General features: G+C 46.2%; 1 protein-coding gene across 5 annotated transcripts; it reads left to right on the top strand.

The window, feature by feature from the left end:
- Window positions 1-140,779: 140,779 nt before the first annotated feature.
- Window positions 140,780-258,662, top strand: RUNX3 (RUNX family transcription factor 3). Of its 5 annotated transcripts, XM_075121250.1 has the most exons (8): window positions 140,780-140,966; window positions 141,202-141,342; window positions 196,222-196,466; window positions 199,037-199,193; window positions 205,647-205,751; window positions 234,764-234,928; window positions 237,427-237,528; window positions 254,556-258,662. In XM_075121250.1, exons 2-8 carry the CDS (start codon window positions 141,285-141,287, stop codon window positions 255,077-255,079), a joined length of 1,356 nt encoding a protein of 451 aa, XP_074977351.1. In that variant the 5' UTR covers window positions 140,780-140,966; window positions 141,202-141,284; the 3' UTR covers window positions 255,080-258,662. The 5 variants fall into 5 exon arrangements, with proteins under 5 accessions (XP_074977351.1, XP_074977354.1, XP_074977353.1 ...); XM_075121252.1 differs by lacking the exon at window positions 237,427-237,528 and having other exon boundaries at window positions 140,802-140,966; XM_075121253.1 differs by lacking the exons at window positions 234,764-234,928; window positions 237,427-237,528.
- Window positions 258,663-261,531: the final 2,869 nt, after the last annotated feature.

Raw genomic sequence — 261,531 nt, 5'->3', positions numbered from 1 at the left:
AAGACTGAGACTCCCTGACCCGAAGGCATTTATTTCTTTATTGACCTTGTCAGTTTTCGATTGTGAATTGCCAGCGGAGGGAAATTCAGCGCAAGCGATGAGAGTTTGTGGAAATGGCAGGCAGCCGTGGCAAACACAAACTATCTCTGTTCTCTTTTAACTTTACTTTATTCCCCTGCCAAGTCCTGATGCGCACTGAGTGATTAAAAATATCAAATAGTCCTCAAGTTTCAATGTTCCACAAGCTGGCTTCATGTCTGAAGAACCGAGCCCTGTAATATAGATCAGCTTTGGGCAGAGGATTGGAGATTTTGTTGCTTTGACATAGCTCAGTCTATATATGGCATCCCGAGGAAAAGGGAAGGGTTTGCTCATTTGTCCGGAAATGGTTTGCCTTATGGGATTTCGTCTGGCTCCTGCCCCCTTTGACTTCCCACGGTTTGGCAGGGAAATAAGGAATCCGTATGCACTCAGAATACATTGTGCAGGGATGGTCGCTGGTTGTCCTGGAGCAGAGGTACCTACTGAAACAAGCGACACCTAAAATCCTAAGGGACCATCGCTCGGATTCTGGTATTGCCCTGGTGTCCATCAGGAGGGACTCCATTGAAGTCAAGGAAGCAGAGGCGCTGACTTCCAGGGGGTGCTCGAACCTCCCCCACTCCACCCCTTCCCCCAAGCACCCATCCTGCTCCGCCTCTTCCTGCCCCTGCTCCACCTCCTTCCCACCCCATTCTACCCTCTTCCTTCCCCCTCCCCTCCAGTACCTCCTGCATGCCACTGAACAGCTGATCCGTGGGGGGTGGGAGGCACTGGGAGGGAGGGGGAGGAGCTGATCTGCAGGACCCGCCGGTGGGTGGGAGGGCTGGGGGGGAATGGGGAGGAGCTGATTCATGGGGCTGCCGGTGGGTGCTGAGCACCCACTGTGTTTTTTTCATGGGTGCTCTAGCCCTAGAACACCCACAGAGTCAGCACCTAGGCAAGGAAGTTACATGATGTAAAACTGGTGTCAGGATCAGACCCCAGTTATCTTCCAGGCATCATCATCTCCTCACCAATAATTCCCTCCTTCCCCCTTTCCAGGGGCATCTTTCTGAGCCTTGGCTTTTGTCTTGTCTGATTTTGACTCAGCTCTTTAGGGCAGCGGTGGTGCACGGTGGATTTTTAGGGGTAGTTTTTTCCAAAGGTTATTCCTGGTAGTAATGGTGATGAAGACAAACTGACAGAAACCTCTTGCTGCCTCTGAAGCTTCTGCCTTAGGGCCTACTCGGCCAGCCCTAATCACAGCAAAATTTCCACTCAAGCCGCTAGGAGTCTGGTGTGACTGAATTTTGCAGAATCAGGCCCTCGTTCACATACGTGCCCTGAGATGGCACTTCAGTGTGGGGGCTGCCTCTCACCTGCACCTGAGGAGACTGATCACCACAGCTGGGCTCTGGAATGAGTTAACGGGACTGAAAGTGAGTGAGTTTGCCTTTGAAAGGTGCAGCGCACCCACGTGATGGGCTGAAGTACGTGGAAACTGCGGTGCCCCACACTTTTCCAAATCAGTTGGTTGGTTTCCTCCTCTGTTCTCTTTTCTCTGGGGCTTGCATCTTGTGGCTTACGTGAGGAGATCTCCTAGGACTGCCGAGCACTGGGTGAGCTCAGTCCTTCTCCAAACTCAAGAGTAACAGAGTAGAAGAGAGGGTAGAATAAGCAGAGAGTGAGGATGGGGTTTTGTCTGAGTAAGGCAGTGGAGTGGGATGCAGGAAATCTGGGTTCAGTTCCTGATTCTGTTACAGATTACTGAAGTGACCTCAGGTGGGTCAGTTTGCCCCCTGTGCCTCAGTTTCCCTTTGGTAAAATGGGGATACCAGCCATTCGTTGGCCTGTCTTGTCTGTTTAGATTAGGTTGTAAGCTCTTTGGAGCTTGGACTGATTGTACAGTGCCTAGCACCGTGGGCCTGTGATCTCAGGTGTGGCTTCTTGTCCAGCAATACAAGTATAAACAGTAAAATAAACCCAGGAGATTTAGTGCCACCCGGGCAGGCTGGTGAACCCTCTTCCAGTACGTGCACCCCCGTGACCCTCACGCACGTCCTCGCACTATTGCGAGTGACATCTTGTCCTCAAAAGAGCAAGAAATATATGTGTTTAAACAGCAAGCGCTTGTGCGTCCTGCTGCCTGTGAACTCTTGTTTTTAGAGAAAAACAGTTTTCTTTCTCGTGCGCACACACAATAGGCACCACGTTGTTTGCTCTTTATCCCCCTCTAGTGGCACCTAGACTACCTCGAGATTAATGAGTCTGCTACAACCTAAGAGTCCTATGGCTTTTGGCTCTTGCATTTAGCTTCAAAGGCCCCAGGATTGGTCCCACCCGCTGCTGGCTGGGGTCGGTGTTACACACACTGGGAGGCAGCTTGGAGGAATGGACTCATCTTGGCTATCTTTGTCCTTTTCCAACGGGCTGACCCAGGGAGTGGCAGGAAGATGGCAGCCAGCACGGGAAACGTAATGTATTTATTGAGCGTCAGCGATGTGCTTGGCACTACGTGCCCATTTGAGAAGACGCAGGTCTGCCTGCTCTGAAAATCTCTCAGGTTAGCTCCGGCAACGTCTGAGCAGTGGAGCAGAGTTAAAACTGGTGTGGCAGTGGGCGGAGTTTGTGCAATAAATGGACTAACAGTAATGATTCCCCAGGCGTAGAGGACATTGTGGTCATCAGCTGGTTCATGCATGGTGCACACGTGGTCTTGTCCGCTGATTTTGGGGATAGAATTCACAACCTTCTGTTCCAACACCACAGGGTCTCCACTACTGGAACAAAAGGAGAATCTCCATTTACTGCAGCAGTAGCAGGATTTCTGTCCTTTGCAGGCAGCAGCCACTGTGAGATGACATAATACTGGGCTTGTAAACCGAGCGGTTATTCCATTTAGCAGCACGCATATCCACCAGCCAGTCCAGTGCATTGTGCTGACCCCAATTCGTGAAGCCAGTGGCACTTTCATATGATGCTGCAGCATGAAAGAAATGCTGTTTCTGAAACAAGTTAGGTATTCAGACCCAGGGGAAATGGGAGACCACAACACAGCCCTGCTGACTTTGTTGGGGAGTTCCTGTCTCCACTAGCAAACCGCTGTCATGCTCAAAACAGTGCTATGCCTGCTAACAGCACCAGGATCGCAAGCGTATTGAATATGGATATCAACTGTGTCCTGCCGTGTGTAGGTAGGTCTACACACGCACTGCTTTGATTAATGCTAGCAGTTTAAGAAGTTCTTTCCCTCATGCTAGGCATGTACTATCTTTCCCACTTCACACAAGGAGCAACTGAGGCCGAGAGGCTAAGTGACTTGCCAACCCACACAATGCCCGAGACAGGATTAGGATTTAGGAATGCCTGACTCTCTGGTTTATGCTGAGACCACCCCTCTTCCTGCGGTTACAAGCACTGCTGCAGACAGGGCCTCGGACCAGGCGTGAAACCCTGCTCATAAGAACGGCCCTACTGGGTCAGATCAAAGGTCCATGCAGACCAATATCCTGTCTTCCCACAGTGGCCAGTGCCAGGTGCCCCACAGGAATGAACAGAACAGGGAATCATCAAGTGATCCATCTCCTGTTGCTCTCTCCCAGCTTCTGGCAAACAGAGGCTCGGGACGCCATCCCTGCCTCATCCTGCTGACATTGCTGTGACTGGCCTGGGGGGTGGGGGTGATGTGCATAAAGGCTGATTTCTATTTGGTCACCGTGAAGCCAGACCTTTTACAGCAAGCAGTGGGCTATGCAAGTAGCCCCAGTGAGTGAAACTGATGCGTGAAGGTGCGCGCTTCACTCGGGAGACGGTGAGAGGACGAGTCTGACGGAGAGGAAAGAGCTTTTGATATGTGGTGGGTTAGCTCAGAAAGGAGCTTGGCCTGTTTTGAGCCGTGCTGGTACTTAGTACGTTGGGTTACAGAGCCTACTGCACCAAAGGGGGAAAATTATATCCCATTTCGTCCAGATGGAGCCCCCAGCTACGTAAACTAGGTGTATACAGGGTTCACTTTGCACACCACAGTGCAGTCACCTCTGGCGTGAAACCTTGCAGTGTTTAATAACACTCAGCTGTTTAGGACAGGAAGTGATAGAAGCAGTGGTGGTAGCAAGGCCCCACCATGGTACTTACCGCTGCAGCCAGGGTGTATCTGCTTGAGTGAGTAGCCGAGAGCTGGACTTGTTGACCTTGTCTCTTTCTGCTGCACAGTATTCTCTCCTTGGGAGGGGTTGGTAGGGCCCCCCATAGTAGTGAGTTTGGGCGTTAATACTGCATTGAGACACATGGGGAAGTTCGCCCTTTGTTTCAGGCCCTCGGCAGACTCCGGCAAGACCTCACAGCTTCGGTGACATTTTGAAGCTTTTCTTCACAAACGTGAAGCCAAGAAACTTGTTTCTTTTTTAAGTGCAAGATGAGATTCTGAGTTATAATCCCATAACTCCAGGAGCTGGGGGTCCTAGGTATGGGTCTGCAGTGTCTGTGCCTTAATCCAGCTCCGCATGCCACTCACAGGGCCTCCGTAGTCATCTGCACTTGTGTAGAACGTACAGAATCAGAATGAAAACATTCAGCATTTCGTTTACAGAGCAGTAAGTGACTTCGCAAGGGACAAAGTCGGGGAGAGATTTTCCTAGCCTTCCCTAGCAGAACACTGTAGCTTCCAGGGTTCCAGAACAATGGCCACACATTTACATTAAATAAATAAAAAGAAAAGTAGTACTTGTGGCACCTTAGAGACTAACCAATTTATTTGAGCATAAGCTTTCGTGAGCTACAGCTCACTTCATCGATGCATACTGTGGAAACTGCAGAAAACATTATATACACAGAGACCATGAAACAATACCTCCTCCCACCCCACTCTCCTGCTGGTAATAGCTTATCTAAAGTGATCGCTCTCCTTACAATGAGTATGATAATCAAGTTGGGCCATTTCCAGCACAAATCCAGGTTTTCTCGCCCCCCGCCCCCCCCACAAACTCACTCTCCTCTTTACAATGTGTATGATAATCAAGGTGGGCCATTTCCAGCACAAATCCAGGTTTTCTCACCCCCCACCCCTTTTTCCAAAAACCACACACACACACTCATTCTCCTGCTGGTAATAGCTTATCCAAAGTGACCACTCTCCTTACAAGGGGAGAGTGGTCATTTTGGATAAGCTATTAGGGGTGAGAGAACCTGGATTTGTGCTGGAAATGGCCCAACTTGATTATCATACTCATTGTAAGGAGAGTGATCACTTTAGATAAGCTATTACCAGCAGGAGAGTGGGGTGGGAGGAGGTATTGTTTCATGGTCTCTGTGTATATAATGTCTTCTGTAGTTTCCACAGTATGCATCTGATGAAGTGAGCTGTAGCTCACGAAAGCTTATGCTCAAATAAATTGGTTAGTCTCTAAGGTGCCACAAGTACTCCTTTTCTTTTTGCGAATACAGACTTAACACGGCTGTTACTCTGAAACCATTAAATAAATAGGGCCTGATTCTCCTCTCCCCATCAGATTTACACTGGGATTCGTGTAAGCGAGAGGAGAACTGGACCCCTGAACTCACATGGGACCAAATTCAGACCTGGAGTAAGAAGGTGCAACTCCTGGGAGATGGAAAAATTGTTGGCCTGTTGAAAGATAATGAAGAATTACCAGACGCAGTAGCAGCATATTTACCTATTAGATCAGATCTATTACAGGCCTTTATTCCTCTCATTGCCCTCATTAATCAGGAGGAAATTTTCAGGGGAAAAAAGTGAAGCTTGGTAGAATTCCAGGTAGGAGAAAAGATGATTTTCTTTCGGTAATATCTCTTTAAATCATAGTCTATCGTTTGTGTCCTGTTGGGTTGCAATTATAATCTTTCAGTTCAGACACATAATCATTGGACTGGAGAGCAGAGAGTACCTGAGTAATGTGCTTAACAGAAATTAACCTGGTTAAGTTCTTACTCTATTGAAAATGAGAAAGTGCTGATGGTCAAAATCAATTCCTCCACAGCCAAATTACTCTAGGGCTGGCTTTGAATTTCAGCTAAATGGTCAAACCCTCAAATAATGATCCTAATTGTATTAAATTAGGCCCCTGATCATATAGTTCAGATGATGGTAACATTTTGCCTTTGATGCTCACAGTGAACAAAATGGAAAATGCATCCACATATCACCTCGGAGGTGTTTACAGGCCGGAACCAGAACTGCTTATCCAAACATCCCTCCACTACTCCCAACTTTAGGAGAAAGTGAATCAGAACCATCAACGGTCGCCAATTTCGGCTGGAGGTATTCCTGGAGGTTTCATTACATGACATAATATTTAACGAACGATTAATCTTTAATTCCTGGAGACTCCAGGACAATCCTGGCGGGTTGGCAACCCTAGAACCCTCCCTTGGTTTTTGCAAAACAAAACACAGACAGGGTTCTGCAAAAGAACTTTCTTTACATTTTAAACTCTTTAGGACAGGGACCTCTAGGTCAAATTCTGATCTCAGTTACAATGCTGTAAATTTAGAGTAACTCCATTGTATCCAGTGTGGTAGTTCCGGATTTACATCCGTATAAATGAGAATAGAAACTGGTTTCCTAGGGCCTGATTTGTCCCTCGCTTACTCCCATCTTGTAACCTCATTGGCTCCTAGTTATGGGCACAACCCAACAGCCCTTGAAGTCAATGGAAAGACATCTGTTGACTTCAGGCCCTCACAGTAGTGTGAAAGGAGAATCAGGCCCAGTCTCTCTCTCTTTATGCCTAAAAAGCATCATGGGACCATAGAAATTATAACAAGACCAATAATTAATAAGCAGCCTCACCCCTTTTTGCCCCATCTGTGTGTCTTTCATATTTCTTTGTCTGTGAGCAGAAGAGCCTGGATTTGATCAGCTCCTCCTTCCTCGTACCTCCCTTTGGCCATCCCAGCCCCCTCTCGGCTGATAAATTATGACATTTTAAAGGTATTCTTGAAATTTCTCTTGGAGACTTAAGTGGTTTGAGAGCAGGATTATACTTTGCAATACTTGTCATCTTCTGGCTGGTAAATTCTTCTCCTTTAAAAGCCGGAACCTCACAGAGTTTCCTGAATAAGAGGGACTAAGTCATTAACTCTGAATTTCAAATGAAGTAGATTTACAGTATAGATCACAGAAATATGTCGGTGCTAGACAGCAATGGCCGACAGACCCACAGTCTCTCCCCCTGAGTGAGGAGATCAAAGGATTCGGAGCATGGTGAAGGGTGGGTGAAGAAGATGGTCATTTTCATCACAGGTGTATCTCTGCAGGCTTGTCTGATCACTAAGAGGAGCTGAAACAGCTCAGTCAGGTTTGGTTCACACCTTTAATTATTTTGGTGTAACTCTGTGGGTGGATACCTTTGTTAAGAAAGCCCCACTTTGTTTGAATGTAGATGGTTTGTTTGGATTTAAATGTATCCGGTAAAATCAAATGGAACACTCTCTTACTCTGAAATAACAGTGCCCGCACACAGTCTGACCCTGAAATATCTAAAGGTGTGAACTACAACTGAGTTAATCGTTAGGTGTCAGTTTCCAAGTAGTTAGGTTCGGAGTCTTTTCCCTTTAAAAACACTAGCTTAGCTTTAGATTAGAGACCTGGGGATGTATTTATTTCTGCCCCTCTCCCCCTGCCCAAATCTTATCCTGGAATGCTGATAACTGGCTGGGTCTGGTCCAGCTCTTGCTTACACCAGTATAAATCAGTCTAGCTCTGTCTTCAATGGAGTAACTCCTGATCTACACGGGCATAACTCAGAGCAGAATTGGGCCCCTATTCAGCTGACCTATCCCCCAGTAATCCCTCTTTGTGGGTGCCCAGTTTGATACTAATCCCCCAGAAGTGCTTTGAGAACTGCTGACCACTCACAATTCTAGCAGAAGCCAATGAGAGCTGTGGGTGTCCAGCCAAGCCCACCTGAGAATCTGGCTATAGCTGGCATGTGAAATCAGTGACCATACTTATGTTAGTCCTTGTACAGAACACCTTCCATCTGCGGATCTCAAAGCACTTTACAAATGGAAATGAATTAAGCCTCAAAATCCACGCCCCGAGAGGGAAGGAGGTAAGTTTTGCAGATGGGAGAAAAAGTGAGGCACAGACTGGCAATGATGGCCCAATTTTCAGGCGTGGGGAAAATTCCCAGCTCCGATTGACAGCTGCTGAAGTTGTTTAAAAGCTCTGACTATCCTCCTCTATTTCTAGTGCTATGATGGGCAAAAGGATACATTTTTCTAAAGCACCTAAGTCATTTAAGAGCCTAAATATCATTCTCTGTCAATGAGATCCCGGTCCCTAAATGCCTGGAAATGGGACTTAGGGTAACATTTTCAAAAGCGCTCAATGACTTAGGAACCTGAGGTCCTTTGACTTTCCTGTGCTCTAAATGCAGCCACAGACTTAAATTAAATCAGTGACCCTTGCTTGGAGTAGGGGATGCTGTTGTGACAATGTCATTGTGCCACACGTAATGAACTGCAATAGATCAAACCCCCAGATCCTGACACTAGATGGTGGCAGTGACATTGTGTGTGTAATTTTAAAAGGGTCGAGTAGGCAGCAGGTTTAAAACAAACATAAGGTAGTACTTCTTCACACAAAATGCACTGTCAACCTGTGGAATTCATTGCCAGGGGATGTTGTGAAGGCCAAAAGTATAACTGGCTTTAAAAGAGAATTACATACGTTCATGGAGGATAGGTCCATCAATGGCTATTAGCCAAGATGATCAGGGACACAGCCCTATGCTCTGGATGTCCCTAAACTTCCAGCTGCCAGAATCTGGGACTGGATTACAGATCACTTGAAATTGCCCTTTTCTGTTCATTCCCTCTGAAGCACCTGGCATTGGCCAATAGTAAAGACAGGATACTGGGCTAGATGGACCACTGGTTTGACCCAGTATGCTCATTCTTATTAGTTCAGTGTTCAACACAATATAGCAAGGGACGCCAGCACTGTGAACAGATCAAGGATCCAGTTGTTGGGAAATAGACTGGATGTGACCTAATCTGCATGTTTTCTATCTCCAACTTTTTATGATCTTGTCATTGTTTGAGAACCCGGGCTCAGGAAATAGCCCTTAATTCCAGTCGGTGTGTAGATAGACACCCCCCCCCCCACACACACCCCTCTTTAAATAATCTTGACGGAATCCATGTGATCAAAACGTCCTCCCCTCTGAGAGCAGCCACTCACGGGCCCTCCCAGCTGGGGGCATCATGCCACAGGAAATGAGCGAGAGGGGAACAAACTCTCCAGGCACTTGGGGGAAGGATAACGTAACATTTCCCTTGGATCAATGTGGATTTTGGTTTGTGAGTTATTAGGCCAGTGTCATAAACTATCTCTGAAACCACAAAAGTAAAATAAAATAATAAATCTCCCTGTTTACCTCCTGTGCACTTCTCTTTTTTTTTTTTTAAGTACCAAACCATCATTGGGCGTCTGTTAAATATTGCATATGCCGAAGCTCTTATGCAAATTATGGTGAGGCTGCTGGAATTTTGTGAATACTAATAAGCCTTATTATGAGGTGGTTTTTACTGCACCCCAAAATGCATGAGGTGCCTTGCAGTGAATTGCATGAGGTCGCTGTCTGGAAGAGTTTCCGGCCTAAGGCCCCAGTCCTGCCATATACTGCAGAATTGCTGCCCCTTTCTGGAGCCCCACTGAAGTCACCAGGGTCCAGTGCAGTGCAGCACAGCAACAAATTATGGGAGCAGGGCCTAATTTCACACCGATGCAGTGGAAGATCAACCAACCAGGAGAGTAGGGATGGGTGGCAGTTGTGGCATGAGTGAAATTACACGGCTGTTCAGCAAAGACAAGCCCATGGCTGGCTGAACATCCTTGCTTTTAGTTTATAAAACAAATGTGCATGACTATGTTATGCGCACACATCCCTCCCACCTTCGTGCCCGCCCGCCTTCCATACTTCCCAGGAGAGAAACGACACTTTGGACAGTTCACCAGTCTGTCGGTGAGAGCGATGAATGTTGAAAAGCACTGCGGTCCAGCAGACTGGGAATCCCGAGATCTGGCTTCTGTTTCTGCCCCTGCCACTGCTTTGCTGCTGTGACCTTGGGCAAGTGACTTCCCTTCTCTGTGCCTCTGTTTCTCCTCCCAACTTGTGTCTCGTTTGTGTATTGAGACTGTAAGCTCTTTGGGGCAGGGACTGCCTGTTACTGTATGTTTGTGCAGCACCTTGCGCAGGAGTGCTGACCGTGGCTGGGGACTATAGGGGCTACTGTAATACAAATGATTAGTAAATGAGTTCAGGTGTATTAGAGAAGAAACCCTCCACTGGATTTTCCTTGCTGTGCAAGGTTTGTATGTGTGCATGGATGTTCCCTTGAAATGACCTTAACTGTTTCTAATGATGTTTTTTTCTTTATGAGAATATATGTTTGTGGAGGAGCTGGGAACTGGACTGGAGGGGTCCAGCATGGAGTTGGAGGAGAGGAACTCAAGGCAACAGTTGTAAACCGTGAGTTTAGAGGTGATGGGCCTCATTCTCCAGTTCCCTGCACCTTATGTGGTCACTGATGCCACTGCAAAGTAGGAGTGAAATGCCACCAAATCAGCATGTCCCACCCTCCTGGCACTGTGTAAATGACTACAGGAAGTTTGGAGCAATGGCAAATTGGTCCTGTTGTATATTATCCCTGCTATTACCCTCTGATCCGCAGTCTGCTTGGGATGGTACCAAGAGTTTGCAGGGGGGACTGAGTGGTGTAATAGTTCTGTCCATCTCAGACCTTTCTCTGATCTTGCCCGTATAAATGCTTGCATCCTGTGGTGCCTGTTTATGTACATGAATGACACATTCTCTGTTATGTCTGTGGAGAAATGTGGATGTTCAAAAGACCAGATAACAGTGCTTCCGCACCAATCTTTAGATCGCAGCGTTCTTCAAGGGCAGCAGAAATTCCCTCAGCTTGGTTCCTTTTGTTTTCGCACCTGAGGAGAGTTTGCTGACCTACATGCCACAAGTCCATGGTTATTCAGTGACTGGAGTCTCTTCTCACCCCACTGTAAATCGAGAGCAAGTCTCTCGACATGGTGCTGGTGTCAAACTGATTTGAGAGGAGAATTGGGCCCTGTGTGTCCAGCCTGTAAGTAGCCTGCCCTGGAGTTAAATCTGAAGCATTATCCTTCATTAAGGGTACCTTATTCTGGTGTGAAAACACAGAGCGGGATCTCTAGTGATTTGCTAACCCGAAGGCCTGCTGCCTTCAGTTCCCTCCTTAAAACTCTCTTCTTTCACCTTGCTTTTCCATGCTGATCACCACGCTGCGGGCCAGATCCCTAGAGCTCCATTGAAGCAGGCAGGTCATTCGTCCTGTTTGAAGCCAGACAGTTAGGGTGACCAGATAGCATGTGTGAAAAATCAAGATGGGAGTGGAGGGGTAATAGGCACCTGTATATGACAAAGCCCCAAATATCGGGACTGTTCCTATAAAATCGGGACATCTGGTCACCCTACAGACAGTCCTGTTTTTAGCCATTTGTCATGAGACAAAACCGGACGGGGATGTTGCGCACAGAGGATGCCATTGTGAAAATCTGGCACGAGGTGCCAGTGTGACCTCGCACACATTCTATGTGCACAGTAATGCCATGTGGGGGTGAGGGACTCTTCAAAGTGGCATCCTCCATGCGGTGTGACCTTGCATGCATCGTGTGAGGTCAAACTGGCAGGGGCGGGGCCACTCCGTTCCTGGAACAACTGCAACGTCCAGTATTCTGGGGGTGCGTCACTGGTCACCCTCCATTGATGTCGATAGAACATTGCCGGTTTACGCCAGTTGAGCATCTGGCCCTGAACATAGGCCTGATATGCCACTGCTTTGCATCTGGTGTCACTTATAAGAGGGCATGCGCAGGGGACAGGGTTGGGGGCTGGAGGGGCGTGTCTGGGCAGTGCTGAAACCCATAGGGCAGTCCCAGGAAGGCTGCCATACCTTAGACGGGCCCCCAGAGTTGTCTGTGCCAGGGGCTGCAAAGCGGTTCTGGATTGGGAGGGCACAAAAGGTGACTTAAAGAAGCCACCTTAGCCCCGGGTTGTGCTGCACCTCACATAACCCCCTTCCGCCCCATAAATATGGCTTGTGGGAGGGAGCCGGCTGTTGAAATGTGAAACTGGGTCCTCCTTGAGTTATTGAGTCACTCCCCCCCGACCCCGTCACTGGGGCTCTGTCTTTCAGACATTGACTAATTTGTGGTGGGGGGAGGGTGGCTGGGCAAAGTGACACCAATGGGTCACTGAGGAGGCACCCACACATTGTGCGGTGGGCCCACGTTTCAGGGTCTTGTGTCTTGGTGGTGCAGGGCTGGGTTCCGTGACGGCTGTGGGGAATCCGCCCCTTGCCTGGGAGCTAAGATCATGTGATTTACCTTCCCTCCAGGCTGCAGCCCAGACTTTACTGAAACTGGGGGAGAAAAGGGTAGAAAGCAGCAAAAAAAAAAAAAAAAATAAGCATTTTAGCTGCTACAAGACTCAGCCTTCCAGTCCAATTATTGCTTTCTTGTAACCCTGGTGTTAGCCTCTCCTCCCGCTGCCTTCTGCTTAGGAAGCTCACTTTAGCAGTCATTAAATATTAAAGGAGAGCTGTGGGCTGGTAATCAGCAGGCATGTTCCCTCTTTTTTTAAAAAAGAAGAAGCTAAATTGCTTTTAATTGGCAAGTGTTTCCAAACGGAGGAGAAACGGGGTCTGGCTTTTACCTGTGTTCTTCTTTGGCTCCTGCAGTTGTAGCCTCCAAGCGCAACCCCTCCACTACACTAAGAATGTAGGAATTGCCAGACTAAATCAGCCACAGGGATTCATCTATGCTAATATCCTGTCCCCAGTAGTTACTGGCCACAGCTGCTTCAGGGGAAGGCGACAGAGACTGCAGTGGGCATCTGGGGGATACCTGCCCTCAAGGGTAATCTCCTCCTAACTCCCAGTCATTAGAAACTGAGCATTTATGTGTCCAGGAGTTTATCCACCGAAGGCCCCTGTGAAGGAGGGAAATATTATCCCCATTTTATAGATGGGTTAAAATGAGGGTGCTTCCTTTCATTCAACAGTCTTGTCTGTTTAGACTGTAAACTCTCTGGCAGCGTGACCCAAGAACTCTTCAGTGCCCACCGGTGAGGGAATGATCGGAAAGTCCTGATTCTGGTGTGTCCATTCCAGTTCACCAGAGAATGTCGTGGGAGGCCTTATATGAAAATAGGTCTTTAATGTTGTTGTGCTACGTATGCACAGATACATGGAGGGAGTTATGTATGTACAGGACACTGAAAATATGGTTTGTCGACGCTGCCTCGGTGCAGCTTTGAAACCAGGTTTTCGGTCAGACACGAGATGTTGCTCTCCTGGCTCTGTGTTGAGATGTACACTGAGCATGATAAGCTAACACAGTGGACAGCCGTTGACCTATGATGCCAATGGAGAGGTGTGAAAGCAACAGACAGGAAAAATAAGCCATGGGTACAGACAAGGCACTTTGGGGATTTAAGTAGATGAAGCAAAGAAGAGGTCCCTTTGTCCTGCACGTAGGAAGTACATGGGCAGTGTGTTTACGATCATGAGAACGGGCTTTCAACCAACCTTGGCTGAAATGCTGACGGTGTGGGTGTACAGCACCCAGCCTGTTGGACTCTGATTCCAGCGGGGGCCTCAAAAATAAACAGTAGTGGGGGACTGAGCTACAGAGGGTTGGGGTCACAGAACCAGGAATTGAACTGGGTTCTTCTCTATCCAGCGCCGGGACCACCTGGCCAGTCTTTCTCCTCACAACAGGGGTTTTAAAAATTGTTCTTTTCAAGTGGTTCTGATGCAAAGAGAAGCCCCTTTGGCTCTTAGAGGCCATAACCGTGAAGCCTGACCTCTCCTCTTGCATCTTGGAGGGGTCCCTCCAGGTCCGGGCTGGAGAGGCAGCCTGGGGGAGTCTGGGCTGTAGACTACCTGCGCTGTACCTGATCTGCAGATACATAGAAAACTTTGTTTCCTGACACTCTCATGCCTGCTTGGTTCACAATCCCCCACAGCCCTCCCCCGCCCCTGGTTGCTGTATGTGTGTGCTCACATGTGCACAGCAGGGAAAAGAGAAGCCCTTGATTTGAGTGTCGTTTCTCCCGATTCCTTCCTAACAGCTCTGCGCCTCCCACAACCCACACATTTTCTTTTTAAAGACACTTCTAGTATTTTTGTCTCCTGGCCTCAGCCGCTGTATCCTCCGTCACCATTAAATGACTGGGTTTGGTTTCTCAACGGGTTTTCCCTAGTTCAACGGCCTCCCCCCAGCTTCTCAGCTAGCTACCAGACTGAGCCCGACGAAGAGGCTAAAATAGCCAGGTGCTTCCCTGACTGCAGCGGAGCTGGAGGCTTGTGAGTGTGTATTTGGGACCAGAGGGTTCCCCTCACCGAGGGAAAAATTCAGTTTAAAAAGAAAAATGAAAGTTAAAATAGTGCTTTTTGCTTTGTTTCCCCCCCCCACCCCCTTTCTGTGGTGCCTGAAACTGCAGCAGGAAATGCAGTTGGTTCTATTATTATTATTTATTTATGTATTTATTTATTCTTGGCATTATCACAGCACCCAGAAGCCTCGATCGTGGACCCGAACCTCACTGTGCTCGCCTCTGTGAGGCTCTGCGGTGCAGCGGAAAGCAGATGGGGGGGCCCCCCATCTGAGTTGGCATTAAAATACTTCAAGCAAAGCAGCTATCCCCATGGAAAGGACTTGTGCTTTGTTTAGACTGTGGTGCAGATCTAGAGTCCCAGTGACCATGAGAGAGGTGCAAAGGAGAAGGGCCTGATCCTGCCAGGTGGGGAGCATCCAGGACTCCCTCTGATTTCAGTGGGGATTGAGGAAGCTCTACACCTTTAGGGTGTTCTTGGGATTATGTCAGGTTAAACCCTCCTCTGGAGGTGGACAGAAGCTGGGACCTGACTTTCCCTGCACCTCATTGGACCGTCGAGGAGGGTGTTGCATAAAAGGGATCTCAGAGTTGAACTGCACCAGGAGTTTGGGGTTTGCAAAATTAGACAGATGGGATTTTGCCCAAGCATGCCTAGGGTTTTTTTTTTTTTTTTGCCCGTCTCTGGCCATAAGGCTCCAGGGAGCTTGGAGATTCTCTGACCGCTTCATGAGCCTTGCAAAGAACTTGGGAGGAGAGAGTCAATATGAAGCTGGCTTTTGATGGCCAGTTGTTTGAATGCGGGCGGGGGCTGGGGGGCCTTATTCCTGTGGGTTAAATACCACAGGGGAAAGAACGCCAGAAACCAAGCTTGCATTTTGATTGCAAAGCAGTCGGGCTTGAGGTTTGCCAGATTTTATGAAGCTCAAAGAGGAAAGATGGGGCCATTTACCTGCCTTTTCCAGGGAAATGTGGGCAGCATTTTACTGCCCACTGTAGAGAAGCAAAGGGAGCTTTGAGAGACGGATATGTTATTTTGTGGCAGGTTATTACAGCCTGGGGTTTCAGCAACTTGTAAACTCTCAGAACCTGACTCCTGAGTGCTTTTTCCTGGAGTAACACAGTGGTGACAGACACTAAAGTTACAGCAAAATTCATGTTGCACTGTCCAGGGGGATTGTCTCCGCTGGGAAAGTCTCCAGGGTGTTAGAACTAGAGCTGGGCAAATAACTGATTTTTTCGGTTCAGTGGCAGTTCTGAGGGGGGGGGGGGGGAAAGGTTTAATCAAATCTGAATTTGTTCAGGTCTGTTCCAGAGCAGGGATTCAAACCTGGGTCTCCTATATCCTCCTCGGTGAGTGTTGTAACCACTGGCTTAAAGGTTATGGGGCTGAGGGCCGGGGGAAGCAACAGTACCACCACCTCCTTTAGTGAATGGCCAAAACTGCATTTCCCATTTTATAAACTATTAATCCAGAAATCTCCCTCCTGCCCGAGTTAGAACACGTTAGCGAACACGGCGCTAAGCATGCCTTAAGTGGACCCCCAGCGTTAACCACAACTAGCTGGCATGACATCAAGCACAACATTCTTTGTCTGCACTGAGTGTGGTTAACATCATGTGAACGAACGTGTTCTAACACAATGTTGTTTTCCAGTGTGGACAAGCCAATAGTGAATGGTTCAGGCGGGTGAAGAATTTCTCTCCCCACCGTTCTGCCACAAAATTTAGTAGAAAATGTTTCCTTATTTTGTTCCAGGCTCAGCCAGTGTTTGTGAAATGGCTGCTTTCAAGTCAGAACACGTGGCATTTGTCAATCGGCATGCATTTCAACACAGAAACAATCTTCTTAGGCAAAACTTTCACTGAAGTCTTTTTTTCTTTCCCGAGTAAAACCAGAGTAGGGACTCTAGGAGTTGGCCCTGGGTGTGAAGTGAGGGAGCAGCTGAGATTGTCTGCTAGGATAATCAGAGCATCTCTTGCCTAATCAATTCCCTGCCTTCACAGGGGCTGTGGGTTTACTCTATCTGAAACCCTGGATTGAACAAAGGGATATTTGGGTGAAATGGAATGGCTAGATAATCTAATGGTCCCCTCTGGCTTTAAACTTTGTGAAACAATGAGATATTAGCTTCTGAGTATCCCTAGGTGAAATAATAAGGCTGAATTCTTTCCTCATCTAGGGCCTGAAGTCAATGGGATCTCTCAGTGGCTTTTGTATCTGGCCCTTACAGTGTTGTCGCTCTGGCATAACTCCATTGACTTCACTGGAACTACACTGGCGTAAATGAGAATAGAATTTGGCCCTTAATCTTCATCTTGTCCCACCTGGACAGCAGCCCATCTGGTTAGGCCCTCCCCAATCTCTTGCACCATTGTGGCTATGCCACTGGGAAAATTTTCCTTAAGATTCCAGACCCCGCCCCAGCCCTTCCATTATGGCTGGAGAAAGGTCTTGCTCCAGTTCTCTGTCTCTCTCCGGAGACCTCCAGGGCAAGCAGGGAAAACAAGGCTTGTTATTTTTAGGGTAAAACACAGGCAGGAAAAGAAACCCTTTAAAAACTAACCCACCCAAAGCCTTACAGGCTGTCTTTGTCCATCATACAGAATGTCAGAAAGGGCAGAAAATCCATTCTTTTTCTCCTTTGCAGGCCCCTGCTAACAGGAGGTTGGCAAGTCGTCCCCCCCCCTCCACCCCCCACTTAAGAAGCGAACTTCTTCAGGTGAGCAATTTGGTCAGATTTTCAAACGAGCATCCAACATGCTACACTGCCTTGAAAATCCAGTTCCGACTGTGGGTCCTTCCTGGGTTCTCTTGAAAATCTGTCCCTAGGTGTCACAACAGGAGCCCCTGAGAGCTGAGGACTTTGAAGCTCTGTCCTTGTTTAAAGAAAAGGAGTACTTGTGGCACCTTAGAGACTAACCAAATTATTTGAGCATGAGCTTTCGTGAGCTACAGCTCACTTCATCGGATGCATACCGTGGAAACTGCAGCAGACTTTATATACACACAGAGAATATGAAACAATACCTCCTCCCACCCCACTGTCCTGCTGGTAATAGCTTATCTAAAGTGATCATCAAGTTGGGCCATTTCCAGCACAAATCCAGGTTTTCTCGCCCTCCACCCCCCCACCCAAATTCACTCTCCTGCTGGTGATAGCCCATCCAAAGTGACAACTCTCCACACAATGTGCAGGACAATCAGGTTGGGCCATTTCCTGCACAAATCCAGGTTCTCTCACCCCCCCCACCCCCCTCCCAAAAACCACACACACAAACTCACTATCCCGCTGGCAATAGCTCATCCAAAGTGACCACTCTCCCCACAATGCGCATGATAATCAAGGTGGGCCACCCCCAGCACAAATCCAGGCCTTCTCACCCCCCCCCCCCACCTCCATACACACACAAACTCACTTTCCTGCTGGCAATAGCTCATCCAAACTGACCACTCTCAAAGTTTAAATCCAAGTTAAACCAGAACATTCGGGGGGGGGGGTAGGAAAAAACAAGGGGAAACAGGCTACCTTGCATAATGACTTAGCCACTCCCAGTCTCTATTTAAGCCTAAATTAATAGTATCCAATTTGCAAATGAATTCCAATTCAGCAGTTTCTCGCTGGAGTCTGGATTTGAAGTTTTTTTGTTTTAAGATAGCGACCTTCATGTCTGTGATTGCGTGACCAGAGAGATTGAAGTGTTCTCCGACTGGTTTATGAATGTTATAATTCTTGACATCTGATTTGTGTCCATTTTATTCTTTTACGTAGAGACTGTCCAGTTTGACCAATGTACATGGCAGAGGGGCATTGCTGGCACATGATGGCATATATCACATTGGTAGAAGTGCAGGTGAACACTTCAATCTCTCTGGTCACGCAATCACAGACATGAAGTTCGCCATCTTAAAACAAAAAAACTTCAAATCCAGACTCCAGCGAGAAACTGCTGAATTGGAATTCATTTGCAAATTGGATACTATTAATTTAGGCTTAAATAGAGACTGGGAGTGGCTCAGTCATTATGCAAGGTAGCCTATTTCCCCTTGTTTTTTCCTACCCCCCCCCCCCGAATGTTCTGGTTTAACTTGGATTTAAACTTTGAGAGTGGTCAGTTTGGATGAGCTATTGCCATCAGGAAAGTGAGTTTGTGTGTGTATGGAGGTGGGGGGGGGTGGTGAGAAGGCCTGGATTTGTGCTGGGGGTGGCCCACCTTGATTATCATGCGCATTGTGAAGAGAGTTGTCACTTTGGATGGGCTATTACCAGCAGGAGAGTGAGTTTGTGTGTGGGGGGGTGAAGGGTGAGAAAACCTGGATTTGTGCTGGAAATGGCCCACCTTGATTATCATGCACATTGTGAAGAGAGTTGTCACTTTGGATGGGCTATTACCAGCAGCAGAGTGAGTTTGTGTGTGGGGGGGTGAAGGGTGAGAAAACCTGGATTTGTGCTGGAAATGGCCCAACTTGATGATCACTTTAGATAAGCTATTACCAGCAGGACAGTGGAGTGGGAGGAGGTATTGTTTCATGATCTGTGTGTGTATATGATGTCTGCTGCAGTTTCCACGGTATGCATCCGATGAAGTGAGCTGTAGCTCACGAAAGCTCATGCTCAAATAAATTGGTTAGTCTCTAAGGTGCCACAAGTCCTCCTTTTCTTTTTGCGAATACAGACTAACACGGCTGTTACTCTGAAACCTGTCCTTGTTTAGGAGCTTAAATGGGACCTGAACTCTCTTGCAAACCGGGCCCTACATGGCTGCCCATGCCATTCGCCTGCCTTCTGGAGGACTGTTCGTTCAAGTGCCTCTAAAACTCACCCAGCATGGTTAAGCAGCAACATGGTAGGAACCATCTGTAGTGCTGGAAAAATAGAGCAGCTCCCAGCACATTCACATCAAGCTGCTCACAGAGCGTGAGAGAGGAAAAAGGCTGGTGGAGTCCCATGTCATCTCTGCTCTACCTGAGGAGGACTATTCACTGTGCTTCCCCTCCATCCTCATCAGTTCAGTGACTCTCTCTTTTTTTGTGGGCTGTTTTCATCTTCAGAAGCAGCGTGTGATGTGGCTGAATGGATTAATTGCAGAGCAAGCTGGATTAATCACTCCCCAAACCCTCCACGACTTCATCAGCACTTCCCAGTTAGATAAAAGTGTAGGGCTGCCTGTCAGGAAAAAGACGGGTCAATTAGTTCTCTACGCAGCATCTCAGTGACGTGCCCTGTTAAATATCCTGTAGGAATCCATCCATGCTTCCCTGAGAAATAATTGGCTAATTGCACAAGGACTTTAACTCTGTGGGCTGGATTCTGATCTTGGCTACATCAATGTAAATCTGGAGTAACTCCTGTAGAGTTACAGCAATGTACACCTGCAGCAAGGGGGAACAGAATCAGAGTTACTCTGGATTCATACCAGTGTAACTGAAATCAGAATCTTCCCCTATTATATCAGATCCTCAAATAATAAAGCAATATGGTTAAAAAATAAATAAAGAAGAATTCTAGAGTGGTTATAAATGCTACTGCATCAGGGCTTAACATGACCTCTAACTAGTGGGGTCTGGATGAAGTTTTCTCTGGGGGCCGATTATCCCATAACTACCTACTGCAGGGTTTCTTTTACCTTCCTCTGGTACTAGCAACTGTGGGAGGTAGGATGTTGGATTAGATGGGCCCCAGATCTGCCCCACAATGGCAATTCTTATGCTCCTAGGTGAGTTAGTTTTTTTGTAGCAAGAGAGTCAAATTCAAATCTGGTCTAAGCAGATGCATCTCCACAATAGATTTATACTAAGAGCTTTACTGGACCTGTAAAGTGTTACGTGAGTGCTAAGTATTCTTGTCCTATAAAATCACCCTTTCAGTTACTATTTCTGTGTATAAGATTTCAGCAATTAGATATGCCTACACATCTCATGAAGTAAATGTCCATTCTGATTTGTAACATTTATTATTAACGGGGGCGGGAAATTGCCCAGAACTCTTAATTGAAGGACTATTGTGCTGTGGTAACTGCTATTAAATTAATCTGCTGCATTCCTTTCCACCCACACACTTTAAAACTTCCTGGTTATAATTAGAACCATTTTTAACTGCTTTTGACACTCATAATATGATGCAGTTCAGCTGCTCAATATGGCAGAGCTCTGGTGAAAGGGACAGACAGGCAGCTGCAGCATTGCAGGAAAGCTGGGTTTGTCTAAGATGTTCAGGGACCAAATCTTGAAGTCTTTACTCACACAGGACTCCCATTGAGTCCAAGTAAGGCAGAGTAAAGTTGGATAAGGGCTACAGGATTTGACCCAAGATAAATATCCTCCTCATGTACCATAATCTCCCCTCCCAGAACCCAACCGTTTCGTTATCGAAAGGCTTTCTGTGCAGCACCACGTAATGCTCTGAGGTGCACTGATGCTGGATCAGAGTTTGTCTAAGACGATATCTGCGCTTTACAGCATTTTGACTTAACTGTTATGTACAAGGGGATTGTCTGGTGAGGGTGGTAACCAGGGTTCGTTACTTTCAGAGAGGAAGGATGGTCTTTCAGCTAAGGCATAGGACTAGGGGCCAAGATATTTCTGTCCTATTCATGACTTGGGCACAGACTTCCTGGGTGGGCCTGGACCAGTCGCTTCTCCTCTTTGTGTCTCAGTCTTTTCTTCTGGAGAATGAGGATACCTACCAAATTGTCTGGGTTTATTCATGGGCACGTGTAAAACTCAGACCCCCCAGAGGGAAGATGCAAGAGCAAAGTATTGTGTTATTAGGAACAACTAGCTAAGCTCTGATCTAAAGCACATCTGTATAAATGATGTAAATTGCCGCAAAGGTATGGACCAGATCCTCCTCAGCTGTAAATCTGCACAGCTCCGTTGGCTTCTCTGAACCTACATTGATACACAGCAGCTGGGGCTCTGGCCCTATACACTGATCTTGAAATGCCCACTCAAGTCAAAGCCTCATGTCTGGCTTAGGAAGTCATCGAGCTGTGTGGTGATGCAGAGACAAGGCACAGGGAATGTCACTCAGCTGTACCGGGTTCATCCACCCCATCTCAGGCTAGCTGTTTGGGTCTGGAGTCCGGCACTTAGATGTCTGACCGTAATAAAATGGAGGTATAGTTATTTGCTGGTGAAAACAAAAAACATAATGCCTAGGTGAAAATGTGGCACGAGGTGTCAGCCAGGAGTGAAACTCAGAGAGGGAGTGTGGTACTTTAAAAACTCTGTTCCTACTCTGTTGTCTTTATCTGTCACTGACTTAAACACCTGCGTGGTATCTGGCTTTCTGTATCTGTGACCCCCTATCATATCCCTTTAACCACCTCAGTACAAAGCTAGTTCCTTTAACTGCTCTGTAAGATCCTTTTAGTCACAGTATCGTTACTGTCACCTTCTGTTTCCTTCTCCATTTGGTTTTCAGTTTTGTGACATATGCTAACCAGGACTGCTCACAGGATTCCAAATATGGCCTCACACAACTTCCTCACCCAGTGTTAGAACAATTTCCTCTCTCTTGGTCTGCAGCCACATAGGCCATCTTGGGCTGTGATCTCATCAGAACTCACAAGACGAGCTGGGTGGGGGACCCTCAAGGAACGCTTCTGCCTCTGACTCACTTCTAGGGGGTGCTGTGTTGCTGGATGTCTTTTGGATGATCTTTCACTTGTGGTCATGGCGTATCAGAGGGACATTTTTATAAGGGTGGGATATTCCAGCTCAGGTAATGTCGCTGACCTAAACTTCCTAATGCAATTTCAATTGGATATGAAGCTCTTAAATTCTTGACCTGAAATTTGGGATCAAAGATATCAGTCTTTTGTAGCTTATTTTTAAAGTTCCTTTTTATTTCTATGTAACAGAATGTTGTTTGCTTTTCCTTCAGTTACGTGCTTAGCTGAAAGTCTCACCGTTTGACCATTTAGCCACCACTTCCTCGAGTTTTATCCCTATCTAGTTGACTTTATTTTTCTATACACACCTTGGCCTCATGCCCAAGGCCTTTGGGGTCTGATTTTTTTCAGACACGTTGGGCACCCACAATTTCAGCTAGAGTTAATGGGCCCTGCGAGTGCTCTGGAAATCAGGCCCTTAGCATTTCACTGTCGTCCTTTCTGTTCATGGAGGCCTGTGACTGACACCACTATGGTGATGGATGATATCGAAAACACAAAGCTAGATTGTCACCGCTTGGTGTGGGTATCATTCTCTCCCTGGATGATGGTATAAGCCAAAAGGGTCTTGAGTCAACCCTCTGTGGCTCTCCACTTGTCCCTTTTGACATCACCAGGAGTTTTGCCTGAGTAAGGTCTTCAGAATTTGGCTCAATAAACAGATTTTAAGGCCAGAAGGGATAGTAATGTTCATCTGGTCTGACTTCCTGTATAGCACAGGAAATGTCCTACTGCTTCGTCATACTGGTTGCATCCAGGTACATGGCTCACTGTATTTGGAAATAAGGGACCATATTTTTCACCTTCCCCTTTGGGGCCAGATTCCTTCCATTCTCTTACCAACACCTAAGCTTTTCTTATAATTTCCCCCAAAGCAGTTAGATTTCGCCTTATATCAAATCCCTCGCTGTCAATGATGTTTTATGCCTCTCCTAGGTCTCTTTCTTGCCCTTAATTACTCTTTGTACTTTCTTGCTCATTGGCATTGATCTTTTGATTTACCCCTAGTGTATTTATTGCTAGATTGCCTTGAGCATACATTAAGTTCTGGTTGAAAGTTTGCCTTTTCCCCTCCGTGTTCTGTCCTTCTGTTACTTTATCCCATCTGGTTTCACCTGGTGGTTCTAGAAGTTTTCTTTCCAAAATTAGCTCAGGAAAACCATGGATGGGATATCCCTGTGATTGGGTGCACCCCACTCTATTGTCCTTTAAAATGGTAGCTGCTACTTTAGGGGTTTAGGGTTCTGCAAGTGAGGTTAATGTTGTCCCTGGAATGATTAGTAACTCTGGGCCATCTATATCTTTATTTAAAAAAATGAAAATATCAACTTCAACCTTTTCTCCCCCCCCCCCCCCCTATTTTTTAGCCAGAGTGGAATGAAATAAATGCTTGCTTGTTTTGTTTTCCCTCTTTTACATTTTTTCTTTGGTTACTTTGTAACTCCCCCCTTTCCCCGCAAAAAATATCTCCAACTTTGGAAGAATTGCAGAGTGGCAAAAAGGAAAAGTGAAATGGTGTAATTCTGCTACTCTGTAACTTTGCAAAGATTTTGTGTGTTTTGTGTTGTTACTCTATAGGGGGCTGGCCCATCAGAGATCAGGGCCCTAGTGTGCTAGCAAGGTGCTCTGTATACACATAGCGAGAGGCAGTCCTTGCCCGAACGAATTTACAATCTTAACAGACATGACTATCTTAAAAAATTAAAACACTTTAATGTTATTGGATGATAATCAACTGGTTCTGCAGAGATGATTCCTCAACTGCCTTTGGACTCCTGTCTGGCAAGATGGATCTCTAAGGTCTTGGGGTTTTATGCCTCTATTTCTTAGGTGCCATTTGTATTTTATTCAAATTATACCCAGAGCCAAAGTGAAGATCACAGTACATTTTCCCCAGTCTGTTAGTTGACCCCAAACAATGAACAACCTGGAGAGGTGTGTGTGTGTGTGTCTAAGATATACTCATGAAAATACATGGGCCGAGTGACTTTTCTGAGAGAAAAGATCAGACCAAAACATGCCTGGGTGTCACTAACAAGGTGCCTTGTCCCCTGCCCCCACCCTCCATGTGCTGTGCTTATTGGAAGTGCTTCTCCGGAACATCATAGGCTGGAGTATAATTCATATACATAAATGTCCATTAAAGTAAATGGAGAGATTAGGACATGGGCAAACGTGATTAGGGAATTGATGTTAGCAGATCAGAGATCCAGGCAGACAACTCCACGGGACTTGACTTATTTTAATGAACTGATTTAAGCGTCAAAGGGAGTTAATTTAATAGAATAAAAAGCCAGTGCTTGTTACAAGGAGAACAGTAATCAGGACACATGGTTCCCTAGGCTATCATGTAGGCAGCTTGATGGTTCTGAACGATGTAGAGCAGTGGTCCCCATCCCTGCAGTCTCCACTACCTAGCTGGGGTCTGCTGGTAGTTTCCTGTACACATTATGGTACAAGTGGGCCTTGGGGAAGGATCTGAAGGAGGAAGAGGTTATTAGCTCTCCAGGCAGTTTGGGCATAAGCTTTAGTGGGCTAGGACCGGTGTTCTCTGTGTACAGGGTTGACATGAACAAAAGCCCACTTTTCTGTTGGTTTCGTTCCTATTCAGTTCTTTAGTCTTCAAATTAAAGCAGCGGTCCTGCAATCATTTCTACTAGTGCTGACATTCGTGGCTCTCCGGGAACGTCAGCAGGGCTCTGTACGGACACAGAGGTCGGCACCAGCACCTCGGAGTGCAGGCTCGAAGCCTCAGAGTCCAACTTGCCCGTGCTTTGGCAGCACACCAAGTCTTGCTGTAGCATTGCCTGGAGGCCACTTTAATCAAAGTTCTAGTCTTCAGTGACATGGGCAGTCTCGGAGCCCCGCTCCCCTCTAGGCTTTTTAATAATGGACCTGGCCCGTCCTTCGTCTCAGCAGAGCAGAGAAACGTACACCCTGGCGTGCTGCAAGCAGCCAAAAATAGAAAAGAGAAAGTCATATCGTTTTAAAGGCCGAAATCTTGAAACCCACTTCTTGGATATTTGTGGTGCCCTTCGCAGCTGTCAGAGGGGAAGTAATGCAGGCGTATCACAACACTCACTTCCTTCCTGGGGATGGAAAGGAGGGACTAGTTGAAATCAAGGGGGAAGCAGCTAGGAACAAAAAGCCCGTTCAGAGGCTGATTCAATCTGACATGGTCTTTTGAGCTCCCTGAGTGGCGTTTACTGCTAAAGATATGGAAAAGAAAATAAATCTCCCAGGCATGACATCTTGCTTTAATTAATAACATAATCAAGCTCTTGGCCAAATGGAATGGAACTGTTTCAACACTAGATGTACCTCTTGTAAGCAAAGTAAGGCTGGCCAGTCCCACAATGGGCTGAATAGTGAGTGAGCTGAGGGCATGTTGATTAGCATAGGGGCTGCTCTTGTCTGCCAAAATGGGCCTGATCATTTGTATCCAGTTCTCCTATAAGAACTGCAGCCAAATTCCAGGAACAGAGGCCGTTCTGAGAGCTTTCAGGGGCTCTGAATGCTAAAGGGAAGGAACAAACCTCTAATGAAGAAGGTTTCAGAGTAGCAGCCGTGTTAGTCTGTATCCGCAAAAAGAAAAGGAGGACTTGTAGCACCTTAGAGACTAACAAATTTATTTGAGCATATATAAGCCCGTTGCCAACTGTGTCCACATATCTATTCAGGGGACACCATCATAGGGCCTAATCACATCAGCCACACTATCAGAGGCTCGTTCACCTGCACATCTACCATCATGAGCCAGCAATGCCCCTCTGCCATGTACATTGGCCAAACCAGACAGTCTCTACGTAAAAGAATAAATGGACACAAATCAGACATCAAGAATTATAACATTCAAAAACTAGTCAGAGAACACTTCAGTCTCTCTGGGCACTCGATTACAGACCTAAAAGTCATAATACTTCAATAAAAAAACTTCAAAAACAGACTCCAACGAGAGACTGCTGAATTGGAATTAATTTCCAAACTGGACACTATTACATTAGGTTTGAATAAAGACTGGGAGTGGATGTGTCATTACACAAAGTAAAACTATTTCCCCATGTTTATTCCCCCCCCCACACTGTTCCTCACATGTTCTTGTCAACTGCTGGAAATGGCCCACATTGATTATCACTACAAAAGGTGTTCTTTTTTTTCTCTCTCTCTCCTGCTGGTAATAGCTCACCTTACCTGATCTCTCTTGTTACAGTGTGTATGGTAACACCCATTGTTTCATGTTCTGTGTGTATATAAAATCTCCCCACTGTGTTTTCCACTGTATGCATCCGATGAAGTCAGCTGTAGCTCACAAAAGCTTATGCTCAAATAAATTTGTTAGTCTCTAAGGTGCCACAAGTACTCCTTTTCTTTTTTCTAATGAAGAAGGAAAGTTATGATTATCACTTGTATTACAGTGGCTTCCAGAAGCCTCAAGTGAGATCAGGGCCCTATTGCGCTAGGTGCTGTACAAACAGAGAGTGTGTGAGAGAGATTGCTGTGTGTGTACAGTAATAACTGGCTTTTCTCAGTAGTTCAGCAGCTCTAAAGCTTGATTTCAGCTCATGAGGTACAATTTCCTCTTGCTTCCAGCAGCAGGGAGCACGTGTGAGTAAGGGTGGAAGAGTAAAATGCTTATGTTTACTTGACCTGACTGACACATTTATTGATCACTTTCTCTAGCAGTTCATTCATAAAGGCCAATTGAGTCGATCCCTTGGGACAGAGCAGCCTTTTAACGAGCTCCTTGGGGGGTGTCGACAATTTACTTCTGAAAATGAGAAACTGGTGAAAAGGAAACATGCCCAATGCTGATGCTTCTCTAACTAGAAGTGACAGGGCTTTGCCGTGCATGGAGATTGTGTGGCGTTTGAATTCCCAGTTGTTATCCTGTCTCACTTGCTACCAAAATGCTGGGGAAAACTCCGCGTTTAGGTGGAATGCAATTGTTTAGACTCCTTAAATGTCATTTACATGGTGCCAGTAGCATGCTCAGGATCCTATAATAGGAAGCAATTCCTGCCCTGTACCAACTAGTGGTGCACATTTCTGTAGCGTCTTTCACCTGAGGTTCTCCACGTGATTGACAAACCTTCATTCAGCTGCAGGATGGCCCACTGAGAAACATGGCCGTTGTAATAATTCCCATTTTGGAGAGGTAAACCGAGGCACAGAGGCTCAGTGGCTTGCCTAAGGGCACACAGCGAGTCAGCGACCGAGCTGGGAACACAACGCAGGAGTAGAGCTGGGCAAACAACTGATTTTTCAGTTTGGTGGAAGTTCTGAAAAATTGGAAAAAAAAAATCCCTTGGTTCACATCACACCGAATCTGAAATTTTTCAGAACGTTCAGTGAATCAAAAAACTCCATTTCACTTTTGTCCTGGAGCGGGGATTTGAACTTGGGATGCCCATATCCCAGGCAAGTGACCTAATCCCTGGGGTAAAGCTTATGGGAGGGAAAGAAAGGGACCACCAGCCCTTCCGCTCCCCCTCCTCTGGCTGTATTGTGATTGGCCAAAACTATTTGTGTCAAATTCAAGAATAGTTTCGGATTGACCAAGACGTCTTTTTTTTTTTTTTTTTAAATAAACTTTGACAAGTTTTGTCTGGCTCTGCTCAGGAGCCTAGAATCCCCACGCCCTGCTTGAGCAACTGGTACACGTCGATTCTCCTCTCTCTAGGCAGATGTAGGCACTCGATCCATCTCCGAATCAGGGCTGTACGTCTCTCTCTGCACTGACTCTTTTGATCTTAGCTTTGTAAAGGTGGAGCCCACTCCGGGGCTGTCGTGCTTTGATGCAACAGTCTTATTGCCAATGGCTGCGGCACCCACGCGTCGCTGCAGCACGTGGAAGAATCAGGGCATCACAATGGATTTGTTATCAGCTGGTTTTTCACCCAGCCAGTCGGTTTGATGTCACTCCCCTTCCCAGCATGTCCCATTTGGGTAACCTAAGATAGTAAATAAATTACATGGTGCAAACGGAAGTTGTGTTTTTTTTTTTTTTAGTCTCCCTGAGAAAACACATGTGGGTAACTAATACACACTGCCATATGGGGAGAAGGATTTGCCTGAGTAGCAAAATGCTCCCAAAGTAGGAGATCCGGTCTGTGCAGGATTGTCATGACTTTCCAGCAGTTAGTGCACACGGCTGGCTGTGCATGGTTCTGTTCAAACAGGCAGGGGGGCTGCCTGTGAGTGGCCAAGCTTTACCTTGTGAGGAAAGGGGAATGGTTGGCTCCTGGGAGTAATAATAGGGCTCTGAAGCTCTTCACATCCAGATCAGGTTAGTAGTGACTGACACAGCAGTTGCCACCTGACGGCTGCTCAGTAACAATGAGCTGGTGGGTCGTAGGTCTCGGCAGACTGCTATCCAGCCTCAGCAGAGAGGCCAAGGACAGAACGGGCCTGGAGACTGAATGACACTGGGCTGGGCTGTTCGGTCAGTTCTGGTGCGTGTTGGTGGAGCAGTGGGGAAAACTTGCCCGTGTTGTTCCTACTGTGGGACAAACAGAAGACCTTGCCCTTGGAGCTGTCCATCTCCTACCTCCCACCAGCTTGGAAATTCATATGTAACCCATAATAAGGCTGCATGCATTCTCCTATGTTGTTAGTGCGCGTCTCCTCCAGGCGAAGGGGAACTGAGGGGCTGAGCAACGCCCCCATCTGGCTGGCACATGGAGGGGCTCCTTCAGGTGCCAGACGGATCTGCGCCCAGCCCTCTTGCACTGAAGGAGAGTAGCCACAACATGACATTAGAACACATTAAAACAATACGCTATTGGGAATGATCCTGCACTTCTCCCAGGGAACATTCCCTGCTAAATGATCTAGCAGGTCTTTTCTGCCTCTAATGCCTATGATTCTTTCTCTCTTAAGGGGGTGAGAGAAGAAACATGAAAACATGAGCTCCCAGAGGCACCACATTGACATTTAAATAATCAAAGCAATGAATAATTCTTAGCTTGTTGGCAAGATTTCGATCTGGAAATCTTAAAGCATGGCACAGAGATGGATAACAGCATGATGCCCATGATACAGATAGGGGAAACTGAGGCAAAGAGGTCCACCTTCCTGGGTCTGACCTCTGAGCATTCAGCAACCTCTGCCCCTCTGTGCGCTTCCCACAGTGAGTCCACCCAGGCGGGGTCCTGGGGAAGCCAGAGGGTCCTGCACCCCAACTTTGCAGTCAGACGTGACTCTTAGCTAGCCAGTAAAACAGAGGTTTATTAGATGACAGGAACATGGTCTAAAACAGAACATGGTCTAAAACAGAAAACAGGACCCCTCAGCCGGGTCCATTTTGGGGGGCAGTGAGCCAGACAACGACGTCTGCACTTCACTCCACGTCCCCAGCCAGCCCCAAACTAACTCACCCTCCACCCCCTCCTCCTCTGGGCTTTGTCCCTTTCCTGGGCCAGAAGGGCACCTGATTCCTTTGTTCTCCAACCCTTTAGCTATCACCTTATAGGGGGCTTGAAATGATTTGCCAACAAGCCAATGGCTGGCCTGGGAAGAGAACCCAGGTCTTCTGGTTCCCAGTCCGGTGAGCTAGGTATGATCTTGATCTCTTTTTTTTAAAAAACGCCATACCTTGAAGGTCGTGCTTCAAGAAGCCGTCAGCTGGTACTGAACTGTTACATGGAGATGACAGCTCCAGAAATGAAGCCCAGACATATGGGCAGCGGGCATGTTATTGCCTGCACATAAATGACACAGCTATAGATTTTCAGAGGGCTGTTAAATCAGCAAAATAAAATCCTTGGCACCTGAGCCCTGTCTGCTTGTTGACGTTCTCTTGCTGCCTGAAATGCTTTTGGTTCCAGAAGACATTTTCAGCGATGATAGCGTGGGAGGAAATCAAAGTTTAATTAGTTCCAGCTGTTGTAATATAGCCCAGGTGATGGCTTCCTATAATCATGTCTTCACTTTAAATAAGCCAGCACTGTGCTTTATTTTCACCACCTTCACGCGAAAGTCAACAGTGTTGATTTCCAGCTGGAGCACACACTGTAAATTGAAGTCTCCTCTTTCCTAACCTCCTGTGTCCTGTACGAACTAAACTAACACGAAGCAGTAATCTGTCCTGAATTCCATGCCTGAGAAAGTGCACTGGCAGGAGACTCTCTCGTAGCCAGAGGGATGCTGATCCAGCCTCAGTTTCAGCCTGCCTGGCCTGATGTGGAAAATTCAAGTAAAAAACAAGAGCTGTTTCTGCTCCCCAGTGTTGTCAAGGTGCCAAAATATCTCACAATTATGCTTAATGAGGAGGAAAGGAAAATTGCCTCTTGATTAAAACACAGGGTCAGACTGTGGCGCCCTTAGAACCTTGCTCTCCAAACAAGGCCATGGAGGAAGCAAGGTGCTACTAAGCAGAAGCAAGGGGGGGGTGGTCTCAACCTGGCCCAGAGTGGGCTAGATTCTGCCGTCAGTTAGACCTTGATCCTGCTCCCATTGACATCAATGGATAAACTCCCATTGCCAGCAGTGGTGAAGGATCAGGCCCTTACACATGTGTGATCCCACGGAAGCCAGTGGGGTTAGATGGATAACTGCCAGCAGGATCTGGTCCACTGGGGAAGATTCTCTTTTGCAGTCTGACCCCCTTGTGCTGCTCTGGAGGGCAGATCACAAACTGGGCTGGGGCATACTCAGACTCAGGGTCAGTTTGTGGCAACTAGCTCCTTTGAGGCTGTCTCACAAGGCTGTGCTCAGTGGATCTTGGGCACTGAGACAGCAAATTATCTACAAGTATAACCATTGTTTGGACACTAATACTGACACTTAACCTTAACTTCCAAAATTTTCCCCTCCATCACTTTGGGCTAATATTAGGGGAGCTGCTGCCCATCATGTCACCTTCTAATTTACAAGTCCTCCCCTGGATTTCATGGTTGTCTTCTTACCTCGCTTATTGCAACTCCTCCAGAGCAGCGATTGGTACTGTGCCCAGCCCAATGGGACCTGATCACTATTGGAGTCTTTGGGCACTACCATAATATACAGGTTTTCTGTTGCTGCTGCTTCTGTGTCGTTACATCTTCCATGATCTGTTGTGGAGCAACAATTAGACGAGATGCAGACAGCAGGCTCCTGGAGGAATCTGAAACTGAGATAGTTATATATACGTATTAACACATCTGCCAGGCTGAGAGACCAGGCACGGTCTGCCATGTGCTCTGTGGGACCCTGCCTTTTGCTTTAACTGGGTCAACTTAGTTTTGGAACAATAGCATGTTGGTGTTTCGTGACGGTCGGTGCTGTTCTGGGTCAGCTGAAAGCCCGAGCGCTATCAAGCAGCTGCTTTTGCAATTGGACCTGAGGGGTTTTGGCATTGAACCAGGCCACTTTTCACAATGATAGGACAGACATATTAGCAGGAACTATAAGCCAACACAAGCACATAATGGACCCCCTGCTCTGTAGGCACTGACTTGTTGATGAAAGTTGGCTGGAGCCCTTTCTCCCCATACCATGGCTAGCCTGGTCAGTCCCAAAGGTCTTCACCACTTGGTGATGTTTGAGTACTTAATTGCTTACTATCAATTAACCCGTATTAATTAACACTTTCTCCCACCCACCCTCCCTTTCTTGAATCACACTCTATCCATTTGTTCTAGTGATTAGAATTTTGAGTGGGACGGGTAATGTTGTCATTTGTGCCATTGAATGTTGTTGGTTTTTTTATGTTGCACAGGGAGCTGAGCACCTTGGCAGTGTGTGTGTGTGCGCTGCAGGAATTAATGAAGTTATTACATTAATGGAGGAGGCAGAGAAAGAACTCCAGTGAGCTCTGCCAGCCAGGAACTCGCTTTGGGAGCTGTTAGTCCTGACAGAGAACAATAGATGTATGTAGCGCTTTGGCAGACTAACAAAAGGAGACAGAGTTCCAGGCTCAAACAGCTTACAATCTACCGTCCCAAGCCTGCAAACATCAGCTCCCAGGTATAGCGGTTAAGCCAAAGGGCTACATAGGCAAGGAAGCATTCTTCTTCTTCTGTGTTATTTATTTGTATTACGACAGTGTATGGAGACTCCAGAAAGGGATCAGGACACGAGTGTGCTAGGCATACTACATACACATGTAATGAAAAGACAGTACCAGCCTTCGAGAGAGGTCGTATATTTTGTAAAAGGAGCTTTAGTAACATCCGGCCTTGATTCAATGCTCTGCCACATCATCTCTGCTGAGTCCTGGGCAGAGACCATTTCGTAGCTGGGATCCATGTCACGTAGCTTTTCGGATAACTGTGTGTACCCCTGACCTGGAGAAACTACCTCTTGATTATCCCATCTGCATGGCCCATCGAGTCCTTGTCCCCTTTGCTCAGAAAAACCAGCAAAGGGAGCCGGTTAAGCAAGCCAACGATAATGGAGGTTTTTGCCATACAGTCATCTGCCCACTAGGAAGTGGGCTCAGACCCACCAAACTCATTTCATTAGTGTCATCACCCTGCTCATCAAGGTGAATGACTGTTTATTCTTGGCTGTGACACTAATGGGCAGATGGCCATTTAAGCACTAAATGCGTCGGTGAAGTTCATTTCCCTTTGATCGCTTACCTATTGGAAGTCCCAAGTCCCTACACCAAAGTGGTCTTGAAATCTTCTGTTGTTTAACAGTCTCTGGAGGCTTGCGATGGTCTCCAATACATCCAAAGTGCCTAGAGCAAGACACTGCAGACCAGACCCTCAGCTGATTTTATTAATTATAATTATTTATATCGCAGTAGTGCCTAGATCATGGTCCTGTTTTACACACCTAGTGAAGTGAAGTTCTCTATCCCAAGAAGTTTATAATATTGCTATAAGATGAGAAAGGAAGGATGGGTGCTAGCCTGGGACTTGGGAGACCCAAGTTCAATTCCCTTTGCTATCACATTTTTTCTTGGGCAAGTCACGGAGGCCCAAATCCTCTCAAGCATTTAGGTGTCTAAATACATTTTCAGGTTCTATACCTCAGTTCCTATCTGCACACTGGGGATAAATAGCACTGCGCTACCTCACAGGTGGGTTGTGAGGATAAATACATCCATCAGTGGTGGTGAGCTTCTCAGATGTGATGTTAATGGGGCCATATAAGTACCCACGTTAGATAGGAAGCACAGATTGATACCCTGAACAGACACAGGGAGCACAAGACACCTGCAGTCAGTGGAGCTACTGTGCTTCGTGCCAGCTGAGGATCTGGCCTTATGGATCCAATTCAGGGCTGCTGGGAACTCCCAGCACCTTGTAGGATGAGGCATTCCCTGGAGGGGATGTTTTCTCTTTGGGAGGGAGCAGCCTTGCTACCTTGCAGATTATTGCAACAGTGAACCGACCAGTGGCACGCTCTGATTGGCATCCATGGCGGTACTCTCCTTGATTTGAGTATGCTGAGGGAAATGGAACAATCTGTCTCAGGATATTTTGGTTTTGGACAGAGTAAGAGATCTCCCGGGACACCTGGGGAAAAAGCATACAAGTGACTTTTATCCCAAATGTAATATTGGTCTTTTGATTTCAAGTGGGCGGAATCAAATGTGTTCCTCATTATCAATCTCCTGCGAGAGGAGGGCCTCTGGACTTCCAGCCCCAGGGGGTTGTAATAATCCCTTTATCAGACAGATAAGGGCTGACAGCTTCATTAGCCAATATTCAACATTAACTTGCACCATCTTTCAGCCTCTTCATTTCTGCCATTCATTCTTCCCTGCAGTTCACCCCTGGAAAGGCAAGTCACACAGCTGGCCTTAGAGGAGAGCTGAGAGGTTTGAAACGCAGGAGTTAGGAATGAGTATTCCTTTCCCTCTCATCCCTGTCGCTTCCCAGAGGTTGCTTATTACAATGCTTCCAACCTCCGAGCCCACGTACAGCAGGACAGTGACTTCCTGTATTTAGGGGCTTTGTTCAGACCCCACTGGGGAGCTATACCTGCCAGCTCCCTCCTGAATCAAGATAGCCAAGAGCTGGAGGGGACACGGCATAGCTGTAAGGCAGCTCAAAACCAACTCAGTCCTAGCCCAGCCAGGGCCTATAATCCACTCTGATCTTAACAGAGGTGTTAAGTGAAAAAGTTAGTAGGTAATAATTTACACATGGGCCCCAGTTTGAATCCAAGATACAACCCCCCTGAACTTTGGGTAAGTTTGGATTCAAACCCAGATCTCACCTGCTCATTTTAGCCCATCTCTAATGACTTTTATTCTCCAACTACGCCTGGAAATGCCTTAGGAACATCATCCCACAGGAAGAATTTAAATCTGGGGCTTCTACGCTGATGGGGATGACTTGGCAGAAAATCCAGTCGCTTTCAGCAAGGTCTTTGCCTCCAGGAAGTAAAATGGCTTTCCATGAGCAGGAAAAGAAGCAAAATCTCCCCAGCTTGGGGTTCTGCCCGGACCCATGACTCTGTGTGCAGGGGCTAACCATCTCAGATATTTTTCTCTCCCAAGTAACCATTCTTACAGCCCTCGTTCCAGGAGGTGTGTAGCGGCTATGTGACTCCCACTGGCTTTTTGCTAGGAGTTACATATGGTAGGTAATAACCAACCATAAACTGACAATGAAGGCATAAGTAGCGTGTGTGCAGCAATCCATCCCTCAATGCTGTGTGTTTACAGAGAGGTTTGCTCGCTGGTTTTCGCAGAATGCAAGAATAAGCCATAGGCCGTCTGCTGTGGGAATGTACAACACCATTACTGAAGAGCATAGCTATGCCCCGGGACAGAGCAGAGGGTCCTTACACCCTTGGTGCCAGACCGGCTTTTCCCCAAGGGATTTCTGCTTTGTGAGCCAGCTGAAAGGCTTAAGCAGCTGCTCTGCTTGTTAGAGCGCAGTTTGGACATTGGACAGGAAGCATCCCAAAGTCCTAATTAAACTGAGGAGTCAGGATGATATTAACAGTCTCCAGGGTGCCCTGAAGGGACGGCTGTAACTGAGCCCAGGAAGTAGATTCTGGCATCGCTTGCCTGGAAGGGGGTAAATGTTCTGGGTGAGCATGCGACTCAGCCAGGCTGCAGGGCAGGGTTTCCATGACTCCAGCAGCAAGGGAAGGTGGCACCTCACTCGGCCTGTCTCGTGCTGAAAGCAGGTGAAAGGACAAATCTGCCAGTCAGATGCATTTGGCATCTGGCAGATGCTTCAGGTCCCACGAAAGGCGGAGCACGTTGTTTGCCTAGTTAAATACCTTATGTTCAGCCCCCAGCAACCGCGGCACCTGGATGGCAGGAGATCTCCCTTCAGGGGCAGCGGTTCTGGTGCTGATATGAGCAAGGGCGTGAGGAGAACAGGGGTCCTGCAGTGCAGCCTGCGGTTGAGTTTGGGAGGTGCCACCAGTAACTGGGCCCATGATGGTTCTCTTGGGATGTCTTAGTCTAGCTTGACCAACTCAAACATCCCAACCCTTCCCTTCCTCCCCTCTGTAGTTACTAACACCAACACCAGCCTTGGGTCCATTCCTTCTATTTTCATGTGCTTGCCAGATCAGGCTACTGGTCCATCTCCCAAGAGTTGCAGCTTGGGGAAGGGGGAGGAAGCTGCCTGATCCTTCCCCGCCATTACAACATAGGGAGAGGGAAATCTTTCTGCCTCCAAGTTTCGTGCCAAGCTGGCACAGGAGAGTGCCCTGTGAGGTCTCTGCGGTACCCAGGGGACCTTCCAGGGGAAGTGATGACATGTCAGTGCCAAGGAGAGGGAGGGATCCTTCAAGGTGGGCTGGGGTTAAGAACGGAAGAATGTTGTCTGAATACCAGGGATGTTGGAATCTCTTGCTCAGGGGTGGGTTCCCAATGGAGGGGGATGGAAGTGCATAGCCTGAGAGGCATGTAAAGCTAGACCGAGCGAAGCACCGGTGAATCTATGGTAGGGAACAATCCAGTGCTGGCGAGGGGGGCTGGGTGGTTCGTTCTCATCTCTAACATCTCTGAGGCTATAGGTGGGATTGGGAAGATGCACCCCACTGTTTATGCACCCAGCATTAGATATGCTTCTGTCCCGCCTCTCATTGCTTATTGTCTACCGTCACACTGAGGAAGCCCAACTGTGTGTATCCCTCATACACACTTTAACAACAAGGTGACTCTAGCTTTTGCTCAGGCCTGGCTCTTGGAGTTGTGGGCTCTTATGTCAAGTAACACAAGTGTAGCTACCCCATCCAACTCTTTCGGGGTCCCCCATCTCTGTGTAACTATGACACCCCATCCCTAGCTGCCTCCTGCCTATACTTTGGAGAATCCCCCCATCTTCTCTGAGACTCCTGGACCTTGGGTGTCCCCTACAGGGTGGAAACAAAGTGTACAAAGTTTTCAAAGTACAAAACAAAGTTTTCAAAGTCTGGGGGTAGGGGGGGATCATGGAGAGGAGATGGTGGGTTGGTCTGCAGCTGGTGTGGTGGGGCTGGATTGTGGGCGGAATGATGGAAAGGCACTTTTGCTTCATGGAGGTTGCCATTTTGTTCTCAACATGGTGTCCTCTATGTAGTGTGACCTCGTACACACGTGTGTGAGGTCACGCCGCATGGAGAATGCCATTGGGTAGAGCAAATGGTGTCCTCCGCACAGCATGACCTCGCATGCGCCGTGTGTGCGAGGTCATGCTGGCAGGGGCATTCCGGTAGATACCCATTGAGGACTATGCTGCTGAGCCTGGGAATGCAGCATCCTCTGTTGCTGCTTAAAGCAGGTCAATATTGTCCCTGTTGCAGTCAAATTGCATCTGCATAACATTCCCTGGGAACAGAAATCCTTTAAAATAATTAATTCTTCAGGGGCCTGATCCAGAGGCCAACAGGAGTCTCTGCATTGATAGGTTTGGATCTGGCCCCAAGTGTGTTTTGATTTGGTATCTTCATGCCACTCCAGAACTCCTGGCTCCAGTCCTGGGGTGTGTAAAATATTGGCCAACATGCCTAGCTGCGACTGGAGCCTGTGCTGGAGACTGGGGAGTTTTTGATGTTAATGAATCATGTCATTGCATGTGATGAAATGAAACTATAACCACGCACCAAAGCAATGACGCGCTGTACACCTCAGATCATTTACATTAAATATATATGGGGAGAAAATTAGCTCTAATCAAGAAGAAATGAGATTGATTGATTAATATTTTAGTAAAAACAATGTCAAAGTGAAGTTTAACATATTGGTTAAATCTCAGCTGGAAAAACCACTGTGGTTCTCCACTGTCTTTTTTTTAAATAAAACCCAGGGTGGTTTACATAACCCCATCTTTAACTAGCGGGATATCAAAGCAATCAGCCTCCAAAGGGGCTGGTCAGGAGCATTATAAGCGAGTAGCTTTTCTAGCTATTTTCTCTTTATCTGAACAAATAATTAGTAGCGGTTTAAAAAACGCTCCCCGATCTCTTTTATAGGTACAATAATCAGATGAAATATTTCTGGAAGACTATTTACAAACTTCCCCATAACCATCAATCATACAGTTAAGGAGAAACAGAGGAAGATACCTAACCTCAAGAAGCTGCTAATGCAACAAAGCTATTTAATGGTGGGGTGGATTTTTTTTCCCTGCTGCCATTACTATGGAATACATAATAACATCAATAATTAAATATAAATTGGATTTAATATTTTATGCTGGCGACATGTAATTTACACTCTACCCGAGAAATCAAAAGGTCATGTCTGAAATAAATGAAAGAAGTGGGGGGGACGTGGGGACTTTCAGTGAAATTAGCGCTGTTTCTTTCTCCCAGGCTCCAACTCTTAAGATAGGGAGTCTTAAAAATATCTCCAGGGAACAAAAGAAAAGAGGGTTTTTTGGGGGTAGAAATTGGGAAGTTAAGAGTGGAATCCTGTTTCCAGTAGGGTCAGTGCAGGTTTTGCACAATAGTTTATAAGCCGTGATTTCTATTCTGTTCAGGTTCTTACAGGCCCTGATCCAGTAAAGCACTTATTCACATGAATAGTCGCACTGATGTATGAGACTACCCATGTGCACAAAGTTAAGCATGTGCTTAAGTACTTTACTGGCTCAAGGCCATACTGCGTCCCTCACTGTGGGTTCTGTGCGCTTATATAAGAAACCTTCAATAGACGTCTGAGACGTTGCATAGGTTAAGAGCTGGATTCCACTTATTGTGGGTTTAATGCTACTTGAACTTCATTGATTTCAGTGGGGTTACACTGATGTAAATTGCACCAATGCCATGGTGATTCAGGATCAAGTTTGATATTTCTGAAATGTCTGGAACCTGATTTCTTAGGTCATTAAAATTGTGTCTTGCGGTTGCAGATCAGCTACATTTGTATATTACCTATCTCTGATGAGAACTTGTATTGCATTTGTGCCTCAGCAAACCAGCCTTCGTTAGCCTTTCATTTTGTGCCTGCAGTTATTTAAATCTAGGAGGATTCAAACGCCACTTACAAAGTTTAACATCCACATATTCACTTTTAAATATAGGGCACGGTTCTGCTTCCATTGACGTTAATGGTCAAACTCCCACTGACTTCAATGACATGAGGATTGGGACCATATTGAACAGCAACAGAATTTAGCATTGAGTTCTTTTTTCCATGTGCTTTCCCCTTGCATGGTTTTCTTTCTTGGGGCTGCTGTATGATTTCTAAGGTAACCCAAGAGATCAATGAGACCAGTTAATGATGTTTGTATGTAGCTGAAGTATACTCACACATGCTAGGAAATGAAAACTTGAAGGATTTTATTCTAGATTTCAAATGACCCTATTTCTCTCTCTCTGTGTGTGTGTGTCTGTCTGTCTGTCAGTCTAATCACATTGTATCCATAAACTGGCACTCATTCCCCTGATATACTGGGAATATAACATTTATTTGGGAAAGAAAAATATAAGATAGGCTAACCAATGACATGTACAGTATAACTTGGGAGAAACAGGTCTATTCACCTTAAGACAAAACTGTATGTAATAAGTCTGTTTCCATTGGGGTGCATTTAGCTATGTGACTGTTATCTTGTTTTCTGTGTACTGCACCTTTAAATCTGCAAGGATTCCTCTGTTTGTAGAGACCAGTGGCCATTTTGTGTTCAGTTTGGTGCAGCTTTTCACAAAAAGATATATGCCGTGTGCTCTGTCCTGGAGACTTTGTTGTTTTGTGAATCTAAAATGACATAGTTCAGACTGAACTGCTTTGCTCTTTTTGCGTAGTGATTGGTGTGACTTGTGCTGTTTAGACAACACATGTAATATGGAGGGCACAGAGGAGTCCAAATAACTATGTTTAACTAACTACATACAACATGCATGGCCTGGCTGCTTATACACAATTGTCCTCTGGCAGGGCCCTGAACGTAAAAGACAGAGAGGGCTCACAACTTACTGTTTAAAGGGATACTACACTTCCTATACACTACAGTGAGGAAAATCATCTGTCCCAAAAGTCGTTTGCCTCAATTTGAGACCAGGGGCTCAAAACTTTGACTTGAACTCAGACGTTCCTGGCTTCCTGATTCACTTATGAGAAATTGAGATGGGGAGGAGAGGGGGAGAAGGGAGCCGAGAGAGGAGAAAACCGGAAAATTTGAGCTAATCACAATCAAAAGCGCTCTGCTTTGATTTCTGTGTATTTTTGAAGAGTGGTTCGAGAAAAGAAAGGAAGTCCCTTGGCAGAAGTATGTGGCTAAAAGCACATAGTCCATCGTCATGTCTCCCTTGGAGCCCTTACATCCTTTGTGTACAGCAGACTGTGGTAAATCAGATAGAGACCAGGGCCCCGATCCCACAAACCCTTACGTGCATACTTCTACTGTAAGCATGGGTGTGCTTGCGTAATCTACTCCTTGTGCACTCTGGCCCCTCTCATGGTGGCTGGGTTGATGAGCCTGCTACAGCCTTAGCTAACAGAGCTGGGTCTTTCAGCACAGACAGCAGAGCCTCCTGCGTTTAGACGTCCCAGCATCCCCCCTGCCCGCAGGGGTCGGCATTACATTTTCAGGATCAGGGCTGGGTTGAGAAAGGTGCTAACACAGGGACCGACAAAGGACACAATTCTGCAACTGGGATCTGCATGGGCAGACCCCAGCACCCCCGGAGCGTCCCACTGAGTTCAATGGAGCTACGTGTGCGTACAGGGAAATGCCTGTTCAGCGCTCACTGAAGGATCAGGGGCCGAAATCAGGGGAGTCTTCACTGTGGTCATGATGGATTCTTTTTCAAGCCTGCAGAAAGAGCGTTCCGATCATCTGCACTCTATTAGGTAGGTGTTTGCAAGCGACGCTTCTGCTTTTTGCAGGTTGTGCTGGGCCGTTGGGTAAAGCCATTCTTTATTTTTCTTCTTCTTCTCCTGTGGGCGGCTCCAGCACCTTGGTGGGACGAGGAAGTTGGTGGAAACCAAAACACCCTGTGGTCACTTTCGGCGTCTCACCTCCTGGCACGAGAACCGGTGTGAGGGTGGAGGGTGTGAGAGAGCTGTGGTGGGGAGAGGGGGCTTTGGGGGAGGGAAGATTATTTTTGTCTTTCGTCTGCAGCTGTGAGGCAGGAAAGGGGTTTTTGGATGTAAAAGGTTTTTCTCCTTTCTGGGTCTGGAAAAAGAAAAGGAAAAAAGCTTGTGAGCGAAAATAAATCACTGGAAAGGTTGTATTATTAACAGGGGTTTTCAAAGAGGTTAAATGAGTTAGGTGTCCAACTCCCAGCACCTAACTCCCTAAGGTGCCTTTGGACATCCTAGCTACAGCCCTGCCTAAATTGATTGTACAATTGAACAAATGCAGATTTCCAAGAGAAGAAGAGAGCATTTTTACAGAGGAGCCTGTGTAGTTGTTACACTCTGTATAAGTGTGTCATATCTCTTGAGTGGCTGGTCTACCTAGAGGATAAAAGCCTGTTTATCGCTGCTAGTCAATGGATATGCTCCTTTAGGCCAGGTGATGGAGGTTTATGCTTTGGTGTTGAAAGTCGTAGGTTCAAACCCTGCAGATCATCTATGAAGAGTGGTCATTTCCCAACCACAGTGCTGCGTGCTGAAAATTCATAGCTTTGTACAAATTGCCCTGGGGAATCTGTGATACCATCCTGGTGATATTCCATATTGGGATTTTAGTCTTTATGTGTTTTGTACAGGTCTAGTTACTAACATCACATACAAAAAGAAAAATCCATTTGAACAGGCTTGTTATTTATGAGGAAATGTACAGACTGAAGGTGGAAAAACCCTCATTCACACGTTGTTAATTTAATATATGTTTTGTTTCTTTTAGTGGCAATGGCCAAGTTAAATAAGACCCAGTGATGGCTGACTTTCCACACCCCTTGGGAATCATAAACCCATGCGGAGGAGCTCAGAAGTGGGAGGCAAATGCCTTGTTTAATCTGGCAAGCCAGGGAAGTGGCAAACTTTTTTCGAGTTGGCTTTTCATAGCTATAACGGGCCAGATCCTTAGCTAGTATAAACTGGCCTGACTCCATTGAAGTTGGTGCTGAGGACGAGAGAGAGACATTTTAGAAACTCAATCCATCCCCTGGAAGGGCAGGCTATGGGCCCCAGAGAGAGGATGGATTAGGTATCAGGTTGGTCTGTTTTTCTAACTCCTGGTGATTGTGTCGCACCGAACTGGCCGCAGTCATGGTCAAAGCGAGGTCTGGTCTATTACAATAGCTTGGAGAGGAAGGATGGTCCAATGGTTAGGGTGGCACTCAGAAGACCTAGGTTCAATTCCCTGCTCTGCCCCCCGCTTCCTGTGTGCCCCTGGGCAAGTCCCTTAATCTCCCCATGCCTCAGTTTTGCCATCTGTAAAATGAGGCAAATGACACTTTGTAACGCTCTTTGAGAGGAAAACCGTATCTAAGAGCTAAGTGTTGTTGTTTCAGCCAGCCCCTAGGTGAGCAAGATCCCTTTAATTAATGACGGAACAAACGGTTTAGGGCCAGATCCTCAGCAGGTGTAAGTCAGCACTGAAATCAGTGGAGCCATGCTGATTTTCACCCTTAGTATTGAGAGCTTAGTGCTTGGCCCAGATTGGAACCCTGGATCTAAGGCACTTGGATACTACAGTAGTGGTATCAGAACCAGCATAGAGTAGACTCCTCAACCTTTGGGGACATTTGGATCTGCAGTGGAACTTAGTGGCTTAGGTCCATCTGTCCTCTTCAGGTCCTCCCCCGGAGCAATATGAGAACATTTCCTGAATTCCTTCTCGTCGAAGCAGTACATACAGTTTAATGGGAGGGAAAAAATCAAGATTTAAGGAGGATTTAAACCTGTTTTGCGTCTCTGAGGGCTGCCGTGGACATCTTTTTACTGTGCGTGTACTAAGCAAACCATGTGCTCAGTACCCTGCAGGACAATGCACTGTGCTGCACTTTGTTGAAATACACTGAAGCAGAAACTTACAAGACTGTTGTGCTTTTGGTACCCTTTTATGAGGCATGGGAGTCCATTTAGGAGCAGAGCTACTTATTTTTGTACATGCTAAATGTTTTTGATCAAAATGTGCAGCGTTTTTATGCCTCTTTTCCTTCTATAACTCCTGGGTGAATAACACTTAGGTCACCAGCTGCATCCGAGAGAAGAAAAGATCTAATGAATTGCAAAAGGATGGAACTTTACCTGCTTTCTCAGGGCTACAGCTTTACTGGGCCTCACACATTTTTTTCAAGTAAACCATGGAAAATCTATATAAATGCCCCCTTCTGACGGGTTATGGTGCCCCTTAAAGTAAAAACACCTGGTTTCAAAGTGCAATCTAGAGTCTTAATTGCTCTTAATAGCATATTATGATTTTATGTACAGGATAATACAACTTGGGGGCTTGCTTGCTTGGAAAATGAAACACTGGCTTTTTCGGGCGCTCCAAAATTGATTCGTGTTCAGCTAGGTCTTTATTCTGAGAACACAGGAGTGCCTGGGTAAGTATCTGTCTAGCTGGCCCCATTCCTATAGTATCAGAGCATCTCACGACCTTTAATGTATTTATCCTCCTAACACCCTATGGAAGGCAGGGATTATTCAGGGCTATTATTCTCATTTTACAATTGGGGAATTATTGCCGAGATTAGGGCCCATATCCTCAAAGGTTTTCAATGGGTGTTAGCTGCCTACATAGAATCATAGAATATCAGGGTTGGAAGGGACCTCAGGAGGTCATCTAGTCCAATTCCCAACTAAATCATCCCAGCCAGGGATACATATCTTTGATGACCTTGGTCCAAGCAGGGAACTGACGCCCGGTCTGTGGCTAGCACCCTAACTGCTAAACCATTGTTCATCTCTACCAGCTCAGGCTCTGGGCCCCTGTTTTTAAATCAGTGATTAATATGATTAATGTGATACTATCAAGGACCTTGCTGCTTCTTGTGCCTAGATTTCTGTGAGTGTTGCTTGACCCCGCTTGGGTCAGCAGCAGAGTTTTTGAACTACAAACCATCAGGGCTCAAATCCATGAGCCCCTATGATTTGAAGTAAAGGAATAACTCTTAGTTGTCTGCTATTGTAGGCTCCTGTCCTCTTACATGGACCAACCTCTAGACAGGGATAAAGAGCCGTGCTTTCCTAAAGCAGGTTACATATGGATAAAGGGGAAAAATCCTATGTGATTCTGCTGCAGAGTGGGGACAGCATATGGGGAAACCTGACACATTGTGTGCTATGGAGCACATAGAAATCATAGAAATGTAGGACTGGAAGGGACCTCGAGAAGTCATTTAGTCCAGTCCCCTGCACTGAGGCAGGACTATCTAGATCATCCCTGACAGGTGTTTGTCTCACCTGCTCTTAAAATGTCCAGTGATGAAGATTCCACAATCTTCCTAGGTAATTAATTTATTCCAGTGCTTAACTACCGTTACAACTAGGAAGTTTTTCCTAATGTCCAACCTAACTCTTCCTTGATGCAATTTAAGCCCATTGCTGCTTGTCCTGTCGTCAGTGGTTAAGGAGAACAATGTATCCTCCTCCTCTTTATAACAACCGTTAATCTACTTGAAGACTGTTATCATGTTCCCCCTCAGTCTTCTGTTCTTCAGACGAAACAGGCCAACTTTTTCAATCTTTCCTCGTAGCTCATGTTTTTTAGACCTCTAGTCATTTTTGTTGCTCTCCTCTGGACTTTCTCCAACTTGTCCAGCTCTTTCCTGAAGTGTGGTGCCCAGAGCTGGACACAAAACTCTAGCTGAGGCCTTATCAGCACTGAGTAGAGCAGAAGAATTCCTTCTCGGATCTTGTTTACAACACTCCAACTAATATATCCCAGAATGATGTACTTTTTTTTTTTGGCACAGCATTATATTATTGATTCATATTTAGTTTGTGATCCACTATAATCTCCAGATCCTTTACTGAGATGGGAGTACTTCAGAAGTCATTTCCCATTTTGTATTTGTGCAATTGATTATTCCTTCCCAAGTGTAATACTTTGCATTTGTCCTTATTGAATTTTCTCCTGTTTATTTCATAACATTTCTCCAGTTTGTCAAGATCATTTTGAATTCTAATCTTGTCCTCCAAAGCACTTGCAACCCCTCCCAGTTTGGTATCACCTGCAACTTTATAGGTGTACTCTCTATGCCATTATCCAAATAATTTATGAAGATATTGGATAGACCCAGACCCAGGACAGGTCCCCACAGGACCCCACACAATATGCCCTTCCAGCTTGATTGTGAACTGTTGATAACTACTCTGAGTATGGTTTTCCAACCAGTTGTGCACCCACCTCCTGGTAATAGCTCACCTTAACTGAGCACTCTCGTTATAGTGTGTATGGTAACACCCATTGTTTCATGTTCTCTGTGTATGTAAAATCTTCCTACTACATTTTCCACTGCATGCATCTGATGAAATGGGCTGTAGCCCATGAAAGCTTATGCTCAAATAAATTTGTTAGTCTCTAAGGTGCCACAAGTACTCCTGTTCTTTTTGCGGATACAGACTAACACGATTGCTACTCTGAAACCACCTTATACTAGGTTCATCTAGAGTATATTTTGCTAGTTTATTTATGATAGTCATGTGAGACAGTATCAAAAGCCTTCCTAAAGTCAAGATATAGCTACTGATTTCCCCCACCCACAAGGCTTGTTACCCTGTCAAGGAAGGATATTAGATGGGTTTGACATGATTTGTTCTTGACAAATCGATGTTGACTGTTACTTATCACCCTATTCTCTTCTAGGTACTTACAAACTGATTGTTTGTTTTGATTATTTGCTCCATTATCGTTCCAGGTACCAAAGTTCAGTTGGTTTATAATTCCCTGGGTTGTCCTTATTCCCCTTTTTATAGCTAGGTACCATATTTGCCCCTTTCCAGTCCTCTCGGATCTCTCCTGTCCTCCACGAGTTCTCAAAGATAATGGCTAATGGCTCAGAGATCTCTTCAGCTAGTTCCTAAAGTATTTTAGAAGATACCGTACTTTGTCAGGCCCTGCGGACTTGAAGACATCTAAGTAATTCTTAACTTGTTCTTTACCTATTTTAGCCTTACACGTGTGTAAGGCTTTGCATGATTGGTGTCTTGGTAAGGAATTCAGACCCTCCCTGGAATATTAATGAGCATTATAGCTGCCTCTCTGTTTTAGGAGCTTGGCTCTTTGGGAAGGGGAAGGCTGGTGTATAAAATGGAGGAAGGGCTTTTCAAACAGGTTAAACCTCTCCGGGGGTGGGACTAAGCCAACTAGGGGTGGACCGCCTTATATATTCAGCTGGCTAACAGAGCAGGTGGGTTGAAGAATCTGGGAGGCGGTGATGCTGGTTATAAAATAGAGCTAGCTTTCTTTCAGAGAATATGTAGCCTTGCAGTTCTCATGAGAGTTTTATCAGGCGCTTTTGATATTTGGTATTTCTCTTGACACCCTGGCTGCTGACGGTCAGAGAATGTATGAAAATCTTAGCTTTCCTTTAAAAATAGTGCCTTTTTGACACTTGTGGTTGCAGAGCAAATCCTGAAAACACGAAGTGAGTGCTGCCTCAAGGCTCAGAAAGCAGAAGTGCAATAAAAAGAGCCCCAACATTATTATTTTAAAAACCCTTCATGATTTTGAAGCCAATCAGCCAATTTTTGAGGCCGGACACACGATTTGTGAACACGTGGGGTGGGCAATGCTCAGTGTGGCTTTTCTCTCCACAGGGCCTGGGTGTTCATCACGTTTTCAGATATTTTTCTACTCAAAGAAACTGAAATAGGCTTGAACAAAATCCCATCCAAACTTCCCGCAAACTCAGTAGTGTGTGGATCTCAGGTTTTGGTTTGGGCCGATCTCTCACAAAGCACCATAAAAATGTCAATGCATGAAACGTCACTTACTCCTTTCTACTGCCTATGACAGTCCATGGTAATAAGGGAGAGTGTAGCCAGATATTATCAAACAGGTGCTATAAGTCATCGGTCAAGCTGCCTGCATGTGCGGCGTTAGGGTTAGGTTGCGCAATCTTGACATTAATGAGTGTGTACACAAGTAAAGTCCCACTGATTGTTTCCCAGACCCTTGCTCTAACTACTAGACCATACGCTCTCCCCATACCCACACTCTGGTACTCTTTCATCCATAGTCCAGATGCAGAGAATTAAAAAAATTGGTCTTTTGGAATGACATCATTTTAACAAATTCTGGCATGCCAGGGCAAAATAGTGTTTTACCGTTTCAAGCACGTAAGTTTAACCTTTTGTTTATCGAAATGGAGAGAGAATTTTTGTGTGCCATATTTATTGTAGAAAGCACAAACAATTTTAACTCTTGAAAGATTAATACAGCTAAATTGCAATACTATTGATATGCTATTATTTTCCATCTTTATTCCTCCCCAGATGAAGCAAGAATGACTCCCTCCAGACCATTCATAATTGAGAAATGCTTTTAAGACCTTTAAGAGCTGAATACTAAATTTCGCAAGGTGCCTGTTTTATTGTCTCAAAGAGTCACATTGATAAATGACTTGGGTAATGTTTTGGAAGGGACCATGCTGCAAAGTGAATGATGGATGGACAGGTTTGGAGTCATTGATAGCCAGTCACTTAATCTGCAATCAGGACTGTCCTGATCAATTTAACATGGGGAGGGCTCATAGACAAGGAGAAAGACAGTGAGTCATTACAGGGAGACATACCTATGCTGTAACAGCTACTTAAGGGTTAGTTTTGGAGTAACAGGCAGCTGAGATCTGGGCCAGCTCTGCAATTGGAGTCAGTGGAGCAATGTCAATTGACACCAGCCTATATCAATGATTAGTGTGGCAATATGTGGCGTACTCTTGACTTCTTTTCCCTACTTCACCTGGACTTCTGTCTTTGCCTGTTGCTTGTAATTGCTCTTGCTTTTCCTGATGTATAGCTAGTGTTCAGCCTGAACCCAGGGGGTCACCCAGTGAAATTAACAGGCTGCAGGTTTAAAACAAACATAATGAAGTACTTCTTCATACAACGCACAGTCAGCCTCTAGAACTTTTTGCCAGGGGACATTGTGAAGGCCAAGACTATAACAGGGTTCAAAAAAGAATTAGTTAAGGTCACGGAGGATGGAACCATCAATAGCTATTAGCCAAGATGATCAGGGATGCAGCCCCACGCTCTGGGTGTCCCCAGCCTCTGTTTGCCAGAACCTGGCAATGGGCGAGAGGGGATGGATCACTTGATGATAGCCTGTTCTGTTCATTCCTTCTGAAGCACCCTGCATTGGCCACGGTTGGAAGACAGGATATTGGGCTAGATGGACTTTGGTCTGACCCAGTATGGCCATTCTTATGTCAACTTGTCCTCACGCAAATAACTTATATTATTTTATCCTTGCAAAGTTACATTTGCTCGGTGCAAATCCCCCCCCCCCCCGACATATGAGAAGAATATCATTCATATTTTTTCATTCTCAGTCAGCACATTAAAAGGTTGGGGGAGGAGGGGTAAACTTTAGCACGTGGCAACCATTCTGCGGGCCACATTGAAAACACCTAGATCACTAGGTTGGGAAGGAAGTACAGCAGATAGCCAGATATTTATGCCTGGACTGATAGATTTTCATGACAGTTTTGGAAGGCTGATCAACAAGGGCATTAAGGCCCAGATCCACAAAGGTATTTAGGCACCTAGCACCCATTGAACCTCAAAGACCGTCCTTGATGCAGTGCAGATTCTTTATGGTACACAACCCATGTAATCTGGTCCTTTAAACCAGTTTAACTGGACCAGGGAGAGTCGCCCCAATGTCATGGTAATTCAAGAGCGAGTTGGGGGAAGTGTTCTGGTTTCCTATGAAAAATGTCTCATTTTCATCAATTTTTTTCTACAAAACGTTTTGGGATTTTGCAGAAAAAGACAACACTCTGGAACATTTCAGTCCCTCAGGCAAAAATGTTTTGTTTTTTTTTCTGAAATTTTTCACTCAACTGGCTGAAATTATTTTGTGTTTGACTGCCAAAAACTGACCCCCCCCCCTCCCCAGTTTTGGGGTTTTCAGGTTTTTTAAATAAAACCATGGAAAGTGTTGTCAAAAATGGACGTTTCTTGAGGAAGTTTTTCACTTTGATTGAATAAAAATTTTTTTTCGAAGAAAAAAATTTTGAACAAAAAATGTTGACTAGATTTTTATGGTGAGAGAGAGCCCCGATTTAAAGCCACGCTTCTCCGCTGCTGGCATGGTTGGGAAAAGTGGGCATGACTGGGGGATGTATGTCCGGGATATCCCGCCAATGCCCTGATTCTTAACTGTGTTTTCTGCGCCTGTCTGCAGCTCAGCATAAGTTAGAGCAGTCCTCACACTGCTCAATACAACACAAGGGCCCAGCCTGGAATCAGGGCAGTGCAAAGTGGAACTTTCTCAGCCACCTTTGCAGCCACTCCCCCCGGTTCTGTCAAGAATCTGGATCTGTCTGACTGCCCTGGGCCAAAGGCGGATATTTTTATTTGAGTCCTCATAGTAAGGAAATACCTAGTCCTTGTGTATGAATATAAGACAATTCGTTTACCTTTAACATCCAAGAGGGTTGACATGAACCACAGGGAAAAAGAAGTGAGTTGTTTATGCATGGCAGGACAGGTTCTGCTCTTAGTTACAGGTGTGGCCTGCTACTGTACTGTAGCACGTAACAGAGGGCAGACATGGGCCCATCCAGGAAAAACCTGAATGATGCTAGACATCTCTGACTGGCTTCGGGGTGAGTTATGGGTGCTCAGCACTACTCAAGACTTTTGTGAGTCAAAATTCAACATTACCAGGTTTCCCCAGAGACACTATAGTATTCCACCGTTTGAAAAGTGTTAAACGTATGAGTGGTGGACCAGATCCCCAGCTAGTATCCACTGGCATAGATCCACTGAAGTCCCTGACTCAAATCTCCAGCTGTTCTTCTATTTTAAAAGGGCAGCCTTTGGAAAATTAAGAGAATTAGCTAAAGAAACCAACCAGACTTGAAGAGCTCAAGGCATAAATGTGGAGGAGGCATGGAATGTCTTTAAATCAACTACACAAAAATGATCTGCAATGTGCATCCCAAGCAAGGGGGAAAAACGTGTATGGAAAAGCTCCAGACTCTCCTGGTTGAATACCACCTCCGAAAGGTTATTAGGAATAAGCAGAGAGCCTGTAGAGGATGAGGAAAGGGATTGCTCAGCAAAGAAAGCTACATCGTGGAGATTAGAAAATACAGGGCTAAAATGAGACTTGCTAAAAGTTGAGCTGAATTAGCTCGTGCCAAAGAAATTAAATCATAAGAGGCTTTTTCAGGTATACCAATAAAAAGAAAATAAGGAAGGGTGAGGTTAGGCTGCTACACCATGTGGATGGGGAAGAGATTAAAGATAATCTAGGTATGGCCCAACAACAAAATGAATACTTTGCCTTAGTTTTCAGGAAGGATGCATGGGCATGAAGGCAAGACGGCTGATGGAAAGGGGTATATAGAAATGGGAATTAATACATCTGAGGTGGAAGAAAAACTCAGATAGTTTAATGAGCTCAAATTGGGGGGTTACTGGACAATTTCCATCCCAGAATAATAAAAGAAATGGCACATGAGATTGCTAGTCCGGTAGCAGCGATTTTTCATAAACCTGTCTATTTGGGAGTAATATCATTTGACTGAGGAATAGCCAATGCTGATACCTCTATTTAAGAAAGAGAGCAAAAGTGATTCAGGCAATTACAGACCTGTTAATCTAACCTCAGTAGAACGCAAGACTTTGGAAGAAATTGTGAAGGAAAAAATATTAAATGCGAGGAGGTAAATGGAAAAGGGGATGTGATGCAACATGGGTTTACCAAAGGTAAAGCGTGTGAGACTAACCTGATTTCTTCCTTTGAGAAAATAACTGATTTGTTAGATAAGGGAAATGCAGAAGATCTAATCTACGAGGACCTCAGTAAAGCATTTCACACAGTGCCACATGGGAAATCCTTAATTAAAGTGGAGAAGATGCAGATCAGTACAAAAACTATAAGGTGGATAAGGAACTGGCTATCGGAGAGAAGGCAACGGGGTTGTGCTATTGGACTGGAGGGAGGTTACTAGTGGAGTTCCTCAAGGATTGGTCTTGGAGCCAATTTTATGTCATATTTTTATTAATGGCATTGGCACAAAGAGTAGGACGTGTGCGAATGAGGTTTGCTGAAGATACAAAGTTGAGAGGTATCGTCAATCCAGAGGAGGATCAGAATATTATACAGGAAGAGCTGAAAGACCTCGAAGATGGGAGTGACAGAAATGGGATGGAATTCGACAGTACAAAGTGCTGTCATGCACTTAGGGTATAATAATAAGAATTTCTGCTTCAAGCTGGGGGTTCATCATTTGGAAGGAACGGAAGAGGAGAGAGACCTGGGTGTGTTGGTCAATCACAGGATAAGACTATGAACCACCAATGTGATGCAGCTGTGAAAAATACAAATTCGAACCTAGGATTCATCAGGCGAGGCATTTCCAGTAGAGACAGAGGAGGATTAATGGAATTGTACAAGGCACTGGTGGGATCTCATCTGGAATACTGTGTACAATTCTGGTCACCCACGTTCAAGAAAGATGAATTTGAAGTGGAACAGGATTCTGAGAAGCGATTACAAGGAAGACCCAGGGAATGGGGGGACTATTTTATGAGAAGAGACTAGAAGACTCATAGACTCATAGATATTAAGGTCAGAAGGGACCATTATGATCATCTAGTCTGACCTCCTGCACAATGCAGGCCACCGAATCTCACCCACCCACTCCTGCAATAAAACTCTCACCTATGTCTGAGCTATTGAAGTCCTCAAATCATGGTTTAAAGACTTCAAGGTGCAGAGAATCTGCCAGCAACTGACCCATGCCCCATGCTGCAGAGGAAGGCAAAAAAACCCCAGGGCCTCTTCCAATCTGCCCTGGAGGAAAATTCCTTCCCGACCCCAAATATGGCAGTCAGCTGAACCCTGAGCATGTGGGCAAGATTCACCAGCCAGATACCCAGGAAAGAATTCTCTGTAGTAACTCAGATCCCACTCCATCTAACATCCCATCACAGGCCATTGGGCATATTTACCATGAATAGTTAAAGATGAATTAATTGCCAAAATCATGTTATCCCATCATACCATCTCATCCATAAACTTATCGAGTTTAATCTTGATGCCAGATAGGTCTTTTGCCCTCACTGCTTCCCTTGGAAGGCTTTTCCAGAACTTCATCCTCTGATGGTTAGAAACCTTCGTCTAATTTAAAGTCTAAACTTCCTGATGGCCAGTTTATATCCATTTTGTTCTTGTGTCCACATTGGTACTGAGCTTAAATCCTCTCCCTCGCTGGTATTTATCCCTCCGATATATTTATAGAGAGCAATCCTATCTCCCCTCAGCCTTCTTTTGGTTAAGCTAAACAAGCCAAGCTCCTTGAGTCTCCTTTCATAAGACAGGTTTTCCATTCCTCGGATCATCCTAGTTGCCCTTCTCTGTACCTGTTCCAGTTTGAGCTTGACTTGTTTTAGCCTAGCAAAATGAAGGCGGGGAGGGGATGTGATTACTCTCTCTAAATACACCAGGGGGTTAAACACCAAGGAGGGTGAAGAGCTGTTGAAGCTAAAGGACAATGTTGGCACAAGAATAAATGTTTCTAAACTGACCATGAACAAATTCAGGCTGGAATTCTCACCATCAGAGGGGTGAGGTTCTGGAACAACTTAATGAGTTTTAAGAGATAGCTGGACAAATTCATGAGTGGGATTGTATGAGAGGGTTGCTTGTGATGGCGGGGATGGGGGGCAAGGCTTGGCAGCTTTGGAGGTCCCTTCTGGTGTAGGTCTTATGTTCCTAAACTGCCTGCTTCAGGGCTTCAGCTGGTCACCTACAGGGGTCAGGATGGGATTTCCCCCCGCCCCCAGCACCTCCAATGTAGTCTGGATTTTTTTATTTCCTTTCTCTGAAGCATCGGAGATGGCCACAGCTGGAGCTGGAACAATGTGTGTGTGGGGGGTTGCTCTGAGGCAGTAGTAACTATTCTCTCTCTCATGTACTTAGCTGGCTGATTCTTGCTCACACGCTCAGGGTCTAATTGCTCACCATGTGTGGGATCGGGAAGGAATTTCCCGCAGGTTAGATTGGCAGTGACGGGGGGCAGAGGGGGTGGGGGGGAATCGCCTTTCTGTGTAGCATGTGGGTGTGGGCACTTGCCAGGATTATCTGAGTGTATTTCACGTAATCAGTTCCCTGCCATCACAGGGGCCTTGGGCACTGTTGCACCTCTGTCCCTCCTATTCTGTGCTTGTGGCACCTAATAGTCTAGGCCAGTGGTTCTCAAATTTTTGCACTGGTGACCCCTTTCACCCAGCAAACCTCTGAGTTCAACCCCCCTTTATAAATTAAAAACACTTTTTAAATATTTGACACTATTATAAATGCTGGAGGCGAAGTGTGGCTTGGTTGTGGAGACTGACGGCTCGTGACCCCCCCCATAATAACCTCACAACCCCCAGTTTGAGAACCCCTGGTCTAGACTCCTGTGGACTGTGATACTTTGGTTTGATTTTGGTTGGTGGGTTTTGTGTGCAGCTGCTGGAGGGTGCTGGTGGCCCGTGACCTATGGGAGGTCAGACTAGATGATCTGGGGGTCCCTTCTGGCCTTCAACTCCATGACTCTACCTGGCATCAATCCATTGAAACCATTGGGCCAGATCCCTAGCTGGCATAAATTGGCATATCTCTACTGAAGTCGATGGGCCAAATTCCAGCGTAGCTCCACTGAAATCAATGGGGCAGATCATCATCTGGTGTAAATTACCATATATCTCTTGACGATAATGGAACTATACTGGTTTGCATGAGCTAAAGATTTGTCCCAAATGTCGACACAAGAGGAATTATGCTGCACACCTGCTATTACAATACACTTCAATTGAGCGGAGCCATGAATCTCTTGGTCAGAGACTTTCTTTTACAGTGTACAGCTATTTCCTTCCCTTTGCAAAAGAGACACCGGCTCTGCCAACTGGGATAACTCCACCACAACAAAACTTAAACAGCTCATTGTTTCACTGAAACAGTCTTTTGCAACAGAAAGCAATTATAGCTAACGGCTCGAAGGCTTTACCTACAGAACTTGATTTGCCTTGTCATGTCCCATTAACTTCTAAGTCAACAATAATCCCTGCCCTGAAATATATAATGAAAGACATTCAAAATATATCAAAATGGCATCAGTATTGATTTATTAATGCTAGGGAATGCTGCCCTAATTGAATTGAGATCCAGGAAGTAAGTTAATGTAGCTGACAGTGATACAGGAATCCAATCTCCCCAGCGCACAGAATTATGACTTTTTTTCTCTCTTTGTTGTCAGTTGGATAAATAACAAATCAATTTAAATTTCAACAAGGTTGCTAAAAACAAACCTGGGCCTGCCTCCGCCCATCATGCAGGCCTGATGTTTTGGCTGCTGAGGAAGGTCAGAAGAGTTCGCTGGGGAACAGGATGTTTTGATCCTTGCAGGGAAGTACATCAGGCAGAGAGCCCCTGAAAGAACGAGGTGACTGTTTCCAGACCAGATCAGCCCCCACACTCACCAACAAAGGGCCTCTTGCATCACTGCAACCAAGGGAGGTGCTCTGTGGCTTTGGTGGAGCTATGACAAAGTTCTCTTCTCACTGCCCTACCAACATAACCCTGCTCTGGAGGGACCAGCTCTGTCTGAAAGGATAAGCTCCTTCTCCCAGGCCCAGCCAGGCCTTGACCTCTCTGCGGAAGCTGCCCTCCAGTACCAGGTGTGATGGTATTTTTTTGAGGAGAGGGACGCTCATTTACAAGGGACTGGAGTGAGACCTCCACACTCACCTTTGCAAGCAAAACAGCCAGGGGTTGGAAGTGACTTCCTGGCCAGGGCTGGTTGTGAGCTGGTGACCTAGAATAAGAAAGGAGGATCCATAAACCATTGCCAATACCCTGGGCCATCCAGTTTGTCTTGCCTCCTAAAGACAGTTTTTCTCCCTTTCTGCAGACGGATAGCTTTAGGGGGATGCCTACCTTGCAATCAGAGCTGCCACTGCGGCACATCTAGAAATGCCTGAGCTGGCTTTAATCTCGCTAGTTCAGGTATCAATAGCAATGAAGCTGCCAAAGCATGGCCTAGCCACCCAAGTACCTACCAAGGCTCTCTGGTGGGCTTGTACTGGGCTGCTAGCCCCTGCTGCCATGGCTTTACTGCTGTCGGGACCTGAACTAGCTAGATGAAAGCTAGTTCAGGTACGTCTACACATGCTGTAGTCACACCTCTGATTGCAGTATAGATACACCCTCCGCTGCAGCAAGGAGCTACCATTCACTAGCTATTTCTTCTCAGTTATTTCCCTCTGTGCTCCCCAACCTGCAACGTATAGAAAATGGTCTTTCCTGCTCCCATTTTCCTTTGATCATCCTGTGTTCACAGCTTGAATTTTTAGCTGTGATTTAACACGTGTTAACTAATACTGTTGTAAATTCTACTGTGGACAGGACACCCACATTTGTGGCTAATCATGTTCTACCCTGTAGTCTAGGGTTAAACAGGTGACTAGTGACTAAAAATGTGGCTAGTAACAAATGTATGTGTGTCCTGGAACAAATGTTTATGTAACATCTACACTAGCACTTACAATTGTTAATTAGCATGTGTTTAAGCACTACCAGAATTCACATGTAGACAGACCCACTAAATTTTAAGATCAACTGCTCCTCTATTACATATCCGTCCAATTCCAAATTATTCAGAGGAAGGGAAAATACACAAATGCAACACTGTTCCCAATAACCCTCTTTGTAAAACCAACAACCTACTGATAACAACAAGATCATTCTGGACCTTAACTTTAATGACAAGGGTGTTAGTTTAATGAAGAACTATCAGGCTGAGATTTTAGGAATATTGCAACTGATTTTAAGCAGCTTCACTCTTTATAAACCAGATTTTCAAAGGAGCTCAGCTCCCCCCATCGCTTCGATAGTGTCAGGGCCTCTCTCTCACACACACACACACACACACACTGCGATAATCATTAACTACCCAATACATCATTGCAGTTCTAGTTGCATTTCTTGCCCTAAAGATATAGCTTTACTTTTGATGTCCCATGGTGCTGTGAAGAAGCTTCCCTAAATAATATCATTCAATCAGGCATGGCTCATCTTTTAATTTTGTCCCTCTGGATGCAAAAGGGGTTGTTTTTTTCCCCTTGCTTAGAGGAGAAATACATTTTACCAATAGGATGTGTGCTTGAAATTCAGCCCTGCTTGAGTTGATATGGTCAAGAAGGGAGATGAGGCTGAGTTAATTAAATCAACAGCTAACAGTGCAGGTTACCCACAAAAGTGAACCTTAGTGCCCCTAAAACCACTGCCCAGAGAAGGGTTGGAAAAAAATGAAACCACAGTTGGAGTAAAATGGAAAAAGAAATCATCAGCTCTATATCACTTCAGCTAGCCACAGGTATCAGAATATTAATTGCTCTTTGACTTGATTTTGTTGTGGGATTAAGGGCACATTGTGGCTTATGAAGATATTCTAGGAGCCATACGGATGGATGCAAAATCCATCTGCAAAGCATTTCTTTGCCTGCTGGAATCCAGGATCCTGTTGCAGTATTTAGAGTAGATGTCTTTCACGCTGTCCCCTCTATAGCTGCATCTTCTGCACCATGGCTGGCTGGGTGGGGTGGATGTGGACTGGGGAATAAGGACTGGTGTAAAACCATTTTTCTATCCCTAGCCACAAGGCCCCGTTTTATTCCTTTGCACCTCATGCTCTAGGGGAGATATCCCGTGACCTATTTCTCCTCCAGGTCTACAGCGGGGATTTCATTAGTTTGTTCTGCAGCCGGTTAATCTCCCCTTCTTCAGGGAATTTTGGTGCAGGTCTGTTTTGGTGCAATGTCCTTCTTGGCCCCATGTGCCAGATCCTGTCAAATCGGGACCCCAGCACCTTAGCCCAAGAAGCCAGTCGTGCCTTTGGGGAGACATCTCAGCCTGCCATGTCTCTGCCAGCCACCCCACCCTGTCTTGCTGCTGCCTACTTTCTCACACACAGCTGAGCTCTGTGCTTTGGAGGGAGTGCATAGCCCCTGCCTGCTGTGTACCCACCCTGCCCCTTTCTCTGGATCCATATCCCTCACCTCTGCTCCTGTCCAGAGTTCTGCTGCACAGAGGTCTTCCATGCTTGCGGAGTAGAAGGATGGATTTACCCCTTTGAAAACAGTGCATGCTTGGTGGTTGGTGTGGTGTAACTGTAAGCTGTTCAATGGCTGCTCTGTTCCACCCTAGATGCAGTTGCAAATCAGTGATGGGTGAGGCTATCCCTGTGTACGTAGCAGCACGGTGAGTGGGATCTGTAGATGAAAAGTAGCTGAACACTTTAAAACTAACGCAGAAACTGATGGTACTATTAGAGATCAGGATAAGGCTTAGTGTGTGTGTGTGTGTGTGTGGGCAGATTGTCCCACACCTGCCTACTGAGGAGTTCTTACGTCTTCATCTGGTGCTGGTCCCTGTTGGAGATGGGGTGCTGAACTAAATGGACCTAGTTCTCATAGAATCATAGAATATAAGGGTTGGAAGGGACCCCAGAAGGTCATCTAGTCCAACCCCCTGCTCGAAGCAGGACCAATTCCCAGTTAAATCATCCCAGCCAGGGCTTTGTCAAGCCTGACCTTAAAAACCTCTAAGGAAGGAGATTCTACCACCTCCCTAGGTAACGCATTCCAGTGTTTCACCACCCTCTTAGTGAAAAAGTTTTTCCTAATATCCAATCTAAACCTCCCCCACTGCAGCTTGAGACCATTACTCCTCGTTCTGTCATCTGATACCATTGAGAACAGTCTAGAGCCATCCTCTTTGGAACCCCCTTTCAGGTAGTTGAAAGCAGCTATCAAATCCCCCCTCATTCTTCTCTTCTGCAGGCTAAACAATCCCAGCTCCCTCAGCCTCTCCTCATAACTCATGTGTTCTAGAACCCTAATCATTTTTGTTGCCCTTCGCTGGACTCTCTCCAATTTATCCACATCCTTCTTGAAGTGTGGGGCCCAAAACTGGACACAGTACTCCAGATGAGGCCTCACCAATGTCGAATAGAGGGGAACGATCACGTCCCTCGATCTGCTCGCTATGCCCCTACTTATACATCCCAAAATGCCATTGGCCTTCTTGGCAACAAGGGCACACTGCTGACTCATATCCAGCTTCTCGTCCACTGTCACCCCTAGGTCCTTTTCCGCAGAACTGCTGCCTAGCCATTCGGTCCCTAGTCTGTAGCTGTGCATTGGGTTCTTCCGTCCTAAGTGCAGGACCCTGCACTTATCCTTATTGAACCTCATCAGATTTCTTTTGGCCCAATCCTCCAATTTGTCTAGGTCCTTCTGTATCCTATCCCTCCCCTCCAGCGTATCTACCACTCCTCCCAGTTTAGTATCATCCGCAAATTTGCTGAGAGTGCAATCCACACCATCCTCCAGATCATTTATGAAGATATTGAACAAAACCGGCCCCAGGACCGACCCTTGGGGCACTCCACTTGATACCGGCTGCCAACTAGACATGGAGCCATTGATAACTACAGATCCTATGGATCTGTCTCTGGCCTGGTGTTTCAGGAATGCACCTCTCTCTTGATAAGGCCTCCCCTGAGGCCAGCACTGCAGGCAGGCGGGCTGGAAGGGTGTGTCTGCACAGAGCCAGCCTTGTCCACAGACTTGAGCCAAAGGGGCTCACGTTAGCGCTCTAAAAACAGCTGGGTCACCAGAACGTTGGAGTTGCAGCTCGGGCTGGAGTGCAGGCCCTGTCACCTACCCCGCTCCCTAGGGTGCAGAGCCTGTTGATTGTGGGGGGTCGGAGGCTCGGTTCTGTAGACATATCCTGAGAAACCATAATGGATACAAACAAGACAGTGAACAGCCAAATCAGCCAGACCAGGACCCACTGACAGCAGAGAGGTTCTCTGCGGGAAAAGGGACCAGAGGAGCCCTGCCGAGCTGCAAATGCTGGGTTTTCTGTGTGAATCAGTTGAATAGCACTGTCCAGCATCCTCCTTGGGTCTTACTTCTTCCTTGCTCGTTTGGTCCTTTATCTCTTTCCTCCGATACCCTCTGTCTCTTCCTCTTGATGCTGACTTCAGTGTCATTCAAATGCCATAAATGTGATATGGACGTTACAGGCATGTTATGTCCCCTTCTCCTGACCTGTGTCTGCCTAGAGAGACAAGGTGGGGGAGGGAATATCTTTCACTGGACCAACTTCCATTGGGGTGAGAGACAAGCTTTCTAGCTTACACAGAGCTCCTCTTCTTTGTCTCTCTTATCTATTCAGACTAAGTTTTTCAGGCACTGTCTACTACTCTGTGTTTGCACAGCGCCTAGCACAATGGGGCTCGGCTCTAGGATGGTCCCGGGGTGCTACAATAAGAAACATGATTTATTATTACATATTATTATTAAGTGAGCTATTAAAACTGGCTCTAAATGCCTAGCTTGCTAGATCAATAGAACCTGTTGTAGCACATATGTTCTTTACAATATCTAGCTGGGGGTAGAGAGTTCTTTGAGGATGATAAGGTCTTATCTTCCCCATCGGGAAAAATGGTGTGCTCTTCCCTTGAGTTAGCTTGCCCGAGGCAAAACTCTAGTGAAGACAAGGCAGCTTGCAGTTTTCACACATTAACAGGTTGAGTTATTATGATTTATTATTTGTTCTGTAGTCGCACCCAGGAGCCCTAGCCAGGACCACAGAGTGCTAGGTGCTGTGCAAACCCAGAACAAAAAATGGCCCCTTCCCCAAAAAGCTGACAATCCATGTTAAAGCCTTGGCTTTCCCTCGACCTGCTAACTCATGTGAAAGTTACAGATTGCCTTGTACTCACTAAGATTTTTGCCTTGAGTCAATTAATTTGAGTTAAGAAGCCATCTCTTTTCATAATGAAAACAAGGCCTCAAAGGAGCTCGTGTCACTGAATTAATCTCTTGGTGGTTCTTTTCTGCCGGGATCTTCCATGATGTTACTTTGAATGCAAAGACAGACATCTCCGATGCAATCCAGTCAGTCTCACGCCCGTGAGTCACCCCACTGAAGTCAACGCCATGAGCCACATGAGTAAAAGCTACAGGATCCACTCTCTGTAAAGACGTTGGGCCCGAGTCTCTTTGCACTCATGCCAGTTTGACACTAGTGGTCTCGTCAATGAGTTGAACAAAGTTATTCCTGATTTACATGGGTCTAAGTGAGAAGTGAATCAGATGCATTGGTACCAAGATTGGGATTTTGTATTTGCCCAGGGTACCAACTGACCTTCCACACATGCTGCTTTGGAGAATGTCCATTCTGCAAAGCAAAGTGTAAACCACAATGCGGTGCAGCGGCTAGATGCAGTAGCCAAGTCTCCAAGGCAGTGATCTTTGCGGCGTGGTGCTGAAAGGCTCACTTGCTACATTTTTAGAGTTAATAAACACTTAAAATCAGGGGGGGAAATAACCTAACCCATAAGTCTTTGGATGTCAAATCAAACTATGGACATTAAAACTTTACTACAGTGAATAGTTTAATTTCCTGGGCATAGCAGCTGGTTTGACACTAATGGCAGATGAAAGCTAAGATTTACTGGTCAGTCTAACACCCGCCTGGATGGGATAAACTCAGGAGAGAATGCTGCTAACAATGCATCTTTTATCCAATGGAACTCAGACCCATTAACCCTAAAGATGTTAATTATAACAAAATTACCTATGAAAGGCTTGCTCAGGAACCTGAACATTCATGGCCAGTCATAACTTTTTTTCATAATGCTGGTGCCGTTTGTGTGTATGTGTTTGATCTCTTTAACTAATGTAATAATTAACAGCTTTTGTCTGGCTATGGTTATGGCCCACCCGCTTTGAGTCTAACAAAGGAACTCACTCTGGCAGCCTTTGTGGATATGGGTGACCCATAAGAAAGATAGTGAACATGTATTTGGAAAATATAATAGGGGAAACCAGTATTAAAATCAGGGGGTTCTTTTTGTTAGTGCTGTGTGGAACTTGCTTCCGGTGATCAGGGATATAGTAAAATCTCTAATGGTAAAGTAGAACGCAAGTCCCAGATTGTCGCAATACATGGTTATAATTATGTCTATTATTGTAGCATCTAGAGGCTGCACATCAGATTAGAGCCCATTGTGCAAACATAGTTAGAGACTCTCTGGCCCAATGAGTTTCTAGTCTGTATGGAATAGACAGGGTACAAGAAAGGAAGTATTTAGTATCCTATTTTACAGATGGGGAACCAAGGCAGGGAGAGACTTGCCCACAGTCACACCGGGAGTCTGTGACAGACTTCAGAATTGAAACCAGATCTCCTGAGTTCCAAGCCAGTGCCTTACCACAAGGCCAACCTCTCTGTGTGCCTGGTGTAATGTGCAAACTGCAGCTCTGCTTATAGAGAACATCTGCTTAGGATGATGTTGTAGGGTCAAATTCTGCTCTTAATTATACAATGTTGTAACTGCAGGTGTGTGTAGCTATGAATACTGTCTTTTCTTTTGTGTATCTTTACATTTTGAAGAACTCTCCCTCTGTGCAGAATTCAGCAGCCATTTCGTTGTTGACGTTAATGCCGCATGTTATAAAGTAGACACACATGCACTGGGCTCTCTTTCCTTGGAGACGTTACCTTTGTAGTTGTTTTTTTTTATTGTAGGGTTTCCATAATCTTAAAAGAAAAGTAATCACAGAGGGAAAGTGTTTGCTTTGCTCGTCATGTAAAGATCAGACACTGTCTCTGTTCCTCTGGCGCAGCTGGTATGGTAGTTCTAGGGAGGGTGGATAACACCAACAGCTGCCGCTTTGATGTGCCTTTGCATCTGTCTGTGTCTCACTGATGGAAATCACTTAAAACCTGGTCCAATATGTACGGAAATCAAGGGATCCTCCCCCGACTTCAGTGGGGGTTGGATCAGACCCATATTTTCGCAAACCAAGCACAGCTCCTTTTTTTTCATGTCCTACACATGTAGGACATTTGGCTACCAAATAAATCCCTTCTCCAAGGAGGCTAGCAAGAGCCCTCACAAGCTGCCTTTGGCCAGATCTCCATTTCCCCCTAATATTTCAGGTTTCAGGGATCTGTGATGGACACTATTTTCTTCTTAAAACACTGTCCCAATCGGAATAGCACTAGCAGACCATGTCTGGCGGCTCTGAAGACCTTAATATCCACAGGAGCTTTGGGTGTTCGAAGTTGGTTAACTTTGCCCAGTCATCCTGCTAGCTCCTGTTTCTCTTTTGATCTTTGAGTCATTCTCCTGTAACTGGAGGGTTATCTGTCACTTGCCCAGGCCTCTCTCCCTCCATTCTAATCCTGCCTCGGTTACACAGCCAGGAAAGCACCCCCAGCCACTGGAATTTCTCTGCTTGAAGCTCATTTTACGGCCACAATATCATCCTTTACACCTAGGTGGCACTGCTCCTCATGCTTTCTTCCCTCCAGGGTTGCAGTTTTGCTGCTATTCTCCTGCTTGGAATGTATTGATGGAATCTCTTGCACCTCCAGTGCTGCCATCTCGGTTTGAGTGCTGCGGGGTATATTTGATGCCTGCTGTGTACATGGAGTTCCTCTGGGCATCAGTAGGAAGACAAGGGTGCTCAGCATCTAATAGGATCAGACTCTATGCCCTGCCCCTGTAGCTGAGTGGGCAGGTGTCAGTGAGCTAGATGCTAAAGTGATGGGTTTACCAACTTGGAACCATGTGAGATGTGTTGCACATACTAAACAGCCTTAGCATCATTTTATTTTTGTTGGCCATAGCATCTAGGATCCCCATTCAAGGATCAGGGCCCCACTGCACTAGTAAAGACAAACGCAGCCCCTGCCCACAGAGCTTACAACCTAGGTACTAAGGCCGTTGGCCATGGCTTTGGATGTATTCAGCTGCAGCTCTCTCGCGCCTAGCGAGAAATGCTTGCAGGGGCAAAGAAGCTGGTTGTAGCAGGGGGTGTGGAGATGAAACTTAGCTTAATATTATCATTCGGTTTTATATTGTGATGCCAGTTGGAGATTAGGGTCCCACTGTGCTAGGTGATGCGTACAACAGAAAGATGGCCCCTGCCCCAAAGAATTTACAAATTCATCATAATACAAGAGACAAAAGGTGGATGCCACAGGCAGCTGGTGGAGTGAACAAGGTAACAGCGAGCCTGTGATGATTAGCATAATACACAATGTGGAATGAAAATGTTGGTTTCTTGTTATTTGCCTTTGCTGTTTAAACACTCTAGCTAACAATCTCCTGAGTGAAGAAGGGGAAAATCTTTCATCCTATTCTGACATGCTGAGATGGGTGTAAATGCCAGGATGTTTTGCTTCATGAAACTAAAGTTTTTGGTGGAATTTCACCAAAGATGTTAGTTGCCCTCTAGGGGTCCTATATTTCCAGGAAAAATCATGGATTTCCAAAAACTCTTGAAGAACTTCCATGCAAATTAATTGGGGGGAAAATTGCCTCACGTGAGAACTAAAAGACACATAATTTATATGCGACAGCTAAATGAACAGCATATGTTTTACATATTTGGTCTTAAAAGGGATCATTTGAAAGTGTATAAAAATGGCTCCTTTCCTATACTATAGTCCACACTCACATGGTATATAGATAGATATGTATAGGATACATGATGAATTCATACATATGAAATTGGAGGTAGAGTGTGCTAGTGGATAGAGCACTGGACTGGGATTCAGGAGACCTGGCTTCTATTCCTTGTTCTGCCACTGGCCAGGTGAGTGACCTTAGGCAAGTCACTTCCCCTGTCTATGCCTTAGTTTCACCATCTGTCAAATGCAGATAATAATACCCAGTGAAAAGTATTGTAATTGCCAAGGTTTATGAATGAGCTTGCCTTGTCCTTTACATAGTGCAGGATGCAATGAAAATAGGGAAACAGGGGTGGGGGGAAGAAAAATACAGACAACAGTCACACCCCTAGTGGGAAAGTCTCTGAGGCACGCAGGGAGGTTGGAACGTGGATCCTGCTGCTGTCACAAGCCAGGAGGAAACAGAGAAGTGGGCAAAGGCCACCTCGTCAGGGCAAAGAGGAGGCCGACCACCGCTGGAAACAACCTAACTCTTATCGGGAAAGAAAATGGAAGTGAACAGTCACGGCCACTGGGGCTGATTGGAGCCACATCTGATTCCAAAGTGTTTTTGGGGCAGCCAATGATGCGGTCAAACAAACAGGAGAGAAGTTGAAAGAAGGAAACAGCTTGGGTGGGCGGGGCAGGGAGGGGGGTTTGGTGGATCCACAGTTGATGGTCCTGATTCTCTTCTGTGCTGTGGCCCCTTTACAGAATGGTGCCACGCAGAGAGCAGAACTGGTCCCCCAGCAAAGGGGGTTCCTCGCTTTGGCACGAAGGAGATGGAGCCACTCTTTGCCACTCCCCATAAGCAGCCGCCAGATAAGTAGATGTGGCCAGAATCCCACCTGCCCATGGCCCTAGTGTAAGTGAAGGCAACCTTGGGGCTTAAAGCCACCTTTGCTCTCTCTGTTACGTTGTATTGTATTCTTGGAAGTAGCATTTTAGCAGCACCATTTCAAGCAGCGAGGTCACAAACGTTGCCAATCAACATTCAGACGGCGCGACCTTCATCTACCCAATGACTTGCTCCATACCCGCAGGCTTTTGAAGATAGACGTGGTGGCAGAACTGGTACTTGAATTTTTCCAGCTCGTTTGCAGTGAACTTGTAAGGTATTAATGATGCCTACAATGAACTCCCAATTGTGGCTGCATCACTCTGAGACGTGATATGAGAAACCTACCAGCAATTAATATTGGCAAAACCAGGCTGAAGTGCTGGCTGGGTTTGACACAGTACATCTCCCTGATCTGGGACAAATGTCTCATCAGCACAGATACATCTTTTGGCTTTATGGCAGAAACAATATCATTAAATAGCTACCATGGTGGGATTGAAGCACTCAGTGCAAAGCATCCCTGCTTAATGGGGTGGGAAAGACACATTGTCTCCAATCACAGCCTCTTAGAAGGGATGATGATGAGAGGAACATTAAAAAAAACCCAAAAACCGGAGGTAGCAACAGGAACAAAAGTTGGGGGAAAGTCACCAGAAATACCACTCAGTGGGCTTCATTTTGAAGCATCGCTAGCACTAGTCTAAAGCAGTGGCTTTCAACCTCGCGTAAAAACTACTTGCTTAAAAAATCAGACCTAGAAACACAAAAGTGTCACAGCACATGGTTCCGAAAAATTGCTGACTTTCTCATTTTTACCATATAATTTATAAAATAAATCCACTGGAATATAAATATTGTACTTGCATTTCAGTGTATAGTATATAGAGCAGCATAAACAAGTCACTGTCTGTATGATATTTTAGTTTGTACTGACTTCCCTAGTGCTTTGTATGTAACTTGTTGTAAAATTAGGCAAATATCTAGATGAGTTGATGTACCCCCTGCAAGATCTCTGTGTACCCCCAGAGGTATACATACCCCTGGTTGAGAACCACTGGTCTAAAGTGCCCAGAAAAATCCCAGAAATGATCACAGCCTTAATGCTGAATCTGTTCAATACATTTCAGTTGTAATCACAATGATACATTTGGAAAAAGAAATGGTTTACTCTTTTCAGTGTCGGTGGGGTGGGGTGTGAATGTTTCCTACCGAGCTTTTCCATAAAGGTCGTGATTTTCAAAAGTGCCTAGGGACAGCGGGTGGCTCTGGTTTTGGCTGCACGGTTTGACAGGGGAGCTGGATTCAATTCCCAGCTCAGCCACCGACATCCTGGGTGGCTTTGGGCCAGTCACCTCTTCTCTCCGATGCCTCAGTCCCCATCTGTGGAATTGGGAGAATAACACTTCCATTGTCTATTGTTCCCTGTTTATTGTCCAGGCTGCCTTGTTTAGTCAGGCCAGGATTTTCAGAAGTGACTAGTGACTTTTGGTGCCTCAATTGTTGGGTGCCCAGCTAGAGACTCCTTAAAGAGCCCTGATTTTCAGATAGTGCTGAGCACCTACCCTCTGAAAACCAGCCCTTTAAGGTGTCTCCGTGAGGGCCCCTCACATCACTAGACCCTTTGGTGAAGTCTTTGGTTGCATAGGCACCAACTCCATGGGTGCTCCAGGGCTGGAGCACCCACGGGGAAAAATTAGTGGGTGCTCTGCACCCATCGGCAACCAAGCTCCCTGCCCCGCCCCACCTCCTCTCTGCCTCCTCCCATGAGGGCGCTTTGTCCCCGCTCCTTCCCGCTCCCTCCCAGCGCTTGCCGCCACCAAACGGCTGTAGCAAGCTCCGGGAGGGAGGGGAGAGGAGCGGGAACGTGGCACGCTCAGGGGAGGAGGCGGGGCTGGGGCAGGGATTTGGGGAAGGAGTCCAATAGCGGCAGGGAGGGGGCGGAGTTGAGGTGGGGACTTTGGGGAAGGGGTTGGAATGGGGGCTGGGTAGGGTGGAGTCGGGGCAGGGCCGGGGGCACAGAGGGGGTCGAGCACCCACGGGGGCCATTAGAAGTCGGCACCTATGTTTGGTTGTGACGGTTACTGATGTATTTGTGCAGGTAGAAGCTGCCCGACTGACAGCCCCGAAGGACAGAAATGCCCAGAACGGGCTGTCAATAGCGCGGGCTTGCTCCACCCTGACGTGTCACTGTGCTTTAGCTCTGACAGGAGGGCGACTGCGGCTGGGGGGGAACGGAGGCTGTCCATCTCCACGGCCCAGCCAGCCCTTGGCCTCTCTGCTGTGATTGCCAACAAGCCAGCCAATGAGTGCTGGTTGCGTTGGTAGGTTGTGTGTCTAGGTCTAGATTAAGAACATAAGAATGGCCATGCTGGGTCAGACCAAAGGTCCATGAAGCCCAGTATCCTGTCCCCTGACAGTGGCCAATGGCAGGTGCCCCAGAGGGAATGAACAGACAGGTTATCATCAAGTGATCCATGCCCTGTCACCCAATCCCAGCTTCTGGCAAACAGAAGCTAGGGACACCATTCCTGCCTGATGGTGACCAAGAGGACTGATGAATTTCCTCTTGGCTTCCTAAGAGCCACTAGCTTAGCAGCAGTGTTCGGTCATCGCTGACCTGTGCTGGATTGATAACCGTGACCTCTAGAGGTCAACTAGCTGCATCCTTGATTGCACCAGTAAGCCAGGCAGATGTGTAAATGGCATGAATTGCACTGGGGCTTGTTTGGGCCAAGAATGGGAGGGGCCCTCTCAAAACTAGGCCCCAAATGTCTACTATGAATAGAACATCATAATTCTGGTGGCCCATAGAGAGAAAGTTAGTAGCTGATGGCAGCCCACAGCAATCTGCTCGTGATAAACTGACTGCCAGCTACCACATTGCTAAAGCATCCAGTGACGGCACAGTCTGGCCAGTCTGCCCCGAGGCTCCATCTAGTCCCGCCAGCTCTGCTTTACTGAATCCATTGCACCCAGCTGGGAGAGGACTAAGAGGTCAGGCTTGAAAGGAAAAAGGGGAGTTAGCTGCAGCATATAAATACTAACGGCTTCTGAAGATGGGCAGTGCATATGCTATTATATTATGCCATATGCCAGTAGGGTGATTGGCAGTCAGGACTTCTGGGTTCTGTCAGAACTTCTGCCCTACTTAGCCACTGACAGGCTGCGTGACCTTGGGCAAGTCACTTCACCTCCACATGGCCCAGTTTCCTTGATCTGTACAATAATAGCCTCTTCCCAGGGTGTAGTTAGATTGAATTAAGGGTTGTGAAGACATTCGATATTCTGGAATGAAACGTTCTATAGAAGTGCAAAGTATTAGTATTATTTATTTTCATCAATCATCATCCAAGCACTCCTGGCTTCTCCCAGTCTAGTCTGCTTCTCCTCCATGACTCCATCTGGGCTGGACAGCTGCATCCACTTTGAAAGCTTTAAAGAAAACGCGTTCACTCTGGAGGCAACATGAGAGTTAATATGTAGTATACGTCTCCTCACTCTAACCACCCTGACATCCCCCTTGATGTGGTAGCTGGCACATGAAGTTTAAATGCAGGATTGCTAAGTGCACAACACCCCAGTAAAACCCAAATCAATTGAGAGTGGTCTTCGCAGATCCCCCGCTTCCTGCAAACACCTTTGCTCCAGAAATGCAAAGGGGAGCCTGCTGGCCACATTAACGGCAGAGTGCACAAATGATACACTGGTTCCTACCATAAATAATGCTAATGTTACCGCTCTCTACCTCAGTACCAAGCTAACCCAATTCAAATCCTCCCTCAGGGTGACAGCTGGTGGCACATGGAACTAAAAGATTGACCAGTTCAGTTAGATTCCCCCCACCAAACTGGAAAACCGCTGCACTCCATAGTGGTTCTTGCGGACCTCCGCCAGAGGAAGAGACCTGCAAACCTTCCACCACAGATAATTGAGCTAAATGTCACAGAGGATAAAGTCAAAAGTGATTAATCAGTCTCAGGATCCCTGAACGTTTCAACAAGGGAATCGGACTGTGTTTCAATAATATATATTGAATAATAATAATAATATATAGTGATGATCTTACACGTGCGTAGGACCTTTCATGCAGAAAGATCACAATATGCTTCATATGCCTTACGATCCACTTTCCCCTTCACATCAATGCAGCCACTTCTGGAGTGGAACACCGCAGCCCTTCAACAACACTAAGCCACACCACACATCAGACTAGTACAGGAAGTGAAGAGGAATACTATATCCAATTGAAACTTCAGGGGTAACTAATTTGAAGTAGGTAGAATGTAATTATCTACAGGAGACTGGAATTTGGCCCATATCATGGGGCCTATACTCCTGATCTTGAAAATGATATGGGCTCCTGCTTGACCATAAATGGTCAGGACCTTGGATTTACATCTCACTATTGATACCGTGATGATGGGTCTGATATAAACACCTGGACGGATACACGTTTCTCAGAGATTCCTGGGGGGAGGTGATCACTCTATAGGCCAGCCTTCCAGAGCCCCCATGCACCTTACAAAATAACACGGCTGGGTCTTACTGCTTTCACTGAGCTATCTTGCTAGTTAATAATGGCCAGGATTTGTCCCTACTAGGAAGTTCTCAACAAGCAGTGAGAATCGGGATAAAGGCTGCAGTCACCAATCTATTAATATTTTAGAACATCATTATTGATATTTGAACACTGTAACAGGTGCTGCAGTAGGCATGTCCCAGCCCCTCTAGGAATGTGTGGAAGCCTAATACCCTAGTCCAAAACTCCCTGAAGTCAGTGGAAAGATTCCGATGTACTCCAGTGGGCACTGGGTTCGGTCTTCATTCATAAAGTGCATTGAGATCCTTCAACAGAAGGTTCTAGTGTTATTTTGCACATTTCAAAACCCATAGTGTCCCACATGCTAGGAGAATAAGGAATGAAATCCTGGCCCCATTGAAGGCAATAGTAACCCTTCCATTGACTTAAGTGGAGTCAGGATTTCACCTAAGAACAATAAATATATTTATGACCATACTCTAGGGATGGTATCTGGATCTGTGAAAAGAAGCAGGACTGGTTGGATTATTTGCAGTGGGTAATTTATCTGATTAATTTTGGCATATTTTTTCATTGAATAAATACATTTTACATTATTTCGCCATTAGTTCTAGTCAGAAGTTTGACTGGCTACCAAACATGGCCCCTTGTACTGAGCATCTGTTACTATCTGGATGAATCTGGGGAATTAGGCTGATCCAGCTCTCGGTTCACACCAGGTTGAAGTGTCTGGTCCTTTTCCCGATGAAGTCAGTGACAAAACTCCCATGGACTTCAGTGGAGCAGGAGCAGGCCCTAAATCAGCAGGTACTCCATTGAAGTCAGGTTTGCCACACAGATGGTAAAAATGGTGCGAGTGAGATTGAAATCTGGCAGGGCGTAAGTGATGAATAGCTCCAGCACTCGCCCCTCTGCACAAGAGTGACTTTCACCCGGAGAGCTGAATCAAATAAACTGTCGTAGGAGATCAAACAGAGCCGGAGTCTGTACTTTCCTACTCACTTCTATTCAAGCGGTTTCCCTGGCCTTACGTTCTCCGTCGACTGTGTTTTTGGGTTGGTGCGGTAACTTGTTGGCAGAAGGCTGTAGATAATGTGGGTTGACTGAGTCATCTAAGGGAAAAGAATCAATATTGAGTCCAATTTTCCTTGTGCAAATTTAGAGCTTTGGGGACCAGATCCTCAGCAAGGCAGAGTCGCTCCTTGGGTTGCCAGGGAATGAGGCTGCTTTACGCCAGCTGTCCCCCCCACCTCTTGAGAACATTCTGCCTTGAACATAATATTTGATCCAGAAAAATCCAGCTCCTTGCCCCTTCTTTTATTGGCTGCAGTCCTTCTGTGAGGCTTCCTTTGAGAACATACTACCACTAAGCTCTTATGGGACCCTATCCAACTCCCACTGAAATCAATGGGAAGTCTTTCAGCGGGACCATGTAGTGATTTCTCTCTGTGTGTCTCAAAGCCCTTCAGTAAAAGAGGGTCAGTGGCATCATTGCCATTTGACATATGGGGAAGAAGAGGCACAGAGAGATGAAGTGACTGGCCCAAGGACACACAGCAGCTCAGTGGCAGAGCTGGGATTAGAACAGTCGGGGTCCCACTTCAGCGCCTAACCCAGTGGGCCACACTCCATCATCTTTCTCTCAGTGGGACTTCTGGACATCTTCGGTCTTGTATAGGGCAAAGATCGTTTGGATGAGGTATAAAGGTGAGTTCCGTGCCCCTGGTGAATCCCATTGCACTTTCCACCGGAATAGGAGAGTTTCCTCACATGTCTATAGCCACATTTCATTTTGAATAATGGCATTCTACCTTCCTAAAATCCCCCCTTTTCTCTTTGGTTGGAAAAGGTGATCTGGTCTCCAGGTTGGCCCCTCTGGCCCCTCTGACGTTACTTCCCAGAGCAGTGGACACCATGCAGGATTCTCTGCTCAGTGCACCCTGACAGCTCTGTTTTAAACCTGTGCCCCTCTCAAAGGCAAGCCATTGTCTTGTCTCTCGCTCCTCCAGGTTGGCTGGTCTCTCGCATTCCTTCACAGAGCAGAGGTCATTGTCCCGCCGTGGTCATTGTTTCTACATGTTCCTTTCTGGTTCCCTCATTGTATCCCTCTGGCCCCACTTCTGGCTCTGCTGCCCTTTTCGATGTGCTCCATGGAATCAGTCGGCCTTAGTTGTTTTGGTCCCTCCCATTTTAGAGGGGTGACCAATGACATTCTTGTGGGACCTCCCTTCTCCTGAAGTCAAGTAGACGGATACCTCACATTCCTCCACTGTGCCGTGGGGTGGAATCTGGGGGTGTCTCTGCTTGGTGTCCCCCATTGGTTCCCTGTTATTACATGCTTGATCCCCCTGCCAACCCTACACCCTTTTCCCTTCTCCTATGTCGCTGAACTCTGTGCCTTTATGGCTCCTCTCATCTCCACTTGGGAGAGATGCCACTGCTGTCTCTTGGGAAATGCCTTGCCTTCTCGTCGGGATCTTTCACTTGTCTCTTGCCAAGGTCAGATAGACAGGCATCCCTCGCCAGAACTCAGCTCACTCACTCACACGTGCACTCTGTCTCTCTCTCTCTCTTTCTCTAACTAATTCTAACTATCTCTAACTCTCCAACCTTTAGATTTCCAGTGTTGCCTGATAATTATCCCAAGGAATCTGGCCAGGAAGAACGGTCCTTCTGCAGCTGCCAGTCTGTATCTCTGACATAGAGCCAGAGTGTCCCTCGCAAATGGATCAATCTGCGTGTCTCTGCTTTCTTTAGCATGGAACAGGAGATTTCAAATTATTAATGCCTATAAACAAATGACATCTATTGCCCAGGAGTCCCCAGGGAGCTCAGAGTGGAAAATATTTTGTTCTCCAGCCCCTTTTTTAATGAGCACATTAACAACACGCCCCAGTTTATTTATATCAATTTCAAAATCTCCAAAGACGCTCCTATATATAAGCACTGCCTCAGATCCTATCCCTATAATGGGTCATTAATGTATTTTAAGTGAGAGAGACAAGTTTGCATTGGCAGAGGGTAGGATCAAAAATGCTTTTATAGCAAAATGACCAGGAGTGCCTTTTGATTGCCTCTAAATTCCCAGTGAATAAATGAATAATAGAAAAATAAATGAATAATAGATATGTCAGTGGATTAGATATTATAATGCAATGATAATAAGCCACTCTGTACATCTGCCAGAAGATTTGGTTAACGGCACAAATTGGGAAAGTCAATACAGACAATGTGTGTGGGAGGTAATAAAACTCCTCTAATAGTCTCTGTAGGAGGCAAACTCCTCTCTTGACAAAAATGGCATTTCAAGCAGATGCTTCTCAGTGTACTGTGCCCAAGCCACATCTCGGCAATAGGGACTTCTTCCTGGAATCGATTTCTTATGCATTAGAATGAACAGGGGCACGGATTGTACTGCCAGTTACATCAGCGTAATCCCCGAGTAACTCCAGCGATGTCGCTCCTGATTTATACCAGTGGCTGCTTTAAATGAAATATATATATATATATATATCCAGGGGGAAGGATCACGGTAGGGGTAGAAAATGCAGCGAGGTTCTCCTGGCTGAGCACACTTGAGTGTAACCAGCCGTGTTTGCACCAGTAGCAAGATCTGCCCTGAGAGCTTTGGCACGAAAAGTATGAACCTCTGATAATGGAGCTAAAGGACTAAGTCCATTAACTAGAAGCAATCTCAGGTTCATAAACCTCCTCTGTGGACCAGCCACTAGAGGGAGACAAAGACCCAGGCTGTATTGGTGTGGGTTACAGTTGTACTGACCAAAGACCCACATTTTACTGTTGTGGGTTGCCCTGGTGCTCCGGCGGGACCAGTAGCACCATGCACACCAGTGTGTGGAAACCACGGAAACCTGAGTGCCAGTGGGATTGTAAGAGGATGCGTTGTAGCCAGTTTTCCAGGCACTGATTCAATCATCTGACACCAGAATGTTCACACAAGAAATCTAGAGCTCCGGAAGGCCTGGATTCTGCAAGAACCCAAACTGCTGGCAGAGATCAGGCTGTGTGCCTGGCTGGTGGCTTTCTGCTATCTATCACAGAGGTCTTCCGTCCTGGCAGACTCATTAGTTCAGGATGCACTGTCCAAGCTGGCCGTCCATGTAAGCCCCAAGCCTGGTGCCCAATTTCAACACTCCCCATTGTGATGATGGCAGGAGATGGCCAGCGAGGCTGTGTTTGCCTCCACAGTCCATGAGCGGGCAGCCACTCACCACCTTGGCTTCTTGACAGGCGAACTTATTAGAAACCAATTGATTAGATGAACCACGAAGGTGTTCCTGGGGCAGCACCTGCTTCTTGTGCCAGACACCTTGCCACTCTGTTGATCAATAGGCATTAGGGGCCATGGGTCCAGGAGACAGAGCCATTTGTGGCTTCAGAGTCTGAACCACCAGCCATGGTAGGATCAGATAATCCAGACTATGGAATCAAATTGAGGCTGGTGAGCCCACAATGGGAACGTGATTGCACTCCCGCAGCTGCCAGTGCTGTCCTCTGCCCAGCCAGGGGACAGTGCTGTTATCACTGGTGGTGACAATATCCCCTCCATGCCTTTGTTGTAAGTCCATGCGGTAGCAGTCACTTTCGAATCTTTCCTGAAACCTCCCCCCCGGATAACCTTGTCCTCCTGGTCGGATCTGACCTTCAGCTCATTTTGTGGGAATCCAGTTTGGCTCCACCTCTTAAAAGGATAGGAACAAATATATTTGATTTGGTGTTAGAATCTTATCTTATTTTATGTTCATCTATCTATCTGTGAAGCGCAACCACTGTGTTTATCTTTTAACATTTGCTTTTGAATGACTTCGTTATCGTCAGTAAATCATGGGAGATGGGAATTCTGCATGGGCCTTTGACACTAACTCACAATACTTAAAATACAAGGCATTAAAGGCTTGCAGATATTCTGCTGTGGGTATCCTATCTCATGGTTTAGCAGGATGTGTAGAGCACCATCTGTTATGTATTAAGCATTCCTAACTACTACTGCATGTGACGATAGCTTAAAATAATATTTTAAATATGAGTGCAGGGCCAGATTCTCAGCTGGTGTAATTCAGTGTCGCTCTATTGACTTCAGTGGAACTACACTGATTTCAACCAGCTGAGGATCTATCCTGAAGCATGCATCCTTTTAACAATATCTTCCTGCAGAAAATTTTGCCATGGCATCATCTGGCAGTGTGCTTTTTAATGCATGAGCCCCATCTGCAGGGACATCTACTTCAATATGGGGCGTTCTAAAGGGTGCACGTGTTCCAGACCATGAAAGTAATACTGATGGCAAAGGCAAATCTCATTTTCAGGCCAAGGTTTTCATTAAATCCCCATATTTTTCATTCTGTGAAAAATCACCATGGACAGTGAGTCTGTTGCGGCTTAAGCGGAGAGTTATGTAGGTTTGGCTCTGACAGAATGATGGGCCCACTCCCATGTTGTGCTCAGACAGGATTTCTCATTCAAAGACTGAAAAGCACTTTACCAAGGTACTATTATCACCGTTTTTGCAATGGAGAAACTGAGGCACAGAGTGATTAAGTCATTGGAACTGCCAGGAACAGAGCCCACTTTGTCTGACTCCTGACCTCAAACTCAGTCCTTTAGACCACAGCTACACTGGTAACTTGCCTGTAGTTGCAATTTGTAAGGCAATTTTCTTGACGTCCTGCCCCAACTAATTGCATGGTGATGCTGAGAACTCTGCCGCCGTTCATCCCAGAGGAGATTGCATTTCTGGGGTGGGTGAAGCAACTATTGTGTATTTTACAAAATCTAGAATCTGGTTTGAGTTCTGCATGCAGAACTGACCCTGCTAGGTGTGGAATGCCACCAGCTCAACTAGCTAGAAAAAGGCAAGTTTTGATTGACTTTCCAGCCTAAGTGAAAAGTGCAGGGGAAAAAAAATAAACAAAACAGCCTAAAATGGCAAAAAGGAAGGTAGATTTTTTTATATCCAGTTTGTATCACTCGTTGTTTTATCAGTAACAAAGCAAAGTTGAAGGAGCCTTTGAACTTGTCAGTGTCCTTAGAAATTAAAAGAATTTGAACCCACAAACCACCCAGGAAATTGAGGGTTAATTGATTCCAGCGCTGTCTGCAATCAGTGTTTCAGAAATCTTACAGCCCACAGACGGTCTTGTGGCTTATTATCATTATTATTTTATTTTATTTATTTGTATAACGCTAGCACCCAGAGGCCCCAATCAAAGACTAGGGCCCCATTGTGCTGGGCACTGTACATGCAGAGAATTAAAGATGGTCTATCACAGATCCATAGGAATTGTGCTATGCCCCAGCTTTCAAACAGTCCCTGGGAGGAACTCCTTCAGTAAGGTTAGGCCATGAGGCCTCGACATTAGCTGTGAATTAGCTGTTATCACTCAAGAAAGAGATCTTGGAGTCTCTGTGGATAGGTCTCTGAAAATATCCACTCAATGTGCAGCGGCAGTCAAAAAAGCGAACAGAATGTCGGGCATCATTAAAAAGGGATAGATAATGAGACAGAAAATATCCTATTGCCTCTATATAAATCCATGGTTCACCCACATCTTGAATATTGCGTGCAGATGTGATCGCCCCATCTCATAAAAGATACATTGGAATTGGAAAAGGTTCAGAAAAGGGCAGCAAAAATTATTAGGGGTATGGAACGGCTTCTGTATGAGGAGAGGTTAATAAGACTGGGACTATTAATCTTGGAAAAGAGACGACTAAGGGGGGATATGATTGAGGTCTATAAAATCATGGAGAAAGTAAATAAGGAAGTGTTATTTACTCCTTCTCATAACATGAGAACTAGGGGTCACCAAATGAAATGAATAGGCAGCAGGTTTAAAACGAAGAAAAGGAAGTATTTCTTCACACAACGCACAGTCAACCTGTGGAACTCTTTGCCAGAGGATGTTGTGAGGGCCAAGACTATAAAGGTTTCAGAGTAGCAGTCGTGTTAGTCTGTATCCGCAAAAAGAAAAGGAGGACTTGTGGCACCTTAGAGACTAACCAATTTATTTGAGCATAAGCTTTTGTGAGCTACATAATAAATAAGCTTATGCTCAGATAAATTGGTTAGTCTCTAAGGTGCAATAAGACTATAAAGCGTTCAAAAAAGACTAGATAAATTCATGGTGGACAGGACCATCAATGGCTATTAGCCAGGATGGGCAGGGATGGTGTCCCTAGCCTCTGTTTGCCAGAGGCTGGGAATGAGCAACAGGGAAAGGATCACTTGATGACCTGTTCTGTTCATTCCCTCTGGGGCACCTGGCATTGGCCACTGTTGGAAGACAGGATTCTGGGCTAGATGGACCTTTGGTTTGACCCAGTATGGCTGTTCTTATGAAATGGTGCCGAAAGAGGCTCCACATGGCCTGTGCTCCAGCATAAATCCCTGGAGTTGGGGGATGCGGGCCAATCAGCATCCGCCCCCCCACTATTAGCCAATGGGTGCCAGAGTTTCAAGGGGCAGAGAGGAGGAGCTACCTAGGGTCCCTCATCAAGTGCCTCCCTCCCTCACTGCTTGGGCTGTCCCCCTTTGCTGCCGACTCCATGAAGTTCCCCCACCCACTGAGACAGCTGATGGCACTTTTGCCTTTGAGGTTGATGGAGCCAGGGTTTTACTCAGTGTTGCCAGCTCTCATGATGCTATTGCATGTCTCGCTATTGCTGGTGTTCTTAATTTAAAGCCCCAGTTGCTGGAGTCAGGGGATTACATGAGCACCTCAACCTACATTTCAAAGCAAAAGTAAACATCTAGTCCTCACGGTCACAAGACAATCTGGCAAAAGTGACCCCGAAAGGCTCAAAAGCCAGAAGGCCAGTGACGTGAACCCCACGTTTATTTGATTTGCATGACAGAGTGTGTGTGCGCGCATGCAGGGCCTTCCTCAGTGGAGTCCTAATGTGAGTCAGGGCCCTTGGTGCTAGAGTAATACAAACAGTAATGTCGCAATGTGCATATCATCTGGGCTGCCGCCCGGAGCCCTCAGAAAGTTCCTTGGAGCACATTGAAAAGTGCACTTGCGGCAGAATCCTGCAGCTCTCCATGCCAAAGGCTTCCTTAAAAGACATGGGGTTCTGCAGACAACGCCCAGAAGCAGGCTGAAGCTTTCATGCCAGCGCAGCGATCCGGCTGGGCTGACAGCATGTTTCCTACAGGTGCTAGACGCTGCTGCTGCAGTTGTGACTAGAATATCCTTTGTGGTGCGACGGAGGGTTGCAAGATGCAAATGAGCTTTTGGTTTAGTTAGTTTGTTTGTTGATAACCATGGTTTCTTTTCTTTTCTTTTCAACTTCTAATTTGGCCTCGTAAGAGCAGCTTCATTTGTTTAGGTGGCCCATCTGCACCAGTGCTAAAAATATCTCCTGCACGGAACATTAAATTAACTGAGGCTCCGAAATCGCACACTAAAGTGTAAGTCACTTTGGCTTCATGACGGAGTGCTGACCACCGGGAGATCCTTCCTGTGGCCATGTACTCAACGCAAAGGATGAGTGGCAGGCAGAGGAGGATAGAGAGTCAGAGCTACTGGCCCAGCTCATTCACCGATATCCACAAGCACTATTAGAAATATAGTGATGATGCGCAAGAACCTTAATTCGGGATTAAGGCCCCATTGTGTCAAGCACTGCACAAACCCATCACACAAAGGCAGCCCTTGCCCCAGAAAGCTCACTGTCTAGGATTTAGACAGGCAACTAGCGGGAGAGGGGAGGAAAAAGTAGCTGCAGAGACAGGTGCAATTTACATATGTTAAACCTCCCATTGGTCACAGTCTAATCCAGGCCACATGGTTGTGGTTTGCAGGCAGCAGGACCCAGGGAGGACTTTTTAAGTAATTTTGCCCTCGCGGGGGCCCCCTATCCTGGACTTACTCAGATGAGAAAGGGTCACTCATGGGAGTAGCCACACCACTGATGTCCTAGGAATTACTTGCGGGAGTTATGTTGGCAGGATAGGTCCTGTGGGCGTTCTCAGCCCATTGCATGCAAGTATCAGAGACTGAAGAATGAGGAACACCAATCCACTGACCTTTGTGGACTAGGAAAATGATAGTAAAGAACGTGAAACCCTGAGAGCCAAGTTCTGTTCTCAGCTTCACTGTTATAAATCTGGAGTAACCCCAAGAGAAGTCAATGGGGTTAATCCAGATTTACAGCAGTCTGGATTTACACCAGTTTAGATAGTTCTGTATTTCTGAAATCCTCTCTTGCATTTTCAATTGGAAAAAGTATTCCGATTCACTTCCTGTCCCAAACAATTGTGTAGTGCTGCTGTGGGCTATTAAACAGCTGCCATGTTCCACATCAGAGGTGGCCACATTTCCATGCTGTACATGGTGTTTAGCACTTAGGGCTTGATTCAGTGAAGCACGTGCTCAACTCGCATTGGGCTGTGCTTATGTGCTTTGCTCAACAAGGATGCTTAGCATGTGCTGAAGTGATTTTCTTAATTCAGGTCCTTAGGATGCTAGATAGAAACCTAAGATGGGTAGCTAACCGAGAACAGAATCTGTCTGGAAGAATTTCAGGTCTGGTATGTCCTAGGAATTAAATCTGGAGAGGATTTTATAATGAACAGCATAGAATAAGCCTCTGCCCTTTGCAACATACCCCAGATTCTCTATAGGAAATAAAGGACTTAAGAAGGTTACATTTCATTTCAGAAAAATATCCCTAATCCAGCAAAAGTAAAAAGACGTTTTATTTTTTTCCCGTGTGCGTGCACACTTTATGAAAACAGCTGTGTCATGAGAAACCACAAGTTCCCTGCTGTTGACATCTCCATTAATGAAGAAATCATTTCTATTTGCAGGTCAAGAGCTGTGGTTTTTCTCCAGTTGCTCTAATGAAGACTGTGGCATGCCCTGCACTCATCTGGCTCCACGCCAGCACCCGTGGAGAATTTGACCTCTACCAGTTAGTGTTTTTCTCAATTAAAAACGTGCTTCTTAATGGTCCTGCAGTGGCTTTGACACCTGTCGTAGACTCTCCCTGCAGACAGATGCTTCAGGCATCTGCTTTTCTAATGGCGATTGCAGTTCCTGATGCAGCCAGGCCGTCAGCAGACTCTGCAGTGGAGGAAGCTCATAAGGTGTGGCTCTGGCGGAGGGGAAAATGGGAGAAGTTCCTGTCTCGGAATCGACAATCAGCAAGGAGTAAATGGAACAAAACTAAAAACACAGCAGCATCGAGCTCAGCCAATGTGACACCGAAACAAACTAGGGAAATACAACCTAGATGGAGCTATTATAAGGCGGGTGCAGAACTGGTTGGAAAATCGTTCCTCAGAGGGTAGTTATCAGTGGTTCACGGTCATGCTAGAAGGGCATAACGAGTGGCGTCCCACAGGGATCGGTTCTGTGTCTGGTTCTGTTCAATATTTTCATCAATGATTTAGATCATGGCACAGAGAGTACACTTATAAAGTTTGTGGACGATACCAAACGGGGAGGGATTGCAACTGCTTTAGAGGATAGGATTAAAATTCAGAATGATCTGGATAAACTGGAGAAATGGTCTGAAGTAAATAGGGTGAAATTCAGTAAGGACAAATGCAAAGTACTCCAGTTAGCAAGGAACAGTCAGTTGCACACATACAAAAAGGGAAATGACTGCCTAGGAAGGAGTACTGTGGAAAGGGATCTGGGGGTCATAGTGGATCACAAGATAAATAAGAGTCAACAGTGTAACGCTGTTGCAAAAAAACCAAACATCATTACAGGATGTATTCGCAGTATTGTAAACAAGACACGAGAAGTAATTCTTCCAATCTGCTCCACGCTGATTAGGCCTCAGCTGGAGTATTGTGTCCAGTTCTGGATGCCACATTTCAGGAAAGATGTGGATAAATTGGAGAAAGTCCAGAGAAGAGCAACAAAAATGATTAAAGGTCTAGAAAACGTGACCTGTGAGCAAAGATTGAAAAAATTGGATTTGTTTAGTCTGGAGAAGAGAAGACTGAGAGGGGACATGATAACAGTTTTCAAGTACATAAAAGGCTGTTACGAGGAGGAGGGAGAAAAATTGTTTTCTTAACCTCTGAGGCTAGGACAAGAAGCAATGGGCTTAAATTGCAGCAAGGACGGTTTAGGCTGAACATTAGGAAAAACTTCCTAACTGTCAGGGTGGTTAAGCACTGGAATAAATTGCCTAGGGAGGTGGTAGAATCTCCATCATGGGGGATTTTTAAGAGCAGTTCCTGGACATCTGTGCTTGTACAGCTTTGCGTGTTCTTTTACATTAGCATCAGCGTTGGCATGAGCAGGCCTAATTGTACTCACGGTGCTGGGGAGTGACGGGAGAGCTGTAGTGCAGCGGAGAAACCACCAGCCCAGAAAACAGGAAAGTGGATCAATGCTTTGAGGGCTCAATTCTCCCATTGACGTCCGGAGTAAAACTTCCTTTGATTCTAACAGGAGCAGGCCCAGGCCCTCACTCTTCCTTGGGGTCATCACCACCAGCATATGTAACACACTGTGCTGTGCCATGTCCCTGCTCCAGTGGCTGGTCCACATAGAGGATAAGAGTCTACTACTGCTGCTGCCGAATGGAGTTGCCCCTTTGGCTCAAGCGATGGAGGCGTGTGCTGAAAGCCTCAGAATCAGTTACTGCTGATGGCCAATATGAGATTCATTTTGTAGAGAAAAAAGATCTGACAGCTAGTGGAACCCATTACTTGCACATCACAATTTTGCTGTAAGCAGAGATTCACTCTAACTGGAACTGAAATCCACACAGCATGGAAACAAATCTGAGGACTTTCATTCCACTCTGTATGGCTAGAGGTTCGCTAGATCCTAAGCAGATCCCAGAGTCTAACTCCTTTTTCCAGTACAGTAGCCTTCTCCACACATTCTCCAGTGACATTTACCCCTGCCAGAGAAGGCAGGCAAAGCACCAAAAAACTTTGCATCCTACAGTTCCTTTAGGCGTATGCTCTGAACAGGATCCATGCCTGGACACTGGTTAGGATATAGGCTATGGACAGAAATGGGGAGCTAGGTTAATATTATATATTGGCTAGTTGGTAACATTTCTGTCCACAATTCCCAGCAGAGGCAGACAAGTTCTCCCACAGTATCCAGTGAAAGCAATCCTAGAGCGGTGCCGTTGTGCCACGAACCAAGGAGCGTGCTCCCACAAGTCTCTGCACCAGGCCTGCTTGAGAACAGTGCAGTTGTGGACACAGGCTGTCACAGCAGCCCTTGTGCTGCTGGACTGGTGTTTGGCTGTGGGGTTGTGCTCTGCTAACTTGAAGGAAGTAACTTGAGGTTGAGTCAGTCGAGTGCGTTTTGTGGGTACCCACAGGGTGAAATCCTGCCCCCCCGCTCCAAAGCCCGTGGCAAAGTTCCCATTGACTTCACTGGAGCCAGTATTTCACTCAGTATGTTACTGTCACATCAGTTACATAAGGGCTTGTAACGTTGGGGAGCATTTGCTTAGGTTATATATATCTCAAGGTGTCTGGCCTGTAAGATGCTAGAGGATCTGATGGTCCCTTGTGGCTTTAAACTCTATACATCTGTGAGATGAGCCATCCCATTGGAGACCACTCATGTGAATAAATGCACCATCTAGCACCCTAATGACATTGTCACGTCTATAACCTAATTAACATTGTCACTAAAAACTATTCCTTCTGCTCACTGGGGGTTTGAATTTTCTCTTCCAGCTAAACAAGGAGGAGGAACAAGGTCTTGGCTGTTTGGATGTGGCTGGTGCTTTTCTTTTTCTGGTGAGTAATTTGGCTTTGGTCACCATGCAGTTATTGGGAGAGCATGAGATCCGATTCTGCTCCCAGTTAGACTGCTCCGAGTCTGGAGTAACTCCACTGAAGTCAATGAATTCTCACCAGGGTAACACAGCAGGATTGTAAAGGTGTAAATACAAAGGGGGAGTGAAGAGAGTGTATCAGATAATGTAATTATACAGCTTTTGTTCCCCTTCTTAACACAAAGGAGGAATGTGCAGTTATGTGATCACAGTTTGCTGCAGTGAATTATTTAGTCGATCTCTCCTGGAGCATGTTGTTGAGGCTAATGCTGCTTGTACTAATGTAGGAAATCATTAAAGATCAATAAAGAAATCATTAGCAGTGTGACGCCCTTACCGAACTGCCTGAGCTACAGATATACCACTTAATCCGGCCATAAAAACGGCACCATGAGCTCATTTTAATGGGTGTCAGCAAGATTGATTGGCCAGGGTCAAAGGTTACAACAGCAATTTGCGACCAAGACCACTAATGCACTTGTAACTCTTTGGAACACTTTAATGCAAGTTAAACAGAAAAGGCCCCATAAACCGCACAGAGTCCTTTTGTGCAGACAGTGTAAAAGACTTTCAATGTAATGCAAGGTTCTGGAATAGAAATAGTACAAGATAGTGGATGGATTTTACTTAGCATTATAGCTGCTTTTTCTTAACTATGTGTTTGGTCAATACAAAAGACTCCAAACAGCTTCCAGCAGCCCTGTGAGTTATTAGGGAGGAAGGCTTAGCCTGTGGTTAAAGTGCTCGACTCAGAAGAACTAGGTTCAATTCCCAGGTCAGCCACAGCCTTCTGGGGTGACTTTGGGCCAGTCACTTCAGAGTTACATTGTGCCTCAGTTTCCCATCTGCCTTTGTCTGTCCTGTTTGTGTAGGCCAAAGTTTTCAAAAGCGACTAGTGATTTGGGGTGCCTCCATTGTTGGGTGTCCAGCTAGAGACATCTTAAAGGGGCCTAGTTTGCACTCAGGGCTGAGCACCTGCCCTCTGAAAACAAAGCCTCCTTTAAGGTACCTCAAGCTGGGCTCCCAAAGTTTGCGGTGCTCAAAATCACTTGGCTCCTGAAAATCTTGGCATTATCTACTCCCTTTCCTAAGGAGCTTGCATTCTCACACTGTGTGTTTATACTGTACAGCACCTAGCCCCATGGGGCTTCAGTCTAGATTGGAGCCTCTGTGCAATTGCAATCAAATAATATTTCCTGACTTTAACAGGGGGCGGGGGGCACCCTGAACTGGAACCTGCCAGGAACAGTCCCATGAAGACTGATATGAACATATGGGTAAACAGGCTCACTCTAACCAAGGCCCAGCGATTCAGCCATTAGTTATTTATTAAATTCCTTCCCACTGGATTCCCTGGATGCAGCATTTACCCTACTGTAAAAAATGAGGCACTTCTCTTCTTTAGCACCAGTTTAGCTGCACCTGCTGGGGATGCGATAGATGTCTAAACGAACACTCAAGGCATCTACTGTACAGACCAGTGAAATTTGCTCTGTCCTTGTGGGGGTGGCAAAGGCAGCATTTTACCTTGAGCCGGTTTCTGACTTCTGGCAACAGATACGTTGTGCTGACGTGACCCAACGCACACTGGGGCATGGATGGGAGGGGTGTGGTCTGGTGGTTATAAGATCAGGTTAGGAGTCAGGTTTTGTGATTCGTTGGTGACCGTTAATCAGACTGAGCCAGATTCTCTTCCAGTTGCGCTGGTGCAATTCCACAGTAACTCCTTTGACTCTGTTATTGCAGAATTACATAGGGGCAACTGAGAGCAAAATGTGTGTCCCAGTTAACCCTTCTCTAGCATGTAGATAATCAGCTTACTACCTCCTGAGGGGTTGTGAACACTTCCGCCAGAATTTTTAGGGGTGCTCAGCACCCCCAACTGGGGCTAGGTTTCCACCAAACCTCAGCTCCCATTTAGGCATCTACTCAAGTCCCAGTTTTTCTAGACCCAACCTGTTGATCTCTACTGCAAGTCCAGCCCCTGTTGGGGGTGCTGAGCACTTGGAAGTCTGACTCTGTTTGGGAAGCCCTGTGAGACCCTCAGATACAGGGCCAGAGCCTCACCTGGGGCAAGTTAGCGTGGCTCTTCTGAAGTGAACGAGGAGGCGGCATTACCTGGAGTGCAGCAGACCAGAGTTCAATTTTTGCCTCTGCCACTGGCTGCCTGGGTGACCTTGGGCAAGTCACTGCCCCGCTCTGTGCCTCAGTCTCCTCATCTATAAAATGGGGGTAATGATATTGCAATCCTTTGTAAAGTGCTACTGATGAAAAGTGCAATAGAAGAGCCGGGCACTGAGATTAGTATTGTTACATCAGCCTGCACCAAGTGAGGGTCTGGCTCCGGAGGGGCCTCCAGAGAGGCTATGGTTTGTTAATGTTTCTGATATAATTAGACGCTTTGGTCCGGCGCAATGCTATTGCAAGCTCTTTCCAACTTTCCCTCCCAGGTTAAATGTCTGAGGAGGCCACAGAGACTCAGTAAAACTGGTGTTTATGTAACAAGGCCACGTCTTCCTAGAATCCTGATGAAGGGCGTTGGATTAAGTAGACAGATCCCAATACCAAAGAAGGGAAATTGTGGTGATACCATAAACACACTAAAGCAATTAGTGGGCAGTCTTGCTGGCCTCCACGGTTAAATTCTGTGGTCACTCACGTCTAATGAAACCCCATACCAAAGAAGACACATCAGCTGTGACCTCCTAATCCTTCACATTGGCCACACACACACCACAGCGGTATCAAGAGTGATTTGAGGCATTAAGGAAAATTACTTATTGTGAGAGAGTGGGCTAATGAAAAAAAACAACGGACAAAACTTAGTGAGTCTGAAATAATGGGAATGTGGTTTTTCTTTCCTCACTTGTCATGTTTAAATTATTGGCGTTGGACGTAGGAATAGAACTGTCCGTTAATTATTCTTCGGCTCAGATGTTTCTGTCTTTGAGCGAGGCTTCTGGAGCAGGCTTTGCTCTGCCCAGCCTGTGCGCTATCCCAGGCTGCCCTGCAGCCGCTAAACGTGCTTTCTCAGAGAGGCAGCATTCCCTAGTGGATTGAGCATGGAGCTGGGAACAGGAAGACCTGGATTCTAGTTTTGACTCGGCCACCATTACTGTGTGGCCTTGGGTGAGTCTTGGTGCTGCTCTGTGCCTCAGTTTCCCCACTTGTAATATGAGGGATAATGATCTCCATCTTCCATGCACTCATGCCCAGCTTCTGCATCTGTCAGCCTTAGAGGAGGGAAGCTTCTAGCCCCAGAATTAGTCTTAGGGACGAGTGAGCACAGTGGTCTCATATGGTACCTCCTGGATAGCTCAGAGGTGGGCGTGGCAGCAACAACAGAAAGATGATGAGAGGGATGTGAACAGTAGGAGTGGGATAGGGAAATATGCATGTGTTTGTTGCGGGAGGAGATTAACAGCAGGAGCTTCTAGGCAAGCGCGGAGAAATTGGCAATTCCTTTGCAATCCCTCCCTTCTCAGCCTCCTATCATAATATGAAAGGCTGGCACTGTCCGCTCCTCATCCTCCACTCAGGCAGAACTCCTGTTGACTTCAACAGGGATGCAAGGTGAGCCTCCATGGAGCTCTGAAACTTAACAAGCGTGGGGATCTTTCTCTGAATAACACAAGTGCCTCATGTCAAGCCAGGCACTGCATCAAAGGAAGGAAACTTCAGCGCACCGTGCTGGGTTATTTTTTTTCATACCAACACATTTGCTTCCAGAAAGAACTGGAAACCTTTGATGTGCTTTTAGCATTTTGCTTAGCTTGAATGATGAAACTGGACAAGTCAGTTTCACTTTTTTTGTTTTGTTTCTAGTCAATTTCACATTCCCCTTCTCATGCCCTAGCACAGGGCTGCAATGTTGGTGCTGCAGACTGGGCTGATCGTTTTACAAAACACCGATTATGAAAACCTTTCTATTCCTCTCAGCATGTGTGCATCCTCCTTCTTTACACAACTTAAATACTGGGACTAAATAACCTGATACTGGGTGTAATCTCACTTCATTTACTCAGTGAAATCAATGGAATTGTTCCTGTGAGGCAGCAGAGCAGGATTCCATCACGTGACCCTTTAAAGATCCTTCCCTCCAACTATGTATTCCCTAGACTAACTTGGTTCTTTAACATACGTTAATATTAGTTGTCTTGCAGTAGCACCCCTGTGGCTCAATCAGGGTGGGAGCCTTGCTGCCCTAGGTGTGGTACAAACACAGAGTAGAAAGGCAGGCCGTGCCCCAAAGAGCTGAATCGCACCCGGGCTTTTTCCAACCATGCGGAGAAATCTGAAATGTGTTATCACAGTTTGGTCCCAGCCTTGTTGAAACATGGCTATTTCTGTAGCATAGATAGGGCCTTAAACTTCTTATTTATATTACGGCAGAGGCCCCATTGTGCTGGTGTGAGCCGTGCCTGCCACCAGCCGCTTACAAACTAAATAGACAAGACAGACAGGGAAACAGAGGCCCTAGGGCTTGTGCCAATTCATGCAGCCGCTCAGTGACTAAGCCAGGAACAGAACCCATATCTCCTGATCTGCCTTCTAAAGTCCTCTCCACTGGGGAATGCTGCATTCTGATTTTGCAAAAAGAAAAGGAGTACTTGTGGCACCTTAGAGACTAACCAATTTATTTGAGCATGAGCTTTCGTGAGCTACAGCTCACTTCATCAGATGTATACCGTGGAAACTGCAGCAGACTTTATATACACACAGAGAATATGAAACAATACCTCCTCCCCCCCCACTGTCCTGCTGGTAATAGCTTATCTAAAGTGATCAACAGGTGGGCCATTTCCAGCACAAATCCAGGTTTTCTCACCCTCCACCCCCCCACACAAATTCATTCTCCTGCTGGTGCTAGCCCATCCAAAGTGACAACTCTTTACATAATCAAGTCGGGCTATTTCCTGCATAGATCCAGGTTTTCTCACATCCCCCCCACCCCCATACACACACAAACTCACTCTCCTGCTGGTAATAGCTCATCTAAACTGACCACTCTCCAAGTTTAAATCCAAGTTAAACCAGAACATCTGGGGGGGGGGGGGAGGGTAGGAAAAAACAAGAGGAAACAGGCTACCTTGCATAATGACTTAGCTACTCCCAGTCTCTATTTAAGCCTAAATTAATAGTATCCAATTTGCAAATGAATTCCAATTCAGCAGTTTCTCGCTGGAGTCTGGATTTGAAGTTTTTTTGTTTTAAGATAGCGACCTTCATGTCTGTGATTGCGTGACCAGAGAGATTGAAGTGTTCTCCGACTGGTTTATGAATGTTATAATTCTTGACATCTGATTTGTGTCCATTTATTCTTTTACGTAGGGACTGTCCAGTTTGACCAATGTACATGGCAGAGGGGCATTGCTGGCACATGATGGCATATATCACATTGGTGGATGTGCAGGTGAACGAGCCTCTGATAGTGTGGCTGATGTTATTAGGCCCTGTGATGGTGTCCCCTGAATAGATATGTGGGCACAATTGGCAACGGGCTTTGTTGCAAGGATAAGTTCCTGGGTTAGTGGTTCTGTTGTGTGGTATGTGGTTGTTGGTGAGTATTTGCTTCAGGTTGCGGGGCTGTCTGTAGGCAAGGACTGGCCTGTCTCCCAAGACTTGTGAGAGTGTTGGGTCATCCTTTAGGATAGGTTGTAGATCCTTAATAATGCGTTGGAGGGGTTTTAGTTGGGGGCTGAAGGTGACCGCTAGTGGCGTTCTGTTATTTTCTTTGTTAGGCCTGTCCTGTAGTAGGTAACTTCTGGGAACTCTTCTGGCTCTATCAATCTGTTTCTTTACTTCTGCAGGTGGGTATTGTAGTTGTAAGAAAGCTTGACAGAGATCTTGTAGGTGTTTGTCTCTGTCTGAGGGGTTGGAGCAAATGCGGTTGTATCGCAGAGCTTGGCTGTAGACGATGGATCGTGTGGTGTGGTCAGGGTGAAAGCTGGAGGCATGCAGGTAGGAATAGCGGTCAGTAGGTTTCCGGTATAGGGTGGTGTTTATGTGGCCATTGTTTATTAGCACTGTAGTGTCCAGGAAGTGGATCTCTTGTGTGGACTGGACCAGGCTGAGGTTGGTGGTGGGATGGAAATTGTTGAAATCATGGTGGAATTCCTCAAGGGCTTCTTTTCCATGGGTCCAGATGATGAAGATGTCATCAATATAGCGCAAGTAGAGTAGGGGCTTTAGGGGACGAGAGCTGAGGAAGCGTTGTTCTAAATCAGCCATAAAAATGTTGGCATACTGTGGGGCCATGCGGGTACCCATAGCAGTGCCGCTGATCTGAAGGTATACATTGTCGCTTTCATCCCAGTGTCATTGCAGTGCAGCCACCGCTCCCGCCCAGGTACACAGTGTCCACCCTGCATGTCTTCAGACTTTCCAGGAACCGAGCTGCACATTAGCCGATAGCGGCTATTTCCTGTAAAGTCTATTTACTCCGACCACAAGACGGTGCTGAGTGTGATCCCTTGTTCGCAGCTCCCTGCTCCCTACAGGCTGCCTGTGGGCCTCTGCTAGAGTGTTAACTAAATAGGGCTTGGTTTTAAGGGATTTACTTTGCTGCACTAAAAGACATTTCCTGTACCACACATTACAGGTCTGTCTGTTTGCTGCTGATGGTGTACGCAATAAATTAAACCCTGCCATGCTTTAAAAAAAAACAACCCGGTGGGCCTGATTCTCCCCTGAGTTACCCCCAGATAGATTGAAAGTAGCCCCACCGTGGTTACGCTGGATTTACACCTGTGTAATTGACAGGAGAATTTGACCCTGCGTTTCTTCCTGCTTCACCCGTCATCCGTAGGAGTGAGCTAGAATTTCACTTGTCTTCTCCCTGGCCCCAGCGTTACTTCTGCAGCCAGAGCGATTGGGTCACTCTTCTGATTGCTCCAAGCCTAGCAGCATAAGCAGGGGCCCAGTTTGGTAAACACTTCAGTGGGATCAGGGTAGTAAGTGCTATGCATGGTGGTAAGTCGATGCAGGATCAGGCCCTTGGGCAAATGTGTAACACAAGGCCATAGTTGATCTTCATACCTTTGAAATATGAGAAGAGAGCAGGTGATCTGCCTACTTGCCATTGTGAAATTAACGCCTTGCTAGAGGCCTGTGGAAAATTTGAGACAAATGGACCCACCAAAATATCAAGGGGGCCAGATTCTCCATTGCCCTGCCAAACCGGGCCGTTATTTATACCCTGGCAAAGTGACCAGATCAGACGGCTAGCATGTTACACCCCCCTTGCCCTTCTGTACCTGCCTACAGGAAGGGCAATGGAGGATCTGGCTCAAGCGATTTTTGCATTTCATTGATTAATGATTATTCATTTGTATTGCAGTAGCGGCTCGGAGTCCCATTCGTGGACCCAGGGGCCCATTGTGCTTGGTGTTAGGTACTGTACAAACACAGAACAAGAGGGTGGTCCCCACCCAAATAGCTGTCCAGGTTGTCTGTAAACTATTGGGGACTGAGTGTTTCTATTTGAAGAAAGGCTTTCAACAAGTTTTGAAACAGGATGTTTCGGCCAGATTAAAAGCAAAACCAAACCATCCAATGGATGCAGCAAACATGGCAAATTCTCGCAGTTTTGATGTGAAAATGGCCCATCTGAGCTGGCAGCCTCAGTAGAGAAGGAATGGTTGGTGGAGACTGAGCTATGGTACCTTCCCACCCTCCGTGGTGAGTTGGAGCTTGCCCTGCCCCTGTAGGCTTCAGGCACCGGGGCTGTCAATCAGGCATGTTTCATTAGCGCTGGGGGCGGGGGAATGCTGATCTTTAGACCTGATCCTGCCACTGAAGTCTAGAGGCGTTTTGCCATTGACTCCGATGGAAACAGGATCAAACTTAGGGCCTGATTCTGCAAATTGCTGGGCACTCCCCACACCAGTTGCTTTCAGTGGGAGCAGAGGGTGCTGAGCATTGGGCAGAATTAAGGGCTCAGTCCTACAAATACTTATCTCCATGCGTAACTTTACTCCTAGGAGTCGTCCCATTGACTTTAATGGGGCTAGTCAGGTGCTTAAAGTTACTCACATGTTGAGAGGATTGGGCCCCGAAATTGTTTCCGTATCATTCTACAGTCTCATTTACCTGTTTTCCATATTTAGGAGCATTTGCCAAGTGGCACATGAGCTGAGCACATGGGAAACATAAAGATGCTGCTACCTTCTGACATATTAAAAGCTAATAAATTCTAACCTGCCTGGTAAGTACTTGCACTCCTGCTCTGCATTGCAGACTGCTCCTGTTAATGCAACCATTTGATATCAACTGTGCTGGATGAGTTTTATGCCTCAACAGTTAGCAGAAGCCAATCACAGATGAAATAGCCTCTTTGTCTGTTTTTCAGTGACGAGGGCCATTTGACTAATTCAGAGAGAGAAGGGGAAACTGGCGACTGATGAATCAGGGAAGATAAGATAAGAATTTACTAAAACTTTCATTCCCACAAACTTCTCTCTGGGGCTCATAGGAAAGAACTCATGTTAGATCTGATACAGCCAGATTCCAATACCCTTAGTCACGTTGAATCACACATTATTTCACCTTTCGCCATTGAACTCAATGGAAATATTGGTGGCATAAGATGCAGCATGAATAAGAATACCACAGTCTGGTCCCTAATAAATACGAATGGTGTTATTGCTGATGGATTATTGCTGTTACTTATGGGTTTTGCAAGGTTTTATTATCAAGGCCTGCCTTGCAGTGAGTTACTATGAGTTATTAATATATTGATAAGCTTTCTCTAGATTATATATGGTGATGTGCAATATCATACAAATAATTTACAAAGCGTTTGCAGCCCAGATCAGTAACAGTTGATCAGTGACCACTGCCAGCGTGTTTACTGTGTGATATTTTAAGGGTCTGCGCATTTAATTATAAATGGCGCAATAATCCATTTGTAATGAAACACACAGTCCTAATAATAAAGTAAATGCATTTTCAGTGGTCGCTGACCACCTGTCATAAACTACCTGCAGCTAGAAATGTTAGGCTGCTGATTAATAAGTCATTTCTAATGAAATGGACGAGCCTAGTAATGAAGGAAGTACATTTGCAGTGGTTAGGGATGTGTGAGAACTGGCCTTTCCTGAGTAAATTATTCCTAAAGGTGTTCTGTATTACTGTAAACTACAACACGCTGCTTCTCCAGAGCTCCATATCTCACCGGGTGGCTGACTCTGAGTTCAGGGGGAGTTACATGCTCACAAGTGGGTGAGGTCACGTCAGCTGGGTGAGTTATATGCTGAAGGTGAAGTCCTACCCCATTGAAGTCAATGGCAAAACCCCCACTGACTTCAGTCAGGCCAGGATTTCACCTTGAGGGCCTGAGTCACCTTGTGCTATGCCTAAGGTTAGGATTGAGTCAGGGTTGTTTTTAGTAAAAGGCAGGGATAGGTCACAGGCAATAAAACAAAAATTCACAGACGCCCGTAACCTATCCTGACTTTTACTAATAATAATGGTGACAAAATGGAGCTGAGGGGGGATGAGAGCCCGAGTCCTGCTGCGGGAGGCAATGGGGGCCAGCATCCACTGTGGCTGACAGTAGCAGGGTCCCCACCTCCAACCGTGGCGGCTGGGAGCTTTGGGGCCAACAGCTCGGAGCTCCAGATTCCCCCATAGCCCGTGGTGACTAAGAGCTGCAGGGGGCCCCCCGCCAACCGCAGCGGCTTGGAACACCAGGGCCTCCAACAGCTGACAGCTCCAGCTCCGTCATCCTGGGGCTGAAGTGGAAAATGTGATGGAGGTCTCTGGAAGTCACAGAACCCTTGACTTTCGTGACCTCCGTGGCATAATCTTACCCTTACTCCTTTGTCCCACGGTGGACAAAGCCTCTGTGCCATCCCTGCAGCAGCCCTGGGCACTGGGGTTGGGATGGATTAGGGAGGGGACAGATTGTGGCAGATCTACTCTCAGTGATTCTGTGCCCCTGCATAGCCATTGCAGCAGAGATGTAACTTAGGGCAGCTCCAAGGCTGCTGTAGCTTGCACTGGATGTACTGGCCCCGCAGACCCTGAATAGGGCTGGTGCAAACTCCTTCCCCTTCATCCCTACATTAGCACCTGCGCTAGCTCAGGGATCAGTCTGCTCCTCAGGGGTTGGAAGAAGGTCCAACTTCAAAGCAGGGACTGGCCTCCTTGAACTTCTATCTTCCTGTTACACTCCTCACTGCTGGCCTCTCAGCATGACAGACTCAGCTACCCCCATTTACCAACATTCAACTCACACCATCTTATGTCACCTCTGCATTTGGCCCAGGGAGCAGAAACCTGCACTGTGAAAGCATTACCCAGTCATTTCCTTGTTCCTGAGTGCTCCCTCTTTCCCCTCGGGCCTGGAAGGACTCACCTTCCCCAGGGGATGGGGACATGTTGGCAAAAACATTAGTTTCTCCTTCCCATCTTCCATGTGAGCTGGGATCAGATGTCCTGCCATCACACCTGGGCTACAGATGTTGGTGGGCCGAGGTCTTTCCCAGCTTCACCCTCAGAGCACCTGGTATGACTTTTAAGAAGCTTTTGGTAACAATCTGGGGCCACGTGCAGTTAGGCAGAGCCCAGCTGGTGCATGCAGACTGGGAAAGAGAACTAATAAACCCCTGCTGTCTGCCATCTGAGCTACACGGGCTGGGTTTTCAGCAGTCCTGGGTACTCTCAGCTCCCATTGACCTCACTGGGAGTTGTGAGTACTCAACACATCTCTTCAGGCTTCTCACGAGAGGGTGAGACGGTGACAAACCGATTAACCCTAGCGCAGGTCTGACTTTCCATCCAGTAGGGGGCAGTATTACATATATGTTCCGGCCAGGACAGCGAAACCCATGGCTTTGGAGCTTTAAAATCCCACCCAGCCCATGGGAAAGGAGCATCGTGGACAGGAACTCAGTGCTATCCAATGGAGTTCACCCTGGTATATGGAAAGGGGAAGGCTCCACAACTATGTTAACTGTGGTCACCAAAGAGGTTACTGTTTTTCAGGCTGATATAACAGGTGTCAACATGATACGGCGCAACGAATGGGGGAAGCTCAGTGTTGGACTGTTTATTGGGGCAGGTGGCTCTGGTCTCCGGAAACAGCCCATGTCTCTACGGTACAGCAAGGATGTCCCAGAGACTGCGTGCTCCACAGCGACAGTCCTTCCCTAAGGGAGTGTTGACAGTCAAGCCAAGGGCAGGCAAGGGCCTGCTTTGGGGTTAATTCTGATGCTGCTTTAGATTAGAGGGCAACTTAATACAGCAAGTTATAGCAGGGGGTTGGGAGCCAGGACTCCTGGGTTCCATTCTCAATGCTACTAATAACGTGATGTGTGTCTCTGGGCATGTCACTTAGATTCAAATATTTTAAAAAACAGCCACAGATTTTGGGCTGAAATTATTTTGGGGTGTGTGGGGGGGGGAAATGTGAGCCTGCTTGACAGTGGTGCTGAGTACCTGCAGCTTCAGGTGATGTCAATGGGAGCTGTTTGGACTTAGCACCTCCGAAAGTCAGGCCCAAGGTGTCTCAGGTGTGGGTGCGTGTGTGGGTGTATGTGTGTGAGTAGGCACCTGAAAATGACGGCATCTAAAATCAGTGGTCATTTTTTAACTACATGGGCCCAAATCCCGCCCTGTTTCCCCTAGGTGTACAGTGGGGCTAATGGCCAGGACCTATGGCACAGGGAGTTAAGTTCTTTGAAAATCTCTGGCCCAAGAAATAAGAGAAATGGCTAAAGGGCTGTTACTAGTTTCTGATACTGTGACAGAAGCAAGAGTGTTCTGGGTGCCTATTGGGAAAGACAAACCCAAGTGTGTGTTGGTTTCTTTGGTAACCATGAAAGGTTTTTGTTGTTTTTTTTCTGAAAGATGCTGCTGATTTGGGTTTTGTTTTTCTGCGTATCTAGGTCACTTGCAAAACCTTGTGCCTGCGGTCTTGAGGGTTTGTGAGACTTCAGAACCCCAGCCCCTAACTTGCAGGAAGCCCTGATCTCCAGGCGCTGCTGGCTGCCAGCGCTGGCTGGCACGGCACCAATACCAGAAAGCATTGTGAGCCCGAGAGGGTGCTATGGGATGAGCTGGGGCCTCTGCTTCCTGTACTCTTGAGCGGTTGCTGCCAAGGGCATGCGTGCTTCCAGTTTTCTGACACTTGGGCTGATCTGGACCGTGGCAGTTGCTGAGTGATGGGGCCGGGGGAACTTCCCGGGAGGTGGGCCTAGTTTCAACCGAAGTAACAGGTTCTTACAGTATCTGTGAGATCACTGAGTCCATCCCTCTGTAAGGGCAGCATATAGTCCTCTGGGAGTGGATGTATCGTGCACTGAGCTGACACGGTAGCCATGGGACAGGGAGAGGTGAAGGGGATCAGCTGGGATCAATGGGAAACTTTGCCAGCTCGGTAGAAACAGTGAGGGAAGCAGGACAAAGCCTTTTATGTCACGCTGGCAGTACGGAGGGGCCTTAAACAGCCCCCTGAGAATCCCCTTCTGCGCAGAGACACTCCCTGGCCAGCGGCAGGCTGGGGTAACCAAGGGTTCCTCGGGTATCCCTGTGCACAGGAGCAGTGGCTGGAGGGCACCCTGCTCTCCGTGCCCCTGGGGGCCACAGGAAGCCCCTTCCGCTGCCCATGTGCCGGGCTAGTGTAACCCACTCAGGGTGATTCTGTCCCCCTCAGGTGCCTGCAGGCTGGCTCTTACCAAAATGCAGCCTGGGAGCTGGCTCTTGATGATGGAAAACACAGGAGCCAATCACTCGGCCTTGTTTCTTGGTTTAACCGTCCCGGCCCCCCCAGGGGACCGTGATGCTTGGGCTTTTTCCAGGCCTAAGGACGCTGCAGCTGTTGCGTGACGGCCCACCTGCGGGACGCGCCCCCCAAGGACCCGGCAGGCGTCGCGTGACGGCCCACCTGCGGGACGCACCCCCCAAGGACCCGGCAGGCGTCGCGTGACGGCCCACCTGCGGGACGCGCCCCCCAAGGACCCGGCAGGCGTCGCGTGACGGCCCACCTGCGGGACGCGCCCCCCAAGGACCCGGCAGGCGTCGCGTGACGGCCCACCTGCGGGACGCGCCCCCCAAGGACCCGGCAGGCGACGCGTGACGGCCCACCTGCGGGACGCGCCCCCCAAGGACGCGGCAGGTGACGTGTGATGCCTACCTGCGGGACGCGCCCCCCAAGGACCCGGCAGGCGACGCATGACGGCCCACCTGCGGGACGCGCCCCCCAAGGACCCGGCAGGCGTCGCGTGACGGCCCACCTGCGGGACGCGCCCCCCAAGGACCCGGCAGGTGACGTGTGATGCCTACCTGCGGGACGCGCCCCCCAAGGACGCGACAAGTGACGTGTGATGCCTACCTGCGGGACGCGCCCCCCAAGGACGCGGCAGGTGACGTGTGATGCCTACCTGCGGGACGTGCCTTCCCATCCCTCCCCCATCGGCAGCATCCTGTCTCGCACAGCCTGGCTGCCGCGAGCTTGCATTGAAGCAACGGCAATGGCAGAAACCGCTCTGAGGGCCATCAAAAACCGACGACTTCCCCCACCCCGGCACAGACTTCTGCTTTCCGGGGAAGAACAGGAGATGCGGCGGCTTTGAGGAGCCCGACGTGCGTGATGGCTGAGCACCTTCTGTCTGGTTCCACCCTCCACCCCCCATCCCTGAGGCCGGAAGTTGCTTTTGTTGTGTCTGTGCAAAAAAAAAAAAAAACCTAAACCAGAAAACAATCTGACTTCAGCTCCTCAGGGGTGAAGCTCGGTGTCCCTCCCCCACAGCGTGCACAGAGGCGGAGGAAATGGGGCTTGAGATGTGAGGAGTGGGGTGGTGGAATCCACCTCCTGACCAGTGGGGAGGATGCAAAACAGTCCTGAAGCCCCATTTTTGGCTGCTGCTACACTCCCTGGGCTGGAACTGAGGCAGTGATCCCTGAGCACCCCCTGCATGCGGGTTTGTGGCCCCTGGATCCAGGGAGCTCCAACTGGCCACCCCGCTGTCCCCGCCATCTGGGCTGGTCCCAAGGGGAGGCAATGCGGGGCCCAGCAGCACCAAGGGCAGGGGTGGGTGGAGTTCTGCAAGCCCCACTCCATGGGAATCTAAGCCTGGGGATGAATTTCCCCATGCGTGGAGACCTTGCACATCAGTGACAAGGATCCCAGGTTAGCAGAGCCCCTCTCGTCCCAAAGCATCTGACAAAGCACTGAGCGCACAGGGGCCAGCTCGCCTCCTGCTGAAACACAGCTGCTGTTTGAGGGCAGGCGGGCACGCTGCAGCCGGCTGAGAGCAGCGAGTGAGCAGAGCCTCTTCCAGCTGAACCAGCAGGGAGAAAGCGACCACGGGGAGTGGACTATACTTGCCCCCGGGTTTAAAACCCGGATCGCCTGGGCTTTCTGCAGTGACCGCAAGGTGCTCTGGTTTGCATCTTATCCTGAAGGTGGCACTGTTGGCAGCACAGCGCCCCCTAGCAGCAGCCTGCGGCATGGGGTTTCACAGTGACACCAGTGGAAGAGTGCTTCTGGGAACAATCGGGTTGACTGGGCCCCTGATGCTGGCCTTGCAGCTCTGGCAGAGCAGGTCATTGCCAGGGACTTCACGAGGACAGCGCTGTGCCCCCCTCCACCCCCCCACGGCAGAGCAGCATTCCAGACCCGCCGTGCAAGCTCCGGGGCGGTGGAGAGTCAGACCCAGGATGTTGCACCGACTCGGGGTTTGTGAGCGAGTTGGAACGAAGGATCACCTGACCTATCTGAAGGCTGCTATATGCAGATCCCCTTCCCTCTGACTGTCATCTTCTGTCAGGTCCCCTTGGCTGCTCTGGTTTCAGATCAGCTGAGTAGATTACAGATGAGGTCGCTTCTGGCTCGTGTCTTTGTGTCACCACAGAGTTCTTGCTAAGTTCAAAAATGTCTATGGGCTGCAAGACTGGGACGGCCTGGGGTGTCTCAGCTTTTCATACCAAGTGCAGGATGCTCTTTCCACTCTTGTCCGAGCAGGATCCTTGGTTCCAAGTCCTGCTCTCCAGATTTCTCTAAGCCATTGGGTGCCTCCCTGAAGGCAGTCTGATGTTCCCAGGATGCTTCACCACTCAGGCACACTTCTCCTAGACAAAAACTCCAGTAAGCTTACCCTGTATGGTCTTCTGCAGCATCCTTGCGGCCAGGGTCTTACGTGAAACAACAATCTTTTCCATTCCTGCAGCTCCCTGCATGCTTCGTACGCTACGTCTGTGCAGCACCACTGACATGCAGCCACCTCTGGGGTGGAGAGCAGCAACTCAGTCACAGCACTGCACACTCCACCGCAGTAGGGTGGAGACATTTTGGCCAAGGATGCTGGGTCAGACACCTGAGTACCATGGGATCTCTGTTGTCCATATAGAGTGGACCCATGCAGAAGAAGAGCAAGGCCTTCAGTTTATCTTATACCTCCCGAAGAACAATGCCCATTATTATTATTTATATTACGGTAGCCCTGGAGGCTTCCACTGAGATCAGGGCCCCATTAGGCTAGGTACTGTACATACTCTGCCCCGAAGAGCTTACTGTCTAAACAGACGAGACAAAAGTTGGGAGGGGAAACAAACAGTCATCGATTCCAAGGCCAGAAGGGACCATCGTGATCATCTAGTGTGACCTCCTGTGTAACACGGGCCAGAGAACCACCCCACAACAATTCCTAGTGCAGATCTTCTAGCAAAACATCCAATCTTGATTTTAAAATTGTCAGTGACAGAGAATCCACCATGATCCTGGATACGTTGTTCCAATGGTTAATTACCCTCACTGTTAAAAATTTACGATCTGTCTAGTTTCAGCTTCCAGCCACTGAATCCTGTTAGATGTTTCTCTGCTAGACTGAAGAGCCCATTATTAAGTATTTGTTCCCCATATAGGTACTTATAGACTGTGATCAAGTCACCCTGACGCATCTCTTTGTTAGATTCAAGGAGCTCAATCTATTTAGCCTATCACTATAAGGCAGGTTTTCTAATCCTTTAATCATCCTTGTGGCTCTTCTCTGAACCCTCCAATTTATTAACATCCTTCTGGAATCGTGGACACCAGAACTGGACACAATATTCCAGCAGTGGTCGCACCAGTGCCAAATACAAAGGTAAAATAACCTCTCTACTCCTACTCAAGCTCCCCCTGTGTATGCATCCCAGGATCGAATTAGCCCTTTTGGCCACATGTTCAGTTCATGTTCAGCTGATTATCCACCATGACCCCCAAATCTTTTTCAGAGTCCCTGCTTCCCAGGATTGAGTCCCCCATCATATAAGTGTGGCCTACACTCTTTATTCCAGGATGTACGCATTTACATTTAGCTGTATTAAAACTAGGGCTGTCAAGCAATTAAAAACTTAATCACAATTAATCACATGATTAAATGCTGTTAATGATAGAATACCATTTATTTAAATATTTTTTAATGTTTTCTGCATTTTCAAATATATTGATTTCAATTACAACACAGAATACAAAGTGTACAGGGCTCACTTTATATTTATTTTTGATTACAAATATTTGCACTGTAAAAAAACAAAAACAAAAATAGTATTTTTCAATTCCCCCATTACAAGTACTGTAGTGCAATCTCTTTATCATGAAAGTTGAACTTACAAATGTAGAATTTCTAGAAAAAATAACTGCATTCAAAAATGAAACAATGTAAAACTTTAGAGCCCACTCAGTCCTACTTCTTGTTCAGCCAATTGCTCAGACAAACAAGTTTGTTTACATTTTCAGGAGATAACGCTGCCAACTTCTTGTTTACACTGTCACCTGAAAGTGAGAACAGGCGTTCGCATGGCACTATCGCAAGATATTTATGTGCCACATGCATGAAAGATTCATGTCCCTTCATGCTTCAACCACCATTTCAGAGGATGTGTCCATGCTAATGACAGGTTCTGGATGATAATGATTCAGAACAGTGTGGACCAACGCATGTTCGTTTTCATTATCTGAGGCAGATGCCATCAGCAGAAAGTTGATTTTCTTTTTTGGTGGTTCGGGTTCTGTAGTTTCCGCATCGGAGTGTTGCTCTTTTAAGACATCTGAAAGCATGCTCCACACCTCATCCCTCTCAGATTTTGGAAGGCATTTCAGATTCTTAAACTTTGGGTCAAGTGCCGTATCTATATTTAGAAATCTCACATTGGTACCTTCTTTGCGTTTTGTCAAATCTGCGGTGAAAGTGTTCTTAAAATGAACAACAAGTGCTGGGTCATCAAACGAGACTGCTGTAACATGAAATATATGGCACAATGCAAGTAAAACAGAGCAGGAGGCATACAATTTGCCCCTAAGTAGTTCAGTCACAAATTTAATTAAAGTATTATTTTTTTAATGAATTATTTGACATAGAAGCATGTCCTCTGGAATGGTGGCCGAAGAGTGAAGGGGCATATGAATGTTTAGCACATCTGGCATGTAAATACCTTGCAGTGAGGGCTACAAAAGTGCTATGAGAACGCCTAAATAAGAAGTGGGCAGCATTATCTCCCGTAAATGTAAACAGACTTGTTTGTCTTAGCGGTTAGCTGAACAAGAAGTCGGACTGAGTGGACTTGTAGGCTGTAAAGTTTTACACTGTTTTGTTTTTGAGTGCAGTTCAGTAACAAAAAAAAATCTACATTTGTGAGCTGCACTTTCACGATAAAGAGATTACACTACAGTACTTGTATGAGGTGTATTTAAAAATACTATTTCTTTTGCTTATCATTTTTACAGGGCAAATATTTGTAATAAAAATCATAATATAAAGTGAGCACTGTACACTTTGTATTCTGTATTGTAATTGAAGTCAATATATTTTAAAATATAGAAAAACATCTAAAAGTATTTAGTAAATTTAAATTGGGATTCTATTGTTTAACAGTGTGATTAAAACTGTGATTAATCGCGATTAATTTTTTTGAGTTAATCGCGTGAGTTAACTGCGATTAATGGACAGCCTGAATTAAAACACACATTGTCTGCTTGAGCCCAGCCTTACCAAGTGACTCAGATCGCTCTGTCTCCGTGAGCGGTCCCCTTCCATGTTTAACTGACTCCCCATCCAGTGCCCTGTCCAGAAGCCCAGTGTTTCTCAACCTTTTTGATACCAGGCACCGGCTTGCTGCCTTCCTAAACTGTGTCAGGGAAATCTCAGGGACCACTACCAGTCCACGGACTCGTCATTGAGAAACACTGCACTAGATCACAGGGCCTCTCCATACCTGTCCGTTTCCATAGGAGGTTCTGATAGACTGGAGGAGGATCTGAAAGCTCCAAACTTGGGAGCATTTCTGTGAGCCGTATCTTTATCTTTTGAGAATTTCCCACCCCCCCTGTCACAGCACTGACCTAGCAGAGGCTGTGCCTGGAGAATTAATCCATTGGGAAAAAATATAGCTTGCTCCTTGTTTTTACTGGAGGAGTTCCCCTGCTAGGTTTTATAATGAAGCTGGTTAATAACCTATCGATCTTAGCTGGGAATCTGGATAGTTTGATAGCAATGTATATGCAGATATTAGTGCATAATCTGATAACTAGAACAAAAAACCCCAACCCTACTCATGGTTCTTCCAGGTATGAATGAAATGTGGTTTTGAGATTTTCTTGGGTTGAGTCACTTACTAAGCCTTGGTATAATGATTCATATGGGACGTAATTATAAGAATTCAAAACTTAAATCTCAGTGAAGTTTCATTTAGAGTTTCCTGCAAATGTCTGTGAGGGTTTGATAAATTATCTTAGGTAGAAAAAAGATCAGTACCCTGAGATGTTTGGGGGTATAACTTCCCCCGGTGTGACTCCCCAGCTGTCAGTGAGATTTGCTTCCATACTGTTGCGTGAAATGAAGTGTGTGCTAGCACTTTAAGGGAGGCTATAGGTCAAGCGGGGCCTCATCCTCCTTCAGCATGGAACAAGGGAAGTCTGGGAGTTGTAGTCCCCGGAGGGAACCTGGGAATTGCAAGCTGCTGCAGGGCATGCTGGGAAGAAGTGCCAGAGAATATAAAGAGCAGGTGTCCCTCAGGAGGAAGGTGACCATAGATGAGGCCAGGCTTGTTGTGCGGCTGCTCAGCTCAGAGAGGTGAAGAAACAGCCTGTGGGAAAGGGCTTGGAGGAAGCATAGAGACAGGGAGATGGAGAGCCTGGGCTGGGGTGACTCAAGTGAAAGAAAGTGTCTGAGACAGTGCAGTCATGATGTTGGCACCTGTGCTTGTGTAGAGGCTGGAACTTGCAGAAAGAGTGGGAGGAAGCCTAAGGCAGTGAGGCCGGAGGACTGTAAAACCCCGTGTCAATGGGGTGAAAGGCTACTGCACTCTTACACAATGGGTAAGGAGTGATGGCTGTCGTCTGGTGGAAGGACCATTTTATTTTGTGTTGGGACTCTTGTTTGCCCAGAAGGGGAGGACTCTTGTTCTGGCTAGAGGACTAACGCACTGACTTATTGCAGCCCAAAGGAGAAATTGAGGGAAACTGAGATATGGCCGAGCCCTAGGAGGGGACGTAAGGCAAACGGCTAAATTGCTCCTGGAAATGGATTGTAGGCGCAAATCTGAGCGGATATGTTTCTGGCTCCCTCAGAGAAGGCAGGTGTAGGTGCATCTGTTCAGGTCTGTGCACACAACTGAACTGCCGTTGCCTCCTCCGGCCCTCCAAAAGTCCAAACTCTGGAAATGCAAATTGTTCTAGTGGAAATTTAAATTTCTGTAGGCAGATTCCCCTCCATTTCTTACTAGTATCTGCTGTCTCTTTGTTCTGTGTTCCGCGACTGTTCCCCTGAGTCAAATGGTGTTCTTGTTCCCTGTTCTGGTAACTGAAACTCTTATGAACAAAGAGATCTCAAGAGAGCGTCGCGTTGGGCCTTTGAGTGCTGTTGTGAACCTCTGCATGAACCGGCTTTCCATTTGCTGCTGCTTTTCCCAATTACTCATACGAGTGGTTGCAGAAAACAAATTAAAGGGTCACAGTCAAATCGAATTCACAGTTCTTATTCTACTGTTCGCAAGTGCTACTTTGCTTTATTTTCTTAGCTCGTATCTATATCCTGTTCCCAAATCTCCCAGTGTACCTGAAATGTAGTAATGCCAACTAAGCAACAGTCTGTATAATATATCGACATAGAGGTGCTTGCCCAGTGCACGATATACGGGACCTCTTCAGCTCTGTAGTACGTTGTGGGACTTCTGCCAGAAGCAAGTTCTGAGGCCATCTGGTCTAAAGATGTTCTCAAAACCAGTAGATCTCAACCTGTGGTCTGTGGATGCCTGGGAGTCCGTGGACTATGTCTAAGGGGTCTGCAAAAGACATAGACTGAAACCTGACTGAACAGAATTCAACTGTATATACAGACAATAGGTTTCCAAAGGCATCCGCACCTCCATTTGAAATTTTTTTAGGGGTCCACAAATGAAAAAAGGTTGAAAACCACTGCTCTAAACAGCTATTTGTGTGCCGTGACCATTGCCCAGTCTCAGGATGACGGGATAACAGGCACTCTTTGGAACTTGCCATAGTAAGGTGAGGCAATATCTTAGGGAGGGAGGGGATGGTGTAGAAATTCCTTCCTGGACTGAGTACTTGGATGACTGGCCTAATACTGCACTAAGCCTTTTATCAGCAAAATCAAGTATTGATGTGGTGTATTTCGCTAGTGACTTTCCTCCAAACGTCTCAAACTTTACACGCTCTAATTAATGAAGCGTTACGATATGCCTGCATGGTAGAGAATTATTATCTCCATTTCAGGAGAGATTTCAAGGTACAGAGAGGTTATGTGACCTGCCAAAGGACAACACACATTGGGTCAGGCATAGACCCAATAAGCAGCTGTCTAGTTCTCTGCTCAAACGCGTACAGCCTCCCACGTGTAAAGAAAAGGTTGAACAACCAAGCGATGAAGAAGGGAAAATGCTTCTTAAGGCTGAAATGAACTTTCACTCATTCTCTATTTGGGTTCCCTTCTGTTCTACCTGTGTCAGGCGACCGGCAGGCTAGATGACCTGGAAATGAGGCAGCATTCCACAGCTCCAGTGTCCTTAATTGACTTGTTCACAGGTGCTTGGGCTTGTTAGCTGGTTGACAAGCAGTAGCTAGATTGAAAAGGGCAGTGGGTAGGAGTCATCTATAGCTGCTGTACAAGAATAATTCACTTTAATTTCTCTGTGACTATGAACCCTCTGGGGGCGGTAACAGGAGAGAAATAAAAAGCAATATCTCGGACAAAAAGGTATCTTCAGATAGGCTCAGAGTGGAGCAAGATCAAACAACATCAAATAATATATGAGAAATGACCAGGGAATAAAAGATCTGGCTTCAAGACTGAGCTTGATAAGTTTAGGGCAGGGATGGTAGGATGAGACTGGCTACGATGGCATGTAGCCGATCTGCGACTGCTCATAGCAAATATCTCCAACGGCTGGTGATGGGACACTAGATGGGGAGGGCTCTGAGTTATTACAGAGAATTCTTTCCCAGGTGTCTGGCTGGTGGGTCTTGCCCACATGTGAGGGTCTAACTGATCACCGTATTTGGGGTCAGGAATGAATTTCCCCCCGGGATAGATTGGCAGAGACCCTGGCAGGGGGAGAGAGGGGTTGCCTTTCTTTGCAGCATGGGGCTTGGTTCACTTGCAGGTTTAAACTCATGTAAATGGTGGTTTCTCTATAACTTGAAGTTTTTAAACCATGATTTGAGGACTTCAGTAGCTCAGCTAGAGGTTCTGGGTCTGTCACAGGAGCGGGTGGGGGAGGTTCTGTGGTCTGCAATGTGCAGAAGGTCAGACTAGATGATCACGATGGTCCCTTCTGGGCTTACACTCTATGATCTCTTTGTATCATGAAGGATGCTACTTTAAACTCTGAAATGTTCCTCACTGGGAGGCTGAATGGCCATGTGATTAAAGCACAGCAGTGGGAGTTCAGATCTAAGGCCAGAGTCTTAGTTGCTGTACATAAGAGCATAAGAACGGCCATACTGGGTCAGACCAAAGGTCCATCCAGCCCAGTATCCTGTGTGCTGACAGTGGCCAATGCCAGGTGCCCCAGAGGGAGTGAACCTAACAGGTAATGATCTAGTGATCTCTCTCCTGCCATGCATCTCCACCCTCTGACAAACAGAGGCTAGGGACACCATTTCTTACCCATCCTGGCTAATAGCCATTAATGGACTTAACCTCCATGAATTTATCTAGTTCTCTTTTAAACCCTGTTATAGTCCTAGCCTTCACAACCTCCTCAGGCAAGGAGTTCCACAGGTTGGCTGTGCACTGTGTGAAGAAGAACTTCCTTTTATTTGTTTTAAACCTGCTGTAAATTGCTGTCGCTCTGTTGATTTACGTGGCACTACATTGAGTCATGCCAGCTGGGGAACTGGTTCCTCCGTTCTCTGCCTGGCTTGGTCTCTGGATCATTGCATGACCCTGGGCAAGTCACTTGGGCCAGAATTTTTCAAAAGTGACCACTGGGTTGGGCTACCTCAACTGCTGGGTTTCCAGCATCAGACGTGTTGGGCCGCATTTTGGAGGTGCTGAGTTCTTCCTGCTCCCATTGGCTTCAGCACTTCGGACTACCAGGCCCAAGGACTGTGACTTGGCCAGGGCCAATCTGCACTTCAGCTTCCTCATCTGTACCACAGACATGATAATCCTGACTCACGCTTGGGAAATGCTTTAAGATGTTCCGAGGAAAAGAGCTGTAAGAGCCAAGTATTATTTATTTAGTCTTGACAGGATGCATTAGTACATCTCCTGGTTCTTTTTTCAGAGAGAGAGAGCGAGCGGAAAGGGATCACACAGTCTAGTACCAGTATCCTACACTCCTCTATTGTCCCACCCACAGTCACCCCTCCCCATTCACCGCCCCCACCCACCCCACCCCTCCAACACACCCTTGCAATGAGGCAAGAAACGCTATGTTCATTCCCATCTTGGACTAATCACGTCAATGAAATCCTTGTGTTTTCCTCTCCCTGGCACTCCCTATTTTTACAGTGGCTGGCAACGCAGGGCACAAGGTTGTGGTTTAAAGCCTGTTTCATTAGGGGAAAAAAAACGGGGAAATAATGTAATAAAAATAAATAAAATCCTCTAACTCACTGCCGTTTGCTGCCTGTCTCTGCAGCGGCAGTCACCGCAGTAGCAGCAGCAGTTGTAGGATCCTGGGTGGTGTAAATCAGCATCTCTCCATTGACTTCGCTGGAAGCTGTGCTGATTTCCACCAGCTGAGAATGTGCCCAGAGAATTCAGAAATGAAACCTGCCTATCCCGGAATCAAAGCAGTCTAACTCAACCAACTCGGCAGCAATGTGTGGCCCCAGGGGTTGGGAATCAGACGCACATGCTCCCCCAGCAGGGAAATCCTCATCATGGGCCAGATCACCAGCTGGTGTAAATCAGCATCGCTTCCTTGCAGGCTGTGGAGCTGCATCAAATTACACCAGCTGGGGATCTAGCCCCTTATTTGCTTGTGGCAAAGATGTCACCTGGGTGGAGCTACTTTACAGCGTCACTTATCAATGAAGGTAGGGTCGTTTGTTTGGTTTTTTAACCCAGGAGGTTATAAATTGAGCTGTTCAGAAAACAGTTCTGAGACCTATCAAGGTTCAGTTTTCACAGGGAGTTCTGCCTGTGAAAATGGCCCCTGGCACAATATGGGCTAAATCCTCAGCTGGTGTAAATCAGTGTAGTTCCATTGACTTCAGCACAGCTGCGCTGATTTACACCAGCTGAGGTCTGCCCCCTTCACTTCGCAGCGCTACACTGATTTACCCCAGCTGAGGATCTGGCCCATTGATGTCAATGAAGTTGTACCGATTTACACCAGCTGAGGATCTGGCCCATTGATGTCAATGGAGTTATCTCGGTTTACACCAGCTGAGGAGCTGTCCCATTGACTTTGCCGAGCTATGCCGATTTACACCAGCTGAGGATCTGGCCCAATGACGTCAATGAAGTTATATCGATTTACACCAGCTGAGGACCTGGCTCTGTATCTGCAAACCATTAATTGCCCGGGGCAAGGGGCTATTATCCAGGTCTCCTGCCCAACATGGGAATTGTTTGTGCAACAGCTGTGTGTATAAATGCTGCAGGTGTGGCTGTAGGTGTCCACATGTGGCTCACGCAATTGCCTGTTAGAAATCGATACAGCTCGGACTTGCACACCTTCTGTTCCATGAGCCGACCCGGCTAGCATGAGCATTTCCATAGGTCAGATTGTCAGTCACTCTCTGCCCCTCACGGGGGATGGGAGGGGGTAGGAGGCAGCTGAGCTGGCACTGAGGGGGCAGTTACAAGGGTAGACTGCTGCCCCATGGAGCAAGAGGGGAACCAACCAGGGATGGGACTGGGACACTGAGGCTGTGTCTACACTACGAACTCTGAACACTCAGTCAGACTGCAGCTGCCTTTCCGTTGCCCTGCAGCACAGACGCTTGCTCCTGCACCGGAAGGGGTTTTTCCCTCGCTGTAGTAAACCCACGCCCTCTAAAGGTGGTAGCATTCTTCCGTTGACCTAGTGGTGTCTATACTGAGGTTTAGGTCGGCTTCACTACGTTGCTCGGGGGGAGAATTTTTCATACCCCTGTGCCATGTCGCCCGGCCGACCTAAGTTTTAGGTGTAGGCCGGGCCTGGGTCTGCTTTGCTCCTGACGTGGTGTAGGTAGGTGCTGCCCCTTCCTGTTGATTTCAGGAGGCTCTCCTGGATGCTAGGGGTCTGCAGGATCAGGCCTTGTAAAGGTCACGTGTCATTAGTGGGATACAATTGTACATAAGGGTTTTAAAAAAAACCCTTTGGAGTTGGCTCCTCTGACAGATCCAGCCTGAATCTTTGGAAGGGGAGATAATTGCACACATTGTGTCCTCCGATGCAGAGGTTCTAATTGCCATGGATGCTTTTCCCTCCCCCCCCCTTCTCTCTCTCTTCTCTTGCACTGACTGTGACTCACCCGTCAACAGCTAAAGACACAAGTCCCTCCGTTTAGAGAAAACCGCACACGTCTGAAGAAGTTTCCCACGGTCTGCGCTTTAAATAGATTCCAAAAGCTGTGGATTGACCATGCATTTGCTGCTTAGCCACTGGTCATACTTCAACCCCTTGTGCTCTCCCCACTTCCCCAACCCTTAAACTGAAAAGTAGTGAAAACAGGTCACATTCGCTTGGCATGGTAGAAGTGTGAAATCCGGGGCAGGGTGCTGAAATGAAAGGCTTGGCTCAGCTCCCCTACAAACAGGAGCTGAGGTAGAGAAAGAAAAGAGTTACGGGGGGCTGCAGGCGCCTGGGGAATCCAGGTGCATGCAAACTCTCCAGCTTTGTGGTGTTGCTCTGCGGTTTCCTTGCACAGCTGATCTTTGCAGATAAGTCTCAGCTCTTTGCACTTCGCCCAGAGAGCCCTTTTCTCTGTAGAGCCGCCTTCCAGGGCCTCGGCTTCCTTGCAAGTCACCTGACGCCTGAGAGGACAGCGTTCGTGACAAGCGCTTTGAGGCTGCGTTTCCGGCAAGAGGGAGATGGTGCTCACTAATGACGCATTCGCTCAAGCTCTGAGCCCTGCCTGAAAAAAGCTGTGAGAAAGGAAGGCACGTCTGGGGCCCCTGCTGCACCTCTTTCCAGTAAATGAGCGCAGCTGCTGCATACGGCAACTGAGAACGTGTACGTCGCACCAGGGGCCCGGAGAGGAGCCAAGTGTTCTGAGAAGCTTGGTGGCCTTTGGGGAAGCTTTTTTACTAAGTACCTCACTATTTCCCTGCTGCGTGATGCTTTCACCCAAGGCTCTCTTATCTATGCTAGATACTTATATGGCCCCCCATTATTACCATGACATCTGAGCACCTCAGCCTTTAACACGTTGATCCTCACCCCTGGCAAGTAGGGCAGTGCTACTATCCCCATGTGATGTGCAGGGAACCCAAGGCCCAGACCATCAAAGGTACCGTACCATACCACCCATTGGTATTAACTAGAATGGTGGAGTTGGGACTTGAACCTGGAGAGCTCAGGTCTCAAGTATAGACTTTAACCACTGGACCATCCTTCCACCTCTTTCTCCACCCAGTGGAGGGTCATGCTAACACCAACATTTGTGCGGGTTTCATCACAGTCTCAGAAATGCACAAGTTTTGAAACGGCCACAACCTCACTTCCAAAGACATTTTTCCCCGCTGATTCCTATGGGATGATGCTCACGACTGACAATAATGCTTGGCACTTCTCACTGTGTAGCTCAACACTTCAAGCCTCACAACACCCCTGCTGAGTAGATAGGCCTATGCCTGTTTTAAAGAGGAGGAAACTGAGGTACTGAGAGATGAGACTGGCTTGATTTTCAGAGGTGCTAAGCACCTATAGCTCTGGTTGACTTCAGTGGGAGGTGCAGGGGTTTAACGTCTCTGAAAATCAGGTCCCAAGTGACTTTTCCTAGGATCACGTGGGGTGAAATCACCCCTGTGCAGAGAGCAAGTACAAGGCCTTTGCGCCACTTAAGCCTCATGTTTCCTCTGAGGCCCACTGGAAAGGGCCTCATGGGCCACAGCTTGAGATCTACTGTCCTAGAAGTAAAGAAAGCCCCAAGTGTAATTTGAAAGGGAATTTTCATTCGACTGGAACTAAGGTCTTTGATTTCAATATCAGAACAAATTGGCCGGGTCCCTGATGGGCACCTCCACTCCAGTAGTTTTTCAACCAATGTTATTTCTGCACTGGAACTATAAGGCTGGATTTACCAAACTCTGGTGGTATGTGATTTGCAAGCATAGTTACTGCAACTGCATATGCAAGTGGAACAGCTGTGTGTTCAAATGGCCAGTCAAACAACTGACTGGGGAAACCTAGGCCAGAATTACTTTTCTATGCTGAAATAAACACTTTGGACCCAATTGTCCTCTGTCTTCCACTAGGCTGACTCCATTGACTTCAGTGGAGTTCTTCTTGATTTACACCGGGGTAAGTGAGAGAAGGGTTTGACCTTTCTTTTCCATAGCGACCAGATGACTAGTGTTCCTCGGAAAGCCCACCAATCAAGTGATTCTCATAGTGTATGGGAAACTCCTGACCAGGACAATGCACTTGCTCTCAAGTAGCTGATGAGATCATGAGGCAGATGCACCACATTCAAACTGAAAGTCGTTCTATCAAAAATACAGCAACCTTGAAGCAGCAGGATTAGACGCTGCTGTCCAGAGGTAACTTGAACATTTCTCTCCCCAACGTGAAGTGGTGCAAACACCAAATTAAACAATCCCATCTGTCATTTGGGGGAATCTGAATGCAATGAATGGAAGCTGCCCAGGAGCAATTAGAAGGGGCCGGTCATGCATAGCATGTCATTGGAAAGGTAAAAAGAAAAGGAGTACTTGTGGCACCTTAGAGACTAACCAATTTATTTGAGCATAAGCTTTCGTGAGCTACAGCTCACTTCATCGGATGCATTCAGTGGAAAATACAGTGAGGAGATTTATATACACACAGAACATAAAAAAATGGGTGTTTATCATGCACACTGTAAGGAGAGGTTTCAGAGGAACAGCCGTGTTAGTCTGTATTCGCAAAAAGAAAAGGAGTACAAATTGGTTAGTCTCTAAGGTGCCACAAGTACTCCTTTTCTTACTGTAAGGAGAGTGATCTCTTAAGATGAGCTATTACCAGCAGGAGAGTGGGGGGGGGGGGAGAAAACCCTTTGTAGTGATAATCAAGGTGGGCCATTTCCAGCAGTTAACAAGAATGTCTGAGGAACAATGGAGGGGGGGAATAAACAAGGGGAAATAGTTTTACATTGTGTAATGACTCAACCACTCCCAGTCTCTGTTCAAGCCTGAGTTAATTGTATCCAATTTGCAAATTAATTCCAATTCAGCAGTCTCTCGTTGGAGTCTGTTTCTGAAGCCTTTTTGTTGAAGAATTGCCACTTTTAGGTCAGAAATCGAGTGACCAGAGAGATTGAAGTGTTCTTCGATTGGTTTATGAATGTTATAATTCTTGACATCTGATTTGTGTCCATTTATTCTTTTACATAGAGACTGTCCAGTTTGACCAATGCACATGGCAGAGGGGCATTGCTGGCACATGATGGTATATATCACATTGGTAGATGTGCAGGTGAACGAGCCTCTGATAGTGTGGCTGATGTGATTAGGCCCTATGATGGTGTCCCCTGAATAGATATGTGGACACAGTTGGCAACTGGCTTTGTTGCAAGGATAGGTTCCTGGGTTAGTGGTTGCTGGTGAGTATTTGCTTCAGGTTGGGGGGCTGTCTATAGGCAAGGACTGTCCTGTCTCCCAAGATTTGTGAGAGCGATGGGTCGTCCTTCAGGATAGGTTGTAGATCCTTGATGATGTGTTGGAGAGGTTTTAGTTGGGGGCTGAAGGTGACGGCCAGTGGCGTTCTGTTATTTTCTTTGTTGGGCCTGTCCTGTAGTAGGTGACTTTTGGGTACTCTTCTGGCTCTGTCAATCTGTTTCTTCACTTCAGCAGGTGGGTATTGTAGTTGTAAGAATGCTTGATAGAGATTTTGTAGGCGTTTGTCTCTGTCTGAGGGGTTGGAGCAAACGCGGTTGTATCGTAGAGCTTGGCTGTAGACAATGGATTGTGTGGTATGGTCTGGGTGAAAGCTGGAGGCATGTAGGTAGGAATAGCTGACAGTAGGTTTCTGGTATAGGCTAGTGTTTATGTGACCATCGCTTATTAGCACTGTGGTGTCCAGGAAGTGGATCTCTTGTGTGGACTAGTCCAGGCTGAGGTTGATGGTGGGATGGAAATTGTTGAAATCATGGTGGAATTCCTCAAGAGCTTCTTTTCCATGGGTCCAGATGATGAAGATGTCATCAATATAGCGCAAGTAGAGTAGGGGCATTAGGGGACGAGAGCTGAGGAAGCGTCGTTCTAAGTCAGCCATAAAAATGTTGGCATACTGTGGGGCCATGCAGGTACCCATAGCAGTGCCACTGATTTGAAGGTATACATTTGTCCCCAAATGTGAAATAGTTATGGGTGAGGACAAAGTCACAAAGTTCAGCCACCAGGTTTGTCGTGACATTATCGGGGATAGTGTTCCTGACGGCTTGTAGTCCATCTTTGTGTGGAATGTTGGTGTAGAGGGCTTCTACATCCATAGTGGCCAGAATGGTGTTTTCAGGAAGATCACCGATGGATTGTAGTTTCCTCAGGAAGTCAGTGGTGTCTCGAAGATAGCTGGGAGTGCTGGTAACGTAGGGCCTGAGGAGGGAGTCTACATAGCCAGAAAGGTAGTTCTCGCCATGCTTCAAATGTGGTCTCAGATTGGGATGTCACAATAAGCTAGGGCATATGACTGCATGACAGTAGTTTATAGGTGGACGCTCATCATCACATGGATGGGATGACAGCTTGCAATTCACCCCCTAAATTAATATATTCCCTGTGCACCCTCCGGGAGCTGCTGCAAACACACAGGGAGGAAGTCTCTGGTAGCTTGAGTGCATTGCCAAGGAACGGTGGGTGGGAATGCTGGTGGCCAGAACCACCAACAGAGCACAAAACCTCAGTAGAGATGGCTGTAGCCCTCCACAGCTCTACTGGGATCTGCCTTCTTTGAGGGATGCTTTTCCAGGGGTGGGGGGAAGAGGGAGGAGCACATTGCCTAGTGGCTTGTGTCATCATTAACACCTGTGCCAAATGGGTGCAATTCTAATCTGTTTGTGTATCACGCCCACCTTCACAGATGTGGATGACAGCACACCGTGCCAAGCAGTGGAGAATCAGAAGCGCGACCCAGAGTCAAGCGGTACTCTGTATGCGCTTGGTTAGGAGCTGTAATGACCTGCAGTTATTTTTGGCATGCTTTTGCCTTTCAATGAAACACACCAGGAATCAGACCACTGGGAACAAAAGCTCCGGCATTTACAAAAGCCAGTTGGTTTAATCCCTCCTTTATAGATTTCTTTGACATGGATTTGCAATCGCACTATTTGAATAATTGCTTGCCACATAGCAGGGTAATACCTGCTAAGTCACTCTTCAAGGGATACCGCCAGCTTTCCAGTCATGGGTTAAATCCTCAGGTCCTGCTTGTTTTTTGTGTAAGGACTGAGCAGACAATGAGCAAAGCCCTCCAGATTGGGCCCTCTGTTTTTACAAATAAGGGGCCATGTTGATCTTTGGTGTAACTTCAGTGGAGTCAGTCTGTGCCATTACACCGGGGGGGAATTTTACTGTGTGTAACTATTTGTGCAAACAGCAGTGCATGAGACACCCTGGTGCCCTATGGATACATAGGCGCCGACTTTCTCTCTACCCGGAGGTGCTCGACCCTCTTCCACCCCAGGTCCCGCCCCCTTTCAACCCATCCCCCAACCCGACCTCTTCCCCGGGCCCTGCCCCCACTCCAGCCCTTCTCCCAGGGCTGCAGCACCACCCTGCCTCTTCCCGCCCCCACCCTGCCTCTTCCCCACCTCTTTCCGCCTTGTTGAATGCGCTTGTGGTAGACTGAAGAGATGCTGGAATTTTTTGCTCACTAGATTGGATCTCAGTGAGAAAAATATCCCCATGATTATAGCTGCCTGTTGTGTCCTGCATAATATCTGTGAGGCAAAGGGGGAAAAGCTGCTGCCAGGGTGCAGGGCGGAGGTGGAGTGGCTGTTTGCTGACTTTGAATGGTCAGGGCTATTACAGGAGCCCAACGTGGAGCTGTGCAATTGAAGGAGGATTTGAAAGAGCACTTTAACGGCTGCTAGGTTAGGCTGCTAGGCTGCTAGATTGCCACGGTGGGCAATCAGGAAAAGGCTTTTCAAAGCCCCAAGGGGAGTTTTTGGAGGTGGGGGAGGGGTGGCTTCTGGTCTTTGTGAACCCTGGGCAGTGGAGTTTAAAACGGTGACCAGAGCAGTCACTGTGGCAGGGAATGGGGCATTGTGGGACAGCTGCTGGAGGACTGTTAGGGTTGACACGGGTCACGCAGCATCTACACTCGCGCTGCGTTGACTTAAGTAGGTAAAAAATGGCTCTGCCGTTTAGGGAAGTGGTTTTACTGTGTTGCTGCAATGGGACGCTTACATTGGCTGGAGACAAATGTGAGTGTGGACACAGGCACAAATAGGTGGATTCAAGGTGACGTATGTTGACCTAACTTTGTCGTGTAGACCAGGTCTTAGAAGAACTTAAATTTGGAGCTTAAAACTAGCTGTCGTCGCTTTAATGTTCACGTCTTCTCCTCAGGCTCCACATGTGCTATCAGTCACTCAGATCAATTTTCAGCCATTCCGTTTTTCCATCCTATCTTGTGCTGTTAGTTTGAGATTAGCGGCAGATTTGCCACAGATGTGATCAAGAGAAACTTCTGACGGCAAAGAAAGGGGGAAAAAATACACACACTCTCACACACAGAAATGAGGCAGTGTTGTTTTGTTTAGCAAAAGTAGAAGGAGTGTATTCGTTTCATGAATGGGAATGAAAACACCACATTATATATCCCTCTAATTAATTTCACCACTAGTCTTTAAATCATTAGCCCTTTCTGGTTTGAATCTGCTCTTTCTGGAGAAAAACAAGTAACTCAGTAATTGTCTAATAAAGATCTCGTCCTTTAAATCAAAAATAGAGTTTGCAATGTAGAGACTAATAATCGGACCCGTGACCAGTTGGTAGTAAACTAGTATTTATTATTTGTATTGCAGTAGGACCCGACTGTGATCAGGGACCCCACTGTGTACACACAAGTAAGGGACAAAGGTAGCTGAAAGAGTTTACAATCTAAATAGGCAAGACAGACAAAGAGTGAGAGGGAAAGTGCTTTGCCCAAGGTCACACAGAGAGGCCACAGAACTCAGGTATCCTGACTCCTAGTCTGGTGCACTGTCCATTGAACGGTGTTTCTTCTCTCCTAGGCGGTTCAGGTACCCCATTATAGATCTGTTATCTGCCCCGCCAACAAAGTATTTTGGCACCTCAAAATATTGACAGATTTGTCTTTATCCCCATTTTAGAGATGGAAAAACTCAGGCCCGGAGCTTAAGGATTTCTCTTTTAGAGAAAATGAGGTTGTGTTAGAACACAGTCTTGGGAAGGCCTGGTGATAATTACACAATGGTCAGTCAATGGTGACAAGGACCATCTGATGTTTAACAGCCAGCAATGGTTAAATCCGACTGGAATGGCAGGCTTAACCTAACCTCCGTCCTTATCTACAAAGCCATGTTTAACATCCTGTGGATTAACACAATGCCACTGGTCATGCCCAAAGTCACTGAGGAAGGTTGCAGCCGACTCAGACCCAGGAGTGTTGCACAGCAGACCACCGCCTGAGCCCCAAGACCACACTGCTTCCACTGACCCCAGGTCATTTTTACGCAATGTGTGGTGAGCTTCCAAAAATGGAGGTCTGTGAAATAGAAAGCCTGGGCCAAATTCTGTTCTTCTTTCTGCCACAAGACACCCTGTTGGAATCTCCATATCCATATGCTACCCACAGTGATACCTCTGCAACCCCATTGATTTTTGTGGACTGAATCTGAAGGCAGAATTTAGCCTTCTGGATCAATGTCTGCTGGGGGCTGTTATGCTCCTGGTTCATGGCAACTCCTTAAATCAAAGCATTGAAGCCATGCACATGCTGCAGCTTAAGCTGGTATAAGTTATGTCACTTCGGAGTGTGAATAACACCCCCCACCCCGAGTGACGTAAGTTACACTGACCTAAGCGTGGACAGCACATCTTCACTAGCAGGTTAATTGTTGCAGTGTAGCCGTAAACTCTGTAGTGTAGCCATAGCCTGCTCAAGGGGAAGACACCCAGCTCTGAGCTTTAACGGTCATATCTGCACCTCATATGCATTCACACAGTACTCATTAAACTCCCAAAGTCCTACACCTGGTTTGCATTTTGTTCATTATGAAACCTGGCATGGAGAATCTGGTGGCAATCTCTTTTTTGGTTGTTTGCAAGTCCGAGTCAGGAATCTGGAGTTGAATATCTCAGGACATTACAAGCATCAATAAAAAAGTATTTACCTTTCTTCCAGTATTTATGGCATTCCCTGTATTTAGCATGGAAAATACCTCCAAAACCATGGTGTAGTTAACTACCGTGAGTGGCAAAAGTCCATTTTTTTCCATGACCAATGTAACCTCGCTACATAAGGAGTATGTTCCCTGGTAAACAGGCTTGGCAGGATTTTTTTTTTTTGAAGGATTATATCAATGTTTGTTTTTACACATTTTATTTCAATCTTTATTGATTTAAATTCTCACAGTTCTGGGAAATTCTGGAGGCCAGATAATAGGCAAGTCAGACAGTAGTTCTTTAATGACCAAAGATGTTGAGATTCAAAAAGTGAAAGGTTATAACCATTAGAACACAAATGGTCAACATCACACATCAAAATATACAAAGTCAATAGCCTTAAATCAAACTCTTGTTGAGTTCTCAAGCCGCATTTTTCTTACTTTGCCAGTCAGTTTTGATTATTATCGATGGAAATATTTTTTCATTGCCATGTATTTGGTGAAATCGACATTTACCCACAGTTACAGATAAAAATCTAGCCCTTCCAAGCCTGCTGTTAAAGGAGCAGCCCTGCTACCTATTGTTATCTACCTTTTCCCAGGTTACTTCCTTCACAAAGGTATTCATTCATTCATTACAAACTAGGGTTTGTACTAGGGTTGAATCTATTTTGGTCTAATGCAGAATCAGACACATTCCTGTTTTTTTTTTTTTTTTTAAAAGTCCATTGTTTTCCAAGAGCTCCCAAATTAGAGAGGCTATTTCCTCCCACATGGAGTTTCCATAGACTTTGCTTTCCCCTCTAAATTTGCAGGAAAGTGTGTTGTTTTGGGGGGTGGATTTATTTATTGTTTTTACTCAAGTAGCCAGATTTATAGTCACCCATTCTGGTTATACGTGCCAGGGGATCTTTAACGTCCATATCTTGGATTGGGATCACAAATAAAAAGGCAGCAGCTCAGAATAACAGCTATGTCCTATCACCTCACAGCTGGAAACTGACTGCAAATGGGCTTTTGATTTTTGAGGCTCCCAGCTCTGAAGTGAATGTGATGCCCACTGAGCTGCTGTGGGTGCAGAGCTTCAAACACCATGCCAAAGGCGAGGCAGTTTATTTCCACGCAGAGAATGGCAGCGCTGGGGGAATACACAGACCTCTGGCTCTTCGTTGGCATCTGTCGTGGTGCAGGTAGACATTTTAAACAAACCGAGTCTTTCCTTGCAGTGGGTTTTTCCTTACCTGATGCTGGTTTCAGTTGCTAGCTTGACAGCCCTGGAAGCTAGTCTTGTGGCTAAGGCCCTGGCTGGGGATTCGCATAGGTTCAGATGGGAGTTAGGCACCTCCTTACCTTGGAGGATCAAGATCACATCGGAAGGCTCTGGAAGAGCCAGGAACCCAGTGCTCCTGGGCACCAGTCCAGTGCCTTAACCACAAACCCCTTTTTCTTTCTTGAGCCCCCAGGGCTGTTGATCAGGTTCCTGAAAAAGATGCGAAAGTCACAAAGATTTCTTGGGGGGGGGGAAACTAAACAACCGCTCTCAGATGACAGTGATTTCTATCTATTGTAGGGTTTTCTACAGCAACCAGCTCTTTAGCATCTAGCCACTGATTTGTGACCGGCTAATTAAAAAAACAAAATCATTAATTGGCACCCTCCTAGCAATCTAATTGGCTGCCGCGGCTTCTAATTGATACACTGTCCAACACAGCTGAAATACATCAAGAGGCTTTTTGCCCAGAGACTCGCACGCAGCCCATTCATTGAAATAAAATGCATCCCTCCTTCAAGTGAAAAAATGCTGGTGAATTTGAAATAATTAAAAGCCACATTGGCACAAACCATTCGCTTAAGGTGACCTTTAAGACTGAATTGTGAGGCTTGTTGTTAGCTGGCCCTTCCATTATTTTATCGTCGGCCAAGAAAGGAATCTGGTCTCAATAAAGATGGACCATAACAAAGTGATTTTCCTGGGACAGCAAGAAAAACCAGAGTTGAAAACCAGATGACAGCCCTGACGCCCTGTAATGAAAGGGCAAAATGAAATACCTTACGGAGTGCTGGAGTTGAAAGCTTTATTTTACCTTGTAAAAGACAAACACTGGTTGGGCTAAATTCTGCCTTGGCTTCCAACCCTGAGACACCACAGAAGGCAGCGGAGGGATACACACAGTGGCAGAGTTTGGCTGTAGACAGGTAACCCGCAGGAGAACTGTCTGTAAAATTGTGCTTTCCTCAATATGGCCAGTGTTGGTCATTACTTGACTTCTTGTGCCTTCTTCGGAATTCATAGGGTCATAGAGTTGAGCGTGAGAAGGGACCATTAGACATCTAGTCTGACCTCCTGTGTCACTTGGGCGAGAGGATTCCCCCTGATTATCCCTGTATTGAGCCCAGTAACTAATAGCTACCGTTTCCTGTTAAACAGGAGCCATGGGAAACCTATGCTGTTCCCCAGGCAGGATGGTGAGAAAGCAGGAGACCACTCCAATGTCCCAGAGGGCCCAAGTTGTTATCCCCACGGAAATCAGTTAGCATGAAACAGCTTACACTGAAGCTTGGTTTGTGTCCCCACCTGTCACTGGTGTGGCTGGACCCCTTACCCTCAGGATTCCTCCAACTGCAGGTTTGGCAGGATTGTCTGAACCTGTCATGATTAGAAGAATCTGATTCTGGCCAACACGGGAGATAAGAGACTGAGCTAAATGGACCTGTGGTCTGGTCATTCTTATGTTGCTGGGATTGCAGAGATATGGATGAGGTTTAAAAAATAATGATGTATGTGGGTAAAGTTAATTGGGTGCACTTAGGTCCCAGTGCAGCTCATCCAAGGAGTGTGTCTATTGCAAACACTGCACTTCATAATGAGGTGGGAATTGCCTTCATGCTATGGATGGCCAGAAGTTAAGCGACTTGCAGGGAGGTCACAGAGTGACCCAGTCAGTGGCAGAGTGAAGATTAGAACCCTGGGGTTCTGACAGCTAGGCCCCTGCTCTGCTCACTAGGCATTCATGCTTTCCCACCATGCAAGAGAGAAAGGGCACTTGATGGACTGAAAAGATGATACATTTGGATTTTTTTTAAAACCCAAGTTACTATAAAATTAACACTGGTGGAACTTGCTGCTGCAGGATGTTGTTATGGCAAATTTGTTTAATCTTGTTAAATTAACATTCCACTTTTATATGACTGGGAATTGCATCTGCAGGTACATTAGCTAGGATACAGATGACAAGGCTAATCAGCCCACAAGCTTCAGGACATAAAATTATCTCTTGCAAGAAGTTTCCTTCCCATGACATAGTACAGTACAACGAAACAACGTGTTCCAGGTTCTGATCTCCTTTGCACCAGAGTAAATTAGAAGTAACTTGGTGTTAGTGACCAGATTCTGAACTCAGCATGTGGATAGTCAAGATACCAACTAGACTGGCCCCTAGTCTTGGTGGCATGGTAATCCCTATGTTCCTAGTAAAACTGTACATGGAAACTGTTCTCAATTTGAGGCAATACGAAAATCTATTTACAGTATGTATTTAATGCTGTGTGGGTTTCCTAGACGTATAAGAAAAAGAGATCCTGTCTCTTTAAGTCTCTCCTATCAGTACATCAGCTACACATTCCTCCAGGAGACGTATGCTTATTAAATGTTCCACTGACACTGGTGTAGTTAGAAGGGAATGCGAGCAAAACCAAACTGACCCTATCTAGACTGAGAGAAAACAAAAAGGGAAAGATTTTTTTTTTACAGTAGGTGGTTTAAAAAAAAATATTGAATGACGTTTCCTATAAAAATACAAGCGCCCGTTTCACAACAGTGCAATCTGGCTTTAAAAATCTCCTCTGCCTAATACAGAGTGGGAGGCTAGGCATTGTACAGCCAATGATCATACTGCTAAGCAGCCTGCAGCCTGGAGAGCACATCTAATTCATTTGCCAGTGGGTGAATTGTAGGGGCCTTTAGTCTTTAATAAGGCAGCACAGCCCATGGAGAAGTCCCAGTTTTCACAGTGCCATCCCACTCTGCTGTAGTCTTGAGGGTCTGAAACAAGGGTTTGGTGCAAGGGACTCCTAAGTTCCAGCACTGGCCCAGAAAATGACTCACTCTGTGACGCTGTCTCCTGTTCTCTGTGCCTCAGTTTCCCAGTCTATACTATGGGGGTTAATAATATTGCTCTCACAAATGGGTAGTAGGTAGATTCGTAAATAGATTCATTAATTAGTAGATTGATTAGTGCAGCTGGTTGAAAAATGTCAGTTATTTTTCAGGGGAAATTTTATTAAAAAAAAAATCCGCAAGTATTTGTTGGGGGTTTTTTTTGGGGGGGGGGGGGGAAACAAACCCATTATTTTTTCAGTTTTCAGTACAAATTTTTTTTCCAAAAAATGAAACCTGGAACATTTTACAGCAAAACGGGAGAGATTTTTGTGTTTTTTTTTGTTTGTTTTTTTAAAAACATCAAAACAAACCAACCCAGAAAATTTCAGTCAGAATGAAAATTTCCAGTTTGGTCAAACAAGCTATTTTTCATTGAAAAAAATGTTTTGATGAAAAATGTTCAACCCCTTCTGTTAGTTCGTAATATTTGTAAAGCAGCTTGATGGTAAAAAGTTCTGTAAATGTCAGGCAATAAGCCTAAAGTTTGAATGTAAATCCTAAATGGGAGGGGCAAATCCAGTGATGTTTTGAAACCTGTAGAATTAATTAGATTTCTGTTGGCAGATATATTTTATAATTACAAAGAGAGTTCCACAAACCATTGTTCCTTTGTATTTAATATAAATATACCAACATGTATTTGATATGGAATAGAAACTTGTGAGGTACTCCTTGTTTGAAATCTGCCATGCTTCTAAGAAAGCCAAGGAAATTTAAAAAAGCAACAGGAACAGAAAAAGTGCATTGGCCAGGAACTCATATTTTGCTAGAGCCAAATGGACCTTGAATGTCAAAAGGGTTTAATTCTGTTCTTGATAGAAGAACCCATTGTTTAGACTTGAAACTGAGTAAAAGGATTCCTTAACCCAAACTCCAATCTAATCCTTGCCCTAGTCTTGAGCTCTCATCTAGCAAAGCACTTAAGCAGCTGCTTAACTTTAAGCATGTGGAATGAGATTTTCAAAGGGCAATTTGACAGCTAATGGAGGTTGGGCACCTCATTACAGCCCCAAATGTTAAAAAATTATGGGCTGGGTCTTGCCTGCAAAATAATACCTCACCATCATGCTGTATTTGGGTTATTTTTACTGGCCTTCTGGGTTTTGAGCTTTTAGGGTTCATGTTTTCAATCTTTTCTCCCCAACCATGAGGGCCAGAGCCTGAGTGTCTCACGTAAACACCTGACTCCAGGAGCTGGGGCTTTAAGGGAAAAACCCAACCATTGCAAGCCTCATGATAAAATGGTGAGAGATGGCGACAATGAAACCGTCCCCGTAAGTGTTTCAGTTGCACCCAATGGGTGTACTAGCATATTTAAAGTGCTTTGCTGGATTGGGGCCTGAACCCACAAACTAGGCAATCAGATACCACAAGGACGAGTGTGGCATAAATGCTTAGATAGGTATACCTCAAAGGGATTTAGGTGCCTAACTCCCAGTGAAATCGATGGGAGTTAGGTACCTAAATACCCTGGAGAATCTGGGCTTTCCCGTCTATCAGTCTCTGGGCTTGACTTTTCTCTCACCCAGGAGTAACCCCGTTGAAATCAATGCTAGTGGAAATGGGAAGAGAACCAGGCCCTATAGCTCTGTGTCCCTTCCATAAAACAGCCTGAATTTCTACAGGTCGAAGGGAAAGAATCTCCTCTGTACTTTATACCTAGCCCCTACTGCTTTCCTCGAGACTGACATGTAATGTGGCTCAGTGAAACTGGAACGTGGGTGGAGTGTGTGTGTGCGTGTACGGGTGTGATTTTTCTTTTTTAATGGTGGAAAAAGTCTCCGAATCCACCTCTGCCCACAGGCTGTGGGGATAATGCTCATTTTTTTAACCACTTCAAAGGCTCCCTGATAGCAAACTGCAGCCCACATTTGTTCTCATGTATCGCACGCTTCAAAACAAAGAGAAATAAAAGCCAATCCTTTTCCCAAAACTGTGAAACAGAAAACAAACCAAAACACGTCATAGTCCTCTACTTGCAAACCTGCCCAGGGAACTTGTGATTCAAATGGCCACACAAGAGGATCCTGTCTCAGAGGTGAAGACCTGTGAAATTGAAACTCTTGAGATTTCCCTCCCCATAAAAAAGAAAGGGGAAAAAATACATCAGTGCTATTTTTCTTTTAAATCCAGAAAATATACCCCAGGTACCCTAGGGCTTGAGGATTTTAGTACAGTAGCAGATAGAGGATTCAAGGGAGAACAGGTCTCCAGACACAACAGACTCACCCAAGGTTACTTAGGGAGTCTGTGGTAGACCTAGGGACTGAGCCTAGAGATCCATCCTCTCTGCTGATCACAGATTGTCTCTGTGGCCTGCCTCCACAGGGCCCATCTCATTTTATAAAGAGGAGGCAACATGGTTCCATAGCTAAGGCACTAGTTCTGCCACTGACTTGCTGCGTGACCTTGGTTAAGTCACTTCAGCCCAGATCCTAACAGGTATTTAAGCGCCTAACTTCCATTGAAATCACGGGATCTGGGCCGTCCCCTCTTTCTGCCTCAGTTTCTCTATCTGTAAAGTAAGGGATAATGATATGAATGCTGCTTTGTAAGATCTGTTGAGATCTAAGAATAAAAAGCACTATAGAAGGGCTAACAATTATTAAATATCATTGAAAAGCATATTAAAGCCAGCACAGCTGCTGCAGAAAACCTGATCCCCTTGTTTAGGGGATGCAGCTGGGACAAACCACGTGGTGACTTGGCATTTGACAGTGGTACATTTGCATCCCAGGTTTTAAAAGGCAAAAGAGACAGCTGCTTTATTCCTGAAGCTGAGCAAGACTCTAGCTACCTCTTGTCTTCCGCACACTAGGTCAGCTGTCCAACTCAGACCTATTGATTTCATTTTTTGATAAACATATCTGCTTTCCAAAAAGATGATGCTGTTGGATCAATAAAGCGGTGCCCTTTTCACCAGCCTTTACAGATTTACACGATACAAATCCCAAACGGAGCCACTTTACTGTTGGCCAAAGTGTCTGGATCTATATGAAACCCAAGATCTTTTGAACTCACACATTTTAAGATGTCTGATGTCCTACTTTTACAACAGAGGCTGAAGTGTTGGGGCGATTCTGTACCAACATTGCTTGCTTCTGCTTTTTGGAACACGTTCTGTGGGCCTGATCTGTACATCACAGCACCATTGACTTCAGTAGAGCCATGCTGATTTACACCAGCTGAGGCTCTGGTCCTGCATATTTTCACACCCCTGATTTGCAGCTGAATTGAGAACACATTGCAGTTGTCAGATAAGATAATGATCAAAACTGTTTCTTCTGTTGCGAAAAAATAAGTAAACATGATAGTTGCTGATAGGTGGAGTGACATTACCAAGATAAAAGATGGCATTAAAAATTCATGATCTGTGTTACTAAAAACTCCTTAGATTAGTAAGAATTTACAAAATCAACCCTACCCTTCACCATGTTTGTCTCATCTTTGTTTAGTTTTTTCACTTCAGTTCAAACCGGGCTTCTGTTTTTAGTTAGTTTCACTTCTGGGGTCTCATAGGCTATTCTAGGTTTCAGAGTAACAGCCGTGTTAGTCTGTCTTCGCAAAAAGAAAAGGAGGACTTGTGGCACCTTAGAGACTAACCAATTTATTTGAGCATAAGCTTTCGTGAGCTACAGCTCACTTCATGGGATGCATACTGTGGAAAGTGTAGAAGATCTTTTTATACACACGAAGCATGAAAAAAATACCTCCCCCCACTCCACTCTCCTGCTGGTAATAGCTTATCTAAAGTGATCACTCTCCTTACAATGACAGGTTTCAGAGTAACAGCCGTGTTAGTCTGTCTTCGCAAAAAGAAAAGGAGGACTTGTGGCACCTTAGAGACTCACCAATTTATTTGAGCACAAGCTTTCGTGAGCTACAGCTCACTTCATCGGATGCATCAGTAAATAAATTGGTTAGTCTCTAAGGTGCCACAAGTCCTCCTTTTCTTTATAGGCTATTCTAATTATCTTTATTATTCGTATTACAGCCACACCCAGTGACCCCGAGGATGTGGCAGTTCCATTAGAATGAGGGCTGCACGACAGAGAATTAAAAACAGGCCCAGATATGGAGCAGGTGTAAATCAGTGTAGCTCCATTGACTTCAATGGCTATACCAGTTCCAATTGATTGTTCCAGTTTGCACCAGCTGAGGATCTGTGCATGCACCGTGTCCCATTGACGTTAACAGGGAATCCGTCCTGCATGGAGCACATTGCAGGATGGGGGCCTTAGTTTAACCCAAGGCAGAGCGTGCTGTCAGGGTGCAGCTGGGGCATTGTTGGGGCTTTCAGCACAGCACAAACATATCTATATTTGAAACCCTTTTGCACTGACACTTCATTTTCTTCAAAAGTGAAAATAAAACGTTTCGTAAAACAGGTTGATTATTTGACAGAAATCCATGTTGGGGCTTATTTAAACTAGCTGTCAGCATCCCATTCATTAAGAATACCTCACCATCCGTGTGAGCACCTCAAAGAGCCCACCCCACCGAATTAAGTCGCACAAGCCCCACTTGGGAGATGAGTATTGTTGCCCCTTTTATATGGACTGGTAAACTGAGGCACGGGGGGGGGAAGTGGCTTGCTTGAGAACACAAAGTGAATTAGTGACAGAGCTGCGAAAAGAACCCTGGTCATCGGAAAAGAGCTCTAGGCTCATGCTCACAAGACGTCTCTTGGGCCTTGGTCTGGTAAAGAAAATGCGGCACCATATTCCGCCGACAGAAAAAGAAACAAATATAAAGAATTTTGCCTTCTCCACTACAGGATGCTGATAATGTGCAATTTCTCTCAATGCTTATTTCCTCCCTTCTTATCGCCACAATCTCAAGCTGTGTCAATGCACTCCCCAGTCGGATTTCTCACCTACAGTCAGACTTTTGGTCATGATTGTATCTCTTTGATGGTCTCTCCAGTCTGTGTGCTCTTTGGCTGTGTTTCCCCATCATCAAAGGCACTTATCAAACAACCGGCTCGACATACATGGTGCTCTCAGGGCTGGCAAGTCAGACTCATGTGTCTGCCTTCTAGTCCTGACCAAGTGTTTTGCCTTCGTCCCAAGCCACTGACACGCAGCCTTCAAATCCTCCCGCCTCCAAACCAAACCAGGAAACATCATCCCCCACCAGCCTTGATGCAGAGCAGGGGCTCAGCTCACCTACACACGCTGGCAGAGCTGTTGCATTTTGACTGAATATTATTAGTTTTAACATTTCGATACAACAGATGTAACCAAAGAGTCACAGGACAAGACAGCCACACCATGCAGCATAGAAACAATCAAGCCCACTGCCTAGCAGTTACATACTGGCTAGGTGGTGAAAATTAAGGACATATAAAGTATTATTTGGTTCATTATTCCAAACAATGCCTTTAGATCATCGTATATTTCTGAGCCATTTTACATAGATTAACCCTATTGACATATTTACATAGACTAATCCTAACACTCCCTGCTCCAAATCACTTATGTTCTAAGGCTCCGACCCTGAAAATTCATTGTGTATGTGCACAGTGGGCCGTAGGCTTGGGGGGGTCTAAGGCAGTCAGCATACAGGGCAATGGTTCAGGCAAGGGAGGGGGTGAGGATTATTGCTAAGAAGGGAGGATGGTGATGGTTAGGAGGCTGCTCAAGGACGAGACGAGGCAGATTGGAATGAGTGGTGTGTTCCCAGCATAGAGGGCAGAGTAGGTGAAGGGGGGTGGGGCAGGCTGGGAGAAGCAATTGAGCTTGGGTGGGGTCTGATTCGGTCCTGGCTCAGAGCGGTGAGTGGCACTTGTTGATTCTACTGTACCTGACTGTTCTCAGCAGCTGTAGTCCCCCGTTGACAATCACAGCACCTTGCGGGGCTAGCGTGAGCTTTCCATGGCCGATCCCAAGCTGTTTTCTGAAGACCCCCGGTGAGGCAGGAGAGGGAGGAGGATGCTCCCACCACAGGACGCCTAATGAGAGCAGAGCACGTTAACCGAGGACTCTGGGGTTAGCAGCCAGGTGTCCCAGGGCCAGCAGCTGGGCACTCACTCCCGGCCGCCCCCCATCCCACAATTCAGTGCGTGACATTACCAGACCGAGTGGGCTGAGGCAATGGACCGGAGGGCTGGAGACGGATGAGATTGCTGCCAAACTTCTGGAGGAAGGGCAGAGAACTGAAGCCAAACAAGTGTGTTGGTTTTGAATGAACCCCGAAAGGCCACATAAAACGGGCAGGTACCTTGCACTGTGGCCTAGTGGATCGGGTGCTGCATTGGGAATCTGGAAACCTGGGTTTTATACTGGACTGCTTTCTGGGTCCCTGGGCACTTCTGGTTTCACTCCCTGCCCTGTGGGACAGGGCCTTCTCTACACACAAACATTGCCTGGCTTTAACACTATGAGCATAGTTAACGGGCACCTATCTCCCCTCCCCAGTTTGGATACAGTTATATTGCTACACACGTGCTTAGAGTGGAAGAGCTATTCCCACACTGGATGGGAAATAAGCCATACCAGTATAAGACACCAATATAATTGCGTCCACACTAGGGGATGTACTGGTCTAACATACCCCTAACTGACATAGTACAAAACCTGTGTCTAGACCCGGCGTAAGGGTTTATCCAGGGGCAAGCACCATGGGGCTCCAGTCTCAGCTGGGGCCTTTAATACAAACAAGAAAAAGTGTGGGAAAGATACAGGCTTCCTTTAAATCAGGCTTCTTTGACTGATTTATAATTTGGTCGCCTCCAAGGGAGATCAGTCAAACGAGGGCACACCAGTAATATTCTGGGTTTTCCTGGCTTGCTTGGAACACTGTCCTTGGATAGCACACTCCCTGAGACCACAGACCAGACACAAAAATCCCTGCTGCTTGCCATAAATTGTTGTTTGTTTTTGCATCGCTGTTAGCAAGGGCTATAGTTAAAATGGATGGGTGATTATTATATATTCCCCTGTTTTTTTAGAATGGGCAGATTTTTTAAAACTGAAAGTGGAATGAGAATTTCTGACCCCTCCAGGGATGAGCTGAGGTTTGGGTTATTTTCAGACTCTCTCTCTATGGGCCAGATTCACATTGGATTGCTGTGGGAGGAGGGGAGGGAAGTGGAGGGAAGGAGGTGTGCATCTCCATTGGAATCCACTTTGGATTTGACCCTTTGTGTCTATGGGACCTTGTGCGCATCCCAGGCTCTTATTAATGGTTTGGGGCAACAGGAAACAAAGTCTCAAGAAGTCAGTGGGACTTCTTGACTATTGTGTCTTGTCTAGTTCTGTGTACCCAGGCTCCTTGCTGCATAACCTCCCCCCAGTCTCTATCTCCCTTTCTTGGACTCCTCCCAAACCACTTGCTTCTCCCTTAATTTCACTCCCTGTCTACATACTCACTGGGGTCTATTGTTGCCCCTATTATTGTAGCATTTAAACTGCTCCCAGGCAACAGTATCATTCTCCTGCTCAGCCTGGTGCCATCCTTCATGCACAGCAGCTTTGCATTTCTTGCTGGCCCATTGCCACCTTACTCCTCAAAACCTACCCCATTCTCATCACCAAAGATCTCCCCACAACCTCCTGCACCTGAATTGCTGCCCTGTTCTGTTTTCTGACCTGTGCTTAGATGCCTTCTTATCTCCTTCTATGTGTCTCGTAGCATGTCCTTTTCCTTCGTGGTGCTAGATGAATAATACTCTCGTGAATCTGGTCATAGGTCCAAGTTAAGTCTGCATCTGGATCCAAATCTGCCCTTCCTCAGAGTTTGGAGGGACCGTTCTAGCTAATCTTGCTCTCTCTGTGTTTACACCACGCCTATTTCCGTGGTGTCTGAGGGTTCGGGGTGAATGTGCTGCTTTGAATTCAGCCCTGGTTTAAAGGTATGTGTAATGTGCTCGGTGGTGCATGCATGGTAACTTCTCAAATGCCAGGTGAAACAGAACTGAGGTCAGGACCAAGAGGCTGCAATGCAGCAAGACTGGGCTTCTGCTCAGCTAGGTCACTCTGGGGGCACTGAGCTCAGCAATGCAGCCGTGGGGAAATGCTCACTGTCCTGGGAAGGAGTCCTGGGTTGCCTTTCTGGTTTTGCACTTCTTTTGGCCTCAGCTGAAATCTGTGTCAGCAGCAGCAAAACCTCCCTGGGCTAAGTGAAAATGAAACTCACGTGTCACCCCATTCAGGATCCTTAGGAGGGGTTTTGAGGCAAAGGGTTGATGCTTGCGTGTTGACCCATGGCTGACCTGTGTTTCAAACAGGCAGCAGGAGCTGCAGAGGAGAAGTCTCTTGCTGAAACAGGGCAAGATTGCGTGAGGGGACAATGTGAAGGCTGGGGCTAGAAGAGTGGGATGGGGGGCAGGGGAGAGAGAGAGAGATTTGTGCTGATGGCAGTGTCTGTGGAAGGCTTTGGGTTAGTTTTAGGTGCGAGGCGGATGGTGTCGGGAGACGTGAAAAGGGTGATGGGTAAAGCAGTATGGGCAGGCAGGGATTACCAGGGGCAAAACCTGCAGCTGCCTGGGGAAAGGATGGAGCTATCCGCTGAGGAAGAACTCCAGGCTAGTGCTGGGTGGCGTGATGGATCATTGGGCATCAATTCTGGTTTGGCAGTGGAGGTCTCTGAAATCTGCCAGACTCACCCAAACAACTAGAGATGGCTCTGAACAGAAACCCAGGCTCCCAAGAACAGACCCCATCTGCCAAACCCCCAGCGCCAAGACACTCAAACGCGGGGGTTTGAAATCTGGCAGCAGTAGATGCGTTGTAACCCTAAACCAAAAGGCAGTGGGTGTGTGAGATGCATCGTGGCTCCTGGCTTGCCTGGCCTCTCTCTTAGCTCTACCAGGCTGTCCATGGCTTCACATTGCTCTTATCTGTAAAATCATATGGCACATGTGCCAGGTGCAGAATCTGAGATATAACTGACTCATTCAGTGAGACAGTGGGTGCAAGAGCCAGTGGGACAAAGTGCAGAACCCAGATGCCTGTACTAAAGACTAGACCATATTCTCAGCTTGATAAGGTGCCATGGAAAGTGGGAGCTCTTTGAAAGGGGGAAACTGAGGCTTAGCCATCTTAGCAAAGCACTTTGAGATCTTCAGAGGATGCGGGCTGTGTAATGGCTAAGGGGCTATGTAGCAAGTTACAAAACTTACTTCATTTTCGCAGCACTCCTGTTGAGGGGGAGGCATTACCTGTACCCACTTTGTAGACTTTCCCAAGGTCACAGAACTAGTCCATGGCAGTGCCAAGGTTAGAACCCAGGAGTCCTGGCTCTCACTAGACCTCACGCTCACCCTCCTATATGGCTCTGACTCTGATTCTAGAATCCAATCAAAATTGAGGGTTATGGGACAAGGTCAAGAGTTACTGAGCACCATGTGATCTGAGCACGGACCTAGGACCTGAAACGAGCATCTCCCAGGATGATTCAGCTTCTGAGTTTTAATTCTGGCTCTGACACCAACTCCCTCTGTGGCCTTGGGCAAGTCTCTTCACCTCTCCCTGCCTCTGTTTCACCATCTGTGAAATGGTGGTGATCAGACTCCCCTGCCTCACAGGGCTGAAAGGACTGTTGCAAAGAGCTTTGGAAGTGACAAGTGGTCACTTAGGGTGCATGAAAACCCCGCAGCACTGCGTCACAGAGCCTGGGTCAGCTGACTTGGGCCGTGGGGCTATCAAATTGTAGTGTCGACGTTCCCACTTGGACTGGCACCAGGGCTCTGAGCTCCCCCCGGCCCTTTGTGGGGTTTCAGAAGCTGGGCTCCAGCCCAAGCCCAAATGTCTACACTGCAGTTTTATAGCCCCACAGCCTGAGCTCCGCGCCTCAGTGTTGAGTGTTATGATCCAGAGAGGTAAAATCAAAGGCAATAATCTGCTCTCCAAGGATTTTATCATCATCCCTGTATTGATCGTTTCAGGTCCAAGTTGCAGTGGGGGAGGTTTAGGTTGGATATTAGGAAAAACTTTTTCACTAGGAGGGTGGTGAAACACTGGAATGCGTTGCCTAGGGAGGTGGTGGAATCTCCTTCCTTAGAAGTTTTTAAGGTCAGGCTTGACAAAGCCCTGGCTGGGATGATTTAATTGGGTATGGGTCCTGCTTTTGAGCAGGGGGTTGGACTAGATGACCTCCTGAGGTCCCTTCCACCCCTGATATTCTATGATTCTATGATTCTATGATAGAGCTGCCTATTCGTTTTTCGGTCGTACAGTATGTGCCTTAGGCTCTAGTCACTTCAGTGGATAATTCCTTGGAGCCTGGAATTAATTTCAAATTCCCTTGGCTTTAGCTCCCAGGTTGCTTTTGCAGTCACTGGATGGCAGCACAACCAGCCTCTTCAGTTCTCGAGGCACAGCAGTTATCTACTCTAATACTTCTGGCTAATAGTATAAGCATGTAGTGATAACGAGCATGCAGTGCAGGGCACCCCAGGTCTGAGTGCTCAATTTATGTCTACTTCACTTTGCATCCAGTTGAACCAAAGGCAAAATACATGTAATGGGGAAGTGGAAGTAAACATCCTTGGGGAGTTGTGTCATTGCATTTTGGTGAATGAGAATAGTGTGCTTGCACGCGCGCGTGTGTGTGTACACAAATGCTACATTAAAATCACGTTATTAAGGTTGCAAAGTCAAGCCCTCAAAAGTTAGGAAATGCCACAACTTTATTTCCTCCCCTTTGTGCACAGTCTTTAATTCCATGATCACATACTAGTTTTTCCCCAGGACCCCATGCCTCATTCGGTTCATATAGATATGTGGGTGGGTGGATGGGGAGGCACTGTCCTTTACTCGTGGCGATCTGAAATGATCAGCTGGGTATCACAACCCCTGTACTGCTCATCTCTAGTAGGGGCTGTCCTTTGGCTAGAGCAGTTGGCTAGAGTTGCTGCCGGTGTGAGGTTCTGACTGGCCATAGCTTACCACATAGGGACAGATGAGCAGTTCTAAGTGGCTGTGTTTTTGTTGCAGTACATTGTGGGAAGTTGAAATTATCCATAAAACCCTGCTTCTTTTTTAGCAATTTTGCCTCCCTTATACTAAAAATAATTTATTCCAGAGTTGCCAGTTAACATGAGATTTTCTTTCTTTCTTTCTTTCTTTCTTTCTTTCTTTCTTTCTTTCTTTCTTTCTTTCTTTCTTTCTTTCTTTCTTTCTTTCTTTCTTTCTTTCTTTCTTTCAAAAAATGTTTATTACTGAGAGTAATAAATAAGTAATAATAAGATTGTTCTTGCTAGCTGTTTGATACCACTCCTAGACAGGAAAAGCACAGACAGTTATTTGCATACTTTATGGTACAGAAATCAGAGAGCTAGACTACTCCATTTACAGAATTTTTTGACTGTATTTTTAGGGACAGGGAACACGTCTCAGTGATATTTTTATATATGACTTTCTCCTGCCTCTTCATGCCCTGCCGTGCCCTGGAGGTGGAGTGAAGCCAGTGCTCCTGTATGTCCTAAGCCAGTGGTTCTCAACAAGGGTACACGTACCCCTGGGGTACGCAGAGGTCTTCCAGGAGGGGTGCATCAACTCATCTAGATAGTTGCCTACTAGTTTTACAATGGGCACCATAAAAAGCACGAGCAAAGTCAATACAAACTAAAATTTCATAGGACTTGTTTATACTGCTGTATATATTATCCACTGAAATGTAAGGACAATATTTATATTCCAGTTGATTTATTTTAGGATTATATGGTAAAAATAAGAAAGTCAGCAATTTTTCAGTAATCGTGTGCTGTGACACTTTTGTATTTTATGTCTGATTTTGTAAATAAATAGTTTTTAAGTGAGGTGAAACTTGGCGTACGCAAGAAAAATCAGACACCTGAAAGGGGTACAGTAGTTCGGAAAGGTTGAGAGCCACCGGCCTAAGCAACAGTTAAAGCATTGGATTTAACAGCATCCTAGTCTCATTTGTTTCATTTTCTGTGGGTGCAGAATTAAGGCCTTGATCCTGCAGGAATCTCCACACAAGTGGATCCTTGTGCCCTCATGGAGCCCCATTGAAGTGACTGAGGTTCCAGCCATTGTATTCCCTGTGTGGAGCTTATTACAGGATGGGGACCTAAATAGGGGACCTTGTTATTGTTACAGTGGTGCCTGGATAGGCATTATACAAACACTGTTAAAGACTGTCCCTGCCCTGAGGAGCTTACAATGTAATAGAAAAGATGAAGGGTGGTAGGGGAAGTGACTTGCCCAAGGTCCAGCAGGTGCTCAGTGGCAGAGCCAGGAACAGAATCCAGGTCTCCTGATTCCTAGGCCACTGCTTTAGCCATTAGGCCATTGTAACCCCAACAAGTAGACCTTGGGACTATGTATAGTAAGTAACATAAATCAATAGAGTAGGACTTACTATATATATAGCAGAGGACTTTTCAGTGCATTCATGGCCTGATTTTCAAAGCCACTGAGCATCTGAACTACCTCTTTGCTTCAGTGGAGTCGGGGGCATTTAGCATATCTGAAAACCAGCCATTAACATCCACTGCGGGAAATGGCGTCTTTTTGAATGAGAATATTTTGGGTCATTGAGGGAGACAGTTTCACTTCACTGTATGGAATAATATTCATCCACGCCATATAAGTGATGTAGCCTGGAGGAAACCTGTGGGTGATGCCAAAAAAAAAACCATCGAAAAGTCTTTTTTGTTCTTCCTTTTGAAACCCTGAAATGCTGAAGGAGCTTGAGGTGCCCAAGCCCAGATTGTGGTGCAGTGACTTAAAAACCATCAGTGACGTTTCAATAATGAAAGGCCATTCTGGAGAATTACAACCTTGTGTAATGTTAATTTCATGAGAAAAGAGAAGGTGCATCAAAAGCCGTGACAGGTGAAACCCGGGGCTCAAATTGTTGTCCATGGTCAATAAAATGAGTGGGCGTCTTTTCCGCCAGCCACGAGAAATTGGTACCATAACACACTAGACATGACGTGGCTAAGTCCCTGATGCTGCAATGAGATGCATGTAGGTGGACCCCCTTCCCCTACACAGAGCGCCACGTAGCTCTTCACGGGTGCAGGGGTCTGCCTGAGTGCATCTCACTGCAGGATCAGGGCATACAGGGAGCTGGTCCTGCTCCTGTTGACGCGAATGGAGGGTTTGCTGTTGTTTTCAATAGGAACGGGCCTGCAGCGTACAACATCAAGTAAAAGGATGTTTACTTCCACTACCAGGAGCAGTTCTGTTGCTTCTGGAACAAACTCAGCTCTCAGATCTGCCTGCCTACCTCCCATGGAAGTCAACAGGAGTTGCCTGTGTGGAGGTGAATGCAGAATTTGGTTCTTTCTATTTCCAGCAGGGCCTGTAATTTGCCCTGAGCCAAGAAGTCCCCAGAACGGAAGGAGCAATTTCATCTTCACTGAATATCCTCCTAACATCTTCGCCGAGCACAGTGGTCAGCTTCATATTTTCTCCAACCTCCACATAAATATCTGTGGGCTGCATTATGATCTGCTGGGGTTAGTTCTGGCTCGGCACTGCCTGCCTTATATGGCTTGTCAGATGGGGACTACATGCTTGGCTCGTTTGTTTGACCCTTTCGGTGGTCAGGGTGCACCGCCATTGTCACTATTCTTAAAAATCACGGACAGCCCCTAAAATGAGACGGTGCTTTATAAATGTACAGTGAGACCCGGGCAAAGGCCCGGCATTCCGAGGCAGGTAAGACCAACAGATACGAGAGAAATATTCCAGGAAAGGGGCGGCATGGGGAATTCATAGCAAGAGAAGGAGGTAGGAAGGATTATTTTAAAAGTGTGTGTGTGTGTGGGCGTGGCTTTGAAGGTGGGGAGGCTGGTGAGCAAGAACAGGGAACTGTTCCAACGTAGTGGGCCACATGAGAGCTAGAAAGGAACCTCAGGCAGAGAATTCGAAGTGAGAGGGGACAGAGGAGGGAAGGAAGGCTGAAAGTGAAACTGATGTAGAGGTGTTCTCTTGCCCCCTGTTCTTTCCTTTGTGACTGTTCCTTGCTAACCCTGCCCTCCTTGCAGGGCCTATCCTCTTATAGGATCTTTTTTTCCCCCATCATGCTTTTCTCAGGCTGGGCCTTTAAATAGGGCAGAGCCAAACCTGCATGGCCCTAAAACTCCCTTTTGCACCTGTCTGCTGCTTGCAGTACCTTCGTCCTTTGCAGTGGGTGAGCGCTCTCGGTTCCAGGTCCGGCTTCCTTCTCTGGGGGCTGAGGAGATGGCATAGCCTCCTAGCGTGATGCTGGGGAGCCTCCAATGGGATGCTGGGGAGATAGAATTGGATGTGGCAGGAGACGTCATGAGGAGTTTATCAGCAGAAGGAGATCGATAGAGCTCACCCAATAGACCAGCCTGTAGGGGTGGTTTGTGGAGTCATAGATTGCAAGGCGACAGGGGACCCCTGTTGTCAGCATAACACAGGCCACAACGTGGGCAGGTGGGTGAGAGGCAAAAGCAAACAAGGGAAGAGACGACTGTCCTGGGGAGAGGCTGGCTGGTCATGTACATTGTTGTCACTTGGCCCTGCCCCTCAGCATGGGAGTGGATCATGTGGAGGGCCAATTTGGGGGGGGGGAGTGAGAAGACAAAGGCTGAGGGGGGAGTCTGAAGGAGGAGGGCCAGCGAGCATGTGGAGGTAAGGCAGGGGCGGAGTGAGCCTGTTTCATGGATCCACCCGACAGTTGCTGGTGATACGTCATCTGAATTAACCACGTAGGGGAGAAATTCACCGGCGTGCAGAGGGCCAGCTCCCCCTGCCTGTGCGGTCACCAAGCCAGGACTAGGCCGATGGTCCATTGCCACTCTCTTGTGCTGCCACCCTACCTTCAGGGTTGAGGGGGAATTCCTCCATATGGCAATAAGGGAAAACCTGTCTTTTGACTATACAAATGTCCCCCTTTAATGTATTTGTCCCTTCGTTTTGCCATGTCTCATTACAGGCCACATTCCGGCTGTGCCTTAAAAAACCTGTAGACCCACCCAAAGCCACCTTTCCAAAACGGGGGTGAAGGAACGTGCCCTAATAGTGGATGCCATCGAACCTTGACACAGGTAACCCACCCACCCCCCACCCCCTGGTATTGAAAAATAGCCCCACCCTCTCAGGGAGAAGAGCTTCACAGAGAACACCTCCCGGTACAAGCTTTCTGTGAGGCTTCATGTGATGATTGCAATATAAAGGGCACGACAGACGCATCTCCTGTCTGTTTCCTCAATAATAATAATAATTAATAATTTGTTTTGGTAACACACAGACGCTCCAGCTGAGCAGGCTGGGGAGGGATATGAACACAGAGAGACAGTCCCTGTGCCCAAGAGCATATAGTCTCAATCAGCAGTGCCCAACCTACGGCCAACAGGCCGTTCATGGCTCACTAGGGCATTTGATAAGGCCTGTGGCTTGCTTCATCACAATATACTGGTGGCCGATTCATTAGCGTTTTGCCGTCATGTTGTCATCTTTTTAGCTTACCCAAGTGTATAAGTAGAGAACACTGTACAAAGAAACAACCTATCTAAATATATACGAAACAAGCTGAACTTAAAATATAAATAAAAACAGGTGACTTTAAATCTTATTAAAATATGTAGAATCTCTTTGACCCCCACAAGGTTGTGCTTAAGTTTATGTGGCCCTCCTGTGTAATAAGGTTGGGCACCAGGGGCTAAACGGCCAAGATAGACACAAGGTGGGTAGGAAAACAGAGGAAGTGACTTGCCCAAGGTCACATGGGACGAGGACACAGGTCTTCTGATGCTCAGGCCAGTGCCGACTTAGCTAGCCCATACTAATCGCTACTGTTGGCACTCCCCATCTGATACAAGTCCAGCTGCTACATGCTCACTGTGAACAGCAGTAGTAATGCATTCTGATCCCTACTCCTCGCCACTGCCTTTGCCGACTTCACCCTATTTGACGCTGCCAGCATCCTCCCAGTCTGCTTTGCCCCTCTATGTGTTCAGCTGGATGTCTTCAGGGGCAAAGCATGGCCTAATTGTGATGGGTCCGTCGCCAGTTCACAAAAGCAGCGCGGCGGTACTAATAAGCCACATCCAACTTCCTGAGCTCTTCATTGGCATGAGCCGGGAAATGTACAAAGAGGACCAAGTCCCAGAATTCAGCTCTTTGGTTCCACCCACTCTACTCCCTGCAGAAACGCAGGCCCAGAGGAAGGCTCCTCTGGCTCTCTTGTGGATGGAGAGGAGCGAACATGCTGCAGAGCTGGCCCCAACACACAGACACGCCACCGCGCTCTGCTGCATCTGACTCCTCTCCACTCGTGGAAGCAGGGGTGGGCGCGCATGGCCTAGCGTTTGTCTCATGTTTAGAGTTAGTGGTTTCCTGTGGCGCACTGGGTCTGATGGCAGCCTCGCCAAACTGCCTGCTTCTGAGCTGCCCTGCAGCAGCCTGTGACTTGACTTGCCTGGTTTTCTGACAGGATGACATTGTTCTGTTTTTTTGCTCGCCGGAGGAGAATGCATAAAAAATTGCTTCTTCCAGACAGCCCGCTCCTGAAGGGCAATGTCAGCTCTTTAAAGGCTGCGTGCAGCCTGTGGGTAACTGCAGACCTCCAAGAGGCTGCGGGGTTCTCTTCAGATCTCCCCTCCCCCCAGGGAAGGTGGTTTTTTCAGTGTGTGAATGGGGCTAGAGCTGGTAAATGCAGCTCGATGATGCACAAAGTATAAGTGAGGGCAGAGAACAGGGGCCTTTGCATCTTTTCCTGCTGCCAGCAATCGATAGGCTTGTGCAATTGGTTTTCCAAAGTCGGCTTGTTGTTATTTTTATTTGTATAATCGTAGCCCCTAGGAGCCCCAGTCATGGACCGTTTGTGCTAGGGGCTGTACAAATACAGAACAAAAAACTGTCCCAACCCCACAGTCTACCATCTCCAAATGCATTCGCTGGTTTTGAGGGTTTTTGGGGCTCCAACTTTTGTAACACCAGAAAGAGGCCTGATCTGAAGCCTGCTGGAGAACTTGGAAACATTTGACTTCACCGGGCTTAGGATCCAACACATTTCAAAGGTGGGGAGCATCCAGGGTTCCACCTGAAGTAAGTGGGACCGGGGGGTGCCCAGCATTTCTCAAAATCAGCTTCAGTTTGGATCAAATATCCATGGCCTCGGTGACTGTAATACAGTGCAGCTATTTAATGGGTTCAACTAAAGAAAAAACAAATGCAGATCCCTTTTCATCCGAGTCTCCCAGAAGTGTTTAAAATCTCAAACTGTGTGTCCACTAATGAAGATAGCTGTAGCAATCTTCTGAGGAGCAATCCTAGAGGAGCTGTTACTAAATATTCATATTGCAACAGCATCCAGAGAGACTAATCAGAAGTGGGACCCCATGGTCCTATGCACTGAACCAACACCTGTGAGACGTGGTCTCTGGCCTGAAGAAATGTGCTCATGTAGGTGTATATAATATCTATATAGCTAGACGTATCTCTCTCTATTGGGTGAGTTGTTTGATCTAACAGTTATTAGCGTGGACATCTATAACTGGTTTTTTTTAAATACACCCATTCCACCAGACTTTGGGCACATGTACATACCCTTAATGATGGCTGAGTCTCAAACCAAAAATCCAATTTAAAACAAAGGAATAATTTTAGATTCTTTTGTACTTTTTATGAGCTCACTGTTTTACCCAATTTTGGCTCCATTTCACTTCACAGCTCCTAAGCTAACAACCTCCTCCCCCACCCAACCGTTCGTAAACGGATCTAATACTTTTTTGTCTTCTGAAGTTTGTCAGAAGTTCTTAGAATGTGGGATAGGTGCTTCGTATTTCCATGTGTAAATAGTCATAAATAAATAAAATATATCAGCCTATCCGTTACACACTCATAGATGCATATGAATGTACATAATGAAATGCAATGCCTAAACTAGTTGTTAATTTCCTTGAAACACACTGTAAGCTTCTGGTACAGTATATAGATAACACATGGAATACCCATCAATTTCTAGACCACATAATGAGCCCTTGCATTTGACTGCATGAACAAAATTGGAGTATTTAGATTTAGAGACACACCCATGGGAAAAATGCAGCAATTTAAAGCAGGGGGAATTTTATCATAAAGAAAACAGCTGGGGATAATTTCAGAGATGAGTATAACAAGGAAAGCACTCAGGGGCAGGAGCCTTGGCTACACTTAGGTTGCTTTGCACCCCTGCTGGAGCAAAGCAATTGTAAAGCCAACTTATCTGTGCCCCGGGAGGATTAACGCAGTGCAGAGTAGAGTAAACCTGGGGTAGCAGCTTCTGCTCCACCTTGGCTGGTGAGTTAGGGGGTGTGGCCCGGGAAAAGGAGGTGTGACCACTTTTCTCTGCACCTTAGTGATCCCCAGCTGGCCTAATGACCTTAGGGGACATTTGTAGTTGGTGTAAATCCGAGCAGCTGCGTCAGGGGTCCAGCCCAGCACACAAGGATCAGGGATAAGGAAGGGGGCTTAAGTCATCTCTGTTCCTTGTCTCCACTTTCTAAATTGCACTGTGTGGTCAGTGGGCGGGGTTTTCCAGAGTGTGCCTCCTTGGCCTAACTCTGCTTTGCATGAATTCAGTGGTTTTGAAACTCCCAGTCCTTTTTCCTCAATGAAGGATGGGGGCCAAGGAATCAAAAAATAGCATAAAATCTGAATGATACCATGGCACACGTTCATGCCACGTACTTTTAGTCTTGCTGTGTCAAACATGAAAAATGTTGCACTATAGGAAAAATAAGTCTATTATCCACCTTTTGCACATGCATCAATGACTTCAGTAAGATTAAGGCATGTGTAGAGAGAGGAGACGAAATCCCTGCTTTATAAAGCGGGGCAAGGTTTGAGGAATCTTCTGTCCCCTCCAGTTCACCATAGACCCTGACGTAAGCCCTGTCAAAGGACTCGTGAAAATGGCCAGCGGTCCTGGAGCTTTGCACGCTTATAGCACTGCAGGGCCAGCTGGCAAAATGTGGAGAAGTGGGGTCTGGGGAAAGGGGAGCGTGTTGACATTGTGGTCTGAAAAAATACAAGGCGATACATTGTCCTTACTCCACAGGCCCTGCAGGTGATGGCTTGCGTTGAAACTTTTAAAAGATCATTTGATATTTCCCCCTTCCTTTTGTGCTGCAAAATGATCAGCATACCTTCCCCTCCCTGCAACTTTGTGTTATCACCCTGGAGACAGGGGTTCTTTTAGTTAGTCAGAAATGGATCAGGCACTGGCTGCTGTCAGAAGATGAGATATTGGACTAGATGGACCATTGGTCTGACCGAGTATGGCCACTTTTATGAAGGGCAAACAGAGTCCCAGGGTTTTGAGCCACAGTAAATGAGATCAGCTCTTACACATCTCAGTATTAATATTCCGGGAGTCCGTAATGTCTAATACGTCCAATACCGCTGCACTCTTATGTGAAAGCCAAGACTGGGGCCCGCAGGTACGCGCAGCAAAATGTGGTGAACGCCGGACTGTATAAATGCTATTGTATCATACTTGTATGCCCTGGAAATACCACAAACCTTGGTACTTTTTGCCTACAGATTTCATTCAGACTTAATTTACTATGAGTTTCACTTCCTCAAATGCCTTTTTTTGGAAGAAAAATCTCTCCGCGTTTTAGTTAGTCACTTCTCCACCTATAGGGCCCCAATGAAACTAATTCTTAACCTGACATGATAGTGAGTAGGTCTCTGCAAAAAACACACAGAGAAAGGATAATATTTGAATGGTCATTATCACCAGGACATGATCACATGTGCCCACCAGATAACACTGCGGACTATAGGCATAATACCAGCCTTGCGTCAACTTGGTTCTAGAAACTAATGATGACTCAGAAAAATAAAGGGCCAAATTCTGTTCTCATGTAAGGCCCAAACTAAAACCTCTTTCAAACCAACAGCAAAACCCCCACTGACTTCATTGGGCCTTGGATGAGACCCCTAGACTGGGATAAATATGGAGGAAATCCATCGGTTACTGTGAATTTAGTATACCAGTGTAGTGGAGAACCGAATTTGACCCAATGGGATTTTTGCCTGATTAAAGAGAGCAGAATCTGATGTGAATGGAGTTATTCTGGATTTATACTGCTGCCAGTGAGAACAGAATCTGGTTAACATTGACTAACTGACCACTAACATGGAGGGACCTAATAACCAATTGGGAATACCTGAAGGGTGTAAACACTAAGAAGAAACAGGAAATATTAAGGTTGGTACAAGGGGCCTTTGTCTGGGTGTGTACAGTGGGGACATTACTGGAAACCAGTAATAATATGGGGGATTGACTGAGGGCAAAGAGGAGAGCATGAGAGGGAAATTTAGGTTCAATATCAGGAAGTTTCCTGACCCTGAGAACAGTTAAAGTGGGATGATCTTCCAAGGGAAGTGAGTAGAATCATAGAAATCTAGAGACCTTGAGAGGTCATGTCGTACATCCCACCATGCTGAGGCAGGACCCTAGACCATTCTTGACAGGTGTTTGTCTAACCAGTTCTTGATGGGGATTCCACAACCCCCTGGGAAGGCTATTCCAGAGCTTAACTACCCTCATAATTAGAAAGCTTTTCCTAATATCTAACCTCAATCTCCCTTGCTGCTGAGTAAGCCCATTACCTCTTGTCCTGCCTTCACTGGACAGTGAGTGCAATCGAGCACCGTTTTCTTTGTAACAACCCTTAACATATCTGAAGACTGTTATCAGGTCCCCCCGCGGTTCAAGCACTTGTGGTAATTAAAAATCGTGCTGTTCAAAGGATTGGGAAATGGACTGTAGGCACCAATCGGACACTGGCAAGGGAGTGAACTAGATGACCTAAGATTGGTCTTTCTCATCTCTGATTTCTAGGATTCTCTGGGCGGAATTTCGAAGTGATGTGTCATTACTTCAGTTTGGGGTGTGTGTGCGTGTTTTTCACCTTTGGCGTGGGCATGTGTATTGGGCCAAATCCTCAATAACTACTCACATGAGTCAATACTACTCACTGTGAGTAAGGAAAAAGGTAAGCCCAAAACTTACAAGTGTAAGTGGAAAATTAGTTATTTGTAAGGTAGTAGCTCTTAAGAGTCCCAGTCAGGAACCAGGCCCCCTTGCACTAGGAGTTATTCAAACACAGAACTAGAAGACGGTCCCTGTCCCAAAGAGCTTATAATGTAAATTTAAGACAAGAGACACCAGATGGATACAGACAGACCAACACTGGAGCACAGGGAAACTGGGAGACAATATTGGTCAGCATGACTGGCGGTGGTCTTCGTGCACCAGCTGCCTCATCGTTGTCAAATTTTCTGTAGGCATCAAGGCAAAGGAGCGTTTTAAGGAGGGATTTGAAGGCCTTGCAGATGTTGACGCTACCAGTTCAGAAGGATCTTTAAGTTATATTTTTACTAATAACCCTGCACCATCTAGTGCCACAGGATTTTATGCAGAACTTCCCTGGGAAACCATTGGGGAAGTTTGCTTAAAATGTGATGGCCCAACGTGCATCTCCCAGGAATGTTGTGAGGTTTATTTCCTGACCAGGGGAAATTTACCCCTTGGAGAAGGCCAGTATAAAGTCTATGTCCCATTTAAGCCTTATTTTGAGGGCCACGTAGCCAGATCCTCAAAGGTATGTAGGCACCTAAAGATGAAGATAGGCACCTAGTGGGATTTCAAAAAGGACCAAAGTGGGTTGGGCACCAAACCTGCTTCGATGCCTAAATACCTTTGAAAATCTGGCCCTTTGCACGTACCCACCCATGGATATCAAAGCATTGTCATTAATAATCAGCTGGTGACTATTACTCCTGAAAAACAAGGTGCCAGTCCCTGCTGTTTCACCCAGGCAACACTCACATTGACCCCAATGAATAAGCGCTACCCAGCATGAGCAAAGGCTTCAGACTCAGGAGCCTGCAAGTTTGATGGCCTTCTTCTCCCTGGAATGTGATTCTGCACCTTTAAAGAAAGATGGATGGCTGTAGTTCTTCCTCTTCAGCTAGCATGTGCTTTGTGTCTTGCATAATACTAATTCACATAAAATCCCAGTGAAGAAGAGCCACCCACCTACACATATGGAAATAGTCTCGACAGGCAGTAACAATAATCATCCAAGAGAGCTGGGAGTTAGAAAGCTATGAACAGCTAAAAATTATGATACAGACAAGTGGTAAATGTGGGAGAAAAGGCAGTTAAAAGGAGAAAACCACTGAATGTAAATGGGTTATTACTTCAATCAACCAATTAGAAATCTGAAGTCTCTCTTCTGTCTCTTCTAGGGCAACAATATAATTAATTAAAAGGAAATGTCTGAATGCGTCTAAGTTCTGCTTCTGTATGTCATTCACCATAGGGTCCGGGAGAATCAACCAGGCCTCCCATGAACTAATAAATATAAACCATAAAAAAAAAAAAAAAAAAAAAAAGAAGAAGAAGCCACAAAGATGTTTCATGCCCCGTTGACATCACGGGTCAGCTGACTCTCCTCTTCCACTCAGTGAATGACTAGCTGGAGTCTTTTCTGTCTCAGAACCGGGGTTGAGTTAACACTCTTTCAGGCCTCATAGGCGACCACAGAACCACAAGCAAACTGCAATCTCCAATTTAGAAGAGTACCTGTACCTCAGCGAGGAGGTTTTTCCCCCCCACCCCAGTTGTTAACACCAGCTGTATTTTTGTCTGTCTAGGGTAAGTTCCATTCATTCATTCATTTTGCTCTCCATACCTTACGCCACCCTCTGTCTATCTCTTTGCAATCCCTGTTTTCTTCCCCCCCTTTCGTACTAATGATCCAGCGTGCATATGCTTCTGTTGAAAACCTTGTGGCTAAGCATTCCTGTGGCACGGCAAAGCCAGATTCTTGGTTACAAACAGGCACTTAGCTTCCTTGTGGATTTCTCTCTCTCTCTCTTTTGTATTTCAGTTCAAACTTATTTCTTCAAGACTAGCGGGGGGAATATAAACAAACCACAAGGACTGGCCGAGGAATCATCTTGGGCTGGGGTCATGGCTTCCAACAGCATCTTTGACTCGTTCACAACCTATTCGCCCACCTTCCTCCGTGGTGAGTAGAACCCTTGTTTTCATCTCCTTCAAGGCAGGAAACGTTGTTGTTTGTCGCTGAAGAGCGGCCTATTTTAATAACGTTGCTGGCATATCTTCAGTTGCATGCTAGCTGCTCACACAGGGGGACTGTCATGGAATGAGTTTTCTGTTGTGCGTGTGACCCAGGCTTAGAGCACTCCATTGCTGTGTGAAATGATGAGCTTCTGGATCGTCTCGGCTCTTCTGTCCAGGCCCTGCCTTTTCCTTCAGGGTGACTTTTTCACACGGTTGTTGACTCACCAGGTGTGGCATGAAATCGGTTGTAGGACCATGAACATTAACTGAGTGGTAATTTGTCCAGAGGGCATTGCTTGGTGCTAGATATATGCTATATTTCTTTCAGTCGTATTCTGCCTGCATAGCCCCATGTGAGCCAAAGTAGCTAGTATCCAGGCACTGTGGGGATGGATGCCTTAGAATAGGCACAACCAGCAGGTGAAAGGAAAGAACTTAAGTCATCAGGTAAGAACTGCAAAAGTTAATAGCACTCAACATTTTCCATTTCTAAGGGGGAAGCTAGCTTTCCAGGGCACAAGAGGGTTTGAGGATGGTTGCTTTAAAGGTAGGCTTGAAAGACTTTGCTATAGTGTGTGTGAGCATCTAGTGTTTCACTGTTGAAAGGCACTTCAGAAATGTAATTGCTTTGGACAAAGTTTATTCCACCTACTCTTTCTGCTCCAACCCTGCAGCAAATGCACAAAGATGAGACTTTATATCTTCCTGTTATCACAGAGGAACCTTACACTTCTGACATTCAGCATGGATGTTTAGCTCCGTCCTAGAGCATAGCTGAATTGGGTCTTGTTTACAGAGAGCAAACGTCGGATCATTTTCCACTCTCTTTTTTTCTGTATCGATATAAACTGGGGACCACAACTGAGTTGAAAGCTTTACTAGGCCACACAATGAACGTTTTATTTGTAAATTTCAGTACTAACATCCAAAAGAGTCTGGTTTCAGAGTAGCAGCCGTGTTAGTCTGTATCCGCAAAAAGAAAAGGAGGACTTGTGGCACCTTAGAGACTAACAAATTTATCTGAGCATAAGCTTTCGTGAGCTACAGCTCACTTCATCAGATGCATGCAGTGGAAAATACAGTGGGGAGATTTTATATACACAGAGAACATGAAACAATGAGTGTTACCGTACAGACTGTAAGAAGAGTGATTATGTAAGGTGAGCTATTACCAGCAAAAGAGTCAGAGTGTGAAAACTGTTGCTTGAATCTGAGTGCCCTCACTTCATTTTTACTCAGCACTTTTGCCTGCGTAAAAATAAAGCACAGCACCTAGGGTTTGACCCAATGAATTTAAAAACTAGACTGCATTTATGTTTTGTTGTATGGGGAAGGCACCTTTTTCTGCAGTGCATCAGTGTGGAAGCAGGCTCCAGAATACCATTCTGTCGCTCTGTTACTTGGGAGAATACTGCAAACTGGGACTGTGCCATTTTTTCAACCGATTGGTGTAGAGGGACCACCTCGTGCTCTGTGACATATTGCTAAAATCGGGGGTGTTTCTCAGTGTTACCTGCTTTTGTAAATCCAGTAAACTGCACAAAATCAATTTGTGCTATTGCAAGTCCTATTGTCTGGGAGGCTGGTTACAGAATACTTTAAAAACGCAACTCATCAGTACATAAAGAATGTGCAGATGGTCTTCTCACTGACTTATTTTGAACTGGGGAGCTTGGCATGTTCTCAGTTCTAAAACATTTGAATGAAAACCAGGATGGACTCGATCTTTCATTTCTTGCGCAATCCAAATGATCCCTCATTAATTCCCTGGGAGTTGAAGACGCCTCAGGAATGCAGGATTAGACCTTAACATGAGAGTACTACAGGTATGCCAGAACACTGTAACTTGTGGGGGTTTGTTGGATTTTTTTGTACTTGTTTTGTAGCTGTATTTCCAAAACAAGATAAAACATTCAAGCTGATTCCTAAGAAAAAGCATAAAAAAAAAAAAGAATTCTCAAATAGCAACTTAACACAATATACTGAAACTAAATGGATGAAAGAAAACGGTGTCAAAATCAATCAACTTGATACCCATCTACTAAAATGATTGGGGATAAATCTTAAGTTGAATGTTATCTAGAATTAGCAAAATACTACAGAAGTTACTGGACCATATCAGGGTTTTACCAGTGTCAGAGACCAGAATTTGGCGTAGTGTTCAACAATCCAAAAGGTTACATGATATTAAATGGATTAACATGATTAATTCTGTCCCAGTATATTTACTGTATTTGAATTTTCTTCTGAGCGGAGTGTGTTGGAAAGTGAGAATAATGAGCCAAATTCTATTTTTAGTTACATTGGTGTAAATCCAAAGTAGTTTCCTTGACTTCAGCAGAGTTACTCAGGATTTACAACGGTGTAAATGAGAATGGAACCTAGTCCAAGGTTGGCACTTATCAAAGTACTGAAGTACAGTGTGAATATTCAGCAATAAATACAGTAGATCTTTATATCCTCCGCTATGAGATGGTGTCATTATGCATCCTTTGTACTCCACAGAGCTAATTAAAGGCAGTCCTATGGCAAGAAAATAAGAGAAGTTTATAAAAAACATTTGCACAGTTCTTTTTAATCTGTGCTTTTCCCGCCACAAGCCAGATGAAGAAATGCTGAGGATCGGTCATAAGAAAAAAGAGAGACAGAAATATCACATCTTGAATTCAATTTCCATACAAATAGGAACTTATAAAAGTAATAAACATTTCTGTTTCAGACATAATTTTATTAAAAGGGGGGGAGAGAAAAAAGATTACACTGAAGATGAAGAATGGCTAAATTGGGAAACATTTGTTTACAATTAGGACAAGAAATCCTTGTTTCTTTAAGAGATTAGATGTGTCTTTTCCAGTGCAGTTGGGTGCATAGCTGGATCTGGGTGATTACTGTTTTCATTTGAATTCCAAATAGCTTTCTAATTCAACTACATTCATATTGTGATTGCTTTTCTGTGCCTGTCCATGCAAATGGCTATTTGTTTGCACAAATATTTAAGGAATGAAACAAACAAATCCAAAAGCTATTCACTCTTCAGACTGGAAATGCTTCCCCCGTCCTTTTTTGCAGTATTTTTCACTTACCCACTCATGAAGCAGAAGCAATGCCATGTGATTTAGGATGACCAATCACAATCCAAGTAACTGTCAGAGGCTGAAATGTAATTGCATAAAGTGAACAATTTTGGATATAAAATCTAATTTAGAAAAATGGGCTGTTTGAGGGGAATTTGAGACCAGAGAATGACTGACTATATAGGAGAAACTCTTTGCCTACAAATAATTCTCCCAGCTCTTCACATAAATGCAGAGTGAAATGTAATGAAGGTGCAGAACACTCCTACAAAGTCAGAGAATGCCTCACTCTTGCTTAGAAGGGAGGAGTACGCATGTAGGAGAGATACAGCCAAATTTTCGTAAGTGTCCTGGTGCCAAGAGCCTCAAATGCCCACTGATTTCAATAGGTGTTAGGCTCTTACATACCTCTGAGCATCTGAGCCTCAGCTCCCACACAGTCACCAAAATAAGTGAGACGTTGGGCTATCTTGAAAATCTGACCAATACTACAGGGCCAAATTCTGCTCCTAAATTTGCTGATTTAAGTTGGGAGTGACCCCACTGATGTCTAGAGCTTAATGCTTCATTCCTGCACACCATGAATAATCAAAGCTCCCAGGGAAACAAAGGGAGGTGAGGGCATACGGGGAAGACTGGATTTCTTCGCCCCCACAGATACATTCTCTTCCATAGGCATCACATGATCACAGAGTATTTTCCATGTCTTCCGTGAAGAAGAGGAGTTACTGAACTGTGCTGGAGGGAATCTTTCTCCAATCTATGTTACTCATCAAGGCCGTTGACACTGAGGACTGTGGCTGGTTGCAAGAACTGTTGCCCACTGTAATTTGCTCTTGAAACTGCTTGAAGTAGAGCCATTAGGTCAGGCTTGACAAAGCCCTGGCTGGGATGATTTAGTCGGGGATCGGTCCTGCTTCGAGCAGGGGGCTGGACTAGATACCTCCTGAGGTCCCTTCCAGCCCTGAGAGTCTATGATTCTATCCCGTTGGCAGCTCAGTCTACCTCTCTGAGCATAGCTCATTGAACCACAAACGTCACATTCATTAACCTAGCTTGTGTCATGCCAGCCAAGGCTTGAGAAATGATCACCTGGGCCTAATTTCTTCCCAAGCACCCTCAACGCCACAAGAACTTCAATGGAATTAGTGCCCACCGGGCAGTTTAAATATAGACAGCGAAACGGGTCATAAGCAATCGTCCATAGGGCCGGCAAAACTCCATTGCTTCACAGAGACGGGTCTTAAAGGTAGTCAATTTCACTCTATCCTTAATCAGACCTTTCACTGGAGATCCAATTGGGAAGGGAACTTAGAGAGATGGAATGAAATTACCTGGGTTGAAATTGGGCCAGGGCAAGGGGGTTAGCACCCCTGCTGTTTCAAAAAATACAATGGGATCTTTAAGGGCCACAAGGACACTAGCAGACACATCCTCATCCCCAGTGCTTTAATTTGGTGAGGATGGTTTTGCCAGACTCCAGCTTTTCACCTGAAAAAGGATAAACTTTCTCCCCTAATTCAAGTATTACCCCTAGCACCCTGCTGGTCAGGTACTGTCTCACTGAGGAGATTCTCTCTTGCTGAGCTGTGTGGTCTAGTAGCTGGGACTCCTCACTAGAACTGAGGAGACCTGGGTTCTATTCTTGGCTCTGCCCCATGCTGTGCAGCTGGTCACTTCATCTCCTATGTCTTGCCTATTTACTTGAAGGAGGCAGGGACTGTCTCTTTCTGTGTGTTTGTACAGTACCTCATGGCTCTGATCTCCATTGGGGTCTCTCAGTATTTCCATGCTCCTAATTATTAATGGTAACTGACACCTCATCCTGGAGATGTTGCTTATAGGTCTCCCATCCAAGTACTTAACTAGCCTAACTTGTGAAATAGGATTTACGGAAGCTGGCATGACCGCAGCACACACGAAACTGTAGTATACGAGAAGTCCTTATGGATACTTTAAAACAGGTGCTTGAGGCCAGAGTTTGCCTGCGGTCGCTCGTGAGTGCTGACTTCAAGGATGTCAGGAATGTGCTTATTCATGCTGTTTCTTCTTAGCTCACAAAATTGTCAGTAGCTCTACGTATTATTGACCCAGTGGCTGCCTGCCATCCTTGGCTTCCAAGCCGCCCAGCTCCGAGCATGGTATCTCTGCAGCATGCTCTGTTGCAAGCCATCTAGGATGATCCTGAGTTCACGAACAGGCTTGGGTTTCCGATCACTGACATTTTATATTTTTCCAGTAAATACCACTTGGGCCCCGTAAATCTAGTAACGCAAAGGAGTGGCTTGTCAAACGCTTCCATCTGTACATTTCCCAGTGAAAAGAAAATTATGATTTTCCTTTCCATCATCATCCACAGCTGCCACATGCCCCTCAGTGAGTCTACTACGTCTCAGCAACATATTGTGGCTTACCTTGGTTCCTTCTACACCGCAGGCCCAGTCCTACTGCTTTTCCCCGGGAAACTCTCTGTGACTTCAGTTTCAATGGGAGGTCTGCCTGTGTGAGGAAGGCGGATAGGGTCCTTTGCTGGGAGTTTAAGGCTGGGTTTTATCTACGCAATCAAACCTATGCAAAATTTCAACATTAGCTGAGACAACGTGGTCTAGTGGGTAGGGCCTTAGAAGAGTTGGGTCCTACTCCCTGCTCAGCCATTGATCTTGCATAAGACATTTCTCCATTCTGCGCCTCTGTTTCTCTTCCCACCTGTGTCTATTTATATTGCCAGATCTTCAGGGCAGGGATGTGTTTTACTTTATGTATGTGCATCACCTAGCACAATGGGACCATGATCTAGGGAGAGGCCTCTAGCTGCTCCTGTCATATCAATAAGAGTCATCAGCAGTGCCGTACAACAGAGCTCTTAAAAATACAGCAGCCAACAAGAGGGAGGCAGGGATCAGGAGATGAGGGTGCAATTTTCAAACTTCCTGTTTGACCTTGACAAGTTCCTTAATAATCTCTTTGGGCTTTAGTTCCCCGTCTGCAAAATGGGCCTAATGCTGACTGAGCTTGTAGGGATGTTTGATGCTAAATAGATACCTAGATAGACACAGAGCTTAAAGCAGAGAAGAAATGCAGGACTACAGGAGACACAGCATGATATTCGGTACAGAGAACTTCCCGCATCCATCTCCTTGGACCATCTCCTGGTCAAATGGGAAGGTCCGCTCTGATTAACTCCCTAGGCTAGGACAACCCTTTACAATCAGGGCACGCCCCAAACCAGAAGATAACGCATGCCTCCTTTCACCCCTGTCTCCATCTCCAGTGATATTTCCACGCTGCATTCCTAGTTTATGTGGCTCTGGTTTTCCAGAGACTTACAAGTCCTACCCACCCTCTAAAGTATTATCCATTAAAATGTCCTGTCTAACCTGGGAGAAGTGGAACACCCTCCATGAGCCAGCGCTTGCTGCAGAGAGTGATAATCCAAAAACAGACTGCATGCTCTGTGTGATGGGTTGGGTGTACCCCAACCACCGTGCTCCAGAGGTTAGTGTGTGCTCACCCCTGTCATATGATAGAGATCAGAGACTTCTTAGCAACCGTGTCCCATGTCATGTGACTGAAGCCAGGAAACCAAGATCTCAGTCTTTTACCGTCAATCCCGTGTGTCACACTTTTATTACACACAGATTGGCAGAGAAGGGGCTAATCCTTTCCCTCTGGCTAGAGAAAGGCTCAGTGATGCCTGCCTTGGCTGTAGGATGGCAGGGCTGGGGAATTAATCCCCGCTGGGTGTGCTGTGGGAAGCTGCAGACCATTGCAGGCATTAGGGAAGGCTGGCTGCTGGGAAGAAGGTTGGAGCTGAGAGAGGAGAACCAGGAGAAAGGGTCTTTGGTTCTTCTTCCTACCTGGAACTTTGAATCATGCTTTAGATCTTCATTTTTCCCTTAGCTGAAACAAACTGGCCCTTTCCCCTCTTTTACTGCAGACTTGGGCTGAGGGAAGCCCTGCTGACTCTGTGTTAGGGAGACTCCTTCCAGTCACGTCTGTTTGACAGTAAAACCCACTGCAAAGCAATCTAGGCGTGCAGGCTCCTCTTCCACTCCCACCGACCCCATCGCCAGCTGTTAGCGTTGGTCACCTAGGGGTTAAAACCCTTTTCTCTGTAGAAAGAAATGGAGAGAACCAAAGGTGAGTGAGCCCCTGGGACAAAGAGGCAACTGACTTCCTCACAGGCATGTCTTACCAAGGTGTCCCCAGCATTTCTGGTCTGCTGCTATTCTGAAAGGAGACCACTTGAAAGCCAGTAAATTGGTTCCAGACTCCAGCAACATGCTGGCCCTAAGAGAAGCTTGAGAAGCTCCCCCTCCAACACCCTCCCCCAATCAAAAACCTCAGCAATTTAAAACTCTGGCCCTGAATCTAATAACTGCTTGTTGATTTTATTTCTAAACGGCTTCTAAATTGTCCAAGCTGAAAGACCACCCTATTTGACCAAAGCCACTACCCTGGGCAGGGGGGAGAAGGTGCAGAACTGTAATATTCCTTGTGATCACTCTGTTCACCACAATCCTGGCTGAGTCTCTTGCGTTAGCATGAACACTTCCGCCCTCTCAACACATCTGTAAACAACTAGGGCTCTATGTCAAATGCCTCAGGAGAGAACAAGAGCGACCTCCCTTAACTGCCTTATCCTTATGAAATGCGAAGGTTATGCCTTGGAGAGACCACAGAGCAACAGGCACAAAAAATCACGACCCACCAGAAGGATCTGACAGGAACAGATCAAATGGGCAGCCAGTTTTGATCTGCTTCCAAGCAACTTCTCCTGCCCAGGCCAGGAAACATTTGCAATTTTTTTTTGAAGTGTGAGTGGTGCCCAAAAATATCTTGATTTTGCTGTCTTGATCTGTTTTATCCCTTGCCCGAGGAAGTCCGAAGGCACTGGCTCCAGCCCTGCACAAAGCATTCTTGACATTTTCAGGAGCATTTTCTGGAACTTTTCCAAAAAAATTGTCTTCCCCATAACTGAGGCTAGAAGACGAGACAGTTCTTGAGCAGCTATCGAACTCAGTGACTCAAATAAAAGAACTGACTTTGCTAGACCCCCTGAACATCTCGCCACCAGATCTTCCCCACTGATGACTCTGATCAGGAAAAAAAAACTTCCTTACAACAAAATCTACTCGACTCTGGAATAGCCCCCCAAGGAAGTCAGGGAAACCCCATTGTACAATAAAGCGATTCTGCACTTGCTTGGAAGAAGGACCTATCAGATGACCTGATAGGTCTTTTCTATCTCTAATTTCTGTGGTTTCATTAAAATACAAGGAGACAGGACTGCTGAGGCAGCAAATAGCAACAAGCCCCCAGGAGCATAAGTCAGCTGTATTGCTAGCTGCCAGAGATGAGTCTGAAATGGAGCAATGGGTCTGCAGCTGATGAAACTTTGCAGCAGTTTTAGCTGCAGATCCAGATCTGGATCCGCTTTGTAGTACAAGCCTAGCTCTATAATTACCCAGATTGGAACATCCAAAGCAAATGCCCCTACGTTTCAGATTCAATTTCAGATTCAAAGCCAGATCTGACTTCCACAGCTCAGGTCTCTCTTGTGTTAGCAATATATTAGCATGCTCGTTCATTCCCTTCCCTTGGGAACAGGTACAACCGAAAGCACCAAGATGAGCCATTATTTCTTCTTCTTTTCTCTGCAAGTTCAGAAATGTCACTGAACTTGGAATTACACCAAGGAACAGACCAGAGCAGATTAGTCAGAGGTTTCACAATGACTGTTTTCTAGAGATTGTGGTCTCGGTCATTCAGTAAACACTTGTAGGCCAATGTGCCACATGGTTTGGGCCACATCCTGCTCTCAGTTACATGGGATGTAAATCCAGAGTAACTTCGCTGACTCCAGCCGTGCTCCTGTGGATTTCTACTGTGGTAACGATGAGCAGACTTGAGCCCTGGGTCGTTGCGTGCAACTCAGTCCAGAGTCTCCTTGGAGACGTCAGAGCAGTATCCGTGTGGGTGTCGCAAAAGGGCAGAATTGTAAAGCCCAGGAAAGCAATGGGAAGGCCATGCACAGGTAGAGATGACAGCGATTCTCTGTAATATTCCCGTGGATGAAATTTTAGCCCGTCCATTTTTGGCGGCAAACCAAAGGCAGAGCCAGGAACCAATAATGCCTATAAAACAGCGGTTCTCAAACTGTGGGTCGTGACCCCGAAGTGGGTTGTGACCCGGTTTTAATGGGGTCATCAGGGCTGGCATTGGACTTGCTGGGAGCTGAAATCAAAGCCCAAGGGCTTCAGCCCTGGGTGGCGGGGCTCAGGTTACAGGCCCCCCGCCTGGGGCTGATGCCCTTGGACTTCAGTTATTACCCCCCGTGGCCCAGGGCAGTGGGGGTTGGGCTTTTGTCCCCTAGCCCAGGGTGGTGGGGTTCGGGTGGGCTCAGGCTTTGCTCCCTTCCCCCAGCCTCGGATAGACACGATATCATTCTCGAGGTGTATCCAGGCAGCACAGCCTATCACAAGCACCAAGGTCCACCTGAAAGGACACTTTAAAAACCGCTGCATTCAGGGGATAGAAAACAGTCCATAGGCCAAACCGCGCTCCAGATCCAAACTAGGAAACGATGGAGGGAGATACCAATCAGCATTCATTATAGGCCCTAGCATGGGCAATGATGAGCATCCTTAACTCTCTAGGAAGTCCCATAATAACCATGCATTGGTATGGTCCTTGTGCCAAGATGGGCCCCCCCATGTCAGTTGCTGTCCATGAACCTAGTAACAGACAGTCCCTACAATCTGAGCAAACAAGACTGATGAGCCTCATTTTAGAGATGGCAAACTGAGGCTCAGGGAGGGGAAGTGTCTTGCCCCAACGTATGCAAGGGGTCTGTGGCAAAGGAAGATCTCCTGACTCACACTCCAGTGCCTTACCAAGGCCATTCTTCTTCTCCCGATGGGCCAACAAGCTACCGGGCTCCCAAGGTCATTGCAGAACCTCTCTCCTTCCCATGCCAGCGTACCGCCCTATTCCCCAAGCCAAGTCTAGCTGAGTGGTTGCTTGTTTTGAACAGAACTCTTTCCAGTTTCATGGGACGGGCGCTGTAATAAAATGCCCCACTTGTCTCATTTGTTGTAGGCTGGAGGGAATGTCCACTTCCACGCAAGCAGAGGTTTCGTATTTTAATCTTCTCGTAATTCACCACCTCAGGATTCCCGCTCTACAAACTTTTCCTTTTAATGGATTTCTGTGTTGCTTTTTAACCACGGAAAACTGTAACCCTGACAATATTTCGCTCTCTCTCTCTTTCTCTCTCTTCTGCCGTGTTATGTGAAATGCCACATCTCAAAGTGAAGGAAGATGGGAGTGTAGGAATGACTCATCTATAATGCAGTGTACGATAGGAGTAGATTCCAGGCGAAAATGTCTGTGGTTTGATCCAGTCTTTCTGGAGTATTTCCGTGAACTAAAAGAAAGGAGAATATTTTTCCACATTCTAAATAGTACCTACATTAATCTCCTCATGTGGCAGAGCTAAACTGGTCCCTTTTCTCTTCTTGTTTAATTTATGTCCTAAAATCCTGGAAAGCATTGTTTATTATTTTACTGTGGTTGCACTTAGAGGTCCCAACTAAGAGCAGAAGGAGACAGGCATTCCTGGATCTGAGGCACTTACAATCAAAGGCCCCGGTCCTGAAATCTGATCCCCATGGGCAATATTTATTAGTCTTACAATAGCACCTCGCGGCCACAACTGAGATCAGGCCCCCTTGTGCTAGGTTCTGTACAGACACGTAATGAGAGACAGTCCTTGTCATGAAGAGTTCATAATCTAAATAGACAAGACAAAAGGAGTGTTATCCCCATTTTACAGCTCCTGAGGCACTGAGAGATTAAATGATTTGCCCAAGGTCACAAAAGAAGTGGGGAACCCTTTAAATGACAGAGCCCAAATGTATGTTTTGATACCATGCTACCAAAGACTAATTCAGTGGGCTGCATCTTGAAGTCTTTGCTGTTTGTTTAACAAAGGGTATGTCTAGACTGCAAAAGCTGTGTACAAGTAGCTCCCCTGAGCTAGCTCAAATCCAGCTAGCACAGGGAACAATAGCAGTGAAGACAGCACATACGATGTAAAAAGTTACTGGGTTTCAAGGTAGAGGTGGTTGCAATTCAGTGTTGGGCAAAATGACTCCAATGTGTAGGTTGTAACGCTCTTTGGGATGAACGAATCTAAGGCCCTGATTCAGCAAAGTACTTAAGCATGTTCTTAATTCTTAGACCATCAGCAGACATATTGAAGTCAGTGTGAAGCTGATGGGAATCTAATTGCACATCCTGGGGTCACTGCACACACAGGACTGTCTCAGGCATTTAGCAATCTGGGAGGCAGATCGGAGAGAAGATTTTTGCCTGGAAACTGAGCTAGATTTGGAGAAAGAAGGAGGAAAAACTGGGGTGTTCACTAAGGCGCCATGGGGTCCCATTCCTACTCCTATTGATGTCAACAGTGGAGGATCAGGCCCTTAGTGCTAAGGGGTGGGAGGGTCCCAGAGCCCGATCCTGGAAGTCTACAATGCAATGATACAGTCCTGCAGCCCAAGCCCCATGAGCCCAAACTGTCTGGCACAGGCCAGCTGTGAGTATAGCTACTGGAAAGTGGTTTCCATTATATCCAGGGTTTGCAGTTTGGTTCAATGGGTCTCAGCACCCCCACTATACAAACTGTTCCAGCCCCCTGGCTGCCTGTGTCTAGTTGAGTTTTCCACTTGTGATTAATGAGAGCAGAGGCAGGGAACATGCCTAGAGTGGTGGTTTAACCCTTCACTGACTGCCATGCATGCCAAACAGCTACTTGCTGTGAAAGCTTTCATGAAACAAACATTCATCTGACATGAACAATCCCTTAAATGACAATGCAGCTCCCATTGTTGTATGCAGTGTTGCTGTAGCAATGTTGGTCCCAGGATATTAGAGAGACAAGGTTGGGGAGGGAATATCTTTTACTGGACCAACTTCTGCTGGTGAGAGGGACAAGCTTTCGAGCTTACACAGAGCTCTTCTTCAGGTCCTGAAGCTCTGTGAGTTCTGTGTCAGCTCAAAAGCTCGTCTCTCACAGCAACAAGTTGATCCAGTAAAAGATATTAATTACCTCACCTACCTTATCTCTTTAATGCAATTCCCAGACGGGCTACTGCTCTCGTAAACCTTGCATGGGCCGGTCACTCATGGGGCAAAGGGCAGAGAAGGAGAGGTCACTCACTTGCATGCCTGTAGTTCCTTTCATCGGAGGCTTGGAAAATGCTCAACAAAGACTGGTGCCTCCTCCATTTTACAGAGGGTGACACAGAGACACAGAGTGTTTGAGAGACTGAGGTCAGACTGCAAGTGGGGCAGGGGATCGTGACATCAAACCCGAGGAAGATCAACCAGTCATGCAGGGCAAATGGCCCATGAATAACACCACTCTACTGGTGTCCAGGGCGCGTTCCCGGGACAAACAAGAGTGAAAGTATTCAAAAGGCAATTTGCACAATCCGCCTTCAATTTGGGGGACCCGCCCATTTGAATCAAATCCCCCACCCCTGACTCCTAACAAGAGCTGAGCAAATAATCGGACTTTCAGAATGGCGGGCCAGACTGAAAACCAACTGCAACAACAAAAAACCCCCGTTTCATTTCAAACAGAAATGGAACGTTTTCAATTCTCTCGCTGAAATGAAAATCCAAAACCCATTCGGTTTGAGGCAAGATGTTTGGAAGGTTGAATCGAGTCGACATTCTCAAGAGGGCTCATGGTAATTTTTTTTTAATGAACTATTTTGACGTTTCGGGGGGGGCCTCTTTTTTTTTTTGGCCAAAATTATTAGTCAGATTCGACTCAAATTTACAGATCGTTTCGGAGCCCCCCGACATGTGTTTTGGCTAGGGCAGTAGAGCTAATATCTAGTTGTTTTTTAACAAGAGGCCCATGTGATCTTTAATTATTATGGCCAGCTTCCTGGTTTTAAGTCCCAGCCACAGATGGGTCTTTAGAAACCAGATACAATCAACATCACAATGGATAAAGTGTAGGGTATTTTTCTACCGGGAGCTGCTGTTAAAGAAGAAACTGATCTGGTTATTATTTACAGAAGATCCTAAAGGCCTGAGTCCGTGATTTGGACCCCTTGGTGCCGGGTGCTGGACAAACATGTAGTAAAAAGAGAGGCCCTGCCTCAATGGGCATACAATCTTGGTTAATGACAAGATGCAACAGGTGGATAAGATAAATAACTGATGGGAAGAAGGCAGGCCATGACTGCAGTAGTGCAGACATGTTGCTACATTTCTCTTTGCATGCACAACGTAGCTCACTTCTGCCTGCATTAGGTTGCATGTCAGATGGGAGTACTAAAGAGGGATTTGAGGGACGTTTTTAATTTCACACATCATAATATTCTATCATGATGTTGGTAGGCCAGGGAAGCAGTGTCATCTCATCAGAGGCATGGTCCTTTCCCTGGGTAAAATCTGCCCAGGAGGCATTCAGATTTCATTTAGGTTTTTACAATGATTTTATGGATAATAAATTGTACTAGTTCCTTTAACGCCAACCTCACTGAAATGTAACCACTCTGTCTGCTGCTTAACACAGCCTGAGACACGCCAGCTTTGTGTTTCGCATCATGCAGACAGTACGAGCTGCTTGCTGTGTGCATGTTACAAAAGGGGATATAGACAGGCAGAACCTTAGCCAGTAAGCTAATGAAAATGGTCTGAGAGGCAAAATACCTTCAGCAAATGACTCAGCCGAGGATAAAAGCTCAGAATGTGGTCAGTGAATCAATTCTCTTTAACCTTGCCTGCTTCTTCATGCCTAACGGATGCTACCATGTTACCTGGAAGCCATGTTATCGTAAAAGTCGAGAAAACATGACCTATGAGGGAAGATTGAAAAAATTGGGTTTGTTTAGTCTGGAGAAGAGAAGACTGAGAGGGGACATGAGAACAGTTTTCAAGTACATAAAAGGTTGTTACAAGGAGGAGGGAGAAAAATTGTTCTTCTTAACCTCTGAGGACCAGACCAGAAGCAATGGGCTTAAATTGTAGTAAGGGAGGTTTAGGTTGGACATTAGGAAAAACTTCCTAACTGTCAGGGTGGTTAAGCACTGGAATAAATTGCCTAGGGAGGTTGTGATATCTCCATCATTGGGGATTTTTAAGAGCAGGTTGGACAAACACCTCTCAGGGATGGTCAAGATAATACTTAGTCCTGCCATGAGTGCAGGGGACTGGACTAGATGACCTCTCAAGGTCCCTTCCAGTCCTATGATTCTATGAAAATAACATGTACAAGGCAGGCAGAAGACCTGAAGTAACTACCCCTAGCCTGGATTCAGTGCACATCTTTAGAGCGTGATTTGAGAGCGTTGTTATTAGAGACAGGCATGAATTGGAGCCTCCAGTATCTAAACTCCCTGGAAAGTCAGATCTGGCTCTGGATCCAGACATCTTACCTCATCACATCAAAACCCAACTAGCTGGGTCAAAGGAGACTCTCCATTAACTGCTTGCAGTGTAGAGGCTCTGATGCATAGCTGAGCAGAGCTGGCTCCATCATGGACAGCACAATGGGTGACTCTAGCTAGTTCAGTAGAGACGCTAATCATTTTCACCCTATGCAACATATTTCCATTGTATATATTATACAAAATATCTTCTAAATTATACTGCCAGCATATTTTTACCCATTGCAAATATCATCAACCTTACGTGTTACTAAAATTACAGTATATATATTTACTGCTACATATATGATCAATATATATTAGAATGGACAATATGGGTGGGATGCACTCAGCATTGGTCTAACTGCTCCCACTGAACTCATTGGGCTTTTTACAATTAACTTCAATGGGGACAGAGTTAGGTCAACGCTCAGGACTTTTAAACATCTCTCCGCCCTGCTGTGGCTCTCAACCCTTCCTGGCTACTGTACCCCTTTCAGGAGTCTGATTTGTCTGGCGTACCTCAAGTTTCACCTCGCTTAAAAACTACTTACTTACAAAATCAGACATATAAATACAGAAATGTCACAGCGCACTATTACGGACGTGTTGCTGACTTTCTCATTGTTACCGTAAAATTATAAAATCAATTGGGATATAAATATTGTACAGTATATATATTTACTGCTACATATATGATCAATATATATTAGAATGGACAATATGGGTGGGATGCACTCAGCATTGTATATTGTATACAATTGTATATTGTACAGCAGTATAAACAAGTCATTGTCTGCATGAAATTTTAGTTTGCACTGACTTCGCTAGTGCTTTTTATGGAGCCTGTTGTAAAACTAGGCAACCATCTAGATGAGTTGCTGTACCCATTAGAAGATCTCTGCGTACCACCAGGAATAATACGTGAACCCCTGGTTGAGAACCACTGCTGTAGACTTCCAGTGTGTCCTCGTGCAAGTCATTTAGTCTCTCTGTGTCTTGGTTTCTCATCTGTGACACAGGACTATTGTGTTGTTCTCTACCTCACAGGAGTTTTGTGTTGACAAATATATTAATAATGGTAAGGCCCTAAGAGATGACACAGTGACGGGTGCCAAATATGTACCACAGACAGACTGAGCTCTGGGCAGAGCTGAATAATAATAAATAAATAGAAATGAAAAGTTATTTTGGCTTTCACCTCCTTCACGTCTGACCTACCCCTCCAGGGTTTTCTGCCCTGCCAATCCCTGTGGCATCGGCCCACTGTCTCACACCCAAAGCATGTCATGAACAGGAGATATTGGAGGTGTAACTTCTTACAAAAACACTCCATCTACAAAGGCTGAGATTTTCAAAAGGGCCAACTGCTTTGGAGTGCCCAGCTAACCACACCCGAGAAGAACCGGTGTTAAGCCCTTTCTGAAAGTCAGGGTCCTTGAAGTTGGGCTCTAAATGGAGGCTCCCAAAATCACTCGTCGCTTTTGAAAATCTTAGTCCAAGGGCCCAGTCCAGTGTTGCCCCGTTCCATCTGCAGCAGTTAACATCAGTGCAAAGTGCTGTGGGGGTGTTTCACGCTCACTTTGCATCGGCATAAATGGCTCCCCAAGGGGCATGGCCACAAAGAATTGGGCCTGAAATTTCCAAAAGATTCCCAGGATAGAGGCCCTTCAATCCACAGCACTGCCTGTCCAGAGCTCAGTCTGTCTGTCTACGGCATGTAGATGACCCCGCCACTGTGTCATATCCTGGGGCCTTACTCTCATTAATGTCTTTGTCATCACAGTACCCCTGTGAGGTAGGGCAGTGCTGTCATCCCTGTTCTACAGACGAGGCATTGAAGCCCAGAGAGACTAAATGACTTGCCCAAGGTCGCACTGGAAGTCTGTAGCAGAGCAGGGAATTGAACCTAGGTCTGAGGCTAGGGCCCTAACCACTGAACCATCCTTCCTCTTTTTGATGCAGAGACTGTCTCTTCCCTGCTGTCTGCAAAGCGCCAAGCACTTCCTGAGTGCTACTGCTCTGTAAATACAAATATTCTTTTAATCAGTCTCTCCACATAGATGTCATCCTCGACCCCGCTCCTTCCACACAGCTCTGACCCCAGAGAAAGCCTGGGGATACAGATGTGCCTTGCAGCATGTCCTAAAGATGGCCAAAGCCAGGCTCGTTGCCGTGGGGTGAATGAAAAAAAGGAGAATGAGTGAGGTCCTGTTATGGATCAGGAACATTTAAACCTGTGGACCAGAGCCTGCAGTCCATGCCTGGGCAAGACACCAGACGAAATCAATGGAAGAGGAAGTCTGTGGGAGGAAGGATGGTCCAGTGGTTAGGACCCTAGCCAGAATCTTGTGTTCAAGTCCCTGCTCTGCACAGACTTCCGGTGTGACCCTGGGCAAGTCCCTTAGCCTTTCTGTGCCTCAGTTTACCAAAATTGCCAGAGTAAAGACTAGATAAAAACTCAAAGGGCTTTAGGGTCCAGCTCTATAAAATGTAGAGTCCTGCTCTGATCTCTGTTACAAACATGATTTTCACACCCCCTCCCCACAGAGAGAGGGCTGTCAAAATGTTACCAATCGATACTCTGGAAATGTTTCTCTCTTGTCTCACCTGTTTGGTAAATTTGTCTCCTCTGTTTTCCCTCCCTCCCAGTCCCGGTTCACAAGTCAGACAAGCCAATGAGGAAAGAACACGGTATCATGTGCAAGAGTAACTTTCCAAATGAGGTAGCTGCTCTTGCAGACAGAGGAAGTGGTTTCCCAGTCAATGGGAACGATGTGAAAGTTCTCAGAATAGGTCCCATGTACACACAGGTCAGGCTTCCTTCTGATTGAGCAGTTCACACATCAGTCTCTCACAGGAGAAGCAGACAGTGTGAGAACAGCAGATGGGAAGAAGGGGCCGTCTGAAAACCCAGGTGTTGGGTTTTTTATTTCTGTTGCACACGACTCCCACGCAGGATATTGAAAAACTCCACTTATACTGGGTTCTGAGAAAAACAACAGGGTGGCTAACTCCTGGCATTGTTCATTGCTCAAGTCGGGAATCCCCCCTAAGTTCAGCAAGGGCATTGCTGTCCCGGCCGAAAGCTGAACCGGGAATTTTTCTTCCCACCTGAAAACCAGTCCAAACTTCCCTAATTTAAGGTGATTTATGGCCTCGTGGAGAATCCTCTGTCTAGCCCATTCCTGAGTAGCCTTGTACTTGGAATGCTCTCTATAAAGGCTCAAAACCCACTGCCCGGATGAATGCATGTGACTCATTGACTCCAATAATGTTAGGAATTCATAGGGCCTGAGTCTGATTTCACTCTGGTGTAAACCCATTGAAACCAGTAGAGTTACACCAGAGTAGATCAGCAAGAGAATAGAATTTGGCTCGTCTCTCTTAAGGCCAGGAGGGACCATTATGACTGTCTAGTCTGAACTCCTGCATAACACAGGCCAGAAACTCTACCCAGACTTCTGCGTCTAGCCCAGTAACTTGTGGTTGAACGAGAACGTGTCTTTTAGAAGGGTTTTGCTGCAATAACTTCAGCATTCGCAGCGGGTGGCTTTTGTCTTTTTTTTTTTTTTTTTTACAATTGCTATAGAACCACTTGCAGGTACTTTGGTTTGTGCCTGGAAGAGAACGAAGCCACAAATATAAGGTTTGCTCTGAATGGTTGGTTCTTGACACTCACCACATGGCTCCCTTGTTGTGAGCTGACTCTGTTTTATACTAAGCTCCAGGAGTAAGTGCTGCAGGCTTTGTGGCTCATAGGCTTTGGCAATATTAGAGCCGCACGTTGAATCCCCGTTCATTAAATCTGCGTTGCTTCTTGCTCTAAAGACACAAGCAGCAGAGCGGTTTAGCAGGCAAGAAGGGACTCTTGCCAGCTAAACCGCTCTGGTGAAAATCCTAGCGGATGGTGAAATCCTAGCGGATCTTAAACATAAAAAAGAAGCTTACAAGAAGTGGAAGGTTGGACATATGATCAGAGAAGAGTATAAAAATATTGCTCGGGCATGTAGGAATGATATCAGGAGGGCCAAATCGCACCTGGAGTTGCAGCTAGCAAGAGATGTCAAGAGTAACAAGAAGGGTTTCTTCAGGTATGTTGGCAACAAGAAGAAAGCCAAGGGAAGTGTGGGCCCCTTACTGAATGAGGGAGGCAACCTAGTGACAGAGGATGTGGAAGAAGCTAATGTACTCAATGCTTTTTTTGCCTCTGTCTTCACTAACAAGGTCAGCTCCCAGACTGCTGCGCTGGGCATCACAAAATGGGGAAGAGATGGCCAGCCCTCTGTGGAGATAGAGGTGGTTAGGGACTATTTAGAAAAGCTGGACGTGCACAAGTCCATGGGGCCGGACGAGTTGCATCCGAGAGTGCTGAAGGAATTGGCGGCTGTGATTGCAGAGCCATTGGCCATTATCTTTGAAAACTCGTGGCGAACCGGGGAAGTCCCGGATGACTGGAAAAAGGCTAATGTAGTGCCAATCTTTAAAAAAGGGAAGAAGGAGGATCCTGGGAACTACAGGCCAGTCAGCCTCACCTCAGTCCCTGGAAAAATCATGGAGCAGGTCCTCAAAGAATCAATCCTGATGCACTTGCATGAGAGGAAAGTGATCAGGAACAGCCAGCATGGATTCACCAAGGGAAGGTCATGCCTGACTAATCTAATCGCCTTTTATGATGAGATTACTGGTTCTGTGGATGAAGGGAAAGCAGTGGTTGTATTGTTTCTTGACTTTAGCAAAGCTTTTGACACGGTCTCCCACAGTATTCTTGTCAGCAAGTTAAGGAAGTATGGGCTGGATGAATGCACTATAAGGTGGGTAGAAAGCTGGCTAGATTGTCGGGCTCAACAGGTAGTGATCAATGGCTCCATGTCTAGTTGGCAGCCGGTATCAAGTGGAGTGCCCCAAGGGTCGGTCCTGGGGCCGGTTTTGTTCAATATCTTCATAAATGATCTGGAGGATGGTGTGGATTGCACTCTCAGCAAATTTGCGGATGATACTAAACTGGGAGGAGTGGTAGATACGCTGGAGGGCAGGGATAGGATACAGAAGGACCTAGACAAATTGGAGGATTGGGCCAAAAGAAATCTGATGAGGTTCAATAAGGATAAGTGCAGGGTCCTGCACTTAGGATGGAAGAATCCAATGCACCGCTACAGACTAGGGACCGAATGGCTAGGCAGCAGTTCTGCGGAAAAGGACCTAGGGGTGACAGTGGACGAGAAGCTGGATATGAGTCAGCAGTGTGCCCTTGTTGCCAAGAAGGCCAATGGCATTTTGGGATGTATAAGTAGGGGCATAGCGAGCAGATCGAGGGACGTGATCGTCCCCCTCTATTCGACATTGGTGAGGCCTCATCTGGAGTACTGTGTCCAGTTTTGGGCCCCACACTACAAGAAGGATGTGGATAAATTGGAGAGAGTCCAGCGAAGGGCAACAAAAATGATTAGGGGTCTGGAACACATGACTTATGAGGAGAGGCTGAGGGAGCTGGGATTGTTTAGCCTGCAGAAGAGAAGAATGAGGGGGGATTTGATAGCTGCTTTCAACTACCTGAAAAGGGGTTCCAAAGAGGATGGCTCTAGACTGTTCTCAATGGTAGCAGATGACAGAACGAGGAGTAATGGTCTCAAGTTGCAGTGGGGGAGGTTTAGATTGGATATTAGGAAAAACTTTTTCACTAAGAGGGTGGTGAAACACTGGAATGCGTTATCTAGGGAGGTGGTAGAATCTCCTTCCTTAGAGGTTTTTAAGGTCAGGCTTGACAAAGCCCTGGCTGGGATGATTTAACTGGGAATTGGTCCTGCTTCGAGCAGGGGGTTGGACTAGATGACCTTCAGGGGTCCCTTCCAACCCTGAGATTCTATGATTCTATGATTCTATGTGCATGTCTGTAGTGTAAGGCCTCCCATCCAGTGACACATACAATCCACTCCAGATATTGTTATTTAATGGGCACTCCCATTATTTACTACCGCCTCTCTTCCCCTTCACTCTGCTCATTTGGGCCTATTGCCATTCCTTGGTGAATGATCAGTTGATGTAAGGTATGATATTGCCACCACTGAAATCAGTGATAAACTCCCACTGATTCCAATGGGAACAGCAGTCATGCTGTTAGGTCTCAATCCTGCACACACTTATACGCTTAACGTTAAACATATGTGTAAGGGTTTGCTGGAGCCAGGTCTTATACTGTAAACTCGTAAGGGTGGGGACTGAGTCTTCTTCTATGTTTGTGTAACGTGTGATGCCCATCAAAGGCACTAGATAAATAATAATGAAAGGCAGGCGCTGATCCTGCAAAGAAGTTACTACTCTTAGTAGTAAATTTAAGTACAGCAATGTTTGCAAGGTGGGGATCTAACTCTGGTTGCAAAATTAGGATCTGGATTTTGAAACCACCCCCGCCCCAAGTTTTGAGAGTGTTAGCCCCAAAACAACCGCTTTCCCTCAAGAGCCTATCTATTAAGAATATGACTCCAGACTAATGATCCAATTTGACTGACAACTTTGATCTGCCATTCTGGGTGGCCCTTTGAGAACCCAGGGAACTAAGTGTACATCTGCTATAAGAAGAAAACTCGTTTTCCCTGACTGGATGATGTAGGAAGCTAACCAACACTGCACCATTGTCTAGTCAACTGGACTATTTGTAGTTTGCACTGATTTGGTCAGTTACACAAATCACCCACACAAGCGTAGTAAATAACAGGAATTTGCAAAGCGTTAGAATTTCCTCTCAGCCCAGTCCCTTTGGTTTCTGCCCTTTGGAGACGATCCATCGCTCTCTTCCTGCTACGTTCTGGTTAATGTCATTTGCACAGTTGCAATGCAGCTAAAAGTCTCGAGATCGTGGAGGTCTGAGAAATCTGTTAAAGCCTCTGAGTGTCAGGCCAAAGACCTGGGGTTAGGCAGGTAGCGGAGGGGAGCTACAGGCTACACCTGGCTTTGCTCAGCTAATGAGCCCAGACCCCAATGCTCAAAGATATTTAGGCATCTCTCTCCCATTGATTTCAATGGAAATTAGGTGCCTAAACACCTCTGAGGATCTGGGTCACCGCACAATGGGCCAAGCAGGGAACCAAGCAGCAAGGTAGTCATTTATGGATACCTCACAAGGGGAGAGGGAAAAGGGAGTTGCTGGGTGTCAAATAGTGGTCAGCACTGAATAACCAAGGTGTGATATCGTCGTTTACTGTTATTGCCGGTGCCTGACTGTAGCTCAGTGTTTGCAAGCCTGTTTTGGAGAGGAAGGGGGCGTGTATCAGTTGTGCTACTTCTGAGCAATAAGTCCCATGGCTGTTTTCCTGTACCTGTTCCTCTCCCCCGCCTTCTTCCCATCAGTTCCTTTCCCACAGAGGCTGCAAAAATTGATCCACCCTTAATTAGTAGGCTCTTTTGAAAACTTGGCCTTAGCCCTTTAAAGCCCTATCAGGATAGATTTCTCACTTGCGCTACTTCTTGGCTATAAATCCCGCCGCTCAACTGCCGTCCCTGCTCCTGCTCCATCAACTACTTTGACTCGCTCTTCTGGGTCTACTCTAACGTGGGTTTAAAAGGCTACGGCCAAGGTTTCAGAAGAATCCATTAATTTTGGGTGCCTCATCTTGAGATGCCTCAGGACCTAATTTCTAGAGTTGCTGAAGACCCCGTGCTCCATACTTTCTCAACACCTCTTGAAATCAAAGCAAGGTGTGTCGAGTTGGGCTCCTGAAAACGAAGGCCTTCTGTACCCCCAAATGAATGGCCAGTTTTGAAACTGTTGGCCTTAAAATGTGGATGACTGCTCTTCGCGGGGTGACAGTTACCCAGGTAAGCTCTCACTGAAGCTGGGATAAGAACTCTCTGCCATTTTGATTCCAGATATATCCCCCTTGCGATTTTAAAGTTTAGCATAAACATCGGGAAAAACAAGAGAGAGACAATAGTGTGAATTAGTAATGAGGGGGATGGATTATACTGAAAGAAACAAGACAGGAACTTATGGGATCATTAGTGCAAATAAATCACAGCAATATGTAGTGACCAGGATGGGGGTCTCCTAGTGTCAGGTGCTGTACAGATAGACAGTAAGAGACAATCCCTTGTCCCAAAGAGCTTACCATCTAATGAGACAAGCAAACTGATTACAGGGAGTCTCAGGGAGTCTGGCAGAACCAGGTTTGAACCTAGAGCTTCTGAGTACAGCTGTACTAAAAACTAATTTTTTTGGTTCACTGCCCAATCTGAAATCCTGGGGGGAAAAAATGTCTCAGACTGAATGAAATGTTTTGCTCAACTCAAAATTAAATGTTTGGTTTCCTTTTTGAGTTTTTAATTGGTTAAAAAATAAAATAGAAGCAAATTTTGAAATGGTAAGTTGTTTTGAATAGGAACATTAAAACATTTTGACTTGTTGGGGATGATTGGTTGGTTGGTTGGTTTTTCAACCAAAACAAGCCAGCCAATTCAATATGACATTGCAAAATGTTTCGATCGACCCAAATCTGCATTCTTCAGTGGACAAAAAGTTTCGGCCAAAAAATTTCAGCCTGCTCCAGTCCTGAATCCAGTCCAGTGTTTTTACCACTAGGCTCTCCTTCCTCTCCATTCCTTCCTTGCCTTTTTTAAAAACATGATTTTTGAAGGGAATGGGACAGTCAAAGCATCTACAATTTTCCATAATATAAACACATTTAGAAATGAATAAATTGTTTTCCATTCTCCCGGGAAGAAGTGAGCACAGTGGGAGCATGAGGAATGTATTACTTGAGTTTTTATTAAATAAAAGAAAATATAAAAACAACCAACATGGAGTGGGGGAAGGCAAAAAGTGTTTTATTGAAATAGACCGTGAAGGGAGATACTGAAAAATTAGCCTCATTCAACATTACCCTCTGCCACAAGGCAGAATGGCCCTTTAAGGGAATTGGGCTTTGTCTCCACCCCTTTTGCAATTGACTAGCTGCCTCCCAAGTGATGAGTTTGTGCCCAGTGAGGGTAGGTCAATGCTGCAATAAAAGACCAGCAGCAGCTGGCTCAGGTCAGCGAGGACAGCGGATCTCAGAGCCCAGGCTCCAGCCTGAGCCTGATTGTCTACATTAGCCCTGCAACCCAAGCCCCATGAGCCCAAGTCAGCTGACCTGGGCTCTGAGACTTGGTGCCGTGGATTTCTTATTGCAGTGTGGACATAACCTGAGAGGCTGGAGCTTAGATAAGAGTGATACCTGCAGGGAGCAGGAGGGCTCCAGCGGAGACAGGGCCTGATTTACCAGTTTGATTTATGTAGCGCTGAATTGTTTTGATTTTAGATAAATAAAACTCAACCCTGAAGAGAAGGGCATGAACTATTGCTGATGGTGGGAGTGATTTTTGATGCACTCTCCAGTCAGCTGGCTTATAGTCTCCATACCCCTCAACTTCCCGGTACCCAAGTGAGGGATACAATCACTGGGCCAGATTCTCAGCTGATGTAAACTGGTGTAGCTCCTTGTATGTCAGTGGAGCTCTGCCGATTCACACCAGCTGACCCAGCGTGTGACAACCCCTCAGAATGAGGGAGATAAAAATTATTCATGTGGGGAGACTTTCAGATGCTGCGGGGATTTGTTCATTTAGCTCGAGCGACTCTCTCCCTAACATCAGTTTCATGATTCCTTCTGATGTAAATTTCTTCTCCACAATAAAAGAGAAGAAGAGGCTGCTTTGGGGTGGAGTGCAGGCAGTTTTGACACGAAAAGAAATGACATCCCTCAGGAGCAGGCACGCCTGAGAGGTTATGCTGCCTCGTAATCCTGGGGCTTCATGGGTTATTTGGTAAGTGGCCTGTGATGTTAGCTGTATGGGGATGTGATCTCACAACAAAACGTGGCTATTGTTAAGAAAATAACTTACAAAAATCAAAACCGACTGGTGGGAGTGATAAGAGCTATGGTAATAGACCAGACTCGACTCTGACTTACACATCCTCGGTCTGCTTACTCCACATCCGCAGGGCCTGAGTCTCCTTTTTGCTGCATCCTGTTTTCCAGGCTTTTTGCCTGTCTAGGGCCCAGATCTCCTACTACTTACACTGGTGTAAATTCAAAGTAACTCCATCAAAGTTATACCTGTGGAAAACCACCAGTGCCAGGGAGATCAGAATCAGGCCCCTTATCTATGCTCAGCTGTAAAGTGCCATACATGCTATGGATATTTCACAGCACAGTACTAATGACGACTGCTGTAGTTCATGGCTATTGCATAGCTGCAAGACGCTGCCGTCCTTCTCTGGGGTCTGTTCCCAGCCTTGCTTCTGTCTCACTCTGTTCTTTGGGACGGATCACTTACCGTTCCTCATATGAAAAATGGGGGTGATTGTACTGACCTGTGTGGCAGGAGTGTCATATCTGGAAAAGTAGTTTGAGATCCAGGAAAAGTGCTCCCTGTGGGCACAGGATCTAATAAGCAGAGCAACTGAGAACTGAGCACTCCACTCCTTTCCAAGATGTGTAATACAGTACCTGGGGCTCTTACAGATTTACAACCTTCCCTAATTAGTCCTCACAATGCTCCTGAGGGGGAGGTAAGAAAACACCGAAGTAGCTGATAGTTTATATGGATTAATTTTCTGGAATAGCCGTTAATTTCTGTTTTCAGCTGTTTATTGGTGAACCCTCCCTGCCAGATCCTCTCTATCTGAGAGTAAGCCTTCAGGGAGTGCTTGGGGTACTCTCCAGCCCTCTTGAAACATTACAATTACCACTACAGTGATGGGATCAAAATAAACACAAGGGGCTTAATAATATTGCTGTGTGCTGGATGGTGCCAAGAAGAGCATACATGTATGGGAGGCCTGATCCTGCTTCCACTGAAGTCAGTCAAAGTTTTCCCTCCAGTGGGAGCAAGGTTGGGCTTGTACAGCCTGAGCTTGCAAACCCAGCCTTGATGTTATTAACATTATTCATAGGAGGGCTGTCTCTTGTGCCCTTGCGTAGAGCACCACAGGGCCTAGACCCAGAGTTCAGTGAGGGTCTACGCAGGTGCAGGGGACCACCTGTGTGGTTCACAATGCAGGACTGAGTTTGTAAGTTGCTTGGAGGCGAGATTGTGTCTTTCATTTGTCTGTAAAATGCTAGGCTGGCTTTGGTTACTATGTAAACACTGTTATGATGGGACTTACTGGGCGGCGCTGTTAAACATAGGTCTTCCAAGTTCTTAATGTTGGTGCACTGATTGGGTTTTGAAGAAATGCTTGCGTTGTTGTCAGTTTTGTGATTTTGTTTCTTTTTGGGAAGCTGTGGCAAGCAGTAGGGAAGTTTGATCTCTGCCTTAATCTCTTTAGAGTCAATTCTTGCTCCCTGGAAACTGGGCATCAGTGTTTTGGCTGAGATTCTTGAAAGAAGGCATTGCCTGAATGCTGTTTGTGACCATCCCTGTTCAAGGACAGCTGTATGCAGTCTAAAACAAGTTGTTCTAAGAATACACCCGGATTGTGTGTCACTGATTTCTTCTCCAATGAAGAGACAACCTACAGTGCTCCAAAATCTGCTACTGCTCGGCAGAGGGGCGACAAGATAATTAATAAGCTCAAGGATTTGCCATTTTATTGTATACCTATGGTGCACAAGGTTGAAATGAATAATGCTCTAGGAAGAAAAGTTAAGCCTTATTAATGGGATGAATCTGACTGGGGAAGAGGCTTTCCATGATCACCAGGAAAAAAAGGAACAAAAAATAATGAAAATGGGGGGGGAGGGGAATCCATTTAATACAAATATTAAAATACTCGTACAAATGAATAAAAACAGAAATACATGCTAATCTTCGTTTAGGAATAATAACACCCTCGCACTGCTCCAGCACTTTGCATCCTTGAGTACTTAATGTCTTCACAAGCCTCCATGTCAGTTAGTAAGGAGGGTTCTCCCCCATTTTGCTGCTGGGGAAACTGAGGCACGGGTTGTACCAAGTAGAGGCTGACCTCCGCCATGTGACATGAGGTCAACGTTTTGTACCCCTGCCTCATGACATGTGACTGGAACTAACCATTGATCTTTCCTAGCCCTCCTGTGTTTCCTTACACAGAGGTTATGTGATGCCAGAGGCAGTATAGGGAATCAAGATCAGAAGGAAGGAACACCTAGGTCCTAGGTCTCTGCTCAGACCCCTTCTCCACATGTCTCCCTACAAGCTCAGTGCTGCAAATGTACATGAGTCAATGGGACTAAATAAAATTATGCATGTGCCTGTTTGTAGGATCAGGAACTGTAACCAGAGCTGTAAATTGCAATTCAAGGTGGCCCAGACCCTCAAAGGCATTTTGGTGCCTAACTCCCTGGAAAGACAGAGGGAGTTCATTCTGGTTATGTTATCTACAGAATTCGGATGTGTCCAAGTTACTGTGGGTCTGGGCCTGTGAAGTGTTGAGCACCCTCAACCCCCAGCATCAGACTTGTACGTAAAATCCAACTTTTCATAGCAGAGATTTTCAAACCCCTTTTCACCAACGAAAGCAGCCCTGGCCTTACTCTCCAAATGTCTGGTATAGACAAATGCAGACTGGCAGATGTTAAATTGCCTGCAAAGAGTGTGCAGTTCTCTTTAAACTCAAAGCATATGCCTGGAGATAATTTAAGGACAGAACACAGGGCTGTGATTTCACTAACTATAAGTTGAGAGTAAACTACTTAGTGGAGATTCCTGAAATACCGCTGCCATTTTCCCTCATTAGGAGGAGGTAGGGACAGCACTAGCCAAAAAGCGTGACGAATAAATCAGATGTGCCGTTCCAAAATTAAACCCTTACACTCAGCTCCTTTGTACAATGCTGGGTTTTATTGGCCGCTTTTGTGCCCATTCGCATTGAACCCTGTAATTAAACACCTTTTTTTATTAGGGCTGGGTAGGTTTGGAAAATCTCGCCCAGGGAATGAGCCCTCCATTTCTCCATAAAACTCAGCAAAGCTGCCAACCTTCAGAGAACCAGCAATGGCCCCAACTCCTGCTTCCATTGAAGTCAATGGTAGAACACCCACCAATTTCAGTGGGAACCAGGCCCAGAGGCTTTAAATATGCCTGGTCTCATTGCTAGGGACTTTGCCATAAAGATTCATCTGGTATATGGCACACAGAGCAGTTATTCTCTGCACACCTTTCTAACATCAGACGGGTGTCTGTATGTTATAGCTACATACCCATATCAGAGTGTGTTAGACCCTTATTAATAATCCCATGAACATATTTTAAAACTTCCTTATCTGTGTATTAATAGGCACCTTTTAAACTGCAAGAATTTTCAGAATCTGATTTACTTGTCATTTTTAATGTAGTTTATTTTCTTTTTGCATCTAGTTTGGGCAATGAAGCTGGATCAGTAGGTTTCACTTTTCTGCTTTTTGTCAGTTTCACATTAGGGTTTCTTGTCAGTTTCACCTTCCTGGTTCTCTTGTGGTACAGCTTGATGCTGCCATGTTTAGGTTGCAAACATCAGAAGGGACTGTTTAATCTGTTTTTTAAAATTGTTTTAACTGAAACTGTGTTTTGAAAAAATGTCTGGGAGACATTTGGAAGGACGGACTCAGTCATGCCTCTCAACCTGCTAAAATCTAAATGAAGGGCACAGTCATTGCGCCTGATGGTTAGCTGGTGCAAATTGGCAAAACTCTTGTTTAAATCAGTGAAGCTGAACCAGTTCAACCCAGATGAGACTCTAACCCCAAGTGGGACAAAGTCCCAGAATGAGGGACATTAAAAAAATTATTCATACAAGAAACTTCAGATGCTGTGGGTATGCCTTCATTTCACATAAATGGCTCTTTCTGAAATCTCAGTTTCATGTGTCTTTATTTCTGATGCAAATAATTTTCAATGACAAAAATGAAGGGATGCCACCACCGTGTGGAACTTTGGGACGAAAATTAGTGATGTCTCTTGAAAGGAGGGACACTGGAGAGCAATGGGCCCGGTCCTGCAACCCTTTCAGAAATGTTCCTTTCTTGCATGACTGAAGTTAATGGAACAACTTGTTTGAGTGAAAGTTTTTCAGGGTTAGTCCCAAATATGGTAACTTTTTGAAATCAAAACCTGTATGTTGGGTTTAAACTCCCCTGCCTTAATCCCTCTAATCTCAGTTCTAGAGGTAATCAAGGATCATCTCTGTTCATTCTGAAAGAACGTTATAGAACATTAGGGTAATGCAAAAATGCTGTTTGAATTTATTAGAAGGAGATTAGGATTTTATGGCTAGACCCCAAACTTTCTCATGTGTACATTCTGAAGCAACCTAGCATTCAGCTGAAAAATGCAAACGCTTTCTTTGAGAGCAAAGCTCTTACCCCAGCTGTCAAAAAATCTCTTTTTCTCCACTTCAAACAGAGCAAGAATTTGCTTTCCCTACAGCTGCTCATGGGTGTGTGTTGATCTGGTATAAGGGCCTCTTCTCCATGGGCAATTTTTTCCCATCCCAGCTAAAACTGGGCACATGTTGGTGTAGCTGGACCAGTGCAAACCTCCAATGTAGACCAGGAACACTGTGATCTTCAGTGATGGAGCTCGCCCCAGTATTGAGCAGGGATGCAAATCATGGCTTACCTTGTCTTCATTGTGCACTGGGCCAGCTATGTCAGTGTCTGGAACTGGGGCTAATCCCCAGTGCAGACAAGACCTAGATTTTCCTGTGATTTGACCTGCTACCAGAGCTTGTCTGGTTTGGCCTCAGACTGGTGAGAATCAGAGATGGGCTTAAGCTTTAAAAATCTAGAGCCACATTTCCATCACCCCAATGCTTGGTGGTGTTTAGATCTGGGGGCTGAAGAGAGGGGGATGGTTTGGACCCCTTTCAAGTTAGGGAGCCCGCTGCAAAATTTGAATCTAGATCTGGGTTCAGATTTTGAACACCCACAAATATTGGAGGTGTTTGGATCCGGAGTTTTAGTTCAGACCAGTGTCTAGGTGGCTCAGAGCAGTGAATTCAATGAACCTAATGCAGGGATTGGTTCTACAAAATGCAAGGCTGCCCCCATACATGGTGGACTCAGCAATAGCTCATGTGCCACCTGGAACATTGCAACTTGCAGGAGGAATATTGATCAGGACCCTAGGGTGATCCCCTATTCATTTTGAAAAGCATTCTGGGATTTCTGTTTTCCACCTGGACAGCCAGTGGATATTACAGAATCATAGCAAGGTAGGACTGGAAGAGACTTCAAGAGGTCACCGAGTCCATTCCCCAGCACTGAGGCAGGATGAAGTATTCCTAGACCATCCATGACAGGTGTTTGTCAGAAGACCCCTTGGTTTAATCTGAAGGGTGGCATCTCCAGAAATACTGCACCATGGGTTTGACACTGAATATGTCATTTTTCACAAGAGTGGGGATGTTAACTCAGGTGTCCTGGCCAAATTCTATAAATTGGGAATGACAGTCTGTCTGTCTAAACTCCCCCAGTGGCTTCGGTAGAACTGACCTGTAGCTGCTGAGGTTTGAATGAGGAAGACAGCATTTCAGCGGTGTGCAAAGCGATTCCTGTCTATTTATAGATACAGGGCCCAATCCTGTGAGAATCTAGGAAACTCAACTTCCCACTGACCGAAGTGGAAGTGGAAGTGAAGTTCAGGGTCTGGCAGAGAGGGCTCTGAAATGTTTTAGTTTCATCATCCCGGGAATTGAAATGTCAAGAATGTAAGCATGGCCTATCTTGAACACTGTAAAGTTCTGTGAACCTAATGCCCAGAGTCCCCCACTGAGATCAGGGTTCCATTGTACACACTGTTGTGTGGGAAGCAACTCGAGGGCAGATCACGCCAACGAATTCTGGAGTGTGGACACACCCTAAGCTGGCCTTGCTTTGAAGAGCTTGCAGCAATCGATAGACAAGAGAAATATTGTCCTGGTAGCTTTACAGAGGGGGGAATTGAGGCACAGATTCCTTGGGAAGTCTACGGAAGAGCTGCAAATTGGACCCAGACCTCCTGAGTCCCTAGGTCTGTCGAGATTGCAGGCCGGAAGCGTGATGGCAGCGCAAGGAGACGTATCCAAGCGAGCTTTGATCCAGCGTGCGTAACAATAGCAGTGGTATTGGGGCAGCACAGGGGGCTGCCCGGGCTAGCCCCACCTGGCCAGGAGCCGGAGTACATACTTGAGTGGCCGCTGCCCATGCTGCTTCGCTGCTCTGGTTACTAGAACTAGCGAGTTACACTGGGTCAGGTGTATCTACATGTGCTGCAGTCACGCCTCCCGCCTGCAGTGTGGGCATAACCTCTGCCAGTTTCCTCACCTTCCTCACAGGGAGCACCCCCCCCCCATCAGTTTTAGTAGAAAATCTCAAAATATCCTCAAAAACCACATTATCGCTTCCAGCTTTTGAGGTTCAGACGAGAACTTCAGACAGATACAAAACTCAGCTTGAGAACCCAGGAACCAGCTGAGGCTGTACTTTACAGATAAGATGCAAACTCTTACCGCGGCGTCACAGTGCTCACGCTAGACCAAAAAAGCCACTACCATTTGGTCTGGACAAGTTCTCCATTTCTATCCGCTCCAGCCCTAGCCCCCTGTCTAGGCTGAGGCTGGGAGTCTGAGTTTTAGCCGTCGTCTCAGACAGCTGACCAAGGCAGACAGACGCCTCCTGTTTGCACACAAACTTTATGAGAAACTTCTGCAAAATGAGTTCATCCAATCAGATGATCACAGGGCTTGGGAACTTTGAATGGAACAGGCAGACCTGAATCCCTCTTTACACTATTAGTTAGAGCTGGGTAAACAAAACAAAATTGATTAATGAGTGTTCACTAAGTAGCTGTGCATTTGATTTGTCTGTGTTCAAAGCCACCAAAACACTTATTCGCACGCGTAACTTCAAGCATGTGAATTGCTCCTCAAGTCTGAGGTCAATGGAAACATTTCTGTGCTTCAATGGATGCATAAGTGCTGTGTTAGAGAGTGGCCTGAGTCCCCTGTGCAATTGCTTTCCACAAATATTTTAGAGCAACCAAGCTTGCTGGCACGGGTGTTTGCTGAACCAGCTCTCTTTAGGGAGCATTTAGAGCATAACAACTTTTGAATGGTAAATGTGAGCATTTGTACCGGTAACCGGATACTAAGAAATAAATTCATCCAGTCAGGGATCAGAAGCAACACCATGTGACCTCTGCCTAGTCAAAACGCAAGACACTGCTCAAACTTTGAATGCCGGTAAAAAATCTGCAAGCCAAGAATTATTCATAGAAATGAAGCTGGTCAATAATTCCAAAAAACAAATCAATCAAAAAATCTGAAGCAGTGGGAAGACAATTTACAACCAGAAAAAGAGGCTAATTGTGTCAAATAAATTCCCTGTGAGTTCCTTCACTGAGCTCTTTTAGGAGTTGAAGATCATTCCATGTGTCATTGGAAAGGTAATTTATTATTATTTCTATGTATTAGGCTAGTGTCTGGAGTACCCCGGTGAGATTGGGGACCCAGGGTGCTAGGTGCTGTACATATGCATAGCAAGAGACGGTCTTTGCCTGAAGATCTTACAATCTAAATAGGCAAGACAGACAGTGACTGGAAGTAATTTGCACAAGATCACCCAGCAGGTCAGTGGCACAGCCAGGAATGAAACCTAGGTCTCCTGAATCGCAGACAAGTGTTCTATCCACTAGACAACACTGCCTTTCCCTTTGGGCTATGCCCAGTTGTTGAATATTTATCTGGAAAAAGGTGTTTCCAGTGCAGAGATGATTCATTCACAAGCAAATATGCTAGAAGGAGCAAACCTGTGGCAGTGTTCACAGGGTAAGGCAGTACTCAGGTTGAGAAAGGATGTCAGAATCTGGCTCTTGGAGGCTCTCCGAGAGGTGATGCTCGAGAAGAACCAAGTGTCGGCAATAGAAATCCCTTCTGAAAAAGTTTTTCCCCCTGTGGTTTAAAAGGGGAGGATGGATGGACTGAGTCAGACATCTGGGGAGTGCACCGTCAACTAGCAGCTGCCACAGCAACTTTTGTGTGCTCAGGACACACTTACTGCTGGCAGCTCGCGCTAGGTTTTCATGTGAAACTGAAACCGCTTGACCTCTGTGTGATGTTCTTACAAAAGGGATCTCTGCTGTTCCTATCAATGCAAACTGTCAGACAGCCGTGGCCTATAAATAACTAGTCATTTCAAAAGTTGCACGTGGAACATGCTGGCTAAGTGTGTCATATTCCCCTCTACTGGCTGGTGCACCCAGAGACTAAGAGCCTACTACTGCTACCAGGCAGCTAATGGAGTTTCTCCTCTAGCTTGAGTGGGAGGGGGCTGCTTGTTGTGCTGAAGATTCCAGGGGCTATCCTTACTGGCAACAAAGGAGGACTTGTTATGTAACTGTATACCTGGCGTGCACTGTCCCTCGCCAATACAATGACTGAGAGTCACAGGGGACTTAGCACCGAAAGGAAAAGGCCCCAAAAGACTGCTTTTCCAATGTGCCTTGCTCCTGACCTGGAGAAGCCATCTTCTGGGATGAGAAGCTCTCCCTGGCCCAGTCATTTTGGGGCCATTCTGTGGACGTTGCCAACATTTGGTTCCAGTTGCGCTGATGTCTGTAGCGTGGGCACTATGAGCTGGGCCTGACCCCCACCAAACACATTTCACAAAGGCCACGTGATGGTAACAATTCGGGGTCACTATTGACTAGGGCTGGATTTGAGCAGGCCGCCTAACCAGGAGACTCCCGATCCCATTCCCCTGAGCCATCCATGTCACCCAACCTCCTACGGTATTTTTTCCTAGAGTTTAAGGCCGGAAGAGACAGTTAGTTCCTCTCGTCTGACCTCCTGTCTAGCACAGGCCATTACACTTCACCCAGATACCCCTGTACGGATCCCAATGGCTTTAGTTAAAGTAGTTCAGTCTTCAGGAGATTACACTGTTGTGTGCCACAGGCAGAAAACAATAGATACTGATTACTAGTGCCTGAGAGTGGCCCCTGCAATGGCAGGGAATCGATTAGGTGAGCTATGCCCTATTGCACACACCCGCAGGTCTTGGCCTGTACACATGGGTAAGGATTCAAATTATGCCCATTGGAAACGTGGTCTGTTCAGTTTCAAAGCAAAGCCGTACCTCGTTTTTGCACAAACCTTAGTTTTATTTATGCCTACATCAGTGAAAGGCGTTTGGTGACAAATTGCCTGTTAACCCTCCATGCTCTAGTCACTGTTAAGGTCCCGATTAACCACGGCCTTGAGCTGCTATGTTGCGATCTGTTAGTCGAAATCGGCTATTTGGACAGGAACTCTGTGCGCAAAAGGAAATTAAGCAGGACTCCTGAGCAGAGCAAGCTTTATTTAAAAATGGAGATTTTATTTTTAAGTGTGAAAAAGGACCAATCAGTTACAGTAAGTGACACGCTGGCAGTGGAATCTACTGTGGTTACAGGGCCAGGGTGCTGGAAAATGGTTTCCCAGCCGGGCCTAACTAATGACTTTATTTAGCTCTTTCTGACTTGTGCTTTTAGGCAGAGTTAATGAGCTGTGTTTGCTGGTGATTTCATGCTTTAATTTGTAACTTGTGTGACCATTGAGTGCCTGGAAGAAAACAGTGAGTCTTGGTGCACATACAGTTTGCTCATGCCCTGGGACACGGAACCAGATGCAGGTTCCTGATTGCTTTCCTCACAGGTGTAGCTACTGATCTGAGACTTTGGGTGGGGGCGGGGGGGGGCAGAATCTTTCATCTTGACTCACACTGAGTAGTAGCTCTCGGCAGCTAGTCCCACTGACTTCAATGAGTAAGATACTTACTAATCAGTAAAAAGAAAAGGAGGACTTGTGGCACCTTAGAGACTAACCAATTTATTTGAGCATAAGCTTTCGTGAGCATCCGATGAAGTGAGCTGTAGCTCACGAAAGCTTATGCTCAAATAAATTGGTTAGTCTCTAAGGTGCCACAAGTCCTCCTTTTCTTTTTGCGAATACTAACACGGCTGCTCCTCTGAAACCTTACTAATCAGTGTAAGCTAAGGGCATCTGAATTGGCCCATTGCAGTTAGTGAAGGGGAAGACCTGTTCAGCCCACTGATCACTGATCCCACAAGCCAGCTACCCTGCCTGTGACCCCTCAATAATGCATCTAGCCAATTGCACAATGCTAAACGTGGGGCCACAAATTCCTTCCAGGCATGTGTGGCAACAAGTTTACACCCAAAGTAGGAAGTATGGTTACTCTGCTAGAAGGCTCAGATCTTCAACAGAGAAGGTGATTTACCATTGGAACAACTTCCGAAGGGCTGGGGTGGATTCTCCTTCACTGTCGATTTTAAAATCAAGATTGGATGTTTTTTGGGGGTTTTTTAATGACCTGCTCTAGTTCAAACAGGAATTCATTCAGGGAAGTGCTCTGGCCCGGGTTATACAGCTTCGCAACGGTTCCATCTGGCCTTAGAATCGGAAATGCAGGAACCCCATCCAGGACCAGTGCAAGTGGGAAATGTTGGCTAAGGGGAATTTAGAGGAGCCCCTTGTGCCCTGGAGAGTTTTATGGCCACATGTTGCCCTTCGATAAAAATGCAGCTGCCTTCAATGGCATCAAGTGGGAATTCTGCTGTCTGTGAGTCAGGCAGCGTGTCCAGCCCCGACTGGAGCTAGGTTAGATTTACCCTGTGTTCTAAACTTACAGTAAATGCAGGCTATCCTGTTGAAACTGGGCAAGACTTTTGCATCAGAATCCCAGTCCTTCTCCCTTCCTGCCTGCCCCAAAGGCCTGATCCAAAGCTCGTTAAAGTCAACTGGAGGCTTGCCATTGATCTCTGTGTGTTTTGTGGCAGGCTGTCAAGTATCTCTTTCCATTTTGCCACACACTGTAGAATTCTGGACACTCAGTGCTACTCCCTTCCGGAGGCTTTGCTCTGGCCTCTGCGGGTGCAGCCTGTCCTTCCAGAGTGGGTGCTGATCCCATGTCACAGTGACCAGGAATAAAATCCCACCTTTATTCCTACACCTGGAGCATGTGTGTGAGTATCAGATACTAACGGCAAATGGGTCTTGTGGGTTAAAACACCAAGGAAGGCCAGTTAGAATTGTCTCCGATCCAAGCAGCAACGCTCTCTTCCGTCAAGTCTCTGTCCATTCAGGACCGCCCCATTCGCCCATGCTGCTGAGTTCTCTCTCTCTCTCTCTCTCTCTTTTCTTTTCCTTTATTTTCCCATTCTCTCATTCATTTCTCTTTTAGATCAACCTGTGCGGTCTTTTCTGCTTCTTGGTTTCTCATTCTTTCTCTGCCTTATTTCCCTCCTCTCTTATGCCACCCGCAGCACGGCCGTCCCCCATATCTGAATGGGGACTCGTTTAACTTCCTCCTGGTTAATTATGGGTCTTGGCTACTCACTGCCTCTTTGCAATCTGCACTTGAATGGGCTTCACAGTCTGGGGCACTTAGAAGGCTTCCCCCAGGATGGGTCTTTCATCCAGAAGATGAAGGAGGAGGTTCCTTTAATAGCTGAGAACAGTGCGTAGAATTGGGATGAAGGCACATGTCCTCTCACAGTGACTATATTTGTCAAAGTGGGGCAGTGCCCTATTCCCTTTGAATACAAACTCCATTGATGTTACCTCTCTCGGCCCCGGCTTTGTCTTCATCTCCTCTCCTTGGTTCTCTACCTTTTCACCTCCCTTATTCCAGTCCCTTTCCCCACATCCCCACTCTGTTTAGATCAATTTCCCCACTCCATCCTACTCACCGGCTCTCACATTAAATATCACAGGGGTCAATGACAATGACACATACACAACATCTGCTCTCATGGTATTTTTTCAGTTGAAGGCACCCCGCCACGCACACACACGTGCGCTCCTGGCCCAGTGACCCATTCCTTGCTCCAGCAGAACGGCCCAGAGATCTGTGCAGCAAAGTGAACCAAGTGCATTTGAAACGCTCTCTATGCAAGCAATCCCTAGTGTGGGTCTGGGCTATCTTGGGTCTCCTAATTCCTCTAGGGTTGCTTTTGGAGTCCGTCAGTCATTTTACATTCTATCTTTTTGTTCTGCGCTTATATTGTACCCGGGCTGGGTCTCTGAGAGGAGTGACTAAGCACTATCGCAGTGCAAAGGAGAAGATCTAGCCCGGAATGGCTCATTTTGGTCCTACAGCTTGCCTTGTTCTTGTGCCATTTTCTCGCCATTCTTTCTCTTCCTCCTTTCTAGGATGAACCAGAGCACAGATTTTTGCCTGTAAGTGTCAGTTTGCAAGTTCTCTACCGGTCCTTCCTCTGCAGAAGAAATACCAGCTGACCCGAAATCCCTGTTGCATTGTAAACTTTATCTGAATTTAAAGGAACAGACTAACACGGCTGTTACTCTGAAACCTCCCACAGATTAGTGCTCATAGGCTGGGTGATGTGACAAACCACATATACCAATAATAAACTCATTGTTATTTATACAACACCCCTTCCACTCCCTTTCCCCTCCCCCCAGTCCTCGCGGAGGTGCTCAGGGTTCTGCACAACAGTTCAAAGGTGCTTAAACAACATAACCATGTTAATAGAAACCACCCTCTGTAAACAACAGAGGAGATTAATCCAGTGGAGTCCAATGCAGGAGGGAAGGGGATGGGAGTGGAAGGGAAAAAATATGGGGGCCTGTAGCCTCCAAATCAAGGGGGTAGTAGGAGTGGTTTTAATGTGGGGCGAGTTGGGCTGATACAGATGTCAAGAGGGAGTGGTCGACTCACCCCTGAGCTTGATTGGCTGCTGTCTTGGGGTCTTGAGAGGTATAACACTAGTTAGCTTCACCTCAGCTCCAAGGACCATGGCCCAGACCCTCAAAGATACTTAGGAATCAACGAGAGTTAGGTACCTAAATATCATAGAGAAACTGGGTCCACGTCCTGAAGACACATTGATGGGATTCTTAAAGGGCAAGCAGTATCTGGGCAAAAATACATGTCAAGGATGTCAATGGCAAAACTCCCATTGATGTCAGCGAGGTCAGCGTTTCGCCCAAGGTCCTTAAGCTCTCAATAAGTCTCTTCTCTTGGCCTTCGCACCCGGGATTAATTGAACCAAAGAATTCCAAGCATGAGCTTCTCCTGCTTGGGCTACAGAGCCAGCCTCTATAGCCAGGGTCTGGAATGGACCCACATCCTCTGGATTGGGCACAGAGGGGAGCACATCATACACACTGGCCGAGGGGGGGACATAGGGACTTGACAGAAGTGACAATATCCTTATAATAGCTGCTTCTGTTACTGTAGGGCCAGATCATTCTGGCACATCCAGGGGTCAATATCATCCAGCAATATCCACAAGGTAGAGACTGATCTTGCAGAATCCACAGGGCATGAGATGTTTAGTTATCTATAGGCTTCTTATGCCGTGCTCATCATCAGTGCAATGAGAAAACTCTACTGCTTGTATAAAAACGATCTCCCACTTCTGGCTCTGCACTGGCCCTTGTTCAGCACAGGGCCCATCAGCTGAGCGTGTGCTTCCCATTCACACATAACAGCAATTGGCAATGGGTCTCTGTGTCGTTCGTGTTCAGAGCTGATGTACAGAGCTGCAAGAGGTAGCAACTTAAGTGCAGAACAAGTTTTATTGATCCTGCTAAGCCCAGGAACTGAGCTACACAGACTTGAAAACCAGCTCATGAGACCTTATCTATTAACAAACTATTTACAGCTATACAGGAACAGAGCACTCCTGTAACGATAAGTGCCAGCTAGTGAGCTTCCGCTCTCTCGCTCTCTGTATCCATCTAGCTAGCTCTGGCTTCAATCACTATATGCATAATGGTTAGAGGTGAGCAAAATTTTTGTAATGAAACCTTGAAACTTTGCTTGGTCCAAGGTTTTGTTACAGACCCAGCACTGGCTGAAAAGCTTGTGAATGTTTGTGACAGCTGATGGGGGAATGAGTAACTAGGCCTCAGTTTGGGAAAGCACTTGAGCACCTGCTTGAATCTCATTGACTTCAATGGGGCTTAAGCACATGCTAAACACTGAACACTTGCTTAAGTGTTTTCCTGAATTGGGGCCCATGTGATTCTGGACCTGCTCCTCGGTGGTCTCTGTTGCATTTTAGGGTTTGGGGAAAAAATCCATGCGACCCTTTGCTGAAAGGGAAAATATAAATTCAAAATAGTCTTAGTATTCAACTGTGGTTTTATCCGAACTCCACACTTAAAGCAAAACTTACGAGATATGAATCCCTATTGAGCAATAAATAATACTTACAATTGGCACATTCCAGCTGTAGATCTCAAAGTGCCTACAAAAGAGTGAAAAATATTCTTGTCCTCATTTTATGGATGGGGGAAACTGAGGCACGGCAAGGTTAACTGATTTGCCCAAAGTCACACAGCAGGTTGGTGGTGGAGCTGGGAATAAAATTTACTTCTTCTTATTCCTTACCCTGTACCTATGCTAATGGAACCTGATGCCTTCCTTCTTAGGAGTCCAAAATGGCTGAGTTTCACACAGCTTCCCTTTTAGCACCCACATGGCTTTGAAAATGATGACTGTTTCTGACTATGGGGGTGTTTTGATGACTGACAGGAAGGTTGGATGTATTGATATTCACTCTTCTGCTACCCACTGATGCTGCAGTCATCCTTTCCCCTGAAATCCCATCTCTTCTCTCCCCATCAAGACTTCTGATTTGTAGTATTGGATCCAATTACTGTCGGATCCTAAAATGCCTTTCCCAGAAGCATCCTTGCCCAGATCTGGTATGATAGCATCCCCTTTTGAGAGCTGATTTACCCAAGTGGTGGTTCTAAATAATCTGAGAATACCTGTAATTTAGGACACTTCTTTCCTGTCTCCTTTCTACTCAAAATTTCAAACATCTAGATTAGGATGCTGAGGACTGAATTGTTGTTAACTTGCATATCAAAGACTTTTGTATGATATTGCAAGAGCAAGGTATGGGTTTTGTTTCCTCATTTTTGGCTCTGATGGTGCGTTGGCAGCTGCATAATTTTGGCTGAACCCATCAGAAGTTGCTTTGAAAGCTCACTGAAACATTTCTTGGGTGGTTCTGACTTTTAAGTGTCCTGTCATCCACAAACTAGTTATGTGAATATGGTGTATTCACACATGGTTGCATAGCTGGTTTTGTTGGTTCTGTGCTGTACAAATACCACAATGAAGAGGCCACAACATATGTTCGAGATGCCGTATTAAACTATAACATCATGAGTTATTTGAGTTTCCTGTTCGATACTAATAACGGCAGCAGGTTACCACAAACCCGAGCCAAGGTTTTCAGAAGTAACTAGTGATTTCAGAAGCCTCCGTTGTGGGGTGACCCACTTGAAACACCTCAAGGGAGCCTGATTTTTAAGAAGATGGGTGCTTAACATTCACTGAAATTCAGGCCCCTTCTCAGGTATGTCAAGTTAGGAACCCAAGCCGAAGCCACACAAGAACACCAGTCGCATCTCCAAATCTTGGTCATATGGAGGGTTGCATAGGAGCCTAGATGATCTGCACTGGTATTTACTTTCTCGCCATGCACGAATGACTCTCTCAGAGTTCACTGTCTGGTCAGGATGAATGTGAAATCAATGCATCTATAGGGAGCGGACGGTGGTCTATGATGCAATCCCAGACTTGTCCTGTGACCTGGATGAGAATGAGTCATTGGTAGACACTGAGGCAAGGTTTCTCGCTAGTGCTGGTTTCCTTAGTCCTTCCACGTTCTCTTCCCTCGCCCTGTCAGCTCGGTGATGTTACTATGAATGAAGAACAATGTATTCTATTACTATACGTGTTGATAATCTGGTCTAGAGGAGCTTTCGTCCCCAAGGGCTTTCCAAGCTTCAGACCGCCCACAGGGGTCCCTCCCTATGCCACTGCAGTGTAGCCACCTCTGGGACGAAATATGGCAACTGGTTAGTAGGCAGTAACACCATGCAACAGCATAGGTGCTGGACCTAGGGGTTCTGGGGGTGCTGCTGCATCCCCTGGCTTAAAGCGGTTTCCATCACATACAGGGTTGACAGTTGGTTCAATGTCTCTCAGCACCCACACTCTATAAATTGTTCCCGCGCAACAGTTTAGAGCAGGCTGTAAAGAACGCCGTGTCCCATGGAAACTGTGGGGGGGATTTGGGGAGGCAGAATGGGATTATTCAATTGGAATTTGGCCAGAACACTGGGATTAACTCCCATTGCTCTTAGGAAAAGGGCCACTGAGTGTGCAATGATCCCACACAGGCAGGAGCCTGGTTTTTACCTCCCATTATGGACATAACGTGGCAGGATTGCCTGGTGATTAGAGCTGGGGATGGGGAATCAGGGGCATGGAGGCTGCCATTAATTTGTTCTAGAATCCTGGGTAAATCCCTGCAGTTTTCTGAGCCTTTGTTTCCCTAATCTGGGAGATGAGGCTAATGGCACTGGAGTAGCTTTGTGTGGCTATGGGAGATCTTCTGGCAAAAGGTGACATGTAAGTGCAAATCACTGTTACAGCTGACAGACGACGTCTGCCACAGCCCCTTGTGCATCCTGGGGTGCTGGCTCAGTGCAGAATCACAGGGGAGGGCACCCCCAACTAAATGACCAACAATTGTCATCGCAGCACCTTGGTGTTCCTTGAGGGTCACCTGACTAAGTAATGACCCAGCCCAATCCTGCCTGACTTGTGCCCTCTGACGAGATCACCGTCTATTGGAGATGGCTGCAGGCGCTGGTAGCAGATGTTCTGCTGGTGGATAGCATCCAAGGCACCTGTGCCAGGACAGTGTCCTGAAAGCCATAGGGACCACCTTGTACAAAAGTTGGCTTTAGGTGTCCTTTCTGCATCCAAGATTATTACCGTTATTTATTCGTATTAGCGTAGCCCCCAGGAGCCCTAGTTATAGACCAGGACCTCATTGTGCTAGGACAACAGATTTCCACATCAGCCCCAAATGGTGGCCCGAGATCTTGCCCCTCTGCTGCACTGGATGCCAGGGGCACAGACTTTTTGATCTGTGTTGCTATGGCACCTATCACAATGGGATCCTGATACGTGATGGGAGCTCCTTCGTGCTACCAGATTATAAATAATAAACTATAAGGCTGTTTGTTTTGACTCTGCTGTACTTTTTCGTTGCCATGTGACTTTCACTTCCCTTTCCATCATCCAGACGTTTCCCCTTTTTCTTTCCTTTGGAATTTTTCTTTCTTGCGCTTTTTGGAGGGCTCAGCATATTGCCTTTGCAGCATCACAGGTCCTTGTCTACAGTGTGGATTTTAGGGACATCTCCCAGCATGGCTCGACTTCCAGTGCTAGCAACCCTGGAAGCACTAATATAGCCTGGCTGCCGGTGAGTTGACTGTTGGGTCGACCACACCTGCTGTGAACAGAGCTAGACCTCACTGGGTTCCAAAGGCCAGTGGCTGGTTGACACTAGCATCCTACAAAGCGATTGTAATGGCGCGGGATTTGATACAACCTTGACTGCATCCAGAGTCACTGATACTCAGGTTTCAGAGTAGCAGCCGTGTTAGTCTGTATTCGCAAAAAGAAAAGGAGGACTTGTGACACCTTAGAGACTAACCAATTTATTTGAGCGTGAGCTTTCGTGAGCTACAGCATCCGATGAAGTGAGCTGGAGCTCACGAAAGCCTACGCTCAAATAAATTGGTTAGTCTCCAAGGTGCCACAAGTCCTCCTTTTCTTTTTGATACTCAGATGTGGGGGGAGAGAGAACCTGGATTTGTGCTGGAAATGGCCCACCTTGATTATCATACACATTGTAAGGAGAGTGATCACTTTAGATAAGCTATTACCAGCAGGAGAGTGGGGTGGGGGGAGAAAACCTTTTGAAGTGATAAACACCCATTATTTTCATGGTCTGTGTGTATAAAAACATCCTCACTGCATTTTCCACTTTTATGCATCCAATGAAGTGAGCTGTAGCTCACGAAAGCTCATGCTCAAATAAATTGGTTAGTCTCTAAGGTGCCACAAGTACTCCTTTTCTTTTTGCGAATACAGACTAACACGGCTGCTACTCTGAAAGATGTATCTGAGAGTCAGACATATCACAGTGTGCATTTCAAGGATACTGGACTTACACCAGTGTACCTGAGAGAAAAATCTGGCATGTGCATTTCGGGTTAGAATGCGGTGTTATTTATGATAAACCTTTGAGGCAAATGGAGTCTCCACCCAGTCGTGAAATTCACCGCTTTCACATAGGGCCCAGCTCAAGACCTTATGCACCAGTTAAATTCCACTTAAATCCATAGGGAAAGACACCCATTGACTTCACTGGGCTTTGGATCAGCCCCTAAATTCCCATTTCCATTAGCAAACCTTGATCGCTTTTGAAAGGGCTGTTCTGTCTTTCGGTGCTTTATAACCCTTCAACACAAATAGTTCATTTTCTCTTCATAAGCACATTCCTAAAAGAAAGTTGGGATTTCATTCTTTCATTCTTTGAACGGCCTTAGCCTTGCGCTCACTTGTTTAAATCAAGCATAAAGCTCTAACTGTTCTTTGAATATTTATTACTAGTTTTTATCTCATGCCATGCATACAAAACATACTTGATTCCTTTCCTAAAAGTTTTTTCAAGTGCAAAATTTTAAAAACATGTGGCTTTTATTGCAGGCAGGAATGGATAACAGCATTCCACACGTAACCACATTAAATGGAACAGTAATATTCATGTGCGTAAGGGCAAAAGCTGCCTTGTTTCCTATTTGCAATTGAACTCTGAAATTAATTAAGAACTAAAAAGGGACTGACAGTCATTAGGGTCTTTTAAAAAAGAGTGGAAGAAGCAGATGGGACCCACACTCAAAAAACCCCTCAACCTCACTGTCAGTTGTACACAGAGTATAACCTTAATTGTTATGTAGTGAAGGGGGAGGGTAGTTATGATGACCGGGCCCTAACTGACTTAAAAGCACAAGTCTCAAGTAGTAGAACTTAGGCTTCTAAGTCACTTTGATGCTTTTGAAAATCCCGCCAAAACGATCATCCATTTTGATTGGGTTTCAGATAATCTTAAACAGTCATTCTAGGGCAAAAGGCAGAATGCTCATTCATGTGACCGGTGTGAAGAAAGTGGCACATTCTGGGCACAATTCTCTTCGCCCTTATTTTACATATCACCTGACTTCTGTGGAGTTACTCCTGATTTATACCAGTGTCTGTGAGTAAAGAATTGGGTCCCAAATAGGCACGTGTGTGTACGTGTACCTGATTCTTCTGTCACTGCCGTGGGTGTAAATCAGCAGTAGCTCCACTGAAATCCATGGAATTACACTGGTGTAAATGGGAGGAGAACCAGGCCCAGGGACACAAAGCAAGTGTATAAGCACAATAAAGAATAGAAAGTGATTCTTCTGGCTCCCAGACACACATTTTAACCACTAGACCAAAGAAGGCCTACTGGTCTTGCAAACACCAATGGTGAAATTCTGGCTCCGCTGAAGTCAATGGGAATTTTGCCATTTACTTTTGGGGCCAGGATTTCACCCCTATGATCTTAAATTCCAGCTGGAGGGAGTCCTCCTGCTTCTCACACTGCTGCTAATTGTAAAAATCCTTCATTTGGAGCCTGGCTTACGATTCTGTTGACAATGCACCCAGCAAAATGGAACTGAGTTCACTCTCTCAGAGGCCTGCTGGCTTCTGAAGGGCTAATGGGAGCAAAGACTTGGTTTTGATTGTCAGAAAAGCAGGCCCGATGCATGAAAAAAGGACCATTCCCACGTCAGCATGTTTTCAGGTGTAATCAATCACACAAACACTCACGGTCAAGCTGATTAAGACTCTTTGGGACAAATGCATCACTGCAGTTTCTGAGCACCATACAAGTTCACTGAGTCAGTGGAGTTGTACATGGAGCTAATCCCAGCCCAAGAGCTAATTTCTTATTGTTTGCCTTGCTTAGACAAACTCTCATTGATTTTTGCTGGGGGCAGGGACCATCTTTTAATTCTGTGTTTAGGTAGCACCTGGCAAAGTGAGGTTCTGATCCATGCCTGGAGCTCTTAGGCACTTCCACAATACGAATGTTAACAGTATCTGATCTTTCAAAGAGAGAGGCACTCTGGGGTTATAAAATGTCACAGCCTGTTCCCCATTGGGCCCAGCCTCTGTTGTTTGATTTATGAATGAATGGCACGTCCCTTTCCCCACATGCTGCTCTCAGATCCCGTCCCTTAACTGCAAAACAGATCCAGACACCCGAATGGCCCTGCTGAGAGATGGTTGCTCCTGAGAGCTTTGAGACACAGTTTGCAATGAATTTTTAATAGAAAGCTTCCTATAGACCATGCATTTACTTCCTTGATGTTAAAGCGAATGGATCTGTTGCTAAATACCAGCTCAATTGAATTAAAAACTACAGAGGATATTGTAAGTGAAGTAATCCCAGCAAGCAGTGATTTAAGGGCCTGCTGACCTCCCTGACACAGGAACAGTAGCTTTAAAGTATTAAGTATTTTAGAAGAGGCACATGCAAATCCTAGGGCTTATTCACTATTAACCTTTTCTAAAATGCACTCACTACCAAAGGGGAAAGCTTAACTATTAAGAGCTCTAAAAACTATTTCCCACCAGTCGGTACTTACTGATTTGCAAAGGAATAAAGAATGTGCTCAGAGGAGAGCTAAGATCAGAGACTAAACGAGGTCTGTGATAGGTCAGGTGTTGTGGCTCCATTCCTGCCATTCCCACCACAGCCTCAAGAAAGAGAGCTTGGAAAATTCAGTTTTCCCTTGCAAAAGGAAGGACTAGGCTGAGTTTATGAAAGCTGTGTAAATTTCTCCCCACTGTAAAACACACATGGGGCCTGATTTTCCTCCCACTTCCACTGGTATAAATTGGGAGTCACTCCACTGAAAAGAATGAGGACATGCTCTTGTGAGTAGAAAGGGAATCAAGCCTCTAAGCTTCTTTCAGTGCTGAGGGTCTGTTGTGCCAGGGGTATTCTCTGGGTTGGGTGTTTGCTTTGCATCTCCTTTGCAAAAGAAGCCACCAGACTACCATGAACTGAGCGCTGCGTGTCTCAGGATGGGCACCCAGATCCACTGGCCACGTTGTCGATCTCTGGGCCTGATCCTGCACTGTTTTGCACTTTGTGTCATCATTCAGACCAGGGCAACCTGTGTGTAAAAGGCTCCCAGATCAGAGCCAGAGCATTTGACACCCTGGTGCACTCACTTGGCATGGGTGCAAATCAAGACATAAGGTGCAGGGCAATGGTGAATTAGGCTCCTGGGACCCACGTCTGCCCTCAGTTACACAGGTGCAAATCAAATGTCACCATCTCAGTTCTGCATGTAAGTGTAGAACTGAGTCCATAGGGTCTCAGGGTAAAGGACCAAAAGCCACTGATTTGAAATAACTTGAATTTGCTGCTTTTCTAGACAGGCTGCATAGCTCATCTTTTTACCCCAATCAGTTGAAAACAAGGGGGAGAAGGGACAGGAAACCAGAGAGGGGACCTGTTGAAGTGGGAGGAGGCTTTGAGCGTTTTGAGTTGCATGTCTTGCTAGCACCGGGGTATGTTAAATTGTTCTGTTGCCCTCAGGGTATATTTGTGACGTATTTGTGACGTATTTACAAGTTGCATTAGGAACACCTAGAGCATATGGTTAGGTGCCCTTTTTAGCATTTGCATAAAGCTAAATCAATAAAGTACCAATACACTTCCAATGAAAACCCTATTGTTGTTTATTATTTAGATGGTGGCAGCAACTCTGATGCTCAGTCATGGACCATGACACCCATTGGGTTAGGTGTTGAACAAATGCAGAACCGAGAATTTACAAGCTAAACATCTACTGCATCCCATTTGTAACTATGGACAGAAGGTAGCCCATTGCCCTACAGTCCATAGGCATAACTCCCATTTCTTTCTATGGTAGATTGGTCTGTGGGATCACCTGGTCCAAAGTTAGGAATCTGGAGGCTATTTTCAAGGTGCTTCTCTGCTTTCATTTTGCAAGTTTCCCTTTAATCTCCCCACAGAAGCCACCTTGCCTTTCCACTTGCTCTCTGAGCTCCTACTTCCTTAATTCTGCATGTGCCCATGAAACCTGATAAACAGCTCTGTTCATCACGTTTATTTCATGTGTGTTCTCAACAATATGGTCGTGGTTGTGCAAAATGAACGGCCCTGTCCCTTGTAGCGTCTGTAAACCGGAAAACGGAACTGGTCACCTTTTGGTTATACTTTATGTCTTCTGGGGTGGAGTGGTTTGTATATGTTGTTTGTTTGTTTTGGCTTTTTGTCTGTGTGTGTCACATTTTAGGAATAATCCCTTTACATTATTAGCGGCAACTTGCCTTTAAAGAAAACAGAAGGGAATTTAAAACAATCAAATAAACCTCAAATATCAGGATTTTACTTCTGAATCAGATAAACAGACACCTTTTAAAATTCTAATCTACTAATTTTTCTTCTGGAAATGCTGAACAGGCTTTAATGGTCAGGTTTTCAAGCACCCACAATAGAAGACAGATTATCAAATGTGCTCAGCACTCAACATCCCCCCAAGGTGTTCTGGTCTTTTGAAAATCTAACCACTGGTTTAGAGGCCTAAATGTGAGCTAAGCTCCTTTATAGATGGACTCTAAATGCCATGATTTTTTTCTTTAGCTTTACCATTCACCCAGCACAATCCAATGATATCTCTGCTGATGTCCTTAAAGTTTTAAAATAGACCTTCATTCTTAAGGGTAAATATTATTTTAAAACTAGATGATACAGTATTTGATAGTGCACAGTCAACCTTAATTTTCATATAGTGACCACCGTTGAAATCACCAATAAAGGGCAACTAATATTTTTTTAATAAGATATTTAACTTGGCTGGGTAATTGGGATTTGTATCTGCATAATTTTACCTGAGCTCAACAGCTCTTACCCTGTTCTCTGTCAAGTCATAGTCCTTTTGCCATTAACTTCAATGGGACTGGCATCTTCTGATCAAACTTTGAGCGTCTTTTAAAGCTTCACAGTGTAAGCATGCAGCATGACAAAGGAATACAAACCTGACTGCAGTGTGGAAGCAATGATTTAAGACCTTTAAACCAAACACAAAGTCAAAGAGAAAAGGTGGGGGAGGTAATATCTTTCATTGGACCACCACCTGTTGGTGAAAGAGACAAGCTTTGGAGCTACCCAGAGCTCTTCTTCAGGTCAATATCAACCAGTCCAGAGGCAGCCCCTTCCTGGCTATTTTGGGGGTTGATCTATGAGGTTCAGTGTTAAAATAAGGGTTTATACATTACGCACAATAAAACAAATCTGTTTCTCTAAAAGGATCATGCACAGATGAGTCCTAGAGCTCAGAGAATTGCACCTTTAAGATGTCTGTCTATCTATACTGACAGGTTTCAGAGTAACAGCCTTGTTAGTCTGTATTCCCAAAAAGAAAAGGAGGACTTGTGGCACCTTAGAGACTAACCAATTTATTTGAGCATAAGCTCTCCTGAGCTACAGCTCACTTCAGTATGGTATGGACAGTATGCATCCGATGAAGTGAGCTGTAGCTCACCAAAGCTTATGCTCAAATAAATTGGTTAGTATCTATACTGAATTTAATCAGCTCTCTCTGAGATATGACAGGCTGGAGGCTTTCAAAAAACAGCCAATGAAAAGGCCCAGAGACAGTGAGGGCTTCCATCTCCGCAGTCAGCCAGGCCACCGCCCGGCCCTAAAGCAAGACACACCCTCTGCTAGAGTCTCTTCATGGGGGTGGAGAGGGGGATTTGTGCACTGGGCAGAAAACGCCTGAATAATCTGTCAGTGTAACTGACCCAACCACGTTTGCACCTTGGAAAAGAATCTTTCAAACCGATCAGAACCTACAGCCCTGGATGGGTTTAGCTAAAATCAGTGATTTCATCTAAATACCTTCCCATCTATAAAACCCATCAGGCTCCCACCCACCCACCTTCAAGCAACTTACCCACAGAGATCGTTTTTTGAAAAAAAACAAACAAACTGTTTAAACTCTAAACTCTTGTTAACGCCAAGATACTTCTAAATCGCTCCTTACCTGAAAATAAAATCCATCGAGTGCATTCCTCGATAGCCAAGCAACAGGACCGAGTCAACCAAACGAAACTCCCGATGGGTCTAATTCCGAACTGGACTGAATACCGTATAAACAGATCATTCGGTTTAATCGAACCCCATGTGTGTATTTAATGCCAGCATGCAACCGGTAGAGGCGGCCTGCAAGAGGTACATTATGTAAACGGCCAAATAAATTCAAGAATTTACCCTGCCGCGAGTATCAAGATGATGGCCAATATGTTGATTTCGGTTGCAGAATAAGCCAACCTCTTTATTTTAAACAATAATGGTGCATTCGGTATGCAGCAACTTGTTACTGAATAGAAAATTGTTTTCATGCTACATTTATTCTTGGGGGGGGGGGGGTCTGATTTGTATTACATTATTTCTCCATAAATACGTGCTGCTTAAGGAACGCGTTGCCTGAAGGAGTTGGCGGGGGGGTGAGGAGGGGGTGTATAATTGGCGATCAAACCATACAAGATGAACCATCCCACATTTGCAGATCGTAGGGCTACAAACTGGATCGCCACGCCAAGCGTTGCAACTCGGAGAAAGACAATGATGCGCATGGACAGGGGAACTACAGAGTTAGGAATGAAACAAAAGGGGTGGGCGAAGAATGTGTCTGGTTGCAGGGGTCAGGGGAAATCGCTTTGGCTTTTGCCATGGACGTGGTAGCGTAAGGGGATGAAGGTGATTTCAGTCCATAGGGCATTTTAATAAACCAGGGGGGGAGAAACTTTAAACACTATAAGATCTGGCTCGGGGGAAAGCAGCTCTGTGTTTATTTCATACTCGTATACAAGAATGTCGGTGGTGTCCAGGTTGCTTTGGGGGAATATGGAGGCCATTATTTCGTCCTCCCCTCCCACTTTCACTTTCAGTCCTTCTCAAAACACCCCTGGCATGTACTGGGTTTAGCACCGTTTAGCACCGTGGCTCCTGCAGAGATAAAAAGTGAGCAACCGTCTGCCCCAAAGGCGGCTGGAGGGGTAGATCGCAAAGAATATTTGCTCCCCAAGCAGAAAGGGGGTCGGGATTGCAATTTGGGTGGGAAATATTTTGGTGAAAGCCTCCGTTAGCCGGGATAAAGCGGTGGAGCAACCGAGAAATGCTGGAAAAACCGGGATCACTGGAAAAATTGCTCCCTGCAACTGACTATCTGCGTTGTTTGCCATTTGGGGATGTTGTATGTAAGAGCAGTCTGCCCTGTTTTGTATGCAGTGCAGTCTGGCGAACTCTCTGTGTGTCTACACACACACACCATATTGTGTATGGATTACAGAGAGAGAAAACCAGCATTTATCTCTGGCTTCTCCATTCAGGTGCTTTAAACCCCTGGTGAAATTCTCTTGAGCTGCAAGTGTATAGAAAAAATTACACCCGAGAGTCTGGGGTAGCTTATCTTTTTTTATTATTTTATTTTAGGCGTGAAGTTAAAGTGCAGCCAAACTTTTGAGCTGTTGAATTCGGGAATGCCCTGGGGCTGGCATTGGGAAAGTTTAGCTGTGAGATTCGGCGTAGTCAATCCCCTGGCAACTTTTATTTGCTCAGATTAGCAGATCAGAGCCGGTCACAATCCGTGAAAATATCCGCGATCGTTTGTGATTCACGCCACTTTAGATCTGGATCCTTCGAATCCGTTTCCACTGACAGGTCGTTCCCAGGTTGTACCGGCCATTTTAACCCGCTTCCTTTTGACACGAGGAGTTTAAAAGTAGCAGAGTTCGATCATTGGGAAAAGATGGAAATGTTAGACATTTATTTTTTGCTTGAGTCTCTAAAAACCAGGTGCTCCAAAGAACCCGGCTTCTATTTAGGCAGCTAAATAAACCAGTCAAAGATTGTCCCCTGGCAGCTGCGGAGTGAGATTTTGACAATCTGGCAACTTCTGTGAGGTCAAACCTGGCCTGATCAAAAAATTCCTGTTAAGAAAGCAGCTCAGCTCTCTGTAAAGAGACCCCCATCTCCTTCTCATCACATTACCCAGGAATAAATCGGGGGGGGGGGAGGGGTAAATGTATCTAGTTTAACTTAAAAACAAAAACAAACAAACAAAAAACCCAGGCAAATCGAGTTTACATGTCAAAATAAATTCTGAAACCCTAGGAATGTTCCTGGATTTCCCCTCCCGTGAGAGCCTGTAACACGAAGTTCCCCTTTGGGAAGTCGATGGAAGCTTTCAACCGGCAGATGCTTCCCTTGAGGTGAAAGGGAGACTCCTCAGTATCTCCTCAATGGGGAGAAAGGGGTCGGTAACAGACGTACCTTTCCCGGGCCGCCCCGCCGGATCTTTGGGGAGCACGTTGCTTTTAAAGCCCGGCGTCTGAACAAAGCTGGCTGGGTACAATGGGAACCCCCTGGCTGCGGAATGTAACAATCACCCTGTGGTTATTTTGACGGGTCTAATCGAGGGAGCCAGGTTGGGGGGGGGGAGGGATTGTTGGGGAGACGTGAAGGTGCATGTGTGGGTGGTGGGGGGGGGGCAAACGGGGTGCTCTGATTCTGCTCAAGATAGAAACCGGAGCAGCCCCAAGCCGGCAAAGCAGCTCCCAGCTGTCCGGGTCCCTTTTCTCTTTGCACCGATCGCACCAAAGGGCCGCTCAGAGACGTGGCTAAAGCGCCAACTAGCGGCTGAGTCACATCACTTCACTTCCTCGGCCGTTCAGCTTGGGTGTGGCTAAGCCGTCCCTCCAGGTTTTCCAACGCGCAAGCGTGGGGGGGGGGGTGACAACCCCCCCCCCAACATCTGTGAGCCCCCACCCCCACCCAAAACACGCCCTTTAAGTGGAGCCATGGAGGAACTTGGCTTCGTTTGAAGATACCCCTTCTAAAAAAATCTTTCCAAGAGATAGAGCAATTGGGTCCCATCTATCCGCGCCCTGCTGCCAGGGCTGTATTCTTCCCTGTTTTCAAACCTCTCCCCAGTTACTGTGTGTAAGTATAACCAGACATTGGTGCTTTCCGTGGAACATGGCTATGTCGATCTCTTTTGTTGTGGAAAAGAATAGGAATGATTCTACGGACCTCAGACTTTCACCTAAAAAGGGAAGGATTGCAGCATTGTTAAGAGTTTATTAGACACACACACATACATTAAAATCACAGCTGTGAGATAAATAGAAATCTGTTATTCTGGATTTCTCCCTTTGTGATTTCATCCAGCCGTCCGCCCTGTTCCTTCCCCTCTCCCCCGTCCTCCCCCCTCCCCCATTATTTTCCATTATTGTGTTTCAAGACGGTCTAAGTTTGAGGTTTCTTTTCATTTAATTTTCATTACGGAGGAGTCTAAACACACACACACGCACAGAAAAGCAACTTTCATCATAAGCATGTTTGGATCCGTTTTAATACATCACCAAACCATTCACAGATATTTGGTTATTGAAAAATCATAAATCGGCTTGGAAAGCACAAGGGGAAAAAACGTTAAGCTTAGTGAAATTGACATGGGTTTCTTCTGTTTAACAAACATTGCAATGCTGGCTCCTTCGTCAATTTCCTAGATTAGAATTCTGTAGGAAAGGATCAAAGTAAACAACCCTATAAAATGATATTGCTAAAAAGTTCCAGGGAACAGATAGAAACTGGAGGGATTTGGAAGACAAAAGCCCCTAATCGAGTTCAATGTGCCGCAACCTCAACCTTCTTTCAGGATCTACGACCTCAAAAGTGTCTCATAACCTGTGTTTATTTATTATGGGGTTTTTTTTTTTTACATAGTCCAACGAACGATTTACCCAGCCCAGAATCTAAACAGTTTCTGATCTGGTGTAGACTGAATGGCTTGCTATACAGAACATGCCATGTCCCATAAAGGAATTTGTAAAACCGACCAGCGAAGCTGTTGAAGTAAAGCAATCGATCCACCTCCCTGGACATGATGGTGCAGAAAAATAACTTCCTTTTAGAAATAAGTCAGCAGTTAAACTGTGTGCGACGGTGCCTCCATTTCCATTAGACCCGTTGGTAATATTTGTGTTAAAAATGTGACAAAAACACTCTTTGATTTTATAGACCATTCTGCGGTGCATTTCGTTGTATCGGTTTTTATATTTTATTAGAAAGACGACTCATCTGTAAAACAAAATTGTATGCAAACATGAAACAAAAACTACAAACGATCAATTAATTCTCCATTTTATTCTTGCAGAATCAGTATCACTTTGCCCCCTACAGATTTTCTTGTTAAAATTCCATTTTGAAAACACGTGTTTCCCTGGTTTTAAATCCAAACAAACGCTTTGGGAAGGATCATGACTGGTTTAAGAGTTGCTAAAATAGACATTTAAAAAAAAAAGGATAATAGTAAACAGGACTTTGTTCTGAAACGATCGGCATTTCTATCTGTGCCTCTGTCGATTTCATTTTGGGAAAGTAAGACGGCGGAGGCAGCATGTTAATAAAATGAAAGCCCCCCAACTCCTGTGCACACTGTATTCTTAGGGTCAGGTGTCAATTTCCCTCTGAAAATACATTACACAGTGGCTAAAGCTATCCGACTTGTTGCAGGTATTAGACTAATCATGAGGGCTGTCGATTGGGATCTTTTGATACACAGCGGTTAGTTGATAAGTAGTAACTAATCCCTAGATCTCCCCCCCCCCCTTCTGAGGCTGGACCATTTTAAAAACTCCTAGCAAATCTGTCAGCCTCCCTGCCACCTCGCTAGCGCTTTGCGAAGGTACATGGGATGGCATCGCTCTGCGGTGTCTTGGCGAGGTCGGTTCTTATTTTGACCATTTATTTTTGGAATTGCTGGACCCTTTCCGAGGCGGCAGGGCTGCGTCTCGGCTTCAGACACGTCGAGCTGGTGGGGGCCGCCATTTAGCTGCCTGGAAGCCGCGTATTCAGGCGGACATCTAGAAGAACTCTCAGGTTAAGAGCCATGTGTCTCTGCAGCGTGTGAAAGTTTGGGGAGAATCAGGGACAACTGCCGCCTGTGGCGTCCTTGTTGGCTCTTTCGCACTGTGCTGCGTCCCGCAATAGGTGAGGCCGCAAAGCAACGTTTTAATTGGCTCCAGCCACTTAATGAAGCCCCGCTGAATGGAGCGCTCTGTCTGTGCGTGTTTTTAATATGCCACCGGTCCGCTAGGTGCGTCCTCCTCCCAGTCTGGGGTTTGGGGGCGGGGCTTCCCGCTGAGATCCCGCCTCCCTCTCCTCCTGGCTCCGCCCCCTCCTCCCCTTGCTTCTATCGCTTTCCCAGGCAACGTGTGCAAATGGGGGGGGGGGGTCCCCAGTCCGTCCTGGTCCTCTCCATTGGCGCTCCTCCCCGTCAGTCAGCGCACAGCTCCGCCCCATGCCTGCTTTGAGTAAATAGGGTATCTCAGAGCCTGCTGCGGACACTTTGGGTTGGTGTCAGAGCTCCGCAGGGCTCTCTGGTGACAGGGGGCCGCGTCTGCCATTCCAAACCACCACCACCACCTGGGAGCCACAGAAGTGGGGGTGGGGGAGCCAAGCTTTGGGGGTCCGGGCACTGGTCAGGATTGGCGCCCCGCAGCCGGCGAGGACTGTGTTGGGAACGGGCAGGAGAGGACGTCGGCGCTGTCGCTGGGACCCGCTTGGCATCCCCTCCTGCGCGGGGCCGGGGGGGGCTGGCGGGGGCGCGTCTCCTCCCAGACTGGGTGGCCGGGCCCCCGGGTGTCAACTCGCGCAGCTCCGCGGGCAGGAGTTTGGCTGGAGGACAGGCCCCGCCAGCGCACCCCGCTTGGCAAAGCGGCTTCAGCACCAGAGAGGAAGGAAACCTCCCGGGACCCAGCGTGGGCTCCGGCCAGCTGCACGGAGACCTGCCCCCTGCCAAGGGACCCGGGCGCGCCCAGGCTCTGTGTGTGTCCCGAATCGCCCCGAGCCGGCAAAGAGGGGGACTCGCTGCCTGACTCCAGGGCCGGCTGCTGCGGGCAGGGAGGGAGGAGAGAGCCCAGGAGCTCGCCACCCGAGCCCTGCCTCCACGCGACGCCAGCCCGGGGCAGCGCTCTCCGGGGAGAGGCCAAGTGACTGGGGACGGCGCCGGAGCCCACGGGTGACCCTCAGGATCTGGGGTCCCCCTTCGCCCCAGCTGTGACTCGACCTTGTCCCCCGGCTCCTTTGGTCTGCGGGTCCCAGCCCCCGGCCGCGGCGGAGGCGCGTTTCCTGAGCGCAGGTCACACCCCGGCTCCCTGGGCCGCTGCTTCTTTCCCTGCTCTCTGTACAGCGCTGCCCCGAGAAGCTGCATCGGACCCGGCCGGCCCCTGGCTTGGAGAGGGGCAGCTCCGCGCTCCGGGCGCCTCTCCGCAGCTCCGCGCCCCTCGCTCGCCGGCTCTCTAACGCCCGCTGTTGTGATGCGTATTCCCGTAGACCCCAGCACCAGCAGGCGCTTCACACCTCCCTCCACGGCCTTCCCCTGCGGTAAGATGGGCGAGAACAGCGGGGCGCTGAGCGCGCCGGCGCCGGGCTCCCGAAGTCGGCCCGAGGTGCGCTCGGTGGTGGACGTGCTGGCGGACCACGCGGGCGAGCTGGTGCGGACAGACAGCCCCAACTTCTTGTGCTCGGTGCTGCCTTCACACTGGCGATGCAACAAGACCCTGCCGGTGGCCTTCAAGGTAAGCCAAGGGGCTGGGCGGGGGGGGGATGTTTCCAGACCAGCCAGATGTGGCTTCTTCCAAAGGGATGAGCTAAAACCCTGTCTGATCCCCCTGTGCAACGGCTGGGGACGGGAGGAGAAGGATGAGAGGCTTTTTTTAGTGGGGAGGATATGTGGGGAGAAACTCACCCACGAAAATAAACCTTAATATTGACACCCCAGCTCACCCCCCCCCGTTTCATTTTAAATCAGTTCTGCCTTCACTTTCAGTGCGCGTATTTATTTTTAATCAAGCTTTTGCTTTGCCCTGCGGTTATAACATCTCCGATATAACATAGGGTTAGGAGCTCTCAGGGAACTTTGAAGTTTAATGAGAGTAGAGGCTAATTACCTAAGTGGCAGGGGGAAGATCTGCTCTGAAATAATAAAGGGAAGAAGTGAACTGCAGAGACAACTGGGCTACATTAAAGAGCAGCTTCTTTCCTTTCCATGTTGCTTCCTCGTTGCTTTTGTCCCGGTTGTAATGAACTCAGTCAGTTAGGTCCTGTGGGATATTTAAACATTAAAAATCGACCGGGTTTCTGTGTCTGGAGGTATAGACTGAACGGAGGAAAAACTATCCGAGGAAGAAAGATCGCAAAAATAAGTGACAGTCACCTTACACAGATCCAGGCGAGCTTTCCCCACGGATCCAAACTAAGAAGCCACACAAGTCTGACAACGGAAAAAAAATATTTTCCCTTATTCTGGATTCATGATCAGGCCAAACAATAAAGGCGAACATAAATCGTTCGTGGTCAACTTGAACGCGAATCCTTTAGGGATTTATGGAGTTTCTCTTCGGTTTCTTAGGAAGAATGGGTGTTAAACTGTAGACACGGGAAAAAACAAACAAACCAGGAACTGAAGGCTGGAATTAATAAAGAAGGACGAAAGTCTTGCAGAGCTAGCTAAGGAAAGGCGACAGAGGAAAGTTTCTTTATGGGGGACACATCTGTAAAATTTTTGGCTATGCACACTATACAGAATGTATTGCAAAAAGTAACTCTGTGTGTGTGTTAGGGAGGTGTGACTAGAAAATGTATCTGATCTGAACGTATGGGGAAGGGAGTTAATATAAAAATGATATAAAGAAACTGAAAACCAAACCCAGCACATTCAGAGCGGTGTTGCTGTGTTTCGGGGGCGGAGGGAAGTGATGAATGCTATTTTAAAACTCGAGTTTAATTTCTTTTGCTCAAATGATAGATCTGCAAGAAAGCAGACTGAGCAAGACCAGGAGATAAACCTAAAGGGGCTTGACGCCATTGGTGCAGATGATCTTTTAAGAGCACAAACGTTGAGCAAATAAGCCCGGGGAAAGGATCAAAGTAAGAAGATACATTTCAGCGATAGGAGTGTAAATATAACTTTTGAATGTTGTCTCCCCTCTCAAACCAAGAAAAGGCTGACAACGAAAACAAAAATCCCTGCTTAAAAAAAACCCGATGGTCTTAAATAGTAGGGAGATCTCTCACTACAGAAGATCTTAAAGGACAAATCTGGAAAGTCGATGGGGAAATACGAGTTCCTTTATTTCTGAGAGTCTCCGTTTGCCAAAATTCTAAAGCTTAAGAGCTTAATCAAAGGAGAACCCTGGTAGGTTTCGATCCAAAGTGATTAGAGGGAAACTGTCTCTGCAGAATAGCAAAAGTGAGCCCTCTTCGCTTGAGGCTTTCAGGATGTTGCAGCCCCTACATTCAATGGCTTTTAAAATATTCTTCAGCTCCAGCGGTTGATTTGACCCCTTTTACAAACAGGTATTTATATAAACTAGCGTGGGGGCAGGAAGACTCCCTTTAGCAATTATTTGGAAACGAATACAGGCCCGGCTGTATGTCGTAGGACTGAGGAGGATAGTTTGTGTTGGCTTCCGTAGCTGTTTAGAATAACAGCTGCACCTGGCCCTTTTAAAGAATGAAATCTTGACAATATTTGCAATGATTCTGTGGAATTTTCTGCTACAGCTGCGTGTGTTGTGGCGTGTATAATCGGGAGCTTAGCTTCTGAAGTGGAAGTTAAAGATGAAATCCTAGAGTCTGTAACTGCGTGACATACCATGAAATTCTTGAGGTGTAATTCTCTTCTATTCTCGGGTAATGCTATTAGCGACCAGTGCAGGTGGATTATATAGAGATCGATCTCTTACGAGAGAAATCCTACCATTTTTACATAGGCAAAATTTTCACTGAAAATTGTTCGCATTTTAACAATATTTCGACTTTGACTTTAAAAAAAAACAACAACCCAGGGATTTCAAAATATACAAATATGCCAATTAAGAAAACAGGGGGATCATTCAGCTATCAGGACATAATTTGCCAGATTTATTTGGAACTAGAATTTGGAAAGGAACTAGAATTCTTTTGAATTTTCTTAAAGAAATATTTTTCAGTTTAAATTTTTTTTAAAAAAAATCAATACTTTTTTCTACTCAGAATGACAATTCCTCATGTCTGGTTGCAGAATGATGAGCCTGCTTTGATCAGCTTAATAATAATATTACGAATAACGAATAGTATAAAATAACCTTGTTGCACTGATCCCTAGGTGGTAGCCCTTGGAGATGTACCTGATGGGACTGTAGTAACGGTCATGGCTGGAAACGATGAGAATTATTCTGCAGAGCTCAGAAATGCCTCCGCAGTCATGAAAAATCAAGTGGCAAGGTTTAATGACCTGAGATTTGTTGGGCGAAGTGGCAGAGGTAGGTAACTGTCACCGACGTAACTGTACGGTGCTTTGATTTTAAAGCAACTGCAAATCAGCGTGGAGATGTCTTTGTAGAAGTGGAATGGCCTCCTAAAGCGTGGGGAGGAGGGGAAATGATTGATAACTATGTGTAATTTCATGAGAGGCACCACAATTGCCAGCTTTTGAAATGAGTGATGCGGGACTTGATCATGCTTCCGATGAAGTCAATGGAGGTTTTGCCACTGCTTTCAATGGAATCAGAGTTGGGCCCATTCAATTATTATTAGGGTCAGTAAATGCTGGATTCCACTGGTTTGCATTACAGCTATTCTTTTGGGCTTTACCTACATTTATGCACAAACGTCATAAGTGAAGAGGGAAAATAATCTATTTTTAACATACAAAGGTGTGGATTATTGTAACCTAAATCTGCTCTCTTTTGTCTCTCACTCTTTCACACTAAAATTGCACAAAAAGACATGTATCCATTTTTACAGACTGCAGACCTGATGCAAAGCCCATTAAAATCTATGAAAAGATCCCCATTGGATTAATCCCTAAATGGATAGCAGCATAAAGGTCCAAATGTCTCTTCAGTACCACTTTAAACAGTCACTTATACTACATCTGTTCAGGATTTATAAGAAGGGAAGTAAATATTTTCAGTGACTGGACATCGTCAGCACAAGCTTATAACTATTACTAGCGTTTGTAGATGGAGAGATTGAAGTGTGACTAATACTATTCCCCTACCCGACCCTCACCCCTCAGAGAAAAAGAAGTTATGAGTAAAATATATCATTGACTATTATAATCCATTTACGGTCTTTCCAGGTTAAATGCTACACTTATTAGGAGACGAGTTAAACAAAAAAAGATTTGAAACTCTTTTGTGAGAAGAAATTCCAGAGTGAAGTATATACCTTGACATAGTGTCATATTCTAAAGGTGTGAGACTAAACTAATTTGTTAAATTGAATAGTTATAGGACATTAAAGCAAGACAAGTTCAAATTAGAAATAAGGCACAACTTTTTAACTGGGAGGGTGATTTACCATTGGAACAAACTACGAAGGGAAGTCTTCAGAGCAAGACTGCATAGAAGATATACTTTAGTCCAGCATGTTATTGGTCTTAATGCAGGACTAATGGGATATTCTATGGCCTGTGATATACAAAAGGTGAAGCTAGATGATCTAATGATCCCTTCTGGTCTTAAAAAGCTATGACACGATAATTTAACCTTAAACGAATCATAATGCAGCAGACGTACAAGCCAACTTTTCAAAACAACCATCAAAGAAATGACATTGTGCTATATCACTATCTACAGTTCTACTGTGAATCCCCTTATCTATACTGCAGGCCAGACAACTTTTGAAGGCAAGTATTATATCCCTTACCGTCATGCATTATTCATTACAGCCATATTTGACATCGAATTTTAAAATTTCATCATTGCAGATTTAAGCAGTTCGTTCGTCTCAAAAAGTTAAACCCAATATTTTAGTGGCAGTGTTTTCTCTAACTTTTCAAATGAATACATACAAATGTCAAAGATAGTTTGACTTCTTGGCATTAATTAAAACCAGTGATGTTAAAAATTATTTGCATGTAATAATTGTTTACTTGTTACTCTTTATGAAACCTGAATAGTTTACATTCTTTCAGACATTTCCGTTTTCCTGTTGGCTCCTTTTCCAAGTTGCAGATTTTCTTTAAAACTCTCCACTTAACTGGTTGCAGGTTGATGGATGGAAAATGTTTTTCTTTTATGAAAACAGCTTTCATTTCTGTAGTCAATTATTCTCTGAGGCACTCTCTTTTTTCCATCTTTCTTGCACAAATTTCCAACCCAAATGAGTAAATGGTGGATTCTCTGTAACTTGAAGTTTTTAAAATAAAGGTTTGAGGACTTCAGTAGCTCAGCCAGAGGTTAGGGGCCTATTACAGGAGCGAGTGGGTGAGGTTCTGTGGCCTGGGATGTGCATGAGGTCAGACTGGAGGATCCTTCTTGCCCTACGAATCTAACCCAATCTCAGCATGACTCTTGAATTCATTATGAACTTTCCTCCCCTGGGTCCCCATGTTCATGCTTGGAAACATCAGGAGTTCACTGTCTCTTGAAAGCACTTAGGTGTACAGTCTGTCTCCCAAATCATGGACGTGATCAAAGCCCATGAAAATCAGTGGAAAGACACCCATTGGCTTCAATGGACTTTGGATCAGGCCCCATGTGCACTTACGACTTAGGCCTATGTCAAGACTGGACCCTAACATGTTCATCTTGTGCTGAATAATGGGGACAATCCTGCTTTCCTTGAGCAGCAAGGAAGTCAATAGGAGTTTGGGGGGCAAGAATGCACAACCTGGGCCCAATGGTCCAAATTCTTCTCTCTTCGATCTAAAATAACTCAGCTGAGCTCAATGGAGTTACTTGGAATCTGCACTGGATGGTGTGTCTGTTTTCTAATTTATCTATACATCACTTATCTGTAGGTATGTGAAAGTACCTACGTACATGCTTAACTTTAAACATGCGGCTAAAATTGAGCACCATGCTTAAGCGCTTTCCTGAATAGCGAGGCTGAAAGCAGAATTTGGCCAAATATCTTTTTTAAAAAATTAGTGATAGAAATGATTTCCGTCAGGTTTCTGCTTTCTCTGTCACACATTGCTTCCTCCTGTTTGAGCTTTTAAATCTCTAAGAGGGCCAGATTCTGCACTTGTCTACACCAACAGAAATTTGGAATGTTGTACACGAGCCGAATTTGGGCCTCTGATTCATATATATTTCCATATCAGCTATATATAGATGCATAAATTGTATGTGTAAAACCTGATTAGAATCTACTCCAAGATCTCATCATACTAGATTCTGGTATATTATTATTGTTATTAAGGTAACACTGATAGGCACCAACTGAGATTGGTGCCCCATTATTCCATGAGCTGCACAAACACATAGCAAGAAAAAGTCCCTGCCCCAAAGAGTTTACAATCATAGACGAGACAAAGAGTGGGGGGGAGAAGAAAAAATATTTTTAGCCCCATTTTACAGATGGAGAACAGAGGTACAGGGAGATTGAATGACTTGCACAAAGATCCATTGAACATTATCTTGCTCTGGGAGCGGCCCCATTGAAATCAGTAGAACTCCTTATGGAGTAAGGTACTATTCAATGTGAGTAAGAGCGTTTGGAATCTGGCCCATAATTAGCAATTTGCCCAAAGTAGGAAGCTTGGGACTTGAACTGAGGCCTTCTTATGCAGTCAGACTGCCTAGAATGATTGATGTGCATAGTGGTGTGTTTGGGGAGGGAGATGGGTTGAAATTACTCAAGTTGTACTTGTTCTAGTCTGTCACCAAAGAAGGATGGCAATGAGTAAATTGATGCTGAGTAATAATAATAATAATAATTTGCACTGTATAATGCAATTAATCTGAGGATTGCTACTGTGCTTTAGAAACACTAAGCATCACATATTGTTATAAGAAGAATACAGGTTGCTCCCACTGAAGACAATGCCCCCAGTGAGGGAGGAAAGTGTTATTATGAACCCTGTGTTACAGAGGGTGAAACTGAAATTCAGAGAAGTCAAGTAATTTGCGTAAAATAGGCAGAGCAGGGAATAGAACCCAGGGTTTAAATCTCCTAAATGTCCAGGCTATGCATTAGACCAGACTGATAATCTGAACGTTATTGTTCATGTATTTGTGCTAAGCTTTGTAACAAATAATATACTGGAAGACTTTTTCCTCCTGTTCTGTTTGCGAATTGCACGCAAACAGACAGAAATTGTCTCTAATCATATTGCCTATATTTGAACTTGCTCCATGAATAAATTCTGCTAATAATTCCTGATCTATAAATTGTTTCACTGAGAGTATTTTGCTATGGGATGTTCTCACTGTGTTGGCTAGTTCTGATTGGATGTAAAGGTCACGTCACGTTATTTGTGTTTCCTAGCCTGCATAAATAGAACTCTTAAACATAGGATGTGAGCGCAAATACTTTGCATTTGATACTGAAATTTACTTTGGGGAAAATTCACCTCTATGCAGAAAGCCAGTACAAGGTATTTGCTCCATTTAAGTCCTAATCTGAGTTCTTAAACTCTGTGCTGGCTCTCTGCATCAAGGTGAATGTCACCCTTTACATGAATATTCTCTAGTATCCACTTAAAATTAGCCATTTTCCATTATCCTGCAAGGAAATATTTTCAGTAGAACAGATGTTGGAACGTTAACCCACGGGGAGAGACTCCGTTTTTTTAAATTTCTATTTGATTTTAGATGAATAAATCATTTAATTTGTCACTGGTGTCTGGGGTGCATAAAGTTTTTGGATAGGGCATCCCTTTAAAATTATTGTAGACATCTAAAAAATGATATTGGAATGATTTTTTTTCTGTACAGTGTTTGCTCAGCTATAGTTCATGACAACCAGTGAAAAAGTGAGTGTGTGTGTGTGTGTGTGTGTGTGTGTAATGAATGCACAAGGACCTAAGGGCAGTAAAATGGGATTTGTCCAGACGAGATATATGGTAGCAAAAATGCTTTGTGGCTGGTAGTCAAGGTGAAACAGCTACAAACTCATAACATAAGCAGTCCAGAGAGCTGGCAAGAGTAGTGTCCATTATAAGAATGGTTTTGTTAAATCCTGCATTCAGGCTAGACAGTGAGTCTGGTGATAATATCAATGAGCCAGCACTGGTGCTGAGCATAGTCCAATCCAGAAGGGCAGCTGTGATCTAATGGTTAGGGCGTAGGGCCTGGAATCAGGACTCCTGGTTTTCTCTTCCAAGCTCTGAGAGAATATAGTCTAGCAGTCAGAGAAGGCAGTCGGGAGGCAAGATTCTTGGAGACACATCTTCAGCTGGTGTCAGCTATGGCAGTTCCCACCCGCTGAGGATCTGTCCCTTGGGTTGTATTCTTGGTTGTAGAGAAGAGTATTGTCTAGTGGTTGGAATGATGGGGGAGGAGTTTGGAGACCTCATTTCCATTCCTGGCTCTGCTGTTGTTGAGTCACCCCGTGACCTTGGCCAAGTCATTTAGCTTCTCTGTGTCTCTGTTTCCCCCTCGGTAAAACAAGGATAAAGATAGCGCCCCCCTTGGCAAAGTTCTTTCAGAGCTCTGGATGAAACAAAGTGTGTCTATATCAGTGCAAAATATTGCTACTGCATTATTAACAAAGACACAGATGCTCCTCGGGCCGTTTCACATTGTCCCTATCTAAAAATAAACGCTATTAACTTGGAAAATGTAATTTAACCCCTCATCCCTAAGACTGGTATTTTAAATCATTTTTCTGTCAGCTTGTCTCTTGATCTAGGTCCCTCACCCCAGTACAGCTTAGTGCTGTACAGACAAATAAGCAAATGAGTACGAACCCACAGTCTGAATAAGGCAGATCATCAGAGCCTCAAACCCTCATTGGTCTGCTTTTGGTTTTGCAAAACTGAAAGCAAGGGGATTGGTCTGGATCCTGTTTCCTTTTTATCTTTGCTCCCAAAGTTCGGGGCCGTTCAGATGCAGGGTTCAGCTCTTTCGGCCCCTGTCTCCAGATAATGAGGCGAAGAACGACAACAGAACAAAGAAGGGAGGGAGGGTGGGGAAGAACAGAAAACAAGAGGCAAGAGAGGTCTGCTCAGAGAAGGACGTTCGTGACAGTAAATTCAAAAAGAATCAGGGCTTCATCATGCAAATATTGACTACTGGGTGCAGTGCCAATGAAGTTAATAGAATTACACATGGTAGTAAGTACTACTCTTGGTAGTAAGTGTTTGCACAATCAGGTCTTTACTATCTATCTATCTATCTATCTATCTATCTATCTATCCTTATCATCCAAATGTATGTATCTAGCATTTGAAAAATACTTTGTTTTTATGGGCCCAATTCTGGAACCCTGACTCATGCGGAGAAGTTTGCTCATGCCCTGAGCTCTTTCTGGGACCGGTGGCACGAACAATGGTTGCACAGTCGGGCCCTCGGTGCCCAGCCACTGGGGAGCAGAGAGCTCCAGGTCTGCGAGTAATGATGGGAAGTGAGCTGACAGCACTGGGTTTCGAGGATTGGATGTGCATGGGGAGGAGGAAATGCCCTGGCACATGGGAAGAAGGAAGCTGTTCTAGGTAGAGGGGGAAAATAATGTACAATGTTATAATGCACCAAAGAGGGCTCTGGCTTTGATTCTGAAATGGGCCCAGATCTCTCAGTGGGAGGTTTGCCGTTGACTCCAGTGGGACCAGGGTCAATTTCTTGGTACCTGCCAGCAACAAAGGGAGCCTCGCAAATTTAAATATATGAATCCCTTAGTTTCATTTGTACAGCAGCATTTGCGGCTTCATGATCATTTCTGAAATCCGGGCCTAGGCTTTCCAGGCCTAAGACCGCACTCTGCTTACTGAAGAAATCAACCCAGGTGCATTGCCTCTCCTCTTTTTCTCTCTCCCCCTTTAGGAAAAAGCTTTACATTGACCATCACAGTGTTCACAAACCCCACACAAGTCGCTACCTATCACCGAGCCATTAAAGTGACTGTGGATGGACCCCGGGAGCCAAGAAGTAAGTTATGTATTTTATTTGGAAGTGGGTGAGTAGGAGTGTGTGTGTGGACCAGGCTGACATTACCGCGTATATGTGTGTGAAAGATGCTTCCTTGCCAGCGCACAGCCCAGTCAGGTGGTTTTCGGTGCAGGTTGGCACAAAGTGCTGGCCTTTTTATTGGTCAAAGTGCATGCCAGTGCTGGCATGTCATGAGAGCGCTCGTAAGAGAGGATGATTTGCAGCATGTGCAGGGTTTCTTTGAGATGGTGAATGCTGTAAGCACACGCTGAATATGTGTGTTGAAAGCTGCCTGTATACAACCCTGTGTGCTTACGCAAGTAGCACTGTGAATATGATTGGTGGGATACGGTTTTACTGCTCCGTCCCTGATAGCCATCGGGATGCAGGCAAATGCTGTCGGCTTAAAAAATAACCACTGGCTCAAATCCTGAGCTGTCTCATTGAAGCCAATGGTGCCCACCGCCGCTTAGTAGTCGAACCCTAAGCAAGCCCATTTCTTTACATGTTTTTCTGAGATTATTAAAACAGAAAGGGCTTTCTAAGTCCCGTTTCCTTTTCATGGTTCATTTTCTCTATGCATTTCTCTCCATCAGAGTCATGCAAAGCACTGAAGCCAGTTGCCCTCTTTCGTTCCCAGTCAGTTTCGCTTTCAGGTTCCCAGCACTGCAGCGTTTGGTTGGCATGTGCTGTCCGTTTGTTTCAAACTCTCCGCACTGCTCAGTCATGGAACCACCTTTGTTGCTTTTAGGTTTTGTTTTGATCAAATGTAAATTCTGGACAGAGCTGAGTTGAGGGCATCTCAAATTTGCCTGCCCCACATGACTTGAACCGAGCTGGTTTGGGCCTTCCTAGATTTGCATGGCTGCTCCGCTGGATTTAGGAGCGCTGGGAAAGTCCTCTGCGTTAATCAGTTGGAAGAATTCTTCCAGCATTATTATTTATTTGTACTGCGGTAGCACCAAGGAGCCCCAGTCATGAACCGTGTGTGCAGAGGTGATGCGTGTGTGTGTGTGTGTTTGGGGGTGTCATGTGGGGTCATGTGCTTCCCCATCCCCGATTTGTTAGTTGGCTTGTACTGAGCATGCTCACACAGACTGAGCATGCTTAGTAACATCGGCTGAAGCCACTGCCCTCACTCTGCCCTCCCCCCTCCCCCATGGGTTGTCTCTGGCTGAATAACGCTATATAGGAGCATAACCCCCTCCCCACCATTTACTTTGCATCACTTCTCTTATTTGCAGATCAAGCCCTTTCTTCTGCTCCTTAGCTCCCAGTTGCCACCTTTCTGCTTTCTGCCTGGCAATGAACTGGAATGCTTTGCCCAGACCTTACATTCCTTTATTGAGGATTACGCAGTGCTACCCTCCTGGACTATAAGGCAGAATTTGTTCTCTTTGGCTGTAGAGCTGTCAGTGTCAAGATTAAAGGGGAACATTTTGATCCTTCTAAATATGCTTTAGAAAATATTTTCTGTTGATGCTGTGGCCATATGTTCCTCTTAATGCCAGACCAGGATCAGAGCGTAACAAGCATCAGGGCTCTGTGTGAAATGGTTTGACTTGGTTTAGTTTTTGTATGCGTGTGGGCGGGAGCGTTGGTGGTGTTTTTAAAAAATTTTGGACAAGAGCACAGAGGTTTTGAATGTTGGGGCTGGCTTGATGTGGTAGTTATTGTTTGAAATGGTCAGAGGCCAGGGGATGCAATTTTTTAAAGCAACAATGGGGTTTTTCCCTATTACAGTAGTGCTCGAGCTGAAGTTGGGGTCCTGTTGTGTCTGGCGATGTACATACACATAGTAAGAAACAGCCCCGGCCTGAACAATTTGTAATATAAATAGACAAAAGGTGGGAGAGGAGTTTGGATAAGGTCATCGTCAGGTTCAGAACCTAGGTCTTCTGACAATCCATTCCCTGTACCACATTGCCTCTCTAACAAAAGCTTTCATAGTTCATATTTTTACAATTTGGTTTTCTTTGATTGACTTCTCCAGTAATCAGCACTTGCCAACAATCAGACTGAATCATTTCCACTCTTCCTTTGGATTTCAATATGGAGAATTTACATTAAAGATTCTTAATGGTCTGAAGGTAACTGTGTGGTGTGTGGGCTAAGATTTCCTAACCGGCAGGGTTACTGTGGGCTTCAGCCAGAAGCAACCTTTCTCCTTGGTTTGTTTGTGTGCGTACATTGCAGTTACTTTGCTGTAAAACTCATGGCTTGTTGTCATGCTCCTCCTCTATGGGAGGTCGTGTCTAGTGAGTAGAATCATGGTCGGGGACTCAGAAGACCCGAGTTCTATTCCTGGTTTTGATGCTGGGTGACCTTGGGCAAGTCACTTCACCTCTTTATGCCTCAGTTTCCCCCTCTATAGAATGAGGATAATGATATTGACCTCCTTTGTGAAGCAGTTTGAGATGTATTGATTAGAGCTTAGTATTCTTCTTCTTATTAATCCCCTGTTTCTGGCCATTAGCTGATCACTGCAAGGGTAGCAATGGTCTCCCCACACCCGCCCCATCTCCAGCATTATACAGTTGGCAGAAAGCTTTGTCTTTGTCTTTTGCAGCACCAGGCATCAGCCAGTGGTGGAAGCGGGGTTACAGGGCTGGGAAGGCCATTGGGCCAGCCGGGTATGGAAAGAAAGCCATCTTTAGTACTAAAAGAATCAGCCATTTGTATCATCTTCTGAGATGGAGAGAGGTCCACATGCAGATGTTTTTGTAGGGTTTTCAACCAGAAATACACCCCAGCCCCTGTATACAACATCATCACCAGCCTGCGGGAATGGGTGTGGAGTACCTCTGAGGCCACGCATATAGGCTGGGACTGAGGTTTTGATTTTTTCTTCATCCCCAACCCCCATGTCTTTTGAACATTGAGCTTTGTCCTGGGTTTTGGTCTCTGCAACTGTATCCTCAAGCATCTCTTTAAACTAGAGATGTGGTCAGATCCCAACCCCAGATCAGAACATCCCTGCATTTTAAGGAGAGGAATCTGCATCCAGGGGATTTCATGGGAAATTGTGAAAGTGTTTTTGTTCCAATTTGGAATGTAAACACATTTTGAAATGTCAGAATTTCCAGTAGAACTGAAATTCCGTGTTTCAGCCAGCTCTAATAAGTACATATGCTCCTATGACAGGTTTCAGAGTAGCAGCCGTGTTAGTCTGTATTTGCAAAAAGAAAAGGAGGACTTGTGGCACCTTAGAGACTAACCAATTTATTTGAGCATAAGCTTTTGTGAGCTACAGCTTCCGATGAAGTGAGCTGTAGCTCACGAAAGCTTGTGCTCAAATAAATTGGTTAGTCTCTAAGGTGCCACAAGTACTCCTTTTCTGTATGCTCCTATATCTACATTAGGTTAGACCAAAACCCAGGAGCCGCGGGTTGGGCTGGAAGTTGAAATCTAGCTTGTGGGGTGAATGTTGCAACGGAGGTATCTTCATCTGCTCTTTACCTGTTTAAATCCCGTAAGAACAAAAGAGTCAGGGCGATGTATTCAAGTCATCAAGGCTCTCATTTTCAGAGGGACCTTTATCTGGTCCCTAATTTTGCACAAATGGCAGGCACAAATAACAAGAGAATGTAGTAACTGATCTAATGAGATGCAGCCAGGAAGTTGGATTGGGCAAATCTCTCATTTGCACCTGCAGTTTTCCCCACCAATCAGTCCTGTGTGCAAAAGTGTGTGCGGGAAATGTGATGGGGTGGGTTTTGAAAAAAAGGCCATTCAACGAACATGATGGGAGCTTTTGCAGCATGTACCCTCCCTCAGCATGCCAGATCATGTGCTGTTTGCAACGGGAAAGAGTTACTCTGAAATGCTGAGGTTGTTTTCTTTTTCATTTATTACTTTTATTACTGCGCTAAAATTGGTTGTGGGTTAGATCTGGAAATAACATTTCTTAAGCTGACACCTGAAGTTCTAAACAAATTGCACTTCAAATGCCAAGTGTTGACATGCTTATTCAAACAGGAAGTAATAAAATATTTGAACTTCCTGTGGAATTTCCTTTTTTGTTTTTTTCTTTGCAAGCTCTTTATTTAGAGAGAGCCCAAACGTCGGTAAACTGCAGCTCTTGTACAGAACTTTAAATATCCACAGCAGCTAGCAACCCACGGGAGGCAGAAAACTGAAAAATCAATAGTCTGAAGCTGTTTAGTAACATCAAATTCAACCCTGGAGTAAATTGGTACATCTACTATTGACAGTCCTGTTCACTGTACCTGCTTAAATCGGTGCTGAATTTGGCCCATAATATTGTTCTTAAACCAATCACTTTGAAACCTTGCAGGGACTGGGCGTTGATAGTGATGGTAATGGTATAAAAACCTAGAGAGATGTTAAGATTAGATAGCGGGAGAGGCAGTGAATTGTTTAATTTACCCTGCAAAACATAATGCCGAAATATGAAAGCGGCCGTTACCCTGAATTTTGCAAGCGCATGTCTGAAATGTAACAGGGCAGTTCCTCATTCTTCATGTGCCATTCATGGCACTGTTTAACTGGCCTGTAAACTATTTCAGGCTGGGGAAAATGTCGCCATCTCGCAACCTGGTGTCACAACATGCATTTTTTGCATCGTGTGATCACATTGTGTCATGAAGAATCATGACTGGGCAGAAAAAACGTCCCGTTTTAGATTTTTTTTTTTTCAGTTGAAAATTCTATTCTTAGGGAAACTCCTTCCTCCTGGTATGAGTTAGACGACCCATGTGTCATTGACTTTTTTGTTTGTGTTTGTTTGGGAGCAGCTGAGACGTTTGACATTTTTTTACTTTTGTAAAATGTCATCAGAATTGCCAACCGCCACCCAAACACTCCAAGTGGGGAGGGGCGGGTCACATTAAGAACAGTTCACACCGCAGCAGGAGGCTGGAGCAAACTCTCCCCAAAAGCCACCAGCTGATCCCACTTCTGAGCAACCAAAACCCTCCCTCCTCACCTGGCACAGCTCCCTTCAGCATCCACTGCCAGCCCCACAGATGTTAAACATCTGTAGGTTAGCTCTTCTCCAAGAGGCAAGCAAAGTTGCTTCCTTGGGGCCGGGTACATGCAAGGGCCTTGTGAATGAATACTTGATTTTCCCTTTGGGGATATGGAGATGATTAAGCCCCGCCCCCTTTCCTTATTGTCTTATAGTGTGAGACACTGGCCTTCAGAGTGGATTCAGCAATGTGAGGGTACCCCCTAATCCCACTTCACCCGAGCCATGAGTATTCGGCCTGAAGCATAGGCCGTAGATGGAGCTTTACATACAATGGGTGCTCATGCTGTCACCTGTGTAACCCACTTCAATTCACCAGGGTTACATGGCTATAACTGAAGGTAGAAAAGGGGCCCACATCTAATCCTCACAGCCTGCCCTTTGTGGTAGATGAGTACCATCACCCCCCTTTTAGGGGGGCAGAAACTGAAAACCAGCTTCCCGCTCTTAGTTATGCATGCTCAACCCCAACTGACTTCAGTGGGCATGCACATGTGTCACCAAGCTTGGCCTGGTGACGTTAAGTGATTTGCTCAAGGTCACACAGGAAGTCGGTTTCAGAGCAGGATTAGCGTCTAGGTGCTTTAGTCTCCCAGTTGCCTGTCCACTAGCCTCCACTGTTCTTGAGAACTCTGCCCCTGAGCTATAAGAGTTGGCGCAGGCTTTCCACAGCACGATGGTTGGTGGTGGTTATTATTTACCAACATTGCAGTAGTGCCTACAGCCCTGTCCAAAGTCACGTTCCAATTGTACATACACCGTATAAGCAACAGCTCCTGTCCTGAAGCGTTTACAATCTAAATAGACATGGCAGAGAAAGGAGGGGAGAAAGTAAGTGTTATTATTCCCATTTTACAGGCGAGGCACTGTGATGCAGAGAGATTAAATGACTTGCCCTGGGTCACAAAAGAACCAATCATTTAACAACTAGCTGGCTGGAAAATGGAAATTCCATTCGGCAGGAAATGCCGACATTTCAGAATCTGTTTTTGTTCCGAGTTGGAGTGAAAAGCTGACATTTCCTGTGGAATGAAAGTTAAAAAAAAAAAAAGCCAATTTGGACCTTTTTTTAATAGTGGCAAATCATGCTGAATCATTCTAATATTAAATATTGTATACGTAAATATCCTATCATCTTAATATTGGGATATAATTTAAAAGTCTAACCAAAATGAGAAATGAAATGGTTTGACTTTATATACAAAAAATTTCAACGTTATCGAACCGGGAAAGCTGGAATGATTCATTTTGACCTTTTCCCATCAAAAATTCCATTTTCTGACAGAAAACTGTTCCCCTGAAAATTTTTCAGCTCTATTTCTATTTCTGTTTCTATTTCTATGAAATTCAATAAGGACAAATGCAAAGTACTCCACTTAGGAAGGAACAATCAGTTGCACACATACAAACTGGGCAATGACTGTCTAGGAAGGCGTACTGCAGAAAGGGATCTGGGGGTCATAGTGGATCACAAGTTAAATATGAGTCAACAGTGTAACGCTGTTGCAAAAAAAGCAAACATCATTCTGGGATGTACTAGCAGGAGTATTGTAAGCAAGACACAAGAAGTAATTCTTCCGCTCTAGTCCGCGCTGATTAGGCCTCAACTGGAGTATTTCAGGAAAGATGTGGACAAATTGGAGAAAGTCCAGAGATGAGCAACAAAAATGATTAAAGGTCTAGAAAACATGACCTATGAGCGAAGATTGAAAAAAATTGGGTTTGTTTAGTCTGGAGAAGAGAAGACTGAGAGGGGACATGAGAACGGTTTTCAAGTACATAAAAGGTTGTTACAAGGAGGAGGGAGAAAAATTGTTCTTCTTAAATTCTGAGGATAGGACAAGAAGCAGTGGGCTTAAATTGCAGCAAGGGTGGTTTAGGTTGGACATTAGGAAAAACTTCCTCCCTGCCAGAGTGGTTAAACACTGGAATAAATTGCCTAGGGAGATGGTGGAATCTCCATCATGGGGGATTTTTAAGAGCAGGTTGGAAAAACACCTGTCAGGGATGGTCTAGATAATACTTAGTCCTGCCTTGAGTGCAGGGGACTGGACTAGATGACCTCTCAAGGTCCCTTCCAGTTCTATCATTCTATATGATTTACCACAGTTAGGTAGCTGTCCGTCATGCTGATCAACATTGTCTCATTGTTTCCCTGTGCTTCCCCATCTGTCGGTATCCACCTTTTGTCTCCTGCCTTATATTTTGGTTGTAAGCTCTTTGGGGCAGAGCCTGTCTTTGTGTTCTTTGCCTGTACAGCGCCTAGCACTATGGAGTCCTGTTCCATGACGGGCTCCTAGGCAATACGATCATACGAATGAATGCTAATCATAACCATTAATGGAGCCTATCGAACCCAGCTCTCCCAGAGACCGGCCCAGTGTCTTATCACAAGACCATCCTTCCTCCTGAACGGGGCTGGTAAAGAAACCCCGAGGAAGATTGACTTTTCCAGCCCTGAGAACTTGAACAGGGACTAAGGGATTTGCCAAAGGTTTCTTCTGGGTAAGAAACCTTTGGCAAATCCCTTTGCAGCCAGTGCCTGTGTGATCTGATCATTGCTCCAGAGGAACAGGAGCAGGCAATGTTCAAAGCCTTCCCTATTTGCATCGTGAGGGCTAAGACAGCTCCAAGCGTCAAGCCTGTTTCTAATGTTTACAGTCACAGTTGGAAAACCTGTTTAAAATAGATGTTCTCCCTCCAGCCAAAAACCCGAGTAGACAAGTAAGCAGGCTACTGTAATGAGAAATGCACAAAAATGGCCCAGCCTATATATTCATCCCAGGGAAGACTCTGTGTGATCCATTGCTCATTCTAGGCTAATGTCGTCTGAGTGGCCATAATGTTATTTTAATGCATGAAGTTCATTTCTTTTCATTTAGTGGTTTGCTTTTCTGTTACTTATTAATTCTGGTCCAAAGGTAAAGGATTAAATGATATAAGAGGAAAATATGAAATCCTTCCAGCTCAGAATTCTGCTTCTGTAGAAGGATCTTTCCTCTAACACCCAGACTTCCAGCAGGTCTGTTGTAAAGTTCACAGGTCACGACTTCATTTATACCTACTGTGGGGCTATTAATAATCAGACATGTTGAAAGATGAAATGATTTCTGTCAATGTTGCAATACGTTTCCTTTGCAAATTCAATATTCATGATTACTTAATGAATTAATTAATATTGTGCCACTTTCCTTGTCCACTGGAGCACTGGCAGGAATGAACTCTCTCTTATTATGAACAAATTAATGCATAGTAATGGCTATTTGTGTAAAATGGGCCTGATTCAGTGATGATATTGTGCAGCTCCCACTGATTTAATATGTGGACGTAATACACCGACTTTGTGCTTGCGGTCATGTTTCTGTTAATGGCTTGTGATGGCCACTCTAATAGCCTGAGTCTTACATCACATGCAGCTCCTGGCGTACAGGCCTGAGTAACATGTTGGGTTTTTAAGTCATGACATGATCTATGGAAAAGCTATTTTTAGAAGTTTGTGAAATTATTATTAGTTTCTCCCTTCTTCCACTAGTATGTTTGGATTCAGGTGGCTTAAGGCACTCTCTGTGGGTCAAGCTTTTGAACACTGTGAGGGGATTACAGAGCTATTCTGCTGACTCACCCCGGCAGCTGGATTAGATGGGTCACTTTAGCTCTGACTCAGGGCTATAGAAGGCAGAGAGGAACTCTGAGAGAGAGAGCTACAGGGATAGGAAATCCAGCTGGGAAAAGCCCCTTTGTTACTTCAATACCTATCTGTATGGCGGTGGAAGGGATCGGAGTGGGATCTCTGCTTAGCCAAGGCAGCCTAGCCCTGCAGATGGATGGATATAGCACATAGCACCATAAACTTCTTAAATTCCTTAAATATCAGCACTCACTTGGGATGGTCTACATAACTAGTTTGTGACTTTGCCATCCCAAACCCATACCGATTAAAACCCTTTATATCACACCACCCCATCCTGCCGTATATTTATATCAAAGGCAGGCACGCCTCATTTCTTGCTGCCCACGCGCTCTGTATCTTATCTTATCTATCTCGGTTCTCATACCACACCCATTGTCATGAAATCTGAACACCTCACTGAGGTTTCTAGCTCCTTCTCCTTTGCCCATTCTTGCACATCTAAGGGCAGAATCCAGCCTGATACCGAAGGAGATTCGGGAACTGGTGTAAAGGTCTCTTTTTAAAAAGAGCTATTGAAAGGTGTATTTTTTCTTTAAAAATTCTGCATGGCCCAGACTCTCCGAGTGGGAAGCTCAGCCCTTAAAGGCACCGTCCCCAAAACAACATGGCCATTCCACTTTTCTAAAGAATATTCTTATCTGAGTCTTGTTCAGCAGTGATCCTTCGTGAGCCACATTAGGAGGGGGAACCATCCTGGGACTTATGTGGCTGCAAAGGGTTCTGGGATTTGGGTCACCGAAAGAAAGGCTTGGGAGATTTTTGGGTGCTGTAAAGTGGGGGATGTGGGTCGCATTGTACACAGCTGATGAAACAGTCCTTGTATATTGTAAAGCACGCAGTGTGAAGTTAACTACACGATTAGGTGAGAGGAAAAGCTTCAAAGCACAAATTCACCTGACCAATACATCATACAGAACGTTCTGGAGTAGGGGGACGTTTAGAGCCAGAGATGCTGGTTGGTCTTTTGAATAGAGATGAACCACGAAGTTTAGGGATGTTTGTATCCTGTTTTGGTTCCAGCTCCTACAAGGACAGTGCTTAATTTGTGCCAGGGCTGAGTCCCAGCACTTGTAGGCTTGGCTTTCATTACAAATGAAGCACTGCATAAAGATCCGTGTTGGTGTATATCAGGCTAGCACTGTTGGCCTCATTAGATTTACACCAGCTGAGGAACTGGCCTGTAGAAGTGAGGTGAGAAGTTTGGACTTGGAGCTGCCTGGGAGCTGGGGGGAGGGGTTGGAGAAGAGCTTCATCCCTCTAAGTACTTGGTAGAGCTTTGATAGTGATGCACATAATTATCTGTTTTATTGAGCATGTGTCCACCCAGGATTCAGCATGAAACCTGGGAGAATTTTTCTGGGAAGCCCTAACAGGTTCTTAAGCCATGCCCATCTGCCTGCTGCAATTTTCACAGCTTCGCTGTCTCTTTGTGCAGGATTAGAACCCACGATTTTTGCAGCTCCAGGCTAGGCTGACAGGCCACCCGCCCTTCTTTGAGTCCCCACAATTCCAGGTCAGGTCCTGGGCAGGCTGTGTCCCTAGATGTTACAGACTGTTCTCATTTCTTTTTTAAAAAAAGAGGGGTTATATGTTTTTTCACTCTAACCTGAGAGAGTTTTTAAAAAATAATCCCCCCCCACCCCTTTCCCAATCTATTAGCCCTTCTCACAAACGTTCCACCACATCGACAGGAAATGCTGAACGGAGACAAGGGCCATTGTTTTCTCCAGACCTTTCATCTCAATTTTGTTTTCTGAATCTGAGCTCAGCACTGATTCATTCCTGCTTGGTGTCTCTCCCGAGAGCACCTGATCCACAGCCCCTTGATGCTCTCTCCGTCGATTTCAGTGGGTTTTGGCTCCGTCAGTTTCACACCATGTGGTTTTATGTTTGCTTTTGGTTACACCAGGAGAGCAAATGCCCTCCACCATGTCACATGGCACCTGCTTGCCAAACTCTGTTCGTGTTGCTAGTAAAGCCAGAGTTCGGCTTGGGGAGGTTATTAAAAGGCTCAGGCCTTGCAAAATAATTCTTTGACCAGCTTCATATTTTCATGCCTTAATGGCTTAAACACCATAACACATATGAAACGACTTGTTTAATAAATTGTAGGGTTGGTTGTTTCTTTGCCAGCTTTGGGCTTGTTTTTTTTTTTTTCTTTCTTTCAAGAAACGACAACAATTATCAAGTCTGGCCAAATTTCTGACTCCTCGGTAATTACTAGTAACAAAGAGCAGCTTTTTAGGGCTTCCTTTATTTGCACTGTGTAAAAAAAAAAAAAAAAAGAAATGTTCCAATTACCTCTCAGAAATATGACTGCATGGGGGTCAAACAATTAAATTAAATGGTGCATGAATGCACTCATTACATTCCCCCCCCTTGGTAAACTGCACTTCGTTCAAGGCAAATTGCTAGCAGTTTTGAGAAACTAAGACCTGAGAGCCACACAATAGGTAGAGAAAATTTCTCAATGGGGCTGTTTACAGAACTCACAGTGCTTTAAGGAAGCTGTTCATTATCAGAATAGTTCTGCACTGTTTTCCACCACAGTATCAAACCTCCTCACATTGAATGAATGAAGTCTTGCTATACCCCTGGGAGGCAGGTTATTTTCCCCCAAAGTACAGGTGGGGAAACTGAGTCACGGAGCAGAAGTGAGACTTGGGCCTGAGTTAGCAGCCACTGCCTTAACTGTAAGGCCACTTCTCCACACATGATGTTGCAGCTCTGATTAAAGACAACTGTGTTTTTTCCTCTCTTGAACCCATGTTAGACTTAATGGGCTGGATCCTCGGGTGATGTAAATCAATGTAGCCCCATTGCAGTCAAAGCAGCTTCACTGACTTACACTGAGGTCTGGGTGACTATTGACTCACTGTGGCAGTCTTGCAAAAATAATTAAAACAAACCAGGCCAGTTATAAAATCTACCCACCCCTGGGTAGACTGGGATGATGACAATCTAATGATATTTTGCTTGCCCACCAGCCCAGGTGAAGCAAGCAAGTAGTATTTTGGGAGGGGCGATCGAAGGATATTTTTATCACGTTGACATGCATTGTGGGCAGATTTGCATAAATCCACAGCACACTTCCTCCTAAAGGAAAACAGAGTAATTTCTATAGTGATTTTATTAGAGTTGGAAGCAACTTTAGAACAGACACGGAACTCAATGCAGGGGACTGGACTACATGACCTCTCGAGGTCCCTTCCGGTCCTGCAATTCTATGATTCTCTCCCTGTAGCATCTGGGCTCAATACAGGGTAAACTGGTGCAATTCATGGCCTGTGTTACAAAGGATGTCCGACTAGATGATCCAATGGCTCCTTCTGGCCATAAATTCTATGATACGAACAATCTCTATACATCCCTGGGATGTGGGGAAAGTAATGTGGCTTATGAATGAACAGCTGAAAGTAGCTGCTTGGAGAATAAGAGGATTGTAGCAAAGAATCTAGGCCTGGGGGTCTGGGCAAGGGTTACTGGTTTGGGAAGCAGGGCCGGATTAACTCTCTTGTGGGCCCGGGGCTATTAGATTTTGTGGAGCCCCTGTATACAAGTCTTTTTCCTGGGAGGGAGTTTGGTGCAGGAGGGGTCTGGGGCAGGGGATTGGGGTGCAGGAGGGAGTGCGGGGTCTGGGAGGGAGTTTGGATGTAGGAGTGGGATTCTGATCTGGGGGAGGAAGGGGTGCAAGGTGCAGGCTCCGGCCGGGAGGTGCTTACCACAGATGGCTCATGGCTAGCAGCACAGCAGGGCTAAGGCAGGCTTAGCCCCACGCTGCTCCCGGAAGCGGCTAGCTCCTAGCACATCTCTGTGGCCCCTGGGAGGAGGGGGACAGCATGTATCCGTGAGCTGCCCACACCCGCAAGTGCTGCCCCCGTAGCTCCCATTGGCCAGTTTCCGGCGAATGGGAGCTATGAGGATGGTGCTGGGGGCGGGGGCAGCGCGTGGAGCAACCTCCCCCCACCCGCCAGGGGCCGCAGAGATGTGATAGCAACCAGCTGCTTCTGGGAGCGGCGTAGGGCCACAGCATGCATGCATCCTGTCTGAGCACCCCGCTGCACCACGGGACTTCTAGCAGCCCAGAGTTGGAGGTCTCTGCCTGTGATTTATTTTTGCGGGGCCCTCCTTGACCTGGGGCCCTGGGCTGCAGCCCCTAAAGCCCCTACCTTAATCTGTCCTTGTTGGGAAGAGCAAGAACTTCCCTGAAGCTTCACTTGTGTTTAAACTAAACCTTGTTCTGAGATGCTCTTGTTTGTTTGTTTTCCCCACTCCTGATTTCTGGCTTGGGCTAGGTAGTGAAATACTGTGGGATAGACTGTCGTCACTGTAATATTTTTGCATGCAGCATATTATTCAATCACTAGATGTCTCTATATGCTGTATGGAGTTCTAGACAGGGTGTGGTTCCTGGTAAACAAGGGAGACAAAGCTGGAACTCAAGCCATGTGGAAGAAGCCTGCTTTGTGGCTTCTATTTTCTTTAATAATAGCCTCCTGTTTAGGGTAGACTGTGATCCCATGTATTGTGTTATGCATGAGCTTGCCAGCCTCTCTTTTCCAGCCAAAGAGATCCTAGTCTGAAAGCTTATTCCGAACCAAGCTGGAGTCTGTGGAAAGGCCAGGAACTCACTCACAGTTTCCTGCAAATTGTCCCCCCATCACACCCCACACAGGAGTGGGGAGGGAATGGTACCTACAAAACCTGTGGATGTCCTGAGATCCATGGGGGGAATCCAGTGGTGTCCTAGGGCCTTTGCTTTACTCTATGGACCTATCACCTCCCCTGTCCACAGAAGCATGGTTCCTCCAGCTGCCCCAGCTACTGCTCCATCACCCCTGTCTGGGAGCAGGGGTTGTTATCAATGTGCTGAGTGGGATTTTGTGAAAGATGATGCTAATAAGAGCGGCTTGGCTTTTCCACAAGGAAATATCTGCTTGTTTGAAGATATTGTTTGAAGGGGCCACAGAGAACAGTCCTTGCCCAGCCCAGTTGTGGATACCCTTGATCTGTGCGGCCCCAAATCCATGGACTAGGGGTGGATCTGGAGGAGGGAGAGAGGATGCTGTCGTGCCAGTTGCTTCCCCAGTTGCTTTCCGCCCGGTTTAACACCTTCCTGTTGGTGTCAGTGGTGGGGCGAAGATGGGTCTTTCTGCTGAACACACCCAGCTGTTCGTGTTATGCCCATAATCCATGTACAGCGTAGAACCATAGCGTGATAACCAGGAGCATTTGCTGCCACTTTCACCCGAGGAAATTTTATGCCACGTTGGTACCGTACCAGAAGACGGGATAATTAATACAGGAGGGGGCTGCTTCTCGGAAGCCTGATTTCAGACTCAGGATACAGGATGTATTGTGCCAGGGCAGTACATTTCAAGATCTTTATCTTGGCAAACAAATAGTTTCTCAAGGGGATGAATTAAACTTGAACTTGAGATGTTTATGTATAATGTAGAGCAGGCTAGTTGCTGAAATGCTCCCCCGGGGTTATAGTTTGGGGTATTATTAGGGGTTTTCTTTTTCTTCGTACCCTGAGCCAGAGAAAAACATTCCCCAGTTTGGACGGGAATTGTGAAAAACGGGAAATGGGGGGGAGGGGGGAATCAAACAAACAAAATGAAATTGAACGAAATGACTGAACTCTTCATTTCGCAGGCGGCTCTTTGTGGATAGAAAATTGCTACAATTGGTTCTAATTTAAAGTATGTAAATTATTTAAAAATATGCTGATTTATCATTTGTTGGGACACATCCTCTTCTCGGGGAGGATGAAAAGGAAGCCTTGAATAACAGATTCTAGCTTCCCTGTTAATTCTTAACTCTGGGAGGTTCTCAGCTACGCTGGTGAAGGATGTTAGGAGAGAACGTTGTGATTCTCATTTCTTACCCAGGCAAAGCATCTGTTGAAGAGAGCTGGGCCTGAAGTAGTTTTCCCATCTTGCAAGATTTTTTGAGATTTGGAAATTTTTTCACCCTCTCTAATCAGAACAAAAAGCTCGAAAATTTTCACCAACTGACAAGCCAAAAAAAAATAAAAATAAAATTCATTTGGGTCAATCGCAATGTTTCATTTAGAATTCGATGTTTCATTTCTTATTTCAAACTTTTTCTTTTTTAACCTTTTCTTGATGCCACATTTACTAAAATTTCTAAGCAAAAAGTCCTTTCTCACTCCAGCCCTCCCCCCTCCCCCCAACTTTTGCTTTAGAAAGGACATTTTGACAATTATGAAACCTTTTCCCAGAAATGGTTGGAGCTGGGAGATTTGTCAGAACTGACCCTATTTCACAAACAAGTTTTGGATTTGACGATTTGGCGTTTTTCAGCAAAAAAACCCAACAACAGTTCTCCAGAAAAATTCCTGACCAGCTATACTACTGAAGACCTGCTGTTACTCTTTGTCCGCCACTGAAATGCGGTCATCTCTGGGGTGTAACACAATATTATCATAGAATATCAGGGTTGGAAGGGACCTCAGGAGGTCATCTAGTCCAACCCCTGGCTCAAAGCAGGCCCAATCCCCAATTTTTGCCCCAGATCCCTAGATGGCCCCCTCAAGGATTGAACTCACAACCCTGGGTTTTAGCAGGTCAATGCTCAAACCACTGAGCTATGGCTCAACAGTTCATTGTAGCACTACACCACGGTGTGGGACAGAGGAATAATTTGTCAGAATGGCAGAGAGACTTTAGAGTAGTTGAATCTAAAAATGTAGATTGAAATTTGGCTAGAGGCTTTTTCACATGGTCAGCAGCTCAGTTTGACAGCTCTCCTGAATGACGGGACCCCAGCAGCATAGTGCCCCCTAGAGTCCTGCTGCGGCACTGATCTCACACTGACCCTAAGGTGCATAGATTTCTGCGTAGCAGCCTTGTTAATCTATATCCGCAAAAAGAACAGGAGGACTTGTGGCACCTTCGAGACTAACAAATTTATTAGAGCATGAGCTTTCCTGGGCTACGTCTGCATCTGCCAGATTGCACAGTAGCACTAGCCCTGCTGTGTTTAGGGCTCTCCATATCCATGCATATTGGGGACAGGATCATTGTTATGCACATTTTAAACAAAATCCATGGCAATCATTCTGTTGCCCATCTTTAACAGCTACTGACCTATGCCCCTTTCTCTGGGGATTCGCGTTGTAGCTTAGGCAGTGCTGAATTCACAGGCCACTGGTAATGGTTTTCTTTTCATTAATTTTTTAAGTCGTATTTTGCTTTATTTAATAACTAAAATCTGTCCAGAGTAAACAGCCTTTACAGTCTTTCTGTGTACCAGGGAGCATTCTTTATGAATGTAATGCATTACAGAGCACATTCTCGCCAACTGGGGGAAAAGTCGGGTGCTTTTTGTAACAGTAGTTCCCAATCACTGGTAAATGAACAGGGACTTCAGGCTTTTCTGTCTGAGTCTCTAGACTCCTCCGCTCCACCTTAACAAACATAATAACTAGGGCTGTCAAACGATTAAAAAAATGAATAGTGAGATTTTTTAAAAATCGCAATTCATCGCAGTTTTAATTGCACTGTTAAATAATAATAGCATACCGTTTATTTAAATGTTTTGGGATTTGAATATTTTCTACATTTTCAAATAGATTGGTTTCCGTTACAAGACAGAATACAAAGTGTACCGTGCTCACTTTATATTATTATTTTTTATTTCAAATATTTGCCCTGTAAAAAAGATAAAATAAATCGTATTTTTCAGTTCACCTCCTACAAGTACTGTAGTCCATTCTTCCATGTAGATGACGGGTTCTGCTTGATAACGATCCAAAGCAATGCGGACTGATGCACATTCATTTGCATCGTCTGAGTCAGATGCCACCAGCACAAGGTTGATTTTCTTTTTTGGTGGTTCAGGTTCTGCAGTTTCTGCCTTGGAGTGTTGCTCTTTTAAAACTTCTTACATCATGTTCCACCCCTCGTCCCTCTCAGATTTTGGAAGGCACCTCAGATTCTTAAACCTTGGGTCGAGTGCTGTAGCTATCATTAGAAATCTCACATTGGTACCTTCTTTGAGTTCTGTCAAATCTGCAGTGAAAGTGTTCTAAAATTGAACAACATGTGCTGGGTCATCATCCGAGACTACTATAACATGAAATATATGGCAGAATGCATGTAAAACCACAGAGGAGGAGACCTGCAATTCTCCCCCAAGCAGTTCAGTCACAAATTTAATTAAACACATTTTTTTAACAAGTGTCATCAGCATAGAAGCATGTCCTCTGGAATGGTGGCCGAAGAATGAAGGGGCATATGAATGTTTAGCATATCTGACATGTAAATACCTTGCAACACCAGCTACAAAAGTGCCATGCGAACATCTGTTCTCACTTTCAGGTGACATTGTAAATAAAAAGTGGGCAACATTATCTCCCATAAATGTAAACAAAGTTGTATGTCTTAGCAATTGGTTGAACAAGAAGTAGGACTGAGTGGACTTGTAAGCTCTAAAGTTTTACAATGTTTTGTTTTTCAGAGCAGTTAAGTAACAAAAAAATCTACATTTGTAAGTTGCACTTTCACTAACGTGATTGCACTAGGGTACTTGTATGAGGTGAATTGAAAAATACTATTTCTTTTGTTTAATCTTTTTTACAATGCAAATATTTGTAATCAAAAATAGTAATATCAAGTAAGCACTGTACACTTTGTATTCTGTGTTGCAACTGAAATCAATATATTTGAAAACGTAGAAAAACATCCACAAATATTTATAATAAATTCCAATTGATATTCTATTATTGTTTAATAGTGAGATTAAAACTGCGATTCAATTGCAATTTATTTTTTTAATCAAATTAATTTATTTTGAGTTAATTGCTTGAGTTAACAGCTATTAATTGACAGCCCTAATAATAACACCCCTTTCTTATAAAAGCGCCAAAATTTCCATGAAAAATGTTCAAGAAAAATGGTGGATTTTTTGCAATGGATGTTTTTCATGGGAACTTCTCTTATCAGGTTTCCAACTAACTCTAGTCAGAAGGCATGAAGTTCATGGACAGGGTTAGAATGCATAAAGAAAGGGGGAAGGTCTTTCTTGAAAAGTGACTGCATTTGACAGCCAAATCGGCTGCCTCAAAATGTCTTTACTAAGCAGTCGTGCTTCTTCTGGATGGAGGCCTGGAAGTTCCTTCCTCACGTCCCTGTCCTGTTTGCTCTTTTAATGAAGACAAATGACGGGCAAAGAGAATGCTTGGACTGAGCTTTGCTGCCTTCTCCTCATGGTATTTGCATCAGATGCTGTGCGGTTGATGGGCTGCGTAGGAAACTTAAATAAAGAAACCCACAAAGGCCAAATCTGCTATCATGACACTCCCTAGCCACTAAATCTGCACTGCTTTAGGCCCTGATCCAGCAGAGTACTTAAGCATGTGCTTAAATTTAAGCATGTGTATAGTCCTATTTACTCCATTTGCTTAAATGAGTCATGCTGAAGTGTTTTGTTGAATAGGGGGTCTTACTGAGTAGCCGCTGTTACCATCTTGGGCATATCAACCTAAATGGGCTCTTTCTTCAACAGAGATATGCTGATTTACACCTGCTGAGGATCTGCAATTTGCGTTGTTGTGGACCTCAGGTATGGAATAAAGGTAGTGGCCTGGTTCTCCTCTTGAAAACAATGGTGTAAATCAGGAGTAACCGAAGTCAGAGGAGACTCTAGCTTAGGTTTCGGGAGCTTCCAGGTTAGCACAAAAGTTCTTGCAAATCAGTACTTGCTGGAAAGGACCATTCCTGCATTTGTAGTCCCATTGCTTCTGGGTTTCGATCCCAGTGGGTGGGACTCAACCGTTGTGCATGGCTGACCTGGACAATGCATTGTATTCCTACAGAGGTAATTTTGGACTGTTGTTGATACATGTAACTTGAGAAGTTCTGTTAGCTGCTATGGGCCTTTAATTTCTTATGTTTCTGAGTCCAGGCTCCATGCATATATATTCATTTAACCCGTTATGGGCCTGACTCTGCAAGGTGCTGAGTTCCCTCCAGTTTTAAGGAAAGTTGAGGGCAATAACCTCAAGAAATGAGCCCTAAGTAACGAAATGCGAAGAGAAGTAGAGGGTAAGGCCAGAAGGGACCCCTTGATCATTCAGACTGATCTCCTGTATGTCACAGGCCACCAACACTACCCAGCACCTGCACACTACACCCAGCAACCAAAATTACAGCCACAGGAGACTAAATTATTATGTGCCACAAGCTAAGCACATGAGAGAGAGAAAGCTGGGCGCGACCTCAGAGCACTTGCTCAGTGGGTTCCAGATCCCAGCTTCAGCTGTGGCCGGGATAAACTGGGGGAGAAAATACTCCTTCCTGACCCCTGCAGGTGACCAGCTGTAGCCCCAGGGGTGAAAGTAACTTAAAGGATTTACCGGTACACCGTAGTCCTGAGTAGGGGCGTGGCCTCAACCGGAAGAGGCGGGGCCTTTAAATAAAAATTTAAAGGCCCCGGGGCTCCGGCTGCAGCTGGGAGCCCTGGGGCCTTTAAATCACCCCCAGAGCTACCAGCTGCAGAGGCGGCTGGGAGTCCCAGGGGTCAGGGCAATTTAAAGGGCCTGGGGCTCTGGGCAGTGGAGCTCCAGGCCCTTTAAATCGGCAGGGCTCCGGCGGTGATTTAAAGGGCTGGGGCTCCCTGCAGTGGCAGGAGCCCCGGCCCTTTAAATCACTTCCTGAGCCTGGCTGCCGGAGCCCCGGGGTAGCGGCAGCAGGACTCCGGCGGTGATTTAAAGGGCCCGGGGCTCCCGCTGCTGCAGGGAGCCCTGAGCCCTTTAAATTGCCAGTCTGGGGAAGCCGGTCCGGTCCGGCATGGCGTACTGGCTCTTGCCGGTACGCCGGACCGGACCGGCTTACTTCCACCTCTGTGTAGCCCTGAAGCATGAGATTTTAGGAATGTCAGACATACACCAGAAGAGACTGTCAGAGCTGCTCTTCACCGTAAGCAAGACTGCCGTACAGCCCCTCTCAGAAATTTATCCAGCTCTCTCTTAAAACTAATGACGGTATTTGCCCCCAAAGCTCCTATTGGGAGTCTGTTCTTGCACCTCGTTCCTCTGATGGTGAGAAACCTTCTTCTAATTTCCAGCCTAAAGCTGTTCATGCCCCGTTTACATCCATCTGTGCGTGTGCCATCATTATCTTTTAACATCACGTTTCACCCAGCTTGGTGCTTACCCCCGATGTATTTATAGAAAGCAATTAGATTCCCCTCTCAGCCTTTGTTCTGGCTAAACGGACCAAGCTCTTTTAATCTCTTTTCATAAGACAGGCCCTCCAGTCCGCAGTCATCCTAGGAGCTTGTCTCTGGACCTATTCCACTTGGAATGCCTCTTTCTTGAACATGGGTGACCAGAATGGTATCCAGTATTCCAGATGAGGTCTTACCAGTTCCTCGCTCATACATTCGAGATCCTATTTGCCTTTTTTGGAGGTGCGTTGCATTGAGAGAAGTGCAGTCTAGTGTTTAGGGCCCTTGATTACGTGTTAGGACTCTTGGGTTCTGTTCCCAGCTCTACCACTGACTGGTTATGTGACCATGGGCCTCAGCTTCTCCACCTGCTAAATGGGCATAATCATATTTGCTTACCTCAGTTAAGTTAGTTTTTTGTAGTGTGCTTTGAGATCTTTGTGTGACAGGAGCTCTACAGGTACAAAGGTTTATTATTTCTATGCTCAGTGCTACTGGGCCTCTTCTGAACGTGTATTGTACTGGTCCAGGGTGTAATCTCAGTTTTAACAGAAATATTGAAAGACCATGTTACGGGCTCCAGTGATTTCACCCCTCTAGGTATTTCATTTGCTGCGTGCAGTCCATGTAGTAAATCCCAGCTTCCCTTTTAGAATCACTAGCATACAACTAAAATGATTTCACTTAAAATTACCATCCTAAGCAACACACTACAACAGAACGAGAGAGAAGAAACAATGTCAGTTGTGCAGTACAAAACCATCTTTCTATGGAATCCATCTGATTGCAACACTTCCCGCTTGAAAGCCTTTTGGAAACCCACAGCCAAGATCCTCAGCTGGCGTGATTTGGCATAGCTGACCTACTCCATCAGACAACCTGTCCTAATATTCTGTTAAGGAGGGATTTAAAGGAACACAAGGTGGTGACTTGACACATTTAGGCTAAGTCTGCACTCGCGCTTTTGTCGGTAAAATTTTTGTCGGTCAGGGGGTGTGAAAAAAACCCACCCCGACCAACAAAAGTTTCACCCACAAAAGCACCAGTGTGAACAGCGCTGGGTCAGCGGGAGATGCTCTCCTGCTGACATAGCTACCGCTGCTCGTTAGGGATGGTTTAATTCATAGACTATCAGGGTTGGAAGGGACCTCAGGAGCTCATCTAGTCCAACCCCCTACTCAAAGCAGGACCAATCCCCAATTTTTGCCCTAGATCCCTAAATAGATCCCCTAGATCCCTCAAGGATTGAACTCACAACCCTGGGTTTAGCAGGCCAATGCTCAAACCACTGAGCTATCCCTCCCCCCATTATCCCTCCCCCAATTATGCCAGCAGGAGAGCACTGTGCCGCTGTAAGGTCCATAGCGTAGACATAGCCTTTGATGAGAAGATTTCCCATGCCAGGGGGAGAACGCAGAGGTACTTGAGGGAGAAGCCTACAAGCAAGACTGGTGTCACTGATGAGCGAGGAGAGGGGTCGATGGTTCAATAAGACCAGGTCTGAATTTGACCCAACGTCTCTGTGCCTTGGTTTACCCATCAGGGTATTTACTTACCTACGTCTCAGAGGGTGTTGTGAGAATGTAATGAATGCACTGGGATGCCCCCAAAATGAAGGCTGGTGTAGAATTGAAGGGAATTATTCAGGCCTATTTGGGAACGTGTCTCCTAAATTACTAATAAGGTTATCCCGGCTTACGTTTGGCAAGATTAGCAAATCTGAGAGGATAATGTGAAAATGCAGAAAAAAAAAGGTCGATGCTAAAAGAAAGGTTTCATTTCGGGGAATACAGCAGCTCAAGTGCCTGTGCTATCAAACAAAACCACAAGAGCATCACAGATCTCAGGGCTGCACCACGTCCCTTGTGCTTCCAAGAGTGTAGCAGTTTGACCAATAACTTCAAATGATGTGGCAGAGAGAGGAAGAGAATTTGACTCAGAGTGCGATTAAGTTGTTCCCAGGGCCCTGCTTTTCCACTGCAGGATACCAGAGGCCCCCTTTGAAATCAACTGGAGAGAAATTGTATTCGGTAGAGGAAGGTGCTTCAAAATGATTTTGTGTTATTTTGTGTTCCTCTTTCCCATGAATCAATACCACGCAGAGAGGGGTGCAGATAAGGTGTCAAATCCCTGGGGCTCCCCACCTGCCTCTCTTCTTCGTCCCATAAAGACCAGGATCAAGGAATCGCGTGGGTTAGGAAGCAGAGATGCTGTAGATGCCGCCTGCAGGTTCCGATGGCACAGCAGGGGTATGGCCAGCGGGTCTGTGAACTGCACAGATCCGCCTGATCCCAGCCTCCTACATGGGAGTGCACCTCGAAGGCAGCCTCTGGGCTGCTGGAGCTACTGGGCAGGTGTTCTGTGCTCTGCCCAGACCGAAGGTGGAGGTTCCCATTCGTCACACCACCCACATAGTTCCCCCGGCAAAGTGCTTTTATTCTGACTTGCGTCATCAGTTGATGGGACTGAGACTCTTAATTGTCTAAATCCCTTCTGAACATGGAATGTCACTTAGGCCCTTTTGAAAACAGCAGCCTAGGTGGACACACGGGCACCTGCAGCAGGGACGTGTTTTTTCAGGGTATTAAATAGGTTTTTGGATCTGAGGAGATAGACTAAAACACCGCCAGCACAAAACCAGCCAGAAGAGTCTGCTCCATAAACAGCCACATCAGTCAGCCCGGTGGGGGCAGGGAAGGCTGGAAGGAGCAGAGAAAGAGTTAAAGGGCTTTCCAACCACGAAAGGAGAGTAAGGCGGCGACGGACCAGTCGGCTGGTTTTAAATTCAGCTAATCAGCACCAGGCCGTGTATAATGAACATCTCTCCCACTGTTCTGAGTTCAGACAGTAAAGACCTACTGTAAATGCAACATATCTCTCTCTGCTTCCTGCCAGCTGGACTGGAGCCAATCTATTTCCTTCAAAAAGGGATATTTATTTTCATCCCTTTATAGGCAGCCATTCATCACAGACCACCACAGGCTAAAAAATCTTTATAAATTATCATCAACCTCTCCCTCCCGCCCTTCAATATTATTTTCCTTTGGTTGTTAAAGTCAGTGTAAATCTTCCGACAGAACAGGCGGGCTGAAGGGTGTTGCGACACTTTGCTCTTTCTTTCAAGGCTGGGAAAGGACAGTAGCGGCAGTGTCTTGAGAAGCCAGGAGGAAGCCAAAGCAAAGACTCGGCGTGACTGATTCGCTTTCGGAATGGCGTAAGCAAGCCAACTTCAAACATGTGCATAATCAGTTATCTGTGGTGGACTTTGTTAGGCCGGCAAAAAGACGGGTCCTTCCCTTCCCCCTCCCTTTAACGTCTGGGCTTCACTTTATAAAGCCAGCCCAAACAGCTTGCCATTCGCCATCCTGCACAGGTAGGCTGACAGGCAGAGCCCTAGCTGCAGATTTGTGAACGGCGGATGTGTGCTCCTTCCAACAGCAGACGCTATGGTCAAGGCTGAGTTCCAATTTCCGTTCTTTCCCTCCCGCAACTCTTTCGGTTGCTCATACTTTTCTCAGCGCGAGTCCTTGTAACGTGGCATCTCCCACGCTTCGTCTCAGCCCGCAGGTAAAAATCAGCAGTGCCATTTTTAATGGATGGGAGCGCGCAAATAAACTCCCTTTCGCCATCTGTCCTGATTGAGACGGTGGAGATCACATAACTCAGGCCCTATGGAGGAGGCTAGTCATTTCAAATCCAGCTTGTGTCTACACAGGACACACTGGGGACCTGATTGTATAGCTGGTGCTCAGCTCGAGGTGAAGTTCACACCCTGCAGAGGCCCAGCGCAACACCTGTAACCCACTGAAGGGCCTATATCAAGGTGTTAATTGGGACATAAGCCTTGCAGTGGCTGTCTGCACAGGAATGAATTTCATCCATCGGTGACCACTTACCACATGTAATAACGCCATTGAAATCAACAGAATGTCTCATAGAACAAGGAACTAACCAGGGGGGGTAAGAGAGGCAGAATCTGGTCCTTACTTTGCCATTTTCATGTCTAACCATTAGAATTTGCTGTTGGTATTTTAACAATGCCTTTGTTTAAGGGCATCTCAGATGAGAACACCTCTGATGGGGTTTCCTTCAGCGCAGTCTCCATTTAAGGATGGGTGAATTAAGAACTTTTCCACTGATGATGCTCCAGTTAAAGCCACTTCAGCTGAGGACAAGCTAGTTAAGGGGGCATTGCAAGTTAGCAGGATTTTTTTTCTTACCTCCCCCTTTTTCTTAGCGGAAACCAGGCAAACGAAATGCAAAAGTCACGCGTGCCCCTCCCTTTCCTGAAAAAGCCAAACACCTTTAAAAGTTTACACTGACCAACTTCAGCGGTGACAAGTCTTTGCTTAGAAAAACTATCTCCCCCTGACCACCATCGCTGTGCAAGGGCCAATGCTGATGGGGAGGTCGCACTAAATGACTGTGACATCTGAATTCCAAAGTCACTGAGAGAAAAGAAAAGTGCCCTGCCCTTCACAGTGATAGCTGCACCTACTGTTCGACTGGGGTGTGGGCCAAAACCCCTGAGCTGAGCATTCAAGCTTGGGGATGCATAGCTGTATTTTGCAAATGGCTCCTATCTTCCTAATGGGCCAGACCAAACACTGCAGAGCTGAACTCTGGAAGCGTTCAAAACCCGGATGGAGATTTTGGACCTGGGGATCTATTTCTACCTTTGGTCTAACACAGAGTCAAGTGCTAGCTAGGCTCTGCAGTCGCGCAGACACGTTCAAAACGATGGTGATTTGGCTCCTCAGCAATCTAGGGAAATGAGATGCTTGTGTAGAACCATGGGGAGACCCCACACAGGCACATGAAAAGTTCCAATCAGGGAGTTTCTGAAGCCTTGTCAGTTTCCAAAGTTCTAACAGAAAGAGAAGGGCCTATTTTGCCTTTGAAATGTTTTAATGCAGAAAGCATGTCTTTAAAGCATAGCTTTAAGGGCTACAGTTTCATTGGCTTATGTACAGTATTTCACTGTCGCCATTCCAAGGAAACACCCAGAACTTCCAACGTGCTTTTTATTATTGATCAGAGTGTCAGATTCACATCGATTCTTTCATATGGAAAATATTCAATGGAGTTGTTTTTGTTTGATGTAGTGATACCGATCTTAGTACATCAGTGATATAAGGTGACCTGTCATGGTTAATATCATGCTGCATGTCAAAGTTACCTGACTGGGAAACTGCATCTGTCTTTAAAAACTTCTTCCTTGTTGACAAGAGGCAGATCAAGTCAGTAGCTGTCTGTGTTTTGTTACATCAGGACTTAACATTTCCATAAAGACATGAGTCACCATTTACTTGTATTTGTTTCAGAATGTGACTGCTAAGCTGGAGGAGAGACCGCTGGGTGACATCTGAGAGCAAAATGCTATAACCTTGCGGGCTATCTGGTGGCAAAAATACACCCCAGCAGTGCAGTGATGGGTTCCGTATGCAAAAGACTCAACACCTCTTGGGATTGGGTTCTTGGGACTTGAGCCAAGACTCTTAGAAGTCAATGGAAAGACTCTCACTGACTTCAATGGGCTTCAGACGAAGCCCAGAGTTTGCAGAGCTTGGAAACTATCTTCCTTTTCTTTAGGGTGCAGCAGTCATGTTAATTTGTCCATGTGGGTTTCCTCTGTGTGTTAAGTGTGGTTTGATGGTGAAGGGCTTTAATACAATGAGCCGCTGCAGAAATCAAAAGCTGGGGACGTTCTCATGAAAGAAGCACATTAATAGTGACTCCGCTCTTGCATGACATAGTCTGACGTTCCCAGCTTTAGAGAAAAGCGACAGGAAGTCTCAGCAGCACAGGGTGTGCAAAAATCTGCTTGTTGTTTGTGGAGGCTGGGGTTTTTTTTTAACTCATGTGCTTCTTTCTTCAATTTGTTTTGCACAGTTGGGCCCTGCCTATAGGAATGGCGCTAAGCCACCTTTGAAACCCTAGCTACAGGGTCAACAGGCCAAACAACAGTATAACAGAGTTGGCTTCCATTCTGCTAAGTCACCGTGCTTTACCATTGTCAGTTTCATAGGGTAGATGGCCCCTTGGCTTCAATTTTTCAAAAGTGACTACTGATTTTAGGCACCTCCATCTGGGGGGGCTCAGCTCAAGACACCTTAAAGAGGCCAGGTTTGCAGAGAGCAGGTGCTCAGCACTGTCTGGAAACCAGTCCTTTTTAAGATGTTTAAGTGAGGAACCCAGAATCACTAGCCACTTCTAAAATACCAAAACAGGAGACTTCACTGCGTGCACCACTCCCCCTGGCAAGCGAGAGACCAAACGTGACAGATGTCAGTCTTGTTGCTTAATGCACAACTGGAAGCTGATGCCCACAGTATTTTGGTGGTGAGCATAGTATAAGGACCTGTACAGACTAGAATAGAGCTTTTCTCACTTCCACATAGCTTGGAATCCATTTTTAACCATTTTTGCTTTCTGGTTCCCATTACTAGCCTGCTGGTGCTATGTTTGGGTCTGCAACACATCAGGAGAATGAGGGGGCAGAGAAAGAGAAGTGGGAAAGAGACATTGATTTAAAAAATGGAAATATTTTTATTCCTCTTGTTGTTATTTTGTTCCTATCCCTGATATGGATAAAACACCCACATGCCCCTTTTATGACAAATCTAAGGAGGGTCCTTCTGCCTTTCAATAGATTGGTGCCGTTCCCACTGATTTCAGAGGAAGTATCAGCAAATTTATTCATTGGCTGAATTTGGAGCTTTAAACTAGTCGACAGTGTCCCTTGGAACACGAGGTTTGAGTTCAATAACTATGATGAGCAATAAGAGATGTAGGACTATACATTTACAATGAGCTTTACAAAGTGAGGCTCCGATCTCGCACTCAGACCCCAACAGGATCCTTCCCTCACCTACATGCTTGTGGAGATCCAGGCACAGGGCGACTGCAGAATGCAGACGTGAGTGAGATGAGACGAACCAATGCAAGATAGTGAGACAGTGGTCAGAAGATCTGTAAAGCGGAAGTGTGGGAACTACTTTCATTCTACTTGGCTGTAAATTGTAACTTGAGATACTATAACCGTATGTGGGGGGGGGGAGGGAGGAGCAAATATGGAGCAGTTAATGTGGGGCCTTTAAGAGCTGAGTGTGTCCCTTTTTAAAAGCCAGCTGAAGTTGCATTTCGGTCCCTGTACATTATGTTATTTGGTTGCATCAGATAACGTGCAGCTGTGATCTGCAGTGAGTCAAAAATCCTCCTCTACTAACTCCTCGTGTTGCCTTCCCCTTTGTTGCCCCTCCTTTGAAACTGGGATAACGTGTTACCCATCTTTGCTTTGAGGTCCTTGGATGACAGGTGCTGCAGATGTGCGAAGTGTTGGTTCATCAGGCGGACTTGTATACTTCAGCCCGAGAGCGTGTGGAGCGTGCAGATGTAAATCTGAAACAACTCTGCTGGTTTCCCTGGAGTCACTCCAGGTGTGCGCTGGTGTAACTGAGATTGGAATCTGGCCCAGAGAGAGAGAGGACGTTTCATATTGACTGAGACAGTCAAATGTGAAAATGGTGTGGCAAGTGCATTCCATGCTCCCTTTGCTTCAGGCTGACTGGCATCAATTGAATGATTATCCCCCTGCCCTAGCAGCCTCTGTCTGAGGATCTCAAAGTACTTTACAAGCATTCCTTGCTTGGTGCAGTACCTCAGTGAAGCAGCTGAACATTCTCCCCATTTTACAGATGAGAAAACTGAGGCCGAGAGCAGCACAGTGGATGTCCAAGATCGTGCACACAGTGACTGTGTCAAAGCCAGTTCTCCAGACTCCCACTGCTGTGGCTTAGCCATCACATCTTTCCTTCCTAGTTCTCTGTGAACAGTTTGACTCCTGGGGACTGCAGTGAAATACTCTGTCGTTTGTGCAATGAGCAAGGACAATGAAGATATTTTTAATTCAGCTTGTCCTTTACTTATTTCCCAGGCGTGTAGTGGCTGTGCCAAGAAATGGCATTTACAGTCATTTGCATCTGTTTCCATTTCTTTTCCCAAATGAATTAAGAGCCGTTGTAGGGCCTGGTGACTAGGGCAACATGGAGGGCATCAGGACTCAGGAGACCTGGCTTCCTGTTCTCAACCTGGCAGTCGGGGAGCTGGGTTTTGCAACCAGGAAGGTGGGGGTGGGGGCTGGTTAAGACACGAGGGGAAATGGGTAGCAGGATCCTGGAGGGTCAGGAGCAGAGGGGGTGAAGGTAGAGCTTGGGGGCTGTAGCGGGGTGGTCACCCGCTTCTGCCCTGAAGGACTTGAAATCAGTCCTGGGAGAGGGCTGAGGCTGCAAGAGGGCTGCTGCTAGGGAAAGCAGCAGGCCTCGGCTGATTGGGGAAACAGCCACAGCTGAGGCCACTCCCCAATCAGGGCCCAGCTGGCCTTTATAAGAGGACATAGTCTTTCTCTAGATGTTGAGAGGGAAGGGCCACCTGGGGCTGGGCCAGGCTGTGGGCTGGGCCCTCCTGCAGCATGGTCCATGCCGAGGCCTCTGCGCGTGTGTTAATGCATGCAGGGTGCATACTGTCTGCATTCTGCTGACACCTGTTAGCAGTTTGTTAACATGCCTTGATCTGGTCCCGTTTCAAAAAGGACTAGATCAAAGCACACTAAGGAACTGTGAATGAGTGTCTCAGTGCCCACAGGTAGTTATTCTGCACAGCGACAGGCTAGTACGGGATAGCTCATGCTCCAACTTGCCTCGGATCTGCTGCCCTAGGCAACTGCCTAACTTGCCTATGCCTAGAGCGGCCTCTGTGTATAATATGCTGGAAAAGGCACCACACATACCACTAAAGGGGGCAGTCACCCCTTCCCCAGTCCCGATTAGCTCCGCCACTGACTGCTGGGTGACCTTGGGCAAGTCACTTCCTCTCCTCCGCCCATGCCTCAGTTTCCCCTCTCACTCTTGCTGTTTAGATTGTAAACTCTTTGGGACAGGGACTGTCTCTTACTATGTGTCCGTACAGTGCCTAGCACAACAGGACCTGATCTCAGTTGGGGGCCTCTACATGCTACCGCAATACAAGTAATACGACCAAACTGTAAACTGTTGTACTAGTCTCACTTTTTATTGACAAGGGCTCTCTAGCCAAAGGGTAATTGATTAAATCTCGGATTTTCTCACAATGTTTCAGGGCACAGACAAAAGCTAGAAGACCAAGCCAAGCCCTACACAGACCGCTATAGCGAACTGGAACGTCTGCGCCAGACTATGAGAGTTACCCCAACAACTCCCAACCCCCGAGGATCCCTGACCGCCCCAGGCCACTTTGGGTCACAGACTCAGACTCCAATACAAGGTAACCGGGTTGGGTTCATTAGCACTCACCTGCCTTGACACTTGAGTCCCTTAGGCTGACTTGGATAATGTGTCCCAGATTCTGCCAGGAATCTTCCTTGTGCAGTTCATGAGAGGTGGAATTTCTCTCGCTCTCCCCAACCTTGAGTGTGCCAGATGATGTGTTAACCCTGCCCCCCATGTGGGAGGGGCCTAAGGTCCCCATGTGGGAGGGGTTAAACTGCTGTTGGGGAAATGGCAGGATTGAGAGTTCAGAAAGGAGACAGCAGGGGTCAAAAGAGGTTGAAACAGGAGGAGATCTCTCTCTCACTGCACCAGCCAAGTCAGAGGCGGCGCCTTCAGATGGGGTGGGGTCTGCACTCCCTCTAGCTCCCCTTTGAATTCTCTCATGATGGAAGGTCACATTAAATGAGAGAGGGCATCCAAGGTGTTTGCAAGTGAAAATGCACAAATCGCTACTTATGCCTATAGATAATTAACCTGGAGATGTCAGTGTGTTCTTCCAAGCATGCACAGGGTTCGGATTTCATTGCTAGATTGGGCTAAGCATTTGAAAATAGACTGTCCTGCATTGCAGCGACCCGTCCCCTGAGACTTGCTTGCTTAATGTTCTAGGTTTTTTTATCCCACCTCTTACTTCTGTGATTTATAATCACATCATTTTCTCCCAGTGGAAATTACATATAAAGTAATAAAAGGGTTGAATGAGAAACAAAATTAAATTTTCAGCTATAATTTTGTTACTTTTTTTTTCAAAATTCAAATTTTTGATGAAAAAATTGAAATTTCACATTTTCGTTTAGTGGGGTAAATTTTTAAAAAGTCCCTAAATCCCGTTTTCAAAAGTGACTTAAGTTTTTAGGCCCAGACTCTAAAAATTAGTTAGGTGCCAAACTCCCTTAGAAACCAATGGGAGTTAGGAGCCTACATATCTTTCAGGATCAGGGCTTTAGGAACCTACGTCGTTGACAGTCAATGAGACTTAGGCGGCTAAGTCACTTAAGCACCTTTGAAAATTATACCCCAGCTCCAAAGCAGGTAAATAACTACAACTAAAATTCAGTGAAAATTTTATTTAGATTCTTTTAATTGAAATTATCATTTTTTTTGACGAGCTCTCCTGGGAAATTTAATTAAGATTAGTATCGCCTATTAAAGGGATGCTGCCAACTCGTTTTACAACCATTGTTTAAGTTTTGTTTAGAGGAGGGAAATTTTAGAGACCTCATAGATATCGTGCTCTTTCATGATTTAAAAAGATTCACTTTATGCATATATATGTATTTTAAAAACTGACATGTTCCCCTGTTGAAAACCTACATAACGGTTTTGGGCAAGTGCCTGAGAATCAGGTAGTGATACTGACTTGAAATCAAAGTGAAACTGGCCAGGATAATTTCACTGAAATGCAAAAGGCCAAGCAACAACAGAAATGGTGAAAAGCCAATTAGGTGTGTAACATTCTTTCCTTTTTGATAATCTAAGGTATCAGGAACTTTAAAAAAATACAGGGGGGCAAATTCTGTGCCCAGTTACATGGCGTTACTGCAGTAAAGTTAACAGAGCTTCTCTGGATTTGCCCCAGTGTAAGCAGGAGCTAAATCTGTTTTATAATGTTTTATCTTGAGAGTGTCCTTTTGACTTAACACAAACTATAACCAATAATAATTATAAAGCCCCTCACAGACACACATGTGATTCACAACGATCGTAATTTTTGCCCAGGCCATTAGAACTCAACCCTGCCAAGAATAATAGAAGAGTTAACAGGCCTGTAATTTTTCTCATGTCTTGGCACGTTCTTAGGTAACACGTATAAGAAGACGATTCACTCTGAAGTGTAAAGAGATGACACAGGTTGGGAGGGCCAAGGGGGAGATGCTGGAAGCTATCTATGGTATTTAGACAGTTCCCATTGTCGTAGCAGCTCAGAATCTTCAAACTAGCCTCACAACACTGCTGTGTGGTAGGGCAGTGCCATTATTCCCATGGACTAGATGGGAAACAGGGGCACAGAGAGACTAAATGAGTTGCCCAAGGTCATACAGAGAATCAGTGGCAGAGCCAGCATTTGACCCCCCCCCCCCAGGTCTTCCCAGTCCTAGGCAAGCACCCTGACCACTGGGAAATCCTTCTTCTCTGGGATGCAGTTTGGCTACCCATGTGTGTCGCTGCAGATTGTCAATAGGGATTGAGTGAATCTTCTTTCTGGAACATAAATTGTTAATGGGCGCCTATGGGCTATGGCCCTATTCTGGGCAATGTGGGGCAAGTTTTGTGACCGTCACCAGCAAAAGAAAATGGGAAGCAATATGGACTAGAAGAGCAGCATTCGACTGTAACCTGAGTGGGCCTACACACAATCCCCTCGGGTGGGCAATGCCTGCTTGGAGTTGCATAGGGGACTTTTGAGCTATGACTCTCACTTGCTCTAGTCACTGGAGGATCAGTGTTCTGGGCCTGCCTATGTACATGCCAACCCTTTTCCTCATTCTCCAGGCCTTGCTCAAACCGAGACAGAGCCAGCTCCAGCTTTGGCCATGTGGAAAAACCCTCCCACCTGCCTCCACGCTGCCTGCCACCGCCGAGGCTTCTGCTCCGGTCTGTAAATTGCATAGAAAACGGACATACTGGTCCAAACCCTACTTTCCAGCTGAGGTTGATGGAGTGACTCTGGCGTTAACGCTGGGGTAATTTAGAGCAGAATCTGACCCTCTGCACAAGCCTTTCACTGAGGCAGCCCCTGGTGTTTATAAATAGCCTCCCTCTTCCTCCACCCCCCACACCCTCCCCATAAAACAATCATCCTGAGGTTAAATCTAAAAATGAAAAACCTCCCAGGAAGAGAAAAACCTGATCATTTCTGGTGGGCTGGTGAGGAAGCACATAAGGAAAGTTTACCCATGCCCAAGTTCAGAGCGCCTGATTGTCTTCTCACTTCCGTCGGTTTCACACCGTTAAATGCCATTCATTTCAGTGGGGTCAGTCCTGGTGTACACCAGCATTAGTGAGAAGAGAATCAGGCCCTTCATATATCTGCATGCAACTGCAGTTTACTCCTGTTACCATCCCTCGTCAGGCCACAGTCTGCTTTCACTTGGCACCAGTGTAAATGCAACTGGAGACAAAGGGGTTGCTCTCGGTTTACACCAGAGTAACTAAGGTCAGCATCTGGCTCTGCAGTGTGTTAAATAAGCGAGGCAAGATCATCAGCTCTGGTACATAAATCAGCATAGCTCCATTGACTTCAGCAGAGCTGAGTTAATTCTAGTGAACTTCTGTAGAAGATCTGGCCCAATATTTCTCGAGCAAGCCCTGTGAAATCTGAGGTTTTAAAAACTTGGCTCTCCCATGCACTGTGAAATGCCAAGCTATCATTAGAACGGTTTGAAAATTTTCCCTTATTATGGGGCATGCACAGACACAGCTCCGTGTTGCTGAATTTCCCATCTTTGTTTCTTTTTTCTTTTCTATTTGTCTTAGGTCCTTACCTTGCGGGTTTTGTCTCTTAACTAGAATAGTTGATCAGCCTCCAAAAATTAAACGCTATGTTAAAGGAACATATGTCAGACTCCCTGAGGCTGTTCTGAGGTCACGTTGTTCAGTGAAGGCAGTCTGAATGGTAGCAAATAGCTGTGGTACTAGGAAAAAATGTAATTGTCCTAATAGTTGACTAGCTTTCCCCAGGATTCTTTCTTTCTCTCTGTCCAAAATATGGGCCTGGTTCTGCTCTACTGAAGTCAGTGGGAACATTACCAATGATTCAATAGGAGTGGGGCAGGGCCTGAGATACTATGCAACCCAGCATTCTAGAGTACTAAGGGCTTGTCTACATGGAGAGTTATTCTGGGGCAGCTATGCCTGGTTAACTGTGTGTGTGGATGCTCTTAGTCCGGAATGTGAGTGCCTTCATCCCTGGGTTAAAATAATTCAGAATCAGGCACTCTTATTCCTGAGCAACAGGATCCACACATGGAGTTAATCAGGAATAGTTAATCTGCTTTAAATTCATACTTTACTTTATTCTGGATTAATGTTCATGTGTGGACAAGCCTGAAGTAACACAAAACAGACTCAAAGCCAGTGGATCCAGATGTGAGGATTACGCTGTCATGGGGGATTCTTCCTGTGATATCCGTATGCTATGCCAGCCCACTGGCTGTGGATGTGTCACCATGGTCAGGAAAAAGGACATCTCAGCACTTGTGCAATCCCTGGCTGCAGGAACAGGTCTTGGGGGCCATCGGCATCTTGGGGAACCAGATCGGTGCAGAATCAGCCCGGGGACTGGGGCACAAACGTCTGCCCACCTCCACCTACCCATGCCTTGAGGGCAGCTGAGAACAGGGCATCTTGTTTTTAGAGCAAACCACCCCAAAATGGTGGCTTTTAAAAATAACGATGTGTGTGTGAGCGATGGATTTCAAAAACTCACACTGCTGTCTCTTCCAGCAATGGCGTAACACAAGTGGATGGGGCGGTGTGCCTTTAGACTGGCAGAATTTGGTTTTCTCGTGTGTGGAATTTTCCTACCTTTTTAGAATTGAGACAAGATGCGTCCTTACTGCAAACTGCCAATCTGACCCAAACATATACCAAACCTCAAGCGCCCTTCTCCTTGCGCCAAAGACGATGACAAAGCAAAGTGTGACATGATTTATACACGCACTTGCAACATGTTTCCTCTAGCTGCCGTCCGGGCCCCTGGGCTGTAGGGGCTTCATGAATGACTCACTGCCGCATAACTGACATGGGTCTCGTTAGTATCAGTTGTTGCGGGGGTGGGGCGGGGGGAAAGGGAGGGAGGCTCCTTTGAAAACAAGAAACGTTGTCACCTTCCTGTTGGGTGTTTCAAAATTGTTTCTCTGGGTTGGCTGGCCAGTTGCTGGAGTGAACCCAAATGCGGAAGAACCTGATCCGGCTCTCATCCCATTGTTGCTAATGAGAATCTTTCCGTTGACTAGGGTGGGTGTGGGCTCCGGCCATATGCCAGTGGTATTCCACAGAATGATGGGGCGTGATTTTTACAGGCACCAAGCAGCCCCCCAACCCCCCAGCTCCAGCTGATGTCAATGGAAGCCGCTCAGCACCCGTGAGAATCGGGTCTGTGTCACCTAGCACTTGACGTTTAAGAAGGCCAGTAAACCCATCAATCCTTGTAAGCAGCCCTGTGAGCTCATTACTATTAATGGCTTGTGCTGGGTGGGAATTCAGGGTAGATAATTGGAGTGGTCCCTTCCAAGCTTATTAATAGCCTTATTTTATAGCTGGGGAAACTGAGGTATAGAGCAATGTAGCGATTTGCCCAAGGTCACCCAGTAAGTCAGTGCTGGAGCCAGGACTAGAACCCAGGTCTCCTGAGTCCCAGGGCTGTGCGTAATCCATAAGGCCATTCTTCCCCAAGACCAGGCTACTGCAGGTAACACAGTGGGATTCGCTTGGTGATGACTTGTAAGCCAAGAAGGTAGCCTGGTTAGAAATGATTCCTGGGCAAGGCCCTGTGTCCAATTGCAGCCCACGTTACATAGCAGGGACCCCTGGATTAAGCATCACAACCCCCTGCAACCCCATTCATCCAGTACAATCCCAGCGAGGTCCCCTGTTATTTTTCTATGTTGCTATTCAATTCATTTAACGTGCCCTCCCCACCTCACCCACATTTTCAGGGTGCTGCAGAGTTTGGCAATGACAAGGCACGACGGCCTTGTAGAAGCTACTAGGAAGAAGGAGGATGTTTTGCCCACCACTGCAGGGGGGCTTCGGGTTTTCAATCCCCAGGGGAGTCCATTTTGGTGTCCTGGGGACCGTGGGACAAGGGAGGCTTTTGGGACATGGGGGACGTGGCTGCATTTCTTCTTCCTTCCCTGATTTGGGTTGGGAATGGAAGCGACTTTAAATATGGTGCAGGGGAGTTTGCATTCCTCATGCCCCAGCCCAGAAACTCTCAGGAGCTGCTCCCCCAACACAGGCATCCAACAATAGTTCAGTAGCTTGCCAGTTCTCCTAAAATGGCCAGCAGCGAAATAATTAACAAGGGTGACTTTTAAACAAGCCAAATTAGGGTTCAAAGTCAAGACCCCTGGGAGGATCCTGGGGGTAGCTCACAGAGTTATTGTTTCAAACTGCCCGCAGACTCAGGCAGACAGCGGTAGCGGCCAAAGCCTCTAGTTGAGATCGGGGACCCAGTTGTGCGAGGTGCTGTTCAAACACATAAAAGGAGACAGCCCTCAGCCTGAAGCATTCACAGTATAGTGTAAAGACAAGGCTCCGTCAGGGAGTGCGAATATCACGCCTGTAGCAGGGCATACGGTGATACCAGTCAGAGGGACATGTGGTAATAGAGACTACCTGTGTGCACAAATAGGATGCTTTTTAAGGATCCAAAATAAAAATGAAATATAAGTCACCTTTCTTGCAAATCCCCTGGAAAGGACCAGGGAGACACGGGTCTCTGCTACATTAGAAAAATTGCACTGGTTTAATTAAATTGATCTCGTTAGAACCAGTGCAGCACCTTGTGTAAATGCACTACAACTAGTTTAGTTCCAGCTTAAATTAGTCTGGCTTATTTGGGCAATTTGCAAACCTAACTTTGCTGCCTAGCATCCATTGACTTCAAAGGAAAGAGAGCGAAGCCAATGCTGAAAGTCCCGCTCATGGTGCAGCTACATTAGGGGTTCTCACCAGGTTGATTTTAGATCGATTTAGTTAAACCCAGGACAATTTGTCAAGTACAGATTAGGCCACAGAAGAATGCTTTACCATATTCACTTAAAGAAAATCTTCCTTCCCCCTCTTTTTATGTTTGTAAAGTACTGTATTACTTTTAATAGGTCTCGTGGAATAGCCTGCTAGTACCCCAGTGTTTCAGGCATGGTCGACATTTCAAAATTAGGTTGACCTAGCTACATGGTTCAGGGCTATGAAAAATGTTGCATTCTGAATGGTGTGATGAGGTCAACCTAACCCTCTCCCCGCCCCAAGTGTAGAGGGGCTAGGTCAACTGGCGAATTCTTCCATTGACCTAGCTCCCGCCTCTCAGAAAGATGGATTAACTACAGTGATGGAAAACCTCCTTCTGGCAAGATAGCAAGTGTCTACATTACAGCCCTGCGTCATCACAGCTGCTGAGCCATCACTGGGCCATTGCAATGACTGTAGTGTAGACCTGGCCTCAGAAACGCAATGTGGCTGTTCTAAGGTTAAATTCTAAATTATAGACCTAGCCAATACTGTTCATTTCTGCTCCCTCGTCCTCCAGGAGCCCATCCAGATTGACTTATAATTGCTTTAAAATAGCTGTTTCTTGGGCAGCTACTAAATTGTTTCCAAAGGAAGTTAGGCAAGCATTAGTGGGAAGAAAATAAAATGTGGGCTGTAATTTTTGCCTCAAAGGAAGGAACATACCAAGATGGGTTTCCTGCCTTCTTTCTATCTCTGATTATTCCTCTGTTTTTAAATTGCTCTTCTGAGCCAGTGAATTAGATTTGCACATTGGACAATACTCCCTGAAATGAATCGAGTTTAAAATGTTTAAAGATGGAATATAACCTAGTAAAGAAATGCAGCATCACGATGAGACACAATAATAGCACTTAAGCACTTTATTTCATAAAGAGTATGCAAAGGAATCACTGATGTGCAGCCACCGCTGGATTAGAGCATGGCAGCTGTTTACCAGCAACAATTTATGAAGTGAAACAAAACACCCTCTTTGTTTGCACCTGCAATTTGGCATCGATACTAGGGTTAACAGCTCTTCTCTTGCGGGTGGGTCGTGGGATCTTTAGTGGTCAGGATCTTGGTTTTCCTTCAGTCCACACTGACTTAGCTCTTGATGCTTCACTGACATCATCTAGCCCAGACCCCCCCAGAAGAAGATTGCACAGTCGGTAGGTCTCTGCCTCATTGCACAGGTCTGTGCTACTGTGTTCTGATGCAGGTTTGGAGGCCACAGAGCAAACTAAGTGCTGCGTACTGAATCACCATGGCGTTCCTTAAGGGGTCTCCCCTCTCCAAGCTTTGACCTGACACACAGCTCTTGAGGTAGTCGGGCTGCAGGCTGTCAGTCTCACCGAATACCAGCCAGTCAGGGCTTTTGCTGCTCTTTGCAATACAGGTGCATAGTGAAATGTGGGCTAGAATGCTGCTAGCCTAGGCCCAGATTCACAAAGATACCTGGGTACCTCACTCCCATGGGAGATCCATGGGAGTGAGGCACCTAAATAGCTTTGGGAATGTGAGCTCCGGTGCCCAGCAAAGCTGAGGTGTGTCAATTTAAGGACCTGGGAACAAAGAAGCTGGTTGGGGTGGATTTTGGTGAGTAGATCGGAGGGCTCTGTGTGTGTTCATATAGCTCTAAATTTCAAGACATTTACAAAAACAGAAGGTTTCAAGTCGTAAATGTTCTTTACACGCTCGAGCAAGTACCCCTGAGATGCTCAGATAAGCTGTATGGTATTTCAGACACAGCAGAGGAAGTAATCACATGTAGTTCATGAGTTAGTTATATCAGATACAGAACAACCGCTTTGCTGGTTGCAACGGACGCTGTTCACACCTTGGCTTTTCAATGCCCCAAAATAAACTCTGTTCTGTTTTCTTTCCAGAAACATTCACCATTTTTTTTTCTCACCTTCTTTGTTGACTCTGACTTGAAAGTAAATGCACTCGCTCACAGATGTGAGAGGTGACAAGTAGCCATGAGAATGGGCGTTTAAGGGAGGGTTTGGACTCCTCTCTAGAAAGCAGGAGGATTTGATATTCCAGAGAACAAACTGTCTTTCTCTGTGGACCACCTACTGCCCATACGCCCAGGTGGACCAGCCATTAGAAGTACAAAAGAGCAGGGAGAGAAGAATGTTGGAAGACAATTTAGGTACAAGGAGAACAAAAACTAGAAGGGACAGGGGGGAAAAGAATCAGAGTCACAGAGAGATGTAGAGATGCAGTTTTCTCCCAAAGCTCGCTGTCTTTGACACACACACATTATATACAGAAGTGTAAAATATCATTCGTGTTTACATTGTCATCAATCATCATGCCATATGGCAGGAAAGTAGTTTTTTTTTCCCCCCTGGGCTGGATTTTTCATGTCAATTTTGCAAGGCATGTGCATACACACATCACACAGCTATAGTCAAGCGAAAAAAATCTTTTTAAAACTTATCAAGTTTTCCATTTACTCTCTCGCTCTCTATATGTATCAGCTCTGTTGTGTATGTGTGAAAACAGAACGTGTATGTGTGTGCCTGGAAACACACACACACATACAGTGCTTTGCTGCTGACTTACTTGGGGAAGACGTTACCTGTCTGTGCCTCAGTTTCTCCATCTATAAAATGAGGCTGATGACACTTTATGGCGGGCAAAATTTTCAAAAGCACCACAGGGTGGGATTCCCGACAGTGTTGCGGCACTTAACGCCCATGTTTCAGTGGGAGTTAGGCACTTAAAGACCCTTGTGACTGCCACTCTCCACGCCTAATTCACTCTTGGAAATGGGACTTGGGCGTCTAAATCACCTCCTGGCGAAGCTGACAGTTTTACCCGGTCACGGTGTGGAGCACTTTTGATGACGGGCCGGGCAAAGCGTCGCTGCTTTCCCACTGGCTCTTCGCCTTCACGGTAAGACGTGTTCGCTAGTGTTCAGCCTACACTTTCCTCTGCCCCCTTTCCTCCTCTGTACGCCGATATTATTTATACCCCAGGGACTTCCCATGGCCCCCAAATAAATCCGTCCTCCTTGTAACCTAAGCCAGTCACCTATTCATCAGTGGATCCCCTGTTCCCCCCCGCCCCTCTCCCCGGCCCATGTGCCCTGAACTTTGGCTACACTTCAGTCCGAGGGGTGACTGGAGCACGTGCAGATGTCCCCGAGCTCGCTAGAACAATGGCAGGGAAGCCGCGTGTCGAGTGGCTAGCCAGGGCTAGCCAGTGGCTAGTCGAGTGGCTAGCCAGGGCTGCTGCGACTCGAGCTGCTGTGGCTTCACCGCACCGCAATTCACTGTTGTTAGCGGCTCTTGCTACTTCCAGGCCAGAGCAGGTATCCCGAGGCGTGCTGCAGGCCCCCGTGGAGGCTGGACCCCCCCATTCCCCAGAATGTCCCTGCTCGGCAGGGGATCAGGTCCAGTGGGAACGGTGCAGGCCCGAAAGGCAGCGAGGCTTGGCTTTGGGTTGCCCAGCCCTCCTGGGGCAGCTAGCAGCTCTTCAGCGAGGAGACAGAACCTTCTTCCCCGCGTCAGAGACGCGCCTCCCTCCTGCTGCGGGACACAAAGCGTCCCCGTGTGGGCGCCTCGTGAGCCGGCGGCTCCCGCTGCTGACCCACGCGGGCTTTGCTGCCGTTCATAAGCAGGCATTTGGTACAGCGTTTGTCCTTTAGCTCCTCAATGCCAGAAAAGGCCTATATGGGCTCCCAAGCTGGCGGGACACTGAAGTCACTCTGTCACTTGGGCTCAGCTGCTTTAGCTGGAAAAGAGCTACATGGCTTTGAAAGCTGGTTTGTCTGAAGCGTGGCAAAAGCAGGGGGGAAGGGGGGGCTTTAAGACATGCATATTTCACTGGCACAAAATAGGGTGTCTTGCTGGCCTGCTCCTCCACACCATCCCGATGCCAGAACAAGCCCACCTACGAGACAGTGACATTAGCAGTCAGGGCTTTGACCTCTCCATGGCTTTTATTTAATACACATTCCACGCTTCCCCAATCTCCCATCCAAAACACTGACATTTCCGCTGGGCGACTGGGTCAGATTTTGGAGTAGTTGGGCACTCGAGTCAATCTTACAATGGTTAAATTCTTACATCTAAATGGGCTTATTCAGTTAGTGCAGCAGCTGGTGTGATTTCGAGAAGAAAATAAACATTTCCTTCAAATATTTTGATTGGCAACTGGACAGCTGAAATACTCAAGCTCAAATTGCCAGGGTCTAAAAAGCGAAGGGTCTGGACAGCTATAAACCAAGTCAAGCCATCGTAAATTTGCAGATGCAACGCGTTGCAGCTGCGTGTGTTGCATGCAGTGGATTGTGTGTGTGTGTGAGAGAGAGAGAGAGTTTAAAAAGCAGCTCTGATTTCAAACGGAGTGAAGGGCTGGTGAGGAGAGTGTAGATACAAGGTACTAACTCCGACTTCCCTGGCATGCGCTGAGTTGGTTGTGCAAATGGTATGTTCACTCTAGATTGCCCCTTGATCACTTGTTTAATGTGACAGAAGGTTCTTTTGCTGTTGCAATAGGTGGTTATGGAACACATAGAATCATAGAATATCAGGGTTGGAAGGGACCTCAAGAGGTCATCTAGTCCAACCCCCTGCTCAAAAGCAGGACCAATCCCCAATTAAATCATCCCAGCCAGGGCTTTGTCAAGCCTGACCTTTAAAACTCCTAAGGAAGGAGATTCCACCACCTCCCTAGATAACGCATTCCAGTGTTTCACCACCCTCCTAGTGAAAAAGTTTTTCCTAATATCCAACCTAAACCTCCCCCACTGCAACTTGAGACCATTACTCCTCGTTCTGTCCTCTTCTACCACTGAGAATAGTCTAGAACCATCCTCTCTGGAACCACCTCTCAGGTAGTTGAAAGCAGCTATCAAATCCCCCCTCATTCTTCTCTTCTGCAGACTAAACAATCCCAGTTCCCTCAGCCTCTCCTCATAAGTCATGTGTTCCAGACCCCTAATCATTTTTGTTGCCCTTCGCTGGACTCTTTCCAATTTATCCACATCCTTCTTGTAGTGTGGGGCCCAAAACTGGACACAGTACTCCAGATGAGGCCTCACCAATGTCGAATAGAGGGGGACGATCACGTCCCTCGATCTGCTCGCTATGCCCCTACTTATACATCCCAAAATGCCATTGGCCTTCTTGGCAACAAGGGCACACTGCTGACTCATATCCAGCTTCTCGTCCACTGTCACCCCTAGGTCCTTTTCCGCAGAACTGCTGCCTAGCCATTCGGTCCCTAGTCTGTAGCTGTGCATTGGGTTCTTCCGTCCTAAGTGCAGGACCCTGCACTTATCCTTATTGAATCTCATCAGATTTCTTTTGGCCCAATCCTCCAATTTGTCTAGGTCCCTCTGTATCCTATCCCTGCCCTTCAGCGTATCTACCACTCCTCCCAGTTTAGTATCATCCGCAAATTTGCTGAGGGTGCAATCCACACCATCCTCCAGATCATTTATGAAGATATTGAACAAAACCGGCCCCAGGACCGACCCCTGGGGCACTCCGCTTGACACCGGCTGCCAACTAGACATGGAGCCATTGATCACTACCCGTTGAGCCCGACAATCTAGCCAGCTTTCTACCCACCTTATAGTGCATTCATCCAGCCCATACTTCCTTAACTTGCTGACAAGAATACTGTGGGAGACCGTGTCAATACAGCTAATACATTAATACAGCTAAAAGAAAAGGAGTACTTGTGACACCTTAGAGACTGACCAATTTATTTGAGCATAAGCTTTCGTGAGCTACAGCTCACTTCATCGGATGCATACTGTGGAAAGTGTAGATCTTTTTATATACACACAAAGCATGAAAAAATACCTCCTCCCACCCCACTCTCCTGCTGGTAATAGCTTATCTAAAGTGATCACTCTCCTTACAATGTGTATGATAATCACGGTGGGCCATTTCCAGCACAAATCCAGGGTTTAACAAGAACGTCGGGGGGCGGGGGAGGGTTGGAAAAAACAAGGGGAAATAGGTTACCTTACATAATGACTTAGCCACTCCCAGTCTCTAAGTCATTATGCAAGGTAACCTATTTCCCCTTGTTTTTTCCTACCCCCCCCCAGACGTTTTTGTTAAACCCTGGATTTGTGCTGGAAATGGCCCACCTTGATTATCATACACATTGTAAGGAGAGTGGTCACCTTAGATAAGCTATTACCAGCAGGAGAGTGGGGTGGGAGGAGGTATTTTTTCATGCTTTGTGTGTATATAAAAAGATCTTCTACACTTTCCACAGCATGCATCCGATGAAGTGAGCTGTAGCTCACGAAAGCTTATGCTCAAATAAACTGGTTAGTCTCTAAGGTGCCACAAGTACTCCTTTTCTTTTTGCGAATACAGACTAACACGGCTGTGACTCTGAAACCTGAAATTAATACAGCTGTTCTATTTGGAACTTGTCAAGTCTATTATGATTCAGAACGTCAGGGGTGACTCTTCTGAGAGCAGCAGGAGCAGACTAGGAACTCGGGCAAGATGAACATGCTTCCAAATTTCATTAGAGGACAATGATGCCCAGCAAATATGTAGGGAAAATTTTAGCTTGGTGATGAATTCCAGTTCATCGTTTGCGAACTAATTGTGCTTATTACTTGTATAAAACTTCAGGCTCTGTTGTTCGGTTTGTTCTTGTGGGATAGAGTTGGCTGAATGCTGCAGAAACACAGGTTCACCATTATACGTATGACAGCGGGGCCTAGAGCCTGCAACTGAGAGCAGGGTCCCATTGTGCTAGGCACTGTACGTACACATACTTAGAGAGAGTTCCCGCCACACGGAGCTCACAGTCTAAACAGACGAGCCTGACCCTGGATGGGGGAAATAATATATTATTAGTATCTCCATTTTATGGGGGACACTGAGGCAGAGGGAGACTAAATAACGTGTTCACAGTGACACAGAGAGGCTGCAGCAGAGTTGGGAAGTGAATCCAGAGCTCCTGGACGGTGTCTTTGCCACAAGATCATCTTTTGTCTCCACTTGCAACCTGTGTGTCGTTGTCTAAAAGTGTCCGGAATGGGGTCTGTGTGCACCACTGCCCTCTAGCGGACAGAATGCCAGCTCTCGTCCAGGTGTTGATCACTTTGCAGTGGTATTGCCATCTGATGGGCGCCGCTTGGAAAAGAGGCCTGACATAAAAGCGACTAGTGCTTCACAAAGAGACGGTCACCCAGCATGGGAGAGCTGCAGGGTTTGTAGCCGAGGGTCCTTTGATCAAGTCCAAGTGGGGGCCAGAGTCTAGTGTCCCGTGTGAAAGTAGGAACACTCTCCCCACAGTGGCCCAAAGATGCACCCCAACATCGCACTAGTTGGCGGCTGAGTGCCGCTTGGCACAATCCACAGAGCGGCCTGTGCAAGGCAGGTCTGGTGCCAAACGCTGCAGCGTGGGAAGAGCATCCAGGCACAGGCCTGATTCGGTCTCAGGGTGGGCTCTGGGTGCTAGCCACGGGGCTGTCTAGCCACATGACGCATGCCAGGCTTACGGGATGACTCTTATTTTGGCTAACGCACCACAGGTTGAACAGGAGCCTGCCGGAACGAAAGGCAGGAGCGGCTACGTCGGGCGCACCAGAGACAAGGTTCCCTAGGCAGGGGCCGGAACATAGCAGCTCATATTATCTGTGGGGTGGCACAGTGGGGGGACCTGTAGCACGCAGTCACTGGTGTGTTACATCTGCATTGCTTTAGCTTCACTACACCAGCCCCACTTCTGTCCAGCCCATGTCCCATTCTGTCGCTAGGGGCTGTCGCTCATTCAGCTGCTGCAGTTTTGACAGCCTGGGGCAGGGTTTGGCTAGCACGGTGGGGCAGTGGCTTGCAGGCAATATAGACACATGTCCCTTACTCAGTTACCCCTTAGTGTGTCTCTCGGTGAGGGACAAAAAGCTTCAATCGGTGAGGCCTGGCGGGTAATGCCTTTCCCCTCAGAAAACCTGAGCTTAAAGCCCAGAGTTTGTGTTAACTCCTTGTTGGAATGGGTGCTATCACAGCCGTAAAGGCCTGATGATACCTAGTCGTACACGTGGCTGTGCAAAGCGGGGCCTTGCCCGGTCCGGGAGTGTAGGCAACGGGCACCCAAGCAGTCGGGGATATTCCGTGGGAGCGCTAATCCGCAGCACACCCGTTCTGATCCCTGGGAGGTTGTTATACAACCCAAGAGTGGCTATAAACAGAGCTAACACTGGTATTCAGCACACTAGGAAACTTTTTCCCATCCCTACAGCCCGTCAACCTCCCCCATCTGCCCTGTTTGGGCAGGATCTGCCCTAAGGATATTTCCCACTTTCCAGTTGGCTGGCGGTGTAAAGTGTCTACAGCTCCAGGATGGCGCCATTTCTCCCCCTTTGTATTAGAAAGGTGGGTGGGATGGGGGGGGGGAGTGGGGAATCAGAACACAAAGAATGCCATTATACAGGGAGGTGGTGTGTTGTTCCGTGGCCACTGTTTGGATTTTCCTGGCAGGACAACGCCCCCAGAGATGAAGGATGAGAATTAAAAAAACAAACAATCAGGGCTAGTTTTACTGCTGCTCTGTAAAAGCTGAAACCTTCTTCCGGATAAGACGTTAAACCCAGGTCCTGACCACTGTTTGCAAGCATGATGTTAGCACAGGTCTCCTGGCTAAATTCCAGCATGAGGAGTTAGGTCCAGCCCCTCCTGTTCCTTCCATAGTTTCAGATGGCTAAGATATTCGTCTTCACTTCCTGGTTAAACCGCTCTGCACTGTGGCACGCCGGCACTGAGGTGGCTGTATTTCAGCGGTCAGAGGTGTATAGATATAGACAGTTGTCTAAGAGGCGTAGGTGTGTTGCAGCGAGCCTGCAAAGTGTACATTGTAGTTTAAGTTGAGTCAAGATGAGACTCAAACCACTACTTAACATGCAAGGACTCAATGCTAATGAGCATGCATTATGTACAGAGGGCAGCATACCGATCCAGATTCAGCCCTGGTTTAATTCCATTGCATCTGGCTCATTATCTCTGTGTCACTGGCTTGTTCTGAGGTGTAAGAGCTGACACCTGGAAAGCTAGCAGTATTTGCATGCCGTAGAAGGAGTTTCCATAGACCTATCTATGGGGGGAGGAATAGCTCAGTGGTTTGAGCATTGGCCTGCTTAAACCCAGGGATGTAAGTTCAATCCTTGAGGCGGCCATTTAGGGTTCTGGCCCAAAATTGGGGATTGGTCCTGCTTTGAGTAGGGGGTTAGACTAGATGACCACCTGAGGTCCCATCCAACCCTCATATTCTACCCATGTCCTTTTCCATAGAGCTCCCTGCACAGGGCCTTTAATTAACACTTTGATACAGTTGCATCTAAATAGTAGCAAGTATGGATTCCCAAGTGGTGCAAGTATAGACCAATAAGAAGTTGGCTTAAAAATAACCCCCTTTTGAGTATATTATAGAGGCAAAGGGAAATGTGCCCTGAGAACTTATCTTTTATTTCAATTTGCTTTTTATGGAATGTTATTTATGGGTATATGAAATATAATGAAGGAAAGTAACTCCCTCTTGGCTCAGCTGGTGGTACATAGCTTGGTGGGTCTGCTCACCATTTAAAGTGAGATGGTCATCATCTGTATTGGACAATCGGGTGAAGCTGAATTCCTAGGGATGGCCTAACCCTGGGAGAAATGTAGCAAATTTGGAGGCTGCTTCCCTGAGAAGAGTCCAAAGATGACACATGAAATTGCATGTGCAGGAAGCGATGGGGAGGGGGGGCCCCACGGGCTGTGATGCAATAGGTGGTGCTCTTCCCCTTATCGCAGAACGGCTCTGTTCCTTTTACGCAGCCGTACCATCTTCTTGTATTGGGAACTTATCAGGTGTCAAAAGCTAAGCAGGTCTAGACAGTCCAATGCTCGAATGGGAGATCTCTTTTGTGGATTCATGGCTTCCTGGGAGGATATTGTGCAGCCAGAGGTCCTGCCTTTAGGATGAGATGTAAAGTGAAGGTCCTTCGGTCATTTGCAATGGTTAACAATCGCACAGTGCCTTTCCCAGTAGCATAAGGGTGTTAGCCAGGAGATACTGGACAAATTCCAACATGAATAATTCCCTTCTCCTGCCCTAAGATTCCCCCCCTGCAGTCACGGTAGGACAGGGCCCTCTTCTTCACTTCCGTCCCAAACTGCTGAGTAACATTGCTGGGCTGTATTTTGGTGGTGGATGGATGGATTTTGTTCTGCTTTACAATATATAGATATAATTTGTAAAGCATTTTGGGTTGAAAAAGCACTATCAAGGTTGGGCTTTATTTATTAGCCTCATATTTAAGAAAAAGGCAGTGTACCTACACTGCACCTCACATCCACCCCCGGGTAGCCTAATCTATCTGCTCCCCTTTAAAATAAGTCTCCGCTCCTACCCGCTTGCAAGGATCTCATTGTTATAATTCTGCTTCTGATACAAAGCCACAGGCCAGCTCTGATTGTGGGCTGTAGCTTTAGACCAGCTACTTAGACCAGTGCAAATCAGGAGTTAAGCTATAAAAGTTAGTCGAATCACACTCGTGTAAGGCAGATCAAAAACACAGCTTCTAAGTGTATTATTGCCCTCCTCCTAATCCATTAACATGTCATTCTTTGGTGATCAGGATGCTCATATCACAGGGATACAGTGCAACCTACAAAGCGCCCTCGGTGTAGACGTGTATGGAGAAAGATCCCATCACTTGTATTTTGTCATGACAGAAAAAAGCTACAGTAAAAAAAGGACAGTGTTCTGGTCCAGGGATTGAGAAAGAGCAGCCAGGGTTGACCCTATGGGCCAGATTCAGAGCTGGTGTAAGGGGGTGCCACTCCATTGAAAGCAGTGGGGCTAGCCAGCCTGTGGCTCGGGCTGGGACTCTAAGGACATGTTGCATGGAGACCATGGGTCTGAGGAGAGCTGTTTTCCACTGTAGTCTCCCGCGAAGGTGGTGTTTGGAATGGGTCTGAGGGAAGCCCCTTTCTTGTACCTCCTTTGGCCAGCTCCATTCTCCTGCTGCTGCTCGGTTAGAACAGGAATAGTTCAAGGGCCCAGAAGTGGAGATGCTGGGAAGACGTCTTGCCCACTCTCTGACCCACCCACAGGGGCTGTGAGGTTGTAACTGGCCCAGCAGCAGCTTTCATCGTTGTGGCAAGAACCATGAGGCTAACTCTTGCCCTCCCCACGCAATGAACTGCAGGCGGGTCAACCCAGGGTGGGCAACACTCGGCCCTTGAGCACCTGGGCTTTGCAGTGACTCATACCACCTCGGCTCATCTTTGCTTTGTAGCAGGTCCCCCAAGCCCACAGACGTGCTGGAATCCAGGGGGAGAGGCCACAGATCTTAAGGCAGCCGCCGAAGTCTGGCACAGTCATGAGAAGGACCAGTGCTCCCCTGGGAACTATGCCATCTTGGACTCCCTTTCCTAGCTTGGTCTGCCTGGGAAATCCTTTGGGTTTGCAGTGGTGGACGATTTCCTTGACCTCCCCCCAAACAGATGGGGGCTGCCCCAATGTCTGAGGGAATTAGAGGGGACGCCCCTTTATATCGGCCTCCCTGCCCCTCCAGCAGACTTTCGGCCAGAAGGACCAAGTTTTCCACTCTTTTTATATCCCCTCAGAGGCAAAAAGCAGCAGGGACATGGTGGCTCAGCCTGGGAGCTTTCAGCTGTGTGTTTATCAGCTCCATCCCCTGATGCTATCAGCCTGAACAGGCCACCCACACGAAGGCTTAACGACCTGGCCTAGACTCCGGCTTTCCCTCCCTGGCTCTGTTTGTGCGTGTGTGTACACCAAGGGGGCCTGACTGACTGGCTCAGGGACTGGCTGTCTGGGGCTCTGTGCCGGTTTATTTGCTACACAGCCCACGCAATGGCTAAACAATTTTTTTGTGTTTATAGCTTTTTTTTTTTTCTGCTGGAGACGGATAAACCACTAGAGAAATAAGCTTATCCCCGTTCTTTCGTGGATAAGAAACAACAGCTTTTAGGGCAGGAAACCGGACTGGCCTAAACAAATGACTTTTTGTAGCTTCCACAACTCCGCTTAACTGCAGATTTAGGACGTGCCTCTTACTGTGAATTTTATTTCTTGTGCTGGAGGCGCAAGGACGACTGCACCAACACCAGGCTGTGAACCATGCTGTAGAGTACCATACAGTGCTGTGCAGAGAATACAAGCAAAGATACCTCACCCTCCCCATCGGTAGAACTCAAAGAGCTTTTACCAAGCACATTGGCCCCATTTTATAGATAGGGAAACTGAGGCACAGGGAGCTGAAGTAACTTGCACACGATCACTCAGCAGACCAGTGGCAGAGGCAGGCATAAAACCCAGGTTTCCTAAGCCCTTGTCCGGTGCTCTAGCTACTAGGCAAAACGACTTTGTTACGCAACTGCTGATTGGTGTTAGATCCCTACTTTGTGTTTTGTTGTTCACACTCCTAAATTGTTTATTTATGAGGCATAGGTTAGAATGTCTTCTGTTTCACGGATTGATTTGAGTAAAGGCTGCAATCCTCTCGCCATTGAGAAAGGATAACGATAGGCCTAATGCTGGTTGCGAGGGCTGGTCTGCACCCAGTTTTCCTATCACTTTTGTACCCAGTTTAGAAACCAATACAGTTAAGTCAGTGCAGTCCCGTAAGTATGGATGCAATCCCTTTATGGAGTCAGTGCAGTCCCATGGTGTGGATGCAGTTCTATCCGTATAAAGGTGTTTAGATCAGTGTGGCTTTTTTCCTGTTGCAGAGGCAGGAATAGACCTTTGGACTTGTTGCTCACAGGACCCTGTTTGGACAAATCACTCACTCTCCCGTTAAGCGTCAGCCCCAAGTACACCCTAAAGCTGCGCCCGTCAGCTGTGGTCTTTGTTTTCCAGCAGGAAAAGCCTAACCAGCCAATGTTCTTTTTTCTTGCAAACAGGCACGTCGGATCTGAGCCCCTTCTCTGACCCACGTCAGTTTGATCGCTCCTTTCCCACACTGCCGACCCTGACCGAGACCAGGTTTTCCGACCCCCGGATGCATTACCCCGGCGCGATGTCAGCGGCCTTCCCTTACCCCGCGACGCCCTCAGCCTCAGGGATCAGTGGCATCAGCATGACCAGCATGCCCACCACGACCCGCTTCCACCACACTTACCTTCCGCCACCCTACCCTGGCTCCACCCAGAACCAAAGTGGACCCTTCCAAACCAACCCTTCCCCTTACCATTTGTACTACGGTACGTCGTCCGGATCATACCAATTCTCCATGGTGGCGGGAGGTGAGCGCTCACCCACAAGGATGCTGTCCTCCTGCACGAGTGCCTCAGTGGGCAACAACTTAATGAATCCCAACCTTGCCAATCAGAATGATGGCGTTGATGCGGATGGTAGTCACAGTAACTCGCCTACAGCCATGACGACTACCGGGAGGATGGATGAATCTGTCTGGAGACCCTACTAGGAAGGACTCAAGGAGGCACGTGTAACTTGAACCAAATAAAACGCCCATCAATGTGTTACTCCTGTCAATCGCAAATAGATCAAAATGAGGCCTAGCACGGGACGTCTCCCAATCTGAAGGCAAATCAGGATCCTTCCCTCACCAATATAGGTAATTGGCAAGCAAAGATGGACCAGAGCTGTATACAGTTCAAAACACACGTCCACAAGGCTTGAATTGGTCACTCAGTGAGGTTCCTTTGGTCACTTTGAAATGGGTGGATTGTATATAGGAGTGTGTGGAATCAGATGTTTGTTAATTGCCCAGCTGTGGCTATGTTCAGAATGCCTATCCATCATCTCGCTCTTAACCAAAAAAACCCCTGTCCTCCTGCAGAATCATAGGTGTTAAGAGAAAATTTTAAAAAGGCCCCAGAAATCAGCCAGTCCATCTCTCTGCAAATGCAGGAAGAACGAACTAAGAAGCCTTAGCCACTCGCCCCCTCCGGAAAAGGGCCTTTAATCACCAAACGAACCAGAGCTGCCCGCATCAGCTGAGACGTGAGTCTTGTTTACAGCAAAACAGGTGTGACTGGCTCTCGCTGACGCAGTTAAGGCTCTGAAGAACATTGCTAGCGAGTGAGCAGGTATCAGCCATGTGAACAAGTGCTGTGATATGATTTTGAAAGTGGTTGTATTGTGATTTTTGTTTGTTTGTTTGTTTTCAACAGTAACATGGCTGATCCCACGCTTGATGACCTCCCCAATCCCCTTCCCATATGTTTACATGAGATGTAATTTTTTAACACAATGTGTTTTCCTTTCGTCCTGACCTGGACGTTAATTCCTTGCTACTTCTAGTTAGTCTCGATGGTTGCGTCCGAGACGAAGAAGGCGTTTGGGACAATCCAGCGTGTGAGGTGCACTTACAAACACGTTTGCTGCAAAGAGGACGCGGAAGCCTTTGGAATTATATGAAATCCAGCGTAGCGGCTTCTCCTCGCTCATTTCCAGGTGGAACGCAGGCAGCTGTGGCAATACTTAGTATTTATTTTATGATTCGCGTCCATTTTTACACCCAGAGTGGCTCTACACACCATGCGTTTGTGCTTAAAGAAAAGAGATTGCCGGCTGATTCTAGAAGTACTGACTGAGATTTGACTGACCCCTCAATTTTAAATAAAACGTAACCCCCTGGCTTTATTTTAGACAAATGAAATCATACTATATAGCACTTCTCATCTCAAAGTGCTTAGCGTAATTATGCCTCGTATCACAACCCCTGTGGTGATTTAGGGCACTGTTATTATCCCCATTTTACAGACAGGTAAATTGAGGTAGAGGGATTCGTCGAAGGCCACATACAGTGGCACTCCTGACCCACGCTTACCACTGGTAACAGAGCAGCCGCTAGAGGCCTCGGCGGAGATTACGGCCCATCGTGCTGAGTGCTGTACAGATACATAGTGACCATCCTCCACAGTGATCTTACAACTGAAATAGACAACGCGTAGGGAAGTAAACAGGGGACATCACACAGGAGCTCTGTGGCAGAGTCTGGGCTAGAAGCCAGCATTCCTGGGTCCTTGGGATCTCCCTGGACCACGCTGCCCCTCCGCATTGCTAGCTGACATAAATTAGTTCCCTGTGCTTCAAACAGGAATTAGGGCCTCGTCCTAACATAACCTTACTCACACTAGTTGTTCCATTGAAGACGATGAGACGACTCCTGTGAATAAGGTACGTTTGCCTGGATAACAGTTTGCCACTTCAGCGGGCAGCTGGGTTGTAAGAGCTCCCACTCTAGGTCACTGAATGTAGCACACCAGTGGCAGGGATGGGAACAGAACCCAGGACTTGTGTGTTGCAAGAGGTACTTTAAGCAGAGGGGGATCCTGCTCCTGTGTTAATGGATACAAAAGGCTACTAAAGCGGAAGCATTTTCCCTCCACTTTGCACTGGTGTAAATGACTGCACACGGCGAAGGGTGATGGAGAGTCAGGGCTTAGAATTAGATTCCCAGTCCTATTAAATAGGAAGACCCTGTGGGAGTTGGGTGCTTCAGAATGTGAACTAGAGGTCTCCTCTAGTTATGTAGCCACTTCAGAGGAGATATATTAATAATAATGCTGAAGCATAGTTCTAAATTCATACTAACCCTGTGAGTATTTAACAGAGCCCGTGGCTGGGGGTAAGCATCTCTCCGGCAGGGCGATGTAGAACAAGCCAAGCGGTAAGCATCTCTCCGGCAAGGTGATGTAGAACAAGCCAAAAGTTGCCCCTTTTTTTCCCTTAACTGATTATGAAACTCCTGCTACTCAGTGGGTTTTTTTAAGTTATCATGAGAATTATTTGGCATCTGGCTGCTTATGTTTGAGTGAGTTAAGGTTGAATTTCAATGAGACCTTGAGCACCTTTGAAAATCCCATCCTATGCACCACAGCTAAAGCAAAGATGGTTGGCTTGTCAAATCTCAGTGGGTATCTTTCCAGCAATCAAGTGACATAAAATGCATTACCATTTAAATATGGGATTGAGACATCAAATCATATGTACCTGGATTTAGTTGTAAAGCTGCAATGACCACTCATGGATTTAAAAACTGCAAACTCCACTTGCCTTAGCAAACAGCAAGCCCATGCCTCTTGATTGCTATCTGTCTGTCAAACTGGACTATGGCAGCCTGTCTTCTGATGCGTTCAAGTTTATCAGTACAATAGTTCCACTGATAGAAAGCACAAAGAAAATAAGGAATTCTTCATACCAATTTAATGGTGTTCATGGAGTATTTAAAACCAAAAAAATATATATATATCTGCAACTATGTTCCTTTATGACATATTGTCATATGAAGGTGTAAATACAGACACCTCAATTTTATGCAAATGGTCGCAAGACTGGCCAAAAGAATTTGCTTTGCACTATCATTTGCTTTTTTGTTGGTTTTTTTTTAAATGCACAATCGCTTGTACAGTAAAACCTTTGTCTGGCTTATGAAATATTTAACTGTAAAATCTAATTTTTTGGTCTTATTTGTTAGAATAATATAATTCTTAAATATGTTGAAGGATCCAGTTCTTAATAATGCTTCCTATACTTGCGTGTGCAGGGTCAAAGCCAGAAACAACCAAAAAAATGAGACTAGAAGAACACTCTTTCTGTAGCTAAAGATGGCAGAGATTTGTTTTGTTTAAATGGAATTTTATGATGGACATTGCAAAAATGCTAGTAACACCAAATAATGTGGTTATTTGTGTAATATACCAGCCCTACTTGAAGGTAACTCCCTATATTTAATATGTAGCCCATCTTTTTACCTGTAGCACTTGTCACTGGGGAGGGGCGGGGGTCTGCTCCCACTGAAGTCATTAGCAGGAGTCTGCTGCTTTTAGCTTCAGCGAGCGCAGGATCAGACCCCCTCTTCTTAGCCTATCTTGTGAATAGGTGGACTCGAGTTTGTAAGAAGCCATAGCGAAGTGGCCAGTTCTGCTTTTCTATTATAAACGTCGATGTTCTTATCAAATGTACGTGATTATCTTGTCAGGCATCTGTGTAATCATTTTAAGGCCTTTCCACGTGGAATAATAAATGTATGGTTACAAGTCTCTGCGGTGCCTCCCGCCTGTTCGATTTCCTCATGCTGCTTACCAGTGTTGTCCAAATACACAGACTCAATCCCAACGCTTCCCCCAGCCCCAGTGCCTGACCCCTGAGGAGCTACAAGCATCTCAGAGACATGAGGTCAAGTCCTCAGCTCATTGGCGGGGAGCTCTGCTCATTTACACAAGCTAGAGGTTTGGCCCACTAAGGCATTTAACTCACACCCTGAGGGCTGTGTAAGGATAATTGGCTCCATTTTACAGATGGGGAAACTGAGGCACAGAGCATCTACTTGTACTGAATTTGCATTGGAAAGCAGAGGGTGCTCAGCACCCAATGTGATCAAGCTCTACTCCAGATTGCCTCCCCCCCCCAGACACACACACACACCCTTTATTTTAAACGTCCCTTTGGATGGAGTACGCGCAGAGAATGTATGCAGTGGACTGACTGGCGCAAGAGGGCCTGCGCCTAACGGGTTTTATACTCATGTAACACTGATTCCAATGGCGTCAGCCCCGCTTCACGCCCGTGAGAAAAGAGAATCATGCCCAAGGAAACGTGCCTGGCGGGGCATAGTGCTGAAAACCCCCACTTTTTCTCTATCACCATCCTCCCAAGAGAACGCATGGGCTAGGGGGGTATCCCCCCCATGCCAAACAGCAGACCCTACGCATTGCCAGAGAGACCAGATCAATCTGGTTTTTAAGTGACTTTAGCCCGTAGCTCAGCTCCACAAAAAACTTGTGTGCACCGCAAAAGAGCTGAAATGTCCCAGGCTATGTAAAGATGGCGTTGCTGAGACAGGTCCATACCTCAGGTGGAAACTGGCTTCTCATTACAGGCCTGATTTTTGACCTCCCCCTTTGCAGAATTCTGAGGTGCTGGACATTTAAGATCGGTGTGTTTTCATAACCCACCGGCTCAGGAAATTCTGCTCTTGAACAGCAGACAAAAAATGGGGCCAAGCTCCCAATCTAAAATAAGGTGGTGTAAATCCGGAGCTATTCCACTGAAATCCATGGCATGACTCCAGAGTGACACCAGCAATTCTGAGAACAGAACTCAGCCCCTTTATTAACGGCACCTCACACATCTGCTGTGAAGTCAAGCCGCATGATCACTGCCTGACCGATGGGTAAACTGAGGCACGGGGCCCAATCTAAAGCCTAAAGAAATGAATGGAAAGACTCCAGCAAAATGCGTAGCAAACCCTAAATGAACTGGCCAAGGCTACACACGGTAGCATGTCAGTTGTAGAAAAAAACGAATAGATGTCAGGGATGCCGGTGCCTAGCAGACTGCTGGACCCACTACTCCCAAGCCTATTAAACAAGAACAAAGTCCCTCAGCGTCCACAAACACTGTGTCACAATTACAGCTGAAAAGCAACGCCACAGATTGCAGTGAAAACGTCGGCCTAGCTTCCTGGGGCTCGGGAGGCTGAGGCCCAGAGCCAAGGCCTGCCACGCTTTTTATTTATTATTTTGCATCCCCGCCATGCCGAGATGCCAGCTGCGTGCTGCACAAATGCAGCTCAGAAAGCCATCCCTGCCTGGAGCGCTAAGCCGCTTGCACAGAATTAGGCACGCAGCATGTGAGAGAGTTGTGATGCTGAGTGATTCTTCAGATGTGCCTTTGCACCCGGTTGCATGACTTTAGCCCGTGGTTGCATGGGCGGGGGGGAAAAAACCCCGACGCAACCACAAGAAAAGCTGATATGGGTGAGAACTCAGCTTCACAGCCTCGGCCAACGGAAACGCGTTTCAAGTGAAGCCAGAGGCGGAACTGCCTATTTTCCCCACAGCTACTGGAAGAGGAAGCACCCAGAGATGAAACTCTTCTTTACAGGAACTTTCCATTCCGAACTGATCCGAGCGACACGCAGCCCCGTTGAAAGCCATAGTGACAAAAAGAGCGAGGGGCCCTTCGTCATGCTGGCACAGAATCACCAACCAATGGCCAAGCGAGAGAGAGAGCTCCCAAGCAGTCTGCAAGGCTTTTGCAAAGCTGATGTTGTCTCTAACCTGCCCCCCCCCCCCCCGAATGGGCTTCATGCAGGTGCTGCGGGTGATCCTTGCAGTCATGCAGGGTTTGTCAGGGTCCTAATGTGAAACAGCAATTCTAAGGCATGCTGGTTAAACCTGTATCAGGTGATCATTTTTGGAAGCCTCTGTGCCAAACTGTCTCAATCAGTATGGGGAAATGAGGGAGGTAACTAATCAAGTAGATAACAGAGTAGACTGGAGATGTATACAGCACATGTCAGCCAAACACATTAAAAGATTAATTAAAGGGACCACTGTCATCATCTACTCTGACCTCCTGCTTAACACAGGCCACAGGACTTCCTTGAAATCAGTCCAGTTTGATCTTATTAGATCCTGTCACTGCTTATTATTATTTATGGAGGCCCCCACCGGAGATCAGGACCCCATTGCGATCGACAGTATTCAGATACAGAGCTCGGATGGGGCTACACAGGTTTGTACCAATTTAGCTAAACCAGTAGGGGGAAAGAAGGTGTACTTTGGTCAATGCAATCCCCTAGTGTGGGTCTAGTTATCCCTCTAGGTGCTAGTGTGCAAAAAGGGGTTGACTACATTATTTTTTCTATCGATTTAGATAAATCGCTGGGACAGACGAGGAGACAAGCCCTAAGAGACAGACCTTGCGTGGAAGAATTTGCACTCTGAATAGACGAGGCGTGGGAGAAAAGGAAGTATAATTATTCCCATTCAATAGTCTGCAGCAGATGAAGGAACTGAATGCAGGTTTCCTGAGTTCCCAGCCCCGGGCTTTAACGATACCCCACCCGCCATCTCAAAGTGCTTTCGTACAAACTCTGTATACTAACTGTATAAAGCTACCGAA

This window comes from Caretta caretta, chromosome 19 (genome assembly GCF_965140235.1).
Source record: "Caretta caretta isolate rCarCar2 chromosome 19, rCarCar1.hap1, whole genome shotgun sequence".
Classification (NCBI taxonomy): domain Eukaryota; kingdom Metazoa; phylum Chordata; order Testudines; family Cheloniidae; genus Caretta; species Caretta caretta.
This window is presented reverse-complemented; position numbering and strand designations above follow the sequence as displayed.

Bases quoted from the DNA above. Each gene is read 5' to 3' on its own strand.
- RUNX3 (XM_075121250.1), top strand. From the start codon at position 141,285: ATGGCTTCCAACAGCATCTTTGACTCGTTCACAACCTATTCGCCCACC. The intron at 199,194-205,646 runs GTAGGTAACTGT...CTCCCCCTTTAG, and splicing joins TGTTGGGCGAAGTGGCAGAG to GAAAAAGCTTTACATTGACC. The intron at 237,529-254,555 runs GTCTGTAAATTG...TCTTGCAAACAG, and splicing joins CCGCCGAGGCTTCTGCTCCG to GCACGTCGGATCTGAGCCCC.